We start from the raw sequence: 288,358 nt of genomic DNA on the forward strand, positions 1-288,358 counted from the left end.
GCACGTGCTACACTAGGACTGAAATTGGGTACATGGCAGCTGAGCCTTTAGGGACAGGAAGCTGGAACGGCCTGAAGGAATGTCCAGTAGATGCAGGCAAGCGCTGTAAGAACACGGGAACCATGGATGTGGAGCGCCCCCACACCGCCGCAGGGCCGAGGGGTACCCGGAGCCGGGCCTCTAGGTCTCAGTCCTGGGGTTGTCACGGTAGCTAGACCCGGTCCGTGGCCCTGTCTGTCAGTGGGGGACGTCCGGTGCAATAAGTGATGTTGTAGCGGTGCAGTTGTGGGGTGCAGGTCGCGGTAAATAACGAGGACACCAGGTTGCAGTCTCTTTACCTCTTTACTGAAGCTCTCTGGGTCCTCAGTCCGGAATACGGCTCACCAGGCTGCGCAAGTCCGGCCGGTCCAATTGCACTTCCAGAGCTCTCCTTGCAGGTGGAAATCGGTGCCTTCCTTCTAGCGCTATGTGTTGCAGTCCTTCCCTGCTGTGCTTACGGAAAGTACCCCACAACTGTTGTGTCTGTTTCTCGTGTTCCCTCACAACAACTTAATTCGCAATGATCTTCCTCGTCCCTCCAGATACTATGGTAGGAACGCACCCGTATGACGGGGAGGCTCGGAGATCTTCCGGGACTCTATCTGCGCCCCTCTCCTGTTGGTACCCCCCTTTGCCTTCCTGGGTGATGCGTGAGACAGTCCGCCTCAAGCTAACTGCCCTGCCGTAGGTCTGAGGTATGGCTTGAAACTCTTTACCTCCTCGGCGTTCCGGCCACCGGTAGTGCGCCTCAGTAAGGTGCTGCCTCTTTCAGCACAACCCTCACTGGTATCTCCTTTCGCTTGATTTCGTTTCTCACTCAGCACAATCTATCTCGCTTCTTAGTCCTTCCTTGGGCACCGCCGCTATGCTGAGCAGGCACGGTCCCTTTACGTTCTTTCCATGCCAAGCCTCTGCCAGGATCCCACCCCTGGCAGAGACCCTACAGTCTCTCCCTTCACAACACCCTCTGCCACCAGGTGTTGCTCCATTCAATCCCGTCAGCGTTCTCTCTAACTTCCTGCCTGACCCCCAGTTTACCCACTATGGTGGGGAGTGGCCTAATGAATAGCACCCTTAGCTCCCCCCGGAGGCCCAGCTGTGAAATGTATTGGTGACTGTGATACCTGCTCAGAGAACTCCTTCCGTGCCATCGAACGCAGCATGGCCCCCCTTAGTGGCTGAACCATGCTACTGCAACGACCAGGACTCTGGGGCGCTGCACTCCCCCCTGGTTAAACACAGTACTCTGGGACTGGGAAGAAAAACAACAATACAGGTTAGCAAAAAGACATACAATTTTGTTGAGTGCAAATAACAATAAGTATACTTAAGTAGGCTTCCCTTTATGGGAGGTGAGGACACTTGTAACGTTACAAACATAATTAACCTTATAATTTACAGAGTATAAATAACTTCTGTTACCCAACCGGGTATTCTACTTAGTGCAATTTTTGAAATAATAACTTAACATTGCCTTTAAGAAACTCACACTCTTAGTCTATCAAAGGCCTTCCTATAATCACATTATAAGGCATTTCAACTTTACATTCTCCTTCTTGTGAACCTGCAGGACCGCCTGTCCCTACGGCACCAGACCTACTGCCTCTCCTTTCTTCTACAGGACCGCCCTGTTCAGCCAGGGCCTACTGCCTTTCGCTACTATACACAGTATAGACATAACATTCCTTTCGGTTGAAGAACTCTGAGCCAGCTCTACTCGGCCCCTTTAAGGACTCACTCTCTAACCCCTACGGGTTCACTCTCTGTCCTTAGCAATAAAGTAACTTTTCAATGGGGACGCAGGGTTTACCTTCTATCCTCACCCTCATTATTACTTCTCTTACTTTCAACTATGCAGACCTCTACTTCTACCCCTACGGGCTCTCTGCATCTTTCCTGTCTTCAAAACATTATTCAAATTTCACATTTTAACAAATTCAACACATATAACTCGGCATGTAAAACAGTTACATTTTCTTTTCAAGGCATCATTACCACATTACTGTTCTGTAACAGTATCGCTTTCAAGTACAATTCTTCACATCCCCTTTAAGAGGGGACCAGGTCTCTCTGAGGTAGCTCGTCTTCTCAGCCTACCAGTCTCATGCAAAGTTCCGGTCCGGTATCTTCACAAAGTGTCTTTAACTAGGACCAGTAGGAACGGTTTCTTCGCAAAGTGTCTTTTGACTAAAACCAGTAGGGAGCACCTTTAAGAAAGTGCAAACTATTTACAAGGGAAAGTTTGAATCATGCGCAGTTCATGATTTCTGCAGTTCTCTTTTTTAAAACTGTATAAACTTCAGGAAAACAACAGTGACCCCGGGTCAACAAAGGGGTCACCTTTAACCCTAGACGGGTTTAGCAGCAAACAGGAACAGTTAAAGGAATGAACAGTTAACTATTTACATTTTCCATGGTATCGAGGTTTATTCTCCTTCCGGTGGCTTTGGTTCCTGGACCCCGGCCACTGTGACACGGATTCCAGCGGCAAGCTCCACAGGGGCCACCAGGTCACTCGGCGTCTGGATTTGAAGACTAACCTGGCGGGCAAGCTCGGGAGCTACTACAAAGCGCACCGTGGAGATAGTAACGAGATCCGGCAATTCTGGATCACCCGTAATTGGGGCCACAGGTGAGACTCTCTCAGGCTCACATCGCCGCACCTTCCGGGCACGCCATCCTTGCGCATTCTGGTGGCGGGTGTACGTCACTTGATCTCCCTCCCGTAGCGGCTCGCCCTCCCGATCACAGCAGGGGGTGTCCACGTCGTAGCCAGCAACGAAGATGCCAGTAGGTAAACCTGATTCCCAAATGGAGCCCCACCCTTTCTTGGGGTAGAAGGCCGATACAATTCCTCGTCTTACTGCGTCCTTTCCACCATATATAAACTTCTTACTTTGCATCTCCTGTTTTTCAACTTCTTCGCGCTGCTTCCAGTGTTGGAGTATGCATTGTTTGTACTGTTCCCAGGTAAACACCGCAATAGTGAGACCATCCACTGGAACCCCGTCCTGCTCGACCCAGGGGGTATCCCATCGAAACATCACCCCTCCCGGGTCCATCTCTATGGGTTCCCCCCACTTGGTGGGTAATGGTGGTAACAGTTTCCCCATCGCGCCAGGGGTGAGGATCGCCCGGTCAATTGTGAAGGAAGGGCTACTGTTGCGGGGGAAATCGGTCGCGGGAGCGGGATCGAGTGCGGGGGCAGGGGCGCCTTTCGTACCTGCGCCTAGTGTGGTCCCACCGTGGTCGATCCGGTCCGCCGACAAGGGCGCTGGAGTCGGCGGCAGCCCGGACCGTGGCTCCTCCAATGGGATTCTCGGATTCGGCTCCGCTTGCTGTGGTTCCTCCTCCTCCAACTCCGAGGTCGGGATTGGTGGAGGTAATTCCGCTGTCAGCTTCACAGGCTCCCGGTCCGTCGCTGGTGAAGGATGGTAGGCCGGGATCGCTTCTTCCTCGCTCAGGCACTTGCTGCTCGTCATCGCCGCCTGATAGTCGCCGGCAGTGCATGCACCTAACTCCGCCATTTCTCCGAGGTCGGGCTTCTCCGTCGCCAGCTTCCTGCCGTTGCATCTCAGGGGGTTGTCTTCTGTTTTGGGGCAGGTCATCTCTTTGCAGCCAGAAGTGCAGGGGGCGGTAGCCATTTCTCGCGCCACACTGGGAGTCTCCGCCCATAAAACACACCCTCCTTCTCCTGGGGTGTAGCAATGGCGGCGCCTTTTGGCGGGAACTTCTGGCGGCCAATGGCGCAGCACAATCTTGCAATAAAGTACAGTAAATCACAGTCTCTAGGCACACATGACCTGATTCTTCAGGCTTAAGTAGATCCTGTTCGTGACGCCAAGTTGGAGCGCCCCCACACCGCCGCAGGGCCGAGGGGTACCCGGAGCCGGGCCTCTAGGTCTCAGTCCTGGGGTTGTCACGGTAGCTAGACCCGGTCCGTGGCCCTGTCTGTCAGTGGGGGACGTCCGGTGCAATAAGTGATGTTGTAGCGGTGCAGTTGTGGGGTGCAGGTCGCGGTAAATAACGAGGACACCAGGTTGCAGTCTCTTTACCTCTTTACTGAAGCTCTCTGGGTCCTCAGTCCGGAATACGGCTCACCAGGCTGCGCAAGTCCGGCCGGTCCAATGGCACTTCCAGAGCTCTCCTTGCAGGTGGAAATCGGTGCCTTCCTTCTAGCGCTATGTGTTGCAGTCCTTCCCTGCTGTGCTTACGGAAAGTACCCCACAACTGTTGTGTCTGTTTCTCGTGTTCCCTCACAACAACTTAATTCGCAATGATCTTCCTCGTCCCTCCAGATACTATGGTAGGAACGCACCCGTATGACGGGGAGGCTCGGAGATCTTCCGGGACTCTATCTGCGCCCCTCTCCTGTTGGTACCCCCCTTTGCCTTCCTGGGTGATGCGTGAGACAGTCCGCCTCAAGCTAACTGCCCTGCCGTAGGTCTGAGGTATGGCTTGAAACTCTTTACCTCCTCGGCGTTCCGGCCACCGGTAGTGCGCCTCAGTAAGGTGCTGCCTCTTTCAGCACAACCCTCACTGGTATCTCCTTTCGCTTGATTTCGTTTCTCACTCAGCACAATCTATCTCGCTTCTTAGTCCTTCCTTGGGCACCGCCGCTATGCTGAGCAGGCACGGTCCCTTTACGTTCTTTCCATGCCAAGCCTCTGCCAGGATCCCACCCCTGGCAGAGACCCTACAGTCTCTCCCTTCACAACACCCTCTGCCACCAGGTGTTGCTCCGTTCAATCCCGTCAGCGTTCTCTCTAACTTCCTGCCTGACCCCCAGTTTACCCACTATGGTGGGGAGTGGCCTAATGAATAGCACCCTTAGCTCCCCCCGGAGGCCCAGCTGTGAAATGTATTGGTGACTGTGATACCTGCTCAGAGAACTCCTTCCGTGCCATCGAACGCAGCATGGCCCCCCTTAGTGGCTGAACCATGCTACTGCAACGACCAGGACTCTGGGGCGCTGCACTCCCCCCTGGTTAAACACAGTACTCTGGGACTGGGAAGAAAAACAACAATACAGGTTAGCAAAAAGACATACAATTTTGTTGAGTGCAAATAACAATAAGTATACTTAAGTAGGCTTCCCTTTATGGGAGGTGAGGACACTTGTAACGTTACAAACATAATTAACCTTATAATTTACAGAGTATAAATAACTTCTGTTACCCAACCGGGTATTCTACTTAGTGCAATTTTTGAAATAATAACTTAACATTGCCTTTAAGAAACTCACACTCTTAGTCTATCAAAGGCCTTCCTATAATCACATTATAAGGCATTTCAACTTTACATTCTCCTTCTTGTGAACCTGCAGGACCGCCTGTCCCTACGGCACCAGACCTACTGCCTCTCCTTTCTTCTACAGGACCGCCCTGTTCAGCCAGGGCCTACTGCCTTTCGCTACTATACACAGTATAGACATAACATTCCTTTCGGTTGAAGAACTCTGAGCCAGCTCTACTCGGCCCCTTTAAGGACTCACTCTCTAACCCCTACGGGTTCACTCTCTGTCCTTAGCAATAAAGTAACTTTTCAATGGGGACGCAGGGTTTACCTTCTATCCTCACCCTCATTATTACTTCTCTTACTTTCAACTATGCAGACCTCTACTTCTACCCCTACGGGCTCTCTGCATCTTTCCTGTCTTCAAAACATTATTCAAATTTCACATTTTAACAAATTCAACACATATAACTCGGCATGTAAAACAGTTACATTTTCTTTTCAAGGCATCATTACCACATTACTGTTCTGTAACAGTATCGCTTTCAAGTACAATTCTTCACATCCCCTTTAAGAGGGGACCAGGTCTCTCTGAGGTAGCTCGTCTTCTCAGCCTACCAGTCTCATGCAAAGTTCCGGTCCGGTATCTTCACAAAGTGTCTTTAACTAGGACCAGTAGGAACGGTTTCTTCGCAAAGTGTCTTTTGACTAAAACCAGTAGGGAGCACCTTTAAGAAAGTGCAAACTATTTACAAGGGAAAGTTTGAATCATGCGCAGTTCATGATTTCTGCAGTTCTCTTTTTTAAAACTGTATAAACTTCAGGAAAACAACAGTGACCCCGGGTCAACAAAGGGGTCACCTTTAACCCTAGACGGGTTTAGCAGCAAACAGGAACAGTTAAAGGAATGAACAGTTAACTATTTACATTTTCCATGGTATCGAGGTTTATTCTCCTTCCGGTGGCTTTGGTTCCTGGACCCCGGCCACTGTGACACGGATTCCAGCGGCAAGCTCCACAGGGGCCACCAGGTCACTCGGCGTCTGGATTTGAAGACTAACCTGGCGGGCAAGCTCGGGAGCTACTACAAAGCGCACCGTGGAGATAGTAACGAGATCCGGCAATTCTGGATCACCCGTAATTGGGGCCACAGGTGAGACTCTCTCAGGCTCACATCGCCGCACCTTCCGGGCACGCCATCCTTGCGCATTCTGGTGGCGGGTGTACGTCACTTGATCTCCCTCCCGTAGCGGCTCGCCCTCCCGATCACAGCAGGGGGTGTCCACGTCGTAGCCAGCAACGAAGATGCCAGTAGGTAAACCTGATTCCCAAATGGAGCCCCACCCTTTCTTGGGGTAGAAGGCCGATACAATTCCTCGTCTTACTGCGTCCTTTCCACCATATATAAACTTCTTACTTTGCATCTCCTGTTTTTCAACTTCTTCGCGCTGCTTCCAGTGTTGGAGTATGCATTGTTTGTACTGTTCCCAGGTAAACACCGCAATAGTGAGACCATCCACTGGAACCCCGTCCTGCTCGACCCAGGGGGTATCCCATCGAAACATCACCCCTCCCGGGTCCATCTCTATGGGTTCCCCCCACTTGGTGGGTAATGGTGGTAACAGTTTCCCCATCGCGCCAGGGGTGAGGATCGCCCGGTCAATTGTGAAGGAAGGGCTACTGTTGCGGGGGAAATCGGTCGCGGGAGCGGGATCGAGTGCGGGGGCAGGGGCGCCTTTCGTACCTGCGCCTAGTGTGGTCCCACCGTGGTCGATCCGGTCCGCCGACAAGGGCGCTGGAGTCGGCGGCAGCCCGGACCGTGGCTCCTCCAATGGGATTCTCGGATTCGGCTCCGCTTGCTGTGGTTCCTCCTCCTCCAACTCCGAGGTCGGGATTGGTGGAGGTAATTCCGCTGTCAGCTTCACAGGCTCCCGGTCCGTCGCTGGTGAAGGATGGTAGGCCGGGATCGCTTCTTCCTCGCTCAGGCACTTGCTGCTCGTCATCGCCGCCTGATAGTCGCCGGCAGTGCATGCACCTAACTCCGCCATTTCTCCGAGGTCGGGCTTCTCCGTCGCCAGCTTCCCGCCGTTGCATCTCAGGGGGTTGTCTTCTGTTTTGGGGCAGGTCATCTCTTTGCAGCCAGAAGTGCAGGGGGCGGTAGCCATTTCTCGCGCCACACTGGGAGTCTCCGCCCATAAAACACACCCTCCTTCTCCTGGGGTGTAGCAATGGCGGCGCCTTTTGGCGGGAACTTCTGGCGGCCAATGGCGCAGCACAATCTTGCAATAAAGTACAGTAAATCACAGTCTCTAGGCACACATGACCTGATTCTTCAGGCTTAAGTAGATCCTGTTCGTGACGCCAAGTTGGAGCGCCCCCACACCGCCGCAGGGCCGAGGGGTACCCGGAGCCGGGCCTCTAGGTCTCAGTCCTGGGGTTGTCACGGTAGCTAGACCCGGTCCGTGGCCCTGTCTGTCAGTGGGGGACGTCCGGTGCAATAAGTGATGTTGTAGCGGTGCAGTTGTGGGGTGCAGGTCGCGGTAAATAACGAGGACACCAGGTTGCAGTCTCTTTACCTCTTTACTGAAGCTCTCTGGGTCCTCAGTCCGGAATACGGCTCACCAGGCTGCGCAAGTCCGGCCGGTCCAATGGCACTTCCAGAGCTCTCCTTGCAGGTGGAAATCGGTGCCTTCCTTCTAGCGCTATGTGTTGCAGTCCTTCCCTGCTGTGCTTACGGAAAGTACCCCACAACTGTTGTGTCTGTTTCTCGTGTTCCCTCACAACAACTTAATTCGCAATGATCTTCCTCGTCCCTCCAGATACTATGGTAGGAACGCACCCGTATGACGGGGAGGCTCGGAGATCTTCCGGGACTCTATCTGCGCCCCTCTCCTGTTGGTACCCCCCTTTGCCTTCCTGGGTGATGCGTGAGACAGTCCGCCTCAAGCTAACTGCCCTGCCGTAGGTCTGAGGTATGGCTTGAAACTCTTTACCTCCTCGGCGTTCCGGCCACCGGTAGTGCGCCTCAGTAAGGTGCTGCCTCTTTCAGCACAACCCTCACTGGTATCTCCTTTCGCTTGATTTCGTTTCTCACTCAGCACAATCTATCTCGCTTCTTAGTCCTTCCTTGGGCACCGCCGCTATGCTGAGCAGGCACGGTCCCTTTACGTTCTTTCCATGCCAAGCCTCTGCCAGGATCCCACCCCTGGCAGAGACCCTACAGTCTCTCCCTTCACAACACCCTCTGCCACCAGGTGTTGCTCCGTTCAATCCCGTCAGCGTTCTCTCTAACTTCCTGCCTGACCCCCAGTTTACCCACTATGGTGGGGAGTGGCCTAATGAATAGCACCCTTAGCTCCCCCCGGAGGCCCAGCTGTGAAATGTATTGGTGACTGTGATACCTGCTCAGAGAACTCCTTCCGTGCCATCGAACGCAGCATGGCCCCCCTTAGTGGCTGAACCATGCTACTGCAACGACCAGGACTCTGGGGCGCTGCAGATGCAGACAGAACCAGCTGATGTATAGATGAGAACTGGCAGTTGCAGCTGGACCAGCTGACATAGAGATGAACACTGGCAGGTGCAGATGGACCAGCTCATGTAGAGATGAGCAAGGGCAGATGAAGCTGGACCGGCTGACATAGAGATGAGCTCTGGCAGATACAGGAGAACTGTGTGATGTAGAGATGAGCATTGGTACGTGCAGGCTGGACTGGCTGATAGACAGGCAGGAACAGCTTATAGACAGGTGAGTATACAAAAATATGAGCACTGGGATCAGAAAACTAACAGGTGTTTAGAAGCGAACTCACAAGCATTGCACAGGCACCTCTCTTCAGGTGGAGATGCCGTAAATAATTTGTGTCTCTCAGCCATTGGCTGGGGACACTTTATGAAGGCACAAACTGTCCCTTTAAGAGAACACGACCATGCGGGAGTGTGCCCTAAGCATAGTGCCCGGGGATCTGCACGCACCCCGGGCATCAGCCGCTGAAGCATGAAGTGAGGAACAGTTACCTCCCCATTTATGCCCCCTATTTTTTCAAGCTTGCAAGAAATCTTTCCAAGAGGAGAGGGGCATGGATGTTCTCTCTGGGCTCCCAGGACCGAACCCTTTCTAATCTATAGAAAAAAAATGTCTCTCCTCTTACCCTCTTGGTGGTCAGAATGTTCTCTACCTTGAAAATGTCTTCCGTGCTGACCAGAGCAGAAGTGGTACCAGGATCTTTGAAGAAAGAACTGAGAATGACAGATTTGAGTAGAAACACATGGAAACAATTGGGGATTCATACGTAGAAGATGGCCAGGCAGAATGTCAATCATACTGTCATACGGCCTATGAGGTGGCAAAGTCTCAGCCTCTTTCTTGACAAAGAGATCTGTATAAGTCCAAACTGCTGCAGGAAAACCAGACAAATTAGAGGGGAAAGTCAGAGGTCGGGCAGGATGAATGGGAGCAAGACAACTCTCCTGACAGACTTGACCCCAGCAAAGTATTTCTCCAGACTTCCAGCCCAGGACTGTCTCATGTTTTTGCAGCCATGGCAGACCTAGAAGCAGCAGGTGAGACAATCTGGACAACACATATAGAGGAATCTTTTCTGAGTGAAGCATTCCTACTCAAAGTTCTGCTTGTTCAGTGACGGAAAGGATGGCCTCAGAGAAGGGTCTTCCATACACCGATGAAACCACCAATGGATCTGTAGACATTGGGTCATTATTTTATATCACTCCATGAGAGCCTGTTGGATGAAATTATGTGCAGACCCAGAGTCCAGGTAGGCTGATTCAATAAAGGGATGTCACAACAGGAAACAGCTACTGTTAGAGACAGTGAGGGAGATGGGTGATTCTTGCCCAGAGTGGCTTCTCCGACAGACCCTATGCTCTGGAGGTTCCTGGTCTCTCAGGACAGGAGTGGATGATATGCTCGGAAATGCCACAATAGAAGCACCTAAAATCAGTACGACAGACCTCCTGGCAATGTTTGGCCATCATCACCTGGTCCACTTGCATAGGCTCTGAGGAGATTGACTGTGCCCTAGTGTACAATGAAATGTTCATAAAGACATGGATGGGTAAATATAGTGTGGAAGAACTTGACTGCCACATAGAGTCATGAACTTAATACAATCAAATTTCTTTGGAATGAAATAGAATGGAGATTGCAAGCCAGGCACTCTAGACCAGTATCAGTGTCTAACCTCACAAATGCTTTTTTGGATGAATGGGTAAAAAGTCCCCTAAGCACACTTGAAAATTTTGTAAAAAGCCATGCCAGAAGAAGGCAAGATGTTGTAAAAGATGGGAAAAACTATATATTAATGCCTTTAGGATGTTATAAGAACTCCTGTAGACAAAATGTGAAATGTCGCATTACTTTTCTTCATGTAATATATATGAAATTAACCTTTACCCTGAGGCCCACAATTAAATTGAAATTGGATTAAGCTATTATAACCAATTATGAACATAAGCACTGCTGCATTACTGACCAGCTGGTCAAAACTAGCGGCAGAAGACGATCCAAGCACATGTATATATTTATGTGTCTATATGTGTGGTTTTATATACACACATTCGTTTATACACTGCTCAAAAAAATAAATGAAACACTAAAATACCACATCCTAGATATCATTGATGAAATATTCCAGTTGCGAATCTTTATTCATTACATAGTGTAATGCGTTGAGAACAATAAAACATAAAAATGATCAATGTAAATCAAAATTAATATCCCACGAAGGCCTGGATTTGGAATGATACTCAAACTCAAAGTAGAAAATCAAATGACAAGCTCATCACACTTCAGTGGAAATGCCTCAAGAGTCAAGACAGTAGTGTGTGGCCTCCACTAGGGTTGAGCGACTTTCATTTTTTTAAGATCGAGTCTGGTTTTGTGAAACCCGATTTAGTCCAGAGTCGAGTCGAGTGAAGTCGGCCGATTATCACTAAAAGTCGGGGATCGACCGAAACACGAAACCCAATGCAAGTCAATGGGGAAGCATAGCCGGCAGTGAGTGGAGGCCAGGAAAACACCTACAGTGCCCATTTTACTGCCAAAAAATCCATTCTTGTTTTCTGAAGCTTGTCAATCTTAATTAACTTTATAATAATAGTTGGGCACTGGAAATTGGGGGTCATTTGGCAAAAGTTGTGGGGGGTAGGGCTGGTTCAAGGTTTTAGTGGGCCCAGGAAACGTGGACTACGTCATGGCGGTGGAGCAGGGAGAGGTAAGTATTTCAACGTTGCAAGTGCTGTGATCCTGAGCAAGCAGGGGGGGCCCACTCGTTCGCATTGGCACTGGCACAGGGCCCCTCAAAGTACGGTGGTGTGTTTGCATGGCGGGGGCGCCTCCCACCAGCAGCGACACTTTTGCGTACTCTGAGTGGCCCTGTGCCAGTGACGTCGCCAACGAGTATGCCCCCCCCACCTGATGAAGGAACCTGCACTTTCATCTGCACCTTCCTCTTTGTCCCTGTGTAAGGTGGTATAATATGCGGGAAGGGGAACCTTACTTTCAGCAGGGTCAGATTCTGGCTGTGTAGAGTACAAGGGGAATGTAGTGGTCTAGGTCAATGTACCAGCAGACTCATCTAGCAGTGGCTGGGCAATGGGCAGGATGAGGAGGAAACAGATATAGGGCCAAAGAATAAAGTAGGCTAAATGCAGATCAAAATTGGTAACAGGACTAAACAGGCGGCATTGCTTTGTTCAGTGGAGTAGCAAACCCAAGAGCAGCAGACACTGTTTCAAGGGCCTAACCACACTAGTAGGCCAAATGCAGTTTAATATCTGATAGTATAGGCCGAAAGCCAGAATGTGGAAGCTCAGCTTTGTTCAGTTGAGGACAACACCAGGGAGGGGCAGACACCGTTAGTAGGCCGTAACCAAAGTTGAAGGCCAAATGCAGTTTAATATCTGATACTATAGGCCAAAAGCCAGAAGGTTGAAGCACAGCTTTATTCAGTTGAGGGCAACACCAGAGAGGGGCAGACACCGTTAGTAGGCCCTAACCACCATTTTGTTTTTTAAAAAACACTTAATGAGAGCCAGAAGGTTGAAGCTCAGCTGTATTCAGTTGAGGACAACACCAGGGAGGGGCAGAAGCCGTTAGTAGGCCGTAACCAAAGTTGAAAGCCAAATGCAGTTTAATATCTGATACTATAGGCTGAAAGCCAGAAGGTTGAAGCACAGCTTTATTCAGTTGAGGGCAACACCAGGGAGGGGCAGACACCGTTAGTAGGCCCTAACCACCATTTTGTTTTTTAAAAAACACTTAATGAGAGCCAGAAGGTTGAAGCTCAGCTTTATTCAGTTGAGGGCAACACCAGGGAGGGGCAGACACCGTTAGTAGGCCCTAACCACCATTTTGTTTTTTAAAAAACACTTAATGAGAGCCAGAAGGTTGAAGCTCAGCTTTATTCAGTTGAGGGCAACACCAGGGAGGGGCAGACACCGTTAGTAGGCCCTAACCAGCATTTTGTTTTTTAAAAAACACTTAATGAGAGCCAGAAGGTTGAAGCTCAGCTTTATTCAGTTGAGGGCAACACCAGGGAGGGGCAGACACCGTTAGTAGGCCCTAACCACCATTTTGTTTTTTAAAAAACACTTAATGAGAGCCAGAAGGTTGAAGCTCAGCTTTATTCAGTTGAGGGCAACACCAGGGAGGGGCAGACACCGTTAGTAGGCCCTAACCACCATTTTGTTTTTTAAAAAACACTTAATGAGAGCCAAAAGGTTGAAGCTCAGCTTTATTCAGTTGAGGGCAACACCAGGGAGGGGCAGACACCGTTAGTATGCCCTAAACACCATTTAAAAAAAAAACAAAAAACAGCAGTTAATGAGAGGCAGAAGGTTGAAGCTCAGCTGTATTCAGTTGAGGGCAACACCAGGGAGGGGCAGACACCGTTAGTAGGCCGTAACCACCATTTTGTTTTTTAAAAAACACTTAATGAGAGCCAGAAGGTTGAAGCTCAGCTTTATTCAGTTGAGGGCAACACCAGGGAGGGGCAGACACCGTTAGTAGGCCGTAACCAAAGTTGAAGGCCAAATGCAGTTTAATATCTGATACTATAGGCTGAAAGCCAGAAGGTTGAAGCACAGCTTTATTCAGTTGAGGGCAACACCAGGGAGGGGCAGACACCGTTAGTAGGCCGTAACCAAAGTTGAAGGCCAAATGCAGTTTAATATCTGATACTATAGGCTGAAAGCCAGAAGGTTGAAGCACAGCTTTATTCAGTTGAGGGCAACACCAGGGAGGGGCAGACACCGTTAGTAGGCCCTAACCACCATTTTGTTTTTTAAAAAACACTTAATGAGAGCCAGAAGGTTGAAGCTCAGCTTTATTCAGTTGAGGGCAACACCAGGGAGGGGCAGACACCGTTAGTAGGCCCTAACCACCATTTTGTTTTTTAAAAAACACTTAATGAGAGCCAGAAGGTTGAAGCTCAGCTTTATTCAGTTGAGGGCAACACCAGGGAGGGGCAGACACCGTTAGTAGGCCCTAACCACCATTTTGTTTTTTAAAAAACACTTAATGAGAGCCAGAAGGTTGAAGCTCAGCTTTATTCATTTGAGGGCAACACCAGGGAGGGGCAGACACCGTTAGTATGCCCTAAACACCATTTAAAAAAAAAACAAAAAACAGCAGTTAATGAGAGGCAGAAGGTTGAAGCTCAGCTGTATTCAGTTGAGGGCAACACCAGGGAGGGGCAGAAGCCGTTAGTAGGCCCTAAATACCATTTTGTTTTTTAAAAAACACTTAATGAGAGCCAGAAGGTTGAAGCTCAGCTTTATTCAGTTGAGGGCAACACCAGGGAGGGGCAGACACCGTTAGTAGGCCCTAACCACCATTTTGATTTTTAAAAAACACTTAATGAGAGCCAGAAGGTTGAAGCTCAGCTTTATTCAGTTGAGGGCAACACCAGGGAGGGGCAGACACCGTTAGTAGGCCCTAACCACCATTTTGTTTTTTAAAAAACACTTAATGAGAGCCAGAAGGTTGAAGCTCAGCTTTATTCAGTTGAGGGCAACACCAGGGAGGGGCAGACACCGTTAGTAGGCCCTAACCACCATTTTGTTTTTTAAAAAACACTTAGTGAGAGCCAGAAGGTTGAAGCTCAGCTTTATTCAGTTGAGGGCAACACCAGGGAGGGGCAGACACCATTAGTAGGCCCTAAACACCATTTAAAAAAAAAAAAAAAAACAGCAGTTAATGAGAGGCAGAAGGTTGAAGCTCAGCTGTATTCAGTTGAGGACAACACCAGGCAGGGGCAGACACCGTTAGTAGGCCGGAACCACCAATGTTTTTAAAAACAGCAGTTAATCAGTGCCGGAAGGTAGAAGCTCAGCTTTATTCAGTTGAGGACAACTTGAATTAGGGACTGCAGACAGACTTAGCAGGCTGTCCCCTGTGTGGACCATGCATCCAATACATTAACCCATTGAGCCACAAAGGACACGTAACCTTCCGTGGCCATGCCTACAGGTCCATGTGTCTGTTGTCAGGTGTACCTTTGTCAGTGTAGGCCTAGTGGAAGGAGGGACCGCAGACAGGCTTCGAAGGCCTAACACAATAAAATGGGCTGGCTGTAGGCACTTTAAAATTGGTTCCAGGGGTACACGGGCAGCAGTGGTCTGGTCAGTGGAGGCCTAGTGGAAGGAGGGACCGCAGACAGGCTTCGAAGGCCTAACACAATAAAATGGGCTGGCTGTAGGCACTTTAAAATTGGTTCCAGGGGTACACGGGCAGCAGTGGTCTGGTCAGTGAAGGCCTAGTGGAAGGAGGGATCGCAGACAGGCTTCGAAGGCCTAACATAATAAAATGGGCTGGCTGTAGGCACTTTATAATTGGTTCCAGGGGTACACGGGCAGCAGTGGTCTGGTCAGTGGAGGCCTAGTGGAAGGAGGGACCGCAGACAGGCTTCGAAGGCCTAACACAATAAAATGGGCTGGCTGTAGGCACTTTAAAATTGGTTCCAGGGGTACACGGGCAGCAGTGGTCTGGTCAGTGGAGGCCTAGTGGAAGGAGGGACCGCAGACAGGCTTCGAAGGCCTAACACAATAAAATGGGCTGGCTGTAGGCACTTTATAATTGGTTCCAGGGGTACACGGGCAGCAGTGGTCTGGTCAGTGGAGGCCTAGTGGAAGGAGGGACCGCAGACAGGCTTCGAAGGCCTAACACAATAAAATGGGCTGGCTGTAGGCACTTTAAAATTGGTTCCAGGGGTACACGGGCAGCAGTGGTCTGGTCAGTGGAGGCCTAGTGGAAGGAGGGACCGCAGACAGGCTTCGAAGGCCTAACACAATAAAATGGGCTGGCTGTAGGCACTTTAAAATTGGTTCCAGGGGTACACGGGCAGCAGTGGTCTGGTCAGTGAAGGCCTAGTGGAAGGAGGGACCGCAGACAGGCTTCGAAGGCCTAACACAATAAAATGGGCTGGCTGTAGGCACTTTAAAATCGGTTCCAGGGGTACACGGGCAGCAGTGGTCTGGTCAGTGGAGGCCTAGTGGAAGGAGGGACCGCAGACAGGCTTCGAAGGCCTAACACAATAAAATGGGCTGGCTGTAGGCACTTTAAATTTGGTTCCAGGGGTACACGGGCAGCAGTGGTCTGGTCAGTGAAGGCCTAGTGGAAGGAGGGACCGCAGACAGGCTTCGAAGGCCTAACACAATAAAATGGGCTGGCTGTAGGCACTTTAAAATCGGTTCCAGGGGTACACGGGCAGCAGTGGTCTGGTCAGTGGAGGCCTAGTGGAAGGAGGGACCGCAGACAGGCTTCGAAGGCCTAACACAATAAAATGGGCTGGCTGTAGGCACTTTAAAATCGGTTCCAGGGGTACACGGGCAGCAGTGGTCTGGTCAGTGAAGGCCTAGTGGAAGGAGGGACCGCAGACAGGCTTCGAAGGCCTAACATAATAAAATGGGCTGGCTGTAGGCACTTTATAATTGGTTCCAGGGGTACACGGGCAGCAGTGGTCTGGTCAGTGGAGGCCTAGTGGAAGGAGGGACCGCAGACAGGCTTCGAAGGCCTAACACAATAAAATGGGCTGGCTGTAGGCACTTTAAAATCGGTTCCAGGGGTACACGGGCAGCAGTGTTCTGGTCAGTGGAGGCCTAGTGGAAGGAGGGACCGCAGACAGGCTTCGAAGGCCTAACACAATAAAATGGGCTGGCTGTAGGCACTTTAAAATTGGTTCCAGGGGTACACGGGCAGCAGTGGTCTGGTCAGTGAAGGCCTAGTGGAAGGAGGGACCGCAGACAGGCTTCGAAGGCCTAACATAATAAAATGGGCTGGCTGTAGGCACTTTAAAATTGGTTCCAGGGGTACACGGGCAGCAGTGGTCTGGTCAGTGGAGGCCTAGTGGAAGGAGGGACCGCAGACAGGCTTCGAAGGCCTAACACAATAAAATGGGCTGGCTGTAGGCACTTTATAATTGGTTCCAGGGGTACACGGGCAGCAGTGGTCTGGTCAGTGGAGGCCTAGTGGAAGGAGGGACCGCAGACAGGCTTCGAAGGCCTAACATAATAAAATGGGCTGGCTGTAGGCACTTTATAATTGGTTCCAGGGGTACACGGGCAGCAGTGGTCTGGTCAGTGGAGGCCTAGTGGAAGGAGGGACCGCAGACAGGCTTCGAAGGCCTAAAATAACAAACAATAGGCTCATGGCAGTTTTACAGTGGTTACATGGATACACGGCAGGCAGCTTGGTGGTCAGTGGAGGAGTATTGAAAGTAGGTACCGTAGACAGGCTATCAAAGGCCTAAAATAACAAACAATAGGCTCATGGCAGTTTTACAGCGGTTACATGGATACACGGGCAGGCAGCTTGGTGGTCAGTGGAGGAGTATTTAAAGTAGGGACCGCAGACAGGCTATCAAAGGCCTAAAATAACAAACAATAGGCTCATGGCAGTTTTACAGCGGTTACATGGATACACGGGCAGGCAACTTGGTGGTCAGTGGAGGAGTATTTAAAGTAGGGACCGTAGACAGGCTATCAAAGGCCTAAAATAACAAACAATAGGCTCATGGCAGTTTTACAGCGGTTACATGGATACACGGGCAGGCAGCTTGGTGGTCAGTGGAGGAGTATTTAAAGTAGGGACCGTAGACAGGCTATCAAAGGCCTAAAATAACAAACAATAGGCTCATGGCAGTTTTACAGCGGTTACATGGATACACGGGCAGGCAGCTTGGTGGTCAGTGGAGGAGTATTTAAAGTAGGGACCGCAGACAGGCTATCAAAGGCCTAAAATAACAAACAATAGGCTCATGGCAGTTTTACAGCGGTTACATGGATACACGGGCAGGCAGCTTGGTGGTCAGTGGAGGAGTATTGCAAGGAGTGTCTGTCCCAGTACTCCCAAAATATAAATAGATGTTAATGTCTCGCAAAACAACCAAAACAAAAAAAAGGTGGCATACTTAGGTACAGGGGTGGGCTCATCTGCTGAGTTTCTGACATAGTAATTTGGCAGTAACTATTTAATGGTGCCAATATAGGACACAGACACAGACTACTTTAAGTTGCATCATAGATGTCTACAAATTTGTATTGTCAGTGCCAGACATTGAATCATGTCAGCGAATAGACTAAAGATTGGTGGAGCTGTGCGACATAATTTTGCACGTGGTACAGCACATTTTGAGCTGGGGGAGGCGGGAACTCTCTTGAGGCCGGCGGGACCGCCCCAGGGCCCCTCATATTACAACGGTGTGTCTGACGTTGGGTGCGCACCACCACCGCCAGAGACACTACATTGTACTATGAGGGACCCAGTAGCAATGCCGTCAACCAAAAGCGAGCACACCCACCTCTTCAGACAAACAGCAGTCTCACGGGTGCTTGCGCCAAGTCGCGATACCACGGCCCCGTGTGGGGAGTTTGGCCATTTAGGGAGGTGTAAACATGTCGTATGCTGTACAATCAGCTGCAGCAAATTAGACATTAGAAAAGTAATTCACAGGCAAGAGCTTTTCATAGGAAAGCTAGGTGTCGGCCGGGCAAGGTGGGGCAAAAGATTTCGAAATCCAGTTGTGGTTCATTTTAATGAATGTTAGATCGTCAACATTTTGGGTAGCCAGACGAGTCCTTTTTTCGGTTAATATTGAACCTGCAGCACTGAATACTCTTTCTGATAGGACACTTGCTGCCGGGCAAGCAAGCTCCTGCAATGCATATTCTGCCAATTCTGGCCAGGTGTCTAATTTGGAGGCCCAGTAATCAAATGGGAATGACGGTTGAGGGAGAACATCGATAAGGGATGAAAAATAGTTAGTAACCATACTGGACAAATGTTGTCTCCTGTCACTTTCAATTGATGCAGCAGTACCTGTCCTGTCTGCGGTCATAGCAAAATCACTCCACAACCTGGTCAGAAAACCCCTCTGTCCAACGCCACTTCTGATGTGTGCACCCCTAACACTCCTAGTCTGCTGCCCCCTGGAGCTCGTGTGAGAACGATCACGTGCGCTCTGTGCTGGGAATGCCTGAAGCAAACGGTCAACAAGAGTTGATTGTTTGGTTGCTAATATTAGTTCCAAGTTCTCATGTGGCATAATATTTTGCAATTTGCCTTTATAGCGTGGATCAAGGAGGCAGGCCAACCAGTAATCGTCATCGTTCATCATTTTCGTAATGCGTGTGTCCCTTTTTAGGATACGTAAGGCATAATCCGCCATGTGGGCCAAAGTTCCAGTTGTCAAATCTCCGGTTGTGATTGGTTGAGGGGCAGTTGCAGGCAAATCTACGTCACTTGTGTCCCTCAAAAAACCAGAACCCGGCCGTGACACGCAACCAATTTCCAGTGCCCCCCGGGAAAGGTTCCGCATTAAAAATATACTCATCCCCATCATCCTCCTCGTCCTCCACCTCCTCTTCGCCCGCTACCTCGTCCTGTACACTGCCCTGACCAGACAATGGCTGACTGTCATCAAGGCTTTCCTCTTCCTCTGGTGCAGACGCCTGCTCCTTTATGTGCGTCAAACTTTGCATCAGCAGACGCATTAGGGGGATGCTCATGCTTATTACGGCGTTGTCTGCACTAACCAGCCGTGTGCATTCCTCAAAACACTGAAGGACTTGACACATGTCTTGTATCTTAGACCACTGCACACCTGACAACTCCATGTCTGCCATCCTACTGCCTGCCCGTGTATCCTCCCACAAATAAATAACAGCACGCCTCTGTTCGCACAGTCTCTGAAGCATGTGCAGTGTTGAGTTCCACCTTGTTGCAAAGTCTATGATTAGGCGATGCTGGTGAAGGTTCAAAGACCGCTGATAGGTCTGCATACGGCTGGCGTGTACAGGCGAACGTCGGATATGTGAGCAAAGTGCACGCACTTTGAGGAGCAGGTCGGAGAACCCAGGATAAGTTTTCAATAAGCACTGCACCACCAGGTTTAAGGTGTGAGCCAGGCAAGGAATGTGTTTCAGTTGGGAAAGGGAGATGGCAGCCATGAAATTCCTTCCGTTATCACTCACTACCTTGCCTGCCTCAAGATCTAGTGTGCCCAGCCACGACTGCGTTTCTTGTTGCAAGAACTCGGACAGAACTTCCGCGGTGTGTCTGTTGTCGCCCAAACACTTCATAGCCAATACAGCCTGCTGACGCTTGCCAGTAGCTGGCCCATAATGGGACAACTGGTGTGCAACAGTGTCATCTGCCGATGGAGTGGTTGGCCGACTGCGTTCTGTGGAAGAGCTGTAGCTTCTGCAGGAGGACGAGGAGGAGGAGGAGGAGGGGGTGCGAACGCCTACAGCCAACTGTTTCCTAGACCGTGGGCTAGGCACAACTGTCCCTAAATTGATGTCGCCTGTGGACCGCAGACAGGCTTCGAAGGCCTAACACAATAAAATGGGCTGGCTGTAGGCACTTTAAAATTGGTTCCAGGGGTACACGGGCAGCAGTGGTCTGGTCAGTGAAGGCCTAGTGGAAGGAGGGACCGCAGACAGGCTTCGAAGGCCTAACATAATAAAATGGGCTGGCTGTAGGCACTTTATAATTGGTTCCAGGGGTACACGGGCAGCAGTGGTCTGGTCAGTGGAGGCCTAGTGGAAGGAGGGACCGCAGACAGGCTTCGAAGGCCTAACACAATAAAATGGGCTGGCTGTAGGCACTTTAAAATCGGTTCCAGGGGTACACGGGCAGCAGTGTTCTGGTCAGTGGAGGCCTAGTGGAAGGAGGGACCGCAGACAGGCTTCGAAGGCCTAACACAATAAAATGGGCTGGCTGTAGGCACTTTAAAATTGGTTCCAGGGGTACACGGGCAGCAGTGGTCTGGTCAGTGAAGGCCTAGTGGAAGGAGGAACCGCAGACAGGCTTCGAAGGCCTAACATAATAAAATGGGCTGGCTGTAGGCACTTTAAAATTGGTTCCAGGGGTACACGGGCAGCAGTGGTCTGGTCAGTGGAGGCCTAGTGGAAGGAGGGACCGCAGACAGGCTTCGAAGGCCTAAAATAACAAACAATAGGCTCATGGCAGTTTTACAGCGGTTACATGGATACACGGCAGGCAGCTTGGTGGTCAGTGGAGGAGTATTGAAAGTAGGTACCGTAGACAGGCTATCAAAGGCCTAAAATAACAAACAATAGGCTCATGGCAGTTTTACAGCGGTTACATGGATACACGGGCAGGCAGCTTGGTGGTCAGTGGAGGAGTATTTAAAGTAGGGACCGCAGACAGGCTATCAAAGGCCTAAAATAACAAACAATAGGCTCATGGCAGTTTTACAGCGGTTACATGGATACACGGGCAGGCAACTTGGTGGTCAGTGGAGGAGTATTTAAAGTAGGGACCGTAGACAGGCTATCAAAGGCCTAAAATAACAAACAATAGGCTCATGGCAGTTTTACAGCGGTTACATGGATACACGGGCAGGCAGCTTGGTGGTCAGTGGAGGAGTATTTAAAGTAGGGACCGCAGACAGGCTATCAAAGGCCTAAAATAACAAACAATAGGCTCATGGCAGTTTAACAGCGGTTACATGGATACACGGGCAGGCAACTTGGTGGTCAGTGGAGGAGTATTTAAAGTAGGGACCATAGACAGGCTATCAAAGGCCTAAAATAACAAACAATAGGCTCATGGCAGTTTTACAGCGGTTACATGGATACACGGGCAGGCAGCTTGGTGGTCAGTGGAGGAGTATTTAAAGTAGGGACCGTAGACAGGCTATCAAAGGCCTAAAATAACAAACAATAGGCTCATGGCAGTTTTACAGCGGTTACATGGATACACGGGCAGGCAGCTTGGTGGTCAGTGGAGGAGTATTTAAAGTAGGGACCGCAGACAGGCTATCAAAGGCCTAAAATAACAAACAATAGGCTCATGGCAGTTTTACAGCGGTTACATGGATACACGGGCAGGCAGCTTGGTGGTCAGTGGAGGAGTATTGCAAGGAGTGTCTGTCCCAGTACTCCCAAAATATAAATAGATGTTAATGTCTCGCAAAACAACCAAAGCAAAAAAAAAGGTGGCATACTTAGGTACAGGGGTGGGCTCATCTGCTGAGTTTCTGACATAGTAATTTGGCAGTAACTATTTAATGGTGCCAATATAGGACACAGACACAGACTACTTTAAGTTGCATCATAGATGTCTACAAATTTGTATTGTCAGTGCCAGACATTGAATCATGTCAGCGAATAGACTAAAGATTGGTGGAGCTGTGCGACATAATTTTGCACATGGTACAGCACATTTTGAGCTGGGGGAGGGGGGAACTCTCTTGAGGCCGGCGGGACCGCCCCAGGGCCCCTCATATTACAACGGTGTGTCTGACGTTGGGTGCGCACCACCACCGCCAGAGACACTACATTGTACTATGAGGGACCCAGTAGCAATGCCGTCAACCAAAAGCGAGCACACCCACCTCTTCAGACAAACAGCAGTCTCACGGGTGCTTGCGCCAAGTCGCGATACCATGGCCCCGTGTGGGGAGTTTGGCCATTTAGGGAGGTGTAAACATGTCGTATGCTGTACAATCAGCTGCAGCAAATTAGACATTAGAAAAGTAATTCACAGGCAAGAGCTTTTCATAGGAAAGCTAGGTGTCGGCCGGGCAAGGTGGGGCAAAAGATTTCGAAATCCAGTTGTGGTTCATTTTAATGAATGTTAGATCGTCAACATTTTGGATAGCCAGACGAGTCCTTTTTTCGGTTAATATTGAACCTGCAGCACTGAATACTCTTTCTGATAGGACACTTGCTGCCGGGCAAGCAAGCTCCTGCAATGCATATTCTGCCAATTCTGGCCAGGTGTCTAATTTGGAGGCCCAGTAATCAAATGGGAATGACGGTTGAGGGAGAACATCGATAAGGGATGAAAAATAGTTAGTAACCATACTGGACAAATGTTGTCTCCTGTCACTTTCAATTGATGCAGCAGTACCTGTCCTGTCTGCGGTCATAGCAAAATCACTCCACAACCTGGTCAGAAAACCCCTCTGTCCAACGCCACTTCTGATGTGTGCACCCCTAACACTCCTAGTCTGCTGCCCCCTGGAGCTCGTGTGAGAACGATCACGTGCGCTGTGTGCTGGGAATGCCTGAAGCAAACGGTCAACAAGAGTTGATTGTTTGGTTGCTAATATTAGTTCCAAGTTCTCATGTGGCATAATATTTTGCAATTTGCCTTTATAGCGTGGATCAAGGAGGCAGGCCAACCAGTAATCGTCATCGTTCATCATTTTCGTAATGCGTGTGTCCCTTTTTAGGATACGTAAGGCATAATCCGCCATGTGGGCCAAAGTTCCAGTTGTCAAATCTCCGGTTGTGATTGGTTGAGGGGCAGTTGCAGGCAAATCTACGTCACTTGTGTCCCTCAAAAAACCAGAACCCGGCCGTGACACGCAACCAATTTCCAGTGCCCCCGGGAAAGGTTCCGCATTAAAAATATACTCATCCCCATCATCCTCCTCGTCCTCCACCTCCTCTTCGCCCGCTACCTCGTCCTGTACACTGCCCTGACCAGACAATGGCTGACTGTCATCAAGGCTTTCCTCTTCCTCTGGTGCAGACGCCTGCTCCTTTATGTGTGTCAAACTTTGCATCAGCAGACGCATTAGGGGGATGCTCATGCTTATTACGGCGTTGTCTGCACTAACCAGCCGTGTGCATTCCTCAAAACACTGAAGGACTTGACACATGTCTTGTATCTTAGACCACTGCACACCTGACAACTCCATGTCTGCCATCCTACTGCCTGCCCGTGTATCCTCCCACAAATAAATAACAGCACGCCTCTGTTCGCACAGTCTCTGAAGCATGTGCAGTGTTGAGTTCCACCTTGTTGCAAAGTCTATGATTAGGCGATGCTGGTGAAGGTTCAAAGACCGCTGATAGGTCTGCATACGGCTGGCGTGTACAGGCGAACGTCGGATATGTGAGCAAAGTGCACGCACTTTGAGGAGCAGGTCGGAGAACCCAGGATAAGTTTTCAATAAGCACTGCACCACCAGGTTTAAGGTGTGAGCCAGGCAAGGAATGTGTTTCAGTTGGGAAAGGGAGATGGCAGCCATGAAATTCCTTCCGTTATCACTCACTACCTTGCCTGCCTCAAGATCTACTGTGCCCAGCCACGACTGCGTTTCTTGTTGCAAGAACTCGGACAGAACTTCCGCGGTGTGTCTGTTGTCGCCCAAACACTTCATAGCCAATACAGCCTGCTGACGCTTGCCAGTAGCTGGCCCATAATGGGACAACTGGTGTGCAACAGTGTCATCTGCCGATGGAGTGGTTGGCCGACTGCGTTCTGTGGAAGAGCTGTAGCTTCTGCAGGAGGACGAGGAGGAGGAGGAGGAGGGGGTGCGAACGCCTACAGCCAACTGTTTCCTAGACCGTGGGCTAGGCACAACTGTCCCTAAATTGATGTCGCCTGTGAACCCTGCATCCACCACATTCACCCAGTGTGCCGTGATGGACACATAACGTCCCTGGCCATGCCTACTGGTCCATGCATCTGTAGTCAGGTGCACCTTTGTACTCACAGATTGCCTGAGTGCATGGACGATGCGCTGTTTAACATGCTGGTGCAGGGCTGGGATGGCTTTTCTGGGAAAAAAGTGTCGACTGGGTAGCTCGTATCGTGGTTCAGCGTACTCCATCAGGGCTTTGAAAGCTTCGCTTTCAACTAACCGGTAGGGCATCATCTCTAACGAGATTAGTCTAACTATGTGGGCGTTAAAACCCTGTGTACGCGGATGCGAGGATAAGTACTTCCTTTTTCTAACCAGAGTCTCATGTAGGGTGAGCTGGACTGGAGAGCTGGAGATCGTGGAACTTTCGGGTGTGCCGGTGTACATGGCAGACTGAGAGACGGTTGGAGACGGTATTGTTTCCGCCGGTGCCCTAGATGCAATATTTCCTCCTACAAAACTGGTGATTCCCTGACCCTGACTGCTTTTGGCTGGCAAAGAAACCTGCACAGATACTGCCGGTGGTGCGGAAAATGGTGGCCTTACAGTGACGGAAGGGATGTTGCGTTGCTGACTAGCTTCATTGGCCGAGGGTGCTACAACCTTAAGGGACGTTTGGTAGTTAGTCCAGGCTTGAAAATGCATGGTGGTTAAGTGTCTATTAGGGTTGAGCGAAACGGGTCGATCATTTTCAAAAGTCGCCGACTTTTGGCTAAGTCGGCGTCTCATGAAACCCGATCCGACCCCTGTGCTTGTCGGCCATGCGGTACGCGACTTTCGCGCCAAAGTCGCGTTTCAATGACGCGAAAAGCGCCATTTCTCAGCCAATGAAGGTGAACGCAGAGTGTGGGCAGCGTGATGACATAGATCCTGGTCCCCACCATCTTAGAGAAGGGCATTGCAGTGATTGGCTTGCTGTCTGCGGCGTCACAGGGGCTATAAAGGGGCGTTCCCGCCGACCGCCATCTTACTGCTGCTGATCTGAGCTTAGGGACAGGTTGCTGCCGCTTCGTCAGAAGCAGGGAGAGCGTTAGGCAGGGTCCACTAACCACCAAACCGCTTGTGCTGCAGCGATTTCCACTGTCCAACACCACCTTCGGTGTGCAGGGACTGTGGAAGCTATTTTTTTTTTTTTTTCCCCTCAGCGCTGTAGCTCATTGGGCTGCCCTAGAAGGCTCCGTGATAGCTGTATTGCTGTGTGTACGCCACTGTGGAAACCAACTGCTTTTTTCAAAGCACATATCCTCTTGTTCCTTCCTTTCTGCACAGCTATCTTTTTTGTTTGTCCACACTTTTTATTTAATTTGTGCATCAGTCCACTCCTATTGCTGCCTGCCATACCTGGCTTACATTACTGCAGGGAGATAGTAATTGTAGGACAGTTTTTTTTGTTTTTTTGTTTTTTTTTGTGGGAGATTAAGATTGGCATTTCTGCTACAGTGCCATCCCTGTGTGTGCCATCTCTCACTGAGTGGGCCATAGAAAGCCTATTTATTTTTTCCGTGATTTGTGTTCTAAAATCTACCTCAACACAAAAACACTACATCAATCAGTGGGAGAAAAATATTGGCCTCAGTCAGGGCTTGTGTGCCACTGCTGTGTGTGCTATCTCTCATTCAGTGGGCTATAGCAAGCCTATTTTTTTTTTTTTTTTTTTTTTAATATTATTTGGTTTCTAAAGTCTCCCTGAAAAAAAAAAAAAAACTAAAAAAACAGTGGGAGAGTAATATTGCCCTTTCAGCTTGTGTGCCAGTCTTGACTCCTGGGTGTGCCACCTCTCTCCCTCTCATTCAGTGGGCCATAGAAAGCCTATTTATTTATTTTTTTAAATATTATTGGGTTTCTAAAGTCTCCCTTAAAAAACAAAAAATACATAAAAAAACAGTGGGAGAGTAATATTGCCCTTTCAGCTTGTGTGCCAGTCTTGACTCCTGGGTGTGCCACCTCTCTCCCTTTCATTCAGTGGGCCATAGAAAGCCTATTTATTTTTTCCGTGATTTGTGTTCTAAATTCTACCTCAACACAAAAACACTACATCAATCAGTGGGAGAAAAATATTGGCCTCAGTCAGGGCTTGTGTGCCACTGCTGTGTGTGCTATCTCTCATTCAGTGGGCTATAGCAAGCCTATTTTTTTTTTTTTTTTTTTATATTATTTGGTTTCTAAAGTCTCCCGGAAAAAACAAAAAAAACCTAAAAAAACAGTGGGAGAGTAATATTGCCCTTTCAGCTTGTGTGCCAGTCTTGACTCCTGGGTGTGCCACCTCTCTCCCTCTCATTCAGTGGGCCATAGAAAGCCTATTTATTTTTTGGTTTTTTTAATATTATTTGGTTTCTAAAGTCTCCCTGAAAAAAAAAAAAAAACATACAAAAAACAGTGGGAGAGTAATATTGCCCTTTCAGCTTGTGTGCCAGTCTTGACTCCTGGGTGTGCCACCTCTCTCCCTTTCATTCAGTGGGCCATAGAAAGCCTATTTATTTATTTTTTTAAATATTATTGGGTTTCTAAAGTCTCCCTTAAAAAACAAAAAATACATAAAAAAACAGTGGGAGAGTAATATTGCCCTTTCAGCTTGTGTGCCAGTCTTGACTCCTGGGTGTGCCACCTCTCTCTCTCATTCAGTGGGCCATAGAAAGGCTATTTTTTTTTTGGGTTTTTTAATATTATTTGGTTTCTAAAGTCTCCCTGAAAAAAAAAAAAAAACATACAAAAAACAGTGGGAGAGTAATATTGCCCTTTCAGCTTGTGTGCCAGTCTTGACTCCTGGGTGTGCCACCTCTCTCCCTTTCATTCAGTGGGCCATAGAAAGCCTATTTATTTTTTTTTTAAAATATTATTGGGTTTCTAAAGTCTCCCTTAAAAAACAAAAAATACATAAAAAAACAGTGGGAGAGTAATATTGCCCTTTCAGCTTGTGTGCCAGTCTTGACTCCTGGGTGTGCCACCTCTCTCTCTCATTCAGTGGGCCATAGAAAGGCTATTTTTTTTTGTTTTTTTTAATATTATTTGGTTTCTAAAGTCTCCCTGAAAAAAAAAAAAAAACATACAAAAAACAGTGGGAGAGTAATATTGCCCTTTCAGCTTGTGTGCCAGTCTTGACTCCTGGGTGTGCCACCTCTCTCCCTTTCATTCAGTGGGCCATAGAAAGCCTATTTATTTATTTTTTTAAATATTATTGGGTTTCTAAAGTCTCCCTTAAAAAACAAAAAATACATAAAAAAACAGTGGGAGAGTAATATTGCCCTTTCAGCTTGTGTGCCAGTCTTGACTCCTGGGTGTGCCACCTCTCTCTCTCATTCAGTGGGCCATAGAAAGGCTATTTTTTTTTTGTTTTTTTAATATTATTTGGTTTCTAAAGTCTCCCTGAAAAAAAAAAAAAAACATACAAAAAACAGTGGGAGAGTAATATTGCCCTTTCAGCTTGTGTGCCAGTCTTGACTCCTGGGTGTGCCACCTCTCTCCCTTTCATTCAGTGGGCCATAGAAAGCCTATTTTTTTTTTTTAAATATTATTGGGTTTCTAAAGTCTCCCTTAAAAAACAAAAAATACATTAAAAAACAGTGGGAGAGTAATATTGCCCTTTCAGCTTGTGTGCCAGTCTTGACTCCTGGGTGTGCCACCTCTCTCTCTCATTCAGTGGGCCATAGAAAGGCTATTTTTTTTTGGTTTTTTTAATATTATTTGGTTTCTAAAGTCTCCCTGAAAAAAAAAAAAAACATACAAAAAACAGTGGGAGAGTAATATTGCCCTTTCAGCTTGTGTGCCAGTCTTGACTCCTGGGTGTGCCACCTCTCTCCCTTTCATTCAGTGGGCCATAGAAAGCCTATTTATTTTTTTTTTAAATATTATTGGGTTTCTAAAGTCTCCCTTAAAAAACAAAAAATACATAAAAAAACAGTGGGAGAGTAATATTGCCCTTTCAGCTTGTGTGCCAGTCTTGACTCCTGGGTGTGCCACCTCTCTCTCTCATTCAGTGGGCCATAGAAAGGCTATTTTTTTTTTGGTTTTTTTAATATTATTTGGTTTCTAAAGTCTCCCTGAAAAAAAAAAAAAACATACAAAAAACAGTGGGAGAGTAATATTGCCCTTTCAGCTTGTGTGCCAGTCTTGACTCCTGGGTGTGCCACCTCTCTCCCTTTCATTCAGTGGGCCATAGAAAGCCTATTTATTTTTTCCGTGATTTGTGTTCTAAATTCTACCTCAACACAAAAACACTACATCAATCAGTGGGAGAAAAATATTGGCCTCAGTCAGGGCTTGTGTGCCACTGCTGTGTGTGCTATCTCTCATTCAGTGGGCTATAGCAAGCCTATTTTTTATTTTTTTTTAATATTATTTGGTTTCTAAAGTCTCCCTGAAAAAAAAAACAAAACCTAAAAAAACAGTGGGAGAGTAATATTGCCCTTTCAGCTTGTGTGCCAGTCTTGACTCCTGGGTGTGCCACCTCTCTCCCTCTCATTCAGTGGGCCATAGAAAGCCTATTTATTTATTTTTTTAAATATTATTGGGTTTCTAAAGTCTCCCTTAAAAAACAAAAAATACATAAAAAAACAGTGGGAGAGTAATATTGCCCTTTCAGCTTGTGTGCCAGTCTTGACTCCTGGGTGTGCCACCTCTCTCTCTCGTTCAGTGGGCCATAGAAAGGCTATTTTTTTTTTGTTTTTTTTAATATTATTTGGTTTCTAAAGTCTCCCTGAAAAAAAAAAAAAAACATACAAAAAACAGTGGGAGAGTAATATTGCCCTTTCAGCTTGTGTGCCAGTCTTGACTCCTGGGTGTGCCACCTCTCTCATTCAGTGGGCCATAGAAAGCTTTTTTTTTTTTTTTCCTTGATTTGTGTTCTAAAATCTACCTCAACACAAAAACACTACATCAATCAGTGGGAGAAAAATATTGGCCTCAGTCAGGGCTTGTGTGCCACTGCTGTGTGTGCTATCTCTCATTCAGTGGGCTATAGAAAGCCTATTTATTTATTTATTTTTTTTCTTATTATTTGGTTTCTAAAGTCTCCCTGAAAAAAAAAAATACATAAATTAGGTGGGAGATTAATATTGACATTAGTGCTTGAGTGACAGTCCTGCGTGTGTGTCATCTCTGTGATTTTGTGCCACAGAAAACAGAGTGTGTAACATTGTGCCTGATTTTCCTTGTGGTCTCACCAACCTGTTAAGGGATATTGAAATCATACTGAAGTTATAGCTCACCGTGTAAGTTGTTTGACAGCAACAAATAAAGTTACTTTGGTTAAGATTTTAAAACAATGAGGAAGTCTGGTGCAAGAGGTCGTCGTGGGCGTTCATTGTCAGCTGGTAATGATGGTAGTGGTAGTGGAGCATCAGGTGGTCGTGGGGATAAAAATATTCCACCTAAGTCTGGAGCTGTGGAGCCAGTTTCGTCGTCAGGCTACACAAGGCCTCGAACGCTCTCTTTTCTGGGAGTAGGAAAACCGCTTTTAAAGGCGGAGCAGCAACAGCAAGTTTTGGCTTACATTGCAGACTCAGCCTCTAGCTCTTTTGCCTCCTCTTCCGAAACTGGTAAATGTAAAAGCAGCGCGTCGCTTGTGGATGTTCACGGTCAGGGACAAGTCGCTTCCTTGTCCTCCTCAGCAAAAACTACAACAAGAGAGAAGGATGCAGCAGGCGACACAACGGGTCACTCCATGGAGCTCTTTACACATACCGTCCCTGGCTTAGAAAGTGAAACATTTAACAGGCCATGCCCATTACAAGTATATTCTGACATGGAGTGCACTGATGCACAGCCACAGCCAGAGTACTATGCTGCTCCTTTGACTCAGACCACCACATTGCCCTCTCAGGGTACAGATCCACAATCAGACCCTGATGAGACTATGTTGCCCCGCCACGAACGCTATACCACCGACCGACACAGTGACACAGACGAAGTTGCACACGAGCTCGAAGAGGAGGTAATAGATGACCCAGTTATTGACCCCGATTGGCAGCCATTGGGGGAACAGGGTGCAGGCGGCAGTAGTTCAGAAGCGGAGGTGGAGGAGGGGCCGCAGCAGGCATCAACATCGCAACAGGTTCCATCTGCCGGGCCCGTATCTGGCCCAAAACGCGTGTCAAAGCCAAAACCTGTTGGAGCACAGCGTTGCCATCCGGTTAAAGCTCAGTCTGCAATCCCTGAAAAGGGATCCGAGTCTAGGAAGAGTGCAGTCTGGCATTTTTTTAAACAACATCCAACTGATCAGCGCAAAGTCATCTGTCAAAAATGTTCAACTAGCTTAAGCAGAGGTCAGAATCTGAAAAGTCTAAATACTAGTTGCATGCATAGACACTTAACCACCATGCATTTTCAAGCCTGGACTAACTACCAAACGTCCCTCAAGGTTGTAGCACCCTCGGCCAATGAAGCTAGTCAGCAACGCAACATCCCTTCCGTCACTGTAAGGCCACCATTTTCCGCACCACCGGCAGTATCTGTGCAGGTTTCTTTGCCAGCCAAAAGCAGTCAGGGTCAGGGAATCACCAGTTTTGTAGGAGGAAATATTGCATCTAGGGCACCGGCGGAAACAATACCGTCTCCAACCGTCTCTCAGTCTGCCATGTACACCGGCACACCCGAAAGTTCCACGATCTCCAGCTCTCCAGTCCAGCTCACCCTACATGAGACTCTGGTTAGAAAAAGGAAGTACTTATCCTCGCATCCGCGTACACAGGGTTTTAACGCCCACATAGCTAGACTAATCTCGTTAGAGATGATGCCCTACCGGTTAGTTGAAAGCGAAGCTTTCAAAGCCCTGATGGAGTACGCTGAACCACGATACGAGCTACCCAGTCGACACTTTTTTTCCAGAAAAGCCATCCCAGCCCTGCACCAGCATGTTAAACAGCGCATCGTCCATGCACTCAGGCAATCTGTGAGTACAAAGGTGCACCTGACTACAGATGCATGGACCAGTAGGCATGGCCAGGGACGTTATGTGTCCATCACGGCACACTGGGTGAATGTGGTGGATGCAGGGTCCACAGGCGACATCAATTTAGGGACAGTTGTGCCTAGCCCACGGTCTAGGAAACAGTTGGCTGTAGGCGTTCGCACCCCCTCCTCCTCCTCCTCCTCGTCCTCCTGCAGAAGCTACAGCTCTTCCACAGAACGCAGTCTGCCAACCACTCCATCGGCAGATGACACTGTTGCACACCAGTTGTCCCATTATGGGCCAGCTACTGCCAAGCGTCAGCAGGCTGTATTGGCTATGAAGTGCTTGGGCGACAACAGACACACCGCGGAAGTTCTGTCCGAGTTCTTGCAACAAGAAACACAGTCGTGGCTGGGCACAGTAGATCTTGAGGCAGGCAAGGTAGTGAGTGATAACGGAAGGAATTTCATGGCTGCCATCTCCCTTTCCCAACTGAAACACATTCCTTGCCTGGCTCACACCTTAAACCTGGTGGTGCAGTGCTTATTGAAAACTTATCCTGGGTTCTCCGACCTGCTCCTCAAAGTGCGTGCACTTTGCTCACATATCCGACGTTCGCCTGTACACGCCAGCCGTATGCAGACCTATCAGCGGTCTTTGAACCTTCCCCAGCATCGCCTAATCATAGACGTTGCAACAAGGTGGAACTCAACACTGCACATGCTTCAGAGACTGTGCGAACAGAGGCGTGCTGTTATTTATTTGTGGGAGGATACACGGGCAGGCAGTAGGATGGCAGACATGGAGTTGTCAGGTGTGCAGTGGTCTAAGATACAAGACATGTGTCAAGTCCTTCAGTGTTTTGAGGAATGCACACGGCTGGTTAGTGCAGACAACGCCGTAATAAGCATGAGCATCCCCCTAATGCGTCTGCTGATGCAAAGTTTGACGCACATAAAGGAGCAGGCGTCTGCACCAGAGGAAGAGGAAAGCCTTGATGACAGTCAGCCATTGTCTGGTCAGGGCAGTGTACAGGACGAGGTAGCGGGCGAAGAGGAGGTGGAGGACGAGGAGGATGATGGGGATGAGTATATTTTTAATGCCGAACCTTTCCCGGGGGCACAGGAAATTGGTTGCGTGTCACGGCCGGGTTCTGGTTTTTTGAGGGACACAAGTGACGTAGATTTGCCTGCAACTGCCCCTCAACCAATCACAACCGGAGATTTGACAACTGGAACTTTGGCCCACATGGCGGATTATGCCTTACGTATCCTAAAAAGGGACACACGCATTACGAAAATGATGAACGATGACGATTACTGGTTGGCCTGCCTCCTTGATCCACGCTATAAAGGCAAATTGCAAAATATTATGCCACATGAGAACTTGGAACTAATATTAGCAACCAAACAATCAACTCTTGTTGACCGTTTGCTTCAGGCATTCCCAGCACACAGCGCACGTGATCGTTCTCACACGAGCTCCAGGGGGCAGCAGACTAGGAGTGTTAGGGGTGCACACATCAGAAGTGGCGTTGGACAGAGGGGTTTTCTGACCAGGTTGTGGAGTGATTTTGCTATGACCGCAGACAGGACAGGTACTGCTGCATCAATTGAAAGTGACAGGAGACAACATTTGTCCAGTATGGTTACTAACTATTTTTCATCCCTTATCGATGTTCTCCCTCAACCGTCATTCCCATTTGATTACTGGGCCTCCAAATTAGACACCTGGCCAGAATTGGCAGAATATGCATTGCAGGAGCTTGCTTGCCCGGCAGCAAGTGTCCTATCAGAAAGAGTATTCAGTGCTGCAGGTTCAATATTAACCGAAAAAAGGACTCGTCTGGCTACCCAAAATGTTGACGATCTAACATTCATTAAAATGAACCACAACTGGATTTCGAAATCTTTTGCCCCACCTTGCCCGGCCGACACCTAGCTTTCCTATGAAAAGCTCTTGCCTGTGAATTACTTTTCTAATGTCTAATTTGCTGCAGCTGATTGTACAACATACGACATGTTTACACCTCCCTAAATGGCAAAACTCCCCACACGGGGCCGTGGTATCGCGACTTGGCGCAAGCACCCGTGAGACTGCTGTTTGTCTGAAGAGGTGGGTGTGCTCGCTTTTGGTTGACGGCATTGCTACTGGGTCCCTCATAGTACAATGTAGTGTCTCTGGCGGTGGTGGTGCGCACCCAACGTCAGACACACCGTTGTAACATGAGGGGCCCTGGGGCGGTCCCGCCGGCCTCAAGAGAGTTCCCCCCTACCCCAGCTCAAAATGTGCTCTACCACGTCCAAAATTATGTCGCACAGCTCCACCAATCTTTAGTCTATTCGCTGACATCATTCAATGTCTGGCACTGACAATACAAATTTGTAGACATCTATGATGCAACTTAAAGTAGTCTGTGTCTGTGTCCTATATTGGCACCATTAAATAGTTACTGCCAAATTACTATGTCAGAAACTCAGTAGATGAGCCCACCCCTGTACCTAAGTATGCCACCTTTTTTTTTGTTGTGGTTGTTTTGCGAGACATTAACATCTATTTATATTTTGGGAGTACTGGGACAGACACTCCTTGCACTACTCCTCCACTCACCACCAAGCTGCCTGTGTATCCATGTAACCGCTGTAAAGCTGCCATGAGCCTATTGTTTGTTATTTTAGGCCTTTGATAGCCTGTCTGCGGTCCCTACTTTAAATACTCCTCCACTCACCACCACCAAGTTGCCTGCCCGTGTATCCATGTAACCGCTGTAAAACTGCCATGAGCCTATTGTTTGTTATTTTAGGCCTTTGAAGCCTGTCTGCGGTCCCTCCTTCCACTAGTCCTCCATTGACCAGACCACTGCTGCCCGTGTACCCCTGGAACCAATTATAAAGTGCCTACAGCCAGCCCATTTTCTTATGTTAGGCCTTTGAAGCCTGTCTGCGGTCCCTACTTTAAATACTCCTCCACTGACCACCAAGCTGCCTGCCCGTGTATCCATGTAACCGCTGTAAAACTGCCATGAGCCTATTGTTTGTTATTTTAGGCCTTTGATAGCCTGTCTGCGGTCCCTACTTTAAATACTCCTCCACTCACCACCAAGCTGCCTGCCCGTGTATCCATGTAACCGCTGTAAAACTGCCATGAGCCTATTGTTTGTTATGTTAGGCCTTTGATAGCCTGTCTGCGGTCCCTACTTTAAATACTCCTCCACTCACCACCAAGCTGCCTGCCCGTCTATCCATGTAACCGCTGTAAAACTGCAATGAGCCTATTGTTTGTTATTTTAGGCCTTTGATAGCCTGTCTGCGGCCCCTACTTGCAATACTCCTCCACTGACCACAATGCTGCCTGGAGTGCCTGCCTGTGTATCCATGTAACCGATGTAAAACTGCCATGACTGCCTACTGTTTGTTATTTTAGGCCTTTGATAGCCTGTCTGCAGCCCCTACTTGCAATACTCCTCCACTGACCACACCAATGCTGCCCGTGTACCCCTGGAACCTATTTAAAAGTTCATAGAGCCTAGTTATATATTTTATTTACTATTAATAAGGCCATGATGGACTACGCTGTACCACGCTACAAGCTAACCAGTCGACACTTCTTTTGCGAGAAAAGCCATCCCAACCCTCCACCAGCATGTAGAAGACCGCATTGTCCATGCACTCTGGCAATCTGTGAGTACAAAGGTGCACCTGACAACAGACGCATGGACCTGTAGGCATGGCCACGGAAGATTACGTGTCCATTACGGCGCAATGGGTTAATGTGGTGGATGCATGGTCCACAGGGGACAGCCTACTAAGTCTGTCTGCAGTCCCTAATTCAAATTGTCCTCCACTGTCTAAATCGGAGCTTCCACCTTCTGGCTTTCGGCCTATAGTATCAGAAATTAAACTGCATTTGGCCTTCAACTTTGGTTAGGGCCTACTAACGGCTTCTGCCCCTCCCTGGTGTTGCCCTCAACTAAATAAAGCTGAGCTTCAACCTTCTGCTCCAAATTACCATTTTGAAAAATGCAATAGGCTTTTCCGGCCTACTAAAGGTGTCTGTCTGTGTGCCCCTGCCTGGTGTTGTCCTCAACTAAATAAAGCTGAGCTTCAACCTTCCGGCTCTCATTAAGTGGTTTTAAAAAAAAAAATGGTGGTTAGGGCCTACTAACGGCTTCTGCCCCTCCCTGGTGTTGCCCTCAACTAAATAAAGCTGAGCTTCAACCTTCTGCTCCAAATTACCATTTTGAAAAATGCAATAGGCTTTTCCGGCCTACTAAAGGTGTCTGTCTGTGTGCCCCTGCCTGGTGTTGTCCTCAACTAAATAAAGCTGAGCTTCAACCTTCTGCTCCAAATTACCATTTTAAAAAATGCAATAGGCTTTTCCGGCCTACTAAAGGTGTCTGTCTGTGTGCCCCTGCCTGGTGTTGCCCTCAACTAAATAAAGCTGAGCTTCAACCTTCTGCTCCAAATTACCATTTTGAAAAATGCAATAGGCTTTTCCGGCCTACTAAAGGTGTCTGTCTGTGTGCCCCTGCCTGGTGTTGTCCTCAACTAAATAAAGCTGAGCTTCAACCTTCCGGCTCTCATTAAGTGGTTTTAAAAAAAAAAATGGTGGTTAGGGCCTACTAACGGCTTCTGCCCCTCCCTGGTGTTGCCCTCAACTAAATAAAGCTGAGCTTCAACCTTCTGCTCCAAATTACCATTTTAAAAAATGCAATAGGCTTTTCCGGCCTACTAAAGGTGTCTGCCCCTCCCTGGTGTTGTCCTCAACTGAACAAAGCTGAGCTTCCACATTCTGGCTTTCGCCCTATACTATCAGATATTAAACTGCATTTGGCCTACTAGTGTGGTTAGGCCCTTGAAACAGTGTCTGCTGCTCTTGGGTTTGCTACTCCACTGAACAAAGCAATGCCGCCTGTTTAGTCCTGTTACCAATTTTGAACTGCATGTAGCCTACTTTATTCTTTGGCCCTATATCTGTTTCCTCCTCATCCTGCCCATTGCCCAGCCACTGCTAAATGAGTCTGCTGGTACATTGACCTAGACCACTACATTCCCCTTGTACTCTACACAGCCAGAATCTGTCCCTGCTGAAAGTAAGGTTCCCCTTCCCGCATGTTATACCACCTTACACAGGGACAAAGAGGAAGGTGCAGATGAAAGTGCAGGTTCCTTCATCAGGTGGGGGGGCATACTCGTTGGCGACGTCACTGGCAAAGGGCCCCTCAGAGTACGCAAAAGTGTCGCTGCTGGTGGGAGGCGCCCCCGCCATGCAAACACACCGCCGTACTTTGAGGGGCCCTGTGCCAGTGGCAATGCGAACGAGTGGGCCCCCCCCTGCTTGCTCAGGATCACAGCACTTGCAACTTTTAAATACTTACCTTTCCCTGCAACACCGCCGTGACGTAGTCCGCATTTCCTGGGCCCACGAAAAACTTGAGCCAGCCCTACTCCCCCCACAACTTTCCCCCAATTCCCTATGCCCAACTATTATTATACAGTTAATTAAGATTGGCAAGCTTCAGAAACAAGAATGGATGTTTTTGGCATTAAAATGGGCACTGTAGGTGTTTTCCTGGCCTCCACTCACTGCCGACTATGCTTCCCCATTGACTTGCATTGGGTTTCGTGTTTCGGTCGATCCCCGACTTTTAGCGATAATCGGCCGACTGCACTCGACTCGACTCTGGACAAAATCGGGTTTCCCAAAACCCTACTCGATCTTAAAAAAATGAAAGTCGCTCAACCCTAGTGTCTATGCATGCAACTAGTATTTAGACTTTTCAGATTCTGACCTCTGCTTAAGCTAGTTGAACATTTTTGACAGATGACTTTGCGCTGATCAGTTGGATGTTGTTTAAAAAAATGCCAGACTGCACTCTTCCTAGCATCGGATCCCTTTTCAGGGATTGCAGACTGAGCTTTAACCGGATGGCCACGCTGTACTCCAACAGGTTTTGGCTTTGACACGCGTTTTGGGCCAGATACGGGCCCGGCAGATGGAACCTGTTGCGATGTTGATGCCTGCTGCGGCCCCTCCTCCACCTCCGCTTCTGAACTACTGCCGCCTGCACCCTGTTCCCCCAATGGCTGCCAATCGGGGTCAATAACTGGGTCATCTATTACCTCCTCTTCGAGCTCGTGTGCAACTTCGTCTGTGTCACTGTGTCGGTCTGTGGTATAGCGTTCGTGGCGGGGCAACATAGTCTCATCAGGGTCTGATTGTGGATCTGTACCCTGAGAGGGCAATGTGGTGGTCTGAGTCAAAGGAGCAGCATAGTACTCTGGCTGTGGCTGTGCATCAGTGCACTCCATGTCAGAATCTACTTGTAATGGGCATGGCCTGTTAAATGTTTCACTTTCTAAGCCAGGGACGGTATGTGTAAAGAGCTCCATGGAGTGACCCGTTGTGTCGCCTGCTGCATCCTTCTCTCTTGTTGTAGTTTTTGCTGAGGAGGACAAGGAAGCGACTTGTCCCTGACCGTGAACATCCACAAGCGACGCGCTGCTTTTACATTTACCAGTTTCTGAAGAGGAGGCAAAAGAGCTAGAGGCTGAGTCTGCAATGTAAGCCAAAACTTGCTGTTGCTGCTCCGCCTTTAAAAGCGGTTTTCCTACTTCCAGAAAAGAGAGCGTTCGAGGCCTTGTGTAGCCTGACGACGAAACTGGCTCCACAGCTCCAGACTTAGGTGGAATATTTTTAGCCCCACGACCACCTGATGCTCCACTACCACTACCATCATTACCAGCTGACAATGAACGCCCACGACGACCTCTTGCACCAGACTTCCTCATTGTTTTAAAATCTTAACCAAAGTAACTTTATTTGTTGCTGTCAAACAACTTACACGGTGAGCTATAACTTCAGTATGATTTCAATATCCCTTAACAGGTTGGTGAGACCACAAGGAAAATCAGGCACAATGTTACACACTCTGTTTTCTGTGGCACCAAATCACAGAGATGACACACACGCAGGACTGTCACTCAAGCACTAATTCAATATTAATCTCCCACCTAATTTATTTAATTTTTTTTTTCAGGGAGACTTTAGAAACCAAATAATATTAAAAACAAACAAAAAAAAAGGCTTTCTATGGCCCACTGAATGAGAGATGGCACGCACAGGAGTGGCACACAAGCCCTGACTGAGGCCAATATTTTTCTCCCACTGATTGATGTAGTGTTTTTGTGTTGAGGTAGATTTTAGAACACAAATGAAGGAAAAAAATAAATAGGCTTTCTATGGCCCACAATTAGAGAGAGAGAGGTGGCACACCCAGGAGTCAAGACTGGCGCACAAGCTGAAAGGGCAATATTACTCTCCCACTGTTTTTTTATGTTTTTTTTTGTTTTTTTTCAGGGAGACTTTAGAAACCAAATAATATTAAAAAAAAAACAAAAAAAAAGGCTTTCTATGGCCCACTGAATGAGAGATGACACGCACAGGAGTGGCACACAAGCCCTGACTGAGGCCAATATTTTTCTCCCACTGATTGATGTAGTGTTTTTGTGTTGAGGTAGATTTTAGAACACAAATGAAGGAAAAAAATAAATAGGCTTTCTATGGCCCACAATTAGAGAGAGAGAGGTGGCACACCCAGGAGTCAAGACTGGCGCACAAGCTGAAAGGGCAATATTACTCTCCCACTGTTTTTTTAAGTTTTTATTTTTTTATTTTCAGGGAGACTTTAGAAACCAAATAATATTAAAAAAAAACAAAAAAAAAAGGCTTTCTATGGCCCACTGAATGAGAGATGACACGCACAGGAGTGGCACACAAGCCCTGACTGAGGCCAATATTTTTCTCCCACTGATTGATGTAGTGTTTTTGTGTTGAGGTAGATTTTAAAACACAAATGAAGGAAAAAAATAAATAGGCTTTCTATGGCCCACAATTACAGAGAGAGAGGTGGCACACCCAGGAGTCAAGACTGGCGCACAAGCTGAAAGGGCAATATTACTCTCCCACTGTTTTTTTAAGTTTTTTTTTTATTATTTTCAGGGAGACTTTAGAAACCAAATAATATTAAAAAAAAACAAAAAAAAAAGGCTTTCTATGGCCCACTGAATGAGAGATGACACGCACAGGAGTGGCACACAAGCCCTGACTGAGGCCAATATTTTTCTCCCACTGATTGATGTAGTGTTTTTGTGTTGAGGTAGATTTTAAAACACAAATGAAGGAAAAAAATAAATAGGCTTTCTATGGCCCACAATTAGAGAGAGAGAGGTGGCACACTCAGGAGTCAAGACTGGCGCACAAGCTGAAAGGGCAATATTACTCTCCCACTGTTTTTTTAAGTTTTTTTTTTTTTATTTTCAGGGAGACTTTAGAAACCAAATAATATTAAAAAAAACAAAAAAAAAGGCTTTCTATGGCCCACTGAATGAGAGATGACACGCACAGGAGTGGCACACAAGCCCTGACTGAGGCCAATATTTTTCTCCCACTGATTGATGTAGTGTTTTTGTGTTGAGGTAGATTTTAAAACACAAATGAAGGAAAAAAATAAATAGGCTTTCTATGGCCCACAATTAGAGAGAGAGAGAGGTGGCACGCCCAGGAGTCAAGACTGGCGCACAAGCTGAAAGGGCAATATTACTCTCCCACTGTTTTTTTAAGTTTTTTTTTTTTATTTTCAGGGAGACTTTAGAAACCAAATAATATTTAAAAAAAACAAAAAAAAAAGGCTTTCTATGGCCCACAGAATGAGAGATGACACGCACAGGAGTGGCACACAAGCCCTGACTGAGGCCAATATTTTTCTCCCACTGATTGATGTAGTGTTTTTGTGTTGAGGTAGATTTTAAAACACAAATGAAGGAAAAAAATAAATAGGCTGTCTATGGCCCACAATTAGAGAGAGAGAGGTGGCACACTCAGGAGTCAAGACTGGCGCACAAGCTGAAAGGGCAATATTACTCTCCCACTGTTTTTTTAAGTTTTTTTTTTTTTATTTTCAGGGAGACTTTAGAAACCAAATAATATTAAAAAAAAACAAAAAAAAAAGGCTTTCTATGGCCCACTGAATGAGAGATGACACGCACAGGAGTGGCACACAAGCCCTGACTGAGGCCAATATTTTTCTCCCACTGATTGATGTAGTGTTTTTGTGTTGAGGTAGATTTTAAAACACAAATGAAGGAAAAAAATAAATAGGCTTTCTATGGCCCACAATTACAGAGAGAGAGGTGGCACACCCAGGAGTCAAGACTGGCGCACAAGCTGAAAGGGCAATATTACTCTCCCACTGTTTTTTTAAGTTTTTTTTTTTTTATTTTCAGGGAGACTTTAGAAACCAAATAATATTTAAAAAAAACAAAAAAAAAGGCTTTCTATGGCCCACAGAATGAGAGATGACACGCACAGGAGTGGCACACAAGCCCTGACTGAGGCCAATATTTTTCTCCCACTGATTGATGTAGTGTTTTTGTGTTGAGGTAGATTTTAAAACACAAATGAAGGAAAAAAATAAATAGGCTTTCTATGGCCCACAATTAGAGAGAGAGAGGTGGCACACCCAGGAGTCAAGACTGGCGCACAAGCTGAAAGGGCAATATTACTCTCCCACTGTTTTTTTAAGTTTTTTTATTTTTATTTTCAGGGAGACTTTAGAAACCAAATAATATTAAAAAAAAACAAAAAAAAAAGGCTTTCTATGGCCCACTGAATGAGAGATGACACGCACAGGAGTGGCACACAAGCCCTGACTGAGGCCAATATTTTTCTCCCACTGATTGATGTAGTGTTTTTGTGTTGAGGTAGATTTTAAAACACAAATGAAGGAAAAAAATAAATAGGCTTTCTATGGCCCACAATTAGAGAGAGAGAGGTGGCACACCCAGGAGTCAAGACTGGCGCACAAGCTGAAAGGGCAATATTACTCTCCCACTGTTTTTTTAAGTTTTTTTTTTTTTATTTTCAGGGAGACTTTAGAAACCAAATAATATTAAAAAAAAACAAAAAAAAAAGGCTTTCTATGGCCCACTGAATGAGAGATGACACGCACAGGAGTGGCACACAAGCCCTGACTGAGGCCAATATTTTTCTCCCACTGATTGATGTAGTGTTTTTGTGTTGAGGTAGATTTTAAAACACAAATGAAGGAAAAAAATAAATAGGCTTTCTATGGCCCACAATTACAGAGAGAGAGGTGGCACACCCAGGAGTCAAGACTGGCGCACAAGCTGAAAGGGCAATATTACTCTCCCACTGTTTTTTTATGTTTTTTTTTTTTTTTTTTTTCAGGGAGACTTTAGAAACCAAATAATATTAAAAAAAAACAAAAAAAAAGGCTTTCTATGGCCCACTGAATGAGAGATGGCACGCACAGGAGTGGCACACAAGCCCTGACTGAGGCCAATATTTTTCTCCCACTGATTGATGTAGTGTTTTTGTGTTGAGGTAGATTTTAGAACACAAATCAAGGACAAAAATAAATAGGCTTTCTATGGCCCACTCAGTGAGAGATGGCACACACAGGGATGGCACTGTAGCAGAAATGCCAATCTTAATCTCCCACAAAAAAAAAAAAAAACAGGGACTGTCCTACAATTACTATCTCCCTGCAGTAATCTAAGCCAGGTATGGCAGGCAGCAATAGGAGTGGACTGATGCACAAATTAAATAAAAAGTGTGGACAAACAAAAAAGATAGCTGTGCAGAAAGGAAGGAACAAGAGGATATGTGCTTTGAAAAAAGCAGTTGGTTTCCACAGTGGCGTACACACAGCAATACAGCTATCAGGGAGCCTTCTAGGGCAGCCCAATGAGCTACAGCGCTGAGGGAAAAAAAAAAAAAAAATTGCTTTCACTGTCCCTGCACACCGAAGGTGGTGTTGGACAGTGGAAATCGCTACAGCACAAGCGGTTTGGTGGTTAGTGGACCCTGCCTAACGCTCTCCCTGCTTCTGACGAAGCGGCAGCAACCTCTCCCTAAGCTCAGAGCAGCAGCAGTAACATGGCGGTCGGCGGGAACGCCCCTTTATAGCCCCTGTGACGCCGCAGACAGCAAGCCAATCACTGCAATGCCCTTCTCTAAGATGGTGGGGACCAGGACCTATGTCATCACGCTGCCCACACTCTGCGTTCACCTTCATTGGCTGAGAAATGGCGCTTTTCGCGTCATTGAAACGCGACTTTGGCGCGAAAGTCGCGTACCGCATGGCCGACAAGCACAGGGGTCGGATCGGGTTTCATGAGACGCCGACTTAGCCAAAAGTCGGCGACTTTTGAAAATGAACGACCCGTTTCGCTCAACCCTAGCCTCCACATGCATGTATGACCTTGCTACAAGAGCTGGACATGATCCTGATGAGGTGGAGGATGTTCTCCTGAGGGATCTCCTCCCAGACCTGGATTAAAGCATCAATCAACTCCTGGACAGTCTGTAGTGCAACGTGGCATTGGTGGATGGAACGAGACACGATGCCCCAGATTGATCGATTGGATTCAGGTCTGGGGAATGGTCAGGCCAGTCCATAGCATCAATGCCTTCATCATGCAGGAACTTCTGACACACTTCAGCCACATGAGGCCTAGCAATGTCATGCATCAGAAGGAACCCAGGGACACTGCATCTGCATATGGTCTCACAATGGGTCTGAGGATCTCATCCCAGTACCTAATGGCAGTCAGGTTACCTCTGGCTAGCAGATGGAGGGCTGTGCAGCCCTTTAAAGAAATATCTCCTCACACCATTACTTTCCCACTGCCAAACCGGTCATGCTGGGAGGATGTTGCAGGCAGCAGAACATTCTCCACAGTGTCTCTAGACTATATCACATCTGTCACATGTACTCAGTGTAAACCTGCTCTCATCCGTGAAGAGCGCAGAACCCCAATGTCGAATCTGCAAGTCTTGATGTTCTTTTGCAAATGCCTATCGCCCTGCATGGTGTTGGGCTGTAAGCATAACACCCACTTGTGGACGTCGGGCCCTCATACCACTCTCATGGAGTCTGATTCTGACAGTTTAAGCAGAAACATGAATGTTAGTGGCCTCTGGAGGTCATTTTGCAGGGCTCTGTCACAGCTCCTCCTGTTCCTCCTTGCACAAAAGAGGATGCAGGGATTCTGCTGATGGGTTGTTGCCATCCTATAACCCCTCCACCTCTCCTGGTGTATTGGCCTGTCTCCTGGTATCTGATCCATGCTTTGGACACTGTGCTGACAGACACAGCTACCTTTCTTGCCACAGCTCGCACTAATGTGCCATCCTGAATGAGCTACACTACCTTAGCAACTTCTGTGGGTTGTACAGTAGACACCACCTCATGCTGCTGTACTTCTAAAGTGCAATGACAGAATGCAAAAAGTGACAAAAACAACAGCTGAAATGGATGAGAACAGAGAAATGGTCTGTGGTCACCACCTGCAGAACCACTCCTTTATAGGTTTTGTCTTGCTAATTGCCTATCATTTCTACCTGTTGTCTGTTTCATTTGTACAACTAACTTTATATTGTATGCGTAGATAGATAGATAGATAGATAGATAGATAGATAGATAGATAGATATCTTCTACATAGAAGTTTGGTGGCCACTTTGGGCTATTAAATAGCACCTTTTTTCACCTTTAACTGGTGTGCTGTCTCCATTTTTTTATCAGATAGATAGATAGATAGCGACATCCACACATACACACTGTATATGTGTCCTGTATTACCTTTCTACATGGATTACACAAGTCTTTCAAATCTTTAATTTACATTTCCGTGTATGCTTCTGCGTAAGTCACAAAGTGAACTAACTTTTGCTACGTGTGATGCGAGAACATTTTGCAAGAATGAGACGATTGTCAGCTTTGGGTAAGACACTGACACATAAACTTGCACCAGTTCCCATCTTTATATGGAAATGAGCAATTAACAGTCTTTAGCAATCTCTGAAAGAACGAACACTTACATTTCTTCAAGGGTGGAGCAAGGAAGCCAAATACAGGCTGGGAGTGACTGCAGGCAGGTAAACCTCTGCTCTTGTGTATTCAAGAATCACTTGTGCGGTTGGAACATTTACAAATTCTTGCTGTTTTGACATGGAGCTCAGTGAAAAAAACAGAGATGACACTCTTGGTTTCACTAACACTGCTTTTCAGGTAGGTCACTTGGATATATTTCATATTAAGGAAATCAATTTGCATTTAGCACCCATTCCTGATGAAATATCAGCATATGTAGCGTTTATAAACTACTATTACTGTTACTTTGCACCATTTGAATGTGTATATTGAGACTGCATTATAATGAGTATAGACAAGTGTACTAAGCAAGCACAAAACAGGTGCAGTCAACAGCATAATAACAAATATAGCAAAACAATAGATCAGTGCAAATTGCCAAACACTCCATGTTATGACTTGTTCATTTAAATACTTTTTGCCAAATAGCATTGCTAAGTAAGAAAGGCGCTGTCTGAAAAAGAGGTGTGTATTGTACGTTTTATCCTCCAGCTTGTGGAAAGGGAAGGGAATGAGTTTGTTTTATCTGGAATAACATAAGTTTTTACAGTTCAAAAAAAAAAAAAGTGCCGTAAAGGGGGACAGTTCTTGTTTTCAAACCCATGTAATTCATCAAGACTGTCGGTTTTTTTTAACAAATAACTTACTGGAGTGAATGCAGCAAAATAATTTAAGGTGCACACTTCTTAATAAATGTAATGCGTTCTGGCCCGTCTGTGCATCACTAAGTGAAATCTATAAGCTGGTGGGGATGAGAGGCCATTATACTGTATGGAAAGCAATGCGAGGCCCTGTTATACTGTATGGAGGACTATGTGTGGCCCAGTTTACTGTATGGACCACTTTTTGTGACCATTATTCTATATGCAGGGCTGTATGGGATTACAGTTGTAGAATCATACTGTGGGGGTCACCATTCTTTGTCTGGGGGATTGAGGGAGGGGGGTACAGTCATCATATCGTGCGTGTGAATGGTACTGTGGAGGAATTAATTGTGGGAGTATCATACTGTGTTTGGGGGGCACTTTTGTTTGCATCAGAATCTATATTGTTCAAGGTTTTTTATCCTTTGTGATTACATATTTAAATTAGGCCAATGGACCATGTGCTTTCTATTGCTCTTATACAACATACCATATTACCCCAATATTTTATTTTGAGATCTATGAATTAAAATGTACTTTGTTTGTGGGACAGCCCCTTTAAGTTTGTTTCCATATGAAAAAGTTAATCATTATATTTTATGATAAGAAACACTTTCTCCATTGTAGACTTTTTTTTTTTATAAATATCAAGGTTGGCCGCGACTTTGTCCAAGCTTTTAATTTTGGCTCTCTGTGTATTTGAGTTTGACATTCCTTCTGTAAAGACTTCCGTACACTTTATCAGCGGGACAGGCCAACAGTCTAATGTGTGTGGTGTCTTTCGGATTCTCCACCAACTGATGATATTCGGGAAGAGAAGGAACCAGCATGTCCAATGGATGATGGTTTTGTAGTGCGGGTAATAAGATCTCTCGCAGCGGTTATCTCATAAAAAATGCAGAAGGATTTGACCAAGCAATCCTGTGTATGGTAGACTTAGGAAAATTAGCTGTAGGCCAATCGCTTGGCTGACAGTTGACCATTGTGAATTTGGGGTTTAAATGTCCTTTTATCATCAAATCATGCCATTATACTAAAAAATAACTCCCAAATTATAATACACATTCTTAGTAATATAGCTTACTATTTATATATACTATACAGTTTATAATACTCTCATGATTTTGGTGTTTGTATACCTGTGTACAAACTAAACATTATCATGCTCCCAGGTTTGCATAAATGTTGTACTAAACTGGAAACATCCTGGCCCCATCCTGGTTTATATATAGGTCCTCCATGATATATATATATATATATATATATATATATATATATATATATATATATATATATATATATATATATATATATATATATATATATATATTCCCCTTCCTAGCTCCATCCTGGCATGCATATCCCTCATCCTGGTATATGCATACCTTTTCCTGGGCCCCATCCTGGTATATTCCTTATCCTGGGCTGCATCCTGGTATATATGTCTCTTATCCCATGCCCCATCCTGGTATATATGACCCCCCATCCTGGTATATATATTCCCCATCCTGGTTTGTATGTTTCCCATTTTGGTATATATATATATATCCCCCATTCTGGTTTATATGTCCTCCATTCTGCCACTATTCTTTAATGCCTAGAAAAAAAAAAAGATGATTCTACTTACCTTCCCCCTCTCCACCATTGCACGGAATCTACTAGCGAAGCTGACTTCAGCGCACAAAACTAAGGGAGCATTACATCACTGCCATGTGCTCCCAGTCATGTGCGTGCCAACGTCTGCTACTGGCCTCTGATTGTCCAGCAGCATGTATTGCAGAAGCACTAACATTTTAGCTTCATGTGCATCCAAGGATGCACATCCAGTTGAAGTTTGCGTTGATGTCGGCAGTCCCCCACCTACATGGTCATGGTCAAGGTTGCGACCTGTGGAATCGTGATCATTACACCCCTGTTTAAGAGTAAGTAAACTTTCTCTTTTTTCCATTATTTTATCGAGCATGGAAAGTTATGAAAGTTTATAATTTATTTCACTAGGATATTTCACTTATTTCCTGTTGATAAAAGTGGCAAATATGATCCAGGTAACTTTCAATTTAAAAAAAAAAGAAAGTTTAGTTCCCCTTTAATGTTCAGTAATTTGTGAGATCTTAAAGGAACCTTTCACCAGTAATAACAGCATTATGATGTTTTCTGGCACCTGCATGCAGCTGAATGAAGTGGGGAGAAAATGATCCGCGCCAGCATACGGTATTTAGCCATAGGGGTGGAGGTGGCTGAGATTTAGTTACTGCTCTGAGAATGCAGAGTGGCCGCTGTAGCTGCACCCCCGGCACTGGCTGACAGCCGGCCCCAATCTAGAGCCATTGTCAGTCCGCACCGGGAATGTGGTTACTGTGGCCCCTCTGTATTCTCAGAGCGGTCACTCAACTGGTGCTGCCTCCACATCCATGACTGAATACCGAATGCTGGCAGGTGCAGAGCAGCATCATAATGCTGTTAACCTGCTGATTAACCGCAAGTCTGTAGGTTAACAGCGTTATTTCTGGTGACAGGTTCCCTTTAAATCTTGCAGTGTGTGTCTAGCAAGGAGTATGCTATATTCATAAGATGAGGGCTCCCCCATCTCTGTACCTGCTGATACCCTATTCTTGTCATAGTGGAATAGCAACAGTCATTGCAGTGGTTTCAGTGATGTTTTGCCTTAATACTGAGATTAAATAGATCTCTAAATTCTATTTACATGTTCTGCATGAGGGGAGTACAATTTACAGGCTTATATTGACCAAAGCCATAAAAGCCTTCAAACATACAATGAATTCAGATAAAAGGTTTCAAGGGAGAGGCAATGCTTATCTGGTAGATGGACTTTTTTTGGTATCTTTGCTGTTCCCACATTTATTTTTTTTATATTTCCCATTAATATACCAAAGCTAAGGGCAAGGAATTTCTACTTTATAATTTAAAATTATTATTATTATTTATTATTATAGCGCCATTTATTCCATGGCGCTTTACATGTGAGGAGGGGTATACATAATAAAAACAAGTACAATAATCTTAATCAATGCAAGTCACGACTGGTACAGGAGGAGAGAGGACCCTGCCCGCGAAGGCTCACAATCTACAAGGGATGGGTGAGGATACAGTAGGTGAGGGTAGAGCTGGTCATGCAGCAGTTTGGTCGATTGGTGGTTACTGCAGGTTGTAGGCTTGTCGGAATAGGTAGGTCTTCAGGTTCTTTTTGAAGGTTTCCACAGTAGGTGAGAGTCTGAATTGTTGGGGTAGAGAGTTCCAGAGTATGGGGGAAGCACTGGAGAAATCTTGGATGCGATTGTTGGAAGAAGAGATAAGAGGGGAGTATACACTGAAGCATATTTATCAAGCTAAATGCACCAGATTTCCGGTGTCATTTGCACCAAAAATCTGTCTTTTGTGACTTGTTATATTTTTATCATGTGTTTTAGACACTTTTATACAACTTGTGTGATTAGTGGGCATGGTTTTGCTGAAAAGGAATGTGGCTTATTGGGAAAGGTTCATGGCTTAGGCTACTTTCACACTTCCGTCTTTCAGCTCCAGTCACAATCCGTAGATTTTTGAGCATGCATTTTCCCATAGACTTGTATTAGCGACGGATCACGACGGGTGGCCACACGTCGCATCCGTCATACGATGGATCCGTCATGTTTTGGCGGACCGTCATCTGGAAAAAACATTCAATGTAACGCTTTTTGTCTGCAGCGGGAAAACGTGTAGCGACGGATCCTGCGTCATACGTCGTTCACTAGAATGGAAGCCTATGGACGCAGGATCCGTCGCTGACCGTCACACACTGGAATCCAGGGACGGATCCAGTTTTTCCCCTCTGAGCATGCCCGGAAGGATTTTCAAGTCCGAGAAAAAGGTCTCTCTCTCTCCCTCTCTCTCTCCCTCTCTCCCTCCCTCTCTCTCTCTCCCTCTCTCTCCCTGTCTTTCTCTCTCTCTCGTCCCCAGACATTTATTTTCCCAGTATTTGTGGACGATGCATCCATCATTACACTGGATGCGTTACACACATTTTTCAATATTTTCATGACGTCCGTTGATCCGTCATTTTGCTGCACTACAACAGACACAAAAAGACGGAAGTGTGAAAGTAGCCATAGTCTATGTTCACAAGTCCAGTAATTATCCGTTAGAACAGATCCAGCAGAAATCAAATAGGAAAAACAGTTGGGCTGACAACTTTTTAATCCGTTGTTCATTAATGATCTCTGCCGCATCTGTTTTTTTAACATTGGAGTCAATGGGCAACGGATCCGTTAATGCAGCATCCGTTGCCGTCTATTTCTAACGGATTCAGAAAGAAAAAACCTTTTCCTTGTGTTCTTTTGGAAAAGATTTATAAAAAAATATGCCCTCCTTGTTTGCAGTGTCATCATGACATAAAAAAGTGTTATTTAGGTGTTGCACTAGAGTATTTCACATATCAATCACAATACACTAACTGCAAGTCCAGAACCTTCCTATCACTTGGATTATTATTCACAGACTGAGACTACCACTCCTATTTTCAGTATTTTTCAGTGCTACAGTAGTAGACCACACTCAGAATTAGGCCTTTATATTCCCTATTATGATGAGCTTTACACTCTAACCTCCTATCTCTAGACTGAAAAATCTTAAAATGGCCGCTGATTTCCCTGCCTACATCTTTTAGGGAATGTGCACACGTCAGGATTTCTTGCAGAAATTTCCTGAAGAAAACCAGAAATTTTCTGCAAGAAATCCGCATTTTTTTTTTGCGCTTTTTTCCCGTTTTTTTCGCGTTTTTTTAGCATTTTGCAAGCATAATTAGCTTGCAGAATGCTAAAGTTTTCCAAGCGATCTGTAGCATCGCTTGGAAAACTGACTGACATAGTGTGACGAACTTTTTACTATAGATGCTGCTTATGCAGCATCAATAGTAAAAAGATATCATGTTAAAAATAATTAAAAAAATTAAAAAAATGGTTATACTCACCCTCTGCAGACAGCCGACTTCCTCAGCGGCGTCCGTTCCTATAGATGGTGTGGTTCAGGACCTTCGATGACGTCACGGTCACGTGAGCGGTCACATGAGCGGTCATGCAACCAATCACAAGACAGCGACGTCATCGCAGGTCCTGAACCACTCCATCTATAGGAATGGAAGAGAGAGCATGCACCGCTGAGAGGCGGGAACACTCCGGGGCCATCAGAGTGTGAGCATATGACTATTTTTTATTTTAATTCTTTTTTTTTGACCAATTATATGGTGCCCAGTCCGTGGAGGAGAGTCTCCTCTCCTCCACCCTGGATACCAACCGCACATGATCTGCTTACTTCCCGCATAGTGTGCACAGCCACATGCGGAAAGTAAGCAGATCAATGCATTCCTAGGTGTGCGGAACACCCGCAATTCCGCAAATTTAATGAACATGTTGCTTTTTTTTCCGCAATGCGATTTTTTCGCGGAAAAAAATGCAGCATGTGCACAAAAAATGCGGAATACACTGAAAATAATGGGAGGCATATGTCAGCGGTTTTTTTTGCGTTTTTATCACGTTTTTATAGCGAAAAAACGGGAAAAAAACGCGAAAAATACTGAACGTGTGCACATGGCCTTATAGTTCTTGTGATAGTCCCTGCTGATTGTCTGCACAAGACCATGTAATGTTACAGCTACACAGCATTAGGCCGGTTTCACACGTCAGTGGCTCCGGTACGTGAGGTGACAGTTTCTGTTATGACCCCAATGGCGAGGGTCTCAGAGGAACGTGGAAGTCTGCAGAATACAAAAATCCAGCTCATAGGGCAGTGGTAACTGGGTTGACCATATAACTACTCCTAACGCCAACACTAGAAGTAGCCGGGGATCATTCCTACGTTGATTCTAGATGACACGCGCCAGCCGGAGAATCTAGCTACCCCTAGTAGAGGAAAACAAAGACCTTTCTTGCCTCCAGAGAAGGGGACCCCAAAGCTGGATAGAAGCCCCCCACAAATAATGACGGTGAGGTAAGAGGAAATGACAAACACAGAAATGAACCAGGTTTAGCACAGAGAGGCCCGCTTACTGATAGCAGAATAAAGAAAGGTAACTTATATGGTCAACAAAAACCCTATCAAAATCCACACTGGAAATTCAAGAACCCCCGAACCGTCTAACGGTCCGGGGGGAGAACACCAGCCCCCTAGAGCTTCCAGCAAAGGTCAGGATATAGATTAGGAACAAGCTGGACAAAAATGCAAAACCAAAACAAATAGCAAAAAGCAAAAGGCAGACTTAGCTGATATAACTGGAACCAGGATCAGTAGACAAGAGCACAGCAGACTAGCTCTGATAACTACGTTGCCAGGCATAGAACTGAAGGTCCAGGGAGCTTATATAGCAACACCCCTAACTAACGACCCAGGTGCGGATAAAAGGAATGACAGAAAAACCAGAGTCAAAAAACTAGTAACCACTAGAGGGAGCAAAAAGCAAATTCACAACAGTACCCCCCCCTTAGTGAGGGGTCACCGAACCCTCACCACGACCACCAGGGCGATCAGGATGAGCGGCATGAAAGGACTGAAAAACTGAAGGCGCATTGGAGAGCCCAAAAGGCATCACCAAGTACTCAAAATGACCCTCGGGCGTATTGAATGCGGTTTTCCATTCATCACCTTGCTTAATGCGCACAAGGTTGTACGCACCACGAAGGTCTATCTTGGTGAACCACTTGGCACCCTTAATCCGGGCAAACAAGTCAGACAACAGCGGTAAAGGATACTGAAATTTGACAGTGATCTTATTTAAAAGCCGATAATCAATACAAGGTCTCAAAGATCCGTCCTTTTTTGCCACAAAAAAGAATCCCGCACCAAGAGGGGAAGAAGACGGACGAATATGTCCTTTCTCCAGAGACTCCTTGATATATGAACGCATAGCGGTATGTTCAGGTACCGACAGATTAAACAGTCTTCCCTTAGGAAATTTACTGCCTGGGATCAAATCTATAGCACAGTCACAGTCCCTATGAGGAGGCAGTGCACTGGACTCAGACTCACTGAAGACATCCTGATAATCAGACAAATACTCCGGAACTTCCGAAGGCGTAGAAGAAGCAATAGACACAGGCAGGGAATCCCCATGAATACCATGACAGCCCCAACTTGAGACTGACATAGCCTTCCAGTCCAGGACTGGATTATGGGTCTGTAACCATGGCAGCCCTAAAACAACCAAATCATGCATCTTATGTAAAACCAGGAAACGTATCACCTCGCGGTGTTCAGGAGTCATGCACATGGTAACCTGTGTCCAATACTGCGGTTTATTTGCTGCCAATGGTGTAGCATCAATACCCCTAAGAGGAATAGGATTTTCTAATGGTTCAAGAGTAAAACCACAGCGCTTAGCAAATGAGAGATCCATGAGACTCAGGGCAGCACCTGAATCTACAAACGCCATGACAGGATAAGATGACAGTGAGCAAATCAAAGTTACAGACAGAATAAATTTAGGTTGCAAATTACCAACGGTGACAGGACTAACAACCTTAGCTATACGTTTAGAACATGCTGAGATAACATGTGTAGAATCACCACAGTAGTAGCACAAGCCATTCCGGCGTCTATGAATTTTCCGCTCATTTCTAGTCAGGATTCTATCACATTGCATTAAATCAGGTGTCTGTTCAGACAACACCATGAGGGAATTTGCGGTTTTTCTATCACATTGCACCGAATTAGGTGTCTGTTCAGACAACACCATGAGGGAATTTGCGGTTTTGCGCTCCCGCAACCGCCGGTCAATTTGAATAGCCAGTGCCATAGTATCATTCAGACCTGTGGGAATGGGAAAACCCACCATAACATTCTTAATGGCTTCAGAAAGGCCATTTCTAAAATTAGCGGCCAGTGCACACTCGTTCCAATGTGTCAGCACGGACCATTTCCGAAATTTTTGGCAATACACTTCAGCCTCGTCCTGCCCCTGAGACATAGCCAGCAAGGCCTTTTCTGCCTGAATCTCAAGATTGGGTTCCTCATAAAGTAAACCGAGCGCCAGAAAAAACGCATCAAGATCAGCCAATGCCGGATCTCCTGGCGCCAGCGAAAAAGCCCAATCCTGAGGGTCGCCCCGTAAGAACGAAATAACAATTTTTACTTGCTGAGCAGAATCTCCAGATGAACAGGGTCTCAGGGACAAAAACAATTTACAATTATTCACGAAATTCCTAAACTTAAACCTGTCTCCGGAAAACAGTTCAGGAATCGGTATTTTAGGTTCTGACCTAGGATTTCTGATAACATAGTCTTGTATGCCCTGCACACGAGTAGCCAGCTGGTCCACACTTGTAATCAAGGTCTGGACATTCATGTCTGCAGCAAGCATAGCCACTCTGAGGTAAAGGGGAAGAAGAAAAAAAAAAAAACTCAGAATCTTCTTTCTTATAATCCCTCTTCTGCAATGCATTAAACATTTAATACGGGCCTGGCAAACTGTTATGACCCCAATGGCGAGGGTCTCAGAGGAACGTGGAAGTCTGCAGAATACAAAAATCCAGCTCATAGGGCAGTGGTAACTGGGTTGACCATATAACTACTAACGCCAACACTAGAAGTAGCCGGGGATCATTCCTACGTTGATTCTAGATGACACGCGCCAGCCGGAGAATCTAGCTACCCCTAGTAGAGGAAAACAAAGACCTTTCTTGCCTCCAAAGAAGGGGACCCCAAAGCTGGATAGAAGCCCCCCACAAATAATGACGGTGAGGTAAGAGGAAATGACAAACACAGAAATGAACCAGGTTTAGCACAGAGAGGCCCGCTTACTGATAGCAGAATAAAGAAAGGTAACTTATATGGTCAACAAAAACCCTATCAAAATCCACACTGGAAATTCAAGAACCCCCGAACCGTCTAACGGTCCGGGGGGAGAACACCAGCCCCCTAGAGCTTCCAGCAAAGGTCAGGATATAGATTAGGAACAAGCTGGACAAAAATGCAAAACCAAAACAAATAGCAAAAAGCAAAAGGCAGACTTAGCTGATATAACTGGAACCAGGATCAGTAGACAAGAGCACAGCAGACTAGCTCTGATAACTACGTTGCCAGGCATAGAACTGAAGGTCCAGGGAGCTTATATAGCAACACCCCTAACTAACGACCCAGGTGCGGATAAAAGGAATGACAGAAAAACCAGAGTCAAAAAACTAGTAACCACTAGAGGGAGCAAAAAGCAAATTCACAACAAGTTTCCTCACGTACCGGAGACACTGACACACGTAGACCCATAAAAATCAATGCATCTGTGCAGATGTCATTGATTTTTTGCGGACCGTGTCTCCGTGTGCCAAACACGGAGACATGTCAGTGTTCGTGGGAGCGCACGTTTTACACGGACCCAATAGAGTCAATGGGTCCGCGTAAAACACGGACCTCACACGGACGTTCTCCGTCTGGGGTCCGTGTGCGTGCAGGAGACAGCGCTACAGTAAGCGCTGTCCCCCCCACATGGTGCTGAAGCCGGTATTCATATCTTCCCTGTAGCAGCGTTTGCTATAGAGAAAATATGAAGAATAGTGTTAAAAATAAAGATCCATGTGTCCGACGCCCCCCCACCCCCTGTGCGCCCCCCCGCTGGTCAGAAAATACTTACTCGCTCCTTCCTGGTCTGGCCGCGCCTCCTACTGTATGCGGTCACGTGGGGCCGATCATTTACAATCATGAATAGTCGGCTCCGCCCCTATGGGAGGTGGAGCCACATATTCATGACTGTAAATGATCGGGCCCACGTGACCGCATGCAGGAGAAGCCGCGGCCAGACCAGGAAGCAGCGAGGGACCCGGGTAAGTATTTTCTGACCAGCGGGGGGGCTCACAGGGGGTGGGGGGGCGGCGGACACCTAAATCTTTATTTTTAACACTATTCTTCATATTTTCTCTGCAGCAAACGCTACTGCAGAGAGGATATGAATCGCAGCTTCAGCACCATGCAGAGTGGGTACCACACGCTCCGTGTGGTACCCACTCGCCATACGGGCGGCACACGTGTGCCGCACGTATGGCCTCCGTGAGTTCCCAGGCACACGGACACGGATAACTCCGGTACCGATTTATTCCGGTACCGGAATTATCTGGACGTGTGGGACAGCCCTTATGGTGGTATCATGAGCCCACTCTCTGGCTGATGCTATCTTCAGCAGTGATTAAAATGGCACCCCTCATATATTTTTTTTTTGCAATCCTCACAAATCGAATTGTAAATTGTTTGAATTTACTAAGACCTGTGAAATTAATGAAATTCGACTCAAGGTAAAATTTCATTGAATAGATCTACTAATCATTAAGAAGGACAAAAGATCTTTTACAGAATGAACTTTAGTGTATCAGACATAAAAACTAATTTCTCATGATGATGTGTTATATTTCGGATGAAATGTTTGCTTGCTGTTAAATTCCACCCTATGAATGTTCCTTTTGGTTTTAAACTAATTGTACCATAGTATGGCCAACTCAAGTTTTTCATACAGACTCTGTGGTACCACAGATATGTAGCTTTACCTTGTATTCTGATGTCCAGAGAAAAAGAAAAAAATGGTTTGCACTCACCAAGCCCGATAAAACAGAAAAGGCTGGTTTCACATTTGCGTTTTTTGCCGCAGCGTTTTTCCGCAAAAAAACGCATGCGTTTTTTTCCTATGTTTAACATTAAAAACGCATGCGGTTTTTTTGCATGCGTTTTGCCGCGTTTGACAACGCATGCGTTTTTTCCATGCTTGCGTTTGGTTGCAGAAATGCAACATGTAGTAATTTCTAGAGGCGTTTTTTTGCCGCAAAAAAACGCATGCTTTTTTTGCGGCAAAAAAACATATTGCTGTCTATGTAAACGCATGCGTTTTTAAGCACATGCGTTTGTGTTAAAAACGCATGCGTTTTTATAGAAAAAAACAAGAATACACACTTATAAGCCACCCCCCACCATCAAGGTGATAAAGGGATCCAAACCCTAACCCTACCCCTAACCCTAGGTATCCAAACCCTAACCCTACCCCTACCCCTAACCCTAGGGATCCTAACCCTAAACCTACCCCTACCCCTAACCCTACCCCTAACCCTAACCCTAACCCTAGGGATCCTAACCCTAACCCTACCCCTAACCCTAACCCTAACCCTAGCTATTTCTATTTATAGTGGGTTTTCGTGTTGATTTTGATGATTGGCAGCTGTCACACACTTCTCAGCATGCGTTTCAAAAACGCAAACGCAGGAAAAAAGGCATGTAAATGCGGCAAAACGCCGCGTTTTTTTTCTGCATGCAAAAACGCATGCGTCTAAAAAACGCAGCGTTTGCACGCGTTTACATGCGTTTTTTCACCACATGCGTTTGCGTTAAAAACACTGCGTTTTTAAATGCAAATGTGAAACTAGCCTAAGACTTTATTAGGACATATGCAAAATGGACAAGGAGATCATGTTGACCACAGGATGACAGCTGTTTCGCGCACGCAGCGCTTCTACAGATCTTGTATTCTGATGTGTCCACCTTTAATTTTCCATTTTGTTAAGGTATTCAATTTCTAATACATTTTCAAAACAGTAATGTGCCCTACAAGCAAAACCTTTGACTACAAGCGATATAATGGGTGGCCTTCTTTAGACACATATGGCAAAAACAATGGGCCCAGTGCATCAAGACTGGTTTTGTTCACACCAATCTTGATGAGGAAAGATGGAGCCAGATGCTCCTGATTCATGAAGAGGCATAAGCCTCTTTATGAATCATAGGTGTTTGAAGAGCAGCGTACAACTCTGTATTCAACTTGCCACAAATCTTACTCCTGCCACTGTTGAAGTAAGATTTGTGGCAAAAGGAATACCACCGCTCATCAAAAATTTGAGATCCATTTGCCACGCCCCATACCAACTCTGCCTATTTTAATGGAGCTATGAGAAACTGGTATGAGAACACCAAAAGTCACTAAAATGTTGGCGCAATTCTGAGTTCCTTAAATTTTGAGATTTTTCAAAGCTCTAATGACAGAATTCTGGAGTGAAAACTTTGACTAATCGGGCCCAATGTTTATGCCATGATTCTTCCACTCAGTGTGGTGAGTGGCAACCCAGCTGTCCAATCTGGGGCATGGGTGTGCTGAGCTGTTCGTATTGTGATAGACAGCTCAGCCCTCCAATCTGAGACTTGGGTGTGCTGAGCTGTCAGTGTGGTGAGTGACAGTCCAGTAGCCCAATCAGGGCCAGCGCATGCTGGGATTCCTACAGGTGTTCCAGTTCGGAATGACTCCCAGGGTATTTAGGTGGCTGGATAAAGAGAAGAAAAAAAACAGCTCACCTGTAGTAGCATGTGGTATGAGGAAGCACAGGACTCGTGTAGTTTCACATGTGGCTATGTCCTTCCTAATCCTGTTTTTATCCATGAACCAATAAACTTTGGAGAAAATCACCTTGGAAGCTGGTTCACCTTTTTTCTATTTAGCTGGCTGTCTGCCTCTGGTCTCTGCCGGTTGAAGCTCTGCTCAAGTGGTGTGTGTTACTCTGTGCTTTGGGTTCTAGTATTCTGGTTTTTGTTGCACAACCTTGAATTTGCCTTTGAACATCCGTTTGCCTAGCCCTTTTGTCTTATCCATTACTTTCTTGGAATTCTGACCCCCAGACTGTGACCTGTCTTCTCTTTTGCCTCACTCTTCTGTTTATTATGTACCTTCCTGGCTTTTAACCTCGGACTCCTTGACTCCCACCTCACTGCTAATCAGTGAGTAGTGATTAGCATTACAGTTTATTGTACAAACATGGTCATCTTATGCCACTCATCTCAGAATATACTGAGCTAAATAGGAAAGACACACCTGGATAATCAATTCACCCTTTGACATCATTTGTTGCTTTGTCATTAGTTTTCTGGTTTTAAGAAGTAAAGATGTTCCAAGTGTGGGAATATTAAAAAAGATTTAACTTTATTAGAAATTTTTCAAATTTACATACGCAAAAATGCATGTGTGAATGTAAGGATAGGGGGAGGACATCATAAAATCCAAACGCGTTTCAAACACAGGTCATGTTTTTAGACCTGGTCTAACTTTCAAACTCTTTGCAATGAAAAATGACACAGAAGTGGAATGCACAGCCATTCTTCCTAATTTGTGCTCCTGGTCTGTTTAGGAGGATCATATTACAGTCTATGTAGATTAATGTATTGTTCCTTGTGTGAGAAAACAAACTAGTTGTAATAACAATCACTAAGACCTGCTGTATTGTGGAACAATTTGGTCATCAGATGCCATTGTCTCATTGAGTATGTTCACGTGCCTTGAATGAAAATTAAATGTTCCAGGTTGCCGAGTTTGACAGTTGACTTAAAGTCAAAAATTGACTTGCATAATATTTTGTTGATAAATTGCTTGATCACCAGAATACACTGGTTAGCCTAAAAATGGCCTGCTAGTCCAAAGATTTTTGATTCACTTCAATGATAAAACACACATTAGGTTTTGGTATGGGAAATTGGCTCATGGGTCAATGAACGGACTGCTCAGTGCCAAGGGAGGAATTAACAAATCAACTTTCCTTTCGCTAAGGTGTTTAAAGGGAAGTTGTCATTAGAAATTGACCTATTGTTTAAATCATGCATTTGGGTTAAATGTATTTTGTTAATTTTTTTTTTTTTGCCATATCACAAACTGTATTAAAAACAAAAAAATAGATTTCTGCAATTTTCAATCTGTCCACTTGAGCTTTTTTATATTCTAACTTCCTGTTGTTTTGGAATACAACTACAAAGAGCCACAATGAACATGTCTGACCCTATCTTTTATACTGAAAAATCTTCTGAGCATTTGCAAAGGTCATTGTGAAGGGAGGGGTAACAGGTTGAGGTGTGTCATCATTATTATGAATGATGGATCTTGTGTTATCAGCTGTGTAATCCTGCCTCTAAGGCCGGCGTCATACTTAACGTATTAAAAATCGTCTCAATTCTCTCGGCCGAGAGTCACACAAGTGTTCTCCGTATGGTCATCTGTGTGTAATCCATTTGTAATGTGATTCTGCGATTTCCTCGCATCTATGTATCCGTATGACATCCATATGCAATCCACATGCAATGCAATTTTAACATGAGCTTTTACATACAGCAGTTCTCTGTCATTTACACATCGTTTAAAAATGAAATATTCTTCAAAACGCATACACATATATATGTACACAGTACAGACCAAAAGTTTGGACACACCTTCTCATTTAAAGATTTTTCTGTATTTTCATGACTATGAAAATTGTAAATTCACACTGAAGGCATCAAAACTATGAATTAAGACATGTGGAATTATATACTTAACAAAAAAGTGTGAAACAACTGAAAATATGTCTTATATTCTAGGTTCTTCAAAGTAGCCACCTTTTGCTTTGATGACTGCCTTGCACACTCTTGGCATTCTCTTGATAAGCTTCAAGAGGTAGTCACCGGAAATGGTTTTCACTTCACAAGTGTGCCCTGTCAGGTTTAATAAGTGTGATTTCTTGCCTAATAAATGGGGTTGGGACCATCAGTTGTGTTGTGCAGAAGTCAGGTGGATACACAGCTGATAGTCCTACTGAATAGACTGTTAGAATTTGTATTATGGCAAGAAAAAGGCAGCTAAGTAAAGAAAAACGAGTGGCCATCATTACTTTAAGAAATGAAGGTCAGTCTGTCTGAAAAATTGGGAAAACGTTGAAAGTGTCCCCAAGTGCGGTGGCAAAAACTATCAAGCGCTACAAAGAAACTGGCTCACATGAGGACCGCCCCAGGAAAGGAAGACCAAGAGTCTTCTGAGGATAAGTTTATCCGAGTCACCAGCCTCAGAAATCACAAGTTAACAGCAGCTCAGATTAGAAACCAGGTCAATGCCACGCAAAGTTCTAGCAGCAGATACATCTCTACAACAACTGTTAAGAGGATACTTTATGCAGCAGGCCTTCATGGTAAAATAGCTGCTACGAAACCACTGCTAAGGACAGGCAACAAGCAGAAGAGACTTGTTTGGGCTAAAGAACACAAGGAATGGACATTAGACCAGTGGAAATCTTTGATTTGGTATGATGAGTCCAAATTTGAGATCTTTGGTTCCAACCACCGTGTCTTTGTGTGACGCAGAAAAGGTTAACGGATGGACTCTACATGCCTGGTTCCCACTGTGAAGCATGGAGGAGGAGGTGTGATGGTGTGGGGGTGCTTTGCTGGTGACACTATTGGGGATTTATTCAAAATTGAAGGCATACTAAACCAGCATGTCTACCACAGCATCTTGCAGCGGCATGCTATTCCATCCGGTTTGTGTTTAGTTGGACCATCAGTTATTTTTCAACAGGACAATGACCCCAAACACACCTCCAGGCTGTGTAAGGGCTATTTGACCAAGAAGGAGAGTCAATGTTCAGGCAATGTTCCCCAACTCTGAGGACTGTTTTTTTCAGCAGGATAATGCGCCATGCCATAAAGCTAGGTCAATCAAGGTGTGGATGAAGGACCACAACATCAAATCTCTGTTATAGCCAGCCCAATCTATCTCCAGACCTGAACCCCAGTGAAAACATCTGGAATGTAATCAAGAGGAAGATGGATAGTCACAAGCCATCAAACAAAGAAGAACTGCTTAAATTTTTGTACCAGGAGTGGTATAAGGTCACCCAAAAGCAGTATGAAAGACTGGTGGAAAGCATGCCAAGACGCATGAAAGCTGTGATTAAAAATCATGGTTATTCTACAAAATATTGATTTCTGAACTCTTCCTGAGTTAAAACATTAGTATTGTTGTTTCTAAATGATTATGAACTTGTTTTCTTTTTTTTGCATTATTTGAGGTCTGCAAGCAATGCATTTTTTTGTTATTTTGACCATTTCTCATTTTCTGAAAATAAATACAAAATTTATTGCTTGGAACTTCGGAGACATGTTGTCAGTAGTTTATAGAATAAAAGAACAATTTACATTTTACTCCAAAATATATCTATGAAGAGTAATATCAGACAAACTGAAAAACCTCTTACTAAAGGAAAAAACCTTTAAGCAGCAAACTGTGAAAGCCAAAATTTGTGTTAGTCTCAAAACTTTTGGCCGCAACTGTACAGTATTGCAAACACAGATGTATTGCATTATATGCTACAAGTGATTAAATTATTGCAGGTTCATTATGAAGCCAAAAAAATAAAAAAGTTTAGTTTTTAAAATATCTGAAAAACTAAATATAAAAATTCAACTCAACCCTTTTTCTCTTATTAAAAAATAAAAATCTGATTTATCAATATATAAAATTTATGAATACAATCGGTAGACTGTAAAGTGAAAAAAAAATACCAGAATTACATTTTCTCTGTCTTTGCTAAAAATGAGAACCAATCAAAATGTCATATCTACCTTAAAACTGTACCAATAATAATGTTAGGTCACCACACAAAAATAGTTCTCATACAGTTCCATCAATGTAAAAATGAAAATGTAGCAGGTTCTTTGGAAAAAGTTGACACAATTTTTAATTTCGTAATTTTTTTAGCACTTAATAAAAAATTAATTCTACATGTTTCCTATAGCGATAATCATACTGACTTGGAGAGGGAACGAGCCCTTACCATTATTTTCAAGTTGATTGTTAGCAATGATCGAATATACTCGTTACTCGAGATTTCTCGAGCATGCTCGGGTGTCCTCCTAGTATTTTTTAGTGCTCGGAAATTTCGTTTTTCTTGCCGCAGCTGAATGATTTACATCTGTTAGCCAGCTTGATTACATGTGGGGATTCCCTAGCAACCAGGCAACCCCCACATGTACTTATGCTGGCTAACAGATGTAAATCATTCAGCTGCGGCAATAAAAACTAAATCTCCGAGCAATAAAAAATACTCGGAGGACCCCCGAGCATGCTCGAGAAATCTTGAGTAACGAGTATATTCACTCATCACTATTGATTGTTAATTGGTTCACAAGTTTGATGAGTAAAACTGCTGTTTACCTGTAAAAAATGTGCAGATAATATTAACAATCAAGTTGTAATCTGTGATATTTCATGGTAAAGCTGCATGCTGAGCCACACTGCAGAAAATACTTGTGCACTTAATCTTTGCGATATACATTATAGATACAGATACAATTATTGGATGACTGGGTGTCCTCAAATTCTTAACCGCAGAATTCTCCATATACGTCAGAGATTAAACTGTAACCACTTTTCCATTTAAATATATAAAGATTGTGTTGATCGGAGGTACTTCACAATTTTGGGAAACGCTGAATTTTAACCATTTTCTTCATTTATCTTATTATTACTTTGTATTATTTTACAGACTTGTCTAACTGTGAATGTTTGATTACTAGTATGTGAGAAATATCTAAGCTCTATAGTCATTATTTAACTGTTCTGCACTTTTGTTTGACAAATGACTGGTGGAATGGCTTACTAAATACAAATGTAAAAACTACAGCATTACAGATATTGGAAAGAGAAGGTGTGCTGTAATCTAATGCAATAGGATCCATAACCATGCAAACATTTTTATGATCTCTGTATCCTGTAAATTGTGCTTATTGTAACTCTAGAAGTATTTTTCATTTGAGCAAATTAATTTCATTCGTGGTATAATGATTTTTGTCTGTATTTGGTGAAGATTTCCTAAGTGATATATTAACAGAGGACATTACATCTTGTGGATTTACTCTTCATGAACTGGGAAGTGGAGTCTGGACTGTTAGGATGGTAAACATTGCACTTGGGTAGAGATTAACCCAATATATACAAATGCTAAGTTCCAGTTTTGTATTGCAGTTTGTGATCTGCCCTCTTAGGCTATGGTCACACTATCGGTATTTGGTCAATATTTCACATCAGTACTTGTAAGCCAAAACCTGGAGTGGGTGATAAATACAGAAGTGGTGACATGTTTCTATTATATTTTTCCTATGATGGTTCCTCACCTGATTTTGGCTTACAAATACTGATGTAAAATACTGACAAAATACTGATAGTATGACCATAGCCCTATACTAAGTTCTGTCAAGTCACAAACTAGTCATTGGTTAGGAACATGATCAATCTTCTAACAGTAGCCACATTTTTCTCCAGGGATTAAGCACTGGCCCATGATTTATAGTGGTATGATTTAGGGGTGGACCTTTCATATAAGCATTAAGATATTAGAGTTCGTAGTGGAAAATCCATGGCTCAAATGTATTATAACTATAGTAGGTAATAACAGGCCTATGACTATTATCATTAAACCCTATCCGACCAAGCAATTTAGTTTTAGAATTCTGTTTCTTACAAGAGCTATAACTTTTTATTTTTCTGCTGACATAGCTGTCATTTTATTTTTTATTATTATTAATATTTTTATTTTTTTAGCACCATTGATTCCATGGTGCTGTACATGAGAAGAGGTAACATACAAAGTTTAAAGAGGAGTTGCAGCAGCATCGGTGGTAATAAGGTGGCAGCGGGTCATTGCAGGTGGTAAGCTTTTTTGCTGAAGTTTTCAGGTTCCTTTTGAAAGCTACGAATGTGTTGGAAAACCGGATGTGTTGGAGCACAGAATTCCAGAGGATGGGCTACTCCCGGGAAAAGTCTTGGAGGCGATTTGGTGATGAACGTACAAGTGTGGAGGAGAGAAGGTCTTGGGCAGACCAGAGATTATGTGTGGTGAGATTTTGGGAGATTAGTTCAGAGATATATGTGGAGGAGACACATGATGGATGGCTTTGCAGATCAATATTAGTAGTTTAAACTAGATAAGTTGGGGAAATGGGAGCTAATGAAGGGATTTTCAGAGAGGTGAGGCAGAGGTGTAGCAAGGAGAGAGAGGGATTAGTTCGGCAGCAGAGTGAAGGATGGACTGGAGAGAAGCAAGAGTGTTAGCAGGGAGTCTATACAGGAGAATATTGCAGTAGTTGAGGCAGGAGATGATGAAGGCATGCACTAACATGTTAGTAGATTCACGGCTGAGGAAAGAATGGATTATGGAAATATTTTTCAGCTGGACGTGGCTTGGATATGTGGTTTGAAGGACAGGGCAGAGTCGAAGATTAAGGTACCGTCACATTAAGAGACGCTGCAGCGATATAGACAACGATGCCGATTGCTGCAGCGTCGCCGTTTCGTCGTTGTGTGGTCGCTGGAGAGCTGTCACACAGACAGCTCTCCAGCGACCAACGATGCCGAAGTCCCCGGGTAACCAGGGTAAACATCGGGTTACTACATGTTGGTTTTTTTTACATTTACAATGGTAACCAGGGTAAATATCGGGTTACTAAGCGCGGCCCTGCGCTTAGTAACCCGATGTTTACCCTGGTTACCAGTGAAGACATCGCTGAATCCGTGTCACACACGCCGATTCAGCGATGTCAGCGGGTGATCCAGCGACGAAATAAGGTGCTGGCCTTCTAGCTCTGACCAACGATGTCACAGCAGGATCCTGATCGCTGCTGCATGTCAAACACAACGATATCGCTATCCAGGACGCTGCAACGTCACGGATCGCTATCGTTATCGTTGTTAAGTTGTTCAGTGTGAAGGTACCTTTACTCCAAGGCAGCAGGGAAAAACTTGATGTCTCTTATTGTGATAGATAAATCAGATAGGGGAGTTAGGTGAGATGTAGGAAAGGCTTGAGGATTTGGTTTTTTTGGGGGACAAGTTTTAATTTTGTATGGCACCATTCATTTTAACATTGAATGCAGTGAAAATGGAAAAAAAATCTGCACTTCTCTTTTAGGTGTTTTGTTTTTGCGGCATTCTTTGAGCTGTAAAAATAACCTAGCAGTATGGATCTCCAAGTCAGTATGACATCAAGCCCAAAGGTTAGTAATGGAGAGGCGTCAATAAGCACACTGATGTCAGATAGGTGAAGTGAGTTCATTGGCTGTGAACTCCAGGACCTGTCTGAAGGCACTGTGAGCAGGAGAACTTTCTCACATTCACAGTGCTGTCAAACAGATAATGGGAGTTCACAGGGAGACACCAAACACATGCTGCTCAGTGTCTCTGTTGGATGACAAGCTGTGTGGTCACATCATGCAATCATGCAGCCTGCCATCTAGATGTAGCAGAGCTAGACCCGTCGTGGGACAAATGGATTATCATCATCTCTGCAGAAAGGTAAGGAACATTGGTGTTTGTTTTTTCAACTCTTTTGCAGAAGACAATGACATTGGGGAAATGGGCAAGGTCGTAGGTATGGTTAAATTGATTTATTAAAGGAGTCTGTGTCATTCTTTAAATTAAATTACTTTTTTTCCGTGTGTGTGTTTATATGATATGACTATGGGGTTAGTAATGGAGGTATCTTATTGATGCCTCTCCATTACTAACCTCAGGGCTTGATGTCACCTGACAATGCAAAGGTGACATCAACCCCCAACTATCACCCCACTTGCCACAGCTACAGGGCAAGTGGGAAGAGCGAGGCTAAGTGTCAGAATTTGCACATTTTATAGATGTGATTTTTCTGTGGCGGCTGCAAACTTATGTTTTTAGCTTGGGGGGCCAGTAACCATGCCCCCTACCTAGACTATTAATATCAGCCTGCAGCTGTCTGCATAGCCTTTGCTGGTTATTAATAATGGGGACCCCATGTCATTTTTGGGGGGGAATCCACCATTTTAATAGCTAGTAAAGGCTAAGTATACAGATGTGAGCTGATATTAATAGCCTGGGAAGCTCCATGGGTATTACCCTGTTTCCAGACTATAAACATCTGCTCCCAGCCATCGGCTTTCCCTCTGCTGGTAATGAAAATTGCACGGGAGCCCATAACATTTTTTTCAGAAAAATAATCTTTTATTAATTAAATACATGTAGAGTAAGCTGCACACACACTGCACTAATTGTATTTGTCACTGACATCTATATATCTATCTATTCTACAACCCCTGGCAAAAATTATGTGATCACCGACCTTGGAGGATGTTCATTCAGTTGTTTAATTTTGTAGAAAAAAAGCAGATCAGACATGGCACAAAACTAAAGTAATTAGGATGCATTCTGGTTAGCACTGGGCAGCCCACCTGATCTAAGAGTGTGGGCGTCATTAATAGGCTGTGAGCCAGATGCTCTGCATTTTCTATGTGAACATTGCCACATACAGACTTTATTTTGTTGCAATGGTGTTCCAAACAGCCAATCCCCTTATTGTAGGCTGGCTGTCTCATTGGTATTACTGCATCTGTGTAGCCACCATCTTTAAATGGGTCCACTGCCCCCTGTTAGTGCATTTGTTTGAGGTCTGGGCAGGTAAGCCTCTCTGCCTTTTTTCTTAGTGTTTTTTATTCTAACCTGTCACTCTGTGATTTAACTGTACGTGGCACATGAATTGCCGGCTTTTTTTCTATTATATATATCTATATACAGCCTTGGCCAAAATTATGAGACCACTGCAAAATGTTCAGTTGTCTGATTTTTATCTTTATAGGTATATTTTTGAGTAAAATGTAAATTGTTCTTTTATTCTATAAACTTCTGACAACATGTCTCCGAAGTTACAAGCAATAAATTTTGTATTTTTTTTCTGACAAAGAAAAATGGTTAAAATTAAAAAAAAACAGGGCTTTCAGACCTCAAATAATGCAAAGAAAACAAGTTCATAATCATTTAGAAACAACAATAGTAATGTTTTAACTCAGGAAGAGTTCAGAAATCAATATTTTGTGGAATAACCATGATTTTTAATCACAGTTTTCATGCGTCTCGGCATGCTTGCCACCAGTCTTTCACACTGCTCCTGGTGCAAAAATTTAAACAGTTCTTCTTTGATGGCTTATGACTATCCATCATCCTCTTTATTACATTCTAGAGGTTTTCAATTGGGTTCAGGTCTGGAGATTTGGCTGCCCATTACAGAGTTTTGATGTGGTGGTCTCTTAATTTCTGCCAGAGCTGTATATGTTTTGAAGAATATTTCCTTTGAAAACGATGTGTTAATGACATAGAGAATTGCTGTATGTAAAAGCGCATGTTAAAATCGCATTGGAATTGGATAGCAATCACACTGCATTCGGATGTAAATCAGATGCTAGGTGTGAAAAATTGGATTGTACTCACATAAAAACACATGACACTTGCATGACACTTGTCCGACTCTCCTGCATCAAAATGGGAACGATTTTAAATTCACTAGTGTGACTCCAGCTTAAAAGTGCATATCAGTGCAATTTTCTGACATATTGCAGTTGTGTGGTGGCTGCTAGATGTAAAATCACCCATAGACCTCTACCGACATCGTTTTTTCACATACATGTTCATTCATGGCTAGAACATGTAACAATTATGGTTTATTAAGCTATTTAAATGTCAGTGTTATTTTTCAGACTGAGCATTTACAAAAGTAGAAAAAAGTCATGGATCAAACTCATCAATTCAAATCAATGGGTACATAGATTTGGTACACTGCCGCTGAATATAATCAATTAAGTGTGCTGTGCTAATAGCTACTCTTATAAGAGTAGAGGGATTTTCACCTACTTCCCCGTGGATCAATTTGAGCCTGAGCATAAAGGTCTTCCCGGATGAAGCGCTATGCAATGAGGTCTTCACCTTGTAGCCCAGAGACCCCCTCCCCCCTTTTTCGTATAAGTATACTGTGTTTGTTGGGTACTCATTTTGTGGCTCATGATTGTTTATTGCATTATTATATTTTTTGCACAATTTAGTGATACTAGTAAAAGGATTAGATAGGGACTCTGTTTTATCTGTAGCACACCATTCTTTACTATAGTTTGTGCAGTGTGTTGTTTTTAATTGGTTTTAACTCCATGTATCATGAAATTTCTCTCCTCCTAAATGTTCTATGATCAACTGTAAGGGTACCGTCACACAGTGCCATTTTCATCGCTACGACGGCACGATCCGTGACGTCGCAGCGTCGTATGATTATCGCTCCAGCGTCGTAGACTGCGGTCACACTTTGCAATCACGGCGCTGGAGCGATGCCGAAGTCCCCGGGTAACCAGGGTAAACATCGGGTTACTAAGCGCAGGGCCGCGCTTAGTAACCCGATGTTTACCCTGGTTACCAGCGTAAACGTAAAAAAAACAAACAGTACATACTTACATTCCGGTGTCTGTCCCCCGGCGTTCTGCTTCTCTGCACTGTGTAAGCGCCATAGCCGGAAAGCAGAGCGGTGACGTCACCGCTGCGCTCGCTTTCCGGCCGGCAGGCGCTCACAGTGCAGAGAAGCTGAGACGCCGGGGGACAGACACCGGAATGTGAGTATGTACTGTTTGTTTTTTTTACGTTTACGCTGGTAACCAGGGTAAACATCGGGTTACTAAGCGCGGTCCTGCGCTTAGTTACCCGATGTTTACCCTGGTTACAAGCGAACGCATCGCTGGATCGCTTTCACACACAACGATCCAGCGATGTCAGCGGGTGATCAAGCGACGAAAGAAAGTTCCAAACGATCTGCTACGACGTACGATTCTCAGCGTGGTGTCTGATCGCAGTAGCGTGTCAGACACAGCGATATCGTAACGATATCGCTAGAACGTCACGAATCGTGCCGTCGTAGCGATTAAAATTTCACTGTGTGACGGTACCCTTAGTGGTGCTATTGAAACATGGAAAACCTTAAGAACCACAGCAACACAGCCATGAAGTGGATAACCACATAGAGTTACATTACTGAGTGATGAGAAGCATAGTGCATAAAATTCGCCAAAAACATGCTGACTCAACTGCGAAGTTCCTGCCCTCTTCTAATATCAAGCTGTATGACGGAGCTTCATTATATGGGTTCCTATAGCTGAACAGCTACATGCAAGCCTTAAATCACAAGTACAATGCCATATGTTAGATGGAATGGTATAAAGAATATTTACAAAGGGTTAAGGAGTACAAAACATGCTCCTTGTAGTGACAAATCACACTTTTATATCTTGTAGTCTGATGGACGAGTCTGGGTTTAGGGAATGCCAGTAGAAAGTTATTTGCCTTGTGCCAGGTGTAAAGTTTGATGGAGGAGGGTTGATGCTATGGGGTTGTTTTTAGAAGCTTTCTTTGGCCCCTTAGGTCCAGTGAAGAGAAATGTTAATGCTTCTGCATGCCAAGACATTTTGGACAACTGTAGGACTGTGTTCCTGTAATGAGGGACACAGTCAAATAATTCCCAGGTCCAAAAGGAAATGGTTGGAGCAGTTTGATGTGGAATACCTTGACTGGTCCACACAGAGCCCTCACCTCAACCCCATCAAACACATTTTGGATAAACACATAACAAAATATTGTAAAAAACCTTCCTAGATGTATATATACCCACTCAGTATTGTGCAAAAGTTTTAGGCAAGTATTGAAAAAATGCTGCAAAGTAAGAATGCTTTCAAAACAAATATAGAAGTGTTAATAGTTTATTTTTATCTGTTAACAAAATGCAAAGTGAATGAACAAAAGTGAAATCTAAATCACATCAATGTTTGCCTTCAGAACAACATCAAAACATCCAAAGGTACACTTGTACACAGTCTTTGAAGTTGCTCATCAGTGAGATCGCTTCCAAACATCTTGGATAACTAACCACCGATCATCTGCGGATTTAGGCTTTGTGCCAATCCTTCTGTCTCTTCAGTCCCAGACAGACTCGATGATGTGAGATCAGGGATCTATGGGATATTTCTCACCAAGATACCTGAAAAGTATAGCATATAATTCCTTTCTTAATGGTTTGCAACTGCAGCCCCAGTAAAGGATGGGACAAACTGGAACAAACTTCCCATCACAATTTTGTGATGAATTAATGATTCATCTTGTATAATTAGTAAGAGTTTCTCATGAAAGTTAATTGTCAGCTCTAGCTATACACACTCATGTAATGCTATTGAACCTGCCTTACTGAACTGAAGCCAAATAGATATAATATCAAGATATAATTTAGACTGTCAAAACCAATCGCGTACGCTAGGTCAGTTTATGAAGCAAGCAGGGAGTTCCATTATCACTGAAACTGCAGAAAAGACAAACATAATCCAAAAATACAACTTCTGCTTCAGTAAAGGAGTCAGCTAATTACATCACTATGTATCTAAATCAGGAGTAATCCAATTAGTCATTTATGGAGCAATAAAAAGTCATTTAAAAGATGTGGATTGAACTTAAAATTATTATTTACGGCAAATCTGATTTTTACACAGATTGCAGTTTTGGTTGAAATAAAGTTTTTGTCAAGTGAAAAACTATCTTAATGGGGTTCGTTCATCACTCACAGACATTGGTGGACATGGATTCAACCGATACTTGATTGGTCTGACCACTGTGCAATGTTACCAATATTGCAATGCCTCAAACAGTAATAATCCCAGTAACACTCAACACTGCCCAGAAATGGCAATTTTTGGGTTGGGTTTACATAGAAACCATGATCTTTTGTTCCGGTTACCAGGATCGTCTCTGAAAAATAGGGACTATTGGCAAAAGTGATCCTGCCAATCACAAAATGAAATATCAGCAGTGGTAGCAAAACACCAAATATTTTTGATTGTTTAAGACTCTCAACAGTTTTTAGTTCGAAGGCTCCAAAAGTGGCCTTGTCAGAACCACTGGTTGAATATTGTTGACATACCCAAGAGATATGTCACCAAAGTATATAATGCTTAAAAATATTGGTAGTGTAGGTCTTTTAATCTTTTATATGTTTGAGTTGATCATACCTCCAACGTTTGAAGAACTGAACGAGGGATGAATAATGTGAGGTGTGGCAAATTGTAACCATGCCCTTGGCCAAACCCATTTACCAATTATTTCTACACTGGCAGGAGGAGATGTCAGAGGGATTATGGCATTGAGGAACATTCAGGAGACACCTGAGACTGCAAAGCATAGACCAATATCCCGGACTGTCCCGCTGTATCCCTAACAATTGGGACTATAGATGAGCGGATTGATTCATGGCACTCTTGTCCAGTATCCAGATCAGTGGTACATGGAGGCTGGACGGTAGACTCTTGAATCTCTTTCCTTTCTGCGTCCCCGGGGAGGCTCTAGATTAGCCATTGCTGGCATGACATCATATGTGCGTCCTGCTCATCTCTAGTTGGGACATATGGATTTAGTTTTTGTTCATTCATTCACAATTGGCGCCGCCAGAACTTTCTCATCTTTATGTAGCTTCACTATATAACATCTGGCTTTCTTATGTCTGTAAGGCCTTGTTCACACATAGCATAAATGCTGTGTTGTTTTTTTTTCTGCAGGTGTCCGCACCAAACTAAACAATAGCAATCTTCTCTGGTAATTGCATTTTTGTTGCATTTTTTATATTTTTACCCCTTATTTGATGCGTTTTTGGTGCAGATGTGAAGCCGCGTTTTTAAGTCTTTTTGATAGTACAGAAAAGCTTTGATTCTGCACTTAAAAAAGTAACTGCAGTTTTTTTTAGATTCATCTTTTTTTTTTAGGCTTCATATAGAAGCATCTAGAGAAAAAAAAAACGTACAATTGAGCAGCGCGTTTAGACAGCACAGTTCAGCCGGCGCAGTTTTCATGAAAATCACATTCACTTTGCTTGGATAGCTGAACGCAGCAAAATTTCTGTGCAAAATAAAACAGGAAAAAAATGCAGCATTTATGCTATATGTGAACTCGGTGAAAATGTGTAAGCAAAGTGGAAATCTCCACCCTGGGTGATCCTAAAGACACTAATGAACTCTGCAGCTTTCTTGCTTATTTTTTTCTCTATAAACTTCTATGGGGAGCCTGAAAAACACATTTTAAAAAAAGCTATTGCATTATTAAGAGCAGAATCAAAAGCTTCCCTGTACTATTAAAAAAACATTAAAAAGCGAACTCACATCTGCACTAAAACTGAATTAAATAAGGAGGAAAAAGGCATAAAAAATGCAGCAAAGATGCAATAGTTTGGTGCGGACACCTGCAGAAAACAAAAAACATAGTATTTACACTATGTATGAACACTGCCTTACAGACATCAAGAAGCCAGATATTACAGACATAAATCTACAGGAGGTGCCAACTAGAGATGAGCATGATGCACAATTTACATCACACCAGCTCTCTAATCAAAAGCTCCACCAGGTTCACCAGAAGGTAAGAGATCCGAGACCTCCTGTCCAGTTACCACTGGCCTGCACGGTGGCCCAGAAACCCATGAAACAATTCACTCATCTCTATTTACAACTGTCCCGGACAGGGTGTACAGTCCAATCTTTGAGTCTACGCCCTGCAGTCTCGGGCGTGATCTGAATGTCCCTCACTACCACCGCCCCTCTGACATCTCCTCCTGCCAGGGGAGAAAGAAATTGTAAATGGACGTGAATTGGTGTATGGCTAGGGGCGTGGAAAATTTTTGTCATGGCTACGCATGTCACCTAATTTGTCCCCCTTTCTGATCTTCAAAAGTTGGGAGGTATGCTCTAATAGGGGATCACCCTACGGTATTGTGTGATCTGTTCTCTTTACAGCTTTCCGTCACAGCTGGTATATGAACATCCAAAATAGCAATTTGTGCTATAAAACTGCTCTTACCTTTAAAATAGGAAAATAAAGTTGTAAGCAATGTTAGCCATATTGGAAACTATGATCAACAGTTTTAGATCACATAGTTACACAGGCTGCATTAAGCATATAAACACTTCCTTGTCTTACTCTCCCTCTTCTGTAAAGAACTCCCATCAAAGTTTTTATCCTCTTAATATATTGTAGTCATCAAATTATATGGCACTGTGTACTTACAATTGCTTATTTTGCCCTTCTTCCCAGCTAATTCTTCTCATTTCCATTAGCTTTATAGCATCATGTAATTAAAAACTTACTAGCTGGATCATTCTAAGCTCTATGTAGAAGTAGGAGGTCAATTTTGTCTGCACAAGTCATCAGTCACTGCAAAAGTCTATGTCAGAGGGGAGGAGAGAGCAGATGGGTCTGGATTTGAAACGGGGGGATGATAACATCATCACAGACTTGGCCCTATCTTGGATCTTGTCATACCTAACAGACCGGACATTCAGTGTCTCCCACTCGCAGACCACCTCTTCAGCTCGCCCCCTGTCGGAGTCACGCAAGATTCAGTCCTATGGCCCCTGATCTTCTCCATTTACACCTTCGGCCTAGTACAGCTAATAGAATCTCACTGCTTTCAGTATTACCTCAATGCTGATGACACACAGATCTACATCTCTGGACCAGATATCCCCTCCCTACTAACCAGAATCCCACAATGTCTGCCTGCTATTTCACACTTCTTCTCCTCTAGATTTCTAATACTTAATATGTACAAAACAGAATTTATCATCTTTCGCTATCTCACTTAACCCCCCACCAACGGACCTATGAATTAAAGTAAATGGCTGCTCACTCTCCCCAGTCTCACAAGCTTACTGCCTCAGGGTAATCCTTGACCCTGATCTCCACATATCCAAGCCCTCTCCACTTCTTATTTACTTCAACTAAAAATATTTCTTGGATCCGCACATTCCTCAACCAAGAATCTGCAAAAACACTAGTGCTTGCCCTCATCATCTCCCACCTTGACTACTACAACCTCCTGCTCTGTGGCCTCTCCTCTAACACTCTTGCACCCCTCCAATGTACTCTAATCTCTGCTGCCCGACTAATCCACCTGTCCCCCACTATTCCCAAGCCTCTCCCCTCTGTAAATCCCTGCATTAGCTCCTCATTACCCAGGGACTCTAGATCAAAATACCATGAAATACAAAGCCATCCACAACATGTGTCCTCCATACATTTGTGACCTAGTCTCCCGGTACTTACCTGCACCCAACCTCTGATCCTCACAAGATCTCCTTCTCTACTCACATCTTATCTTCTCCTCCCACAATCACATACAAGAATTCTCCCGGGCATCCCCCCAACTCTGGAACTCTCTACCACAACATATCAGACTCTGGCCTACCATGGAACCCTTCAAAAGGAACCTGACGGCCCACCTCTTCAGACAAGCCTACAACCTGCAGTACCACCGATCCACCAAACCACTGCATGACTAGATCTACCCTCACCTACTGTATCCTCGTCCATCCCTTGTAGATTGTGAACCTTCATGGACAGGGTCCTCTCTCCTACTGTACCAGTCATGACTTGTATTGTTTAAGATTGCTGTACTTATTTTTTATTATGTATACCCCTTCTCACATGTAAAATGCCATGGAATAAATGACACTATAATAATAATAATAATAATAATAATAATAATAATAATAATAATAAAATAAATGCAGGGAAAAGAGACTTCCTTTTTCTACACAGAGCAGAGAAAAGTGAAGGCAAAATGAGCAATTTTAAGTACACAGTGATGTATAATACGATAACTGCAATATATTAATAGGATAAAAACTTTGATGAGAGTGCTTTTTTGATTCTCTTTTTACATGAGTTACTGTTATATTCACAAACGGAAAACATCTAAACCAGAACACATGTTTTGAAAAAAGAGCCATAGATTTTTATAATGCACCATAAGAGCACATAATATCAGGAAGCATGCAATACACAGTTGAAAATATGTTGTAAAGCTTTCTCGTAGGTATGCACTGACACTTTTTCTGGCACTTAAGACAGCAGTATCAGAAAATGAAGAGTTCATGTTGTGTCAAGTATCATTAGAACTCAAGGCACTCACATGATTTCCTCATTGGGAAATATAAAAAATGATCAATGTGTTGATGCTGTGCTTTATAACATTTAAAGGGTTATACCATAGAGTAAAAATAACTAATTGCCGAGAGTCTGATGACTAGGCATAGCCATAACTTTTATACTTTTGCACTGACAGACATATGAGGGCTTACAAGTGGCATAACTAGATAGTAATGGGCCGCAGTTCAAAATTTGGACCTCTTCCCCCAATATGTTGGTCATATGTATGGGCCCTTGAAGCATTCTAATTCCTATTTGGACATATATCTTGTGCCGCCCCCTTTGCTATTATACAGTAATGCTGAATATTATAAAAATGACAGTCTCCTGTGACACCCAGCCAGGGGCTGGACATCACAGGAGAGATCACGTGATAGGCACCAGGGCTTTCAGCCAGGCATCTGGCTCTGGCTGTCATAGCAAACTCATTGGCTCTCTTGGCTCCCTACAGTTGTATTGTGGCTAGCTGATGGGTGTCATAATTAATATCCGGGTCAGATGAAGACGCTTAACTGCCACTATCAGTGATTGACAGCGACATTTAAGAGTATGCTGGTCGCTTCTGTTAGACTACACTAACTAGCATAGCCAGCTCCTCAACTTCATAAAACTTAACCTTTAATATATATTATAAAACAAATGGCAAACAAACAAAATAAAGTGCTCATAAATACCAGTGCACATAATAAAATGGTACAATCTCACCCAGTTGTTATTTCCTGATTTTTCAAGATTCCATGCTGGACCTGGATTGGTGAGACCGAAATGAAGAGTGAAAGAACATTGGTTTGTGGCTGCGGGTTATGGCCCCCATGAGATTTGGTCATTCCTTTCAGGGTGGGGCCGGGGTTGCCAGCCAGTCCACTTCCCAAGGAAGTAATCAGGGGGCCGGGGGCCTGTCAGGTCAGTCTGGAGGTCAAAAACATGGATTATGCTGGCAGTTTAACAAAGGCCAGTGTAAGTTTGGGGCCACTTGCAAGTTCAAGCACTTGTACTCGCACTGCAGTGGTTCCTCCCATGGTGTTGCCAAATGTTTCAAAAAGAATAACCCAAAGCCAGAGAATAGTAATTCCAATGGGGGTGACTCCAGTGAAGCTGGATGCGATGTTCCCTTATCTAAGTAGGTTTCCGGATAGGAACAAGGTGGAAATGTTATTGTCCGGTTTTAGGGATGGTTTTCCAATCCCTGCTCCGCATTTTGAAATACCTCTGGTTCTTAAGAATCTCAGGTCAGAGGAGGTTGTCATGGAAGAGTTAGGTAAGGAGGTTGCATTGGGAGGATGTCTGGACCTTTTAACGTTCCTCCGTTGGCGGATTTGGTGGTTTTGCCCCTGGGTGTGGTTCCGAAGGAGGAGCCAAATAATTTCCGGCTTATTCATCATTTATCGTACCCTCGGGGAGGTCGGTGAATGATGGGATAGACCCGGAGCTTTGCTCAGTCATGTAGTATACATCCTTCGATGAGGCGGCACGCTGGGTGCGTAGTAGTGGCAGGGGTGCATTGTTGGCTAAAACTGATATCGAATCTTCTTTTCGTTTACTACCGGTTCATCCAGAAAGTGTAAGGTTATTGGGTTGTTATTGGGGAGGGGAGTTTTTTGCGGACAGATGTTTGCCGATGGGTTGCTCGCTGTCTTGTGCATTTTTTGAGGTGGTTCTTTCCATGAATGGGTCATTTGGGATGTGTCAGGTTTTGATTCCTTGATACATTACTTGGATGATTTTTTGTGTATCGGGCCTGATCAGTCTAGGTGCTGTAATATGATTTTGAGGACGGTTTTTTGGGTGGCGGAACTTTTCAGTGTGCCGTTGGCCCCGGAGAAAAAGGTAAGGCCTTGCACGAGCATTTCCTTCCTGGGCATTGTGATTGACTCAGCCAGTTGGGAGTTTATGTTGCCTGATGAGAAGGTGGTGGCCCTGAGGGAAGACGTTGAGCGGGTGAGGCGTTTGAAAAAGCAGTCGCTACGTGAAGTTCAATCGCTTCTCGGGAATTGAATTTTACTTGTCACATTATCTCAATGGGGAGAGTCTTCTCATGTACTGTAGGTTGCCCAGCACCATGGCTGGTGTTAAGGCTCCACATCATTTCGTTCGTTTGTCCAGTCAACATAAGGCTGACTTGGAAGTTTGGGACAGTTTTTTTAGTGCATTATAACGGCCGTTCTTTGCTCATGGAGAAAGTGGTGGGCAATGTTGATTTGGATTTGTTTACGGATGCTTCCGGTGGTGTTGGATTTGGGGCCTACTTTAGAGGTCAATGGTGTGCTAATAGGTGGCCCGATGAATGGTTTGCATTGGGTTTGGTTAAGAATGCAAGTGCATAAGGGGTTTAGAAGGGAGTGTGGGCGGGGCGACAGTAGGCGCCTAGTTTCTTTTTGTGTGCTGGAATAGTTAGGTGCATGTTTGGTAGAGCTTTGTGGCTCTGACTTCGAGTCTGACTGGCTTTCTCTCTGGCCTTTTTCAGTGCATTACGGGTTGGGGGCCATTGGGGGTTTAGCCCCGGAAGTAGTGCGGAGGATCGGGAGATGGGATATCAGGCTTTACAGGAGTTACATTAGGCCTCAAGAGTTGGGGGTGTTTCTGTGAGGTGGGGGGGTTTGGTGGTTGCTTTGTTTAGTAAGTGCTGGTGGTAAGCTGTTTATTTTTGTTTTAGGTTCCAATCCTCTATTGGTCTGGATCTTGGGCCATTCCTATGTCCATTGGGGTGCAAGGCATGCAGACATGCGGTGCGAAGGAAGGCAACTCGGGTTTTCCAGGAATGTGGCGATCATCAGGTGTTTGGGTTTCATGGGCATGGCTTGGAACACGGTCATTCAAGAAGTTCATAGTAGTGTCAGGTTGGATAGGCCACCTGATATTCTGGTGCTCCATGTTGGGGGGAATGACCTGAAGGTTCACCCGTTCCATGAATTAATAAGAGTCATTAAACACGATTTACTGAGGCTAGAGGTGTCTTTTTGTGGTCTGACTGTGGTGTGGTAAGATATTGTTCCACGGAAATGCTGGCGGAATGCTAGATCAGTTGAGTGGATCAATAAGGCAAAAATTAAAGTGAATTGGACGATATCCAGTTTTGTAAGCAGAAATAGAGGTGTGGCGATGCGTCATTTTTAATTAGAAGAGGGGAAGGGAGAATTTCTGTTGGTAGATGGAGTGCATTTGAATGCTGTGGGCTTTGATCTGTGGGCACTCGGTTTACAGAGCGGTATTGAGAGGGCCACCATTGTTTGGTGTGGGGGGGGGTCTCGTTGTGGCAGCTGGGGGTCCTTGAAGTTGGTGCTAAATTCATCTGGGGAATTCGTGGGTATATGGATTCCTCAGTTGGTGATATATTATGGTTTCTCTGTTGATTTTGGGGGGATTTTGGCAACGTTGGGCCGGATCCCCGGGGTTAAGTGGACAATGGAACCCTTCGGGGCATTTGGTGCTCCCGAGCCAGTGGGGTAACGGCTGGGAGTAATTTATGGTCTGTTATGTGTTCACATTTTTTTATTATGGTTAATCACCAGATTTTTGAGCTTCAAGGACCCTCCCCGTGTTATTTATTTCATGTTAAATATTTGTATGTTTATAATAAAGGCTGCTGTGGCCAATTATTATCCAAAATTGGAGTTTGTGTCTTTATTAGTGAGAGGGGATCAGGTTTTGGTGTAAATGTTGGGTTATTTGGGGATATAGTAGAAGTGGTAGCCCCACCAAGAACATCGATAATACCAATGTCAAGTAAAGGCTGGAGCAAGCCACCCCTCCCCCCGCGATGTTAGCAAAGGGGGTTGGAGGAGGGTGGGGATAGTGGGAGTAGATGGGGTATGTAAAAAGGGGATGTTTATAGTGCAGGGTATGGGAGGGGCTTGCCAGTTCCCGCTCTGGAGGCATTTGTGAGCAGTTCCGCCTACCCGCCCTTAATTTCGTTTGTTTATTGTGTTGGCTTGAGGTTTTAGTCATGGGTCATGGTGGCTGTGATGCGGTTGGGGGGTCCTTGAAGTTGGTGCTAAATTCGTCTGGGGAATTTGTGGGTATAAGGATTCCTCAGTTGGTGTTATATTATGGTTTTTCTGGTCTGGTGATTTTGGGAGGATTTTGGCAACGTTAGGCCAGATACCCAGGGTTAAGTGGACAATGGAACCCTTCGGGGTATTTGGTGCTCCCGAGCCAGTGGGGTGACGAGTGGGAGTAATTTATGGTCTGTTATGTGTTCACTTTTCATTATGGTAAATCACCAGATTTTTGAGCTTCAAGGACCCTCCCCGTGTTATTTATTTCATGGTAAATATTTGTTTGTTTATAATAAAGGCACTGTGGCCAATTATTATCCAAAATTGGAGTTTGTATCTTTATTAGTGAGAGGGGATTGGGTTTTGGTGTAAATGTTGGGTTATTTGGGGATATAGTAGAAGTGGTAGCCCCACCGAGAACATCGACAATACCAATGTCAAGTCTCTGACACATTTCATGACCTAATAGTATGCAATGGAGCATGAAAAGGTTAACAAAATGCATGTAAGTAAGCATAAGAGGAAATCTAAGTCAAGTTAATATTTGGTATTATGGCCCTTTCACTTAAAAAACAGCATGAAAGCAGCAAAAATACACACAATACCATGAAGAACTTTTTTCAGTGAAAAGAACAAGGACTCCTGGAAGTGCGTACAGATCCTATGCAGACCTGGGGCTTAACAATCACAGTTGCAGAAAGTGCAACTGCAATCAGGCCGATGAGGGAGAGGGGAACACCGACTCCAGCTGGATGTGCGTCTGTGCATGCATATTCAGCTGAATTGTAATGCAGAGCTATGACCCTCTGGCTCCTTGCACCACAAATCACATCGCCAGCCAATCAGAGGCCAGTGTGTCAGGCATTGGCATTATCCCTCCAAACCGAAGTCAGCTGCCGGCCACAGAATATTAGGCCGCACATCGTGGGATCAGAGAACAATGAGAAGAATTTTTATTTTTTCCTTATGCAGAGTCAAAACGGAAGACAAATACCAGATGGTGGACATGAATACCAAAAAGTGGCCCAGGATGGGGGACACTACTATAGCTTCCAATCAGGGCCGGCCTTTGCCCTGTGCGACCTGTGCGGCCGCACAGGGCGCCAAGCAGTGGCGTAGGAAGGGGGGCGCAATGCGGGGGGCGGCACAATGCGGGGGGCGGGTCGCCGGCGGCGCAGAATTTACCTGTTCGCATGTCGGCTTCAGAAAAATGGCCGCCGCGATCTCCATCTGCGCATGCGCGGCATCCCGCGGCCATTTTCCTGAAGCCCCAGGCAGCAGAGCACTCCACCTGCGCACGCGCGGCCTCAGGAAGATGGCCGCCCCCACCGATAACCAGACAGAGCAGGATCGCGGTCAGGTAAGCAGAACTTGTTTTTGGTTTTTTTTTATTGAGAGCGGCGATCGGGGGTTGCCCAGGGCAGAAAGCTGGACACAGGGGGGCAGAAAGCTGGACACTGGGGCAGAACGCTGGACACAGGGGGGGGCAGAAAGCTGGACACAGGGGGGCAGAAAGCTGGACACAGGGGGGCAGAAAGCTGGACACAGGGGGGCAGAAAGCTGGACACTGGGGGGCAGAAAGCTGGACACTGGGGGGCAGAACGCTGGACACAGGGGGGGGGGCAGAAAGCTGGACACTGGGGCAGAACGCTGGACACTGGGGCAGAACGCTGGACACTGGGGGGCAGAAAGCTGGACACTGGGGCAGAACGCTGGACACAGGGGGGGGCAGAAAGCTGGACACAGGGGGGCAGAAAGCTGGACACTGGGGGGCAGAAAGCTGGACACTGGGGGGCAGAACGCTGGACACAGGGGGGGGCAGAAAGCTGGACACTGGGGCAGAACGCTGGACACTGGGGCAGAACGCTGGACAGTGGGGGGCAGAAAGCTGGACACTGGGGCAGAACGCTGGACACGGGGGGGCAGAAAGCTGGACACAGGGGGGCAGAAAGCTGGACACAGGGGGGCAGAAAGCTGGACACAGGGGGGCAGAAAGCTGGACACAGGGGGGCAGAAAGCTGGACACAGGGGGGCAGAAAGCTGGACACAGGGGGGCAGAAAGCTGGACACTGGGGGGCAGAAAGCTGGACACTGGGGGGCAGAACGCTGGACACAGGGGGGGGCAGAAAGCTGGACACTGGGGCAGAACTCTGGACACTGGGGCAGAACGCTGGACACTGGGGGGCAGAAAGCTGGACACAGGGGGGCAGAAAGCTGGACACAGGGGGGGGCAGAAAGCTGGACACAGGGGGGCAGAAAGCTGGACACAGGGGGGCAGAAAGCTGGACACAGGGGGGCAGAAAGCTGGACACTGGGGGGCAGAAAGCTGGACACTGGGGGGCAGAACGCTGGACACAGGGGGGGGGCAGAAAGCTGGACACTGGGGCAGAACGCTGGACACTGGGGCAGAACGCTGGACACTGGGGGGCAGAAAGCTGGACACTGGGGCAGAACGCTGGACACAGGGGGGGGCAGAAAGCTGGACACAGGGGGGCAGAAAGCTGGACACTGGGGGGCAGAAAGCTGGACACTGGGGGGCAGAACGCTGGACACAGGGGGGGGCAGAAAGCTGGACACTGGGGCAGAACGCTGGACACTGGGGCAGAACGCTGGACACTGGGGGGCAGAAAGCTGGACACTGGGGCAGAACGCTGGACACAGGGGGGGGCAGAAAGCTGGACACAGGGGGGCAGAAAGCTGGACACAGGGGGGCAGAAAGCTGGACACAGGGGGGCAGAAAGCTGGACACAGGGGGGCAGAAAGCTGGACACAGGGGGGCAGAAAGCTGGACACTGGGGGGCAGAAAGCTGGACACTGGGGGGCAGAACGCTGGACACAGGGGGGGGCAGAAAGCTGGACACTGGGGCAGAACGCTGGACACTGGGGCAGAATGCTGGACACTGGGGGGCAGAAAGCTGGACACTGGGGGGCAGAAAGCTGGACACTGGGGGGCAGAAAGCTGGACACAGGGGGGGGCAGAAAGCTGGACACAGGGGGGGGCAGAAAGCTGGACACTGGGGGGCAGAAAGCTGGACACGGGGGGGCAGAAATCTGGACACAGGGGGGGGCAGAAAGGACATTGGGGCAGAACGCTGCACACGAGGGCAGAACGCTGGACACGGGGGGCAGAACGCTGGACACAGGGGGGGGCAGAAAGCTGGACACTGGGGGGCAGAAAGCTGGACACTGGGGGGCAGAAAGCTGGACACTGGGGCAGAACGCTGGACACAGGGGGGGGCAGAAAGCTGGACACGGGGGGGCAGAAAGCTGGACACAGGGGGGCAGAAAGGACATTGGGGCAGAACGCTGCACACGAGGGCAGAACGCTGGACACGGGGGGCAGAAAGCTGGACACAGGGGGGCAGAAAGGACATTGGGGCAGAACGCTGCACACGAGGGCAGAACGCTGGACACGGGGGGCAGAACGCTGGACACTGGGGCAGAACGCTGGACACGGGGGCAGAACGCTGGACACTGGGGCAGAACGCTGGACACTGGGGCAGAACGCTGGACACTGGGGCAGAACGCTGGACACTGGGGCAGAACGCTGGACACTGGGGCAGAACGCTGGACACTGGGGCAGAACGCTGGACACTGGGGCAGAACGCTGGACACTGGGGCAGAACGCTGGACACTGGGGCAGAACGCTGGGGCAGAACGCTGGACACTGGGGCAGAACGCTGGACACTGGGGCAGAACGCTGGACACTGGGGCAGAACGCTGGACACTGGGGCAGAACGCTGGGGCAGAACGCTGGGGCAGAACGCTGGGGCTGGACACTGGGGCAGAACGCTGGACACTGGGGCAGAACGCTGGACACTGGGGCAGAACGCTGGACACTGGGGCAGAACGCTGGACACTGGGGCAGAACGCTGGACACTGGGGCAGAACGCTGGACACTGGGGCAGAACGCTGGACACTGGGGCAGAACGCTGGACACTGGGGCAGAACGCTGGACACTGGGGCAGAACGCTGGGGCAGAACGCTGGGGCAGAACGCTGGGGCAGAACGCTGGGGCAGAACGCTGGGGCAGAACGCTGGGGCAGAACGCTGGACACTGGGGCAGAACGCTGGACACTGGGGCAGAACGCTGGACACTGGGGCAGAACGCTGGACACTGGGGCAGAACGCTGGACACTGGGGCAGAACGCTGGACACTGGGGCAGAACGCTGGACACTGGGGCAGAACGCTGGACACTGGGGCAGAACGCTGGACACTGGGGCAGAACGCTGGACACTGGGGCAGAACGCTGGACACTGGGGCAGAACGCTGGACACTGGGGCAGAACGCTGGACACTGGGGCAGAACGCTGGACACTGGGGCAGAACGCTTGACACAGGGGCAGAATGGAGACACGGGGCAGGATGACAGACATGGCGTCATGACTGGAGACACTGGAGGCAGGATAGATACTCATTAGGGCAGGATGGGAGAATATATGGCTGACGCCAGGAATGAGACACACGGGGGCCAGGATGGCGAATATTATTACCATAGGGGCTAATTAAGGGATATTATTACTGCAGTGATGTATTTATTTTATTTTTTGAGTATACTGTTTTAAATGGAGGGGCGGTCCTATTACTGTGTAGAGTGACACTATGTCGCCTTCTTCATGTGGTGTAATGTAGAAGTTGGGAAAATTAAGTAATGTGTTCTGCAAGTGGAACTCGAGATAACTGTGTTATTTCCTGCAGAGACGAGTCCTGGCTGGATGAAGTGATGGCGGTCTGTGCGGGATGAAAGATGAAGGACTTCACCTAGAGATGTCACTGGTGAGTCAGTGTGTTACCTATACACTGACACTATACACTGTATACTATATACTGAGGTCCTGTGTATGTCACCGGTGATCACTGTATTACCTATACACAGACGCTGCATACTAAGTACAGATCTCCTGTGTATAATGGCACTTATGGTGATAGTATTGTGTTTTTTTTTTATTATTGATCAGTATTGTAGTATTCAGTCACTATGTGGTGGTAATATGTGGTCTGGTCATGATGTTGTGGTATTCGTTCCTTGTATTTGATATTATTCGATCACTGTGGTGGTAATATGTCATCTGGTCATGGTGTGGCGGTGTTTGGCCTTGCAGGCCGCCGCTCTGCACTCTGATTGGCTGTCAGCCCATATGGCTTTGGACCAAGCGTCATTTTTTCCTTTTGGTCCGCTTTAAAGCACTTTATAATTCCCGTTATTGCAATATTAGTGTTTCTTCAAGTGTTTTGCAGGGAAACACAAGTTTTCTAAGTAAACGTGTTGTTGTGAATATTAAAGAGTTATTGTTTTCTTTCAAAGTTTGGAGGGGGGGGGGGGGGGCGCCGTCCTGCAGTCTCGCACAGGGCGCCTTTTGGGCTAAGTCCGGCCCTGCTTCCAATCATCCCAGATTCAGCAGGACCGTCAGCTCAGTCCTGCCTCATCAGAGATTTTGTCCTGGCTTCTCATACTCACCCGATGAAAGCTCTGTAGCTCGTCCTCCACCGGAGCCATATCTCTCAGCTCAATGCATAAATTACATTATACATTCACCTTTTTTCTTCTGGTTGGTCTCCCCAGTATTCAAACTCACATATCCATGTTCTTAGGCAGCAGCTTTAGCTAGGAGCCACAGTGCACATTGGTAAATTGAGGAGAATTTAGTTAGCTTGACCTGTAGTGTAAGCAGCGAACCCAGAAGCGAGATTATGTATTTCTTTGTTCTTGTATACTGATGTGAAGAAAAAGCCTGATTTTTTGTTCCTATAAAACTACTAAAAATAATAAAAATCAATTACAAAAATGTAAATTTCTTTTTTTTTGTGAGTCTCCCCAGGTCTTGAACTCTTAACCTTCAACATTACATACTGGAGCTAAACATAATGAGCCTGAAGTTTGGAGAATTTTGTGCACTTCATATGTATTGCAGACAATTTGTACCAATTACAATCCATTACGAACAGATTTTACTGATACAGTGTATACAACAGTGTATTCCTTTTTGCCTGGATTCTAGAGCAAAAAAAAATTGATTTTTTCTTTCTATAAAATTACTAAAATATAATGAAAAACAATTACAATAATGTCAGTTTTAATTTGCTTTATTAAAAAATAATAAACACCACAAATCGGCAAATGAGAGACATATTTGGTGCTCATGTAATCGTAACAAACTGCACAACATGGCGATCATATTATTTACAGGAGTGGCGCAATTGATATATTTTCTCTACTAAACCCCCAAAAAAATTTAATAAAAATGTAACGCTGAGGCTGTGTTCACATGTAGCGTAATTGCTGTGTTTTTTTCTACTGCTTTTTTTCTGCAGACTTTCTGCAGGTGTCTTGACTACACGATGCAATAACAATATTCTCTGATTATTGTATGTTTGCTGCCTTTCTTTTATGCGTGTTCCCCCATATTTGATGCATTTTTGGTGCAGATGTGAATCTTTGTTTTTAACCCCTTTCTGCCATCGGACGGAATAGTACGTCTGATGGCAGAACCCCCGCTTTGGTGTGGGCTCCGGTGGTGAGCCCACACTAAAGTCAGGACATGTCAGCTGTCTTGAACAGCTGACATGTGCCCACAAAAGATACGTTCTTTTGATCGCCCGTTACTGCATTTTAATGCAATTTTGCGGCGACCAAAAACATACCATATTTTTCTGACCATAAGACACACTTTTTTTCCTCCAAATTTTTGAGGAAAGTGTGGGTGCGTCTTATGGTAGGGATGTAGCATGTGGGGAGGGGGGGCAGCAGCGAGTGGGATCGCAATGTTATCCCACTTCAGGAGCCAGAAAAATGTCCCCACTGCCAGGAATCAGCACTGGGGAAATCATGTGGTCCCGATGATTAAGTGCAGTGAATATTCATTAGCTACTCCCCGCCCACCTATCAGCTGAGCTGTGAGCCTGGAGCAGCAAATGAATACTGCACTTAAGCAGCAACACACATGGTTTCCTCAGCGCTGATTCCTGCAGCAGCTGGGGAGATCCGTTTGTCCGGGGAAGAAGGAGGCAGCATCAGCAGGGTCCGGGGGAGAGGAGATCGCTGGGTACCTTCCTGGGCTGGAGCTGAGTGCTGTGCAGTGTGCACAAGGAGGACCTGTGATGATGTCAGAAGTGGGCGGGCTGGAGCATCACATGGCAGCACAGAACCCTCCCTCTTCTTGACATCATCACAGGTCCTTCAGACTCCAACACTAGAATCTGCTGGCTTCCATTACCTGTGCTGTGAAAAGGCAATAAGAGGGAGGGCTCTGTGTGTGCAGTCATGGGATGCTTTTACCTCACCACAGGCTGGCTGGCTGCCACAATTAAGAGGTTAGTCTTTCCAAAACACAATAAAGCACTCTGCCACTCCTTTAGTGAACTATAACTCCCAGCACGTCATAGGATCTGCAGGATATGCTGGGAGTAATAGTTCTCCCATGGGTTCTTAAAGCAGCACTTCAGTGTTATTTTGCAGTGCTGGAGTGGTGCTTTCAATATAAGCCCTGTACCCCCATTCTTATACTCACCCTCCAGCATCTTCATATAGTACTTCACAGACACCACACTGGTCCCGCAGCTTCCAACATAATAACATACTATTATATATAATAACATCACATATAATAGTATGTTATTAAATATTTTACCACATTATTTTGCTTCAAATATTTTTTCCCTATTTTCCACCTCTAAAACCTGGGTGCGCCTTATAGTCCGGTGCGTCTTATAGTCCGAAAAATACGGTAATTCTGGCATTTTGACTTTTTTCTCGCTACTCCGTTTAGCTTTCAGGCTAATAACTTTTTTTTTATTGATAGATTGCTTGATTCTGAAGTCGGCGATACCAAATATGTGTAGGTTTAACTTTTTTTTATTGTTTTATTTTGAATGGCACGAAAGGGGGGTGATTTCAACTTTTAAATTTTTTTTATTCTTTTCATATTTATTTTACAATTTTTTTCTTAATTTTGGCATGCTTCAATAGCCTCCATGGGAGGCTAGAAGCTGCCATAACTCGATCGCTTCTGCTACATAGAAACAATGCACAGATCACCTCTATGTAGCAGAAATGCAGGGTTGCTTTGAACGCCGATCACAGGGTGGCGCTCATAGCAATCTGGCATCAACAACCATAGAGGTCTTCAGGAGACCTCTGGTTGTCATGCCGATGCCCCAATGACCCCCAATCATATGACAGGGGTCACCGTTGCGCGCATTTCTGGCTGGATGGCCGGAAGCGCTTGTTAAATGCCGCTCTCAGAGTTTGACTGTGGCATTTAACTAGTTATTGGGCAGGGGCGGATCGCCTGACATGTCCCGGCTTTGATGCGGGCTCACCGCCGTAGCCCACATCAAAGCGGGGGTTCTGCCATCGGACATACTATTCCGCCCCATGGCAGAAAGGGGTTACTACAGCAAAAGTACTTATAAATCCAGGACTGTAACACACAGATAGTGGCTTACCAACTATGCTTAGAGCAGGCTGTTTACAAGGAGCATGACAGAAAAACCAGTGATGAGGTTTCTCCTTAGGAGCATACAGAAACAATGGCTGTTCTTCCTTTCACAGTGTCATAACAAGACAACAATGCGACAGGAACAATCCCACAATGCTTTAGGATCTTCCCATGATAAATTGCAAACTGAAGTGGAATGCATACAGCACATCCCAAGCAGATGGTGTGGTTACCTTACAATATGAAAATATAGAAAGCATTAAATACACAGAAAAATTTTCATGTTACAACTCTGAGGCTCAAAATGACTAAACTTTCTAGACAGCAAATTTACTGCTAGGACAGAACAGCAGGCTTCCTGTCCAATTTGGGCTGCCACCAGGAATTTCAGAGCTCCATACTGGCCAAATTTTTGGGCCCCCTTTAGACTCAGCCCTGGTTCCACGCTGGCTCCCCCTCCACCCCAGCTCTGCCGCCATTCAATGAACCTTCCACAGTCCCACCACCTACTCTTGGAAAAACTCCACTTCTGCACCACGTCCACACCAATCACACAGTGACAGTTCACACCAAATGCTATATCACATACATAGCCATCAACTTTTGTTTTGGCCAAAAGATTTTTTAAGCCCCCACCAGATTCTTGGCCAGGTCCTACTCTACTCTAACCTATTAAAAATTTCTTAAAACATCCAATACTCTTTTTAGGTATATTTTTCTTTATATTTCTTTAGGGGAATATGTCACATACATTTTTTTAAATGACTAATAATACCACATACAAGGGACAAATACCATCACACCATGACCAGATCATATATTACCACCATATAGTGACTGAATAATACCACATACAAGTAACAAGTACTACCACCTAATGACCAGACCACATATTACCAGCACATAGTGGCCTAATAGTATCACATACAAGAACAAATACCACCACACCATGACCAGACCATATATTTTGACCACATAGTGACCATATAATGCCACATACAAAGGGACAAATACCACCACACCATGACCAGACCACATATTACCATCACATAGTGATCAAATAATACCACGTACAAGGAATAAATACTGCCAAACCATGACCAGACCATATATTACCACAACAAAGTGACTGAATAATACCACATACTTGGAGCAAATACCACCACATCATGACCAAAGCATATATTACCACCAGATTGTGACCGAATAATACCACATGCAAGGGTGAAATACTGCCACACCATGACCAGACCACATATTATCACCACTATGACCGAATACTACAATACTGATTGTTAATTAAAAAAACACAATACTACTATTATACACAGGAGCTCTGTACATAGTATACAGTGAATAGTGTCAGTGTACAGATAATACAGACACTAACCAGTGATATTATGCATATATGTATATAGTATACAGTGTATAGAATCAGCATACAGTGATATCTTGTGCCATTATGCACAGGAGATCTGTACATAGTATACAGTGTATAGTGTCAGTGTACAGGTAATACATGGATCAACAGTGACATTGCAGTATATACAGAGCTCCTGTGTATATAGTGTACAGGTAAAACAGTGACCACTGGTGACATTATTCACAGGAGCTCTGTATATAGTATACAATGTATTGTACAGGTAACACACTGGCTCACCAGTGATTTCTGTAGTTGAAGTCATTCACCTTCGCTTTTCTTCTTCATCCACTGCAGACCGCCATCACTTCTTCCAACCAGGACTTGTTTCTGCAGAAAATAAAGCAGTTATCTATAGCTGACCACTGTCAGAGCACATTCTCCATTTTTACACAACGTCTACACTACATCAGATGAAGAAAAAAAGCAACATAGTGCCGCCTTGCACAGAAACAGTTTTGGTGCACATATGATATTTTGAATGTAATTTTGTCCTCTTTTATGCACTTGACAATGCTTTTAAATAATTTAAAATTTTGATAGATCATACTTTTTTGGTCATGAGAATTACAAACATGTTTATTTAAAATTAATTTCTCTACTTTTGAAAGGGGTTTTTTAATGCTACATACCACAATACCTTAGTATTGCAGTGTATAGTGAAATTGATGTTCTACTAAGCTCTGCCTGTTGCTGAACTTCAGGGGAATAACTTAGCAGTTAAGGGGCCTTCAGCAGCCTGACACACTGCAATGTAACTCATCAGCTCCCTGTAATCGCCATTCCATGATTGACATTTAAGTGGTAAAGGGGTGGTCTGAAGGCAAATTCATTTTTGCCCTAATTCCCTATCTATTTAGTGCCATAATCTAAACTATTTTCTGTTACACTTTCATTAAAAATTTTCTACCATTCCCTAACTACACCATCTAACTGCTTTACTATTTTTTTCCCTACTTCCTTTCAGATGACTCTTTGAGAATCCCAGTGCGTTGTCACTGCCACAGCCCCTGCCCCCTCCCCGAAATGAAACATCATCAGTGTCACTCTTTTCAGGGGGGGGGGCTAGTTCCTTCACGATGTGCATAATGACAGCACTCGCTCTATTGTCGGCTCAGATCATTAGTTATGAGCCAGCAATAGAGCCGTGTCAGAATACTTGGCATGCATTGTCCATCGCCACCCCTGCATGCCGCCAAGTACCACTGACCTAGACACTGGACTGAAGTCCCATAAATCAATCCGCTCAACTCTAGTCCCAACTCTCCTGGATAAAGCAGACAGTCCCGCATTTGAGTCTACTCCCTGCAGTCTCAGGTGTCTGAATTTCCCTCACTACCACTGCCCCCAACCACTCCTCCTGTCAGGGGATTAATAAATGGTAAATGGACGTGGATTGAGGTGTGGCCAAGGACGTGGTGAAAATTTGCAGCTACAAACACCACATGAACTGTCCCTCTTTCTTTTGGGACATATGGACATTACTACATAATGAAGGGGTCAAACACATATTTATAGGATTTGAACGCTACAAGGGCTCACACATCTGACCAACATGCAGGAGTGGGCCCAAGGTCCAAATTCTGCAGCAGAACTCGTCGGACTCTAGTTACCCCACTGATGTAGACCTTTGTGCCGACATAGTTGCAGACTACAATAATCCCTGTATTTATGTTGATCTCTTCTATTACTATTGTCCATGTTCTTCCTTATGTCTTGCTAATATTCATTTGTTAGATTAGCTGATGCAAGGTATAGATGAAAGGGTGAATAACTGTAGGATCAGACTACATAAAATCTGTAGTCTGTCACCAGGGAGACACATACGAGCTGTAACCATAATTGGTAGACTTTAAAATATTATTGTTTCTTATTTTAGATGCATTAGATCATAAAAATATTTTGCAAAGGTCTTTTCCATTAAGGGGAACCCATCAGCAGGTGTTTAGACACCAAAATAACATCATCACAGTAAAGCACCTGTAAAGATAATTACTTTCATACCATAATAATAATAATAATAACAAAAATAATAATAAGTCTTTGTCTATTATGTCTCGTTTGCGCTGTCTAATGCAAATGAGCTCTCAAGTCCAGAGACTTGCCCTATATTTACAGCTCAGTAGCTTCTTTCTCCTCTCAGCACTGGCCTCCTGCCAGTGATTCACAGGTAGCTCTTCTCTGTGACCATATACAATTCCAAAAACTATATATGTTTGGTATCTTCGTACTCATACTGACCTGGAGAGTCATATTACCAGTTCAGATATACCATACAGTGAACATGGTAAATAAAAACAAATACAAAAAATTGTGAAATTGCTCTTTTTTGCAATTTCAACACACTTCAATTTCAATTTTGTTTTCCTGTGCATTACATGATATATTGAATGATAGCATTTAAAAGTACAACTCAACCCGCCCTCACATGGCTATGTGGATGGAAAAATAAAAAAGTTATTGCTCTTGGAAGAAGGGAAGGAGAAAAACGAAACAAAAAAGCAGAAAATTGTCCAGGGGGTGAAGGGGCTAAAATAATTTCACCAGACAAACATTTTGTTGGCATGCTCTTCACATTGCCCAATAAATGGGAAATCAGTGTTCTTAGAAACACTCATTCACGATAATCAGCTAGTATAAATGGAAACTAAGAGTTGTTGGTAATTGAAGTAACTCTAAGCCGGCATTGCTCATATCTTTTGGCCTTTGGTCACAAAAACTTTTCTCATATCTGACCTGTATCATATGTAGATACCATCTGGGTGCAAAGTGAAATAGAGGGTAGCACTACTAAGATACATTCCTTATAACATCCTTATGTATATTAGATTACATATAAGTTCCTGAGCGAAAATGTCATGGTTCACGATTACTGATTTATTGTTATATAAAGGGGAGCTCTACCTTCAAGAGACCCACAAACTAGTGCACCCATATTTAACAGAGAGGGTCTATTTATATGGACAGAATGGTGGGACAATACAACCACCTATCAGTAAATCCTTACTGATCAGCTTTTAATAGCCATAGAGCATAGGCTGGCATGGTTCTTGAAAGTGAGTCCTGTTTACACAGAACTATGCATTGCCAAGAGCAATGATCTTTTGCGCTGCACAAAAGATCATTTCACCCTACAATCGAGTGTTTTGCTTGTTTATCAGGTAATCTGTAGCCTGATAACACTGCAAGATTATCGTGAAATGAGCATTTTTAAGAACATGCTTTCACAATTATCTTTCAGTGTAAATGCATTTTATTGACTGTGTCTTCATATACAGTATATTGGTATGTGTATTGGAACTATTAATTTGAGATTGCTGAGATCATGTAAATTCACTACAGATTGCACCATTAGTTCTTTTGTTGAAAGCTCACTCAATAATTGGCAATGAAATTATGATACAGGTTGCTCCAGCGTAATTAACTTGAGTAATATATATTTCCCTTTTTACAAGAAAAACATGTGTTTCCTGCTTGGTTGTTAGTTGTTACGTAGTGATTTAGTTTCTTGTCCAGTCATGTTATTTAGCAATAAATATGTGTCCAAGTCGTATCTTAAATTATTACAATCCCATATGAACAAGGAAATGTAAATGGGAGAGTTGACAAGATATTTTGCATGAGTCAACTAGTAATTAGGTTTAATAGGTTGATATGAATTAGACCAAACTGTAATGATGAATCAGCCTTAAGTCATTATAGTACATCAGTATCCATTAATGTAGAGAAAACTGTGCATTAAACCAGTGGATAACAAAATTACCTACTATAATAAAAACGGGTTTTAAACCATAGGGCTCCTGCAGAGCCTCGGTGTGACCATACCAATAGGACACCATGTTTGTAAAACACAGTTTCAGCCACAGGATCAAGACTTGGAAATATTCTATTTCCTCAGTGCTTAGATATCAGCGATATCAGCCCTGAGTTCCTGGCTTTGTTTCTGTTTGCATTCCTGTGTTTGACCCAGATTGTCTAACTTCACTGACCCCTTCATCTAAGCCATGTGTCAACAATTTTGGACCAGATATTTACCAGCTTATTTCTGACCCAGATCTGTCTTGACTACATTTCACAGCGTAGCCCACTGTCTTCTGTCCAGCCTTCTAAGGAAAATTTTGTAAAGTTTGTAACCAAATTTAAGAAAAGGTAAGGATGAACTGCACATATGTATCTTATTAATTATTAACAAGATGGGGAGAACCTCATATTGAAATCCCTCTCTACCAGGCCATAAAACTTGGCTTTTATTATTATTTAAAATTAAAAATGAACCAAGGGTATTCAAATGTTGTCCCTAATCTGCCTATATCATTGACCTTTAAGTTGCCACTTACCGTATACGAATACATCTGATGACACCCCGGGGTGCCACCATTTATATAGCAGAAGAGGACATGCCAGTGTCCCATTCCCTGATAACATGGAGAAACATGTTGGGGGACTCGTGCTTTAAACAACAATTGTCCTATTCTGCTATATAAATGGTGGCATCCCAGGGAGTTACCAGATGTATTCATGTAAGTGGCTATTTTATAAACAGATTAGAAACAACATTTTAATACCCTCTGGGCATTTTAATTGCAAATAATAATAATAAAAGCTAAGTTTTATGAGATTTCTGTGTGGCATAGAAGACCCAAGACATCATACTCGCAAGGGAGATAAGAAAATTTCTAAAACAATCCACAGGGAGGTGATTGGAACAAAACAAAATCCTCCAAACTGCATGCTCACAAATGCAAGAAGCCTGACAAACAAGATGGAAGAACTACAAGCAGAAATATCTACAGGTAACTATGACATAGTGGGAATAACCGAGAAATGATTAGATGAAAGCTCTGACTGGGCAGTTAACTTACAGGATTACAGTCCGTTCAGAAAGGATTGTAAAAATTGAAGAGGAAGAGGTGTTTGTCTTGTCTAAAGTTCACTTTAAGGGAGGATATTAGCGAAGGGTAATAGTAACAAAATTTTCATTGGGGTCTGTTACACCCCTCCCTCCCCAAATATAACAAAACATGGAAAGTCTACTACTAATTCAGATAGATGAAGCTGAAACCCTTAATGAGGTACTTGTTATGGGGGACTTTAACTACCCGGATATTAACTGGGAAACAGAGACCTGAGAAACCCATAAAGGCAACAGGTTTCTGCTAATAACCAACAAAAATTATCTTTCACAATTGGTGCAGAATCCAACCAGAGAAGCAGCACTTTTAGACATAATACTATCTAATAGGCCTGACAGAATAACAAATCTGCAGGTCGTCGGGCATCTAGGAAATAGTGACCACAATATTGTACAGTTTCACTTGTCTTTCGCTAGGGGGACTTGTCAGGGAGTCACAAAAACACTGAACTTTAGGAAGGCAAAGTTTGACCAGCTTAGAGATGCCAGTGCAGCGCCCCAGAGTCTTGGTCATTGCAGTACTGATGCTCCGCCGCTAAGGGGGGCTATGGTACGTCTGATGGCACTGAAGGAGTTCACCTGGCCAGGTATCACAGACACCAATACACTTCACAGTCTGGCCTCCAGGGGGAGCTAAGGGCGCTATGTATTAGGCCACTTCTCACAGTCTGGAAAAACTGGGGGTTGGATAGGAAGTTAGAGAGAAAGCTGACTGGGTTGGAACCAGGCAACATCCTGTGGCAGAGGGTGTTGCAGGGGAAGATTCAGGGGGGTCCCTGTCAGGGGTGGGATCCTGACAGAGGCCTAGCGAACAGAGAGAACGTTACGGGACCGCGCCTGCACCTGATCGCGGCGGTACCCTAAGAAAGGACAAGAAGCGAGGTTTATTGTGCTGAGTGAGAAACGAGATCAACGCAACAAGTAGAAACACCAGTAGGAGTCGTGCTGTAAGATGAGGCAACATCCTACTGAGGCGTGCAGCCGGTGGCCGGAACGCCGAGGAAGTATAGAGCTCCAGGCCTAACTTCAAACCTACGGCAGGACAGTCAGTTATAGGTGGGCTGTCTCACCCAAATCACCTAAGAAGACATAGGGGGCAACAACAGGAGAGAGGCGACACTAGGGTCCAGGAAGAGCTCCGAGCCTACCCGTCATACGGGTGCGTCCTAGCCATATCATCTGGGGGACGAAGAAGAACATCATAATCGAGTTGTGAGGGAACTTCAGAAACAGACACAACAGTTGTGGGGACTATCCCGTAAGCACAGCAGGGGAGGACCACAACACACAAGCGCTAGAAGGTAGGCACAGATTTCCACCTGCAAAGGGAACTCTGGAGGTGCCATCGGACCGGCCGGACTTGCGTAGCCCGGTTAACCGTATTCCGGACTGAGGATCCTGAAGCCTTCAGTAAAGAGGTAAAGAGACTGCACCCCGGTGTCCTCGTTATTTACTGTGACCTGCACCGAACCATAACATCATCACCACCCACACCTTTCATTGGGCGCCCCTCAGCAGGGTCACGGACCGGGTCTAGCCACCGTAACAACCCCAGGACAGACACTCAGAGGCCCGGTACCGGGTACCCCTCGGCCCTGCGGCAGTGGGGGCGCTACACCCTTAATCTGATTGTCTGGGACAATGTCCTCAGAAATAAGAATACAGATAATGCATGGGAAATGTTTAAGAATATCCAAAGTGTAAGTGGTTTATACCTTGTGGGAATAAAAGGACAAGAAATAGGAAAAACACAATGTGGCTAAACAAAGAAGTAAGAGGGACAATTAACAGTAGAAAGAAAACATTTAAACTACTAAAGCAGGATGGCACTTTTGAAGCTCTAAAAAACTATAGGGAGAAAAATACTTTATCTAAAAAACTAATTAAAGCTGCCAAAAAGGAAACAGAGAAGCACATTGCTAAGGAGAGTAAAACTAATCCCAAACTGTTCTTCAACTATATCAAAAGTAAAACAATCCTAAGTAAAAGTGTAGGCCCCGTAAAAATTGTGGGGAAAGAATGGTTGTAGATGACAAGGAAAAAGCTAAAATATTAAACACCTTCTTCTCCACAGTATTCACAGTGGAAAATGAAATGCTTGGTGAAATGCCGAGAGACAAAGAAAACCCTATATTAAGGGTCACCAATCTAACCCAAGAAGAGGTGCGAAACCGGCTAAATAAGATTGAAATAGATAAATCTCCGGGTCCGGATGGTATCACCCACAATTACAGAGAACTAAGTAATGTAATAGACAAACCATTATTTCTTATATTTAGGGACTCTATAGCGACAGGGTCTTTTCCACAGGACTGGCGCATAGCAAATGTGGTACCAATATTCAAAAAGGGCTCTAAAAGCGAACCTGGAAATTATAGGCCAGAAAGTCTAACCTCTATAGTTGGTAAAATATTTGAAGGGTTTCTGAGGGATGTTATTCTGGATTATCTCAATAAGAATAACTGTTTAACTCCATATCAGCATGGGTTTATGGAGTGCCCCCAGACGCAGGGCAGCGGGGTACTCAGTACCGGGTCTCTCTCGGTTCTGGGGATGTCAGGGGTGGCCTGACCCGGTCTGTGGTCCTGCTAAGGGGCGCCCAATTAAAGGTGTAGGTGACGGTGTAGATCGCAGTAAATAACGAGGACACAGGGTTGCAGTCTCTTTACCTCTTTACTGAAGGCTTCGGCATCTGCAATCCAGAGCACTGCTAACAGGGCTGGCTGAGACCGGCCGGTCCGAAGGCACATCCAAAGTTCCCTTTGCAGGTGGAAATCAGTAGCCTACCTACTAGTGCCTGGGTGTTGTAGTACTTCCCTGCTGAGCACCACGGGATAGTCCTCACAACTGTCGTGTATGTTTCTGTTCTTTCTCTCTCCGTCCCCCAGATGATATGGATAGGACGCACCCGTATGATGGGGTAGGCCTGGAGTTATTTTATAGGGACCCTAGAGACGCCCCTCTCCCACAATTGCCTCCATTTTCTTCATTAGGTGTAAAAGGTGAGACAGCCAACCTAAAGTTAACTGCCCTGCCGTTGGTTCAAAGTAATGCATAGAGTCTATTACTCCCTCGGTGTTCCGGCCACCGGCTACGCGCCTCAGTAGGATGTTGCCGATCTCGAGGCACGACTCCTACTGGTTCTATCGCCTTTGTGCTGTGATCTCGTTTCTCACTTCTCCACAATATCCTTCGCTTCATGTCCTTTCTTAAGATGCCGCTGCAATGAGGTGCAGGCACGGCTCCGTAATTATCTGTCCTTTTGCTAGGCCTCTGTCAGGATCCCACTCCTGACAGGGACCCCCCTGAATCTTCCCAGGTACCGCTCTCCTCTCACTAGATGTTACCTGGGCAAAACCCAGTCAGCTTCTCCCTAACTTCCTATCCAACCCCCAATTTTACCAGAGTGTGAGGAGTGGCCTAATACATAGAACCTTTTGCTCCCCCTGGTGGCCGGAGTGTGAAGTGTAATGTGTGACTGTGATACCTGGTCAGGTGAACTCTTTTAGTGCAATCAGATGTACCATCGCCCCCCTTAGCGGCAGAGCGACGTTACTGCAACGACCAGGTCTCTGGGGCGCTGCATTTATGAGGAATCGCTCCTGTCATACCAATCTAATCAGTTTTTATGAAGAGATAAGCTATAGACTGGACCAAGGTGAGTCATTGGACGTGGTATATTTTGATTTTTACAAAGCGTTTGATACTGTGCCACAAGAGGTTGGTACACAAAATGAGAATGCTGGGTCTGGGGGAAAATGTGTGTCAATAGGTAAGTAACTGGATTAGGTTAGTTTCACACTAGCATTCGGCAGGGCTGCAGATGAAAGCCTTCTTCGTCCGTGAAGCCCTGCCCACTGCAGTGCCTTTTCCTTCAGCTCCGCCTACATCTGCATGCATCCTGCTTACCCTATCTTTAACATTGGGTGCGCAGGCCATATGGATGTATGTGGATGCCTCCACATGCCTCGTCTTGACCCTGCGCTGACCTGTGTCAAACGCAACATGTTGGATTTTGTTGCTGTCGGCGCAGCTTCAAAACGACGCATGCGGAGGCATTCACCTATATCCGCATGGCCTGCGTACCCAATGTTAAAGATAGGGTATGCAGGATACAGGCAGATGTATGCGTAGCTGAAGGAAGAGGCGCTGCAGTGGGCGGGGCTTCACTGAGGAAGATGGCTTTCGTCCGCAGCCATGCCGAACGCTAGTGTGAAACTAGCAATAGTGATAGAAAGCAGAGGGTGGTTATAAATGGTATATTCTCTTACTCGGTTGCTGTGACCAGTGGGGTACCGCAGGGGTTGATGTTGGGACCTATCCTCTTCAACATATTTATTAACAATCTGGTAGAAGGTTTACACAGTAAAATACCGATAACTGCAGATGATGCAAAACTATGTAAAGCAGTCAATACAAGAGAAGATAGTATTCTGCTACAGATGGATCTGGATAAGTTGGAAGCTTGGGCCGAGAGGTGGAAGATGCGGTTTAACAATGATAAATGTAAGGTTATACACATGGGAAGAAGGAATCAATATCACCATTACACACTGAACGAGAAACTACTGGGTAAATCTGACAGGGAGAAGGACTTGGGGATCCTAGTTAATGATAAACTTACTGGAGCAGCCAGTGCCAGGCAGCAGCTGCCAAGGCAAACAGGATCATGGGGTGCATTAAAAGAGGTCTGGATACTAGGGTTGAGCGAAACGGGTTGGCAATTTTCAGAAGTCCCCGACTTTTGGCAAAGTCGGGTTTCATGAAACCCGACCCGACCCCTGTGTGGGGTCGGCCATGAAGTCAGCGATCTTCTGAATCTGGAATCGGAATTCCGATACCGATTCCCGATATGTTTAAGATATCGGGAATTGGTATCGGAATTCAGATTTAAGTGTAAAATAAAGAATTAAAATAAAAAATATCGCTATACTTACCATCTGATGCACCCTGGTACTAAGCGGGAACCTTCCTTCCTTAGAATCAGCCTTCCAGGACCTTGCGGTGACGTCGCGGTGACGTCGCGGCTTGTGATTGGTCCCGCGGCCGCCCATGTGACCGCTCGCGCGACCAATCAAAAGCCGCGACGTCACCGTGACGTCACCGAAGGTCCTGGAAGGGCTGATTCTTAGGAAGGAAGGCTGCCAGAAAGAAGCAGGGCGCGTCCGAGGGTGAGTATATACCTAATAGGAATATACTCACCCTCGGCTTCTTTCCGGCAGCCTTCCTTCCTAAGAATCAGCCCTTCCAGGACCTTCGGTGATGTCACGGTGACGTCGCGGCTTGTGATTGGTCGCGCGAGCGGTCACATGGGCGGCCGCGCGACCAATCACAAGCCGCGACGTCACCGCGACGTCACCGCAAGGTCCTGGAAGGCTGATTCTAAGGAAGGAAGGTTCCCGCTTAGTACCAGGGCGCATCAGATGGTAAGTATAGCGATATTTTTTATTTTAATTCTTTATTTTACACTTAAATACGGATCCCAGGGCCTGAAGGAGAGTTTCCGCTCCTTCAGACCCTGGGAACCATTGGAAACCCAATGCACTGCATTGGGTTTCGAGTTTCGGCCGACCCCGACCCCGACTTTTTTATAGGATCGGCCGATTTCACTCGACCCGACTTTTGAAAAAGTCGCGTTTCGTGAAACCCGACCCGATCCTATAAATGTAAAGGTCGCTCAACCCTACTGGATACAAATGATGAGAGCATTATACTGCCTCTATACAAATCCATGGTTAGACCACACATGGAGTACTGTGTACAGTTTTTGGCACCGGTGCTCAGGAAGGATATAATGGAACTAGAGTGAGTACAAAGGAGGGCAACATAATTAATAAAGGGGATGGGGGAACTACAATACCTAGAGTGATTAGCAAAATTAAGATTATTTAGTCTAGAAAAAAGACGACTGAGGGGCGATCTAATAACCATGTATAAGTATATAAGGGGACAATACAAATATCTCTCCGAGGATCTGTTTATACTAAGGAAGGTGATGGTCACAAGGGGGCATTCTCTGCGGCTGGAGGAGAGAAGGTTTTTCCACCAACATAGAAGAGGATTCTTTACTGTTAGGGCAGTGAGAATCTGAAATTCCTTTCCTGAGGAGGTGGTGATGGCAATCTCAGTAGAGGGGTTCAAGAGAGGCCTGGATGTCTTCCTGGAGCGTAATAATATTGTATCTTACAGATATTAGGTTCTTTAGATGGACGTAGATCTGGGGACTGAACTGGATGAACAAATGTCTTTTTTCGGCCTTGCTAGCTATGTTACTATGTTACTAGGTTTTATATGGGGTTCTCCCCATCTTGTTCATAATTAATAATACAATGCTCCAAGGCCTTTTTTTGTCATACTCTTTGATTAGACATCTGTATCTTAGACTTCACACCTCAGGTCAAAATGTGGCAACTTAGAAAAGGTGTCTTAAACAGTGCTTGTGCCTTTCTATTAAGCTGCTTACAATAGCTGAAAGCCCATCTTGGTCTTGCTGCTAACAGTACTGTTGTGCATCCCATGTGTGCCTCAGACTAAAATTTGTAGGGAGCATAAGAACAATATTATTTTGCATTTGTTCCCATGTTTTTCTTTTATTGAAATTCCATGTTATACTTTGAACTTCAGTCCTTTAACCCCTTCATGACGGAGCCCTTTTTCATTTTTGCGTTTCTGTTTTTCGCTTCCCTTCTTCCGAGAGCCGTAACTTTTTTATTTTTCTGTCAATATGGCCATGTGAGGGCTTGATTTTTGCGGGACAAGTTGTACTTTTAAAGATATCATTGGTTTTCCCATATCATGTACTCAAAAATGGGAAAAAAATCCAAGTGCGGTGAAATTGCAAAAAAAGTCCAACTGCACAAGTGTTTTTTTTATTTTTTTTGCCATGTTCACCAAGTGCTAAAACTGACACACCATTATGATTATCCAGTTCATTAAGAGTTTATAGACACCAAACATGTCTAGATTCTTTTTTATTTAAGTGGTGAAAAAAGTCCAAAGTTTGTTGAAAAAATTAAATTTTCCGAAACCCGTAGCGGCTTCATTTTTCATGATCTCGGATTGCATGAGGGCTTATTTTTTGCACGCTGACCTGAAGTTTTTAATGATACTGTTTTGGTGCAGATACGATATTTTGATTGATCATTATTGTATTTTAATGCAATGTTGGGATGACCAAAAAAACGTAATTCTGGCATTTTGAATTTTTTTCCCGTTACACCGTTTAGCAATTGGGTTAATTCTTTTTATAACTTGATAGATAGGCCGAATTTGAACATGGCGATACCAAATATGTGCATGTTTGATTTTTTTTGTTTTATTTTGAATGGGGCGAAAGTGGGGTGATTTGAACTTTTACATTTTTTTTCTTTTTCTAATATTTTTAAAAACTTTTTTACTTTTGCATGCTTCAATAGTCTCGATGGGACTCTAGAAGCTTCAGTTGCCCACTCTGCTGCATACAGGTGATGATCAGATCGCCTGTGTGTAGCAGAACACAGCAATCCAGCATTGACAACTATAGAGGTCTGCCGGAGACCTCTGGTTGTCATGCCAACCCATCGGTGACCCACAATCACGTGAGAGGGTCCCCGATGGGAGGGATCTCCTACGCACTTCCTGTAAGAGCGAGTTCAATGCCACTGTCAAAGATTGACAGCAGCATTTAACTAGTTAACAGCTGCGGGTGGATCATGATTACACCAGTGGCTGTTAGAGGCACATGTCAGCTGTTCAAAACAGTTGACATGTGCTGGGAAAGATGTGGGCTCAGCGTTAGAGCCCACATCAAAGGGTGGGATACCGACATGGACGTACTATTACGCCCAACATTGGAAAGTGGTTAAACTCATGTTAAATACTAGTCAGTATATAGCTGCTATCATTGCAATTTGCAAGAGACCTCTGGTTGTCACGCCAACCCATCAGTGACCTATGATCATGTGACAGGGTCACCAATGGGCAGATTTCCGGCGTGATTGCTGGAAGCGCATGTTAACTGCTGTTGTCAGAGTTTGACAGCGGCATTTCATGTGTTAATGGGTTAATAGCTGCGGGTGGATCGTGATTCTGCCCATGGCTGTTCCAGGCACATGTGCCAGAAAAGATGTGGGCTTAGAGCCAGAGCCCACATCAAAGGGGAAGACACAACATGCGCAGTACTTGTACAGCAATTGTCGTGAAGGGGTTAAAGCTTATTGAAGGGATTTCGATAAATGGTCATACAAAAATTCTTCTGATGGCATGTTGTATAAGGCCAGTTATCAGTTATATTAATATTGGTTGCAGTATCTGTGACTGCATCACTCTTTCACAAATTGTTCTGATTGTTTTTGTGGATATCAAGTTAAAGCCTTTATATCAATGGTCTCTTCTTATAAGTATACAAAAAAGCTCCAAAAAAGCATTGCCGAACAATTGAAGAACATGAGTGATTGTTTTCTGGAGAGTAACAGTAAAAATAACATAACTGTACTCTATACCATGCCTCGTACAACACCAGCCCTAACAGTCAAAGTAAGTGCAACTGCTACCACCACCCCAAAGCGCTTGCCATGAAAACAGGACTTAGAGCAATCCAGCATCACAAAGGTGCTAGTAAATGTGGTTTACCGTTTTCATTTACAGTTGTGCTTCAATGTTTGTGAATCCTTCAGAATTTTCCATACTTGTGCATAAGTTTGACCTAAAACTGAATCAGATTTTCACAGAAGTTCTAAAAAAAGAAAAAGAGAATAAAATAAAACAAGAGTCAAAAATAATACACTGTCTTTTTTTAATTATCCAATGTTACATGCATGTAAGTGGCAAAAGTATGGCCTTTAGAATTAGCAGATAATTTGAAGGAGAAATTAAAGTCTGGTGTTTTCCATTGAAGGGATGATAAAGGATTAGGGAGCAAGCAAGCTGTTTCAGTTAAAAAACAAGGATCTATCAAAGTGTGATCTTCACAATATGTGATTGTGAATATGTATAATTGCATGAATAAGGAGATTTCTGAGAACCTCATAAGAAACCTTGTTGATACTCATCAGGCTGGAAACCATCTCTAAAGAGTTTTGACACATAGTCACACAGATTGGGTAAAAATGGAGAAAATGCAAGACCATTCTTTCCCTCCCCAAATACATTGATCACTCAAGAGCAAGACGTATAATAGTCCGCAAGGTCACAAAGAAACCCATGCTAATCTTTAACCCCTTCCCGACATCGGACATACTATACTGTCCGATGTCGGGACCCCCGCTTTGATGTGCGCTCCGGCGGTGAGCGCACATCAAAGTCGCGACATGTCAGCTGTTTTTTACAGCTGACATGTGCGCGCAATAGCGGCGGGTGAAATCGCGATCACCCGCCGCTATTAACTAGTTAAATGCCGCTGTCAAACGCAGACAGCGGCATTTAACTACCGCATCCAGCCGGGCGGCCGGAAATGAGCGCATCGCCGACCCCCGTCACATGATCGGGGGTCGGCGATGAGTCAGGAAGGTAACCATAGAGGTCCTTGAGACCTCTATGGTTACTGATCGCCGGTGGCTGTGAGCGCCCCCCTGTGGTCGGCGCTCACAGCACACCTGCATTTTAGCTACATAACAGCGATCTGATGATCGCTGTTATGTAGCAGAGCCGATCGGGCTGTGCCTGCTTCTAGCCTCCCATGGAGGCTATAGAAGCATGGCAAAAGTAAAAAAAAAAAGTTTAAAAAAATGTGAAAAAAATAAAAAAAATATAAAAGTTTAAATCACCCCCCTTTCGCCCCAATCAAAATAAATCAATAAAAAAAACATCAAATCTACACATATTTGGTATCGCCGCGTTCAGAATCGCCCGATCTATCAATAAAAAAAAGCATTAACCTGATCGCAAAACGGCGTAACGAGAAAAAAAATCGAAACGCAAGAATTACGTTTTTTTGGTCGCCGCGACATTGCATTAAAATGCAATAACGGGCGATCAAAAGAACGTATCTGCACCGAAATGCTATTATTAAAAACGCCAGCTCGGCACGCAAAAAATAAGCCCTCACCCGACCCCAGATCACGAAAAATGGAGACGCTACGGGTATCGGAAAATGGCGCAATTTTATTTATTTTTTTTTTTGCAAAGTTTGGAATTTTTTTTCACCACTTAGGTAAAACATAACCTAGACATGTGAGGTGTCTATGAACTCGTACTGACCTGGAGAATCATAATGGCAGGTCAGTTTTATCATTTAGTGAACCTAGCAAAAAAAAAAAAAAACAAGTGTGGGATTGCACTTTTTTTGCAATTTCACCGCACTTGGAATTTTTTTCCCGTTTTCTAGTACATGCCATGGTAAAACCAATGGTGTCATTCAAAAGTAGAACTGGTCCCGCAAAAAATAAGCCCTCACATGGCCAAATTGACGGAAAAATAAAAAAGTTATGGCTCTGGGAAGGAGGGGAGTGAAAAACGAAAATGGAAAAACGAAAAATCCCACGGTCATGAAGGGGTTAAGCAACTAAAGGCCTATCTCACATTAGTTAATGTTAATGTTCATTAATCCATCATCAGGACTAAGTTTTGTGGATGGACCAATCTAAAAGCAAATTTTTGGTTTAAATGAGAAGCGGTATGTTTTGAGAAAAGAAAACAATGCTTTACAGCAGAAAAACCTCATGCTATATAAGAAACATGGTAGTGGTAGTATCATGGTTTAGGCCTGTTTTGCTGTGTCCTTGCTAGGACAGCTTGCCATCATTGATGAAACCATGAATTCTCAATTATACCAGCAAATTCTAAAGGAAAATGGTAGGACATCTGTCCATGAGCTGAATGCTAAGAGAACATGAGTCATGCAGCGAGACAACTACCCACAGAATACAAGTCGTTCTACAAAAGAATGGGTAAAAAAGAATAAAGTTAAAGTTTTAGAATGGCCAAGTCAAAGTCCTTACCTTTGTCTTATAGAAATACTGTGGAAGGATGTAAACTGGGTTCTTAATGGGTGAAAACCCACCAACATAACAGAGCTGAAGTTATTTTGTAGGGAGGAATTAGCTAAATTCATCCAAGCTGTTGTGCAGGGCTAATCAACAATTATAGCAAATATTGTAATGCAGTTATTGCTATACCTGGGGGTAACACCAACTACTGAAAACAAAGGTTCACAGAATCTAATATATTGACTCATTTATTTGACTTAGTTAGCTTTATCTACTCTAAATTTATGTTGAAATATGGAAAATTCTCAAGGGTTCACAAATTTTCAAGCACCGATACATTTGATTAAGGACACTGCACTGCTGAACTAGAGAGTACAATTGCATGCAACATGTGAATCCAGAGGTGCTATCACATTACCACCCAGGTCTGCTCTGATGACATCTGATTTTATCAACAGGTGCTACCATCAAAATCAGTGTAACTAGGTGGTGCAGATTTTGTGCTGCCAGATATATTGGTGTGGTTGAGACCTGTGGTTCAACCAAGCTAGGCTAGTGTGTGTAAATGCTGTCCAGCAGACAAGCTAGTGTAATAAACTCCCTGCTGTGGCCTATGGGACAGTCCCACACCCTACTTTAACTCCCACCATTCTGCTGGGAACTGCCAAACATTGTGCATGGAACTGTAGACTGTGGTGTTTGTTTCTTATTGATCTAGGCCTGATTGACTAAGCTCTGGCTGTTTTCCTCGCATTTGATTCTGCTATCCTTCTGACTATGTTTTTTTATTGCTGTTTCTAATCTTTGTCTTATCACTCCAGTTACTGACCCAACAAGCCAGACTTTTCTTGACTCACTTTTCTGGCCAACATATAGTGCATGGAAGCAACCCAGGAGACCCCATTGTAAATCCAGATATCTGTATAGCAGTTTAAGAGTGAAGGCGGGAGTTTCCTCTGCGATCTGCCAGACAGTCTGTCTGAAATAACCTTTTTTAACTAACATCATCTGACATAAAAGGTGTACAGTGAAGGAAATTATTTACCAGTCTAGTGTGAGTTTATTTACTGCATTGGAACTCATATGACACAAGAAAATGAGAGGGTGAGAGTGTAACAAGGTGGCAAGGGGTAGAAGTCATGGGCGAGACCACTAAGACACAGTCAGTGATCACTACGGCCCCTTGCACATAGAAAAACAGAAAAAGTCCAGATTCTGCAGCACAGTCAGTTACCTCTGTCATAGGATTGCTCTCCACACTGGAAACACGTCCTCAGATACACCACAGGTCACGATTCTGTCCAACGTTAGAAACTTTAATGAACATGAGGTAACATGAGGAAAATAAAGTAATGTTTCCTGCGCTTTCCCTGCGTCTTCACAAATTGTGCAGTATCAATGGCTCCCATCTGGATATGCCTTGCGCAGGCATGTACTCCGGAGGACAGAGAATGAACTTCAATCCAATATTGCGGCCAGCATGCAGCCAGCGGGTAAGGAAAGGGTGAATGAAACACCCGAAAACCCCGCCCATATGACCCAAAACTGGTTCCGCCAAATTCAGGTGACAGGTTCCCTTTAATGTATGACAGGACAACACCAATGCACAACAGAACAGTGTTAAACATAAAAGAACCATTGAGGTAGCGTAGGGGCCCAGTGTGAAGGAGAGAGGAGGTAGTCAAGGGTCCCAGCCACCTCCTTACAAACGAAAGCAGGCAACTACCGCTGAGCTCTGAACTTGCTGCTTTCCTAGCAAAATTGTCCGCAGGTCTTTTTAACAAAAAACAAAGAAGTTAGCTAGTGTACTTTGCTTGGAGCATATCTACGGTGTTTGCAGTATGCGTGGCATCCATTTTTTTTCACGGATGCCACACATACCCATTATAACCTATGCTGCTGTGCACATGTCCATCTTTTTACCAGGACCTTGCGTCTGTGTAAACTACTCTAAGACATGTCCATTTTTTTACCCTCAGCATGGATGACAAACGCCAATACAAGTCTTTGGGTAAAACACGTATAGCATACGGATGGTATTTGTGTGTCATCCGTGTGCCATCCGTGTGCTGTAATTGTTTAACATTGCAAAGTTTAGGAGGAGCTATGCAATTTATTTTTTATTTGCTATACCCCCAAAACACTGATGGCATACTGATCCAAAACACTGATGGCACACTGATCCAAAACACTGATGGCCCACTCATCTAACACACTGATGACACACTGATGGCACACTGATCGAAAATACTGATGGCACACTGATCCAACACACTGATGACACACTGGTCCAACACACTGATGACACACTGGTCCAAAATGCCGATCGTATATCAAAACAGCTGTCAGGTGACCCGGGACCAGGGGCTCCTTCCGTGTCCCTAACACTAGGGGGTGCTCTAGCTTGCCCTACTCCCCGGGATACTTCTGAAGGTGAAGATGCCGGGGCCTCCACCCTTGCCTTATCTCCTGAGTTTGCCCTCCATCTGTTCTCTTCCCCCATCCAGGGAAGAGGGGAACTACTGTGCACCATAGTACACCAATCCGACAAACAAGGCAACACAAACAAGGGTTAACAGAAAACTTTAGGCATACAAAATATTCACTCACATATAACAGAAGAATGCATCGGAGTGTGAAAGTAGGGGAATAAACCAAAATAGAGAACGATAGGGAATTACCACACATACAAACCAAGAAAAAGTCACAGATAACTCCTCCATCTCTCCTTCTCATAAGAACTCCTCTCCCTCCATTAGCCATGCAGCAATAAAGCTAGCTCTGACAAGGATTTGTATCAGAGCCCACATATAAAGGGAAAAGAAGTGGCTAACCAAGTTCAGCTGTGAGCACAGGGATTTCCAACATGGCCGATAAACCCCTGTTCTGCAACAAGAAACAAACACATTTAAAATGAAGGAGAAGTGCTTCTTCTCAGCACTAGAGTAGGAGCAATCAGATGCTTCTGGCTCCACACTGTCAAGGTAAACCTGTGACATGGCACACTGATGACACACTGATCCAACACACTGATGACACACTGAACCAACACACTGACACACTGATCCAACACACTGATGGCACACATCCAACACACTGATGACATCTATACTATTTTTTCCGTTACCAGTTTTATTTTTATATGGCTCTTGCACAGAGCAAGTTTACTATATATTTTGTAAAAAATAGTATAAGTAAAAATTGGTATAGTTCATTGTAGTTTTTGATCACTGTGAAAAGTAGAAAGGATATTCTAAGCCTAGAAGATTAAGATTCTTTTTTATTAAATACCGTACATTATGTTATATAAAGGCATAAAAACATTCAAAAAATGCTCAAAGAAAAGTAAGTGAAGTGAACTTTTCAATACAGTATTCACTGGTGTCCTCATTCTGAGGAAACCCGTTTTACCTCCATTTTATGGCAGATGCATAAAGAAGTCTGAAAACTGCTCTTCATGAAATAGCCACACTTGGTGAAAATGCTATGGAGTATTTTAGGAATCTGTAAGTGCAGATCATAAGCAGGAATATTCCCCTGTACTTTGTGTATGCAGCACATGGTGTTTAACGCTTTCTCATACAATCAATTTTATATTGGTCTCCCAAAATTTATTTTCCCTATTATTAGGTATCTCTCCTGACATGGCTATGTTAGATAATACTTGAGTTTCTTGTGAAATGATAGCGCTGAAGCATCTAATCAAGAGAGTTTTGCATTATTTCTTTCTTCTTTTATTCTTATAGAAAATGTATGAATGAAATAACAAATGGTGCTAACTTTACTCTTGCCAATGTGGCTTTCCCCTGCAACTATGAGTTCAGAAAATACTTTTGGTAGATAGTAAATTATGGTAAACAGTAGAAGTTCAGATATTCGAGATTTAACCTATTATCAGCTAAAAAATAGCTTGAGTATCAATTTATTATGACTTATATGCCTGATATTTAGTGCTTAAAGTAGCAAATGTTTGTGCAACACACAGCTGTACAGAAATGTTACAGCTTTTGCCTTTTTTCGCCAGCCATGACACTTTTCTATAATGTACAAGGGCTTAACAGGCGGAACATCTACAATGGTGGACGCACAAAGCAGCCCTGAATTTGTTGCATCTTACTTTGGCAGGTTTATCTTCAGAACTAGAGTAGGAATACTTGTTGAATCGGTCCATGTGTGTTTTCATTTCCATTGTAAAACATACATTATACTCCATTAGGAAATGCCTCTAAAGAGCAACCTAGCTGAGCAGGAGTAGAGTACTGAAAAAAAATAATTTTCAACTATTAGGATTTTATTAGTTATTGATTGTCTGAATAATTCATATATATTATTATATTTTACAGAATGATGAATCTGCCTCTAGCGATGTACCAAACAGGAAACATATTAATGGAGACTCTGTCATTATTAGCCAGGTAAGTGGTAAACAAATTTACGTTTCATTCACTTAATTTCCATTTATTTTTGATATTTAAATATTTATGGATAAATTGTAATAACCAGATGAAAAAATGTACCGTTACTCATTATTAGAGATGAGCGGGTCACGTCACGCAACCCCAGTCCACGGTCCAGGTCAACATTCTCTGGCCATGAACAGGATCTCCACAAAATTGCTAATCCTCCGAGATCCCAGACTCGGCTCATGATTAGCTGGGCTGGCGAGACGTCGTCTGTGCGCCACACACCGCCCAAATGACGTCACGCCAGGACAGAAAATCAAGCACCATGTGAGGCAACTATGAAGCATAGGAATCTCACCCAGCTCCTGAGCACAGCCTGAGAGCATTGACTTGGACCATGAACCAGGGTTGTGCGAAGTGACCCGCTCATCTGCACTCATTATATTACATATTATAATTACATACGTTTCTTTTTTCTCCCACTTTAATTTTAGCTCGAAGATGATCCATCATTTAGCAAACATAATAAAGAAGCCTCAGATCATAAAAGGTATTTTGGACATTCTGCTTTGCAACCTTTTTAAAGGAAAATTCTGTATAGTGTATATGTGATGTTTCGTGTATGTGCCTGTACACTTGATGTGAACGCACAAGAATAAAATCTTTTTAGTTCACACAGACGGTCAAGATGCAGTTCACCCATAGTATACTAATTATGGACTCTAGAAAAAAGCTATCTGCAAACATCACGCATTATCATAAGATCTGCTGAGACCTGTACATCAATAAACACAATCATAAAATGCATCAAGTCAAAGTAACAAGGACTGTATCTCCTATACAGTATCTGTGACGACGATGGACAAGTAAAGGCACCATAATACAGAGATCAGCAAATAACCTGCACTGTAAGTAGGCCAATATTTGTCAGGAGAAAAGAAAAGAAAATATACATATACATTTTATTCCCCTCCCCTCCTCCAGACCACATATGAGTAACTGTCTTTTTGGATGGGTTCTTCTCATTTGTATTACCTGCCCCAACATGCAGCAGCGTGCTAATGTTGACATAGGGCAATATATAGTGTGAGGGCACATTATGAGGGAAGTATATAGTGTGAGGGCCCAGTATGGGAGGCTTTGTATACTGTGAGGGCCAAGTATGAGGGACAGTATGTAGTGTGAGAGTACAGTATTTGGGCAGTATATAGTGTGAGGGCACATTATGAGGGGTGGTATATAGTGTTACACTAGTATATCATGTGAGAGCACAGTATAGGGGCAGCAAGTGCAGCGCCCCAGAGTCCTGGTCGTTGCAGTATTGTCGCTCTGCCACAAGGGGGAGTGATGGTACGTCTGATGGCACTAAAGGAGTTCACCTGACCAGGTATCACAGTCACACACTACACTTCACACTCCAGCCACCAGGGGGAGCAAAAGGTTCTATGTATTAGGCCACTCCTCACACTCTGGTAAAACTGGGAGTCGGATAGGAAGTTAGAGAGAAGCTGACTGGGTTTTGCCCAGGTAACATCGAGTGAGAGAGAGAGTTGCTTGGGAAGATTCAGGGAGGTCCCTGTCAGGGGTGGGATCCTGGCAGTGGCCTAGCACGAGACAGATCGTTATGGAGCCGCGCCTGCACCTCATTGCGGCGGCATCCTAAGAAAGGACACGAAGCGAAGTATATTGTGGAGAGTGAGAAACGAGATCACAGTACAAAGGAGATAGAACCAGGAGGAGTTGTGCCCCAAGATTGGCAACATCCCTCTGAGGCACGTAGCTGGCGGCCGGAACGCCGAGGAAGTATTAGGCTCTACGCATTACTTTGAACCAACGGCAGGGCAGTTAACTCTAGGTTGGCTGTCTTACCTTTACACCTAATGAAGAAAACGGAGGCAATTGTGGGAGAGGGGCATCTCTAGGGTCCCTATAAAATAACTCCAGGCCTACCCCGTCATACGGGTGCGTCCTATCCAAACCATCTGGGGGACGAAGAGAAAGAACAGAAACATACACGACAGTTGTGAGGACTATCCCGAGGTGCTCAGCAGGGAAGTACTACAACACACAGGCGCTAGTAGGAAGGCTACTGATTTCCACCTGCAAAGGGAACTCTGGATGTGCCTTCGGACCGGCCGGTCTCAGCCAGCCCTGTTAGCAGTGCTCTGGATTGTGGATGCCGAAGCCTTCAGTAAAAAGGTAAAGAGACTGCAACCCTGTGTCCTCGTCATTTACTGTGACCTACACCATTACCATATACTCATCAAGGGAAGCCCTGGGGACATACTTCACCTGTGGGAAGTTACACCATCTAGCTGCCATTCCATCACCCCAGCGGACCCCTAGCAGCGTCGGTCACCCTGACCGAATACCACAGGTGGCGTCACGAACACTTGACAAACTCTACACCTTTCCTTGGACGCCCCTTAGCAGGGCCACGGACCGGGTCGGGCCACCGTGACACCCCTAGAACCGAGACCAAGGGACCCGGTACCGAGTACCCCGTTGCCCTGCGTTTGGGGGCCGCTCCACATATAGTGTGAGAGTACAATATAGGGGGCAGTATTAAGCGTAAGTACACAGTATAGTGGCAATATATAGTGAGAGGGCACAATATGGGGAGCAGTATATAGTGTGAAGCAGTATGTAGAGTGAGAGCACAGTATAGGGGCAGTATATAGTGTGAAGGCACAGTATAGGGGCAGCATATAGTGTGAGAGTACAATATAGGGGGCAGTATTAAGTGTAAGTACACAGTATAGTGGCAATATATAGTGAGAGGGCACAGTATGGGGAGCAGTATATAGTGTGAGGCAGTATATAGAGTGAGAGCACAGCATAGGGGCAGTATATAGTGTGAAGGCACAGTATGAGACGTCAGTATACAGGGTGGCGGATAATGTGAAATCACATCATGGTGGAAGTATGGATCTAAGAATACAATTTCCCTTGGACAATCACGGTTTTTAAAGAATCACAGTTGTTTAATAGCCTGTTTAGAGAGGCCGACTGCACTTTTATGTGCCCAGAACAATCATTAACATGATTGTTCTCTGCGCCACTGGCAGTCACAGACAGAAGAGGCCCCTGTTATGGGCCCTTTCCAGCCCAAGAGCTTATCATAATGCACAATTTCACCTGCTTTGAAGGTGGAAACCTTACCTCTCGGGCCCCTGTGCGGCCGCACGAGTTTCACTAATGATATGTCCACCCCTGCTCTGCGCATAGAATAACATTGTTCTAAGCAGCATATGTCCTGTTAAAACAGGAGGATCTGCTGCCAAGAATGATGATATTTAACCCCTTCGCGCAGCGGCCAATTTCTGTTTTTGCATTTCTGTTTTTTCCTCCCCTTCTTCTTTTATTTTTCTATCCACGTTGAGATATGAGGGATTGATTTTTTGAATATTTTTTCCTGCAAGTGAGGCTTGTCTTTAAGTCTTAGTTTTAGGAGAAATTCAGTCTGGCTGCATAAAAGAGGTGACTGGGTCTTCTTGTACCCAGCAGCTCCTTGTCCCTCCCTATACCCAGTAATCACTTGATTGCTGGATCCAGATGAGGAAGCACTGTGAGCACTTCGTATATCCTGTAGGCAAAGCACTTGTTTAGCACTGTTTACAGTGTTGCTCACCATTATTGGCACCCCTTCATTTTTTTCATAGACTAAAATATCTTCAGAAATAAATGGAAATGTACCAAAGTTATATCCAAAGTAATACGACAATAAAACATTGTTTTTCAACTTACATGTTACAATTTCAAAGAAGAAACAGAATAAATAGAATGTGCAGCAATAATGACACCCCTAATTAATACTTGGCTGCACACCCTTTGGCATTGATCACAGCCTCCAAACATTTCTTGTAGTCATCTATAGGCTTCTTGCACTTCTCAGCTGGTATTTTCTCCCACTGTTTCTTTGCAGTTTGTTCAATCTCTTGAATGTTTGCAGGGTTCTTTTTCCCAATAGCAGATTTCAGCTCACACCAAAGATTTTCAATGGGATTGAGGTTAGAACTCATTGTTGGCCAATGGCCATTATAAAATAGTCATTTTTTTCTTTTCAACCATTTCTGTGTACTTTTGGATGTGTGCTTAGAGTCATTGTTTCGCTGGAGGACCCATAATCTTCGACTCAAATCAGTTTTCTTACACTGGGTAGGACATTTCACTCTTAAATCTCTTCATAATTTTCTGATTTCATGATTCCTGTGATATACTCAAGGCCTCCAGTGCCAGACCCAGCAAAGCACCTCCACAGCCTTATAGAACCTCCACCATGCTAAACTATTGGTAGGGTCTTTTCCTTATAAGCTTCATTGCACAGTCTGTAAACAAACTGTTGCTTTGCATTGCCAAAAGGCTAAATTTTTGCTTCATCTGTCCACAGAATTTTTTCCCAGAAGGAATTTGGTTTGTCATGGTACTCTTTGGCAAAGATCACTTGTTCCTTTTTATGTCTTTTCTTCAGCAATGGATTCTTCCTTGGCCTTCGGTCATAAAGCTCTGCATGGTTTAGTGTGCACTGCAGCATATGGTACTTATTGAAATCATGACCCAGGTTGGACTTAAGGTCTTTGGATGTTTGATATGGTGTTTTTTCCATCATTTGCACAAACCTTCGAAAACATCTCTTGTCAATTTTCCTCTTTCCCCCATGTCCAAGAAGATTCTTGATGGTTACATGCTTGGCAAACTTCTTAACAACATTGTGCACTGTTGTAAATAGGATACCAAGGTCTTTAGAGATGGCCTTATACCCTTTGGAAGTCTTGTGTTTGCTAATAATAGCAGTTCTGATGTCCTCAGACAGGTATATTGTCTTCACCATTGTGACATAGGAACAGGACCTACCATGTGGCTTTTTAAAACACTGAAGCCATCATTAGTGTTGAGCGATACCGTCCGATACTTGAAAGTATCGGTATCGGAAAGTATCGGCCGATACCGGCAAAGTATCGGATCTAATCCGATACCGATACCCGATACCAATACAAGTCAATGGGACTCATGTATCGGACGGTATTCCTGATGGTTCCCAGGGTCTGAAGGAGAGGAAACTCTCCTTCAGGCCCTAGGAACCATATTAATGTGTAAAATAAAGAATTAAAATAAAAAATATTGCTATACTCACCTCTCCGACGCAGCCTGGACCTCACCGAGGGAACCGGGAGCCTTCTTTGCTTAAAATACGCGCTTTTCCTTCCTTCCGTGACGTCACGGCTTCTGATTGGTCGCGTGCCGCCCATGTGGCCGCGACGCGACCAATCACAGCAAGCCGTGACGTAATTTTCAGGTCCTTCTAGGCATTCAGTATTTTAAAATTACGTTCCGGCTTTGTGATTGGTCGCGTCGCGGTCACATGGGCGACGCGACCAATCACAAGCTGTGACGTCACGGGAGGCAGGAGATGCGCGCATTTTTAAAATTACGTCACGGCTTGTGATTGGTTGCATGCCGCCCATGTGACCGCGACGCGACCAATCACAGCAAGCCGTGACGTAATTTCAGGTCCTGATGCCTATTTCTGCATTCAGGACCTGAAATTACGTCACGGCTTGCTGTGATTGGTCGCGTCGCGGTCACATGGGCGGCACGCAACCAATCACAAGCCGCGACGTAATTTTAAAAATGCGCGCGTTTCCTGCCTCCCGTGACGTCACGGCTTGTGATTGGTCGCGTCGCCCATGTGACCGCGACGCAACCAATCACAAAGCCGGAACGTAATTTTAAAATACTGAATGCCTAGAAGGACCTGAAAATTACGTCACGGCTTGCTGTGATTGGTCGCGTCGCGGCCACATGGGCGGCACGCAACCAATCAGAAGCCGTGACGTCACGGAAGGAAGGAAAAGCGCGCATTTTAAGCAAAGAAGGCTCCCGGTTCCCTCGGTGAGGTCCAGGCTGCGTCGGAGAGGTGAGTATAGCAATATTTTTTATTTTAATTCTTTATTTTACACATTAATGTTGTATTTTACACATTAATGTTGTTTCGATACCGATACCCGATACCACAAAAGTATCGGATCTCGGTATCGGAATTCCGATACAGCAAATATCGGCCGATACCCGATACTTGCGGTATCGGAATGCTCAACACTAGCCATCATTCATTGACTAAGTTATGCCACATGGGCACTGATAATTAATCACAGTTGATTCTTATTTGTGATTTACCACAGTCTAGTCAAAATGTGCTTCCATACTAATTTAATGTAAAGGTTTCCAATACCAGTGTCACATCACATCCAGCTTTAGGTTTTTCTATTTTTCGCTCCCATTGTTTCTTGTTTTAAATTATTGTTTACCATTTGCTCTTTTTTGGATTTAAAAGGGTGCTTCATACAAAAAACTGTCACTTGATTCAATTTTTTTCAGGAGATATTCCACATTATGTACTTAAACTTCATAGGTGCTAATAATGATGAGCAGTACTGTATACAGTGGTCAGAAAGTTGCCTTCTCAATGGGGAGTATATCTGAATCTGACAGTGGCCTCAGGATGGGAGAGGGGGCGTCAGCAGACGCTCTCTCCTCCATCATTGCATTCAACTGTACCGGCGTCTATGACGCCGGTATAGTTGAATGCGGGGCCGGGAGTGTGCCGCGACAGCGTGGGGAGTGTGCCGACAGCGGCACATTCGAGCGGCCCACTACTTAATATTTTGCAGGCTCTTTAATTCTGAGCAGATTAATAGAGGTCTATGTCCTAACACTCCCTCCTTTCGCTCAATAGACAGGAGCGCAAACCAAATGTGGAATATAGATGATGACGTCTTTTCAGCAATTCAGTGGAGCAAATCAGAACCCAGATCCCCACCAATCTGCAACACAATTGTATATGGCAGAGGCCAACCTGACATTGCAATTGATCTCTGTACTAAACTTGGTGCTAATTAAAAGGTGTTCTGGTGCTGTATTTATGTACTGATGATGGTTCTCATCATGTATTTATGTACCGATGATGGCTCTTGGGCTGCATTCCTGTACTGATAGTGGTGCTGGTGATGTATTCATGTACTGAAAGTGTTTCTGGTGATGTATTAATGTAGATGAGGTAGTGTTTTTTTTCCTCTGCATAATGCCTCCTGCTTATTAACCTTAGGTGTTATGCTGGGGAAAAACAGAACATGTTACCAAAGAATATCAGACATGGCTTTCTTTCTGTGATATATGTAATGATGCACAATCCTGCTCTCCTCACTGCCAACATCTACTGTGGTTTAAAGTAGGGGAGGACAGTAGAGCAGAGCTCACCTCCAATGCATTGGAGGTGGAGTAGTGCAGAGATGACAACACTGTGGGAGGTGTTTGGTTTGTAATGACACACAGCTCTACTCTACTCTCCTGCCTTGCTTGTAATCATGGTAGATGCTGGCAATAAGATAAGTGAGGAGAGCAGAACTGTGTGTCAGTAGATGTCTCACACAGAAAAAGCCTGTTCTAAGCTTCTCTGGAGGCATGTCCTTTTTTCCCTGCATGACATTAGAAAAAATAAGTCACTGACCCCAGAAATGAACCTCTGCAAACACTCTTTTTGGTTAAAAGGGAAACTACAATCTAAACTTTACAAGCTATATATCTCTACAACTGAGATGAGAAATATAAAAGTAAAAAAAAATAACAAACACATTGTATTCATCTCTGCAGATACTATTCCATGATGTGGCCAGTTTAACATGCTAAAACTGGTGTGAGGTTTTTTTTTAAAACTGAAAATCTGTCAATGAGATTGTTCTGTGTTTCTGATTATTATCTTGTTTTTATTTTGCTCTTCTCAGCTGACTTGTGCTTATCAAAGTTCAACTGAAAGTTCATGTGGTCTGAGCTCAGAAAAATACAAAAAGATAAAAGATTTACAAGCATCTGCAGCCAGCACTAGACAGTGTAACATATAGGCTATAGAAGGCAAAAGTAGCTAAATGTTTAATGAAACCCATTTGCAAGCAACAAATGTTTTGCTCAAATTACATACATTTAAAGAAAGCCTGTTACATCCAGAAATGTTATTTATCTGCAGATATGAGGCATGTACAGTGGATATAAAAAGTCTACACACCCCTGTAGGGCGCATATAACATAATTTTCTCACTGTGGCCACTGCCCCAGTAAGGCAGGCTTACATGATTTGAATGCTATTTGCAGTGGATTTAAACAGTCTGAACATCCCTGTTAACATGTGAGGTTTTGTTATGTAAAAAAACAATACCAAGAAGAATCTTTTCATAACTTTTTCCACCTTTAATGTCACCCATAATCTCTACAATTTCATTGAAAAATTAAATGAAATCTTCTCGGGTGGATAAATAAAAATAAAGAACTAGAATAATGTGGTTGTATAAATTTGCACACCCTTGAACTTATACTTTATTGAAGTACCCTTGTTGGCTAGAAGGAATATAGAGCGCACATAGGGTCTTATCCGAGATAGAGGGAATATTCGTGAGAGATAGTATAAATTCACTCACCTATTATGGTTGTGTGAGACACAACCACTGCACTTAGCATTGGCGGCTGCTGCAAGCCCCGATGTGATGATCCTTTGCTAGGTGAAGAGAATGGGGCATCAGACTGCGCTGCTCGCCTATACCTGTCCTGAGGAAGTGGTGTGATCACCACGAAACGCGTAGAAATAAAGTCTATTCTCTATTACATCTACTTGGACTTCTCTGGTACATTATCCTGACAGGCGAGCAGCGCAGTCTGATGCCCCATTCTCTTCACCTAGCAAAGGATTGAAGTACCCTTGGAATTTATGACAGCATTCAGTCTCCTGTATATAGCCCTCTTCAGGCCAACCAACAGATTTTCAATTTGATTCAGGTCTGGGCATGACAGCGTGGCAACACCGCTTCTGATCGGCGGTGAAATCATCCCTGCCGGTCAGAGAGCCACGGTTTCCATGCTAATTTTTTTTTTTTTTAAACCAAAATTTTGAATATTTTTTTACCACTTAAATAAAAAAGAATCTAGACATGTTTGGTGTCTATGAACTCGTAATGACCTGGTGAATTAAAATGGCAGGTCAGATTTAACATTTAGTGAACATGGTTAAAAAAAAAAAAAAAACCAAGCTCTCACATGGCCATTAAAATATAAAAGTTATGGCTCTGGTAAGAAGGGGAGCAAAATCGAAAATACCTCTGGTCATGAAAGGGTTAAATGTGATTGGCTAATTCTGAACACAATCACATCCCCAATTATAAGAGAGTGTTCTCACTTTTGTAACCACATTATTATAGTTTGTTATTAGTGTTGAGCATTCCGATACTGCAAATATCGGGTATCGGCCGATATTCGCTGTATCGGAATTCCGATACCGAGTTCCGATATTTTTGTGATATCGGAAATCGGAGTCGGAAGTTCCTATAAGTTCCCAGGCGTGTGCGGTGCGTATGGTTCCCAGGGTCTGGAGGAGAGGAGACTCTCCTTCAGGCCCTGGGATCCATATTCATGTAAAAAATAAAGAATAAAAATAAAAAATATGGATATACTCACCCCTCCGACAGACCCTGGACCTCAGCAGTGCAACCGGCAGCATCCGTTCCTAAGAATGCAGTGAGTGTAGGACCTGCGATGACGTCGCGGCTTGTGATTGGTCGCGTGAGCGGTCACATGAGCGGTCACGCGACCAATCACAAGCCGCAACATCATCGAAGGTCCTTCACTCTGCATTCTTAGGAACGGAGGCAGACGCTTGCAGCGGTGACAGCCAGGGCTCGTCCGAGGGTGAGTATATCCATATTTTTTATTTTTATTCTTTATTTTTTACATGAATATGGATCCCAGGGCCTGAAGGAGAGTTTCCTCTCCTTCAGACCCTGGGAACCATCCAGGATCACTTCCGATATTTCCCATTGACTTGTATTGGTATCGGGTATCGGCGATATCCGATATTTTTTGGATATCGGCCGATCCAATCCGATACCGATGCTTTCAAATATCGGAAGGTATCGCTCAACACTATTTGTTATACTTATTTTTCCCTCAAAGTGATTTCAGTTCAGTAAATCTCTGAAATACGTGAATCAGACAAAACCCCGGCTGAAAATTTCCTATAATGAGGCAGATGGAGGCACTGTGGACGCCTTCTGACCTGTGACCCTGCGGTGTCAGTCTTTCTAGGATTGCATAGAAGTTCCGTCTGCCACAGTTTTGTGCACTTCTGAAAAGGACACTGCTGACCAGAGGCCAAATGGAGTCCAGACTAAGAGTATGTGCACACGTAGAATGGACCTCTGCGGATTTTTCCGCAGCGGATTTTAGAAATCCGCAGGTAAAAGGCACTGCGTTTTACCTGCGGATTTCCCGCGGATTTCCTGTGGTTTTTATGCAGATTTTGTGCGGATTCCTATTGTGGAGCAGGTGTAAACCGCAGCGGAATCCACACAAAGAATTGACATGATGCTGAATGTAAACCACTGCGGTTCTGCGTGTTATTTTCCGCAGCATGGGAACAGCGTTTTCTGTTTCCCATAGGTTTACATTGTACTGTAAACTCATGGGAAACTGCTGCAGACCCGCAGCTGCAGATCCGCTGCAGATCTGCAGCAAAATCCGCAACGTGTGCACATAGCCTTACTCTGCTGCCTCATTATAGTGAATGGATCTCTGGGGGGTTTCATCTGAATCACATCACTCAGAGATTTAGATGGAAACCCCAAAGTAAGTGCTCAGCATAGAGCGCCGGATAAATGTGATCCCAAATATTATGTAAAATGTTCCCAATAAAAGCTTCCACTCAATCAAAAAAAAAGCAAGTCCCCACTCAGGTCTGTCATCTGTTAACGGAAATATAGGGGGTTTTCACGTTACTGGTAGCACAAAGGATCTGGAAAAGAGAAATGACTCTCACCCGTTAAAAGAAAATTTTTTTCATCACATTTCAAAAATTCCTGTGAAGCACCTGAAAGGTTAATAAAATTCTTGATTGTGGTTTTGAGTACCTTGAGGGGGTGCAGTTTTTAGAATGGTGTCACTTTGGGTTATTTTCTGTCATATAGACCCCTCAAAGTGACTTCAAATGTGAGGTGGTCCCTAAAAAAATGGTTTTGTAAATTTAGTTGGAAAAATGAAAAATCGCTGGTCAATTTTTAACCCTTATAACTTGCTAACAAAAAAAAATTTGGATCCAAAATTGTGCTGATGTAAAGTAGATATGTGGGAAATGTTACTTATTAACTATTTTGTGTAACATATCTCTGTGATTTAAGGGCATGAAAATTCAAAGTGTGAAAATTGCGAAATTTTTAATATTTTAGTCAAATTTCCATTTTTTCACAAATAAGCACAAGTCATACTGAAGAAATGTTACCACTATCATAAAGTACAAGGGTAAAAGGGTTAAGCTATTAAAAGCAATGTGAAGGTCTAACAGCTTGAAATGTTTTATGACTTTTGTGCCATATTTCTACTGCCAAAAGTAGCAAAAATTGTACAGATACTCTTCATGAATCAGGAACATCTTCACCACATAAACAATGCTTGTTTTGATGAATCGGGGCCATTGAGTTTAATGGGCAAGTTTAAGCGGACAAACGCGCCATGTGTAAAAAATGTTCATGTGAACCACACCATTGATTTGCCATGGGCAGTGTGTTGATCATGTGAACAAGTCTAATTATATTACATATGATAGAATGTGGACATGTACCTATTCTGAATGGAATTAAAAAATGGAAGGGGAAATAATTTATGATTGCTTTCTTTTTTTTAGATCGAGAAATAGATAGATAGATAGATAGATAGATAGATAGATAGATAGATAGATAGATAGATAGATAGATAGTGGTCGATTCATTAAGATTGACCCAATGCTCAAACGCATACTCCAAACTTACTGAAATAGATGGCACCAAATTCAGTAAGGCGTCACTTAATTAATTTGGTACTCCTTCTAAGTGGCGTGCATCTCTGTGTGCTGCGCCTGAAATGCTACACTAGTCAGGTACTGGAGTAGCATCTCTGGCATACAAAGCGCTGGCATTTTTGATGAATTTGATGGACGGGATTGACCATGCCCCTTCCTACTCCTGTTTTGCCCATTTTAGTAGAGCTAAGTGAAACTTCTGGAAGATCACCAAAGGTTGCAAAATGTTTGCTCAAAAAGTGTGCGACTTTCCAAAGCTGTTTTGCTAGATTTCTGTCATAAAAGCTTCGGAGAACTGGCTCCATAATTTTCCAATCATCTAATTATGTCTTTTCTTCCACAGATTCTTTGAAGAGAAATATGATGCTGTATGTTACTTCTATAACAAACATAAAAACATAATTAAGCATGTCATCTATGGCATTTTGTTGGCAGGTAAGAATGGATAACCTCAGTGCTAGACAGTTCTAAGATTAATAAGTCAATGTGGTGGATCAGAAGGAATTGTATGTACTCCAGGTATATTGATTCAGTTGTATATTTATAGTGTCAAGGAACACTCATGATACATGGCTACTTATTTGATATTATTAAATTATTATTTTATTTGTATCTGAATTCCACATTCAGTGCATAATTGATTGGTCTCCTCCCACCTCTAGTATGTACAGATACGCACCAGTTCATGTAACAGTTCACCACCTATGGGGGCGTAAGCTTCACAGTCACTACATACACGGTGCATAAAGCATATTGGCTCTAATTAACCCCTTCACAACATCTTTCTTATATATAGGTTGGAAGCGCAGTGATGGCTGAGTATTACAGCCAGAACCTGCTGCTAACAATCACAGGTGGACTCAGTGGCATTTAACACACTCCGACGTGGGCATGCTAGTGTGACTCCAGCCTTAGGACACTTCTCTTACATTTCTTTTAGTTTCTTTTACAATTCTTGCCTATCCTCTTTTATAGTCTTCCTCTGTTATATCATCCATATAGCCCAAGACACAAGTAAATGGTTCCAGAGAAATTTGTATTTCCAAAACATTTTCCATATAGCCAAGTAATCTGCTCAAGAAACAGCCAAGAGGGACACAGTTTAAGGTCATGTGAAGGATATCATCAGGAGTGAACCCACATCTCGGACACTTTGCATCTGACCAGACATCAATCTAGTAGAAAAATTATTTGGTTTGATGCACTACGTATATTTGAGAGGGTGAATGTGCTTCACTGATACAGATTTGCCCCATAGATCACAAAATTGGCTTCCATTGCTTAGCATCAATTTCCTCAATATCTGCCTCCTATTTTTCTTTCATGAAAGTATCAAAGTGGATGTTCTCTAAGATATTCAGACAATAAAAGCCTATGCAACATTCAGATGGCTCCTGGGGTGCCTTGCTTCCCATGTAGGAGCAGCGATTTGTCACTTATTGGGCAGTTTGCTGCAGATTTAATAAAATAACTGTTTTATCTGTAGGAGATGATTATCACTAGAGGACTAGTAATCCTACTGCCATGTAGTCCTCCATATTCATGAGTTCTGTATTACCCCTCCCCCACCCCTGATTGGCACTTTTCTGCCTATACACAGTGTACACGGAAAGCTGCCAATCAGTGGTGTGGGCGGGGTTATACAGAGCTCAGGATTCAGGGGACTGGTAGATCTGCAGTAGATAGAACAAGTTTTATCAAAACTGCTGCAATAAGTGACTGACTGCTGGGATCATGGTCTTGGCCCCTATATCATGCTGCTCTTAGTTGGGGTAGCAAAAACCTTTTGACAGATTCCCAGCTTGTACCTGTGTCAGTAAACTACCCAGCTGGATGAAACACTCAAGGTGGGTTGCGCTGCTGGGGTAAATTGATTGTTCAATACTCGTAATGACAAAAGGGTCATCATTATTATAGTTGAAGAATTGATTTACTCCAGCAGTGCAACCCACCTTGCGTGTTTCTTCCACGTGGATCCAATATCTACTGGAGGATTTATCCACCAGTCACAGGGCAGCAGCAGCTAGTTTTCTTCATGCCTCCATAGGCGTTGTGCCTGTCACTCCACCAGGAGAGTCTAACCAGCACTTACCCACTCTTCCTCCATTGCTAATTACCGCATGGTGTGCTCTGTTCCCCACATCTGGATTTATTCAATAAACAAATCCTGAAAGTGTACTGCCATGGAGCTAGATTTTTGATTTGTAAAATGAGGTAATAAGGCCAATTAACATTTCAGGGCCGTTTATACGCTAGTCCTATAAATTCCTGTTTTTAAGCTGCTCTGTAAGCTGCTTATGATATGATACAGCTGCAAATTGCTGGGCTGTACAGGAGAAGTGGCCCAAATGATGCTGGCGCATTTCACATGGCTTCCTATGCTGCCGCTATTGGCTAAAGTTTCACCTCATAGATGTCTTCGTTGTTCTAGACATGGATAAGCAGCATCTTAATATATACTTACCTTGTAATGTCTGCACATCCTGTTCCGTCCATACGTGTCCTGATCCCAGAATTCCAAGCGGCGGAAGTTAACCGACCTCCATTTTGGTACACCCAAGTGATGGGTGTCTCAATGTGGAAACTGCTGGTGGTACCAGCCTCTTGTGTGGCACCACCAGACCAGTGGAACACCATCACACCACACACACACAGACACACACACACTGTATGCGCCGTACGCAACACACACACACACAAACACACACTGTATATGCCGTACACACCACACACACACTGTATACGCCATACGCACCACACACACACACTGTATACGCTGTACGCATCACACACACACACGATATACGCCGTACGCACCACACACTGTATACGCTGTACGCAGCCTCTTGCGTGGTACCACCAGCGGAATACCGTTGCGAACATGCCGCCGCCGGGACCAGCCGAATGATTCACTGACCGCCGCCATCTTTGTACAGGAGGAGCGCATAGCACATGGGGTAGACAGGTCAAAGAAGAGAGCACAGAAGGGAGAAGTCAGCACATGGGGAAAGAGAGCATGGATAGGTGGGTGAGCACATGGGGGAGAGATTCTCAATGCTGCAAACCCTGCCCCCATCGTGACATTACCCCCCTCCCGATGCGATAGCATCGGGCCTCCATCTAGTATATAATAATTGGTCACAGTGGGAGCCCTTTATTTCCTCTTTGCTGCTTCTTCTTGAATTTCATAAGAAAGTAGATGAACTAGAGCAGGGAGCTTGCATTATAGCCAGTACTACAGTATGTGCACAGCGCATGCAGGCATCAGGCAAAGCAGGAAGTCCAGATGAAGAGGTGGCTTTTGGCAATTTCTCCTGTAATATGCAATCAGTATGGTTTACAGGCATAGTCGTAAGTTTGTTTTACCTTGATGATAAAAATCTTTTCACATCAAGTGATATGAAATATTTTTCACATTATAACTGTTACCATATTGTCTTTAAGGTTTCTTGGCGATGGTGATCGCGGCCTGTGCTTTGAACTTCAAAAGGGCGCTGGCTCTCTTTGTTCTAACTCTGCTGGTCATCTTTTTTGTCTGCTGGGATTTATTTATGGACAAATATGAAGGCAAAATTGTCACATTTTTCAGCCCTGTTACTACATTTTTCGAAAAACAATGGTTTTGGATGAAATGGTGAGTGTCATACAATATATCAATATCTGTTATATGAATCCCTAAATTTCCAAGATGTCTATGGGCCTGCATTCACTTTTGTCTTTGATATTTTGATAATAATTATGTTGTTGTGCTAAAAATGTCCGCTAACAATTAAAAGTTATCTATGATTTAATAAATGCATATTACAGAATTTTACCTAGTTTGAACAGTTTTCCATTATAAAAATAATTTTATTGCTAAGACTTTTTGTGTAATAAAAGCAAAATGAGCCTAAGGCACTTGCGAGTGCAATTCGAGAAACTCGCGTGAGGCTCTCGCATCAATACCCGGCACTGCCTCTGACACTTGGGAGCGGAGCGTTCCGCTGCATAGAATTACATGCAGCCACACACTCCGGTCCTGAGTGCCGGCGGCAGTGCCGGGTATTGATGCGAGAGACTCGCGCGAGTTTCTCACATTGCACTCGCAAATGTGACCCCGGTCTAACTTACCAAGTTTCTCTAGTCATTGAGTTTGTTAACACAACTGCAGTAGTAATGTCACAAGTACAGCACATGACCATTGCAGCCAGGTACTGTGTTCAGCGGTCGTGGTCATGTTGATGTAGCTGTTGAAAGCCACTAAGTCCAGCGATTGGTCATGTGCTGGAGGTGCATCAATAAAGACAGGGAACCGTGTCAGAGTGTCAATGTTGGAGCAGCAAGGGGTAGGAATAAAGAAAACTTTTAAAGATGGAAAACCCCTTTAAGTATGTCAACTCCGCAGTTGAGGGGATTTGAAGCTCTACAGATCATAAGAAATGAATGAGAAACATACTATCTAGTTTACCCAAACTAGCTCAGAGTCAATTTTAATTTAAGAGATAGAGCCTCCAAAGGAGAAAAGTGGTGGTGAACACGCAGTGTACAATTCATATAATGGCCAAAAATTGAGATCCTCATTTATACACAGGACAGTTTATTCTGAAAAGCTAATTGAAAGTATGGTTACCCTTTAAATGCTACACATATGCTACGGTGATGCACAGAAGCTGGTCAGAGGAAGATTTATTAATGTGTTTGCACCTAAACATTTGGGCTCACATTTTTGTTAGCCACCTAATTAATGGTATAAAGAAAGATGAAAGTGCAAGATGCGCCAAGTATATCATACAGCATGAGCCACTCTGAAATTTGGCACATCTTTAGACTCCAGTATAGCAAAATGAGGACATTAAAACTTAACCTTTAATTAAGTATGTAAAATATTCACACAAAAAAAGAAAAAATTCAAAATGTGTATATACACAAGTGCCTTTAACCGGTTACTAGTGAACAAAATAATGTACCTTACAAAGTCTTAATTGCTAAATTCAGTACACCATAAATAATGAGGCTTTAGTCCAAATTATTTAACGACTATTGAATTTGGATACATCTTTAAGAAAATATAAAGCTGCACTCTGGATTGTTTAGAATGGTACATCTAGAAAATTGGAACTGCATTACTGCCATAGAACATTGGTTAAGTGCTATATTATGTACATGTGAAATTTTAAAAAATTGGAAATGCAATATTGCTATAGGAAAACTTACAGTAAAAAGGTCAGTGTGTACTTTATTAATCAATAGATTTTAACATCTGAAACCTCTACTTGCTTTAGACTACTATGGTGATATTCCCTTATGTACAGTAGGTATGGAGAACTTGATCATACCAAAGAGTAAAGGGACATGATGGAAAGAACTGTCCCTTCCATATGCTTTTTTTCCAGCGTCTCAATGTTTTGATAGATTGACATCTGAACCTGATGCATAGCGCATTGTTTTTTGTTGATAATTCACCCAGTAGTCTGTTTTATGTACCCTACATTGTGAAATGTACTTGTTGTCCCCTCATCCACTGCATATTCCTGATACACCAATGTTAGAGCACTAAGAGCGCTTTATACTTTGTGATTGGAGGAATGGGTGGTCAGATTTACCACCAGTCTCTTTAATACGGTGGATCCATCAAAAACTAAAGAGGTATCCAAATTCAATAGTCCTTAAATAATTTGGACTAAAGCCTCATTATTTATGGTGTACTGAATATAGTGTGATGCAGTGACCCCCTGTTACAGCTAGGGGGCGCTGTAGTTGCTCCTCGGGATGCGCATGGAGGCTTATCTGTGATTATGATGGTGAAACAGTGACCGTCAGGATTGTAAATGGCTGGTATGTTTCGCAGAGGGAGTCTGCGCTGTAAGTCGGTAATGTTGTTGTTCTGGAACCTGTAGTCCCACAAGTGTTTGTATAGTTTGTAAAGGGAGGCTTGCAGGGTTAGCTGGAGAGCTGGGTGGGTCTGGCTAACCACACACACCACCCATTTATGGGAGTGGTTACAACTACATAAAGTGACTAGGGTTTGGTCACATGGGCTCTGTAATGGAGAGCGTGTAGATCCTGGACGGCTTGTGTGTTGGGAGGTCCTGTGTGTGGACTGGATCCCTGAATAGCGCACTGAGAGGCTGTGGATCTGAAGACTTGTGTGTTGGAAATTCTGGGAGTAGGATCGGATCGCTGAATTGCGCACTGAGAGACTTGTGTGTTGGACGGTCTCAGGTGGGGACGGACATCCTGAACAGCGCACGGAAAGGCCGAATGTGCAGAGTCTGTGATGGCACTGCATTGGGGGAGCTACAGACAGTCTGTGCATCTGGACTGTCAGGTGGCACAGTGAGCAAGGCATTGTCCAGGACAGTGATCCCAGTTCGGCAGCTTCCCTGGGAGAGAAAGGACTGACAGAAGGTTAGCGTGTGGAGCAGGAGCTCCAGCAGGAGCTCCAGAAAGGTAACACCCGGGAAGGGGGCTATCATAATGGCAGAGAAGTATCTGCCAGTGGAACAGACTGTTGGTGCTTGTTGTGTTCCATGGACATTGATGAACTGTTCAGCGTACGGTCACCCATGGTAACTGGACGAAGTGAGAAGTCCAGCATGTTAAGTGACTTTGAGTTGAAGCCGTATAAAATGTATATAATGAACTGTGCATGACCGGGTAATGCTGCATAAAATAAACCGGATAGACTGTTTAAGTGGAAACCCGTGCCTGTGTGACTGAATCCGGCGCTAAGCGAGTGTCCCCCCAACACACTCAGTAAGCGCTATCTCACAATAGCAAGTAAAACTTTGTAAGGTACATTATTTTGTTCACTAATAACTGGTTAAAGGCAATTGTGTATATACACAGTTTTAATTTTTTCTTTTTTCTGTGAATATTTTATATACTTAATTAAAGGTTAAGTTTTAATATCCCAATTTTGCTATAATGGAACTTTATTATTTGGGTCAGATTCAAATTCCTAAACTAAAACACATCTCAGACTCTCTTCTGATTTTACACTGTCACAATATTATTCATTAGTAAATCTGCCCTTTTGTTTGTTTGTTTTCTTTTCTTTTTTAGAAGCATTTTCTTTTTTTGGCATATAAAAAATTTATCAAATCTTATAGACAAACCTAAAGAGAAACAGTCCACTTAATTTCAGCTAAACATAGCATTTTTTATTAAAAGAAAATATGTGTAATTCTTCTTAAAATGAAATATATAAACTTCATATACAGTATTTTAATGTTTTTCTACTATTTTGCTTTTAAAAGTTAATATAATGTGCTTTCTCTGTAGGGTAATTTGGATAAGTCTTATTGCAGCAGTGATATTGTGGCTTATTTTTGACACAGCAAAAATGGGATCCAATCAGCTGATTTCATTTGGTGGCCTTGTTATGTATATCCTCCTGATGCTCATCTTCTCTAAACATCCAACTAAGGTATAGAGATCACATTTACCCAGAAACACATTTCAAGTTATTGTTTCTTTTTTTTAAATTTCGTATATGACAAATATGTAATAAATGATGGAGGAGGAAGTCTACAACTTAGTGACAAGATAGTACCAAATGGCAATGTAGAATGTGAGCATATACCTATTCTTAATGGAAATAAACAATGGAGGAAGATGTAATTTATAAATGGCTTTCAAATTAGTCTTTTATGATAGATAGATAGATAGATAGATAGATAGATAGATAGATAGATAGATAGATAGATAGATCAAAAAAGTAAGAGCAGCGCTAAAAATTACAAGTTTGGTGCAGAGCCCCCCAAGTAGAGGCCAATCCTTAAGTAGAAATTCAAAGATTGGAGGCAACACACCATTCAGAATGAACAAAGAGCTTCTGTTTAATAGCCCATCGTGGCATCGTTTCGGTTCATTAGTGAAAACCTTTTTTTAGCAATACATGGGTGCACATGATATTTAAAGCATACAAATGATTGAGGTGCTTAACAACAATTACATTCATGTATTATGAATGTACTGTGCATGACAGAAGAAAAAAGACCATATGCACCTGTCATGCGCAGTACATTGAGTTTCCTTTGCCTGTAACTAAGATGACGCCGGGATTGTAGAATGTCTACGTGGGATGACGATCACTTCCTGCTTTGCGGTCTTTCTCTTTTTTACTCTGACTTGCGCATTGAAATTAACAGGACGCCGATATCGACGTGCACCTGCATGAATTGAATGGGGTGAGTCATGAAAGTGAGTAATAACATGCAGCTGTAACTAAATTACCAATGACTATTTGATCCACTACTGTAATGTTTTGTCTGTATGTATTTCACTGCACTGCACTTTAATGTATTTCTATATATATATATATATATATATATATATATATATATATATATATATATATATATATATATATGACCTATGAATGCACTTTTGTATGTTTTTTTGTAAAATGACATACTCTTTCTTATGTAATTGTTGTTAAGCACCTCAATCATTTGTATGCTTTAAATATCATGTATGTGCACCCATGTATTGCTTGAAAAAGGTTCTCACTAATGAACCGAAACATCACTATGATGGGCTATTAAACAGAAGCTTTTTTTTTTCACTTTGAACGGTGTGCTGCCTCCAATCTTTGAATTTTTAGATAGATAGATATTTGATAACATATAGATAGATAGAATTGTGATTAGATAGATAAACAGACAAAATGAGATGCAGCACCAGCTAACTGATGTGTGGATGCAAAGCTTCCCAGGCAAAAGCCAATACTTTTTACTTGAAAAAGGTTCAGACATAAACCGTAACATTGCCATATTGGGTGAAAAAACATACTCATAAATTAAATTTATGGGATCAAATAACTAAACATTGGCATGTACATGTATATTTACCCCTTTTGCTATGAAGGCCCTAAAAATTTCTGGTGCAAGTAATTACCTTCATAAGTCACATGCTTAGTGAAAAGAAGTCCACTTGTGTGCACTCTAAGTGTCACATGGTCTGTCACTATATACACACCTTTTCTGAAAGGCCACAGAGGCTGAAACAACATTAAGCAAGAGGCACCACTAATTGAACAACACCATGAAAACCAAGGAGAGCTCCAAACAAGTCAAGGACAAAGTTGTTGAGAAGTACAAGTCCGGGTTGGGTTATGCATTAATATCCCAATCTCTGAAGATCCCTCGGAGCACCATCAAATTCATTATCATCAAATATAAAGAACATGGTGCACAACAAATCTGCCAAGAGAGCACAGCCCACCAAAACTCTCAGCCCGAGCAAAGAGGGCATTATTCAGAGAGGCAAAACAGAGACTAAAGGTAACCCTAAAGTAGCTGCAGAGTTCCCAAGCAGAGATTGGAGTATCTGTCCATATGACCACAATAAGCCATACACTCAGAGGTGGCCTGGTTGGAAGAGTGGGCAAAAAAAGCCTTTACTTACACACCAAAATTGTAAGGCTCATTTTCAGTTTGCCAAAATACATGTGGGAGACTCCCCAAATGTATGAAAGAAGGTGCTGTGGTCAGATGAGACCAAAATCTTACCTTTTGGCCACCAAGGTAAATGCTATGTCTGGTACTAAACCATCACAGCTCGTCACCCCAAAAACACCATCACCACAGTGAAACACAGTGGTAGCAGTAGCATGCTTTGGACATGTCTTTCGGCAGCAGGGTCAGAAAAAATGGTCAGAGCTGAGGGGAAGATGTATGGTGCGAAATACAGGGATATTCTTGAGCAAAATCTGTTTCAGGCTATCAGTGACTTGAGACTGGGACGAAGGTTAACTTTTCAACAAGACAATGACCCAAAGCATACTGCTAAAGCAACACTCGAGTGATTTAAGGGGAAACATGTAAATGTTTTGGAGTGGCCCTGTCAAAGCCCAGACCTTAATACAATTGAGAACCTGTTGTCAGACTTGAAGATTGCTGATTAGCAGAGGAAACTATCTAACTTGAAGGAGCTGGTGAAGTTTTGCCCAGAGGAATAGGCAAAAATCCTAATGGCAAGATGTGGAAAGCTCATAGAGACTTATCCAAAGTGATGTGCAGCTGTAATTGTCGCAACAGGAGGCTCCACAAAGTGCTGACTTTAGGAGGGGTAAATAGTTATGCACACTGGAATTTTCAATTATGTTGTCATATTTGTTGTTTGCTTCAAAATAAAAAAAAAACCAAATGTTCACAGTTGTAGGCATGTCCGTTACATGAACTGATGAAAACCATAAAAAAACTGTGAAATTCCAGGTTGTAAAAAATATTGAAAAAATGCCAAGAGGATACTTTCACAAACGACTGTATGTGATAAGATAGACAATAAATAGATAGATCATAGATAGGATAGATTTGCTATAAGATATCTATGTGATAGATAGATACATATTTAAGATAGAATTGTGATAAGATATATTTTTAAATAAAATCTGTATGTGACATATGAGGAATAAGTGTGGATGAGTGATGTACAGTGGGGCAAAAAAGTATTTAGTCAGTCAGCAATAGTGCAAGTTCCACCACTTAAAAAGATGAGAGGCGTCTGTAATTTACATCATAGGTAGACCTCAACTATGGGAGACAAACTGAGAAAAAAAAATCCAGAAAATCACATTTTCTGTTTTTTTATCATTTTATTTGCATATTATGGTGGAAAATAAGTATTTGGTCAGAAACAAAATTTCATCTCAATACTTTGTAATATATCCTTTGTTGGCAATGACAGAGGTCAAACGTTTTCTGTAAGTCTTCACAAGGTTGCCACACACTGTTGTTGGTATGTTGGCCCATTCCTCCATGCAGATCTCCTCTAGAGCAGTGATGTTTTTGGCTTTTCACTTGGCAACACGGACTTTCAACTCCCTCCAAAGGTTTTCTATAGGGTTGAGATCTGGAGACTGGCTAGGCCACTCCAGGACCTTGAAATGCTTCTTACGAAGCCACTCCTTCGTTGCCCTGGCGGTGTGCTTTGGATCATTGTCATGTTGAAAGACCCAGCCACGTTTCATCTTCAATGCCCTTGCTGATGGAAGGAGGTTTGCACTCAAAATCTCACGATACATGGCCCCATTCATTCTTTCATGTACCCGGATCAGTCGTCCTGGCCCCTTTGCAGAGAAACAGACCCAAAGCATGATGTTTCCACCACCATGCTTTACAGTAGGTATGGTGTTGGATGGATGCAACTCAGTATTCTTTTTCCTCCAAACACGACAAGTTGTGTTTCTACCAAACCGTTCCAGTTTGGTTTCATCAGACCATAGGACATTCTCCCAAAACTCCTCTGGATCATCCAAATGCTCTCTAGCAAACTTCAGACGGGCCCGGACATGTACTGGCTTAAGCAGTGGGACACGTCTGGCACTGCAGGATCTGAGTCCATGGTGGCGTAGTGTGTTACTTATGGTAGGCCTTGTTACATTGGTCCCAGCTCTCTGCAGTTCATTCACTAGGTCCCCCCGCGTGGTTCTGGGATTTTTGCTCACCGTTCTTGTGATCATTCTGACCCCACGGGGTGGGATTTTGCGTGGAGCCCCAGATCGAGGGAGATTATCAGTGGTCTTGTATGTCTTCCATTTTCTAATTATTGCTCCCACTGTTGATTTCTTCACTCCAAGCTGGTTGGCTATTGCAGATTCAGTCTTCCCAGCCTGGTGCAGGGCTACAATTTTGTTTCTGGTGTCCTTTGACAGCTCTTTGGTCTTCACCATAGTGGAGTTTGGAGTCAGACTGTTTGAGGGTGTGCACAGGTGTCTTTTTATACTGATAACAAGTTTAAACAGGTGCCATTACTACAGGTAATGAGTGGAGGAAAGAGGAGACTCTTAAAGAAGAAGTTACAGGTCTGCGAGAGCCAGAAATCTTGATTGTTTTTTTCTGACCAAATACTTATTTTCCACCATAATATGCAAATAAAATGATAAAAAAACAGAAAATGTGATTTTCTGGATTTTTTTTTCTCAGTTTGTCTCCCATAGTTGAGGTCTACCTATGATGTAAATTACAGACGCCTCTCATCTTTTTAAGTGGTGGAACTTGCACTATTGCTGACTGACTAAATACTTTTTTGCCCCACTGTATGTCTGTCATATGATGAAGCCAAGTAGGTCTCTTCCAGAAAATAGAACATAGAATAGTGCCTTTCTAGAACCGCCTATTGAAGATAGTGTCTGATCCTTTAACAAGCCTTTCAACATGACTACGGATATAAGCCAAATAGGTTTCCTCCAAAAGAGACACCCATCTGCAGACAGATGTGCCTGAGTTTTTGCCCCATCAGTTCAGAGAAGAGTACTAGCTATGACTAACAGGGAGATAATGGGAGATGACAATAGTAAAGTGCTAAAAGATTAGAATAAATATATTAAATCAAATTAAGGGGGAGAAGTAAAGTTCTGTCTGTATCTTTGTTTGGAAGGTTCACTGGCGACAAGTGTTCTGGGGAATTGGACTACAGTTCCTATTAGGACTTCTTATCCTAAGAACAAAGCCAGGATTTGATGCATTTGACTGGCTTGGCATACAAGTACAGGTAATACTTTTGTGATTGTAATTTTAAAATTCAACATACCCAGTTAAAAAAAATTGTTAAAAAAGTCTACTTGGCCACATGTTTTCATCTATTGTACCTGAACTGCCCCATATCTGAAATGTTCTGTTGTCTGGCATTAGGCTAAAGCTTAAACCTATGCTAGCCAACAAAACAGAAAGTGCAACAGCAATGTCGTAACTTTTCCAACAAGTTCATTTAGGAAATACAATAATTGCTGTTATTGATGATGGTGTGATGTGATGCCTGCTACTGTGCTGACAGCAGAGTAAATGGTAATTTCCATATTGGGGAGATCCACAAATTAACCCTACCTAGAAGACCATAAAATGTAACTTTTATTTCTATTAATTAAAATAAAGTGTATATAAAAGGTATAAAACTTTTTGTCCCTAATCTGTCTCAAAAGTCTACAGTTATTATATGCAGTATTCCTGCTTATTTATATTTATAAAGTGTGTAGCACCCGGTATGCTAATACATATTGGCAGAATACTACAACAAATATTAGCACCAGCATCCCCCCAACATGTTTTAACATGCTAGCGGCCTCATCAGGAGATGGAACATAGGCTTAATAGGCCTATGTCCCATCCCCTGATGACGCCGCTAGCACAGTGAAACATGTTAGGAGGACGCTGGTGCTAATTTTTGTTGTAGTATTCTGCCAATATGTATTAGCATACCGGGTGCTACACACTTTATAAATTAGCAGGAATGCTGTATAAAATAACTGCAGACTTTTGAGACAGGTTAGGGACAAACGTTTTATACCCTTATGCCCTTGGTATATACTTTACTTTAATTAACAGAAATAAATGTTAAATTTTATGGACTTCTAGTGAGGGTTTATTTGGGGCTCTCTCCTATTTGGAAATTATATACACAGTATATCCCTCCAAAGACCATCTCAGTTCCTCCACTATTTTTGCTATACAGAGTATGGTGTCAGAATATGCAGAAGAGCGGAATGGTGCCCATCAACCTTTACAAAGACTGATCGTCTCTGTCTGGAGTCTGTAACACACTGTGATAAATAACATTCAGTGCATGTTAGTCAGGATATAGCTACTCATTTTTCTATTAATTAAACTGCAAGGTTATTAAGGTTCAAATATCACATTTAATAAAGCACTAAATAGGTTTAACAATTGCAACATGCCTGATTGTTGAGGGCTTCCTGGAAGAAATAGCTAAACAGGACAACTAAAACAACAAAATTCTTTACTATTGACAATTTTGATTCATATACACAGTTGGGGAAATAAGTATTTGATCCCTTGCTGATTTTGTAATATACAAAAAAAGGTTGCACTCTATCGTGCCAAAGCATGTCGAATAGGAAATACATGAAATAGGAATAGCAAAATGGCTTTTGAACATTAGGAAAAATATTTGAGACGCTTTGCACAAAATTTGGCCAAATAGTGTGAGCCCATCAACAATCGTCAAGGTGGCCTCATTAATCTGATGGGTTCCTGACCTCCCTGTCCAAATGTGAACGCTTACCTAAGGCTAATGTCTGTATGCATGGATGAATATGGACACCTCTCTCAGTAAAGCCTACATATATGGGTTGGCCGGAACCAAGTGTGATTAGATGTAATTAAAAACCAGATGGTGACGGGAGGAGTGCTCAGTCAGTAAGCTAACATAGAATTGACAGAAAAACGACTGGCACATCCAAACTAGTGTGAATAGGTGCATACCAGGAGCAGCTACCTCCATATACAATATACAAAAAAAGTTGCACTCTATCGTGCCAAAGCATATATTGTATATTGTATATGGAGGTAGCTGCTCCTGGTATGCACCTATTCACACTAGTTTGGATGTGCCAGTCATTTTTCTGTCAGTTCTATGTTAGCTTACTGACTGAGCACTCCTCCCGTCACCATGTGGTTTTTAATTACATCTAATCACATTTGGTTTCAGCCAACCCATATATATGTAGGCTTTAGGCTACTTTCACACATCAGGTTTGAGCGTCAGGCTCAATCTGGCTAATTTTCAAAAAAACAGAGCCGGCAAATGTTGTCGCCGGATCCAGTTTTTTTCCCCATAGACTTGTATTAGTGCCGGATTGCGCCTGATGACCTTGCGTTTCGTCCGGTTTTCGCCGGATCCGGCAAATCTGCTGTTTCCGGTTTCTTGAAAACACATCCATAGCAACATTTTTTGTCTCCAGCGCTTCCGGCTGTTTGCTAGAATGTCAGTCTATGGGAGCCGGAAGGTGCCGGATGCCGGCTCCGGATTCCGTTTTTTTAAACTGAGCATGCTCCAAATTTTTTTTTTATCCAATAATCTAGATATGCTAGCCGGATCCGTCAAAAAAACGGATCCGTTGCATCAGTTTTTCACAATCTGCGCCGAATCCAGTTTTTCCAACATTCGCCGGATTGTGCCTGATGCAAAAAACCTGATGTGTGAAAGTAACCTTACTGACAGAGGTGTCCACATTCACCCATGCATACAGCCTTAGGTAAGTGTTCACATTTGGACAGGGAGGTCAGGGACCCATCAGATTAATGAGGCCACCTTGACGATGGTTAATGGGCTCACACTATTTGGCCAAATTTTGTGCAAAGTGTCTCCTAAATATTTTTCAAAAAAAGCCATTTTGATATTCCTATTTCATGTACCGTATTTCCTATTCAACATGCTTTGGCATGATAGAGTGCAACCTTTTTTTTGTATATTGTATATGGAGGTAGCTGGTCCTGGTATGCACCTATTTACACTAGTTTGGATGTGCCAGTCATTTTTCTGTCAATTCTATGTTAGCTTACTGACTGAGCACTTCTCCCTTCACCATGTAGTTTTTAGTTACATCTAATCACATTTGGTTCCGGCCAACCCATATATGTAGGCTTTACTGAGAGGTGTCCACATTCACCTATGCATACAGACATTAGCCTTAGGTAAGTGTTCACATTTGGACAGGGAGGTCAGGGTCCCATCAGATTAATGAGGCCACCTTGACGATGGTTGATGGGCTCACACTATTTGGCCAAATTTTGTGCAAAGCATCTCATAAATATTTTTCCTAATGTTCAAAAGCCATTTCGCTATTCCTATTTCATGTATTTCCTAATTGACATACTTTGGCACAATAGAGTGCAACATTTTTTGTATATTGTATATGGAGGTAGCTGCTCCTGGTATGCACCTATTCACACTAGTTTGGATGCGCCAGTCGTTTTTCTGTCATTGCTGATTTTGTAAGTTTGCCCACTGACAAAGACATGAACAGTCTATAATTTTAAGGGTATGTTAATTTTAAAATTGAGAGATAGAATAGCAAAAATAAAATCCAGAAAATCACATTGAATAAATTACATAAATTTATTTGCATTTTTGCAGTGAGATATAAGTATTTGATCCCTTACTAACCATTAAGAGTTCTGGCTCCTACAGACCAGTTAGATGCTCCTAATCAACTTGTTACCTGCATTAAAGACAGCGTTCTTACATAGTCACCTTTATAAAAAGACTCCTGTCCACAGACTCAATTAATCAGTCAGACTCTAACGTCTACAATATGGGCAAAAAAAAGAGCTTTATAAGGATGTCAGGGACAAGATCATAGACCTGCAGAAAGCTGGAATGGGCTACAAAACCATAAGTAAGATGCTGGATGAGAAGGAAACAACTGTTGGTGCAATAGTAAGAAAATGGAAGAAATACAAAATGACTGTCAATCAACATCAATCTGGAGCATCATGCAAACTCTCACCTTGTGGGGTATCCTTGATCATGAGGAAGTTGAGAGATCAGCCTAAAACTACACAGGGGAAACTTGTTAATGATCTCAAGGCAGCTGGGACCATAGTCACCAAGAAAACCATTGGTAACACATTACGCCGTAAAGGTTTCAAATCCTGCAGGGCCCGCAAGGTCCCCCTGCTCAAGAAGGCACATGTGCAGGCCCGTCTAACATTTGACATTGAACACCTGGATGATTCTGTAAGTGATTGGGAGAAAGTGTTGTGGTCAGATGAGACAAAAATTGAGCTCTTTGGCATTAACTCAACTCGCCGTGTTTGGAGGAAGAGAAATGTTGCCTATGACCCAAAGAACACTGCACTAATTGTCAAGCATGGAGGTGGAAACATTACGTTTTGAGGGTGTTTCTCTGCTAAGGGCATGGGACTTCTTTACCGCATCAATAGGAGAATGGATGGAGCCATGTACCATAATATCCTGAGTGACAACCTCTTTCCCTCCACCAGGATATTAAAAATGGTTCGTGGCTGGGTCTTCCAGCAAGACAATGACCCAAAACATACAGCCAAGGCAACAAAGGAGTAACTCAAAAAGAAGCACATTAAAGTCATGGAGTAGCCTAGCCAGTCTCCAGACCTTAATCCCAAAGAAAACTTACGGAGGGAGTTGAAGCTCAGGGTTGCCAAGTGACAGCCTCAAAATCTTAATGATTTAGAGATGATCTGCAAAGAGGAGTGGACCAAAATTCCTCCTGACATGTGCGCAAACCTCACCATCAACTACAAAAAACGTCTGACTGCTGTGCTTACCAACAAGGGTTTTGCCACCAAGTATTAAGTCTTGTTTGCCAGAGGGATCAAGTACTTATTTCTCACTGCAAAATGCACATAAATGTATATACTGTAATTTATATAATGCGATTTTCTTGATTTTATTTTTGATATTCTATCTCTCAATATTAAAATTAGCTTACCCTTAAAATTATAGACTGTTCATGTGTTTGTCAGTGGGCAAACTTACAAAATCAGCAAGGGATCAAATACTTATTTCCCCCACTGTAAATATATAATTTTTCCACATGAAAAATGTCAATGGTAAAGGTGAAGCTTCACTGGTAAACGTTATAATGTTCACATTCTTTTCAATTTGTTTACTTTACCAGCATAGAAAAGTAACCACTTACTTTAGGTCTCCATACACACCGTAATATAGCAGTGGACTCCTTGCATAACCCATCCACTTTATACATCAAAAATCAAGATAAAGTTCCCATAGCATAAAAAAAAGATCCAATAAAGAGTTATGACCTTAAATTACACAGTCTGGTGCCACTTGGTGTTTCTAACATAGTCTGATGCCATTTGGTGCTACTTACCTAGTCTGGCGCCACTTGGTGTTACTTACATAGTCTGGCACCACTTGGTGTTACTTACATAGTCTGATGCCACTGGGTGTTACTTACATATTCTAGCACCACTTGATGTTACTTACATAGTATGGCGCCACTTGGTGTTACTTACATAGTCTGATGCCACTTGGTGTGACTTACATAGTCTGGCACCACTTGGTGTTACTTACATAGTCCAGCACCACGTGATCTTACTTACATAGTCTGGCATCACTTGATGTTACTTACATAGTCTGGCGCCACATGGTGTTACTTACATAGTCTGGTGCCACGTGGTGTTACTTACATAGTCTGATGCCATTTGGTGTTATTACATAGTCTGGCTCTGCTTGATGTTACTTACATAATCTCCACTTGATATTACTTATATAGTTTGGCACCACTTGATGTTACTTACATAGTCTGGCGCCATGTGGTGTTACTTATATAGTCTGGCGCCACGTGGTGTTACTTGCATAGTCTGGCACCACTTGGTGTTACTTGCATAGTCTGGCTACACTTGGTGTTACATAGTCTGGCACCACTTGATGTTCCTTATATAGTTTGGCGCCACTTGGTGTTACTTACATAGTCTGGCGCTACTTGGTGTTACTTACATAGTCTGGCGCCACTGGATGTTACTTACATAGTCTGGCACCACTGGATGTTATTTACATAGTCTGATGCTACTTGGTATTACTTACATAGTCTGGCGCCACTTGGTGTTACTTACATAGTCTTGCGCCACTTGGTGTTGCATGGTCCGGTGCCACTTGATGTTACTTACATAGTCTGGCATCACTTGATGTTACATAGTCTGGCGCCATGTGGTGTTACTTACATAGTCTTGAGCCACTTGGTGTTGCATGGTCCGGTGCCACTTGATGTTACTTACATAGTCTGGCACCACTTGGTGTTACTTACATAGTCTTGCGCCACTTGGTGTTGCATGGTCCGGTGCCACTTGATGTTACTTACATAGTCTGGCATCACTTGATGTTACTTACATAGTCTGGCGACACTTGGTGTTACTTACATTGTCTTGCGCCACTTGGTGTTGCATGGTCCGGTGCCACTTGATGTTACTTACATAGTCTGGCATCACTTGATGTTACTTACATAGTCTGGCACCACGTGGTGTTACTTGCATAGTCTTGTGCCACTTGGTGTTGGATGGTCCGGTGCCACTTGATGTTACTTACATAGTATGGCACCACTTGGTGTTACTTACATAGTCTTGCGCCACTTGGTGTTGCATGGTCCGGTGCCACTTGATGTTACTTACATAGTCTGGCGCCACTTGGTGTTACTTACATAGTCTTGCGCCACTTGGTGTTGCATGGTCCGGTGCCACTTGATGTTACTTACATAGTCTGGCACCACTTGGTGTTACTTACATAGTCTTGCGCCACTTGGTGTTACTTACATGGTCTGGTGCCACTTGGTGTTACTCACATAGTCTGGCGCCACTTGATGTTACTTATATATTCTGGTGCCACTTGGTTCTACCTACATAGTTTGATGCCACTTGGTGTTACTCACATAGTCTGGCGCCACTTGATGTTACTTACATAGTCTGGCGCCACTTGATGTTACTTACATAGTCTGGCGCCACTTGGTGCTACTTACATAGTCTGGCTCCACTTGGTGTTACTCACAAAGTCTGGCACCAATTGATGATATTATCTAGTCTTGCACCACTTGGTGTTACTTACATAGTCTGACACTACTTGGTGTTATTTATATAGTGTGGCACCATTTAGTGTTGCTTACATAGCCTGGTGCCATTTAGTGTTACTTATATAGTCTGGTGTAATTAAGTGTTACTTACATAGTCTGGTGCCATTTAGTGTTACATAGTCTGGCGCCACTTGGTGTTACTTACATAGTCTGGCACCACTTGGTTCAGGTCACTAAATGTGCAGGTCCATTTAGTGACCCGAATTCTGCTGGTCATGCATGCTCAGTCATTCTTCCCACAGCCTGTTCTTACTGGTCCTGTAGGCAAATGCAGAGTAGGTTTCTGTACTGCAAGGCAGAGTGACTGAGCATGCATGACCATTCGCCATACCAAATATAAAGGATGTAATAACTCTTCATCTGGCTATTTTTTATTAACACCATGTAAATTATAAATATTATTTTTTTATGATCTTTACAGTGGATTTGATATGTAATGGTGGACCTTTAATGCCCTTTAAGGGCATTATTTGTCCTATCCCATTAGCCTAGTGCATTTTTAGTCCACATTTGATTCTACAATATGACTTTCTGTCCTAAATTTTTTTGCTTTTCTTCATTACAAAAGTATAGGATATAGCACAGACAAATCCTATTTCTTCAGAAACATCAGTTACATTTCTGAGAAAATATTAATTCTCAGGCAATTCCAGTAACTGGAACACCTGATTTATTGTTTTAGCCTCCCTTATATTCCCGGCAGGCAAAATATTGTATTCAATAATAAGAAACGCATTCAAACAAGATTTTCAAGTTATGCATGTTTCTTATTGACTTACTTTAATGTAAGGCTACTGAGTAGGTGTGACTAATTACAATGTGTTTTCAGACTTTATCTAAACTCATTTTTCCATTTCCTCTTTGAGTTGAGGACTTTTAATTTTTTTAAATTTATTTTAATCAGTATTATGCTGAGAAGACACAAAGCAGAGGAACAATTACAGGGAGTATAAAGGTAGAAGTCGCACCCATGCCATAGGGCCTGGGTTGCCCAAAAAGCTTCTTGGTCACATAAGACAGCAGTATTCTAGAATGGCACATGGTAGATAAGGAGGCCTGTTACAGATATCGCAGTGGGGCTCAGTAGTTATGTCTCAAACGTGTGCTCTGCAAACTTTAGCCATAATGCTTTTCCATCCCCACTGGAGAAACCTAAATTAAAAAAACTAACAAAACTAGCAAAGATGAAGGAATCTGTACACAACTGTGCCCTTTGATGACATTATCATACTTAATGTGTGACATGATCATGTTATGTTTGGACATCACACGTTTATGCACTAATGTTTTAATATTGCACAAAGTGTCTATTTCCCATATACATAAACGCTAATCCTGTCCTGCAAATTTTGCCAAGTGTACCTTAGTCATAATGGATGTTGAGCTTTTCTTTAAAATTATTTTTGAAAGAAGTCATGGGAGGGACATATGAAACTAAACTTGGCGGAATTTTCTTTTGGGCAGTACCGAAATGCCAAATGTTAGATAAAGAACATATATTTGACATTACCATACAGAAATGTATAGGACAATTAATACCTTTATATTGTCAGTCCATTCTCCATTACAAAAAAAATCAGCATTTCTAATGATATGCAAACGAGGCTGAAGAAATATCTGTAGATCTGTCACTTCAGCTCTACTCCCAGTAGATTAATGCCTCCTCAACTGTCACAGCATAGAGTCAGTCAGTCAATCCAGGAGAGGCAGTGCTGGACGAGGTAAAGAGCTGGACTCATGGAGGCTTCAGATCTACCACAGGCTTTCTGGCACATTTGCATATAAATTCTTACATTGACTTGTCAGTAGCGGAGGAATGGACTTGCCATGTAAAGGTACTGTTGATCTTGTTCGAGCTACATGCTCATATACATAGTTTTGGGGGGGTGAAATCCTACTGACATGTTCCCTTTTATTCACTGGACAATGTGTCTCTGAGTTGCTTTCTCTTCTAATATTGACAGGTACTACAAATGAAAATTAGTATAATAATATTGATACAAAAGTATGGGATGAAGGAATTAAACAAAAAACTACTTATTGAATCCATAGGATATTACATGGCGGTATTATTTTCTCTCTGAATGGCACTGAATTGTATTAAAATTTAGATGGGTTCTCCAGTCAAAACAAGTTATTGCAAGATATGCACTAACTTATTAGTCAGTGAGCATCTTGTAAAGTGTCCGAGAAAGGTAGCTGCGACCGAGCTGCTGTCCGGTTGCGCTCTGGCACTTTACAGACAAGAAGTGTCCCAGTTCCAGTGTGCTGTAGGGTGCGGGGTGGAGCGCCCCCACACCGCCGCAGGGCCGAGGGGATACCCGGAGCCGGGCCTCTAGTTCTCAGTCTCGGGGTTGTCACGGTGGCTAGACCCGGTCCGTGGCCCTGTCCGACAGTGGGGGACGTCCGGTGTAATAGGTGGTAGTAATGATAGCGGTGGAGCGGTGCAGTTGTGGGGTGTAAGTCGCGGTAAATAACGAGGACACCAGGTTGCAGTCTCTTTACCTCTTTACTGGAGATCTCTGAGTCCTCAGTCCGGAACACGGTTCACCAGGCTACGCAAGTCCGGCCGGTCCAATGGCACCTCCAGAGTTCTCCTCTCAGGTGGAAATCTGTGCCTTCCTTCTAGCGCTATGTGTTGTAGTCCTTCCCTGCTGTGCTTACGGAAAGTAACCCCACAACGGTTGTGTCTGTTTCTTAAGTTCCCTCACAACTCGATTTGATGTTCCTCTGCAATCCACCCCTTCCCTGTATTCAGGTTGGAATGGCACCCGTTTGTCAGGTAGGCCTGGAGTTCTTCCGGGACCCTAGAGTCGCCCCTCTCCCGCAATTGCCCCCCAAGACTTCATAGGTGATATGTGGTAGACAGCCCGCCTGAGACCGACTGTCCTGCCGCTGTTTGGAGTATGGCTTGAAGCTGTATTCTAATCCACTCCCTCGGCGTTCCGGCCACCGGTATTGCGCCTCAGCAGGGTGCTGCCTCTTTCAGCACAACCCCTGCTGGTATTCTCCTTCTGCTTGATCTCGTTTCTCACTCAGCACAATCTGTCTCGCTTCTAGTCCTTTCCTTGAGTCCCGCCGCTTCCAGGAGCCTGCGCGGACCCGTTACGTTCTTTCAATGCCAAGCCTCTGCCAGGATCCCACCCCTGGCAGAGACCCTACAGTCTCTCCCTTCACAACACCCCCTGCCACAGGGTGTTGCTCCGTTCAATCCCGTCAGCGTTCTCTTCTAACTTCCTGCCTGACCCCCAGTTTACCCACTATGGTGGGGAGTGGCCTAATGAATAGCACCCTTAGCTCCCCCCGGAGGCCCAGCTGTGAAACATATTGGTGTCTGTGATACCTGATTGGAGGAACTCCTTCGGTGCCATCGAACGTACCATGGCTCCCCTTAGCGGCGAAGCCACAGTACTGCAACGACCAGAACTCTGGGGCGCTGCACTCCCCCCTGGTTAAACACAGTACTCCGGGACTGGGAAGAAAAACAACAATACAGATTAGTAAACAGACATACAATTTTGTTGAGTGCAAAACAATAAGTATACTTGAACAGGCTTCCCTTTATGGGAGGTGAGGACACTTTTAACGTTACAAACATGGTCAACATTATAAATTACAGGCTATGCATAAGTCCTGTTACCCAACCGGGTATTCTACTTAGTGCAAATTCTGGAACAATAAATTAACATTGCCTTAGGAAACATACACTCTTAGTTTACCAAAGGCCTTCCTATAATCACATTACAGGGTAAGGTAACTTCACATTCTCCTACTTTGAACCTGCAGGACCGCCTGTCCCTATGGCACCAGACCTACTGCCTCTCCTTTCTTTTACAGGACCGCCCTGTTCATCCAGGGCCTACTGCCTTTCTCTACTATACATGGTATAGACATAACATTCCTTTCGTTTAAAGAACTCTGAGCCAGCTCTACTCGGCTCCTTTAAGGACTCACTCTCTAACCCCTACGGGTTCACTCTCTGTCCTTAGTAACAAAGTAACTTTCAATGGGGACGCGGGGTTTACCTTCTATCCTCACCTTCATTATTACTTTGCTTACTTTCAACTATGCAGACCTCTATCTCTACCCCTACGGGCTCTCTGCATCTTTTCTTTCTGCAAAACATTATTTAGACATTTCAACAAATTCAACACATATAACTTAGCATGTAAAACAGTTACATTTCTTTTCAAGGCATCATTATGGCATTACTGTTCTGCAACAGTATCTCTCTCAAGTTCAGTTTCTCACATCCCCTTTAAGAGGGGACCAAGTCTTTCTAAGGTAGCTCGTCTTCTCAGCCTACCGGCCCATGCAAAGGTTCCGGCATGGTATCTTCGCAAAGTGTCTTTAACTAGAACCGGTAGGAAAGGTATCTTCACAAAGTGTCTTTGGCTCAAACAAATAGGGCAAATATCTTCGCAAAGTGTCTTTGGCTAAAACCAGTAGGGTGCACCTTTAAGAAGGTGCAAACTATTTACAAGGGAAGTTCGAATCATGCACAGTCCATGATTTCTGCAGTTTGTATAACTTTTGTGCAACAACTTCAGAAAAGGAAAACAAACAAAGAGGATCCCGGGTCAACAGAGGGATCCATTAACCCTGGGCGGGTTTAGCAGCAACTTAAAGGAATAAAAGACAAACAGTAACTATTTACATTTTCATGGTATCGAGGTTTATTCTTTTTCAGGCGGCTCGGGCTCCTGAACCCCGGCCACTGTAGCACGGACACCAGCGGCAAGCTCCGCAGGGACCACCTGGTCGCCTGCTGTCTGAATTTGAAGCCTAACTCTGTCGGCAAGTTCAGGAGCTGCTACAAAGCGTACAGTAGAAACAGTAACAAGGTCTGGCAGCCCTGGATTGACCACAGTTGGGGCCACAGGTGCCATTCTCTCAGGCTCATATCGCTGAACTTTCCGGGCACGCCATCTTGTGTGTTCCAGTGACGGGTATACGTCACCTGATCCCCCTCCCGGAGTGGTTCACCTTCTCGATCACAGCAGGGAGTCTCCACATCATAGCCGGCAACGAAGATGCCAGTAGGTAGTCCCGACTCCCAAATGGAACCCCACCCCTTCTTTGGGTGGAATGCCGCCACCGTCCCTCGCCTGACAGCATCCGTCCCATCATAGATCATTTTTTTGCTCTGCAGTTCCCGTCTTTCAACTTCGGTGCGCTGTCCCCAATGCTGGAGCACGCATTGTTTATATTGGTCCCAGGTAAGTATCGCAATAGTGAGACCTTCCATTGGAATCCCATCCTGCTCGACCCAGGGAACATCCCATCGGAACATCACCCCTCCTGGGTCCATTTCTATGGGCTCTCCCCACCTGGTTGGCAATGGTGGTAACAACTTCCCCAACGCGCCGGGGGTGAGAACCGCCCGGTCGATTGTAAACGCGGGGTTACTGTTGTGGGGAGGATCGGTCGGGAGAGCAGAACCGTCCAGGGGAGTAGGGGCGCCGCCCATACCTGCGCCTGATGTGGTTCCATCGGTGTCGCTCTGGTCCGTTAACGAGGACGCTGGAGTCTGCTGCAGCCCGAACCGGGGCTCCTCCAATGGGATGCTCGGATTCGACTCCGCTGGCTGTGGTTCCTCCTCCTCTAACTTCGAGGTCGGGATTGGTGGACGTAACTCCGCTGTCGGATCCGCAGGCCTCCGGTCCATCTCCGGTGAAGAAAGGCAGGCCTGAACCGCTTCTTCCTCGCTCAGGCACTCGCCGTTCATCATTGCTGCCTGATAGTCGGTGGCAGTGCATGCACCTAGCTCCGCCATTTCTCCGAGGTCGGGCTTCTCCGTCACCCGCTTCCCGCCGTTGCATATCAAGGGGTGTTTCTCTTCTGCTTTGGGGCAGGTCATTCCTCTGCAGCCAGAAATGCAGGGGGCGGTAGCCATTTCTCGCGCCACACTGGGAGTCTCCGCCCATAACACGCCCTCCTTCCCCTTGGGTGCAGCAATGGCGGCGCCCTTTGGCGGGAACTTTTGGCGGCTAATGGCGCAGCACAGTCTTACAATAAAGTACAGTCCAAGTACAGTAAATCACAGTCTCTAGGCACACATGACCTGATTCTTCAGGCTTAAGTAGATCCTGTTCGTGACGCCAAGTTTGGAGCGCCCCCACACCGCCGCAGGGCCGAGGGGATACCCGGAGCCGGGCCTCTAGTTCTCAGTCTCGGGGTTGTCACGGTGGCTAGACCCGGTCCATGGCCCTGTCCGACAGTGGGGGACGTCCGGTGTAATAGGTGGTAGTAATGATAGCGGTGGAGCGGTGCAGTTGTGGGGTGTAAGTCGCGGTAAATAACGAGGACACCAGGTTGCAGTCTCTTTACCTCTTTACTGGAGATCTCTGAGTCCTCAGTCCGGAACACGGTTCACCAGGCTACGCAAGTCCGGCCGGTCCAATGGCACCTCCAGAGTTCTCCTCTCAGGTGGAAATCTGTGCCTTCCTTCTAGCGCTATGTGTTGTAGTCCTTCCCTGCTGTGCTTACGGAAAGTAACCCCACAACGGTTGTGTCTGTTTCTTAAGTTCCCTCACAACTCGATTTGATGTTCCTCTGCAATCCACCCCTTCCCTGTATTCAGGTTGGAATGGCACCCGTTTGTCAGGTAGGCCTGAAGTTCTTCCTGACCCTAGAGTCGCCCCTCTCCCGCAATTGCCCCCCAAGACTTCATAGGTGATATGTGGTAGACAGCCCGCCTGAGACCGACTGTCCTGCCGCTGTTTGGAGTATGGCTTGAAGCTGTATTCTAATCCACTCCCTCGGCGTTCCGGCCACCGGTATTGCGCCTCAGCAGGGTGCTGCCTCTTTCAGCACAACCCCTGCTGGTATTCTCCTTCTGCTTGATCTCGTTTCTCACTCAGCACAATCTGTCTCGCTTCTAGTCCTTTCCTTGAGTCCCGCCGCTTCCAGGAGCCTGCGCGGACCCGTTACGTTCTTTCAATGCCAAGCCTCTGCCAGGATCCCACCCCTGGCAGAGACCCTACAGTCTCTCCCTTCACAACACCCCCTGCCACAGGGTGTTGCTCCGTTCAATCCCGTCAGCGTTCTCTTCTAACTTCCTGCCTGACCCCCAGTTTACCCACTATGGTGGGGAGTGGCCTAATGAATAGCACCCTTAGCTCCCCCCGGAGGCCCAGCTGTGAAACATATTGGTGTCTGTGATACCTGATTGGAGGAACTCCTTCGGTGCCATCGAACGTACCATGGCTCCCCTTAGCGGCGAAGCCACAGTACTGCAACGACCAGAACTCTGGGGCGCTGCACGGGGGGCATCACATGCACATGTAGGCCGCAGGCATCCACTGGCTCCAGTCTTCCATCCTCAAGAGTCGTCGCGTACAATGCATGGGACACCAAGGTCTTTGAAAAAGACAAACTTTTCCTAAACAGTCCAAGTTCATCAGGGGGGCACAAGTGGGAAAGGGCACAGCAATTCGCACTTCCTTCCTCCTCAGTAAACTCCTCTTCAGTTCTGCAGCCCATTTATTCTTGATTACCCCCAAACTCGCTGTCTTCATCAACCTCAATGATTCATTGTCCACTCCGGCAGTGCATCTGGGTCCTGGCCCAAGCCCTAGGCCCCAGACACTGTTGGAAAGTCCATCAGGAATCTCCATTTGGCCTTCCACTGCCTCAAATGTTTATCCCATGCTGCCCCTAGCGATCCACCCCACCTTAATTTGAACTCCACTATACACTTCACTAACTGACACTAAACTCCCTCCAACCAGTAAGTGCCCCCATTTTAACTGACACTAGTGCCCACCCACTGAGTTAAATTTATCTTTAACCATGTCTTATCTTGTATGCTAAACCTATTATCCCTATTCTATATCATATGCTGTGCTAAGCTTATCATTATGTGATACTCACATTGTGCATTAACATCTTATATACTGTACATCGACATATTACATTAGACGCATGTTACTTTTACATATAAAACCGCATGACGATATTCACATAGCATGTCTTTGGTCTTCATGACTAAGAGTAGGGTTAGACAGTCCACATTCCTACAGTCTGACTGCCTGGAACTGCACAGATGAACAGAATGGGGAACTTTTAACCCCTCTTAGAATTGAGTGTCTATGTGCATTCTAGACCATTGCTCTATTTATTCTCTAAGGGGCTGCCAAGCTGTGCTCTCAGCTTTTTCTGGAAGCCCTATAGAGAAAAAATAGAGGGACTGCCTGATAAATTCTAATGGGGATAAAAGTTCCTTGTTCTGCCAATCTGTATGTGTCCCAGAGGTCGGACTTCACGATCATTAAGTTATCGCCTCTCCGGCGGACAGGTGATAATTCGTTTTCACTAGCATTTGAAAAATTGATGTATTAATGGTTTTAGAGAACACAATTTTCAAAGGTCAGTACTATACACGTCATACCAATATCAGTAGGATTTTAAAGAAGGTCATTTAAATGTAGTGGTGACCAGTAACTAAACTGTATTCATTTACTTTGTTTCAGACTTTCCTGGAATACTCAAATACTGGCTCAAAGTTTGTGTTTGGAGAAAAGTATGTTGACCACTTTTTCGCTTTTAAGGTGAGCCCTAAAAAGTTCATAAATTGTGTCTAAATAATTGAGGAGCATACTCTGTACCAATAAATGTTGGCTGTCATCTCAGCTAGGTTGAAAAACAAACTTAGGCTAGTTTCACATTTGCGTTTAAATGCGCTGCGTTAAATCTGCATCCACAAGTGGTGGAAAAAATGCATATAAACGCGTAGAAACGCGTCGTTTTTAGACGCATGCGATAACGCATGCTGTAAAAACGCCGCGTTTGTACGCGTTTATATGCGTTTATATGCGTTTTTTCCTGCGTATGAGTTTTAGGTGCGCATGATGAGAAATTTCACAAGAGAAAAATCAAGATAACCAGACACCGCCAATGGGACTACAGAGGGCGTGTATTATGGGATTTCTTTATATAGACCCCTGAACAGCTGTAATCTTCAGATTTTGCTCCTGTATCCTGTGTCATGATGGATCTTCGCATGGAGAGCTTTTATTTCAACCTGGATTTATGCATCAAGCTGTTTCTTGCCTGTGCTTTTGCTTGGGAGCAAGACAGAAATCGCGAAAGATGGAGAAGGAGACAACATAGGCGTTTTTGGAGACACCCCATTATCGAACTGCGTGAGAGCCGTGGAGCCTATCACACGCTGTATGGCGAGCTTAATGCCAACCCGGAGAAATTCCATGAATATACAAGGATGTCGCAAGACTCTTCCGGGATTTGCTTGCTTGTGTCCAAGGAGCCATAAGGAGACAGGACACCCAGCTCCGTAGAGCGATTCCACCAGAGGAACGTCTGCTGGTTACATTAAGGTACGTTCCAAATCTAAACCAATGACAGTCCAAATTTTGTGTTTTCTGACATGTATTTTTTGGGTATTTTCCTTTCTTTCTTTAGCGTAACCATACCATAAATAGAATAGTTTGTAATTTTTGGGGGGTTTCTTTTTCTTACAGATTTCTGGCAACCAGAGAGAGTTTATCATCCCTCCACTTCCAATACCGGCTTGGAATATCCACCCTGTCCGGAATAGTTGTGGACACCTGTCGGGCTTTGTGGAATGTACTCCGGGATGAGTTTATACCCCTACCCACTGTCGACATGTGGCTTGAAATTGCGGAAAAATTCTGGTGTGTGATTTCCCCAACTGTTTAGGAGTGGTGGATGGAAAGCACATCTGCATTATCAAACCTGCCAGAACAGGATCGGAGTATTTAAACTATAAAAAATATTTTTTTGTTGTGCTCATGGCAATAGCTGATGTGAACTGTCGCTTCATCGCTGTGGACATTGGAGCATTTGGCCGTGGCAACGATTCCCAGACTTTCAAGAACTCGGATATGGGCCACCGTGTGTATGGCAAAAATTTCAATTTTCCCCCGCCACAACCTCTCCCCAACACTCAAGGTCCACCGATGCCATTTGTTATGGTTGGGGATGAGGCCTTTCAGATGTGTGAAAACCTACTGAAGCCCTATTCCAGTCGGGACTTGAACCACACTAGAAGGATCTTTAACTACATAATGACCAGGGCCCGAAGAACAGTAGAGTGTTCCTTTGGCATTCTGGTCTCTAAATGGCGCATTCTTGCATCAGCCATAAATCTAAAAGTGGAAACAGTCGACGAGGTGCTCAAAGCCTGTGTGGTTCTCCACAATTATATAATGGCTAAGGAGCAACCCAACTTTGAACTGGATGAACCAGTTGCACACCCACTGCCCGATTTCCAGCATCACCCGCTGCCGTCTTTCCACCCGACCTTGAGTCCGCTGCTCCTGCCCAGTCTGTGCCGCAGTTGAAGAAAAAAATGAAAAATTCAAATTGTCACATGTGTAGATGTGACAGTGAATACTTACCAATCTGACGAGGCAAGTACTCACCACACTGACATGCTCGACTTCCGACGACCCAGGACGAAACTCCTCATCAGAAGAAGAAGAAGAAGACATTCTGATGCATGTAGAAAGAAAGAAATGGCAGAAATTAGGACATGTAGAGACAGAAAATAGAAAATAAAGGCATTGGCTAGGATATACTCACATTGTTCAGTGTCTTGTTTTCCACCAAGATGTAGCCTGTGTCTCATCTGCTTCAGTGTCTGCTGAGTAGTGACCTGCAAATGTCCACTCCCTCCCTTTATCACCTTGTATGTGGGGGGTGGCTTATCAGTGTCTAGACATGTTTTTCTCTTTTGAAACGCATGCGTTCAAGAACGCAAGCAAACGCATGTGCTTGTGAACGCATGCATTCATATAGACAGCAATGCGTTTTTTGCCGCAATCCTTGCGCAATCGACCACATGCGTTTCCAGGCGGCAAATTGACACCTCTAAAAATTACTACATGTTGCATTTCTGCGCCAAGCCGCAAACGACGAAACGATGCATGCGTCGTCAAAAGCGGCAAAACGCGAACAATCAAAAACGCATGCGTCCCTAATGTTAAATATAGGAATACACAACGCATGCGGAAGAAACGCTGCTGACACAACCGCAAATGTGAAACCAGCCTTACACTGCACCAAAAGGAAGAACAGAAGGACAGCGACAGCATACATTTATTGCATACCCTTCCCCTAGATTAGAAAACAAGATAGCTTCAAGCATTATAATGAACCAACCGACCTTTACGTCTTTTATAGCTTTCATTATTCTATGTTCTATATGTCATACCACTAATGACGCTGACACTACCATCAATGCTCTCAAATATAGGATTACTGAGTCTATTCGGGCATCTAAACCCTTTTAGCATCTGTCAAGGATTTTACTAACCCTAAGGCCATGTGCACACGTTCAGTATTTGATCAGTATTTTACATCAGTATTTATAAGCCAAAACAAGGAGAGGAACACTCAGAGGAAAAGTAAAAGAGAAACACGTCACCACTTCTGTATTTATCACCCACTCCTGGTTTTGGCTTACAAATACTGATGTAAAATACTGACCAAATACTGAACGTGTGAATGTGGCCTTAATCCCAGGTTCAGGGCAAGGGAGTGGTACATTCATAGAAGTGCTACGTCAGAGATTCTAGGTGAAAGAAATTGTCATGTGAAACTTTTCTCTTGTATCACGCAGGTCCTACCAATTGTGATATTCTTTAGCACCGTCATGTCAATGCTTTACTACCTCGGTTTCATGCAGTGGTTAATTAAAAAGGTAAATATTATTTTTTTTTTGCTTTTTCTCTTTTTACCGATGTTTCCATTTACATGTTATAGATATAATGTAAATATACAGTATAGCTGTGTAAAGCGTGCAAGAGAGGTAGTCATGACTGAGCTGCTACCTGGTTACGTTCTGGTACTTTAAAGACAAACGGTGTCCCAGTCTCAGTGTGCTGTCGTGTGTGGGGAACACCACACTCACTTGTAGGCCGCTGGCCTACAAAGTCTCCAGGCCTCCACACTCACAAGCCGCCGCACACAATTCAGGGAACACCAAGTTCATTGCAACAAGCAAATGTTTAATAGTTAGTTCTGGTTCATCAAGTGGTAACACATGGGATAAGGCACAGCACTTAATATTCCTTACTTTCTCAGCACAACACATCTTCAGTCCTATCATTCGTTCGTCCTTGAGCATCTCTTCTCACACTGGCTCTGTTAGCCCCATGGGACCTCCCTTCAAATTCGGCAGTGTACCCGGGATCCATTACCTTCCATCTTGGCGGGTCCCTGTCAATGTTCCCTTGTACGCCAAAGGATACGATGTGCCCAGCAGCCCCTATGTCAGTCCCTGGGCTCCGGAAGTGACAGGAGAGTACCCTCGGGATTCTAGTATGGCATCCCACTGCCTCAAATGGTAGACACATGCTGACCCTAGCACCGCACTGGACTTGAATTTGGACTTGTCATTGCTCTTCTCTATCTCTTTCACCATCAAGAATTAACCACCTTTCATTAACATTAGTTTTGACCCACTGGGCTAGTTCTATCAATAACTATGTCCTATCCTATAGACTAAACCTTTTGGCCTGATCTTATGTCCTATACCATTGCTAACCCACTTACTATATAACAGTACTTTTCTTATCCCTAATCTGATCCTATGCCTACCCTACACTATGCACTACTCACATTATACATTAACATTTTACATTACTTACATGCTGTACATTACCATAACACATTTTATAAAATGCACATCATCATTCACATTACATCTAAATCCACATAACGCAATACATATAACGTGATTGTTGTCTTCAGGGGTAAGAACGCAGCAGAACAGTAACTGTAACATTATTACAGCTGAATAAATAGTTCCAATTAGAGTTGAGACGAGGATAAAGTAATATTTTCGGAAATTTGTGGTTTCATGCAGATTTGAACACTTTAAGATTCGACTTATGATTCGCCTCCAAAAAATTAAAAAAACAACTTGCCTGGCACTAATTCCAAGCTGCCGAAGGTTTGGTTAAGCAAGCTAATGATGTTTTGCATTGCCGTTCGAGCTTAGACATAATGCCCTGCAGATCAGAGTCCGACACATAGATCTTAATAGCTCATTTACATATAATGAAAATGTGGATTTCTGTGGAATAAAACATCAGAATGCAGATATCAAGTTATCATTTTATTCAGTTTCCTATAACCTACATGCACATATAGCCGGCTTAGGAGTGTTGATCCTACCGACAAATTCCCTTTAAATGGTTAAACTACAGTGATCAGAGTGTGCTTTGGCCGATGTAGTTACAGACAGATGCCAGCTCTTAGACACAGTGATGCCTGTCTGGTATATCATAGGTTATTAAGGGGTTCATTTCCAAATAAGTATTTGTTTAAATATTATTTTGACGTTGTAGCTAACATCTTATATGGTGTAATAACAATAAAAAAGTTAATTGTCATATATACAGCTCTGGCAAAAATTAAGAGACCACCACATCAAAACCCTGTGATGGGCAGTCAAATCTCCAGACCTGAACCCCATTGAAAACCTCTGGAATGTAATCAAGAGGATGATGGATATCACAAGCCATCAAACAAAGAAGAACTGCTTAAATTTTTGTGTCAGAAGCAGTGTGAAAGACTGGTGGAAAGCATGCCAAGACGCGTGACAGCTGTGATTAAAAATCATGGTTATTCCACAAAATATTGATTTCTGAACTCTTCCTGAGTCAAAACATTAGTATTGTTGTTTCTAAATGATTGTGAACTTGTTTTCAATTTTAAAAATTTTTTTGACCATTTCTCCTTTTCAGAAAAAAAATGCAAAATGTATTGCTTGGAAATTCGGAGACATGTTGTCAGTAGTTTAGAGAATAATTTAACAATTTACATTTTACTCAAAAATATACATATGAAGAGAAAAATCAGACAAACTGAACATTTTTCAGTGGTCTCTTAATTTTTGCCAGAGCTGTATATGTTACAAGGAACCTGTCATATCTAGTGATGAGCGAACATGCTCAGATAAGGTGTTATCTGAAAATGTTTGGGTGCTAACCGAGTGTCTTCAACATGCTCAAAAAATATTTCTCAAGTGACCGCGGCTGCATGTCTTGTAGCTGTTTGACAGCCGCAATGCAGAGTTTGCCTAACAAACATGCAATCCCTGCATGTGTTGCGGCTAATAGCCACAAGACATTCAGCCACTGGGACTCAAACGTATTTTTCCAGCATGCTCGGATAACAACAAAGCATGCTTGCATAACACCTTCTCTCATCACTAGTTATGTCCCAAAATGCTATTAACCTGCAGATATGAGGCCACAGCACTGAAAACCTGGCTATCAGGAGGAAATTAACTTTATGCCTCCAGGAAGCTCCTCTTCATAGAGGTGTAGCCAACTTAGTACATTGCCTCATCACTGACTGACAGTCGGCTCTACAGTGCATCAGTGCAGAGGCAACTGTCAGTCAGTGACAGGATGTGGTTACAGCTGCCATTTACTATGTACTGAGCGGTGAATGAATCTGTGCCTATTAGTGATGAGCGAGTATACTCGTTGCTTGGGTTTTCCCGAGCACGCTCAGGTGGTCTCCGAGTATTTGTGACTGCTCGATGATTTAGTTTTCATTGCCTCAGCTGCATGATTTACAGCTGATAGACAGCTTGACTACATGTGGGGATTCCCTAGCAACTGGCAATCCCCACATGTACTCAGGCTGGCTAGCAGCCGTATATCATGCAGCTGAGGCAATGAAAACTAAATCTCCGAGCAGTTACAAATACTCGAAGACCACCAGAGCGTGCTCAGGAAAACCCGAGCAACGAGTACACTAGCTCAGCACTAGTGCCTATGACTGAAAGCCAAAAACTGACAGGAGGAGTAAGCCAATTTCATCCCATTAGCTGAGCTTGCAGTGGTGCAGACACATGGCTTTTAAACACTATTAACCTCCAGATTAGCCCTATATATGCTGGTTAATAGTGCTTTTTGACATGACAGTTTCCCTTTAAACTGTGGAAAAAAGAAACTAATATTTACTATGTACTTTTTTAATAGGTTGGATGGTTAATGCAAATTACTATGGCAACAACTCCTACTGAATCATTGGTTGCTGCTGGGAACATTTTTGTTGGCCAGGTATGGCTCTCATACTCATATTTCAATAGTTCAATTAATATACACAGTATATATATATATATATATCTATATACTGTTGGGATAATTCTTATTATTGTATATATTGCATCAACTACTGTTTAACACTGTTTAATAGTGCATTAGTTTCTGTTTCCAGCGGTAGTGTTCTATTGCCATTAAAACACATTCAAAAAAACAGGAAGTTCTTGTTCACTGTATGTGTGTAGCTGGAGCACATTTTACTTTCCTTTCACTTTGCAAGCTGACAGACAAGATACTAAGATCGTAAGCTATAAGAAATACCAGTTGTAAGCTGTGTTATATTTGTTCCTGAATAAACATATATTCACTGTTGAACGGCTGGATAGTACAGAGATTAATCCAATGCTCTAGGCCCAGAGACCTAGCGATTCAGAGAACAGCCCAAAAGAGAGAGAACAGTGTAATAAGAAGATGGCCATCAGAAGCAACTCTGTGAAGTTCACAGTGCCAAATCTGTCTAACCAAAACTACCAATCCTGGAAATTTAAGGTAAAGATGCTGCTGAAAAGAGAAAGTACGTGGATATACACCCATGAGTCTAGACCTGACCCAATACCAGAAGAATGGGTAGAGAAGGATCAAAAAGCAAAACGCACTTTCTCCATCAGTATAGATGATGCTCAGGTTGTGAATTTATGTAAATGTGTAACTGCAAACGAAATGTGGGAACAGCTGCAGAAAGTGCATGAAAGGATACATCTCAGCAATAAGCTCTATTTACTGAGTGAACTATATCAGTCTAATTTAAATAAGGGCCAGGATATCCAGGGTTACATAAGAAATACTCTAGAAATTGTTTAGCACCTGTGAGGCACTGGGAAAGATCTAAAGGATTTCCATGTTGCTGCACTACTACTAAGCTATCTACTAGAAAGCTATGACACATGCGTAACTGCACTAGATGCACCCAGATTATAAGCTTATATTGGAGTATGTCAGAGGAAAGCATGTAGATGAATATAAGCGAAAGACAGAAAGTGTAAGCAACAGTGCTTTATCCAAAGCAGAATCCGCTTTAAAAACCCAAGATCTACCAAAAATAAAAGTCATTTGAAGGAAACATATGTGTGTTTTTTCTTTCTTTGCAAGAAATCAGGGCACTTAAAGACTGACTGCAGAGTCTAGAAAACTATAATGAATCAGCTAAAAAGAAATATAATCGTCAAAGGGTTACAAGTAGTGTTGAGCATTCCGATACCGAGATCCGATACTTTTGTGATATCGGGAATCGGTATCGGGATCGATATTAATGTGTAAAATAAAGAATAAAAATAAAAAATATTGATATACTCACCTCTCCGACGCAGCCTGGACCTTACCGTTCCTAAGAATGAGCGCTTGAAAGACCTTAGATGATGTCGCGGCTTGTGATTGGTCGTGTGTCGGTCACGTGACCGCTCACGCGACCAATCACAAGCCGCGATGTCATTTAAGGTCTTTCAAGCGCTTGAAAGACCTTAGATGACGTCACGGCTTGTGATTGGTCATGTGTCGGTCACGTGACCGCTCACGCGACCAATCACAAGCCGCGACGTCATCTAAGGTCTTTCAAGCGCTCATTCTTAGGAACGGAAGCTGCCGGTTATATCGGTAAGGTCCAGGCTGCGTCGGAGAGGTGAGTATATCAATATTTTTTATTTTTATTCTTTATTTTACACATTAATATGGATCCCAGGGCCTGAAGGAGAGTTTCCTCTCCTTCAGACCCTGGGAACCATACAGGATACCTTCCGATACTTGGTGTCCCATTGACTTGTATTGGTATCGGGTATCGGTATCGGCGATATCCGATACTTTTTGGGTATCGGCCAATACTATCCGATACCGATACTTTCAAGTATCGGACGGTATCGCTCAACACTAGTTACAAGTGCCATTACTGAAGAATATGACACTTCAAGTACTGAGACTGCATTTACTGTTAAGGCAAGTACATCAAAGCATGCATGGTGTATAGACTCTGGGGCAACTAATCATATGACTAATGACAGAAGATTTTTCTCTAACCTTGACCAAAGTTATAGAAAGTGATCTTAGCTAATGGTTAGTATATCAATTCGGAGGGAATAGGAGATGGTTATATTAATTGTCAAGTCTCCCCAACACAAAGCAGAAAGATTCGAGTAACCTCGAGTATCCTCTATATCCCTAGTCTTGAAAGCAATCTGTTATCTGCCGATTGGACATCACTTCACAAGAAGTGTGCTTTCTTACTGATGCCCAAATCAAAGATGTGTCTGATAGAGTATCAAGACTCTTTATTGCTACAGACAACTAGACAGGCCCACTAATACACGTAGGAACAAATGACACAGCAAAATGGACCTGGAAACTATATGCAAAGACTTTGAAGACCTAGGCTGGAAGGAAAGGAACTGGGAGGTCATCGTCTCATCCATCCTGCCAGTGGTTGGACTTGGAAAAAGGAGAGTGAACAGGATTCTGCAGGTGAACAACTGGCCACATCAATTGTGCCATCAGCAATGTTTTGGGTTTTTTGACCATGGAGTGAATTTCTTGTATGATGGACTCCTTTTTAAAGATGGATTGCATCTAATGAAAAAAGGAGAACATATATTTGATGGATGTCTTGCAACACTCGCCAGGAGACCTTTAAGTTAGAGCAATATGGGATGGGAAGTATACGGCCAGGAATAAGTACTGAGTTCTTTTGTGAACCCTGCGATGAGAAGTGGAACAAATTCTGAGTAAAAATAGAGGAGCAAAAGAAACTAATAACAAACTAAAATGTGTCTATACAAACACAGAGCATGAGAAACAAACAAGGAGAATTGGAGATGCTAACACAGGAAGAAAAATATGATGTCATAGGCATCACTGAAACTTAATGGGATGATACACATGATTGGAATAGAAATCTTGAAGTCTATTTATAAGAAACCTATTTATAAGAATTAGGCTTAGCAAGAGGGGAATGGTAGCTCTGTAGAAATTGTTTGGGGAAGACTACAAAGAGAGAAGAACAGAAAGGACACTATTGTAGGTGTTTACTGTAGGCCACCTGGACAGACTGAAGATATAGATGAGCTCTTTTTACATCAGATGACTTGAAAAAAAAGTGATCATGATCATAGTGATCATGGGAGATTTTAACTTTACAGATATTTGTTGGGAATCTCTTTCCGGCAAAAGTAATGGGTCCAAAAAATTCCTATCCTCTCTAGCTAACAACTTTATGATTCAAAGGGTAGAAGAGAGAATAAGAGGATCTGCCATCTTGGACCTACTTCTTACCAACAGAGTGGAAATAATTGAGGAAGTAAGGGTGCCAGGAATTTAAGAGGCAGCAATCATGTTATCCTCAAATTTTTGATTACAAGAGGAGGAAGACATGCGAGGACTCAGACTTTAAGGTTGGACTTCAAAATGGCAGATTTTAATGGACTCATAAAGAGTAGGAAAGGTACAATGGCTGAATGTTCTATAGGACAGAAATGTCCAAGAAGGATGGGAGATTTTGCTGAATGAATTATTCACTGCACAATTAGTAACAATCCCGAAAGGAAGGAAGAATTGGAAGCATTTAAAAAGACCAGGATGGATGAGCACAGAACTTAAACACGTGCTAAAAAGTAAAAATGAATTTATATAAAATGGAAAGAGGGGGCATATCTAAAGAAGAATAGAATGCTGTCTGCAGGGAATGCATGGCAAGTATTAGAATATCTAAAGCCAGTAATGAAGTGATGCTTGCAAGGGAGAACAAAAGAAATAAAAAAGGATTTTGACGGTATGTCAAAAGTAAAAGTAAAGTCAAAGCTGCTATATTTTACTGAATGAAAAAGGTGAAGTGGTCAAAAATTATGTTGAGACGGCCGAGCTTTTAAATTCCTGTTTAGAAACTGTGTTCTCTAAGAAAGCAAATGTAGCATCAACTGATCTTCACTGTGCTATCAAATGGATAGAAGAATCAACACTATCTATAAACATAGAGATGGTGAAGGAACACTTTGCAAATTTAAATTAATTTAAATCTCCTGGTCTAGATTAATTACATCCTAGGGTACTGAAAGAGTTAGCAGAGGAAATTGCAGAACCACTAGCCAGAATCTTTGAAACTTCCTGGAGAATAGGAGAAGTCCCAGGAAAAGGAAATAAGATGGAGCCAGGAAACTACCAGCCATTGAGCCTTACCTCTATACCAGCAAAGAATAGGAGAAGTCCCAGAAGATTGGAGATGGGGAAATGTTGTACCTATCTTCAAAAAAGGAAATAAGATGGAGCCAGGAAATTACCGGCCAGTGAGCCTTACTTCTATACCAGGAAAGCTGTTTTAACAAATTATTAAATAGTATTTATGTAAGTACTTGTATAAGAATACAGTAATTAACTAGAGGCATCAGGGGTTTCTAGCAAGCAAGTCATGCCAGACTCATCTAACTTCCTTATATGATGAAATCATTGACTGGGTGGATCAGAGAAATGCGTTAGATATAGTATATCTCAACTTCAGCAAAGCATTTGATAAAGAATCTCACATTATCCATATTGAAAAAAAATGACCAAATATGGGATTGACAAGGCTACGGTTAGGTAAATTCATTACTGGTTCAGTGTTCATACTCAAAAAGTGTTAATAAATGGTTGCACATCCATTTGGAAGAGTGTTCAAGTGGGTTACCACAAAAACAACTTGCTGATGGAATTACAGCCAATCTGTTTAATCAGAGAGAAAATCTTTTCATAAGAATGGTACTACAAAAATCTCTCTATGGTCTTAAGCAATCGGCAACAGCATGGAACACCAAAATGAACAAAGTCTTATTGGTAGGATTTAAAAGAGGTCAAGCAGATCCGTGTTTATACACAAAATGTACGGACAGAAAGTGAATATATATTCTCTTAGAAGTGGATGATGTGATTATGGTTCATCAAGAGGAAGCAGAAATTGCAAAGATGACTAAAATTCTGAATCAACATTTTGATACTAAAGACCTTGGAAATGTGACATATTATCTAGGAATCCACTTCTAAAGAGAAGAAGATGGAAGCTTTCTTCTAAACCAAAGTGCAAAAATGAACTCCATTCTGAATCAATTTAGAATGTCAGAAGCCAAAGGTATATCAATAGAAATGAGCAGAACCGTGGAAGTTCGGATTTTGGTACCCAATCAGAACTTTAGTCCAAAGTTTGGTTCGAGTACCAGAACATTACCCAAACTTGAACCAGAACCCGAACCTTATGAAAACAATAGAGACCTGAACTTTACATCTGAAAAAATCTCTCTCTCTCTTTCTCTTTCTTCAATGGACTTTGGACTTCCCCTGGAACTCCAAACATTGCAACGGATTCCCGCGAGAAGTCCTTGTTTGAAGTTTAGCACCGGACACTAACTCTAACTGTCCAGTACGAACCCCAAACTTTTAAGTTCTGGTTCACTCATCTCTATATGTCAATCACAAAGGAATCATCCTACTAAAAGTTGGAAGGTGATTATCTGATACCTAACAATGAGAAGTACAGACAGGCAGTGGGGGCACTTTTACACATTTCAACTATGAATCTACCAGATGTCGCAACAACAATTGGAATTCTCTTCAGATATGTGAAAAAACGCACCAAAAAGACTGGAACACCATTAAGTGAGTTCTTTGATACTTGAAAGAGACTCAACACATACATTTAAGGATATCTGCAACAAGAGATCTAACGCATACAGGTTATGTAGATTCAGACAGGGCTGGTGACTTAAGTGTTTGTAAATCGACAAGTGGATATTTGTTCAAGCTGGAAGAAAGTTCAATTTCTTGGTCTAGCAGAAAACAGGTGTCTGTAGCCTTGTCATCTACAGAAACAGAGCATGTGTCTGAAGACAAAGCAACTTCCAAGAGCCACATTTGAAGCATTCAGAACCTATATGGGACTAACAGGATAAGTAGTTGTTGAGTGGGAGTGTTGAAATAATGCTTATTATTGTGTATATTGTATCAACTACTATTTACTACTGTTTAATAGTGTATGAGTTTCTGTCTCCAGCAGTAGTGTTATATTGGCATTAAAGCACTGTTTTAAAAGAAAACAGGACTTTCCTGCTCACTGTGTGTGTAGCTGGAGCAGATTATACTTTCACTTTGCAAGCTGACAGACAAGATGCTAAGATCCTAAGCTAAAGGAAATACCAGTTGTAAGCTGTGTTATCTTTGTTCCTGAATAAACATATATTCACTGTTGAATGGCTTCACAGTATAGCTGCCAACATACACACATAAATTGAGGTACATGTTGAATGCACTCTTAATAGTTTGTGTTTTATTTGAAGACAGAATCACCCCTTCTGATACGGCCATACCTAGAACACCTGACAAAGTCTGAGATACATGCAGTTATGACAGCTGGTTTTGCTACCATTGCAGGAAGTGTCCTTGGAGCATATATTTCATTTGGAGTAAGTAAAGGCAGTTGCCATTTTGTTCACAATTAATTTCTTATCTGCTTATATAAAGTGCAGAATACATTTCTTTGACACATACTTGTTATTAGAACAGTATTACCTGGAGTGTATTTGTATTGAGTAGAGCAACCTGGGCTCTTCTTATTACCAATAGACACAACAATGTTATCTTAAATGTATGGCTATAACATAGTTCCCAGTTTATTATTGTATTTCTGCCATCTTTTTATTTGAACCTTTTTTTTAAAGTCACTAACGCTATGTTCACATGTCTAGTAGTGATCAGTTACAACGGATCAAGCAGCAATTCATGGGCAAAGAATTGTGCAGGCACTACTTTTGAGTCCATTTTTAAATAACTGATCTCTGCTGGGTCCATTTTTTAACAATGAAATCCGTAAAAAACGGATCCATTAATAAGCTATCCATTTGTCATGGGCTTACTAAGATGAGCAAGAATACTGCAGCGTCTGATTTCTCCTACTCCTGCACTGATTAGAAGCACTTCACCTTCAAATTAAATGGTGCAGGTTTCTTTTAGCAGTGCAGAGGTTAATCTGCTCGGTTGAGAGCTCTTGGAAGCTTTTCCTGCATTAAGGCTCTCAGCTGTTCACTGTTAGCCACTCCCATCTCCTATATACTCTGGGCCCTGGCAAGTATTCATTGCCAGAGCTAGCTTATGCTGCATAGTTAGGAGTAGAGATGAGCGAGGTTCTGTTCGGATTCACAGAATGGACTGCCCTTCACCGAACGGTTAGACGAATGTATCCGAACCCCATTTGATCCAATGGGAGGCAAAACCAAACATGTAAACAACACCTTAAAGGAAACCTGTCAGCAGAATAGTGCATTGAAACCTACACACAGTGTCAGGTCGGCACCGTTATACTGAATAAAATGATACATTGGTTGATGAAATGCATCTTGTGGTTGTATCTTAATCTTTATTTTCATTTTTGTGTTAATGAGATTCTCGTGCCCTAAGGTGGGGTTGGTGTATGTGATGCTCTGATTAGATATTCATAATACAGACTGCTGACAGGTCACTGATCCCTTACTCCGGCACACTCCAAAAACGTGAAGACAGAACTGTTGCTTTCAAAGTTTTTTTTTAATATATCTTGTGCAAAAGAGAATGGTTTCCAACATTTCGGCTCAGGCACGAGCCTTCGTCAGGAAGACAATCTTATGGTAGTTTTATCTTATGTAGGTCCTGGGCTCTCAGATTGCCCTATGGAAGTCTGTCTTTCAAAAGTAATGGAATGCACATAAGGTATTGTAAGAGGTAGTTAGACCACTATGAGCCTCCACACTGAAGCGGTTACTAGCAAGGACACAAGGTGGGAGCCACATGCCAGCTGCAGCCTTAAGCTGGAGTTACACTAAACGACTTACCAACGATCACGACCAGCGATACAACCTGGCCGTGATCGTTGGTAAGTCGTTGTGTGGTCGCTGGGGAGCTGTCACACAGACAGCTCTCTCCAGCGACCAACGATCAGGGGAATGACGTCGGCATCGTTGAAACTGTCTTCAATGATGCCAAAGTCCCCCTGCAGCACCCGGGTAACCAGGGTAAACATCGGGTTACTAAGTGCAGGGCCGCGCTTAGTAACCCGATATTTACCCTGGTTACCATTGTAAAAGTAAAAAAAAAAAAAACGCTGCTAATATGCACACGCTGCTAATATGCACGCGCTGCTGCCGAGAGCTTCCCTGCACTGAATGTGTCAGCGCCGGCAGTAACAGCGGTGACGTCACCGCTGTGCTCTGCTTTACGGCCGGCGCTGACACAGTCAGTGCAGGGAAGCTCTCGGCAGCAGCGCGTGCATATTATCAGCGCTCTTGCCGAAAGCAGTTTTAACCCTGTGGACGCCGGGGGATGTGACAGACATCAGAATGTGAGTATGTACTGTTTTTTTTTTAACTTTTACAATGGTAACCAGGGTAAATATCGGGTTACTAAGCGTGGCCCTGCGCTTAGTAAACCGATATTTACCCTGGTTACAAGTGAACACATCGCTGGATCGGCGTCACACACGCCGATCCAGCGATGACAGCGGGTGATCAGCGACCAAAAAAAGGTCCTGATCATTCCCATCGACCAACGATCTCCCACAAGGGCCTGATCATTGGTCGCTGTCACACATAACGAGATCATTAGCGGGATCGTTGCTACGTCACCAAAAGCGTGACGTTGCAACGTTATCGTTAACGATATCGTTATGTGTGACTCAGCCTTTACCTATGAACAGTGAATAAGGCTCATTGTGGTCTAATTACCTCTTACAATACCTTATGTGCATTCCATTACTTTTGAAAGATACAAAGGCTAATCTACCTCAATACACCTGTATTCCTAGCAATTGATAACAAAGGATAGTCCACTATGGGTGTGGACAGTTTCATTTAATTCCATTCTGCTGGCCAATCAAGACCACTTTTGACAGACTTCCATAGGGCAATCTGAGAGCCCAGGACCTAAAACTACCGTAAGATTGTCTTCCCGATGAAGGCTCGTGCCTGAGCCGAAAAGTTGTAAACCATTCTCTTTTGCACAAGATATAATAAAAAAAACTTTGAAAGCAACAGTTCTGTTCTCACGTTTTTGGAGTGTGCAGGGGTTAGATCTTTTGTATTGTCTTACCGTTTTACCCCTGAGCACCCAACAATGGTTGAGCCTGATCATATCCGCTTTTATTATTACTGATCCCTTACTGACCTGCCCCCTAGTTTGTGTAATGAATACCAGCACAAACTGAATAAAAAAAAAAACGCCTGTTCAGGCAGGTGCCCGCCGTGCCACCTGCGCTACAGCATAATCGCATGTGTACTGTGCACTTACGGTAATCCCTTTTGCTTATTTAATTGAGCAAGAAAAAAAAGTCAATTTTAAAATGGCGCCTGCGCAGTAGCAGCTATCGGTGTGTATAGAGATCCGATAGCTGCTATTGCGCAGGCGGCACCATCTTGGAGGAGGAAATCTTCTACTTGTTATCCATTTGATCCAGAATTAATCAACTAGAGCATTGGAAACTGAGAGGCAGAAGAGCAGTTTGTTATTAATGCATTACATAAGAATACTGTAGAGTACACAGTATTAAAATAGCAAGTAACAAAACTCCCCGGATATTCAATAATACCCTTGTATCAAGATTGCAGTTTAGGATGTTGATAATATCCTGGATACTATATCATTAACTGCAATTCTTGTGTAGTATTTTTGTGGTGGTTTTACTTTTAAGTAGACAAATTTGTTAAAACAGTTAATAGTGTTAATTTTAGAGTTCAACATTAAAAGTAAAATTTTATTCTTATTACTCCAATTGGAAAAGTTTGTAAGATAATTTTGTTAATCAGTTTTTGGAGACATTGAATTGATTATTTGGCAGTGAATTATTGTGTTCGCCTAACTTTTTTGCCAACAAATTGCTTCTGGATTTGTTCTCTCTGATCACTAGTGGACATGTGAACATAGCCTAACTGATGTGTTCATCTGTGTTATTTTCTCTACTTTGGGCTGAGTTTATAGTTTGCGTGATTCATCCTTTGGAAATTTTTGAAATGTCACAAATGTACCACAGTCTCTTGAATGATTTTGGGTACACCTGGAACTTTTGATGTAATTTTTGAGACATTTTAGCAGAACATGCTTTTTTTTAAGCTAAAAAAGTCACAGAAAATGTCAAAAACAAAAATAAAAAGCTTTTTTACTTTTGTGCACATTTCATGCACCGCGTGTGACATTTTGTTGAATCTTATACAAAAAAACGACAAGGAATACCAGAAGACAAAAAAAGGAAGGTGACTATAAAAAAATCACAAAATGACTGGGCCCATTAGGTTCAATATAGGATTAATCTGTACAAAATTATCAGATATAACCAATCTGCAATCCTCACTTGTAGGTATCTTCTTCTCATCTCCTGACTGCTTCTGTGATGTCTGCCCCAGCGGCGCTCGCTATAGCCAAGTTATTTTGGCCAGAAACTGAACCAATAAAAATAAATATGCAGAATGGGCTTAAGCTGGAGAAAGGGTAAGAGGTATATAGGTCATATATTATAAGTAGGTAATAAATGTGGACGCTTATACAATTAATAAGCACAGACTATTATTATTATTATTTTTATTATTATGTAATAGCTGTGTAGAATGTAATACACATTACACAATAATTTGCACTATAAGGATAATATTCACACATAGCGTCTGATGAAAGCTATATATCTGATAAGATATTGCTAATTTAACGTGGTCAGGCAAATAAATACAATTATATTGAATATTATTTGTGCTGCTCATGTCACACCAGTATTTATAATTATCATCTGGCATATTTATTCTGCAATATTTTTCTTGCTTTGAATCAGGGATGCGAGAAATATTCTGGAAGCTGCAAGTCAAGGAGCTTCTGCATCAATTCCTCTAGTGGCAAACATAGCCGTAAACCTGATGGCTTTTCTCTCGCTGCTAGCATTCTTCAATTCCGTCCTCTCATGGCTGGGAAATATGTTTGATTATCCACAGTTAAGCTTTGAGGTAAACACGAAGATATGTATTTTTGTCAGACTTAAAAGACTGATTCTAGCTCCGACTTTCATCTGACTTGGGGTCAGTTCACACAAACATATAAACAATTGTTAAAGTTTCATCCAGAAAACTTGGACGATTTTTTTCTCATGTGTCATCTGTATGCGATCCGTTTTTACACTGCAACAGTTATTCAAACTTAACAAGACTAAATACTTTCCTATTTTTAATAATTGCAATGTATCCGCAAAAATCAGATTCAGCAAGCTGGCTATGCATAGAATCCAATTTTTTTGTGCACCCATAAACTTGATTGGGTGAGTCTCATCAAACACACAGTAGAAACTAGTCTATGTTGTGATATTTTTTCACGCTCAGATTCTGCCTGTGAAAAAAATTGCTCATCTACAATGCCCCATTGAATAATATTGGCTCGTCTGCAGTCCACTTTTTCACCGACAACACTCGAATGGAAAACACAGAAGTGTGAACTTGGTCTTATTTTGAGAATGTGCAGTGTGAGCTCTATGGAATTATATCAAACTATATTAAAAGGTCATTTCTTACGTCATAGTTGATACCCGCAGAAATGTGTTTTTTTGTCAGCCACCAGTGGTCAGGGTTCCAGGAACAGCCAAGTGGGCTGGCTTATGTGCATATTGTAAATGACTGAAACAGCACAGTCCTCGCACCCATTCATTCTTGTCTCAGCCATGAATAGCTAAAATCGGAAAAAACTTTTGATAAATAACATTGGCATGTTTTGAAAAATCACATATTTTTTGTGTGTGCAGATAATATGTTCTTATGTCTTCATGCCATTCTCCTTCATGATGGGTGTAGACTTGGAAGACAGCTTCATAGTTGGAAAACTTATAGGATACAAGACATTTTTTAACGAGTTTGTGGCATATGAATACCTTGCTGGGCTAATTAAGAAGAGGAAGGATAATGGGCCGTTGTTTATAAGTGGAGTAAAGCAATATATGTCAGTAAGTACGATTTAACTTGTAATTTGCTGAAATGTCTCCTCTTGCTGTGTATATCTGCATAGAAAATACATTAATAAATGTCTTCTCAATATCTTTATAGATTCTTAGTGCCCAAACCATGTTGGGTCTCTGTTTGCTATTTGTTCATAGGCAGAGAAACAACATTGTAGTCATTTTAAAAACAGGTTGTCCATCATTTTTATAATGGCTGGTAGCTGGTAAATCAGTCACGTCTGTCATCGAAATGAATGTATTTTATAGTAGACAAAATAGGTTTTCTATATATAAAAAATACAGTTCAAGGAATCCATACAAGGTTAAGAACCAGACAAAAGTGAAAATGGGGCAGGGCAATTAAATGCCCCATGGGATGTCACAATGCAGATGGGCATGCATGAAGAAAAGATGAGTAGATGACGCATGCTGTGTAAAACGCGCGTCGGGTTGGCCAGGTACTTGGGGTTCCCCTTTATTTTGCTTGGTACCATGTATTTGACCATGCTGTAACATTGTTTAAATTATATGATATTTTGGGTGCTTTTCCTTGTTGTGTGTAATTCCAGTCACCACTTTCTAAAAGTTGGATGTCTAGCATTATTATTAGTGATGAGCGAGTGTGCTCGTTACTCGAGTTTTCCGAGCATGCTCGGGTGTTCTCCGAGTATCTTGGGTGTGCTCGTAGATTATGTTTGAGTCCCCGCAGCTGCATAATTTGCAGCTGCTAGACAGCCTGAATACATGTGAGTATTCCCTAACAAACAGGCAACACCCACATGTATACAGGCTGTCTAAGGGTATGTGTCCACGGTCAGGATGGCCGGCGGTATCGCCGGAGCGGTGAAGCCGCTCGGCGCTAAGCCCCGCCCCCTTTCTGGGACGCGATGATGCCGGATGTGTTAACTGTACACATCCGGGATCATCGCACCCTCGCATAGCGCCCTGTGATATTACTTGCGGCGACGCAGCATCACCGCAGGTAGCACGGACATGCTGCGATCTGAAAAGATGCGCAGCATGTCCGGAGTCGCAGGGCCGACACGTGCGTGTTTCCACGCATAGTGGACACGGGATTTCAAAAAATCCCCTCCACTATGCTGGAACATCTGGATGCTGCGTGTTTGACGCTGCAGCTCTGCGCAGCATCAAACAAGCAGCGTTTACTGACCGTGGACACATACCCTTACAGCCGCAAATCATGCAGCTGTGGGGACTCAAACATAATCTCCGAGCACACCCAAGATACTCGAACACCAGAGCATGCTTAGAAAACTCGAGTAACGAGCACACTCGCTCATCACTAATTACTATCTTTATCTATGTTTATTGATTATAATTGGCACCACTATATACTGTATATACTTGTACTATTGCTATTATTGTTATTATTACTATTATTATTACTGATATTATTCACCTTTAATTATTGCACCTTCTTTTATTTATATTTAAATACAATAATCAGAGAACATTTTTATTGCATATTTTGGTGTTAACATCTGCAGTAAATATGAAGATAAAAAGCAGCAATAAAATAGACAGGATTTATGCTTCATATGAACATGGCTTTATATTGCCCTTCTGCTCACTTTGACCTTCAGTCAATAAAATGCTGCGATAAATAGATGCCAAAAGCTATTGTAAATGCCTTAATGAGGTATTTTTCATTATTATTATGTCTTCTTTCTTAGGCTCGATCTGAAGTTATTGCAACTTATGCTTTGTGTGGATTTGCAAATTTTGGCTCCTTAGGAATTACTATTGGCGGACTATGTATGTATATATATATATATATATATATATATTCTGTAGAGTTAAAGTCTAATCCCATTAGTTGAAATGATACATATAATATGACAACAATTTTGGCCTTGTGAAATGCTGTCCATCACTGATTTAACTATATGGTCTTGCAAGGTTTGGGGTAACTATAGCTCTAAAGGATGTGGATTAAGGACTCTTCCATGTTCCTTAGGCCAGATTCACACTAGAAAAGTGCTTCCCATTAGGCAACTATGCTTTTATGTCCCGCAAAATGGACACTGACAGAAAGGACTTCCAGCAGATTCAAAATGATTATTCTTTGTAATCAGTTTGCTATACTGAAGTAAATGGATATGTCAGTGGGTAGGTCTGAGGCCATGTGCACACGTTCAGTATTTTTCGCGTTTTTTTCGCGTTTTTTCGCTATAAAAACGTGATAAAAATGCGAAAAAAACGCTAACATATGCCTCCTATTATTTTCAGGGTATTCCGCATTTTTTGTGCAAATGTTGCATTTTTTTCCGCGAAAAAATCGCATCGCGGAAAAAAAGCAACATGTTCATTAAATTTGCGGAATTGCGGGGTTCCGCACACCTAGGAATGCATTGATCTGCTTACTTCCCCCATGGGGCTGTGCCCACCATGCAGGAAGTAAGCAGATTATGTGTGGTTGGTACCCAGGGTGGAGGAGAGGAGACTCTCCTCCACGGACTGGGCACCATATAATTGGTAAAAAAAAAAGAATTAAAATAAAAAATAGTGATATACTCACCTTTGATGGCCTCCGCAGTCTTCCCACCTCTCAGGTGCATGCTGCCGCTTCGGTTCCTATAGCTGGTGTGTGGTGAAGGACCTGCGATGACGTCGCGGTCTTGTGATTGGTCGTGAGCGGTCATGTGACCGCTCACGTGACCGCTCACGTGACCGCGACGTCATCAAAGTTCCTGCACACACACACCATCTATAGGAACAGACGCCGCTGAGGAGATCGGCTGTCTGCAGGTGAGTATAACCATTTTTTTTATTTTTTTTATTATTTTTAAACATACTATCTTTTACTATTGATGCTGCATAGGCAGCATCTATAGTAAAAAGTTTGTCACACTTGTCAAACACTATGTTTGACAAGTGTGACCAACCTGTCAGTCAGTTTTCCAAGAGATGCTACAGATCGCTTGGAAAACTTTAGCATTCTGCAAGCTAATTACGCTTGCAAAATGATAAAAGAACCGCAAAAAAAACGGGAAAAAAATGCAAAAAAAAATGCGGATTTCTTGCAGAAAATTTCCGGTTTTCTTCTGAAAATTTCTGCAAGAAATCCTGACGTGTGCATATACCCTGACTCCATTGTTTCACTGTCCTTTTTTCTGCAGCACAACCTTCCAATTTAAAAACAACCTGACAGCTTTCCCAGTGCCCCAAGCCACCCTATATCTATTGCTATAAAAATAAATTTTATTAATAGAGATATGCTAATTAGTGGGTGACTAATCATATGGTCATTGTCTTCCCCAGACTAATAATCTCACTGATCATATTATATCACCATAGTTAACTCACTAATCATGTTATCACTCCCCTGTGGGCGTGAGTAATAAGAGCTGCAAGAGTCACGGCACCACCTGCTCTTGGCAAATCTCTGCCTCCCTGACTATGAGCACTTAGTCGAGTGCATCCACCCCAGCTTCCTCAGAGCAATGCACATGCCCAGGGAGCCAGTGGTGATGCATAACTCAGACAGCCGTTACTGCCGACACTGAAAATCTTGAGGATGGCTGTGTTCTATATCACGACTTATTGGCTGAGCATGCGCAGTGCACCAATGAAGCTGGGGTGCATACACTGAGCTTACTGCACATTGTAAAGGGGAGATTATAGTGACGCCGCTCTTGTACGTCATGTTACAGATGCCTACAGGAGAATGATAACATGATTAGTGGGATGGCTAGTCTATGAAAAACAATGACAGCACGATTAGTAACCCCCTAATTAGCATATTACCACCAACAGCGGTAGAACTAGAGTCAGATATTGCAAAATTTTGACCTGTCCCCAAACTGTATGTTGGACAGATCTATGGGCCCTTTTATCGTTTTATATTCTATAAAGACATATGTTTGCCCACCCCATGTAATAACCTCCTCCATCTTAGGCCCCTTAATGTAATAATGTCCCTCATCTTAGGCCCTTCTTGTAATAATGTTCCCCATTCTGGACCCTTTCTGTAATATTGTCAGCATGGTGGCTCAGTGGATAGCATTGCTGCCTTGCAGCGCTGGAGTCCCACCTTGGACAACATCTGCAAAGAGTTTGTATGTTCTCGCCGTGTTTGCGTGGGTTTCCTCCGGATTCCTTCCACATTCCCACAGTCCAAAGACATACTGATAGATTGTGAGCCCCATGAGCGACAGTGATGATAATGTGTGCAAACTGTAAAGCGCTGCGGAATATGTTAGAGCTAGGGTTGAGCGACTTTTGCTTTTTTAGGATCGAGTTGGGTTTTGTGAAACCCGACCTTCTCGAAAGTCGGATCGCTTGAAATTGTCCGATTCTACTGTAAAGTCGGGTTCCGGACCGAAACATGACACCCAATGCAAGTCAATGTGGATTATTTTTTACATTTACTTAATATCTCTCTCTCTCTCTCTCCTGCGGAAATCACTGCAGCCCAAACGGTAATATGGCTCTATGACGCCGCAGAAACCAGGCCGGAACCTATGTCATCACGCTGCCCACACTCCTTAATTGGCTGAAAAAATGGCGGGGAAGGCGTCATACAAAACGCGACTTTGGCGCCAAGATCGCCGACCACGTGGCCGATCCCACGCTGGAGTCGGGTCGGGTTTCACGAAACCCGACTTTGCCAAAAGTCGGCGACTTTTGAAAATGAACAATCCGTTTCGCTCAACCCTAGTTAGCGCTATATAAAAATAAAGATTATTTATTATTATTGTCCCTCATTCTGGGACCCTTCCTGTAAAAATGTCTGCCAACCTAGGCCCCTTTCTGTAATAAAAGTCCCCCATGCTGAGCCCTTCCAGATATAATGTCCCCTATCCTGGGACCCTTTCTGTAATTATCTCATCCATCCTAGGCCACGTCCTGGCACGTCCAACTAAAATAGGCGTTGGAATTGGCAGACCCCCTCCTACCTAGGCCCAGCTAAAGTCACACCCTCTGCAATGGCAATCATTATGCGCCTGGCTACCAAATGTATAAAATAGTTTTTTGCCATATGCAGTAATCAATAAAAGTGACTTGTATAACATAAAGTGGCTTGTATAGTAGGAGGGTATAAAGAGAGTAATAATTGCATAGTGGTGGTTTGAGGGGCCTGGGGAAACTGTGTAATTTTATGGGTTATGGCAGTAGCTTAAGAGTAAAATGGAAAGTTGCACTTCAAAATGTTTCCCTGGAGTCTTGCTATAAAACCCAGAAATGTGAATCCCTCCAAATGCCATGATTGGGAAGTCTTTTGTGATTGTTTAGAGAGAACGCATCACTAATACTTGAGCTTTGGAGCAGCAAAGCAGTTAACTATAGATTTTTTTTTTTGCAAAAGTCGAAAATTTTCATATTTATTAATCCAGAATGGGCAATTTTCCATCTTTTCTGGGGGGTTTTCTGTTTTTCTCTCCCCTTTTTCCCAGAACTATAGCTTTTTTATTTTTATGGAAACATAGCAATAAAAAGACTTGTTTTTTGAGGGACAAGTTGTAGTATGAATGACACCATTTATTTTCCCAAATGACATGCTGTAAAACAGGAAAAAAAATTCCAGGTGTAGTGAAAAATGAGGAAAAAACGCAATTTTGCAATTGTTTTTGTTTTTGTTTTTTTATGAGGTTCATTGTACTGATTCTCCAGATCAGTAGAATTGCAGAGATAAGAAACTTGTATGTATTTTCTTGACTTAAGTGGTGAAAAAAATTCAGGAATTGGAAAAAAAACGTAGTTTCTATCGCCAGTTTTTGAGACCTGTAACATTTTTGTTTTTAGATAGGTGGTGCCGATAACATTTTCAGGGAGATTCAGTGTTTTGATTGTTTCTTATTAAACATTTTGGTGGAGTTGCAGCAAATGAAATACCACAATTCTTGCATTTAAATTAATTTCTCTGTACTGCATTGGATTAATTAATTAATTGGATTAATACATTTTAGATTTTGATAGGTCAGATTTTAAAACAAAGTAATACTAAATATATCTATTGTTTCTTTTTTATTTGTTTTAATGGGGAAAAGGTACAATGAATCCAATTCTTACACATATATATATATATATATATATATATATATATATATATATATATATATTTTAACTTTACATTACTTTTAATTTTAGGGGACTATATACTGCAAAAATAGTAAAAATAGTAAACATCACAGTCTCCTATAAAGTCCAAAGTCTGGTCTTCATATGAGTACTATCATAGCAGGCACCGGGGCATTCTGCAGGTCCACAGATGCCATGGCAACTCATCGGTAGCATGGAAGTGGTGGAATGGCATGTCTCACCAGATTGCATGTTGGAAATGCCATTGTCAGCCATTGACAGTAGTGTAATGCGGCGCGGGGCAGTAGCCTTGGGAGAGGTACTTGTCACCCACATCCCGGCACATTACATGAAAGTGGGGGTCCTGGTTGAGTGTGTAAACTTGTGCTGTGAGGGTGCTATGCCTGTGCAGGCAGCATGTAACTGATGACACTAGTTTGCCAGGACCAGATGTTAACCAGTTCATGAGAGGACACTACCAGGTCATAACAAATGATTCTTAACTAAACAGCCATTACATGGCAACTATGTACACAGGATAGCGGGTACACAACATCTCTTATGTTTCTTCATTAACACAGTGCATCTCAATACACAGTCTGGTTACTTCCTCAGTCTCACACATTCCTGCCTCCACTGGTCTTATTTCCTTCACCACCACCTAGCTTAGCACCACATTACATTCCATGAAAATCATTTCCTATTCCCGCAGTTCCGAGTCTGATTGTCCTTGTAGATGACAGCCGGACTCATCTTCAAGCTCTCTGCTCTTAAAGGACTCCCTGCACACTCACTTTCTTTCACATTCTATTCCGTCCTGGCTCGTTACCCTTAAGAGCTGTAAGCTACTCGGGACCGTGCTGCTCGACGTAGCTTTTCTAGTCTCGTCTCATTTGGTTATCTGAGCTGGCACTGTCCGTCTCTCTGTATCTCTGTAACTTTCTCTTTGTCTCCGTCTGTTCCTCAGGATCACACTATCTCTGTCCTGATCTCCATTCTATCTTGCCATAGAACACCAGAGTTTGACTCTGATCACTGCTGTTATAAGTCATGTACCGGGAGTGTTCTTCAGGATGCAGCTGAGTCACAGGCGAGAAAACCAACTCCTACACAGTTCACTCACTGTAACTATTTTATTTAGTTATGTTGGTAATTTAACCATACAACAGAAAATATTCAAAACATTATACAGACATTTAGCCAGAAGGCTGAAAGCCTTGTGCTGTACAGCGTGGCACCCAATCTGTATCTACTGTATTTTCTATAAATCTACATCTGTCACGCCTGTCTTAACCGGCTGCCCGTTACCTGTTTACACCCTGGAAACTGGATCGATTATATGAGTGTAACGTATGGGCTAGCCTGCTGCACAGCAGTTTACAATGTTACAAACAATTACTCTTATTCCACAACTAAATATCCCTCTCCCATCCAGATGTGACCACAATGAACTCAAAGGATTAGTCTGTCCTCAATTATTTTGAAAATACCCCAAAAGTTAACCATCTGTGTCTGCAGTTGAACAACTGTCTTGTACTATAATGTTCCACAGAAACTCTCTCTCCTGAAACAAAAGGAAGTTCAAGTTTGGTCTAGAGTCCTTTGCGTGCCAAGTCGGCACCTAGGTGTGGATTAGGATTCTTAGTTACGAAACAAACAGGAAACATGGCAAAAAATCCAAAAGTCCTGGATGCTGATTTTGGCAATAAACATGGCCTGAACAATCGATATGCCTAACTATCTTACCACAGGCTCTATTTCAGCCTTACGTCTTTTGGCGCCAGAATGTAGGGTGGTGCATGCACAGTTACCTACTGTGGCACAGTGGGCCTTAGTGTTCTTACCGACCTGGGTCTGCTCTGGACAGTCAGTTTACAGACAGATACAGGGCCCCTTCAACAGGTGAGCGGTACCGTTGATGCTTGTGGTTTAACTCCAACACCTCTTACGCTAGTTCCTGGCCTTTTCCATCTCTTAGCAGCATTTCTGGCAGAAATCTACTCACATCTGGACAACTTCTGGTCACATTGAACTAAAATCTGCTGCTGATCTGGTCTCAGTCAGGTACTTCCACGAGAGGATGTTGTCAGATTCCTGCACAGTATATCCCTGTTCTCATTAGCTGCAGATTGCCCTTAAGATGGCCGCACTTCCTCTTCCTGTGTTTCACATCAGTCACATTGTAGTCCCACCTTTGACATTTTACAAGCATCTTACCGACTTTCAGCAATGCCTAGGCAACAACGACACCTTGTGACTGAAAAACAACATTACTGTAGAGAAGCTAATCTATTTACAACAGGTACAGTGTTATACTGGTGTGGAAACAGGTAAGCACTGTTATACCACTCTGGTGAGCCGACACACATCTCACACTGTTTGAGTCAGATGCTGACTGTGTAAAACAGACAGTGTCTGCCAGGTATAATGCAAGCTTAGCTCCTGAGCCAGCATCATACATGGGGACCTGACAGAGACATAAAAAGTATGTCCAATTTTGGGATGGGGATAACATAAAGCAGCACTTACATCCACCATAAGAAATTGCTTGAATAAATTGGAACTTTATACTGGTAAAATACACCATGGGTAAATAGGCTACATAGATGTATTTGGCAAATTTCACACTAGTTTTGAACTGTTACATGCAATATTTCAAATACTTTTGTTGTCTTGTTGCAGCCTCTATGGCACCAAGCAGAAAAGGTGATATTGCAGCAGGTGCCATTAGAGCCATGATCGCTGGCACAGTAGCATGTTTTATGACTGCTTGCATTGCAGGTATTGTATTTTTAATAACAAATGTATTTCATATTTAAATTAAATATATAAACTTAACTCTTAGGCAATGTGCGTTTTTCTAGTAGTGATCCGCTAGAAAGGATTCAGCAGCAATCCGTTGGCTTTTTTTTTGCCCATTTTAAAAAAACTGATTTCAGATAGATCTGTTTTTTAACATTGTAATCTATGGAAAATGGATCCGTTAATTAGCCATTGGTTGTTCTCCCATTTTTTTGCTTAATGCAGGTGGAAAACCAATTATGTAACATATACTGCTGGACATGTGCCCTTTCAAGTAATCATCTATTTGAAACTGATCCAGTAAGAAAAAAAAGGATCCATTTCAAATGGGAGAACAATGGATGGCTACTAATGGATCCGTTTTCCATAGACTTCATTGTCAAAAAAATGCTGCTGGATCCTTTCCAACGGATCACTACTGGACATGTGAACATAGCCTTAAAAAAATGTGTCATCGTAAAATGACCTGTAGTTTAAAACATGATTTTGTGTTAAAACATGTGGTGGTATTTTTCTTATATATGACGCAATATTTTTTGTTGTTTTTTTAAATAGTAATCTTGCCGTTTTCAAACGAGCAACTTAGACTATTTTAGACTGTGGCTATTTTACTGCCTTTCTTTTACAAAAAACTTTTCAGAAGTCTCACTATCATCACAGGCAGGTTTACAATAGCATGTAAAACCTACTATATAGGCAGCTGATGATAACACATTTTCCCCCATTCACGACACTCCTTCAGTTGAAGCTTCAGTACATAGTCTACCGATGCTATTGTACATGTGGATATCCTAGAAGAAAAAGAAGTAGGAGTCTAAAATAGTCCCAGTGGCCACTTTGAAACCTGCAAGAGAAAGTTATACAGAAAGAAAAATATTGGCTTGGCTCAAGTTCTTAAATGGTTAAAATTGCAAAGTAAAATAAAGCAACTTTGCAATTTATGTTCCAAATCCTCTCCTCTGAAGAACACAGGGGTTTTTAATTCTATAGTGTGCAGCTCATTGCCTTTGTTACCGACCACCATGCAATCTCAGAGTGAGGAGTTACCTAGGTACTGAGCATCTAATACAAAGATAATAGACAGATAGATAGATAGATAGATAGATAGATAGATAGATAGATAGATACATAAAGATAGTACCTATCTATCTATCTATCTATCTATCTATCTATCTAAGTGTGGTCTACTTTAGTTATTTGAGATTATATTTATTGGAATAATTTGATTCTAGTTTTATGTAAAATAATATCTTTCTATTTCTTCATTACTTCGTACCATTTACAGGAATATTAACCCCACCAATTACCTCAATCATATGCAGTGATGTATTAGACAGCGCCTTCCTTAATTCTACAGACTTGCCTGTTATGACATCGGAGATTACTGACTGCTGCATGAACCTCTACACAGGGTAACTATGTGTTATCATTTTTTTTTCCTTTTTTTACAGTGTTCAAGTTGCAGAATTTGATGAATAAATACTTTAGGTTGTATTCATACAGAAATATCTGTGACACTACCCAATCATCTGAATGAGGTTTGCAGAAATCATTGTGCTTGTTGTGCATTCTGATTTTCATTTGCAGATATTTCTGCAATAACCCACATCTTACATTTTTGAAAAATAGGAAAGATGGATCCATACAGGTTTGCGACAATTATTATTTTATACTAGGCCACGTCCTTAAACTCAAAAACTCCTTTATATGAGCCCTCACAGAAATATTTCTCCTCTTGAAGCGAATTAGTATTTCCACACAGCATCGTATCCCTTTCATGAAAACCACAGTTTATCCCAGACAACATTCCGCCAACACAGAGCATAATGTCCCCAGAGCCCAGCAATAAAGTATAATTCCCCACTGCCCCACACACACACAGTGTGATGTTCCCACAGTCCCTCCAAACAGTATGACACATCCATAGCCCTAACACTCAGTATGATGCCCCCACACAAACAATATGCTTCCTCTACGGTCCCCACACAAAGTATGATGCCCTCATAGCCACAGACACGGTACAATATTATGTCCTCACAGCCCTTTCATACTGTATGATGCTGCCACAGTGCCCTCCACACAGTATGATGCCATCGCAGCTCCCACACAACATGATGCCACCAAATACAATATGATGACCCACAACCCCAAACACATTCCCCGGCCTCTCCCCTCTGTCAATCCCTTCACTGGCTCCCCATTGCCCAGAGACTCCAGTACAAAACCCTAACCATGACGTACAAAGCCATCCACAACCCGTCTCCTCCATACATCTGTGACCTCGTCTCCCGGTACTTACCTACACGCAACCTCCGATCCTCACAAGATCTCCTTCTCTACTCCCCTCTTATCTCCTCTTCCCACAATCGCATACAAGATTTCTCTCGCGTATCACCCCTACTCTGGAACCCTCTACCACAACACATCAGACTCTCGCCTACCATCGAAACCTTCAAAAAGAGCATGAAGACCCACCTCTTCCGACAAGCCTACAACCTGCAGTAACCACCGATCGACCAAACCGCTGCACGACCAGCTCTACCCTAACCTACTGTATTCTCATCCATCCCTTGTAGATTGTGAGCCCTCGCGGGCAGAGTCCTCTCTCCTACTGTACCAGTCGTGACTTGTATTGTTCTAGATTATTGTACTAGTTTTTATTATATATACCCCTCCTCACATGTAAAGCGCCATGGAATAAATGGCGCTATAACAATAAATAATAATAATAATAATCTCTCCCCACACATACCCTCAAGCATCCCACCTGTGTGTCCTGTCACATTCTTGCTTCTCAGAGCCTGTCACTGATATCCAATCATGTGACCTAAAGTTCCTTTGTAAACTCTTCAGTATCTATTCAGATGGAATGGGGGAGCAGAGATCTGAGGGCTCCCTGCTCCATCATTATACTCAACTGTATACCTGTCCTAAAGACACAGAGATATAGTTTTAGTCAGGACATTTCCCTGACCTCCCGGAACAGCAGGATAGCTTAAAAAATCCTGTCCTGCTGAATCCAGGTTGGTTGGTAATAAACTGTGTGAATCTACCCTTAAGTACATTTCCATATCACACCATTTTACATTAACCTTGCAAATATTTGCAATATCTTGCCTTGTACCAATGCTAAGGTACAAATTTTACAAGCTAGAACTTCACAATTCTATAGGTGGCTTCAGAGCTAAAATTTCAGAGCATACCTTGGCTTAATGTCTAAACAAAAATTGTTCTGTTTTTCATTCTCAAACGTGTCCTCTTTACATCAGTCATGGAGCACATTACAGTAAGCAAATACAGCTCTGGCAAAAATTAAGAGACCACCACATCAAATCCCTGTCATGGGCAGCCCAGTCTCCAGACCTGACCCCCATTGAAAACTTCTGGAATGTAATCAAGAGGATGATGGATAGTCACAAGCCATCAAACAATGAAGAACTGCTTACATTTTTGTGCCAGAAGCAGTGTGAAAGACTGGTGGAAAGCATGCTAAGACGCATGAAAGCTGTTTTTAAAAATCATGGTTATGCCACAAAATATTGATTTCTGAACTCTTCCTGAGTTAAAACATTAGAATTGTTGTTTCTAAATTATTATGAACTTGTTTTCTTTGCATTATTTGAGGTCTGAAAGCACTAGTTTGTTTTTGCTTTTTTAACTTTGACCATTTCTTCTTTTCAGAAAAAAAAAAAATTACAAAATTTATTGCTTGGGAATTACTCAAAAATATACATATAAAGAGAAAAATCAGAAAAACTGGACATTTTGCAGTGGTCTCTTAATTTTTGCCAGAGCTATATATTTTATACTAACAGACTGGTTGGTGGGAGTAGACCTTGTACCGGCTGAAGCCCTTACCTTAAGTTTTGGTGGAGTCACAACAGACTCCCACCAAAAAGGCAATGACAACATATTGAAGTGATAAATCACCACTGACTACTGCGATAACATTTGTTTAGTCTGGACAAAACTTGTAAATGTAAAATCAAGCTCATTTACACATTACAATTTTCTTACACCATGTTTATGTGTAATGGACCCATTATGCATGACAATAATTGTCATAATTGTTTGTACCAACAATTGTTCACCATCATTCCACAGCATGAGGCTAGGGTCACAAGACCGTATTTTCTTTCTTCCAAGAAAATCAGTCTGATTATGCTAATCACACTATGATCAAAAAAGGGGGAAAGCTAGGGAGCACTACCAATGGTCAATGAGCCAATCACAACCTATAGGGTAAGTATAGTGAAGGGTGCAACTCAATGCATAGCAGCAGCATATATCAGACAAACAAGAAAAGAGACTATGCATATAGGGCGCACTCCCAAAATACAATTAAATACCAAAAATACAACATTTTTATTGGGGAAGACAGAAAACACAAGTAAAAACATATATTAAAATACAACCAACACACCACTGGTCCTATAATAAGTCAATATACAGAGACAGCTTAAGGAACAATAGTATATCGTAAATCATGCCACCAACACACTCCCGCACTATACGGTACTCTGGGGACGCCCAGAGTTTACCTGCTGCCTTGCTCTGTGTACATAAGCTATTGTGTACACAAGCCATTGTTCGTGCATATGTGTAGTGCTATTTGTGATACATCGTTGTACCCTAGGTTGTCCTTCTATATATTTCATGATAGTACCAATAGTGTGTTGGTGGCGTGATTTACGCTATACTATTGTACCTTAAGCTGTCTCTATATATTGACTTATTATAGGACCAGTGGTGTGTTGGTTGTATTTTAATATATGTTTTTACTTGTGTTTTCTGTCTTCCCTAATAAAAATTTTGTATTTTTGGTATTTAATTGTATTTTTGAATCACACTATGATCAGACTCTGATCAGAGTATAATCTGAGTGTGATCCGATTTTCTCGGATGTGGAGATGATGGAAAAAAAAATGTTCTGCCTAGGGTTCCGTCTGAATCACGTATCACAGGAGCCCCAGTGTAAATGCTCATAGTAGAGCACGGGATAAATGTTAGCCGAGCCTTAGGCTGGGTTCATATTGCGTTATGGCAGTCCGCTAGATGGACTGAATTAGGCTAGGTTCACATTGCGTTATGGCGGTATGTTAAACGGACTACGTTACACCGCGGCATAACACGGTGTAACATAGTCCGTTAACGCCGCCATTGAAAGCAATGTCGGACGCATCGCTAGCGCTCGCCCACAATGGGCGTGCGCTAGGCGATGTGCCGTCATTGAGTGACGGACCCGAGACGCGGGCTACAGCGTTTCCGGGTCCGTCACTGCTAACGCAGATGGAGCTAGCAGATGCTCCATCTACGCTAGCGCTGTACCAAAGTCAGCGTATGCGCTGAACGGACTGCAATAACGCAATGTGAACCTAGCCTTACACTGCGGCATAACGTGGTGTAACGCAGTCCGTTAACGCTGCCATTAACCCCTATTATCGGGCGCATCGCCAATGCATGCCATATTTGGCATGTGCTAGCAATGTGCCGTCATTCTGTGATGGACCCTCGGACGCGGGCTGCAGCGTTTCTGGGTCCGTCACTGCTAGCGCAGATAGAGCATCTGCGCTAGCACGATCACATAACAAAATCTTTTTTGGCACTTGCATTAACGCAGTCCATTTAATGCATGCGTTGAACGGACTGCACTAACGCAATGTGAACCTAGCCTTACTGCGATCTTTAGGAGGCAAAATGAACAAATCAACAGAAGGAGAAGAATTAGTTTTATTTCTTACGCCTATTCCTCGTGCAATATAAGTGATTAGATGAGTTTATTCTTCCAGTCAGTATGATTACAGTGATACAAGATTTATATAGTTTTTTTAATGTTTTGGCGCTTTTACACAGTAAAATCTATTTGATAGAAAAATTTATACTTTGTGTATCGCTGTTTTGTTAGAGCTATCACTTTTTTATTTTTTCCACTGATGGAGCTGTATGGCGACTTGTTTTTTGCGGGACAAGATGACGTTTTAAGCGATACCATTTTTACTTGCTATCTTTTTTTGTCGTGTTTTATTTTACTTTTTGTTCGGTGGTATAATGAAAAAGCATCGTTTTTTGCCCCGTTTTTTTTTTCTTACGGTCTTCACTGAAAGAAGTGACATGCTGCAGTTTTCAAAAATGCAGCAGTTTTCCAATTCACTTAGAGAAAAAAACAATGAGTTTGCTTGAGATTTCTGAAATCTCATAGCTTTTACTGGTACTGTAAAACGCAGGTTTTAATTTGAATAAACGCCTTACAACGGGGCCAGACAGGCTGATTTCTGTTGCAGGTTTTTTATCCAGGTTTGTGATGCAGGCGTGGATTAAAAAAAAGAGGAGCGATAATATCTATTGTTTCTACCTATTGTTTCCTTTCTGATCTACACCTGATTTTATCTTTATTGAGTCAGAAAATCTGAATAAAACCAAACAATAATTTGCTTGTTTTTCACTGTCTGCAACTTTTATGCTGACATAAAAAGCATTGTTTGCTGTCTTCGCATTCCCTCCTATGAACAGTTATCTCATCCGATTGTTGACTGTAATGGAAACCATATGGGATTAAATGAACAATTACACAAAGAATCATAGTTCAAAAACTCACATGGTTATAAAAGAATAGAAGTGCAAGTAAACTAGTGTAGATCAATTTGTTATATGGTCAAGTGGCACAATTTGTCCACCCACTGAAAAGGAACCTTAGAATTTAATTCTATAACACAAACAATAATGATATTTTTACGTATAGACTATACACTTCAATAAACCGTTAGTAAACATTTTGTATCCATATTTTCAAAATCAAGTATAGTTGAAGATTGAGGAAAGCAATGATAATAATCTTCTCTTCTGTTATTGTTGCAGGGTTGTTGCTGAAAGTCCAACAAATGTTACCATTGGAGGCAATTATAGCATGAACCTATTATCCGGATGCTGCCAGATCATTGATTCACCATCCTTCAATTGTAGTTGGTTTGCTGCAGTAGCTTAGACTACTGTATGATTACAATTTCTACAAATGTATTAAAAAGTATTTTCACTTTTAAATTCAATTTTACACTTTATAAATAGAATTAATCTCCATAAGAAGTTGAATATGTTTGTGAATACAATGACTTACAACTGGTATTATACTTCAGAGCCGCATTCACAATTCTGCTTCTTATAATTGGAAAAAGTCAACAGGGACACATTCCCAATAGCTTATCTTAGCATTTATAAAGTGGCTTAAGGATAATACAACTACTGCAATGTATTTACAAAGATATTTAATAGCTAGATTAATTGTATATGTAGACTGTAAAATGGGCTTGAAAATGCACATACACTTCCATCCTGGATAAATACAGTTCTTTGTATATACATTTTTATACAGAAGTGTACATTTTCTAAATAAAATGATTGTTTAGTTTTGTCTATGTCAACGATAACAACTTCAACTGAAACATTAAAACATTTGAATGTTATTTATATGTTATAAAATGTTTACATTCAGATTAGTCTTTGTTTTTTATTTTGTATTTTTCATCTTTTTAATAAAGGCGTGAATGGCTTTTATGCCCTATAAACGTGCACAGCAACTAAATGAATTAAAGGGAACAACCTGTCAGGTCCCCGTGCCCCCAGAACCACCAGCAGTTGCATCTGTATATGTAAATTCCCTGCCTAACAGTCCCTGTGGGCGTAATAACAACTCACAAGCGCCAGCGTCATTGCAAGTACTATATTTACCTCGCGCATGCGCGCAGCTTTTTCCCCTTGCATCATTGATCATCTGAAGCCGTGTATATGTGTCTTCCAATCATGCGCAGTGCGCCTCCCTGAGGGCCGGGATGCCTACACCTGGCTTCAGATGATCAATGATTCAAGGTGAAGACGCTGCGGGCATGCGTGAGGTAAGTATACCACTTGCGATGATGCCAACACTTGTAACTTAAGTTATGATTGTGCGCCCACAGGGGTCTGATAACATGCTTAGTGGGCTGGGGACACTAACGCCCCATAGTCAAACGCCTTATTTACATATCATAAACAGGACTTTAAAAATAATTTTTCTAAAGATCTGTTTATGTATTTAATGTAATACAGGGTCTGTTAGGCAGGGTGTATACATATCCAGATGTAACTGCTGGTGGTTCTGGGAGCATGGGAACCTGATAGGTTCCCTTTAAGCTTTGTGACTACGGATGAGTGAGCACTATAATGCCTGGATGCTCGTTACTCAAACCAAGCAATTCGTAATGCTTGTTTTGACTAATGAGTGTAATGGTAAATTTGAGCATTTTTCCAGCACACCTTGCATGGAGGTCTGGATCTGGTCTGAATGTTGAAATGGATGGAGAAAGTGCTGAAGAAAGGAGAACAACATTGGGAAAACCCTTGGAAGCATTTCTGACTCCCAGATCACTGCTGAGAATAATGGCATCACACTTTTACTTCACTTTAAGGACAGACAATAAAACATTCAAAATCGAAGAGAACTTGGAGTTCACCGGAAAAATGTCAGAACTCTGAACATTTTTATTACCTTTTGTGCATTACTGCCCTTTTCCAAGATGGCGTCTTTGGTCTCATGTGCACTGTGTCTTCCTGCTATAAAACTCCACCCCAGCCTTCAGTCTGTGCTAGAGTATTCTACCTTGCATCCAGCTCCTGACTCTGATGACTCCCTGGCTATATACCTGCTCCTGTGAACCTGTGTGGTGATCCTGCTACTCTGCTCTGAGTACCTGCTGCATATACCAGTTTCCAGTAATCATCCTTCATCTGCTGCTCGTGTTTACTTCCATCTGCATTTGCTGGACATGTAAGCTGTTGCTGCTCTGCAAAAACGTGAGACTATTACCCAGGCCTCCCTGGTTGAGCTAAGATATTATTTGAACTGCCTTATAAGCATATTTATCTGTGTTTGGACTAAAACAAGGACTTATTTGTGTCAAGTATCCTCAAGAATAATTGTGCTTCATAGACTTTCTGCGTGTTTGCATTTTCCTCTGAAGTTTCCTATAGACTGCTAAGCTGCGTTTAATATTTACTCCAAGTGTTGTGGACTTGAGTTTCTCTCTGCACCTGTTTGAATCACCGTGTGATAATATAGACTTTACCACTTATAAAACTGTGTCCTGTAGTTGTCTTGTCCCATGCAAAGAGTCTCCTGAGTTATCCCCTATAATTATTACAGGATACTCTAGCCACAAAATAGGAGACTGCTGGAACAATGACTGCAGAGAGCAGATTAGAGTAGGTGTTTTCCATAATTAGATCATTGCAGAAAGATGTGGAAGGTCTGCAAAAGAAGTTTGGAACTTTGAACACAATCAACAAGTGTTTGGACAGACTTTGCAGGACTTAAGCACCTGCATGGCAGCCCAGGAAAACAAGCTTGCTGGCATAGAGTCCCAGTATGGATGGGCTTTTCAGGACATAAGCACGCAATAGCTGCACAAGCGACTTTACCCTCTGGGCAACCGCCACCAGCTAGCCCACCTAAGATGCCCCCATTCAGATTTAATGGTGATCGCGACAAATTTTGTGGCTTTGTGAATCAATGTATGCTATATTTTGATGTGCATGCTGACCATTTTCCTAATGATAGATCCAAAGTATTGTGTGTAATAATGCTGCTGACCGCACAAGCGCTCGCCTGGATGAATCCGATGATTGAGTCTCATGAGTGACCCATGGTTAAATAACTTGGATGATTTCTTGGCCACTATGGCATTAATGTTTGATGACCCTAATCACCCTGCAACTGCTGAATCTGCTTTATTGTCTTTACACCAGGCTAAACATTCTGTTATTGAGTATGCTACTGAATTCAGGAGATTAGCGGTAGATACCAATTGGGACAGTTATGCACAATTGTCTATTTTTAAAAGGGGTCTGTCTAGTATTGTAAAAGATGAACTAGCTCGCTCTGAGTCACCACAAGAGCTAGAGACCTTTATACAGCATTACCTTACTGAGCGTAGGCAGGAGAAGTTTGCTGCATATAACCGTATTTTTAACTTTTCCCTTCCTTCCAAAGAGCCTGCAGGTAAAACTTCTCGGGAGGAGGAGGCGGTGCCCATGCAAATTGATTCCGTTCAGAGGCGCGAGATCAATGAGCACCGGGAGCATCACCTTCGTGAAAGTCTATGTTTCTACTGCGGCCAGTCTGAACACTTCTTGATCAATTGTCCTAAGTGTCCTAGACGGCCTAACAAGGTGCTAGCAGCAGTAGGGGAGTATGACAACTGTGATGATGAATCTGACATCTCTGGATGTAGCCTGCCTTTAAACGCTGTATTCCATTCACTTTCTATGACTTCACCCCCCCAAGGAGCTTAAGGAAAAGAACTCTCACTGTTCTCTCCCTTTTAAGATCCTGTGTTCAGGACAGTGGATTTCCAGTGCAGCTATGATTGACTCTGGTGCAGGTGGCAATTTCATGGATATAGCATTTGCCAATGAACATGCTATTGAAATTCAGCAAAGAGCCTCTCCAATTACCATGGAAACAGTGGTTGGGTCACCTTTAATCTCTGGGCCTGTGGATCAGGAGACCATACCCCTTGAAATTGTGTTGGAGCCCAATCATCAGGAGCAACTTTCTTTCTTGCTAATTTCTTCTCATTTTCCTGTGATTTTAGGCATTCCTTGGTTGCGTTCTCAGAACCCAATTATCAACTGGGAGACCAAGGAGATTATCTTTCCAACAGGGAGCAACTCAGCATTAACAGAAGCTGTCCCTAAGTCCACGGCTATGGAACCACATGTACAGCTATTTTCTTTACCTCCAGCATATAAAGAGTTCTCTGACATCTATCTGTGACAAGAAGAATGCAGATCAGCTTCCTCTACACAGGCATTATGACTGTCCCATTGAACTGCTTCCTGGGGTAGCTATTCCTTTTGGTGACGTATACCCTTTGGTGGCACCTGAGCTTCAAGCCTAAAGGAGTATATTGATGAAAATCTGGCCAAAGGCTTCATACGTCCTTCTTCCTCACCAGCAGGGGCACCTATATTTTTTGTAAAAAAGAAGGATGGGACCCTGAGACCCTGTGTTGACTATCGGGAACTCAATAAGGTAACCGTACGAAACCGTTACCCTTTGCCTCTGATTCCCGAAGTACTGGAAAGAGTCCGCCATGCTAAGGTGTTCTCTAAACTGGATCTTCGTGGGGCTTATAATTTGGTGCGTATTCGTCCAGGGGATGAGTGGAAGACAGCATTCAGATGCCGGTATGGACACTTTGAATATCTTGTGATGCCCTTTGGGCTTTGTAACGCCCCTGCAACGTTTCAACACCTTGCTAATGACATTTTCAGAGATTTGTTGGACCAGTTTGTAGTGATCTATTTGGACGATATACTAATCTTTTCCGACTCTCTACAGGAACATGAAGAACATGTCAAAACTATTTTAAGACGTCTGAAAGAGAACCATCTGTATATTAAGCTGGAGAAATGCGAGTTCCATCATTCTGAGATACAGTTCTTAGGTTATATCATCTCTCCCCAGGGGCTGAACATGGAATCTGGTAAGATTTAGGCTATCCTTGACTGGCCGGTACCCAAGAACGTTAAGGAGGTCCAACGTTTTATTGGTTTTGCAAATTTCTACAGACGCTTCATTCAAAATTTTTCTAATATTGTCCGTCCCATTACTTCCTTGACAAAGAAGGAAAAGCCCTTTAAGTGGTCATCACAGTCTCAAGAATCTTTTGATCGGCTTAACATCTGTTTCACATCAGCACTGCTGTTGATACACCCAGATCCAACACTTTCTTTCATTGTGGAGGTGGACGCTTCTGATAATGCTTTGGGGGCTATTCTCTCCCAAAGAACTGGAAAGAAGGGTCTGCTACATCCTTGTGCTTTCTTTTTCCATAGACTAACCTCAGCAGAGAAGAATTATGAGGTGGGAGACAAGGAATTGCAGGCTATTATTGCAGCTTTCAAAGAATGGAGGCATCATCTGCAAGGAGCTGCACAACAGATCATAGTGCTAACTGACCATCACAATTTAGAGTTCCTTAGATCCGCTAGATGTCTTTCTCCTCATCAGGCTCGTTGGAACTTATTTCTAAATCAATTTAACTTTGTTATCTTGTACCGTCCAGGTTCTCGTAATGGGAAGGCTGATGCTTTATCCCGAATCCATGCTGCGGATTCTGTACCTGGAGCCCCGTCCAAGACCATTCTATCTGATGCCAATTTCATCGGAGTTATCCACTATCAGGACTTGTGGAAGGAGTGCAGGGAGGCCTATGACGGTGATGTATTTCTGGCCAACCCACCTGTGGATATTAATCTTGTCTTTAAGGGTGGCATGTGGTTCAGAGATCGACGTATCTACATCCCTGAGGTCGTCCGTCTGTAGATCCTCAAGTTGGTACATGACTCCCAGTTGGCTGGTCACAGGGGGGTACAGAAGACACAAGAGTTCCTGAGCCGATTCTTCTGGTGGCCAACTTGCCTGAAGGATACCAAGGACTATGTTCTCTCTTGCGAGGTATGTGCTCGTTACAAGACTCCTCATGTGGCATCTATGGGTCTTCTACAACCATTACCTGTTCCGTCCCGCCCTTGAGGGTCTATATCAATGGACTTTATTGTGGAGCTGCCTACATCGGGGGACATGAATACAATCATGGTGGTATTTGATCGCCTAACTAAAGCTGCTCATTTTGTTCCGTGCACCGGCCTCCCCTCAGCTAAAGATACAGTAAACTTGGTTATACAGAATGTCTTTCGGTTGCATGGGGTTCCGGATGAGATCATCTCTGACCATGGAGTACAGTTCACTTCAAGATTCTGGAAGGGGTTTTGCTCTGCACTCAATACTAATGTCTGTCTGTCTTCCGCTTATCATCCCCAGACAAATGGTCAGACTGAGCGTACCAACCAGACGCTGGAACAATATCTAAGATGCTATGTCAGCCATCTCCAGGATGATTGGTTGGAGTTGCTGCGTTAGCCGAATTTTCATATAACAATTCTCAGAGCGCCTCCACTAAATTTACACCTTTCTTTGCCAATCTGGGTTATCATCCGTGTATCTTACCTAGGTCTCCAATTAATTATCCGGTTCTGGCAGTGGAGGAAAGGCTGACTGCGATGAGGCAAAATCTGGAGGTTCGGAAGGAATCCTTGACCACAGCTCAAGAACGTTATAAGAGATCGGCTGATAGATTCCGTAAACCTGCACCCATGTTCAAGGTAGGAGATTCCGTGTGGTTAGCAACTAAGAATCTGAAGTTAAACGTTCCTTCACAAAAACTTGGACAGAAATTCATTGGCCCTTTCAAGATCAACGGTATTGTGAGCTCTGTGGCCTGCCGGCTGAAGCTGCCTAGGACTATGAAGGTACATCCAGTTTTTCATGTATCTTTACTAAAGCCTGTATCTCCTAATACCTTCCAGGGACGTGTTGTGCCACCTCCGCAGCCTGTGGTGATTGATGGGCAAGAACAATTTGTGGTGGAGGAAATTGTTGATTCCAGGATTCGCAGGAATCGGCTCCAATATCTGATAAGATGGCAGGGATATCCCCCTGAGGAAGACTCTTGGGAACCTGTGGAAAACATCAATGCCCAACAGAAGATTTCTCGTTTTCATCAGAGATTCCCTGAGAAACCAGGTCCAGGATCGTCCTGATTCCACTTCTAAGGAGGGAGTAATGTCAGGACTCTGAACATTTTTGATTACCTTTTGTGCATTACTGCCCTTTTCCAAGATGGCGTCTTTGGTCTCATGTGCACTGGTCTTCCTGCTATAAAACTCCACCCCAGCCTTCAGTCTGTGCTAGAGTATTCTGCCTTTCATCCAGCTTACTCTGATGACTCCCTGGCTATATAGCTGCACCTGTGAACCTGTGTGGTAATCCTGCTACTCTGCTCTGAGTTCCTGCTGCATATACCAGTTTCCAGTAATCCTCCTTCATCTGCTGCTCGTGTGTACTTCCATATGCATTTGCTGGACTTGTAAGCTGTTGCTGCTCTGCAAAAACCTGAGACTATTGCCCAGGCCTCCCTGGTTGAGCTAAGATATTATTTGAACTGCCTTATAAGCATATTTATCTGTGTTTGGACTAAAACAAGGACTTATTCATGTCAAGTATCCTCAAGAATAATTGTGCTTCATAGACTTTCTGCGTGATTGCATTTTCCTCTGAAGTTTCCTATAGACTGCTAAGCTGCATTTAATATTTACTCCAAGTGTTGTGGACTTGAGTTTCTCTCTGCACCTGTTTGAATCACCGTGTGATAATATAGACTTTACCGCTTATAAAACTGTGCCCTGTAGTTGTCTTGTTCCATGCAAAGAGTCTCCTGAGTTATCCCCTATAATTATTACAAAATAAATGTTAAGAAACATTTTTTCCTGTATAATGACTAGAGTTGAGTGATACCTTCCGATAAGCAAAAGGTATCGGTATCGGATTGGATCGGCCGATACCCAAAAAATATCAGATATCACCGATACCGATACCCGATACCAATGCATATCAATGGGACACAAAATATCGGAATGGTTCCCAGGGTCTGAAGGAGAGGAAACTCTCCTTCAGGCCCTGGGATCCATATTCATGTATAAAATAAAGAAAAAAAAAAATATATTGATATACCCACCCCTCGGACGGCCCCTGGCTCTCACCGGTCCAAGCGTCTGCCTCCGTTCCTAAGAATGCAGAGTGAAGGACCTTTGATGACGTCGCGGCTTGTGATTGGTCGCGTGACCGCTCATGTGACCGCTCACGCGACCAATCACAAGCTGTGATGTCATCGCAGGTCCTACACTCACTGCATTCTTAGGAACGGAGGCTGCCGGTTACATCGCTAAGGTCCAGGGTCCGCCGGAGGGGTGAGTATATCCATATTTGTTATTTTTTTTCTTTATTTTTTACATGAATATGGATCCCAGGGCCTGAAGGAGAGTCTCCTCTGCTCCAGACCCTGGGAACCATACACTGGGAACTTCCGATTCCGATTTCCGATATCACAAAAATATCGGAACTTGGTATCGGAATTCTGATACAGCAAATATCGGCCGATACCCGATACTTGCGGTATCGGAATGCTCAACACTAATAATGACATGTATATAGGGGAACATTTTAAAAGGATTAAAAAAAAATAATAATTTACGTAATCCAAAATTGATTTTTTTTTATTAAAAAATTAGAAATTTCAGTGTAGTTTATGAAGGAAGCAAGAAGCTCTAAAAATTAAGGATTCAGAGGGACTAATATACATCCTATATTAGACATAACGGAGGGCCTCATACATGTTCTATTCAAATTGTCATGTAGTAGTACTCCTAGACTCATAAAGGCTATGCACTAAGTGCAAAGCCTGTTGAAAATTACAAGCAGTGTCATCCATACACCCTTCAAGGCACCTCACTCAAATATTGTGAACAAAATGTAGTTGTGGTACTTCTAGATCGATAAACGATCTGCACACAGTGCAAAGCCTGACAAAAATTACAAGACGGGTCATCTATTCACCCTTCAAGGCACCAACTGGAGTGCCTCGTAAAAAAAAATTAAGAAAGTGTAGTTGTGACTAGTGTTGAGCGATACCGTCCGATACTTGAAAGTATCGGTATCGGAAAGTATCGGCCGATACCGGCAAAGTATCGGATCCAACCCCGATACCGATACCCGATACCAATACAAGTCAATGGGACTCAAGTATCGGACGGTATCCCTGATGGTTCCCAGGGTCTGAAGGAGAGGAAACTCTCCTTCAGGCCCTGGGATCCATATTAATGTGTAAAAGAAAGAATTAAAATAAAAAATATTGCTATACTCACCTCACCGAGGGAACCGGCAGCGTTGTTTGCTTAAAATTCGCTCGTTTACTTCCTTACGTGAAGTCCCGGCTTGTGATTGGTCGCATGCCGCCCATGTGGCCGCGACGCGACCAATCACAGCAAGCCGTGACGTAATTTCAGGTCCTTCAGGATTTTAAAATTACGTTCTGGCTTGTGATTGGTCGCGTCGCGGTCACATGGGCGACGCGACCAATCACAAGCCGTGACGTCACGGGAGGCTGGACACGCGCGCATTTTACAATCCGCGCGTGTCCAGCCTCCCGTGACGTCACGGCTTGTGATTGGTCGCGTCGCGGTCACATGGGCGACGCGACCAATCACAAGCCAGAATGTAATTTTAAAATCCTGAAGGACCTGAAATTACATCACGGCTTGCTGTGATTGGTCGCGTCGCGGCCACATGGGCGGCACGCGACCAATCACAAGCCGGGACTTCACGTAAGGAAGTAAACGCGCAAATTTTAAGCAAACAACGCTGCCGGTTCCCTCGGTGAGGTCCAGGCTGCGTCGGAGAGGTGAGTATAGCAATATTTTTTATTTTAATTCTCTCTTTTACACATTATTACATTAATGTTGTTTCGATACCGATACCCGATACCACAAAAGTATCGGATCTCGGTATCGGAATTCCGATACCCGCAAGTATCGGCCGATACCCGATACTTGCGGTATCGGAATGCTCAACACTAGTTGTGACACTTCTATGCTCATAAAGGCTTTGCACTGTACAAAACCATGAAAAAAATATGAGGGGTCATCCAGTCATCCATAGACCCTTGAAGGCAACAACTGGGGGCCCTCATTCAAATATTGAAGATTAAAAACACTTTGTGTGCTTCTGTCATCTGGTGGTATGGAAAAGTAGGGGTTAGTCCAGGCTTTGTTCATTTTTATGAGAATGAGCCTGTGAGCACTTTCTGTTGACAGGTGAAAGCGCTTGCTTGTTATGACATCCCCGGCAGCATTAAAATCCTGCTCAGTCAAGACACTAGCGGCAGGGCTTTGCAACATCTCCATAGATGGACGGCTCATACCAGGTGTCCAGCTTTGAGACACAATAACTGAAGGTCGCAAAGGAATTAGGAAGTACCCTGGTTTTGTTGACCAGGTATTGCTTGACTTTCTTTAAAAACTTTTCCCTCCTTGCCAAAATTACCCGGTCATAAGCACCTGGACGCTGGGAGGGTGTCATGAAATTGACCCAGGCCATTGACAGTATATCCCTGCCTCTACTGTTTCTGGTTTGTGTCTCCCTCACCTCTCCTCCTTGGTTGTCTGATGGGAATTTTTTCAACATATTTTACACATTGGCCTTCTGGTATAGCACCATTTTAGTAGACCTGTCCACCTCAGGAAGAAGAGATGCAAGGTTTTCCCTGTAGCATGGGTCCATCAGGGTGAACAACCAGTACTCTTTTTTTGGCAAACATGAATGTAATGTGAGGGTCACAGGAAAGGCAGCGGTACATAAAGTCAGCCATATGTGCCAAGGTCACTACAGCCATCATTTTCCTGTCTCCACCATAATGACTACTCTCCATCTCTGTTGGAGGGACAGGACGAAGCCAGCTCCTATTCCTCCTCCTCTTCCTCAGCCTATAACCACTTATTGCTATCCAATCTGAACTGAACAGATGAGATGAGGCTGGGCAGAGTAATATCTTCCTGTCTCTTGTCTTCCTCTATCTCCATCTGGTCCGCATGCAAAGCTTCATGATTAATTGTCAGCAGTGACTGTTTAAGTAGGCACAAAAGCAGGATCATTGCGCTGATGATGGCATCATTGCTGCTCACCATCTTTGTGGAGTCCTCAAAGTCTTGCAGAACCGTACAAATGTCAGACATCCATGCCCTCTCTGTTGGGTGAGGGACACAGGACAGGATGCACAGATACGGCAGAGAAATATACTGTAGGTATAGTATAATGCCAAAGATTTCACTTCTTACATTACATGATTGATATCAATAGCTCAGAAACCGGACAGTATAGCGCTCCATACAGAATAATGAGCCCCATATATTGCCCCATACAGTATTTTTGGGCACCACATAGTGTTCCATACAGAATGGGCCCCATATATTGCTCCATACAGAATAGTGGACCCCATATAATGCTCCATACAGTATAATGAGCCCCATATATTGCTCCATACAGAATATTGAGCCCCATATATTGCTTCAAATAGAATAATGGACCCCATATATTGCTTCATACATTATAATGAGCCCCATATAATTCTCCATAAAGAATAATGAGCCCCATATCTTGCTCCATACAGTATAATGGGCCCCATATAATGCTCCATACAGTATATGATGGGCCCCATATATTGCTCCATACACAATGGGCCCCATATATTGCTCCATACAGAATGGGCCCCATATAATGTTCCATATAGAATAGGCCTCATGTAATTCTCCATACAGTATATGATGGGCCCCATATAATGCTTCAGTATATGATGGCCCCATATATTGCTCCAAACAGAATGGGCCCCATATAATTCTCCATAAGATGCTTCATATATAATTGGCCACATAAGATGCTCCAAACATTTAAAAAAAAAATTAAAATTCGAAATCACTTCTCCTTACAGGCCGCTGCTCTGCTCCTGACTCCTCAGCATCAGCATCTTCCGGCTCTCTGCACTGTGACTGCTCAGGCAGAGGGCGCATACTAGTGACATCATCATGCCCTCTGACCTGAATGTCACAGTTATGAGACGCGGAAGACACCGCAGCAGTGGAACAGAGAGAGGTGAGTATCACAAGTGCCGGGACCCTGAGCAAGCGACGGGGGGGCACTTGCGGTGCCAGTCCCCCATGGTGCGCCAGTGTCCGTGACAGTGAGTGGGCCCCCCGTCTGCTCGGGACCCCGGCACTTGCCCGGGTGCGTCGGGTGCTGACACCGGCTAGGGCCGGCTCGAGAGATTACGGTGCCCTAGGCGAAACTATTTTGTTGCGCCCCTACTACTTTTAACATACCTCCCAACTTTTGAAGATGGGAAAGAGGGACAAAGTTTGCAAATTTTAGGCCACGCCTCTGACCACACCCATTCATAACTAGCCACACCCATATCCACGTCCCAACCACACCCATTTAGCACTGCTGATCACACTGTTTTATAAAGAATAATTATAAACAAAAAAATATGGCCACACAGTGCTCCATACTGTATAATGGCCACACATGATGCTCCATACTGTTTAATGGCCACACATGATGCTCCATACTGTATAATGGCCACACATGATGCTCCATACTGTATAATGACCACACATGATGCTCCATACTGTATATTGGCTGCATATGATACTTCGTACCGTATAATGGACACACATTACTCCTCCTACACACGCAGCTGCGCTCCGTACACACGCGCTCCGCTCCATACACCTCGTACACACGCGGCTCCGTTCCATACACCTCATACACACACGACTCTGCTCCGTCCACCTCATACACACGGCTCCGCTCCGTATACCTCATACACACACGGCTCCGCTCCATACACCTCATACACATTCAGCTCCACTCCATACACCTTTTGCCTTTTGAAAAGATTTGTTATAATTTTTTCTATTTTTTTTCTGGCGCCCCCTTAGGGTCGGCGCCCTAGGCGGCCGCCTAGTTCGCCTATACATTCAGGCCGGCCCAGACACCGGCCCTGAAAGGGGATGTACTCATTTATGCTGAGCACTGTATATATCAAAAAAGGATGATTATGATTAGAATGGGATTTCATTTTGTGAATCTGTGAAGTACAGTTTTAATATCCTAAAAACATATTGTACAGCAGATGCATTGCTGGTCTAGGTCTCATAAGTACCGTACTTCAACCAGCAGTGTGGCCACGCGTAAAAAAGTTGCACAAATTAGAGCAATGGTTTGGCAACTTCACAGAATTGTAATATATTTATAGGACATCTTTCTAAATATTTTTTGTGCGAAAAGTTGCTACAGACCTGTCATGTTTGAGGAAATTTGTCATAGGTACATTAGAGAGGATGAAGCAATACACATACTGTAGTTCCTAGGTCACAATTGTCATACACACCCTCAGCCACTTGGTGGTAGCAGCGCTCTTCTCAACAGGAAGCCTGCACTTTATTAAAACAGAAAAGATGAGCTGTCCACATGTAATCAATAGGAGAGTGCAATGCCAAGTAAAAATTATTAATAAATACAAATAAGCCAAATGACACAACAAATACAGATATCTTGCTTTGTTACATTGCTCTTAGTTCATTTTCCTAAGTAATAAGAAATCATAGGGTACAAACATAGCAAAGCAACAATGTAATTTCTGTAGTACTTGTAATCTCCATCCTTCTATTCTGTCAAGGAACAGGAAACAGCAATTGTGCTCAAAAAAGATATAAATGGTACAACTATTTCTGTGTTTCTAATTTAGGTAGCTATTGTTTGTCTATAATTGCATTATTATTATTCTATAATTTGATAATAAAAACACGTTTTAATCAATCCAGAAATACAAATAATTCTACAGGAGTGGTTTCTCCAATAAAATGGGCTCAAGTTATAATATTATCAAAATACAATTTCTATGCACAGGTGCATTGGGCCCAATTCATCAAAGCTTTCAAGCCACAATTCTGGTGTAAAAGTTTTTAAAGTCGCGTGGCCGCATGCGGGGAGAAGGCGACCATACAGCCGGTCTAATTCATGACGAGATGTGTCATTCTGTAAGCCAGAAATCTCACTCTCGTACCTTACTGGAGTGGGATTTCTGGTGTCATAGGAGGATTTTAATGAGGGCAATTTGGGCTACCGCCCGCCCGGGATCCAGGGCTCAGGGGGTCCCAAAACCAGATTGCCCTCATTACAATATATTGTGCACTGCCACATATCCCGGCAGGATGCTTCCTAGAGCTCCGCTGCCTACAATGCAGAATAGTAGCGCAGCCCCAGGTGAGCTCCCGTCGCCTCTGCTGTGACGTGCCGATGCAATGATGTCATCAGCTGGCTTGTGCCAGCATCAGAGGTGTAGCTAGGGTTTTGTTTAAGGGGGGACGGCGAAGCTTCTGAGTGGGCCCCTAGCCAGGAAACCTTGATTACACCTGGGTGACGCGCCCTAATAGTGGAGGAGAACCTCAGCAGATGACAGCGATGTTGCTGAAAATAATCTCTATACAAAGAGCAACATTGATATTACCGCCATATGTTCAGTGGTAAATACCAGCCCTACAGAACATATAACAGATCCAAGTACAGTTACAGATAATGTCTTACCGCCAACGTTCTTTCTGATGGAGTTGTTCACCTTTCCAGTCTTTTCCATATGGCCCAGACTGACATGACAACTTCTTCCACCCAGGAGTCGGCTGCAGAGAATACAACAAAGACACATTTCACTTTCAGATTTTCAGCCATCACCATCTATTCTCAACCTGCACAAACTCCTCATCCTACTGGAACCCCAATGCTACTGCCGTATGTGTCCCTATTACTGCACCTGCTGTGTGGGTCTCTGTGCCCTCTAAATTCTAAAGCACCCCTCTAGAATATAGTAATGCAGGGTGTAAGTGCCCTAGAAAACAATGCCCACATTTTGCTTCCTAGAAAGTAATAATGCCCTCTGTGTGCCCCTTTGTTAGTCACAGTAACCTGAGTTCCCCTATAACAATAAGAGCCCACTTAACATTGAATAATGTCCCAAGTCTCCCCCTGTACATCTCCCTTATACACAGCATGATGCTCTCTTATACATAACATGATGCCTCATCACTGTAATGTACCCCCACACAGTATACTGACCCCTTAGTAGCCCCCAAACTGCTTGATGGCCCCCAACACTGTGTGATGGCACCTTCACTGTAATACCTACACTGTATGATGGCCCCCTAGATAGCCTCCATATAGTATATTGTGCCAGATAGTCCTCAATATAGTATAATACACTCCCCATAGGCCTGTATAGCATAATGCATTACCCATAGGCCTGTTTAGTATAATGCACTCCCCATAGGCCTGTATAGTATAATACTCTCCCCATAGGCCTGTATAATATAATGTACTCCTCAGAGGCCTGTATAGTATAATGCACTCCCCATAGGCCTGTATACTATAATGCACTCCCCATTGGCCCGTATAGTATAATGCACTCCCTATAGGCCTGTATAGTATAATGCCTCCCTATAGGCCTGTACAGTATAATGCACTCCCATAGGCCTGTATAGAATAATGCACTCCCCATAGGCCTGTATAGTATAATGCGGTCAAGGTCCGCATCTTGAGAAAGAGAAGCGAAATGCACATCAGTGGCGGTGTGGCACGGGTCCGGCTTTATACACATAATATGTGAGCATTACTAGGTTTTTATATATATTGGGAGCATGCTACTGAGCAAAAACAATTTTTGAATGATTGAATAAGCTCCTTTGCCCTACTATTCATTGCTTCCCATAGCATTGGCACTTTATTTTCTTCTTTACAGCTATGCTGAGATACCTGTGGTCAATTATTATCTGATCCCTCTCTATTTGTATTTTTCTAATTGTGATCTATTTATTATGTTACTATGTGATTGACAATAAAATGTATAAGCAATTGTTACCATCCACCTCTCGTGTCTCCCCTTTTCCTCATAGATTGTAAGCTTTCGAGCAGGGCCCTCATTCCTCCTGGTATCTGTTTTGAACTGTGATTTCTGTTATGCTGTAATGTCTATTGTCTGTACAAGTCCCCTCTATAAGTTGTAAAGCGCTGCGGAATATGTTGGCGCTATATAAATAAAATTATTATTATTATTATTATATGTTTTATAATTTTGGACATATTACTCCTATTCTTTCTGCTTGATCACATTAGGCAGCCAGTATAGTATTATCAAAATTTAAAGATGGTGGCACAAATTGTCACCGCTATTCCCAGTGCCTGCTGCAATACCAACAAACCTCCACCTAGGTTTGTAAAAGTGAAAACAACTGTGAATATATATATACACACAGGGTGTATATAGGTATGCGCTGGTTCGGGTAACGGAACTGATAATAGGAGCTTAAATATAGCTGTTAAAAAACTGAAAAACCTTTAAAAACAACTTAAAATAACAAATAATCCTGAATGAAGGTATAAAATTCAAGTGAGTGCTAATAAAAGCCCGGTGTGTTCACTTCAATGAACAGAGAGCGAGATAGACACTTATAAAGAAAGATTTCTTCCTACCTCCGTTGCTTGCTGGCAGTCTTAAATCTTGATTCCGTTTCAGAAGTTTCTCGGCAAGTGGAGTATAAGATATAGGTGGGTGGCTGCCCCGGCCGGCGGCAAGCCACCATCAAAAGTCTTCCAGGTGGGAACGGGATCCTGCAGAGACGCCGCTGTGTGCCATCGCGGCGGTGAATACAAGCGGTGCGCAGGACCTGAGTGACGTAATTGTCACGTGACCGTAACCCCTGGAGAGTGAGTACGAAGTGCAGCTAGGACCAAACAACCAACGCGTTTCGGAGACACCTGTCTCCTTCCTCAGGGTTGGCCTCTGCCTCGTACTCATTAACCTTATATAGCTGCTTGATAAGGACTGCTTAATTAGAATCCAAAAAGTTCAACGTTCACATTCAATCCTCTCGGTGCCAGAGTATCCAGAATAAAAATCCATTTTGTCTCTGCCCGTGACATTGCCTTTATAAAATCACCACCTCTCCAATGGCGGTGTACCACCGCAATGCCTGTTATTTTCATCCCTTGCAGTGTCCCGCCATGATATTCCACAAAGTGTTGGGAAAGTGGATGACCCCTAAATTTCTTTTCAATATTCCGGATGTGTTCATTCATCCTTATTTTTAAGGGTCTTTTTGTTCTTCCCACATAGAGTTTGCCACATGGGCATTCAATCGTGTAAATAACCCCTGTTGTGCAACATGTGATACAGTCCCTGATTTGGATAATCCCATCTCCTTTCTTTATATTAGTGCATTTCTTTGTTGTTGTAAGTTTGCATGCATTACAGTTACGGCATGGAAAAAAACCTTTCAGTTTAGTAAATGTGAACGAAGGCTGAATCAGAGGGATTTTTTTGTTTTGGACTGTAGGGGCAATCATATTTCCCAGACTTTGACCCTTCTTATATACAAAATTTGGCCGGTTATTAATTTTTTCTCCCAATATTTTATCATTCTTTAGAATGTGCCAGTGTCTGCTGACTATTTTACGGAGAAAATATACTCCACTTGCTGAGAAACTTCTGAAACGGAATCAAGATTTAAGACTGCCAGCAAGCAACGGAGGTAGGAAGAAATCTTTCTTTATAAGTGTCTATCTCGCTCTCTGTTCATTGAAGTGAACACACCGGGCTTTTATTAGCACTCACTTGAATTTTATACCTTCATTCAGGATTATTTGTTATTTTAAGTTGTTTTTAAAGGTTTTTCAGTTTTTTAACAGCTATATTTAAGCTCCTATTATCAGTTCCGTTACCCGAACCAGCGCATACCTATATACACCCTGTGTGTATATATATATATTCACAGCCAGTATAGTATAATGCACCCCCATTAGGCAGCCAATATAGTATGATGCACCACAATTAGGCAGTCTGTATAGTATAACTCACCCCCATTAGGCAGCCTGCATAGTATACTGCACCCCTATAGGCAGCCAGTACAGTATAATGCACCCCCATTAGGCAGCCAGTACAGTATAATGCACCCAATTAGGCAGCCAGTACAGTATAATGTACCCCCATGAGGCACACTGTATAGTATAATGCACCCCCATAGGTAGCCAGTACACTATAATGCACCCCCATTAGTTAGACTGCATAGTATACTGCACCCCCATTAGGCAGCCTTCATAGTATAATGCACCCCCCTAGGCAGCCAGTACAGTATAATGCACCCAGATTAGGCAGCCTGTATAGTATAATGCACCCCCATTAAGCAGCCAGTATAGTATAATGCACCCTCATTAGGCAGCCTGCAAAGTATAATGCACACCCATATTCAGCCAGTACAGTATAATGCACCCCATTTGGCAGCCAGTATAGTATAATGCACAACCATTAGGCAGCCTGTATAGTATAATGCACCCCCATTAGGCAGCTTGTACAATATAATGCACCCAATAAAAAAAATCCAATACTCACCTCTCTTCCTCGTTGTTCCCACAGTGCTCTGAGCTCCCGCTCATCTCCAGACAGTGGGCGCCGAGTACTGACATCATCACCTAAATGATTCAGAAATATACTCTATACATTGTTAATGTGGCAAATTACTATTCTAGCTGCAAACGTTTGGTTTGCAATGCAATATCTTCATAGGTGTGTAGAGGCCCATTTCCAATAACCATCACCCCAGTGTTCTTATGGTACCTTGTGTTTGCTAACTGTGTAAGAAGGCTAATGGTTGGTTAACCCAAACCAACCCTTGTACAAGTATGTAAGCACAGCTGAAAACAGTTTGGCTGATTAGAGAACCTATAAACCTGACCTTCCTTTGAGCTAGTTGAGAATCTGGAGCATTACATTTGTTGGTTCCATTAAACTCTCAAAATGGCCAGAAAAAAAGAACTTTCATGTGAAACTCCACAGTCTATTCTTGTTCTTAGAAATAAAGGCTATTCCATGCGAGAAATTGCCAAGAAACTGAAGATTTCCTACAACGGTGTGTACTACTCCCTTCAGAGGAGAGCACAAACAGGCTCTAACCAGAGTAGAAAGAGAAGTGGGAGGCCTCGCTGCACAACTGAGCAACAAGACAAGTACAGAGTCTGTAGTTTGAGAAATCGATGCCTCACAGGTCTTCAACTGGCAGCTTCATTAAATAGTACACGCAAAATGCCAGTGTCAACTTCTACAGTGAAGAGGCGACTCCGAGATGCTGGCCTTCAGGGCAGAGTGGCAAAGAAAAAGCCATATCTGAGACTGGCTAATAAAAGGAAAAGATTAATAAGGGCAAAAGAACACAGTCATTGGACAGAGGAAGATTGGAAAAAAGTGTTATGGACAGACCAATCCAAGTTTGAGGTGTTTGGATCACACAGAATAACATTTGTGAGATGAAAAGATGCTGTAAGAGTGCCTGACACCATCTGTCAAGCATGGTGGAGGTAATGTGATGGTCTGGGGTTGCTTTGGTGCTGGTAAAGTGGGAGATTTGTACAAGGTAAAAGGGATTTTGAATAAGGAAGGCTATCACTCCAGTTTGCAAAAGCCATGCTGGACAGCGCTTAATAGGAGCCAATTTCATCCTACAACAGGACAATGACCCAAAGCACACCTCCAAATTATGCAATAACCATTTAGGGAAGAAGCAGGCAGCTGGTATTCTATCTGTAATGGAGTGGCCAGCGCAGTCACCAGATATCAACCCCATTGAGCTGTTGTGGGAGCAGCTTGACCGTATGGTACGCAAAAAGTGCCCATCAAGCCAAACCAACTTGTGGGAGGGGCTTCTTAAAGCATGGGGTGAAATTTCTCCAGATTACCTCAGCAAATTAACTGCTAGAATGCCAAAGGTCTGCAATGCTGTAATTGCTGCAAAGGGAGCATTCTTTGACGAAAGCAAAGTTTGAAGGAGAAAATTATTATTTCAAATAAAAATCTTTTTCTTGAACCTTGCCAATGTCTGGACTAGATTTTACATTTATTTGGCAACTCATTTGATTGATAAAAGTATGAGTTTTCATGGAAAACACAAAATTGTTTGTGTGAACATAAACTTTTGAACGTTCGTGTACTCTGCTCAAAAAATAAAGGGAACACTAAAATCCCACATCCTAGATATCACTGAATGAAATATTCCAGTTGTAAATCTTTATTCATTACCTAGCGGAATGTGTTGAGAATAATAAAACCTAAAAATTATCAACATAAATCACAACTAATATCCCACAGAGGCCTGGAGTTGGAATGATGCTCAAAAAAAGTGGAAAATGAAGTTACAGGCAGATCCAACATCAGTGGAAATGCTTCAAGACAAGGAAATGATGCTCAGCAGTGTGTGTGGCCTCCACGTGCCTGTATGACCTCCCTACAACATCTGGACTTGCTCCTGATGAGGGGTGGATGGTCTCCTGAGGAATCTCCTCATCCACCAACTCCTGGACAGTCTGTGGTGCAATGTGACGTTCGTGGATGGTGCAAGACATGATGTGTCAGATGTGTTCAATCAGTTTCAGGTTTGGGGAATGTGCAAGCCAGTCCATAGCTTCAATGCCTTCATCTTGCAGGAACTGCTGATACACTCCAGCCACATGAGGTCTGGCATTGTCCTGCATTAGGAGGAACCCAGGGCCAACTGCACCAGCATATGGTCTCACAAGGGGTCTGAGGATCTGATCTCGGTACCTAATGGCAGTCAAGCTACCTCTGGTGAGCACATGGAGGACTGTGAGGCCCTCCAAAGAAATGCCACCCCACACCATTACTGACCCACTGCCAAACCGGTCATGCTGAAGGATGTTGCAGGAAGCAGATCGCTCTGTCACGTCTGTCACATGTGCTCAGTGTGAACCTGTTTTCATCTGTGAAGACCACAGGGCGCCAGTGGCAAATTTGCCAATCAAGGTGTTCTGTGGCAAATGCCAAGAATCCTGCACGGTGTTGGGCTGTGAGCACAACCCCCATCTGTGCAGGGCTCTGGCAGCTTTTTGCAGGGCTCTAGCAGTGCTCCTCCTGCTCCTCCTTGCACAAAGGCTGAGGTAGCAGTCCTGTTGCTGGGTTGTTGCTCTCCTACAGCCCCTCCACATCTCCTGGTGTACTGACCTGTCTCTTGGTAACGCCTCCAGCCTCTGGACACTACGCTGACAGACACAGCAAACCTTTTTGCCAAAGCTCGCATTGACGTACCATCCTGGATGAGCTGCACTACCTGAGCCACTTGTGTGGGTTGTATAATCCGTGTCATGTTACCACGAGTGTGAAAGCACAACCAACATTCAAAAGTGAGCAAAACATCAGCCAGAAAGCATTGGTACTGAGATGTGGTCTGTGGTCCCCACCTGCAGAACCATTCCTTTATTGTGTCTTGATAATTGCCAATAATTTCCATCTGTTTTCTATTCCATTTGCACAACAGCATATGAAATTGATTGTCAAACAGTATTGCTTCCTAAGTGGACAGTTTGATTTCACAGAAGTTTGATTAACTTGGAGTTATCTTCTGTTGTTTAAGTGTTCCCTTTATTTTTTTGAGCATTGAATACAGTATATATATATATATATATATATATATATATATATATATATATATATATATATTTATATATATATATATATATATATATATGTGTATATACATATATGTGTATGTATATATATGTATATTTATATGTATGTATATTTTATACAGTATAGACCAAAAGTTTGGACACACCTTCTCATTTAAAGATTTTTCTGTATTTTCATGACTATGAAAATTGTAAATTCACACTGTAGGAATCAAAACTATGAATTAACACATGTGGAATTATATACTTAACAAAAAAGTGTGAAAACACTGAACATATGTCTTATATTCTAGGTTCTTTAAAGTAGCCACCTTTTGCTTTGATGACTGCTTTGCACACTCTTGGAATTCTCTTGATGAGCTTCAAGAGGTAGTCTCCAGAAATGGTCTTCCAACAGTTTTGAAAGAGTTCCCAGAGATGCTTAGCACTTGTTGGACCTTTTGCCTTCACTCTGCAGTCCAGCTCAACCCAAACCATCTCGATTGGGTTCAGGTCTGGTGACTGTGGAGGCCAGGTCATCTGGCATAGCACCCCATCACTCTCCTTCTTGGTCAAATAGCCCTTACACAGCCTGGAGGTGTGTTTGGGGTCATTGTCCTGTTGAAAAATAAATGATGGTCCAACTAAATGCAAACCGGATGGAATAGCATGCCGCTGAAAGATGCTGTGGTAGCCATGCTGGTTCAATATGCCTTCAATTTTGAATAAATCCCCAACAGTGTCACCAGCAAAGCTCCCCCACACCATCACACTTCCTCCTCCATTCTTCACGGTGGGAACCAGGCATGTAGAGTCCATCCGTTCACCTTTTCTGCATCGCACAAAGACATGGTGGTTGGAACCAAATATCTTAAATTTGGACTCATCAGACCAAAGCACAGATTTCCACTGGTCTAATGTCCATTCCTTGTGTTCTTTAGCCCAAACAAGTCTTTTCAGCTTGTTGCCTGTCCATAGCAGTGGTTTCCTAGCAGCTATTTTACTATGAAGGCCTGTTGCACAAAGTCTCCTCTTAACAGTTGTTGTAGAGATGTGTCTGCTGCTAGAACTCCGTGTCCTCATGTGAGCCAGTTTCTTTGTAGCGTTGATGGTTTTTGCAACTGCACTTGGGGACACTTTCAAAGTTTTCCCAATTTTTCGGACTGACTGACCTTCATTTCTTAAAGTAATGCTGTGTCTGCTGCTAGAACTTTGTGTGGCATTGACCTGGTCTCTAATCTGAGCTGCTATTAATCTGCGATTTCTGAGGCTAGTGACTCGCATAAACTTTTCCTCAGAAGCAGAGGTGACTCTTGGTCTTCCTTTCCTGGGGCGGTCCTCATGTGAGACAGTTTCTTTGTAGCGCTTGATGGTTTTTGCCACTACACTTAGGGACACTTTCAAAGTTTTCCAAATTTTTCAGACTGACTGACCTTCATTTCTTAAAGTAATGATGGCCACTCGTTTTCCTTTACTTAGCTACTTTTTTCTTGCCATAATACACATTCTAACAGTCTATTCAGTAGGACTATCAGCTGTGTATCCACCAGACTTCTGTTCAACACAACTGATGGTCCCAATCCCATTTATAAGGCAAGAAATCCCACTTATTAAACCTGAAAGGGTACACCTGTGAAGTGAAAACCATTTCTGGTGACTACCTATTGAAGCTCATCAAGAGAATGCCAAGAGTGTGCAAAGCAGTAATCAAAGCAAAAGGTGGCTACTTTGAAGAACCTAGAATATAAGACATAATTTCAGTTGTTTCACACTTTTTTGTTAAATATATCATTCCACATGTGTTAATTCATAGTTTTGATGCCTTCAGTGTGAATTTACAATTTTCATAGTCATGAAAATACAGAAAAATCTTTAAATGAGAAGGTGTGTCCAAACTTTTGGTCTGTACTAGGGTTGAGCAAAACGGATCGGACTTTCGGCAATGTCGGATTTCATGAAACCCGACCCGATCCTAGTGTGGGATCGGCCATGAGGTCGGCCATCTTCGTGCCAAAGTCGCGTTTCATATGACGCGTTCAGCACCATTTTTCAGCCAGTGAAGGAGGATGCAGAGTGTGGGCAGCGTGATGACATAGGTTTTAATGGTGACTCTATAGGTGACTATCAACCACATTCGGATCCTTCAGACGGAACCTGAAAACTCATCTCTTCAGGAAAGCCTACAGCCTGCACTGACCCCGCTGCCTCCTCATCACTACCGAAGCTACCGCCTCACCAACACCAGAGCTCCTGCAACCCCCATCCTACTGTCTCCTTCCCCATAATTCTGCAGAATGTAAGCCCGCAAGGGCAGGGTCCTCGCCCCTCTGTATCAGTCTGTCTTTGTTAGTTTGTTTACTGTAAGTGATATCTGTAACTTGTATGTAACCCCTTCTCATGTACAGCACCATGGAATCAATTGTGCTATATAAATAAATAATAATAATAATAATAGGTCTCGTTCCCCACCATCTTAGAGAAGGGCATGACAGTGATTGGCTTGCTTTCTGCGGTGTCACAGGGGGTATAAAGGGGCGTGCACGCCGACCGCCATCTTACTTCTGCCAATCTTAGCATAGGGAGAGGTTGCTGCAGCTTCATCAGAAGAAGGGATGTAGTTAGGGAGGGAAGATTAACCCCCAAACCGCTTGTGCGGTAGCGATTTCCACTGTCCAACACCACCTTTTTTTTGCAGGGAAAGTGGAGGGTATATTTTTGTGCATCAGCTCTGCAGCTTATTAGGCTGCCTGATAAGGCTCCCTGATAGCTGCATTGCTGTTTGCACGCTGCTGTGCAAACCATCTGCTTTTTTAAAAGCAAAAATCCTGTTGCTCCTTTCTGCACAGTTATCTTGTTTGTTTGTCCACACTTTTGTGTGCAGCAGTCCTTTGTATTGCTGCCATACTTGTCCTGAGATCATTGTAGGGAGATTGAAATTGTACTACAGTCCTTGCATTTTTTCATATATCTTCCAGCCACGTTCTGCCACTTACATTGTGTTGTGTTATACACTGGGCCTGAGTTTTGGTGCAGTCTCCCCCCCAAAAAAGGGAGATTCAAATTGTCAACAAGTTTATATACACCTTCTACCTTGTTTTACAGTACCATATAACGGTTGTTATTTTCGTTAGATTTTCCCAAAAATGAGGAAGTCTGGTGGAAGAGGCTGTGGGCAGTCGTTGCCAGCTGGTACTGATGGTGGTGGTGGTGGTGGAGCATCTGGTGGTAGTGGGAAAAGCAAAATAGCACCTAAGGCTGGAGGTGTTGAGCCAGCGTCATCATCTGGCTACACAAGGCCTCGAAGGCTCCCTTATCTTGGAGTAGGAAAACTGCTTTTAAAGCCAGAGCAGCAGGAAAAAGTTTTGGCTTTCCTTGCTGACTCAGCCTCTAGCTCTTTCGCCTCCTCTTCAGAAAGTTAAAAATATAAAAGCAGTGAGTCGTCAGTGGATGCTCCCGGTCAGGAACAAGACGTTTCCTTGTGTCCTTCACCAAAACCAAAAGTGAAGGATGCGTCAGGCGACACTACAGGTTACTCCATGGAGTTCTTTACACATACCGTGTCTGGGTTAGAAAGGGAAATTGTTAACTGCCCATTACAAGATGAATCGGACATGGAGTGCATTGATGCACAGCCACAGCTAGATTATTATGCTGTTCCATTGACTCAGATCACTACATTGCCCTCGCAGTGTACTCAGCCAGAATCTGACCCTGATGAGACTATGGTGCCCCGTCCCGAACGCTATAGCACCTTACACAGTGACACAGAGAAAGGTGCACATGACATTGAAGAGGAGGTGATAGATGACCCAGTTGTTGACCCAGATTGGCAGCCATTGGGGGAGAGGGTGCCGCTGCCAGTAGCTAAGAAGCGGAGGATGATGATCCGCAGCAGCCATCTACATCGCAACAGCTGTCATCTGGCAGGCCCGTATCAGGCCAAAAACGTGTGTCAAAATCTAAAAGTTTTAGGACAGCAAATGTGGAGGTATGTCGCAAGGCCAAAGCAGTAAGGGAATCACAAAGTTATTGGTAGGAAACACTGTATGTAGGCCAACATCAAGAATACCATCACCAACCCTCTCTCTATCCGCCATGTCCACCACCACCACCACCACCGCTAGTTCCACCATATGCAGCTCTCCAGTCCAGCTCACCCTACAAGAGACTCTCGTTAGGAAAATAAAAGTACTCATCCTCTCATCCGCGTACACAGGGTTTGAACTCCCACATTGCTATACTAATCTCGTTAGAGATGATGCCCTACTGGTTGGTTGAAAGTGAAGCTTTCAAAGACCTGATGGCCTACTCAGTGCCACGCTATGACCTACCCAGTCGGCACTTCTTTGCGAGAAAAGCCTTCCCAGCCCTCCACCAGCATGTCAAAGACCACATTGTCCATGCACTGAGGCAATCAGTCAGTGGAAAGGTGAACCTCACAACAGATGCATGAACCAGTAGGCATGGCCAGGGACATTACGTGTCCATCACGGCACACTGGGTTAATGTGGTGGATGCAGGGTCCACAGGGGACAGCCATAGTGGGACAGTTCTGCCTAGCCCACGGTCTAGCGTTCGCCATCCCTCCTCCTCCTCCAGAAGCGAAAGCTCGTCCACAGAGTGCAGTCGCAGGACCACTCCATCCGCAGCTGCCAGTGTAGCACACGAGGTGTCCCATTATCAAACAGCTACTGGTAAGCGTCAGCAGGCTGTGTTACAAATGAAGTGTTTGGGCGACAACAGACACACCGCGGAAGTACTGGCCGAGTACTTACAGCAAGAAACTCAGTCATGGCTGGGCAGTGTACATCTTGGGGCAGGCAAGGTAGTCAGTGATAACGGAAGGAATTTTATGGCTGCCATAGCCCTTTCAGAACTGAAACACATACCTTGCCTGGCTCACACCTTGAACCTGGTGGTGCAGTGCTTCCTGAAAAATTATCCAGGGTTACCAGCCCTGCTCCTGAAGGTGCGAAGACTTTGCTCGCACATCCGCCGGTCGCCCGTACACTCCAGCCGTATGCTGAACCATCAGCGATCACTGAATCTTCCCCAGCACCACCTAATAATCGATGTTGCAACAAGGTGGAACTCCACACTGCACATGGTTCAGAGGCTGTGCGAACAGAGGCGTGCTGTAATTTATTTGTGGGAGGATACACATACATGGGCAGGCACTTGCATGGCAGACATGGAGTTGTCTGGTTGTGCAGTGGTCGAAGCTACAAGACCTCTGTCAAGTCCTTCAGTGTTTTGAGGAATGCACACGGCTGGTAAGTGCAGATGACGCCATCATAAGCATGAGCATCCCACTAATGCGTCTGCTGATGCAAAGTTTGACACACATTAAGGAGCAGGCTTTTGCAGCCAAGGAGGAGGGAAGCCTTGATGACAGTCAGCCATTGTCTGCTCAGGGAACTGTCCTGGACGAGGTGGTGGACGAAGAGGAGGAGGAGGAGGATGATGGGGATGAATATTTATGGGAGGAGGATGCTTCTCAGGGGGCAATAGAAACTTGTGGCGTTGCAAGGTCAGGTACAGGGTTTTTGCGGGACACAAGTGATGTTGATTTGCAAGAAAGTGCTCCTCAACCCAGCACAAGCAGTGAATTGACACCTGGAACATTGGCCCACATGGATGAGTATGCCTTGTGTATGCTAAAAAGGGATCCCCACATTATCAAAATGATGACCGATGACGATTACTGGTTGGCCTGCCTCCCGGATCCACGATATAAAGGAAAATTACAAAATATCATGCCACATGAGAACCTTGAGCAAATATTGGCTACCAAACAAGCAACTCTTGTAGACCATTTGGTTCAGGCATGGTTCTCACACGAGCCGTAGGGGACAACATAGCAAAGGTGTTAGTGGTGCACAAATCCGAAGTGGCGTTGGACAGAGGGGTTTTATTACCAGGTTGTGGAGTGATTATGCAATGACCGCTGACACGACAGGTACTGCTGCATCGATTCAAAGTGACAGGAGACAGCATTTCTCCAGTATGGTTATGAACTTCTTTTCCTCCCTTATCGATGTTCTCCCTCACAGGTCATTCCCCATTGATTACTGGGCATCTAAAATAGACACCTGGCCTGAATTAGCAGAATATGCATTACAGGAGCTTGCTTGCCCTGCTGCTAGTGTGCTATCAGAAAGAGTCTTCAGTGCTGCTGGTTCAATACTGACCAAAAAAAGGACACGTCTGGCTACCCGAAATGTTGATGATCTAACCTTCATTAAAATGAACCAGTCATGGATTTCAAATTATTTGGCCCCACCTTCCCCTGCTGACACGTAGCTTGCCTGAAAAATGTCTTGCTTTTGGCCTCCTCTTACTGATTGCTCCAATTCCTCCATTTGCAGCTGCTGAATGTCCACCATAGACCATTTTTATACCTCCCTAAATGGGCTGACTCCCCCTACAGGGCAGTGGTCACCACCTGGCGCAAGCACCCGTGCAAGTGCCGTTTGCCTGGACAGGTGGGTGTGCCCACTCTTGGGCGACGGCAGTGGCACAGGGTCCCTCATAGTACAATGAAGTGTCTCTGACGGTGGTGGTGCACAACAAACGTCAGACACACCGTCGTAATATGAGGGGCCCTGTGCCAGTACCGCCGCCCATGAGAGAGTGTTCCCCCCAGCTCGAACAGTGCTCTACCACTTGCAATACTTACCTCTCCCTGCTCCACGACTGTGTAGTCTGGGCTGTTAAATCCTTCATTGGCCCTGCCAATACAAATTTGTTGAAATGATAGATGATAGTTAAAATATACAGGGGCCCTGGCCTCCATTTAGACCAGTTAATATTTTGCGCCTACTACCACTGCTACTCAGCAGAGGAGCCCACCCCTGTACCTAGCTATGCCACCTGTTTATTTATGAACAATTTTTTGTCAGACATTTAGCCCACTTTATTATTTGGGCCTACTTTCTGTGTCTGCCCCTCATTACAGTTGTCCTCCACTGAACAAAGCAATGCCACCAGTTTAGTCCTGTTACCAATTTTGAACTGCATTTAGCCCACTTTATTATTTGGGTCTACTAACTGTGTCTGCCACTCCTTACAGTTGTCCTCCACTGAACAAAGCAATGCCGCCTGTTTAGTCCTGTTACCAATTCTGAACTGCATTTAGCCTACTTTATTATTTGGGCCTACTAACTGTGTCTGCCACTCCTTACAGTTGTCCTCCACTGAACAAAGCAATGCCGCCTGTTTAGTCCTGTTACCAATTTTGAACTGCATTTAGCCTACTTTATTATTTGGGCCTATATCTGTGTTTGCTCCTCATCCTGCCCATTGTCCAGCCAATGCTAGATGAGTCTGCTGGTACATTGACCCAGACCACTACATTCCCCTTGCACTCTACACAGCCAGAATCTGACCCTGCTGAAAGTCAGGTTCCCCTTCCCGCATACTATACCACCTTACACGGGGACAAAGAGGAAGGTGCAGATGAAAGTGCAGGTTCCTTCATCAGGTGGGGGGGCATACTCATTGGCGACGTCACTGGCACAGGGCCCCTCATAGTACGCAAAAGTGTTTCTGCCGGTGGGAGGCGCCACCCGCCGTCAAACACACCACCATACTAAGAGGGGCCCTGTGCCAGTGCCAATGTCAACGAGTGCCCCCCCCCCCCCTGCTTGCTCAGGATCACAGCACTAAAAAAAGTTGAAATTCTTACCTCTCCCTGCTCCACCGCCGTGACGTATTTTGCATTTCCTGGGCCCACGAAAATCTTGAGCCAGCCCTACCCCCCCACAACTTTAGCCAAATGACCCCCAGTTTTCAATGCCTAACTATTATTATAAAGTAAATTAAGATTGACAAGCTTCAGTAATAAGAATTGATGTTTTTGGCACTAAAATGGGCACTGTAGGTGTTTTCCTGTCCTCCACTCACTGCCGACTTTGATTCCCCATTGACATGCATTGGGTTTCGTGTTTCAGTCAGCCCCCGACTTTACGCAATAATCGGCCGATTTCACCCAAAACCCGACTCGATCCGAAAAAAGTAAAAGTCGCTCAACTCTAGTCTGTACTGTATATACTGTATATTATATTCACTTATATTTGTTTTGTCTGTGTAAACATTATATTTCAACGTGGTATGTAATGATATCATGGTCTTCAATGAAGAATGTAAAAGAAGAGGTTGGACTAGGAAATGATATCACAATTCTTTTTTTTTTTTAAATAATATATCTTTGTTTAACTTACAAAATCTCAGACAAATCTGCATAGAAATCCACATGAAAATCCACATCAAATCCGCATAAAAAACGCATTAAAAACACACGGATTTTCAACTGCGTTTTCTGACAAGAGAGGAAGAATCCGCGCAGATTTTTACAAGAGCAAATCTGCAACGTGGGCACATACCCTTAGGGCAATAATTGCTGCGGGTTTGATGTGGAATATATACTGTATGCAAGAAATCCCATGTCCACTGTGCGTCCACAGACACCTGTAGATCACCCGCTGAGACTGACATGCAGTGCGTCTTTCCATACCGCAGCATGTCAATTTCTCTTGTGGAGTGTATTGGATGCAGTAAATCCACATGGTTCAGTGAACACATGTGGATTTACCTACATTCAATAGAAGGCAGCTATTTGGACGCAGCAAACATACAGTATGATGCATTCAAAGCGGTGCTAGTTCCGGATTGTGGGCACCCAGCCCAACTCTGCTGTCTCATTATACTGAGTGCCGCTCTCTGGGTTTTCACCTGAATTACGTCACTCGAATATTTTAAGGGAAACACCGACTTCAGTGTTCAGCGTACAGTGCCAGATAAATGTGATCCAAATTGTTATGTAAAATGTTCCCAATAAAAGCTTCAACTCAATCCACTAAAAAAGCAAATCCCCACTCACGTACGTCATCTGTTAAAAGAAATATAGGGGGGTTCCACATTACTGGTAACACAAAGGCTCTGGAAATGCGAAATGGCCCTCCCTCCCCAAAAGAAATTCAGCAAATTCTGTGCTCTTGAATCCAAATGCCCTCTCCCTTCTGAGCCCAACAGTGTGCCTAATCAACATTTAGCACCCACATGTTTGGCATTTTTGTAGCGATGACAGCCTGCCTAATTTATAGGTGCATAAGCTGGGCACAATGTAATGATCACTACAGCAGCAGTTTGCAATTTTCACTCAGTAACATCCCCTGCTGCTTGTTTCTGTAGTTAAATTCCCAAAGGGGTATAATTTCCAAAATGGGGTCACTTGAGAGTATTCTGCTCTTCTGGCACCTAGAGGCTCTGTATATGGAGTCTGCAAACTATTCTAGGAAATTCTGCGCTCCAGAATGCCTCCTGTATAACAGTATGATGAGACTCAGGAGGGACGAAGTTCCATTTGCCAATAGGCACATAAGTGGCTCTTGAAATGAGACATTACACCGGCAGACCATTCCATCAAAGTATCACACACAGTGTGAGAAAGACTAAGTGCAACACGAAGGGATGAGGGGAAGGAAGCCCAGACACTAGGGAAAGGGTGAGTGGAGACCCCAAGGCAGATCTAATAACACCCTACCTGCGCTACCGTCTCTGAATTGGTTCCTCACCAATCGCCAAGCAAAAAATCTAAGCCCTGTGTCTCCCTAGAGCTAAGCCCGGAATAGGGAGGGGGTGGGATGTGCACTGGTCAGTCCCCACTGTAAACTAAAGACAAAAAGGTAGACAGACAAGGGGAATGAACTTAGCTTGAGCAGACTCAGAGAGGTAACACCAAACATCCTCAAACAGCTCCAGAGAGGAAATTAGGCACTGCTATAGCTCCAAGCCCTCACAAGGGAAAAATGAGAATATCACCGGCGACTCTCTGCATCAGACTGGGGATTTATAAATACCAAGTTCCAGGTGTGTCAACTAGAGCCAAAGGGAGGTTGCTGCTGAGTCCAAGAGTCAGAAGGCTTAAGGAGGCCTCTTTAATGCCGAACCCAGAGACCTTTTTTAGCCAGGTGCAGAATAAGGTTATCAGAATAATAAAATCAAGATTTTGTTCTGCCTCTTGTTGTTCTGTCGGTTTCTTGACAAATAAAGTTAGCATGTACATTACATGCAATTAGTTTGTTTTTATTGATCTTTCAGATTGAGTTCACAGCTTATGTTCTCTCCTTGTGAGAGTTAATGTTTTCTTGACTGATATTCTTTAGTGATAATCTTTTCACCTCCCCATTTTTAGTTCACCAACATTCCTGTTTTTTCCCCTAATTAAATCACTGTTTTATAATGATTAACAAGTAAATTTGCACTCTGCAGTGCTATAGCATGTAAACATGAAAAAACTAATATTTGAATTGCATTACTGCTCTAGATAATAGGAAACAAATTAGATACTTAGCACAGTTTGTGTACAGGTGCAAATTAAGAGTAACCATCTCTTTGACTGAGCACTCCACCCATCAGCCTGTGACTGTTTTAATTATGGCAGGATCCTACCTACCCATGTAACGTAGGCTTCAGCCTAGGAAAGGATTCACATTGTGATCGGTCCTCAGCAAAATTAGATCGCCTTTTTGTTGGCTGATAGGCACACATGACTTGGCCAAATTATGTACTAAGTATCTAAACTTTTCCCTATTATGTAGAACAATAATGCAATTCAAATTTCATATATTTCTTGCATAATGCATCTTCTTCTTCTTCTTCATGCATATTCTGCTTTGCTTCACAGCAGCATTTATGATTTGATTCTTGCTGGATGTTAAATACCTTGCATGGTCAGTTATCAATTACTTTACAACATTGAGACGCTGGGTTTCGACTTCAAAAAAGGGACATATTTGAATGGATTCTGTATGCACTCCTTATGTTTCCATATGTTTACTCTGGGTCATCTAGTTTCTTCATATAATAAAAAACCATACTTACAAAGTTAATTTGAAGATTTAATTGTGAACCTCAATGGGAACAGGGACTGATATTGTTGATGAAAAGATCTGTATAGTATTGCAAAATATATTGGCGCTATATAAAAAAAAAGAAAGTAGAAATACTTTAAAGAAAAAATGCCTGCACCGATCACTGCCAAGACCAAGCAATTACTGGCATTTAAAAAGAAATTAAAAAGATTGCCCACTTTGGACAATTTCTTAGTGTTAGCATGGTCTTTTGGCAATAGGCTGGTCAAAATGTTTTCTGAGTTTTAAAAGCCCTGGCAATCAGCTGTTGTCTGCGGGAAAACCTGTATCAAGTGTTGTGTTCACCTGCAGTGCCACATGATAACTAAAGCATTGCACAGTGCCATGTGAAATATATGGGCTCTTCATGTAATGAACAGACATACCAGATGTTTTCTGCTCTTGCTTATAGAAGAGATCTCAAATAGAGGATTTCCAACCGAGATATTTGATAATTAGGTTTGTAATCTCAACAATCTCATTAAGCATTTATTTCAGAGATGGCTCTATGAACAGGAGTCTTGTTTATAACCAATATGCAAATATCTTCAATTAACACCCTGAAACACTTGTCTGCAATTGGAGAGTCTGGTTTGGCTTTTTATCTTAAATCATAAGGCAAGGCTCGTTAAAGAGTCAATATTGACTTTTAGGATTGCTACCCCCAATAGATGACACTACAGTTCTAATCCTCTGTCTCTCTGAAGACAGTATTTGCATATTAAATTTTCCAAAGGGGCATTGAATGGCGTATAAAGGCCCCGTCTCACATAGCGAGATCGCTAGCGAGATCGCTGCTGAGTCACTAGTTTTGTGACGCAACAGCGACCTCCATAGCGATCTCGCTATGTGTGACACGTACCAGCGATCAGGCCCCTGCTGTGAGATCGCTGGTCGTGTCGGAATGGCCTGGACCTTTTTTTGGTCGTTGAGGCCCCGCTGACATCGCTGAATCGGTGTGTGTGACACCGATCCAGCGATGTCTTCACTGGTAACCAGGGTAAACATCGGGTTACTAAGCGCAGGGCCGCGCTTAGTAACCCGATGTTTACCCTGGTTACCAGCGTAAATGTAAAAAAAAAAAAAACAATACATACTCGCCTTCTGATGTCCGTCAGGTCCCTTGCCGTCTGCTTCCTGCTCTCACTGACTGCCGGCCGGAAAGTGAGAAGTGAGAGCACAGCAGTGACGTCACCGCTGCGCTCTGCTCTCACTGTACGGCCGGATCTCAGTCAGAGCAGGAAGCAGACGGCAAGGGACCTGGACACCGAAAGGCGAGTATGTACTGTTTGTTTTTTTTGGTAACCAGGGTAAACATCGGGTTACTAAGCGCGGCCCTGCGCTTAGTAACCCGATGTTTACCCTGGTTACCCGGGTGCTGCAGGGGGACTTCGGCATCGTTGAAGACAGTTTCAACGATGCCGAAGTCGTTCCCCTGATCGTTGGTCGCTGGAGAGAGCTGTCTGTGTGACAGCTCCCCAGCGACCACACAACGACTTACCAACGATCACGGCCAGGTCGTATCGCTGGTCGTGATCGTTGGTAAATCGCTTAGTGAGACGGGGCCTTAAGTCTCCACCAAGAGACACCAGCTTGGCACTCTGCACAAGGAGAAAAGTTCCCCCCTAGAACACACGTCAGAGGCCACTCACCAGACAAATGAAACCTCCTACTTTGCACTGATGAGGGGCGAACAGCTCAAAACACTTTTCTGCCAATTAAGTGTCTGATTAGGATTTTTATCCTAAGTCATGTGGCAAGGCGCAGTATAAAGTTAATATTGACTTTTAGGATTGCAACCACCAATAAGTGGCACTACAGTTCTAGTTCTCTTCCTCGTTGAAGAGGATATTTGCATATTTAATTTCCCAGAGGAGCATTGAATGGTCTATAAGTTTCCTTATGCCATTTATGGCTTACACTTGGCACTAGTTTGTATAACGTAAAAAGCTGCACAATAATACATTCAGAAGTAGCCCTACCGGTAAAAGAAAAGCCTGTGGTAAGAACTGGAAGTTCAGAAGTTAATGTACACTATTTCAAAGGGTAGCATTCACTTATAGAAATGTCAGACAAATAAGTAGAAAATGTAAGTGCAAGCCAAATGTCAATATCGAGTGCAAGGACAGGGAGCCAGTTAATTACAGTCAGGCCACTGTCCCTAGAATAGCAGTAGTTAACCACCATTAGCTGAATGAACAAGAGTGGTAAAGCGTCAGTGGATTATATTACAGCATCACTTTGCGTTATTACAACACTTGAATGCAGGACCAGACTAGATTTAATCTTTGGAGGGAATAGACCAACATTTAAGCTCTTTAAACCACTAAAGCCTGTTGCAATTTTGCCCACTGTGTAGTAGGCAGTGTTACATCAGATAATATATCCATTAGTGTATGATTGGCCTGTGTCCTCAGCAATAGGTGCATTTATCTAATTGAGACAAGTAGATGAACATGCACACGCGGAAGCAAACATGCTACTGAATGTCCCAGCTTTATTTGGCAACACACTTTCAATCTTAAAACATCTGTCATTATATAGAAAAGCAAAAACATTATAGGTGATTACATGGACAAACAAACCTTCTACTGCCAGGTATAATGAAATGAGCAATTTTTTTGTTCATATAGGCTGAGGAGCAGTGAACTCTGCAGGAAGTGCACGAAGCAGTACACTGCGATAGAAGTTGCATATGCTGCAGATCGAAAACTTTATACCTATATTAGTAATAATCAAATTTCTATAGCACCAATAGATTCTGCAATAATATGTAATAATGATAATATAATGTAGTAATAATAATATAGGATTCTGATCTTCTATGTATAAACAAATACAACAATTACATAGTAGTAAACTAAACAACCGGTGAAACCATAGCGCTAAAGCCCTGCTCACAACAACTACCGTATCTACAAGGAATTAGGACTGACACAAAAAGTAAAAAGTGCAAGTTTTGTACAATGGTCCAGAGATCTTTTATGCTATATAGGGTAGCATACATAATTCTGCATGAGACAGTCACAAGCCAGTATCTGTGCATACTGTAGGGATTTGCTCTGGTAGGTAGTGGCAGGGCTGCAGTAATGAGGCAACACACAGGCTTTAAGTCCAAACTTCAGTGGTTTATTAACAATTTAAACAGTCCATGGCAGAAAGTGAGAGAAAAACATAAACATACTTCAGCTTGGAGAACCACTGGTCTCAGACTCACCCTTGTACGGGACGGGCTTAACTAAGTGGCTGCCAGGTCAGCGGCATCCGCCAGGTGCCATTCCTAGGTTTGCTACCAGTCTTGTCGCCAACCGTTACAGCATATGTAACTGACAAAACCAGTTCAGGCTCATTCCAGCCTAGCTCCTCACACAGAACATGTGCCAAACAGAAGAAACTTCATTACATAGCCTATAGCCACACCAACAGGTGAGGTACCTATCACATGGGCTGATCACGTGACTGTGACATCACTGTAGGTCCTCAACCTTTAGGAAAAAAACAAGCCAAATCTTATCCTACTGGGAGAAATATATCTTCCGTCCAGCACTACACCTTTTACTGCACCACAGTACCCATATATGAAAAGTTAGATTACGGAATGTGTTAGGCCTACTTAAAACTATGGATGTCAGGAGTTAATAATATTATCTAGGGTAACTATTTCCAGGGAGCAGATGCAGCTTGAGAAAAGTCTTGAAAGCCAGTGAGGAAAGTTCGGATAATGAAAGCTTGACAGTCATAGATCATTGGAAGAATGTAGAACAATGATAGGGTGATAGACAGAGATGACTTCACAGAGGGCTATGCAGCACTGTGGAGATCTTTGTGTGTAAGAGTGATAAGTTTATATTATTTTATATAGGGTATGGACAGCCAGTGTAGTAGATATTGGGGCAGTGTAGAGCCATGACAGAAAGATGAGCCTTGCTGCTGCATTCTGGATAGATTGGAGAGGGGAAGACCATTTAGTAACAAGATATAGTAATCAGGACAAGAATGAATTAAAATGCAAGGGGAGAAAGGAAGATGTCAGAAAAGTAGGGAAACAACCAAGAGAGAGCTGAATCCTTAGAAAGTACCTATCACCAATCTGAGGCTGCCCTTTTTATTTAATAAGAGTGGGCAGCCTCAGACTGGTGATTTTTCGAAATATAAGTTATTGACAGAAGTGAGCTGAGTCGCCCGCCAGGGCCGCGGGGTACTTGGTACCGGGTCCAGTACTTAAAAGGGAATGTCACGGTGGCGGCGACCCGGTCTGTGGCCGTTGGAACCCATGTTAAAGGGAATGTCCTTAAAGGGATTTTAAATAAAGCTTGTGTTCGTGACGCCACCTGTGGTATTCGGTCACAGGAGACCGACGCTGCTTAAAGGGGTCCACTGGGGTGATGTTACGGCAGCTAGATAGTATAACTTCCCATAGGTGAAGTAGGTCCCCAGGGCTCCTGGTGTATGGACGAGGATGGTGAGTGGTGCAGTAAAGAACGGAGGACACAAGTTTGCAGTCTCTTTACCTGGTTTACTTTAGATTTCAGACAGCCACAGTCCAGGGCACCAGATAACAGGTACAGGCAGGGTCCGGCCGGCTTGGAAGCGTGTTCAGAGTCATCTTTACAAGGTGGAGTTAGAAGCCTTCCTACAAGTGCAGTGGTGTTGTAGTCCCTTACTGCCAATTGCTTCTGGTAAGGTCCTCACAGTTCTCTCTGTCCTCCTTAAAGGTGGGACACAAATCCGTATGACAGGTAGCTCGAGCCTTTTTACAGGGTCTCTATCACAACCTCTATGCGTCACTGTGTCTCCTGGGTATTAGGGAGGACAGGTTACATGTAGTTCAGCTGTCCTGCCGGTTTCTGCTGTAAGTCTTGGAGTCCATCACAACCTCGGTCTTCCGGCTACTGGTATCTGCACTTTTCAGGGAGGTAGCCCAATCGCTGCTGTCCTCCCCAGTTGTCACTCGCCTGTGCTTCGCTCTCCTACACGCTCACTACAAATCTGTTTGTCTTTCTGTGTTATCTCTGTCCAGGAGCTGCAGCTCTTTCTCTTGGCTGCATGGCCCCTCAGTCCTTTATCTCTCTTTCTGCCAGGAGCTGCAGACTCCCACGTCTGCTCAGCTATACTCCTCTCTTACCAGCTCCACCTAGCTGAAGTTCCATGACAAGCTCCTCTCTGGCTTCCTCTGACTCACTGTCTCTCTGACAGGAACTAACTAACTTTCCCTCCAAGCCAGAATATATATAGGGGGGCCACCCACAAACTGGATAAGGGATCCCCCTTCTGGCCTGGAGTGTGAACATGTTGTGTGCTTGTGTTTACCTGGTGAAAGAGATCTTCCTTCGCTTCCAAGTGTGACATCACTCTCCCCGTGAGGAAAGTAATGCCACTATAACAACCAGGACCCTGGGGTGTTACAGAGCCAAACACTATCTAATGTTCCTCGAAAGAGACAAACTTTCTAGCTAAAGTTGAGTCTGAATTTCCTGAGTTGTGGGTTCCCAGAAAACAGACTAAGATCCCACAACCCTAGACAGCTAATCTTGCAGAGAAAGCATGAGATCTTACTTGTTATTGTGAGATTTCTCTCTTTGCACTAACTAAACTCGACCGCATCCTTTGCTAAGTGGTGACCGAATAGATACCGCTTTAAGGATGCTACCATTTGGTCACTGCTTAGTAAATGGTACAACACCCCTGGGTTAGTTCAAATGTAAGGAGATGGATACATTCCCCCATGAAGACACGTGTATTGTTGCAAAAGTAGTTTGATGTGTAAGCTAAACTGTGATATGTGTTAACAGTGTTGGTATTGTGTTCTGCCCGACAATAGAGAGAGTTAGAGGTAATGATTAGCCCAAAGTGGGATGGGTTAAGTAGCAGGGACAGATACAATATCCTCTCAGGACATGAGTTAAGGCCTACAGTGCATGAGAAACTGACCTGAGGTCTGAATAGAAGGCAGTGTTGCATTACATGGGTGTTCCAAATTGAGAGGAGACCAAGAGAGTGGTTAGTGTGAACCAGAGTAAAATGAAAGGAGAACTGACAGAAGGACAGAGTCGTCACTGGAGATAGGTCCTGGGAGAAGGCAATTAACAGTACAGTTCTAAGTTTATATTTCAGAGTGGTAATGGGCCAAAACAGGACAGAGAACGTGAGATGAAGAGAGTGCCTTGCATGGGAGTTCCAAGGCATCAGTATGAGAAGCTAAGGACTGGCAACATAGTTCCCTTAAGAGGGAAAGAGAACACATAGGACTCTTGCTAACTGGACTGTAGCACTGAGATTGCTTGTGGTGAAGGATAGTGGAAAAGTGGAGATAGAGGCCAAACGAGTAGCGAGAAAGGAATTAGACTGTGTATGAAGATGCTCCGAATTGTGAAGGAAATGTTCCTAAAGTTGTGTACCCACTACCTACTGTACATAAATCCCACAAAGTTATCGTTCAGTAAAAAATTTATTTTGATTTGTGCTCTCCCTCATTGAACTCTTGAACATCTGGTCCTGGCCAACCAAACTCATCAGTAACACACAGCCTGCAAGGGTGTAGCGCTCCATAGCAGAAGTCCACACACCCAGCCAGGAACCCCAACTTCATGTAGCATGCCGGGGCATAAAAAACAAGTACTTCAACCATGGCTACAGCCCCATTCCATGTTCCACAAAGTGTGAGTTCTTGCACTTTCATTATGAGATAGGCCCAGGGACCAAACGTTTCTGGAAAGTTTTTCTTAGAGCTATTGAGCTTTTTTTTAATAGTTTATATTTTGAAAAATCACCAGTTATTTTATTAGATAAAAAGGGCAGCAGCAGACTGGTGATAGGTACTCTTTATAGAGGAAAACATACTGAGTAGGAGTTTGCGGTCCACTGTGTCAAATGCTGCAGAGACATCAAGAAGAATCAAGTCCAGGTCAGGAGATTATTGAAGACTTTTGGTAGAGTGCAGAAAAGAGATAATAAGGGGTATAGGTTATAGTTAGCAGAAATATAGGAAACAAAACATGGAGACAGCACACCAGTATAAGGTGAAAAAAGTGCTTATTTAACAGCCCCTAGTGGCAACATTTCATCTCAAACACTGTGAGCCTTTCTCAAGCAGAAATATAACTATTTAAAACAAATATTTTGGTTAGATTACTAGTAGAGATGGCCGAAGCCGAAAAGTAAAGTTTGGCGTCCGTACCGAACACCTACTGTTTGGGCACGGACACCGAACACGGACTTCACCAGGAAATCTGTGTTACTGTTCGTGTTCGGCTGCCTGAACACCGGGTGTTTGTCATGTGCATGGCAGCGCGGCAAACACTGCTTCAGATCAGCAGTGAAATCATTCCCGCCAGACAGAAAGTCTGTGTCATTTTTTGATAATCTCAATAAAACCATACTCATGACCTCGCCTAATTCCACCGAAGCCCCCGATCTCTTGTAATAAACCAAAAATAATAAAACAACAATAGACCATACCTGTCTGTCGTTCTGTCCCACACCGTAATCCATGTCTGAGGGTGAAATAGTTTTCAACCTGGACGGTGCCAAGATGTGACCGTCCAGGCTGAGAACCACTAGAGAATGCATTGCTACAAGCGCAGCCTCAGTGACTGGAGGTGACGTCATTGAGGTTACCTCCAGACACTGAGGCTTCATTCCCAGCCAGGCTGAACTGCGGTGACCTCGGTGAGATCCCCTCTAGCATCGTGAGAAAAACTTTCATGCATCTCTGTATACTGAAATGCTCGCTGCTCACAATTAAAGAGGAGGCTTTACAAGCAGAGCAAGTAGAGATGGAGCAAGAAACTATACTGGGTGATGCTACACAGTCAAGCCTCATCTCATCTTCTCAAAGCAGATTGGGTGATAATGAGGAAGAGGAACAGGAAGGGGAGGAGGAACAGGAGCTTGCTGCTTGTGCTACAGACAGTAGTACCCACACTACTTTCATTCTCTCTGTTCAGCGTGGATGGCCTGAAGACAAGGAGAAGAGGGAGGATGAAGTGGAGGACGAGGTGGAGGATGAGAAGGACAACATGGACACTCATCCTCTTGGTGGGGACAGGGAAGTCTTGGCTGTTGCCAGTCTGGCACACATGTCTGAGTTTATGTTCCGCTCCTTTTTGTCAGAGATATTTTTCAGTATTGATGGAGGTATTATAACCGATACATACATCTGCCTGTAAGCTGAAAATGCTGACAAGCTGAATCTTATCTAAATAAACAAGGGCCACCACCATATCAACAGGGTGATCATGCAACCATCGCTATAAATGTTTATGATGCCTGTATTAACAATTTTTAGAGGCCTACTACATTCTTTCATATATATGTGGTGGTATATGTTTTTTAGGCCATGCACTTAGTATATGGGCATTACCAGTCTACGATACCCAATTCTTAATAATGGGAAAATGTTTTCTGATGGTCTCCACTAGGTCTCTTGAAAGGGATATTGAAGTGTCTCCTTCTAATTTTTGGCATCCCTTGCACTTTATCCATGTAGGAGACCCACTCCTTAGTAAAGGGGAAAAATGCTTTTCTGAGGCTTCACCTTCTAGTTGAGGGAACATTTTTTGGAAACCAAAAGACCTGGTGGGTTCTATTAGTATATGATCCAATGCCTTGTTGTGGGTTGTCAGGTGGTCGTCACATAGGGAGTTCTCACACTGCATACATCTGAATCACATATTTCAGAGATTTACATGGAAACCCTGGTGCAAGTGCCAAGCGTAGGGCGCAGGATAAATGTGAGCCGAGCTTTTCTGCAATCTATGGGCGAAAGAATGTGAAAATCAATAGTAGGTGAAGAATTGTTTCTTTTTCTTTTTTCATGAGGACATCGAGTGACCCTGGCAATGATCAGCCCCTCGCGATGACATCACAGGGGCGCTAATCGGAGTGCAGAGAGGGCTCCCTCCCTTTGTCTGCCTTCTAAATGCTGCAATTGATATCGATCCCAGTATTTAGTGGATTAAACTGTCAGGAGCCATGCAGGCACCACTACTGGCAGTAAATATTTTGTTCCATCAAATATAGTCCCCAATTTAGTAGTATCAAGTCTCTTATACTAAAAAACATCCCAATTCTATATGAAGATGAGACTTTATCTACTATATTGGCGTCAGGCTGTCAAGTGGTCGCAAAAAAGCCACCACTTTATCTGACATTCTTTCTCCAAGCTTCTTTAATCCTGGCAATACTTCTTGTACCTGGTTGCATCATACTGGCTTCTATCATTGTGGAGCTGCCAAATGCCGAACATGTGCGCATTCTGTTATCGCACATTCCTTTTATGACAGTAGCAATAGACAAGAATTTAAAATACAGCAGTTTATTAACTGCAATAGTAAAAATGTAGTATATATGATTACATGTATCAAATGCAATCTGAGTTACATAGGATGCACTACTCGCATGCTTAAAACTCGTATTTCAGAACATATCACTGATATTCTTCTTTCTACTAATAGCATTCGCTCCATGTCATACGCCTCTAAGCATTTTGTTACCTGTCATCAGGGGAAAACGGACTTTCTTCTGATCATTGGCATTGAAAGACTTGCGATGTCAGCCAGAGGAGGAGACTTCAAAAGACGTTTAATGACGCGTAAAGCTTATTGGATGTTCTGTCTGAACACTTGCCATCCTGCGGGCTTAAATGCTCGCAAAGAAAATATGTTTCACTATTAGTTGTTTTTTTGTTTTTTTTATCACTGGGGGGGGTTTTTTTCCCTTGGGGTTTTTTTTTTTTCTTTCCTCTTTTTTTTTTTTTCCCCCTTGGGGTTTTTTTTTTTTTCCTTTTTCTCTTTTTTTTCTCTTGGGTTTTTTTTTTCTCTTTTTTTTTCTCTTGGGGTTTTTTTTTTGTTTGTTTTTTTGTATGTTTTTATGGGAGTTTTTGTTTTATGTTATATGCTTTCAGCATTTTGTTATTTGTCATTAGTGGAACATGGACTGTCTTTGGATTACCAGCATTGAGAGATTTGTGATATTGGCTATAGGAGGAGACTTCAAAAAAATTATTTAGGGTATGTGTCCACGTTCAGGAAACGCTGCGTTTTTGACGCAGCGTTGAGCTGCAGCGTCAAAAACGCAGCGTCCAGATGTTACAGCATAGTGGAGGGGGTTTAAAGAAATCCCGTCTCCACTGTGCATTAAAAAACGCATGCGTTTTTCCCGCGAAAACGTACATGCAGTGCGTTTTTCCAGAACGCAGCATGTTGCTACAATGAGCAAAACACGCAGGAACACCGCAGGTGACCTGCCAGTGACCTCAGGTGCATTGAAGCCTGAAGCAAACCTGAACGTGGACACATACCCTAATGATGCATGAAGTTTACTGAATTTTCTGTCTTAATATCTGCTATCCTGCGGGCTTAAATGCTCGCAAAGAAATTACGTTTTACTATTAGGTCATCACTTTTGTATATTTTCATCTGTCTCTTGTGTATTTGTATTTTGTGCTTTGTATATTATGTTTTTCTTATTTTTTTTGTGGACTTATATATATGTGTCAAATGTGAGTCCCAATCATTCTGGCTATGGCTGGTATTTAATCCTCCTGTGATGCATATGGAGCAGCTTTGAAAAAGAACACACTGTTCAAAACGCGTAGCCTGCTGCTACTCACTCTCTTGTTCACCTCGTTTTTTGGACTTTGCATTTTACTCTCAATAATTTGGATTATTTTTGGAAGCTGGATTCTTTTCTTGTTTTGCTCTACTATTTACGTGATGACTGCACGGTATCCGAGCTTCCCCACAGCACATGCCCAGCAGGTGAGCTGGTTTAATTTTTTTTTCAATTTATTTTTTTTTTTCAAGTGCCAGGTGTCACCTGTCATATAAGCTGAATATCCGGCGACGATCGCCGGAGCACAGTCTCCTGTGAGTAGGTAATCGCCATAACGTGTATATACTTTGTTGGTCTGGAAATACTTCCCAATCAACACGTATATTTACTGCAAATGTCAGGAAAGGGTTAAACAATGCCCACCCTTTTGTAGGTAAACACTTGCGTTTAAGTTTCTGAATAATATGTGGAGGAAAACTACTATTATAGCAGGGATTAGAATAGAAGGTGCACCATTTGATTTTTTGAGCCCACAATTGGCTGGAATAGATAGCAGAGCCCTGGATGCCTAAACAGTGGAAACCCTCCACAAGTGATCCCATTTTGGAAGCTGCACCCCTCAAGGAACTTATCTAGAGCTGTGGTGAGCACCTTGAACCCACAGGTGTTTCACATAATTTTATAACATTGAGTTGCGAAACTGTAAAAATGCAATTTTACAGAAAAAATGATACCTTAGCCCCAGATTTTTCCTTTTCACAAGGGTAACAAGAGAAAATGGACCCTAACATTTGTTGTGTGATTGAGTATACCGATAACCCATATGTGGTGGAAAACTACTGTTTAGACACACGGCAGGGCTCAGAGGTGAAGGAGTGCTTTGAAGAGCCCCTGACATGCCAAAACAGAAAAAACTCCACAAGTGACCCCATTTGGGAAACTACACTTCTTGAATAATTCATATAGGGGTGTAGTGAGCATTTTTAACCCTTAGGCGATTCACAGAATTGTATAACATTGGACTGAGTCAATGGAAAATTACCATTTTTTCCACTAAAATTTTGCTTTGACCCCAAGTTTTTAATTTTCAAAAGAAATAATAGGAGGAAATGGACATTACAGTTTGTTATGCAATTTCTACTGAGTACAGTGGAAAGCTCAGAAGGGAAGATGCGCCATACTGGAGCTTAGATTTTGCTGGAATGACTTGGATGCAATGTCACATTGGCAGAGACTGTGATGTGCCAGAATAGCAGAACCCCACTTTTCAAACTACACCTCTCAATTAATTCATCAAGGTGTGCAGTGAGCATATACACAGTACAAGTGCCTCACAGAATTTTATACCATTGGGCAATGAAGAAAGTAATTACATTTTTAACACTAAAATATTGTTTTAGCCCCAAGTTATTAATTTTTATAAGGCCCACAAATAAAATTTTTTATGAGGGCTAATAAGAAAAAATGGACCTCACAGTTTGTTGTGCAATTTCTCCTGAGTGTGCTACTACCCTACATGTAATTAGGAGCAACTTTTCAGGCACAGAGAAAAGCTCAAAAGGGAAGGAGTGCCATAATGTATTACACATTTTTCTGGTTTGGTTTGCCGGTGCTATGACCAACTTGAAGAAATGAGTAAAACTGCCAACAAAATTTGTCACACAATATCTGCTGAATGTGGCAATACACACGTGGTCAAAATTGTTGGTACCCCTCATTTAATGACAAATCTATGACAATAAACAGATTGTTTAAAATGTGCCCCCTCATACCATGAAATCGTCCCAGGGGTGGGTCTTTCCCCCCTAATCAGATGCAGCACAGCCGTCACTCTGGGCCTGTGCGCGCCGGGCGCCGCTTCCTATTGCTTCATTAGCGTTCCCGGCGCCTGCGCTGTAAGTATTTTTTTCCGGGCATGCACAGTTGTGCTGCCCTTCGAACTTACAGCGCAGGCGCCAGCGACGCTGATGAAGCAAGAGGAGGCGGCACCCGGCGCTCACACAGGCCTGGAGTGACGGCTGTGCTGCATCTGATTAGGGGGGAAAGACCTGCCCCCGGGACAATTTCACTGTATGAGGGAGCACATTTTATAAGCATTTATTTCAGCGTGTGCAAGGAGCATAACTAAAAGAGCCACCTTGTCAGAATGCAGCATTAGTGCTGCATAAGGTGGCTCTTTTAGATACAGACGCCTGAGGGGGGTGACAGGTTCCCTTTAACATGTTTGTCTATAATTTTCTTTCTAATCTCCTGAGACAACTCTTTCCTTTGCTTCCTCTGGTCCATGTTGAGTGTGATACACCCCATGTCACCAAACAGTACAGTGAGTATCTGTAGCCCTATATACAGGCCCACTCACTGATTCCAAGATTGTAGACATCTGTGATTTTAATTAGTGGACACACATTGATATAACATGTCCCTTTTGCCACATTATTTTCAGGGGTACCAACATTACTGTCCAGGCCTATTGCATGAGTTTTATATATTTTTTTTAATTCTGTGGAAGCATGGTTGAAATGCAATGTCTGAATTTCATTTGTTCATCCTTATAGATTTTTTATTTATTTATTATTACTTTTGTCAGATTCAAGTTAATTCTGTGACCACTGTGGGATTTTCTGTCATTAAACGAGGGGTGCCAACAATTTTGACTACGTGTTCATGACATGCATTTATTTGTGAAAAAATCAGAAATTTTACAAAAATGTTGAAAATTTAGCAATTTTCAAATTTAAATTTGTATGCCCTTAAACCAGAGTTATGTCACTCAAAATACTTAATAAATAACATTTCCCATATGTCTACTTTACATCTGCACAATTAATGAAACATAATTTTTTTTGTTGCAAAGTTAAGATGGTTTAATGTTGACCAACGATTTCACAGTTTTGCAACAATTTTTTTTTTTAGAGACCACGTCACATTTAAAATGACTGAGAGGTCTGTATGACAAAAATACCCCAAAAATTACCATTCAAAAATCTGCAGCCCTTCAGGGTTCTAAAAACCACATTTAACAAGTTTATTAATCCTTCAAGTGCTTCACAGGAATTAATGGAATGTGGAAGGAAAAAAATTAACATTTAACTTGTTTTCACAAAAAATTTACTTTAATTTTTATTTTTTTTTTACAAGTGTAACTGGAGAAAAAGGACCCCAAAATTTGTTGTGCAGTTTCTTCTGAGCATGACAAAAGCCCATATGTGGGGGAAAACTACTGTTTTGGCGCACGGCAGGCCTCAGAAGGGAAGGAGTGTCATTTGACTTTTTGAATGCAAGATTTGCTGGAATCATTAGTGGATGCCATGTCGCATTTGGAGAGCCCCTTATGTGCTTAAACTGTGTAATCCTCTCACAAGGGACCCCATTTTGGAAACTACACCCCTCAAGGAACTAATCTAGATGTATGATGAGCACCTTGAACCCTCATGTGCTTCACAGAAGTTTATAACGTTGAGTGTTGAAATAAAAAAAAATCACATTTTTCTCACAAAAATGTTCATTTATCCCCCAATGTTGCATTTTCACAAGGGTAACAGACAAAATTGCACCATGCGATTTATTGTGCAATTTCTCCTGAGTACACTGATACCTAATATGTGGGGGAAAACTACTGTTTGGGCACATTACAGGGCTTGGAAGGGAAGGTGCGCCATTTGACTTTTTGAATGCAAAATTTGCTTGAATAATTAGGGGTGCAGTGATCCTATTGATACCACAGGTGTGTCACAGAATTTTTCACCATTGGGTAATGAAGAAAAATAATTACATTTTTTCACCAAAATTTATATCACAGTTTCTGCTAAATGTAGAAATACCCCTTATGTGGATGTACAATACTTCTTCGCCATATGGCAAGACTCGGGAGGAACAGGGTGCCATTTTCCTCCTGAAGCACAGATTTTCCTAGAATAGTTTGCGGGCTCCATAAGAGCACCTAAGTGCTAAAAGAGCAGAATCCACCCTCAAGATACTTCATTTTGGAAATTATACCTCTTTGGGAATTTATCTACAGGTGTAGTGATGATTTTTACTCCATTGGTGTTTTACAGAAACAAGCTGTTAGGGCGGGCGGAACGCACAGAATAAATATAAAGATAGTAATAAGGTGCGTTTGCAGCCTGGGGTCCACCATGCAGAGATGGAACCTGCTGCTAGGTAATGGCAGCACTATATGGCGGTACTACACCAGAATAAACACGGGTTTACGTCACCCGGTATGAACTGATGCGAACTCTGTTGCTTCACAGAGTCGCAGGGAAACAAAGGAAACACTGTTCCCTGTTAGCAGTCAAAGGGTACAGCAGATGGACGCTAGTGGGATCTCTGAACTTCACCCCCACTATGCTGGTGATTGATATTGCTCTGACTCTTGGTGGCTTTTGAGCCCGAGCCTTAGGACGCCCTGAGTCAGATGCTGAGATCAAGCGGGAGGTCCCACGCTACACTGACCGGTTGGCAGGACTGATTAAAGATTTACCGCACAGAGTGCGTACAGCACCGCTCTGGCGGATGCCACTAACCACCCTAACTAGGGCTAGGAAAGCGCACTGGTTGCGCACAGTGCCGCACTGGCCATGGCTGCTAATTGACGCAGTAATTCGTGTCTAGAACTGGATCGCACAATCTGGCGCTAGGTAGCTCAATCACCCAAGACCTTTCAAAAACACTAGGGATGGGAATGATTAAGGAGCTTTCACCAGTTTCAGTCATACATATACACACACACAATTTCAGATTTATACTAGCGCATTGGCCAAGCGGCTATGGAAACCTTTTATAGCTGTAGCCTTCCGGAACCTACCTAGTGATCCAATCGGAGCCACTACAGGACCTGAGCATGTGACCCCCCGACCTCCAATGAGAGGTCGTCCCATGGGCACGCTCAGTAGAAGAAAAGCAGGACTTAGTCCCTGGAACATCTGCTCGCCGCTGATCAATGCTGGTTACAAAGGCTGAGCCTGGAAAGGCAGCTGTAACTAAACGCACAATATATGCTTGAGCCAGATGCTGGGATCGACGTCTCTGCTGAGCAGGCTCCACTGCAGCTGGAGGAGAATGGGAGACCACAGCAGACATGGTTCAAGATTCCCCCTGTGCAGTGGTGGGAACTCGACACCTAACACAAGCAGCAGTGAAAATTGCAAGTGACCAGTACATTTATCTTGACCAGCGCATGTTTCTGGAGACATGCACTCATTAGTTAGGCGTGCTCTCAATGTTACACAAAATGCCAAACAAGAGAACACTACATTCGGTTTAGCCACACTGGGGCTAAGAAGGGAGGGATGGATTTGGGAGTGCTGAGCTTCTTTTGGAGGGTGAGGAGCCATTTTGCTTTTCCAGGTCCTTTGTACTACCTGTAACGTGAAAGCCCCCTTTATTTCCATTATCAGGTGGTGGATTTGCTTGGGGACTTGCTTTTTTTGTGGATTAATTTGAAGCTTTTGTTAGGAACATTTTACATAGTCATAAAAGATAAAGAGAATGCGGCACTCACCCTTTTTTGCTGTGTGATCGTGTTCTTTATTGGATTAAAACTGTAGCATATTCATGCAACCATGGACATCAGGTATACAGGAGGGTGCGGTATGGAGAAAGGACGATGGCCGTTTCGCGCAGTCCAGGACCCGTTGAAGCGCTCACTGCACAAAACGGCCGTCATTCTTTCTCCATACCGCACCCTCCTGTATACCTGATGTCCATGGTTGCATGAATATGCTACAGTTTTAATCCAATAAAGAACACGATCACACAGCAAAAAAGGGTGAGTGCCGCATTCTCTTTATCTTTTATGAGTATACAGCTGAATGCTATCAGTGCAGAGCACCTTATACCCAAGTTTTCGTGACAGCTGCATATCGGTTCTTAGATTAATCCAAGTCCACAAAAGTTTGTACTCCTCTAGTGCCGTCTATATTCTTTTCTTGTGATGGACATTTTACATAGTGTTTGGGGTCATATTTATCCTGCTCTATGCTGAGCACTTACTTTGTGGTTTCCATCTAAATCTCCAAGTGACATGATTCAGATGAAACCCATGAGGCAGCAGAGCTACTCTGGACTCAGGCCTCTGTTCAGCATTGTACATCTTTTCAGAAGTGCATAAAACTGTGGCAGACCGCGCTTTTATGCACGCCAGGATCAAAGGCCAGACAGCATCCACAATGCATACATCTGCCTGATTATAGGGAATCTTCCACTGGGGGTTCCATCTGAATCACGTATTTCAGAGATTTACATGGAAACCCTGGTGCAAGTGCCAAGCGTAGGGCACAGGATAAATGTGAGCCGAGCTTTTCTGCAATCTTTGGGCGAAAGAATGTGAAAATCAACAGTAGGTGAAGAATTGTTTCTTTTTCTTTTTTCATGAGGACATCGAGTGACCATGGCAATGATCAGCCCCTCGCGATGACATCACAGGGGCGCTAATCGCAGGGCAGAGAGGGCTCCCTCCCTTTGTCTGCCTTCTAAATGCTGCAATTGATATCGATTGCAGTATTTAGTGGATTAAACTGTCAGGAGCCATGCAGGCACCACTACTGGCAGCGAGTGCCAGATGTAAGCTGTAATATCAGCTGAACATTCGGTGACGATCGCTGGAGCACAGTCTCCTGTGCGTAGGCGATCGCCATAACATAAATATACTTTGCCGATCTGGAAATACTTCCCAACCAACACGTATATTTACAGAAAATGTCAGGAAGGGGTTACACAATGCCCACCCTTTTGTAGGTAAACACTTGGTTTTAGTTTCTGAATAAGAATTTATCTTTTAAAAGAAATGGCGCATCTCAAAATACAGGGATCACACTTCCATTTACAAGCAGAAACAAGCCTTAAGTTCAGAATTTGGATTTAATTGGAAAATCAGCAATCATGCATCGGCTGTGCTACACCATGTGATCCATAAGATGCTATGATAAAGGGTAGAGAGCAGTAGCACCCATTTACACTAAACAGTTCACTAATCTTACCTTCAGGAATTGGAAAAGATTTCGCCATCTGATTGCAAATTAGCACACTATTCTGGATGGGATGTGTTTTAATAAACCATTGTAGAAGAAAAAAATTGATTTGTAGGAGGTACACAAGGATGTACCTAAAAATCCATGAATAGATTGGATTCCCTACCTAGTCATGAGGGTTGGCACCCTGTATCACCATAGCTTGCTTTCACACACAGAGTTCCAACCTCCGCGGTTAGGTAGGGAATCCATTTAGGGATTTATAGAGACATCTTAAGGTATGTGCACACGTATTTAGCTCTGCAGATGTTTCCTCAGCAGATTTCATAAATCTGCAGGTAAAAGGCACTGCGTTTACCTGCGGATTTACCGCGGATTTTATGCGGATTTACCACGGATTCCACTTCCACCATTATGGAGCAGGTGTAAACCGCTGCGGATTCCGCACAAAGAATTGACATGCTGCGGAATGTAAACCGCAGCGTTTCCGTGTGTTTTTTTCCACAGCATGGGCACTGCAGATTGCGTTTTCCATGGGTTTACATTGTACTGTAAACGCATGGAAAGCTGCTGCGGACCCGCAGCAAAATCCGCAATGTGTGCACATAGCCTTGGTATACCTACTACCAACTAATTATTTCTGATTTTTTATCCATACAGCCATGTGGATCCTTTTCTTCCTTTTTTTGTCAATTTTCATCAGTGGTCGATGGTATTAGATCCATGCTGTGTTAACAAGGAACAACGCTACATTTACCACACGGTGAGAATTTTCTGAAATATTCTTTTTGTGCTTCTTCTATGTTTAAATCTTTATCCTACTGTGGCATATTTATCATATAATGTCTTTATTTAGGGATACATTTGAATAATTAATAATAGAAGTTGTTATTAATGGATTTTTTTTCACATAAGCAGTAATTTAAGTCACCATCTTCAGGCATTTTTTCAACATACAGACCTGCTCATCGTTATTGGCACCCATGAATTTTAAGTACGGTACATAATGTGGAATATCTCCGGAAAAAAAATAATGAAGTGAAACATTTTTTTGTATAGGCCACTCGTGTTAAATACAAAAGAGCAAATAATAAACAATAATTTAAAACAAAAAATAATGGGAGGGAAAAATAGAAAAACTAAACCTTGCTGTGACAATGATATTGGCACCCTTTACATTAAATTAGTATAGAAGCACATTTTGACTCACCTGTGGTAAATTGCAAATGAGAATTGCCTGTGATTAATTGGCGGTGCCCATGTGACATGAATTAACCAATCAATGATGACTTCAGTGATTTAAGTAGACACATAGTAAGCCCTGTTCCTTTGTCACAATGGTGAAGACTACAGTAAGGCTAGGTTCACATTACGTTCTGGCAGTCTGTTAGACGGACTGCGTTACACCGTGGCATAACGTGGTGTAACGCAGTCCATTAACGCTGCCATTAAGCTCTATTTCGGGCGCATTGCTAGCGCACACCCAAAATGGGCGTGCGCTAGCGATGTGCCGTCATTGAGTGACGGACCCTGGGACGCGGGCTGCAGCGTTTCCGGGTTTGTCACCGGTAGCGCAGATAGAGCATCTGCTAGCTCTATCTGCGCTAGCACGATGACAAGTCGGCACTTGCGTTAACGCAGCCCGTTTAACGCATGTGTTGAACGGGCTGCATTAATGCAATGTGAACCTAGCCTATTATCAGACCTACAATATCAGACCTGCTATTATTATCAAACATAAAACTCCCAAAGGGTATAAGGCCATCTCCAAAAACCTTGGTATCCCAGTTTCAAAAATATGGAATGTTATTAAGAAGTTAGCCAAGCAAGTAACTGTCAAGAACCTCCCTGGATGTGGGGAAAGAGGAATGTTGACAAGAGATATCTTCAAAGGTTGGTGTGAATGGTATAAAAAACACCACATCAAACATCCGACCTAAAGGTCCATCTAGAACAGTCTGGGGTCATGGTTTCAACAAGTGCCATACGCCGCATACTAAGCTGTTATGATCCCAATGGCAGAGGATCTCTGATATTCCGGCAAGATAGCAAAAATATAAATACTGCTCTAGGGAGGTGGAAACTGGGCTAACCGCATACCTGATCCTGACACAAACAACTAAAAGTAGCCGGTGAACGTGCCTACGTTGGTTCTAGACGTCTCGAGCCAGCCGGAGAACTGACTACCCCTAGAGGGAAAAAAATAAGACCTCGCTTGCCTCCAGAGAAATTGAACCCCAAAGATATAGAAAGCCCCCAACAAATAATAACGGTGAGGCAAGAGGAAAACACAAATGTAGAGATGAACTAGATTCAGCAAAGTGAGGCCCAATAGTCTAGATAGCAGAAAATAGATAGTGGACTATGCGGTTAGCAGAAAACCCTACAAAACATCCACGCTGAACATTCAAGAACCCCCACACCGACTGACGGTGTGGAGGGAGAATATCAGCCCCCTAGAGCTTCCAGCGAGTCAAAAATCAAATGTAAAGCAAGCTGGACAAAAACACTGAATAATGCAAACAATCCAAATTGTACAAAACAGACTTAGCTTTTCTTGCATGAGGCAGACTGAAAGGAATCTGGAGGAGACCAAATAGGTCTGGATACAACGATGCCAGGCAAGAGACTGAGTCCAGAGGAGGCTCAAATAGGAAACACCCGCTGCTTAACGACACAGCTGGAGCTCAGGCCTGCAACAAGACATACCTAACACAATACCGTTAGTGACCACCAGAGGGAGCCCAGAAACACAGTTCACAACAGTACCCCCCCTTGAGGAGGGGTCACCGAACCCTCACCAAGACCCCCAGGGCGATTAGGATGAGCAGCGTGAAAGGCATGAACCAAATCAGCCGCATGAACATCAGAGGCGACAACCCAGGAATTATCCTCCTGACCATAGCCTTTCCACTTAACTAAATACTGGAGTTTCCGTCTAGAGATACGAGAATCCAGAATCTTCTCCACCACATACTCCAACTCGCCCTCAACCAAAACCGGGGCAGGAGGCTCAACAGCAGGAACCATAGGCACCACGTACCGCCGCAACAAGGACCTATGGAACACATTATGTATAGCAAAAGACGCTGGAAGGTCCAAGCGAAAAGACACCGGGTTAAGTGTTGTGAATTCTGTTTGTGGGCTCCCTCTGGTGGCTACTGGTGGTACTGGTTGACGTCTGTCTTCTATCTCCAGTGCACCTGTTCCCATCAGGAAATGGGAGTTTCCTATATAGTCTGGCTTCTCACTCATTTACTTGCCGGCTATCAATGTTACCAGAGCTCCTCTGTTACTTGCTACCTGCTCCAAGTCTGCTGAGTCAGATAAGTTTGATCATTTGTACCTTTTGTCCAGCGTGCATTTATATTAATCTTGCTGCTGGAAGCTCTAGTGAACTGAAATGACCACTCCGGTGTCATGAGTTGATACCGGAGTTTAAAGTCATTTCAGGATGGTATTTTGTAGGGTTTTGAGTTGACCGCGAAGTCCACTTTTGTATTTTCTGCTATCTAGTTAGTGGGCCTCTCTTTGCTGAACCTGTATTCATACTGCGTATGTGTTTTCTTCTTAACTAACCGTCATTATATGTTGGGGGCTACTATTACTTTGGGGTTTTCTCTGGAGGCAAGCCAGGTCTGTGTTTCCTCTGGTAGGGGTAGCTAGATCTCCGGCTGGTGCGAGACGTCTAGTGATAAAACGCAGGTACGTTCCCCGGCCACTGGTAGTTGTGCGTTAGGTTCAGCATCGCGGTCAGCTTAGATTCCATCTTCCTAGAGCTAGTCCTGTTTTTGCCTATGTCCCTGCCATTGGGAATCATGACAGTATAGCCGGCCGAAATGTGTTAAGTATTGGCTGAAGTAGGAGAGAAAAGAAGTCTCTGACACTTTTTTTTTTTTTTTTTTTTTTTTTACTCTGAAGTCTGTTTAGCCATAATTGCAGTCTGCTTCTTTCCCTCCTCTTAATCCCTGAATGGCTCAGATCTCAGCTGCTGAAAAATGGATATCCAGAGTTTAGCTTCAAATCTGAATAATCTTGCTTCTAAGGTTCAAAATATACAAGATTTCGTCATACATGCTCCTATGTCTGAACCTAAAATTCCTATACCAGAGTTTTTTTCTGGAGATAGATCTCGTTTTTTGAATTTCAAGCACAATTGTAAATTGTATCTTTCTCTGAGACCTCACTCCGCTGGAAACCCTGCTCAGCAGGTTAAGATTGTTATTTCCTTGCTGCGGGGTGACCCCCAGAATTGGGCATTTGCATTGGCGCCAGGGGATCCTGCGCTGCTCAATGTGGATGCGTTTTTTCTGGCGCTGGGGTTGCTCTATGAGGAACCGAATTTGGAGATTCAAGCTGAAAAGGCCTTGATAGCCCTCTCTCAAGGGCATGATGAAGCTGAAATATATTGTCAAAAGTTTCGTAAATGGTCTGTGCTTACTCAGTGGAATGAGTGCGCCCTGGCGGCGAATTTCAGAGAGGGTCTCTCTGACACCGTTAAAGATGTCATGGCGGGGTTTCCTACGCCCACTGGTCTGAATGAGTCCATGTCAATGGCTATTCAGATTGATCGGCGTTTGCGGGAGCGCAAACCTGTGCACCATTTGGCGGTGTCTTCTGAGCAGGCACCGGAGAATATGCAATGTGATAGAATTCTGTCCAGAAGTGAACGGCAGAATTATAGGCGTAAAAATGGGCTGTGTTTCTATTGTGGCGATTCTGCTCATGTTATATCAGCATGCTCTAAACGCACTAAAAGGGTTGATAAGTCTTTTGCAGTTAGCAACTTGCAGTCTAAGTTTCTTTTGTCTGTAACTTTGATTTGTTTGTTATCATCTATTAATGTGAATGCCTATGTGGACTCTGGCGCCGCCTTGAATCTTATGGATTGGTCCTTTGCCAGGCGCTGTGGGTTTAGTCTAGAGTCTCTGGAAGTCCCTATTCCTTTGGAGGGTATCGACTCCACACCATTGGCTTGGAATAAACCTCAATACTGGACACAAGTGACTATGTGTATGACTCCAGACCATCAGGAGGTGATTCGATTCCTTGTGTTGCATAATTTGCATGATGTTTTAGTGCTTGGATTGCCATGGTTACAAACTCACAGCCCAGTTCTTGACTGGAAGACAATGTCCGTATTAAGCTGGGGATGTCAGGGGGTTCATGGGGGAGTACCCTTCGTTTCCATTGCTTCATCTACTTCCTCTGAGGTTCCGGCATTTTTGTCTGACTATTGTGATGTTTTTGAGGAGCCTAAACTTAGTTCGCTCCCTCCTCACAGGGATTGCGATTGTGCTATAGATTTGATTCCTGGCAGCAAATTTCTTAAAGGTCGTTTGTTCAATCTGTCTGTGCCAGAGCATGCTGCTATGCGAGAGTATATTAAGGAGTCCTTGGAAAAGGGACATATTCGTCCATCCTCATCCCCTTTAGGAGCAGGTTTTTTTTTCGTGGGTAAAAAAGATGGTTCCCTGAGGCCTTGTATTGATTATCGGCTGTTGAATAAGATTACAGTCAAATATCAGTATCCTTTGCCACTGTTGACTGATTTGTTTGCTCGTATTAAGGGGGCAAGGTGGTTCTCTAAGATTGACCTTCGGGGTGCGTATAATTTGGTGCGGATTAAGCAGGGAGATGAGTGGAAAACTGCATTTAATACGCCCGAGGGCCATTTTGAGTATCTGGTAATGCCTTTTGGTCTTTCTAATGCCCCTTCAGTTTTTCAGTCCTTTATGCACAATATTTTCCGTGAATATCTGGATAAATTTATGATTGTGTATCTGGATGATATTTTGATTTTTTCCGATGACTGGGAGTCGCATGTTCAACAGGTCAGGAAGGTTTTTCAGGTTTTGCGGGCTAATTCTTTGTTTGTAAAGGGTTCAAAGTGTATTTTTGGGGTTCAGAAGATGTCTTTTTTGGGGTATATTTTTTCCCCTTCTTCTATTGAGATGTATCCGGTCAAGGTTCGGGCTATTTGTGATTGGACGCAACCGACTTCCCTTAAGAGCCTTCAGAAATTCTTGGGCTTTGCTAATTTTTATCGTCGATTTATAACTGGTTTTTCAAGTGTCGTTAAGCCTCTAACGGATTTGACTAAGAAGGGTGCTGATGTTTCCAATTGGTCCTCGGCGGCTGTGGAGGCCTTTCGGGAGCTTAAGCACCGCTTTTCTTCTGCTCCTGTGTTGCGCCAACCTGATGTTTCACTTCCTTTTCAGGTTGAAGTTGATGCTTCAGAGATCGGAGCGCGGGCGGTTTTGTCGCAGAGAGGTTCTGATTGCTCGGTGATGAGACCATGTGCGTTCTTTTCTCGAAAATTTTCGCCCGCCGAGCGAAATTATGATGTTGGTAATCGGGAACTTTTGGCTATGAAGTGGGCCTTTGAGGAGTGGCGTCATTGGCTTGAGGGTGCTAGGCATCAGGTGGTGGTCTTGACTGATCACAAGAATCTGATTTACCTTGAGTCAGCCAAGCGTCTGAATCCTAGACAGGCGCGCTGGTCGTTGTTTTTCTCCCGGTTTAATTTTGTGGTTTCATATCTACCAGGTTCAAAAAATGTGAAGGCAGATGCCCTTTCTAGGAGTTTTGAGCCTGACTCCCCTGGTGATTCTGAGCCTACGGGTATCCTTAAGGATGGGGTGATATTGTCTGCTGTCTCTCCAGACTTGCGACGTGCTTTGCAGGAGTTTCAAGTGGATAGGCCTGATCGTTGTCCGCCTGGTAGACTGTTTGTTCCAGATGAGTGGACCAGTAGAGTCATCTTGGAAGTTCATTCTTCTGTGTTGGCAGGCCACCCTGGAATCTTTGGTACCAGAGATTTGGTGGCCAGGTCCTTCTGGTGGCCTTCCCTGTCTCGGGATGTGCGTACTTTTGTGCAGTCTTGTGGTGTTTGTGCTCGGGCCAAGCCTTGTTCTCGGGCTAGTGGATTGTTGTTGCCCTTGCCTATTCCAAAGAGGCCTTGGACACACATCTCTATGGACTTTATTTCTGATCTCCCGGTTTCTCAGAAAATGACCGTCATCTGGGTGGTGTGTGACCGTTTTTCTAAAATGGTTCATTTGGTACCCTTGCCCAAGTTGCCTTCTTCATCGGAGTTGGTTCCTCTATTTTTTCAAAATGTGGTTCGTCTACATGGTATCCCGGAAAACATCGTTTCTGACAGGGGATCCCAATTTGTGTCTAGATTTTGGCGGGCGTTCTGTGCCAGGATGGGCATTGATTTGTCTTTTTCGTCTGCTTTCCATCCTCAGACGAATGGCCAGACAGAGCGTACTAATCAGACCTTGGAGACTTATTTGAGGTGTTTTGTGTCTGCTGATCAGGATGACTGGGTCGCCTTTTTGCCGTTGGCGGAGTTTGCCCTTAATAATCGGGCTAGTTCTGCCACTCTGGTTTCTCCTTTCTTCTGCAATTCGGGGTTTCACCCTCGTTTTTCATCTGGTCAGGTGGAATCTTCGGATTGTCCTGGAGTGGACACTATGGTGGATAGATTGCACCAGATTTGGAGTCATGTGGTGGACAACTTGAAGTTGTCCCAGGAGAAGACTCAGCAGTTTGCTAATCGTCATCGTCGTGCTGGTAATCGTCTTCGCGTTGGGGACTTGGTGTGGTTATCTTCTCGTTTTGTCCCTATGAGGGTCTCTTCTCCTAAGTTTAAACCTCGGTTCATAGGTCCTTATAAGATTTTGGAGATTCTTAATCCTGTATCGTTTCATTTGGACCTACCGGCATCTTTCACTATTCATAATGTCTTCCATCGGTCTTTGTTGCGGAGGTACGAGATACCGGTTGTTCCTTCTGTTGAGCCTCCTGCTCCTGTGCTGGTGCAGGGTGAATTGGAGTATGTTGTGGAGAAGATTTTGGACTCTCGCATTTCCAGACGGAGACTTCAATATTTGGTTAAATGGAAGGGATACGGTCAGGAGGATAATTCTTGGGTGACTGCCTCTGATGTTCATGCCTCTGATTTGGTTCGCGCCTTTCATAGGGCTCGTCCAGATCGCCCTGGTGGTTCTCATGAGGGTTCGGTGCCCCCTCCTCAAGGGGGGGGGTACTGTTGTGAATTCTGTTTGTGGGCTCCCTCTGGTGGCTACTGGTGGTACTGGTTGACTTCTGTCTTCTATCTCCAGTGCACCTGTTCCCATCAGGAAATGGGAGTTTCCTATATAGTCTGGCTTCTCACTCATTTACTTGCCGGCTATCAATGTTACCAGAGCTCCTCTGTTACTTGCTACCTGCTCCAAGTCTGCTGAGTCAGATAAGTTTGATCATTTGTACCTTTTGTCCAGCGTGCATTTATATTAATCTTGCTGCTGGAAGCTCTAGTGAACTGAAATGACCACTCCGGTGTCATGAGTTGATACCGGAGTTTAAAGTCATTTCAGGATGGTATTTTGTAGGGTTTTGAGTTGACCGCGAAGTCCACTTTTGTATTTTCTGCTATCTAGTTAGTGGGCCTCTCTTTGCTGAACCTGTATTCATACTGCGTATGTGTTTTCTTCTTAACTAACCGTCATTATATGTTGGGGGCTACTATTACTTTGGGGTTTTCTCTGGAGGCAAGCCAGGTCTGTGTTTCCTCTGGTAGGGGTAGCTAGATCTCCGGCTGGTGCGAGACGTCTAGGGATAAAACGCAGGTACGTTCCCCGGCCACTGATAGTTGTGCGTTAGGTTCAGCATCGCGGTCAGCTTAGATTCCATCTTCCTAGAGCTAGTCCTGTTTTTGCCTATGTCCCTGCCATTGGGAATCATGACAGTTAAGGATTTCCAAAATCTTATAAGGACCGATAAAGTGAGGCTTGAACTTAGGAGAGGAGACTTTCAAAGGAACATGCCGAGAAGACAACCAAACCAAATCCCCAACACGAAGTCGGGGACCCACACCGCGGCGGCGGTTGGCAAACCGCTGGGCCCTGTCTTGTGACAATTTCAAATTGTCCACCACATGGTTCCAAATCCGCTGCAACCTATCCACCACAGAATCAACCCCAGGACAGTCAGAAGGTTCAACCTGACCCGAGGAGAAACGAGGATGAAAACCAGAGTTGCAGAAAAAGGGTGAAACCAAGGTGGCAGAACTAGCCCGATTATTAAGGGCAAACTCGGCCAGTGGCAAAAAGGTAACCCAATCGTCCTGATCAGCAGAAACAAAACATCTCAAATAAGTCTCTAACGTCTGATTAGTTCGCTCGGTCTGGCCATTAGTCTGAGGATGAAAAGCCGACGAAAAAGACAAATCAATACCCATCTTAGCACAAAAGGATCGCCAGAATCTGGACACAAACTGGGATCCTCTGTCAGATACAATATTCTCAGGGATGCCATGCAAACGAACCACATTCTGAAAGAACAAAGGAACCAAATCAGAGGAGGAAGGCAACTTAGGCAAGGGCACCAAATGGACCATTTTAGAAAAACGATCGCACACCACCCAGATGACAGACATCTTCCGAGACACCGGAAGATCCGAAATGAAATCCATGGAAATGTGCGTCCAAGGCCTCTTTGGGATAGGCAAGGGCAAAAGCAACCCGCTGGCACGAGAACAGCAAGGCTTAGCCCGAGCACAAATCCCACAGGACTGCACAAAAGAACGCACATCCCGCGACAAGGAAGGCCACCAAAAGGACCTGGCCACCAAATCTCTGGTACCGAAAATCCCAGGATGTCCCGCCAACACCGAAGAATGAACCTCAGAAATAACTCTGTTGGTCCATCCATCAGGGACAAACAATCTCTCCGGTGGACAACGATCAGGCCTATCAGCCTGAAATTTTTGCAGCCCTCATCGCAAATCTGGGGAAATGGCAGACAAAATTACTCCCTCTCTGAGAATACCAGCCGGCTCAGAGACTCCCGGAGAATCAGGCACAAAACTCCTAGAAAGTGCATCAGCCTTCACGTTCTTCGAACCAGGCAGGTACGAGACCACAAAGTCAAAACGGGAGAAAAACAACGACCAACGGGCCTGTCTAGGATTCAGGCACTTGGCAGACTCGAGGTAAATCAGATTTTTATGATCAGTCAAGACCACCACACGATGTCTAGCTCCCTCGAGCCAATGTCGCCACTCCTCAAATGCCCACTTCATGGCCAACAACTCCCGATTACCAACATCGTAGTTCCGCTCAGCAGGTGAAAATTTCCTTGAAAAGAAGGCGCATGGCTTCATCACGGAGCCATCAGAACTTTTTTGCGACAAAACAGCCCCTGCACCAATTTCAGAAGCATCAACTTCAACCTGGAAGGGAAGAGAGACATCCGGCTGGCACAAGACTGGCGCTGAAGTAAACCGACGCTTCAGCTCCCGAAAGGCCTCCACGGCCGCAGGAGACCAATTCGCAACATCAGAACCCTTCTTGGTTATATCCGTCAAAGGTTTAACCACGCTGGAGAAATTAGCGATAAAACGACGGTAAAAATTAGCAAAGCCCAAGAACTTCTGCAGGCTCTTAACAGACGTGGGCTGAGTCCAGTCATGAATGGCACGGACCTTAACTGGGTCCATCTCCACAGTAGAAGGGGAAAAAATAAAGCCCAAAAAAGAAACCTTCTGTACCCCAAAGATACATTTTGAGCCCTTCACAAATAGAGCATTCTCCCGCAAAACCTGAAACACCATCCTGACCTGGTTCACATGGGACTCCCAATCATCAGAAAAAAACAAAATATCATCCAGATAAATAATCATAAATTTATCCAGATATTTCCGGAATATGTCATGCATGAAGGACTGAAACACAGAAGGAGCATTAGATAATCCGAAAGGCATAACCAGGTACTCAAAATGACCCTCAGGCGTATTAAATGCCGTTTTCCATTCATCTCCCTGCTTTATGCGCACAAGGTTATACGCACCACGAAGATCTATCTTGGTGAACCAACTGGATCCCTTAATCCGAGCAAACAAATCAGACAACAATGGCAAAGGATACTGAAATTTAACAGTGATCTTATTCAGAAGACGATAATCAATACAAGGTCTCAGAGACCCGTCTTTCTTGCCCACAAAAAAGAATCCTGCACCAAGAGGGGACGAGGATGGGCGAATATGTCCCTTCTCCAAAGACTCCTTTATATAACTCCGCATCGCGGCATGCTCTGGCACAGATAAATTAAAGAGTCGTCCCTTAGGAAACTTACTACCAGGAATCAAATCTATAGCACAATCACAGTCCCTATGTGGAGGAAGGGCACTGGACCTGGCCTCATTAAATACATCCTGAAAGTCTGACAAAAACTCAGGGATCTCAGAAGGAGTAGAAGAAGCAATAGACACCAATGGAGAATCGCCATGAATCCCCTGACACCCCCAACTAGACACAGTCATAGCTTTCCAATCTAAAACTGGATTATGGGCCTGTAATCATGGCAGACCCAAAACGACAACATCATGCATTTTATGCAGTACCAAAAAACGAATCACCTCCTGATGTACAGGAGTCATGCACATGGTCACCTGCGTCCAATACTGAGGTTTATTCTCTGCCAATGGCGTAGAATCAATTCCTCTAAGAGGAATAGGATTTTTTAAAGGCTCCAGGACAAAACCGCAGCGCTTGGCAAACGACAAATCCATCAGACTTAAAGCAGCACCAGAATCCACAAAAGCCATAACTGAGTAAGAAGATAATGAACAAATTAAAGTCACAGACAAAATAAACTTAGGCTGAAAAGTACCAATGGCGACAGGATTAACTTTTTTCTTTAAACCTTTAGAGCATGCTGTGATAACATGTGTTGAATCACCACAGTAGAAACACAACCCATTTTGACATCTATGATTTTGTCGCTCGGCTCTGGTCAGAATTCTGTCACATTGCATAGAATCAGGTGACCGTTCAGACAGCACCGCCAAAGGATTATCAGATTTGCGCTCCCGCAAACGTCGATCAATTTGAATGGCTAGAGCCATTGAATCATTTAGACCTGTAGGGATAGGAAACCCCACCATCACATCTTCAATGGCTTCAGAAAGACCATTTCTGAAATTTGCGGCCAGTGCACACTCATTCCATTGAGTAAGCACGGACCATTTCCGAAATTTTTGGCAATATACCTCAGCTTCGTCCTGACCCTGAGAGATAACCAGCAACATTTTTTCAGCCTGATTTTCAAGATTAGGCTCCTCATAAAGCAAACCAAGTGCCAGAAAAAACGCATCAACATTCACCAATGCAGGATCTCCTGGCGCCAGAGAGAAGGCCCAATCCTGAGGGTCGCCGCGCAAGACGGAAATAACAATCTTAACTTGCTGAGCGGAATCACCAGAGGAACGAGGTTTCAGAGACAGAAACAATTTACAATTATTCCTAAAATTCAGGAATTTAGATCTATCTCCAAAAAACGGCTCAGGAATAGGTATTTTTGGTTCAGACATAGGGCTATGGATAACAAAATCCTGAATGCTTTGCACCCTAGCAGCAAGCTGATCCACACTAGAAGTCAGAGTCTGGACATTCATATCTGCAGCAGAGTTTCAGCCACTCAGAGAAAAAGGGGATGGAAGAAGCTAGGCAAACTGCAGCAAAAAAAACCCCAAAAAAACCCAGAACTTCTTTTTAATCCCGCTTCTGCGATGCATTAAACATTTTCTTTAGGCCTGGCATTCTGTTATGATCCCAATGGCAGAGGATCTCTGATATTCTGGCAAGATAGCAAAAATATAAATACTGCTCTAGGGAGGTGGAAACTGGGCTAACCGCATACCTGATCCTGACACAAACAACTAAAAGTAGCCGGTGAACGTGCCTACATTGGTTCTAGACGTCTCGAGCCAGCCGGAGAACTGACTACCCCTAGAGGGAAAAAAATAAGACCTCGCTTGCCTCCAGAGAAATTGAACCCCAAAGATATAGAAAGCCCCCAACAAATAATAACGGTGAGGCAAGAGGAAAACACAAACGTAGAGATGAACTAGATTCAGCAAAGTGAGGCCCAATAGTCTAGATAGCAGAAAATAGATAGTGGACTATGCGGTTAGCAGAAAACCCTACAAAACATCCACGCTGAACATTCAAGAACCCCCACACCGACTGACGGTGTGGAGGGAGAATATCAGCCCCCTAGAGCTTCCAGCGAGTCAAAAATCAAATGTAAAGCAAGCTGGACAAAAACACTGAATAATGCAAACAATCCAAATTGTACAAAACAGACTTAGCTTTTCTTGCATGAGGCAGACTGAAAGGAATCCGGAGGAGACCAAATAGGTCTGGATACAACGATGCCAGGCAAGAGACTGAGTCCAGAGGAGGCTCAAATAGGAAACACCCGCTGCTTAATGACACAGCTGGAGCTCAGGCCTGCAACAAGACATACCTAACACAATACCGTTAGTGACCACCAGAGGGAGCCCAGAAACACAGTTCACAACACTAAGCCAAGCAGAGCTTTATGGGCGAAGGCCAAGGAAGAAACTATTGCTGAAGAAAAGACATATAAAGGAAATACCGGACTTTTACCAAAGAGTACCTTGACAAATCACAATCCTTCTGGGAAAATGTTCTGTGGACAGATGGAACAAAAATAGAGCTTTTTGGCAATGTAAAGCAACAGTTTGTTTACAGATGGCGCAATGAAGCTTATAAGGAACAGAACACCCTACTAACAGTTAAGCATAGTGGAGTATCCATAATGCTGTGGGGTTGTTTTGCTGCACCTGGTACCAGAGGCCTTGACCATGCCACAGGTATCATGAAATCAGAGAATTATCAAGACATTTTAGAGGGAAAGGTAATACCCAGTGTAAGACAACTTGATTTGAGTTGAAGATCATGGGTCCTACAGCAAGACAATGCCCAAAAGGACACACCCAAAAGTGCACAGCAATGGTTGAAAAGAAAAAATGAACTGTTTTAAAAAGGCCAGCAATGAGTCCTGACCTCAATCCCATTGAAAATTTTTGGGGAGAGCTGAAACCTGCCAACATTCCTTGCAAACATTCAAGAGATTGTGCAAACTTCAATGGAAGAGTGAGAGAAAATACCAGCTGAGAAGTGCAAGAAGCTTATTGATGACTACAAGAAACGTTTGGAGGCTGTCATCAATGCCAAAGGGTGTGCAACCAAGTAATAATTAGGGGTGACTTTATTACTGTACATGCTGATTATTCTGTTTCTTCTTTGAAATTGCAACATGTAAGTTGAAAAACAATGTTTTATTGTTGCATTACTTTGGATCACTAATTAAAAAATCCTGAGTATATAACTTTGGTACATTTCCATTTATTTCTGAAGATATTGTACAGTCTATGAAAAAATGAAGGGGTGCCAATAATGGTGAGCAGGACTGTACAAGAAAAAAAATACATATTTTTTATTAAACAGCATGCTGAAATATAAAATACCTTTGTTATCTCTACTGATATTTTCTTCTATGTCACTACATATGGTATCTGTTGTCCCATGTGAAATAGGACAAGGCTCCAAACTGATCCTGGAAATTATTTTAACCCTTTAAAGACCTGTACAATTTTCATTTTTGCATTTGGCCATACAAGGGCTTGTTGGTTTTTTTTTGAAGGTAGAGTTGTAGATATAAACAACAGCATTCATTTTATTTATTCTAATGTAGAGAAAAACGGGAAATAGATTGCAAGTGGAGTGAAATGGTGAAAAAATTTTATTCTCATGGCATTCATTGTGAAGTAAAAATGACATGGCAATATGATTTTCCAAAGTCAGTATGGTTTTATGTCCTTTCCCTGTGTTTTGCCTTTAATTTTAACGTAGGGGCTCACAAGACTCTTGATGTGAGTTGTGAGTTTATGTATTTTTGGGAAAACTATTGACCAATACCTGATACATGTTATACATTTTTTTATCTTACTGTGCATGTTTTTTAATTTCTATGCAGGATGCAGCCAGGTTCTTTAGTGTTGGCCAAGGAAATTTGGATGCCTGTTCTTGAGAGGTGCATTTACATAGTGCTGATTGTCCCGCCTAATCTAATGGTATGGGTGTCACTAATGGTTGTAAGCCAGATGTAAGAAGAAGGAGGTTTGGCCCACATTCCACCTTAAAGATATGTGTATTAATGTGATGTGATGTGTAGTATGTTTAGTAATGTGTGTTGATAGTGATAGAGTTGTGTTTTGCCCAGCACTTAGTGGTTCCTAGGAACAGTTAGGGTGAATGGTTGGGACTAGTCCAGAGGGGGAGGGGCTAAAGTGAAGGGACGGAGGGAGTTTCCTGTTAGGAAGTCAGATATGGCCTAGCTTGCAGCTAGTGAGCAGAGCCACATGAATTTGATGTCCCTAAAGGAAGTGAAGACCAATGCAATAAATAGTTCAATCCAGAGTAGAGACAAGGAAAAGTGATAGAGTGAGTGAGTCAGGATCCAGGGCACAAGACCTAGTGGGACGGTCCCAAGTGTGCGAGCCAGAGAGGTAATGGGATGCTTCAGGGCAAAAACATGAGACGAAGAGAGTGCCTTGTAAGGTAGTTCAAAGGCGACAGCAAGCAGAGAAGCTAAGTAATGGCCATAGTGGCATAAGTAGCTCCCTTAAGGAGAAAAGAAGCGGAAAAATGGGTTGAAGTACAGGACTCTCACATACTGGACTGTAGTGTCGTTGTTGGGAAAAATGGAAGCTTCCAAAGTGCTGTGCTGGGTTTTGGTGAAGGCAGAGGAACTATCTGAGTGAGATTAGGAACGAGAGAGAGAATGTATATGAATATATTCTGTGTTTAGAAAAACTTCCATAAAGATTTGCAGCCACTATACATGCTGCATACTCCATCCTAAGTTGTTCAATAAAAGACAGTTTATTTTTAAATGGTGGTCTCCCTCATTGAACTTGACATCTGTTCTTGGCCAGCCGAAGTCATCGGCATCATGCGACCTGCAAGGACGTAGTGCCCCAGAGAAAAACTCCATACACCCAGCCAGCACCCCAATTTTAATTTAGCGTGTCAGGGTGTGAAAAATAAATAACTCACCCATGACTGTGTGACTGGCGCCTTATACAAGCATTATCCATGTGCATTTTTAACACTAAGCAACCACCGCTTCCATGAATGGTACGTGTGAGTGGATGTTTCATTGTTAATGGAACCATCAGAGATAGCTAGCACTGCACTCAGCTGGTCTTCAGCACTCCCATGAGAATGAATGGTGCAGCAGTGTATATGATCAATCAACACTACATTTACACGTGGATCTTCAGTGCCCCAGTTCTTGGGATCAGTGGAGGTACCTGCGGTCAGACCCATAGCAACCAGTAACTTATCCCCAAACCTGTAGATAGGAGTTGGCTTACAAACTTGAAAATACTCCTTAAATGCCATAATTAGGAAAGAAAATCTGAGTTCATCATCTCAACATATGCCCTATAATAATTATATTTTGAGATTGTATGTACTGATGCCTTATACAACTTGTACTTGTGATTCTTAATGTTTAAAGACTTAATTCAACATTTCACTATTCTTCCTGCCTTGGGCAGCTGCACGTCCAAAGGTTGAATTTTGTTGCTGAAAATTACTTCTGTCCATTGAAATAATGTGTAATTATTTTCAGGAGCTGTAGTGAATGTGTACTCTAGCAGAATGCTACACCAAGATAATTTACCTGCTGTAAAAGGAAGTAAGATGAAAATTAACAACGCCATGAGATCTCTACTGAACACAGCATGTATGTCACTGTTGTCATGGAAACTATTTTTACATTATACAGTTCAACAGCCACTTTTCTTGATTATATTGCGTTACTTCACAAGCCCTGAACCTGCTCAGGTACATGTTTATTAAGGCAAGCTTATAAACCCTAATCTAAGTTAGATGTTTTTTAAGATCATTCCATTGCAGCTGACCTAAAAAATGGAAATACAAATTTTGCTTTACAATTAGACATGTATTGAATCTTACTGGTATTCTATTTTTTTCTCAACATTTCCCTCTTCAGTTAAAGCACGTGAGAGATCGAATATGCACTCCTTTACTCCATTACGATGAGGCCCTGGAGAGCTCCATTCTCGAGCAACTTCGGGTCACAGAAGTGAGGCACCCAATGATTAATAAGTTATCTCTTGTCCAATGGATAGGGCTACCTTTCAATTATGAGAATATCCCAACTGCTTATAGGTAACTGTCCTTTTAGAAATCTTTTAAAAAACCATATAAACATAAAAGACATTTTGCTTGGAGGAATGGTGATTTTTTAAAATAGTGACCCGTCAAGCAAGCTGAGTTATGGGGGAAGGGAAAAGCAGAAGGGAAGATGACCAGCAGAAACCTTCCCCAGTTTCTTTTATAATCTAGTTCATTGCAATGATAAAGTGTGTTGCTATTTCATGCTGCTTGTGGATAAGGCAGCAAGAATCTGTGGACAAGATCTCCTAAATGTCACAATGCATTCCTGCAAACTTTTCCCATAACACCCACCCAACATAGTGTTCACATGAAAGCACCAAACATGAAGCTTTTCCCACGATCTGGAAAACCATCTGAATTTTTTGCATTAATAAAATAAAATTGCAAAGCCTTGACATCTTAGAATCACTCTCACACCAAATACTCAAATTATTCCCATTCTTCCTCCTTCCTCTCTTTATAATGTAAATTTTATTAATATCACAATCTTTACTGAGACACAAAATTAGTAATTTTGCAATTTTGACTCAAGCCACTTAGTAGATCTCCTAATAATTGGTTTATCCAAATGACCTCTTGACTTGTGTGGGCTGCACATACTCTGCTTCAGTAGATGACAAGGCTACAGACATCTGTTTATTCAGACTCCTATGACACCCTACGAGAGAGGGGATCTGCCCTTCAGGAACAGGAAACCTACAGATAGAAAAGGGCGACACCTCTCCCACGCATAAGTTGGCTTCCTGTTCCTGATGGGACTGGTTCCTACAGACTACAGGATAATATGATCCCAGGCCCGGGCCGGTCGACTTAGGTAGAGGGGGGTCTCCTACCTTGACTGGTGCAGGGGTCCTGGAAGCGCCACAGTAGTTCTTGATGGATGCCACAGCAGTGAGCGAGCAGCAGGGAGCAGAGGTTAGGAGGATTGCCATCTCCAGAAATAGCCAGCACCAAGGTAAATATTCTCCTAGGTTCCCTGCGGCTCCAGCGGTGCGGAGTCTCCATGTTTCCCGAGTCAGGCAGTGTTTTTTGGTGCAGGGGCGTGTGCAGCTCTCTTCCAGGCATCCTGAGCGGCCTCTGGTGCACTCAGTGCCATCAGGGGTCGCCAGATGACGTCGAGGGATGGGGCCGGCATGCGCTTCCGGGTCACCGGCGCCGGCTCCCTTCTGCACATGCGGGGAGGGTTTCTGAAGCCAGAAACATGGCGGCCACCATCCAAAGGTACGGGAGCCCTGATATCGGTACCTCTGGGGCTAAAAAGCACTTGCGCAAGTATCACTTTCTGACCCAGATACCAGAGGGGGAGGTATATATGGCCGACAGGTTGGGGGATCCATGCTTCTGGCCCATTTTTCCTAACAATGGATGATGAGCAGCTGTACCCTCTGCATCCGGTAGAAGCTGAAGTCCAGCATGCTACAGACAAGCCTCAGGCCCAACAGAAAAGTCGGGATGGAGGTGGCCAGTTGAGTGACCGATCCAGCCCCTAGACCGATCCAGCTGCAGGAGTTCTTTCAGTTGACAAACAGCAACATCGGCTGAGAAATTCCCCCGTCATATTCCGGTGCCTATGTCATGAATGTTCACTCAATGATGCAGCCTTCCCCTTATGTTTTTATTTCTAGAGCAAGAAATGCACAGATAACGCAGGGCACAGGGAATGCGCCCTCTGTGGATGCCCCCTACCAGACTCTTGTCCAAAAAGGTTATGCCCCCCTGTATCCAACAGATGGTGAGGTCTCAGGAATGGGGAAGGTGGCACCGTTAGCTTCTAGATAGCCTTTATTGCCCGTTAATGTTCCCTCAGATGGCGGAGGAGACTCAATCCCTATCGCAAGGAGAAAGAGGAGCCGTCTCTCCCCAGCACAGAGACCCCACGCTGCCACAATGAGGTAATAGGGGGATACTCCACTCACACTTACCTGTGAGATGCCCCCTCTCTTCATCATCGGGACCACTACCCCCAAAAGGCACATTAGTCACTGGCCCTATAAGACGACACATGGCATATAAGAAGACCCCTGACTTTTAAGAAGATTTTATATTTTAACTGGAAAAGTTGGGGGGTTGTCTTATACGCCAGTCATCTTATACGCCGGAAAATATGGTAGGTTCCCTAACATCTTGTATTCCGGCCATCAAATGGGCTCAGTTTCACAGAAGAGCACTTCAGAAAGATGTTTTATTTAATCATAGAGCCCTGGGGGGGCCCCTACAGGGGAGAATAACATTAGGTCCGTCTGCCTTAAGCTCCTTAAGATGGTGGCTTAACAAGAATACCATGTCCTCAGGAGTTCCCTGGGAGAATCACATATCCCGTATAGTAACTAAAGATGCCAGTCCCTCGGGATGCGGGACCATATGGGGGATATTGTGGTCCAGGGACAATGGGATCCCCAGGTAGAAAGCTTATCTAACCTGAAGGAACTATCGGTGGTAGAGTTGTCTGTTAAAAAACTCCTTGTATACCTGCAGGGTCACCATGTCAGAATTCTGTCAGACAACCAGGTGACAGTGACCTATATCAACCACCAAGGTGGGACCCGATCCGAGGCTCTGATGGAAGTAGCAGAATGCCTTTTCCAGACAGCAGAAAGACATTTTCTATCTTTGACAGCGCTTCACATAAGAGGAAAAGACAATACCACGGCAGATTTTCAAAGCCGCAACATGCTGAGGCAGGGAGAGTGGTGTCTGAATGGAGCTATCTTCAGCCAGATTGTCCACATGTGGGGTCAGCCGAACATAGACCTTTTCGCCACCAGGAGGAACAGAAAAGTAAAACAATTCTGTTCTCTGAATCTGGGGGTTGTCCCTGTTGCCTCTGGTTGTAAGGAAGATCAGATGTGAATACTTTTCTGCCCAATGATGACAGAAGTATTCTAAAAGTGATACCTTTATTGGCTAACCAGAAAATAATATGTTTGCAAGCTTTCAGAGCACAGTGGCTCCTTCTTCAGGCAAGATTACATATAGATTAATAAGAGACAAGCACAACATTTAAAGAATACTACAGTAGGACATTTGTTAGGGGGTGGGAGGTGTGATGAGTCCATAGATAAGTCAAGGTAATCAAATTAGACATTTTCTTAAGGTACCTTCACACATAACGATTTCGTTAACGATATCGTTGCAACGTCACGCTTTTTTGTGATGTAGCAACGATCCCGCTAACGATCTCGTTATGTGTGACAGCGACCAATGATCAGGCCCCTGCTGGGAGATCGTTGGTCGTAGGGAATGATCAGGACCTTTTTTTGGTCGCTGATCACCCGCTGTCATCGCTGGATCGTTGTGTGTGACGCCGATCCAGCGATGTGTTCACTTGTAACCAGGGTAAACATCGGGTTACTAAGCGCAGGGCCGCGCTTAGTAACCCGATATTTACCCTGGTTACCATTGTAAAAGTTAAAAAAAAAAAACACTACATACTCACATTCCGATGTCTGTCACGTCCCCCGCCGTCAGCTTCCCGCACTGACTGTCAGTGCCGGCCGTAAAGAAGAGCACAGCGGTGACATCACCGCTGTGCTCTGCTTTACGGCCGGCGCTGACACAGTCAGTGCGGGAAGCTGACGGCGGGGGACGTGACAGACATCGGAATGTGAGTATGTAGTGGTTTTTTTTTTTTTTTTAACTTTTACAATGGTAACCAGGGTAAATATCGGGTTACTAAGTGCGGCCCTTAGTAACCCGATGTTTACCCTGGTTACCAGGGTGCTGCAGGGGGACTTCAGCATCGTTGAAGACAGTTTCAACGATGCCGAAGTCATTCCCCTGATCGTTGGTCGCTGGAGAGAGCTGTCTGTGTGACAGCTCCCCAGCGACCACACAACAACTTACCAACGATCACGGCCAGGTCGTATCGCTGGTCGTGATCGTTGGTAAGTTGTTTAGTGTAACAGTACCTTTTCAAATGGAGAGGCAGTGGGAATAATGTTCTTAGTTATCTGGAGTCCGTCTGGTGGAGGTGTGAATTGTATCCATATAGTGACTCATAAATCCAGGTGTTAAATTGAGTCCTAGTGTCAACGAATTAAACATATTCATTAGTTTGTATTCCCAAATTTTTCTTTCCCTGTGGTCCTTAAAATTACCTTTTAGTATTAAGACTTTTAAGTCTGTCATACTGTGTCCAGGTCCAGAGAAATGTTTTCCCACAGGCGTGTCCATTTCATTCCTGATTGTGTGCCTGTGTAAATTCATCCTAGTTTGTAGTCTTTGCATAGTTTCCCCAATATAGATACTTCCAGGGCACCTCGTACATTGAATCATGTACACCATGTTGGAGGATGTACAAGAAAAGGAACCCATGACCTTATAGTCCTGATTTGTGTTTGGTACACGGACTATATCTGTTGGTAATATGTGGGTACACGTTTTGCATTTTTTATTGTTACAGGGGAATGTGCCAGTCACTGATGGTGATGAGAGGACACCTTACCCATACACAGGGTAAGGTGCGCTCCATGGGACTTGAACTTAGTCCTTACGGCTATGACAGAGGCTCCGTTTGAACCCATGGTATCTGCCTCAATTAAGATTCTATCCCTCAAGGTAGCTTTTTTTGGTGGCTATTACATTGGCACGTAGAATAAGCGATATTCAAGCACTCTATAGAATTCCTCCTTACCCACAGATTTTGGACAACAGGGTTATATTTAGGCCAGACACGGCCTACTTGCCCAAGGTTGCCTCAGACTTCCACAGGACACAAGAGATAATTCTTCCTTCCTTCCTCCCTAATCCCACTAACCAAAAGGAGGAAAAACTGCACACTTTAGATGTTAGAAGGTGTCTTTTAGAGTATCTTTCTGTCACTAATCCATGATAAAAGACCATGCCTTATTTATATCTTTCCAGGGTCCTAGAAAGGGTTTTAGGGCTTCAAAATGTACATTAGCAAGATGGATTAGGAGGCTATCTCTCTAGCTTATACAGTAGGTGGCGGTCCGGCTCCACAGAACCTAAGGGCACATTCTACCCGGGCCATGGCAACCTCTTGGGCAGAAAGATCTGGAGTTTCCATCGACCAGATATGTATGGCAGCTAATTGGTCACCTCTTTGCACTTTTCATAACCCCTATAGGCTAGACATGGTGCTTCCTCTGAGCTCACCTTTGAGTTAAGGGTGCTGCAACCTGTAGTCCCCCCAAGCTAGTTTTACATCTCTGTAATTCTCTAGCAGTGCTGTCATGGGAGACCGAATAAAGCATTAAGTTACTTACCAGTAACTGCATTTTTCGGAGGCCCATGACAGCACCCTTAGTTCCCTCCCTTAATGTATGGGTGCGCACTTCTTCCACTTATAAGTTTTCACATGGGTGAATTGTTAAAATTGTATATATTTTATGTGCCATTAACCATGGAGGTACTCTCAAGCTCTGTAATCCAACTGATTAGGAGAGTGGGAGAGGTGCCATCCTTTTGTATCTGAAGGTTTCCTGTTCCTGAAGGGCGGATCCCCTCTCTCGTGGTGCTGTCATGGGCCTCCGAAAAATGCCATTACCGGTAAGTAACTTAATGCTTTTCTCCTTGAACAAATAGCCGCATGTTGATTTACGATCACTTAAGTCACCAGCACAGTCTACATCCACATAGCCAGTGAGTTTTAGATCTCCTATTGCAGATATAATCCTTAAATTTATGTCTTGAGTCTCTTTCAAATATTGAAGAACTGTCTGAACAACATCCCAATTTTTTTGGCATAATTTTTCCACATATGTACAGAGAATTCCAATATGTGCTGTGATATCCGGTCGGTTCATAGTTACTATGTATAGAAGTGCCCACCACTGCCTGTCTGTATTTCACATAACAGATCATCTTCTCCTCCCAACTTTAAGTAGGATGGTTACATTCATACACCTTTGGCTTCTGACATTCCAAACTACTTCAGAATTGAGTTGGTTTTTGCATTTTGTTTTAAAAGAAAGCTTACACCTTCTTCTCTTTGGGCCTGGATTCCTAGGATAATATGTCACATTTCTAAGGTATTTGGTTTCAGAATGCTGGTTCAGAATTTTAGTCATCTTTGCAATTTCTGTTTTCTCTTGGTGAACCATAATCACATTGTCAACGTATAAGAGAATATACATCCACTTTCTATCTGTCCATTTTGTGTATAAACTTGGATCTGCTTGATCTCCTTTAAATCCTTCTTCCAATAAGACATTGTTCATTTTGGTATTTCACGCTCTTTCCGATTGCTCAAGATCATAGAGAGATTTTTGGAGTTTGCAAACACGATTCTCTTCACCTTCTTTGATATAACCCTCAGGTTGAGTCATATACAAGTCCTCTTCAATGTCACCATTTAAAAGGCAGTTTTGATGTGCAAATGTCCGACAATCATCTTTTGTACTGCATTAGAGTCCTGAATGTGGTCTGCTTAGCAACTGAAGAAAATGTGGCATCATAATCTTCACTATATTTCTGAGAATATCCTTTTGTGACTAATCTTGCCTTAAATCTTGCCATCAGAGTCATGCTTGGTGTTAAAAACCCATTTACATTTGATTGGTTTCTTTCCTTGTGGTAGTTTGGTGAGTTGTGAAGTTTAAAGTTCATGAGGAGATTTCATTTCCTCATTACAACCATTAATTCACTTCAGTTTTTAGTGGACAGGTAGTTGTTACATCTCATCTCATGACTTTGGCTTTGGCTCAGTTAGCTGTTTGATAACGTAAGATAAATGCTTAACTGGTATACTATTGTTTGATCTCCAGACTTCAAGTTTTGATTTTTCTGTTGCTTCTTCAGTGGTTGGAGAATCTAACCAAACTTCTACATCCTTTTCCTTGTTATTTTGAAATTGTGACTGAGATTGTTGTGGCTTCATCAGGACTACTGGTATGATGTTGTGAAACCTGAAAAACACAAAGGCCAGCATCCAACCACAGCCTACCAGGCCAGCAACCAGCAACAGCATGTCTTCTTCTGGGAGCCCTTCCCAGCATTGTCAGCGCTGTGAGGTAAATAAATATATATTTTTTTCCTTTTGGTGATGTTCATGTAATAAATATATATATATTATTAATATATAATTTTTGTATAACAGGAAGCTGCAGAATCAGAGGTGCTTCCAGAAGGAGAAAGACGGGGTGGAGAAAAACCCGGAGCGGGCTCCCATTTGGTAAGTTTTATACATGCATCGCAGAACCACATGATCACAGACATCACAGTACACACAGCAAATAAAAGCAGATCATTACAGACATCAAAGTACACACAACACATAAGCCTACATCCAAGCACATAATGTTTTTTTTTGTTTAGTTTCTTTTTAGTCTTCCGATTCTGGGGCTCGATCTAGAGGTCCTCAAAGCGCCTCCCTGCATCGTTGACGTGAGCGTCAGGGCGGTCGCCATCGAGTAAGCACCTTTTTTATTTAGATTTTTTTTAATTTTTCCACTTCATGTTGATGATTTCAGTGTAATGTTTTTGTTTTTTGCCTTTTTTTAACAGGCTTCACAGCGTGCTCTGGACTCTGACTGTGAGGAGGCCGGTCTAGATATCGACCTCCTCATTGATCTAATCCGAGAGCAGGAGCCGCTGTGGAATATGGGGGACTGCCGCCACATTAATCTTGGTGTGACCCGTCGGCTCTGGGAGGAACTATGCCACAAAGTAGTGGACCATTGGGAGGACCTTGAGCCCAGAATCAAGCGCGTAAGTATTCACGGTTCAGTTATGTTGCTGGATGTAATGTGTTATATACTAACCAATTTGTACTTTCACTTTACAGGGGAAAGAGTTATCAAGCGGTGGCGGTCACTCAGGGATCGCTTCAAGAAGGAGTTCAACAAGGAGATGCAGGCCCCAAGTGGATCGGGAGGACGCAGGAGCAAATACAAATATGCTAGAGCTCTGTCATTCCTCCGGTCGACAATGGTTAGCAGATGGTAAATATTCCCCACCCCATTTACTAAGTAAAAATGTTTACATGTGTAACCTTTTTTTTTGTTTCAGCCAGGGCAAAGCAATAACAATATACTAATTAATTTTTGTTCCACAGCACCATCTGCAGCACTCAGGAGCCTGCAGAGTTGAACCCTTCTGAAGAGATCCCACAGGAGTCTGCCACTTCGACAGACCTGACCCATCTGCACCTTCCCAACCTTCCCTCACATCTGGTCCCTCGGTCCCATCCAGCAGCACTGGAGCATCGTGGCAGACTTCGTTACATAAAGCTGCTGGTGAGGATGTAGCTTTTCCTTTACCCCACCCCTCTGACACTGCTGCCACCTCTAGAACACCTTTGGGTTCTGGGCTGCAGTGCCAGAGGAGTCAGGAAAAGAGCTATGCGCCCGAGTTCTTGCATCTAAATGCATCCTTCCAGAACTCGCTCAAATTGTTGTTGGAGCAAATGACTGCAGGATTTAACCTCTTGAACAACAATGTTCTTGAGTTGCACACGCGTCTGGATAGGATGCATTCAGATACAAGTAAATCGCCAAATCACTCATTTTTCCAGGCAGTAGTCGAGCGCATAGACAAGCTATCTCCTGACCAGCAGATGCATGTAATGCAAACCTGCCAGTTTGCCCTAGCGCATGTTAGCTCCCAAGCCCCTCCACCCACCACGGTAGATCCTCCCGCACCTGACCCCCCTGCAGCCACTGTTCACCCGTTCTCTTTCTTTCTCCTTCCCCATCACCTTCTGTTTTACCTTCTGATCCGTCACCACCACAATCCTTTCTCCACACTCCCACTGTCGAAGTGGTCCAATCTGACAGCCCCTCCAGTATTTGTAACAAAAAAATCTATAAAATTAGGGAATAATCTAATCTGTGTGAACATATAAACCCTTTAAAATGTTTTTTATTCATAAATATATTAAAATTACAAATAACCCAGTGAAAAAAGAGGAAATCAGGATCAAAAAAGTGCACCTCACCTATTGCTGTCCCTGCACTTAGCTGCTCTCCCTACCTGGCAGTGGAGGTTGGCACCCTGATAGTACGATTTTGGCGCCCCCACTCAACGGTGGCTATCCACTGCTACCCCTATTAATTTTCTTGCGGGCTATAGGTGGGAAAACAATGAGCTATGAAAAGAGATGAAATAAAGCACACAGAACAGCAAGCAAAAGAATAAAGGTGCACATAAAAAATCCCCAGTTATTTGTCCAATCTAGAAAAAAAAAAAAAAAATTTTTTTACAGGACAACAATGACATGGGAAATCACAATGTGTCAATGCACATAAATGGTTCAAGAAAAAAATTTTTTTTTATTACAACCAGGACTAAAGCTAAATCAGTCTCTTTCGGCCACTAATAGACTCTGCCTTATAGAGCAGTCAATATCCTCCTTATGCACCAAGGCATGTAACTGAGGACCACAGAATGACCAACAAAGGACCAATAGCGTAAGTCTGGTAATGTATGCAAAGCTATAATGAGTGGCCAACCAGGAATGATAACCCCAGCTTTATGGTACTTAGCTTCCCAGCTTCGCAGAAATCATTTAAGTCGCCTCGACGCGTTTCCCCGAACTACGGTTCATCAGGAGGCAATTACGAACTGGAACCATTACGCCAGAGATGCAGGTGCCATGATAAAAGGCAGAATTTTTTTTTTTTTTTTTTCTAGATTGGACAAATAACTGGGGATTTTTTATGTGCACCTTTATTCTTTTGCTTGCTGTTCTGTGTGCTTTATTTCATCTCTTTTCATAGCTCATTGTTTTCCCACCTATAGCCCGCAAGAAAATTAATAGGGGTAGCAGTGGATAGCCACCGTTGAGTGGGGGCGCCAAAATCGTACTATCAGGGTGCCAACCTCCACTGCCAGGTAGGGAGAGCAGCTAAGTGCAGGGACAGCAATAGGTGAGGTGCACTTTTTTGATCCTGATTTCCTCTTTTTTCACTGGGTTATTTGTAATTTTAATATATTTATGAATAAAAAACATTTTAAAGAGCCCCTCCAGTATTATCTCCACCCCACACTGCCTAAACATCTATATTTTTGTATAAAATTTGTAAATAAAAAAATATTTTTTTTGTTTTAATTTTTTTGTCTTTCATTTATTTAATTATAAGGTTAAATACCTTGGGTAAAACAAGGTACAATACTTTGGGTAAAACCCAACCAGGTACAATACTTTGGGTAAAACAGACACAATACTTTGGGTAAAACCTAACCAGGTACAATACTTTGGCTAAAACAGGTACAATACTTTGGGTAAAACCCAAGCAGGTACAATACTTTGGGTAAAACAAGGTCCAATACTTTGGATAACAAGGTCCAAGACAAATTTTTCAAACTATCTCATCCTGCCAGTGTACTCTTCCTTGAGGTGAAATAAGGTATTCTGCAAATTAGTCCCTCATTCTGGAAACTGATACAGAAATTCTAATGTTAATGTATTGTATGTTATGTTATGATAATCATTCAAGGTGGTTTCTTCAAAGTGGTCATCAATGGCCATCTGTTCCTTGCATATTATGAAATTGTGCAGGACCACACAAGCTTTCACTACCTTGTCCACAGTGTCAGTATTCAGGTTTATAGCGGTCAACAGAATTCGCCATTTGGATGTTAGAATCCAAAAAGCGCACTCCACCATTCTTCGTGCTCGTGTTAGGCCATAATTAAAAACTCTTTTAGTTGAAGTCAATCCACTACTTAAGTTTGGCTTCAGTAGGTGATTCGAGAGTTGGAACGCTTCATCTCCAACACATACAAATGGTATTGGTGGCCCAGAGGTTTCAGGCAGCGGCCTTGTGGTGGAAATTGGAAGGTTTTTCCATAGAGATGATGCCCCATTGTAGACACTTTAAAAACTTGCGAATCATTGGAGAAGCCATAGGTCCCAATATCGACCGCTATAAACTTGTATTCTGCATCTGTGATGGCCATGAGCACAATGGAGAAATATTTCTTGTAGTTGAAATATTCTGAGCCAGATGCAGTAGGTTTGACGATGCGGATATGTTTCCCATCCATTGCACCCAAGCAATTGGGAAACTGACAAATTTGTTGGAATTTTTCTGCAATATCCAGCCAACTATCCGTTGTGGGATGTGGCATAAATTCTTTATGCAAACAGTCCCACAATGCACGGCAAGTGTGCTTAACAATCCCCGATATGGTGGAAATCCCGAGTCCAAATTGAAAATGGAGTGAAGAAAGTGATTTTCAAGTTGCAAGGAATGTGGGAAAAAAGGTAAGGCAATAAAATAAAAAAAATAAAAGCAACGACATTACAGTTATAAGTGTGCTTTAACAGTAGGAGATACAATAAAAATGGCTTATCGAAGAGTCACCATCAGACGCTCTGGCGGTGAAATGGAGAAGCAGAAATATGTGTCACTTCTTCGGATGAGGTGTCCAAATCCGTTCCACCAAAAAAATCGATGTTCTCCGCTTTAATATGAACGTAGCTGAAAAACTTCTCGGGGTTTCCTCTTAACTCCATGTATAATGTTGAATACACCCCATGTGTCATTCTTTGTGCTGTGATTGGGTGGTTGCAAAAATGTCGTCGGCGCAGACGCATGATGCGCTGTCTTTCTTGCTCCTTCTCCAGAACAATCACTTTCAAATGATTCGCCTCAAAAGTGAAATCCATATAAATCTTCAGAATGTTTTCCATCACGCCTTCCATCTTTGCCACTTGCTCTACAACCTGTCAAAGATGGGCTGTAGAAACACTGTATATATAGGTTTTCAGTAGCCAATAACGTTTGGAAGCCTCCCATGGGCGTTTTTAAAAAAACAGATCCGTTGTAATCTGTCGTAAAACGGATAAAAAAACCTGAAGAAATGGATGAAAAGCTGATGTGACTGTTGGTTTTTTGCCGGATCCGCTAGTTGGACAACAACAGTTTTTCACAATTTACGGTGGATCCGTCAAGCAACCGGATTGAGCCTGATGGCAAAAAACTGATGTGAAAATGCAGCCTTACTTGTATATCCAGTTCCATTATCTGTACACAGAATTTTGGCATTCTACTAAATTTCTTACATACTTCAGCGAGAAATATTTCAAGTATCTCTGAAACTTCATCTTTGCTGTGAAGCAGATAGACAACTGTATATCTTGAATAATTGTCGATAAATGTGAGAATATATCTCTTTTTTTTCCAGGAGTTTGAGTAGTCATTGGGCCACAAACATCTGTATTACGTCCAGGATCTGTTCTGATTTTGTAGTACTATTTCCTTGATATTTTCCCTTTAAGACAGCTAGTAGATTTCATTGTCTGATTGCACAGATAGACTGTATGGCTATGTGCCCACGGTGCAGAAATGCTACGTAAATGTCCGCAGCATTTCCGCAACTCCCTGCCGCGGGTAAAATGCATGCGGAATTCGCAAGCGTTTTTTTAAACATCGCTTGGAAAAGTGATTGACAGGTTGGTCACACTTGTCAAGCATAGTGCTTGACAAGTGTGACCAACTTTTTACTATTGATGCTACCTATGCAGCATCAATAGTAAAAGAATGTTAAAAATAATAAAAAAAATATATATATGGTTATTCTCACCTTCCGACGGCCCCCGATCTCCTCAGTGGCACTCCCGGTATGTTCCGTTCCCAAGGATGCTTTGCGCAAAGGACCTTTGTGACGTCACGGTTGCGTAATCTCAGGTGATTCGTGCAATACATCCCTGGGAACGGAAGCCGCCGCGTGCACAGCTGAGAGTCGGGAGGACTCTGGGGGCCATCAGAAGGTAAGTATTTCCCTATTTTTTATTTTAATTCTTTTTTTTTACAGGAATATGGTACCCAGGACCTGTAAGAGAGTCTCCTCTGCTCCAGGCCCTGGGTACCATCCCCACATGAAGCGCTCACTTTACGCATGGTGGGCATAGCCACATGAGTAAAGTGAGCGTTTCAATGCAATCCTATGGTGTCGGAATCGTGCGCGATTCCACAGAAATAATGAACATGCTGCGGTTTTTACTGCTATGTGATTCCGCAGCGGGAAAATCTGCAGCATGGGCACAGCAACTGCAGAATCCCATAGGATTGCATGGGAATGCGTTTTTTAAGCGTTTCCGTGGCAGCAAAAGTGCGGCGGAAACGCATAAAAAATGCAACGTGGGCACACAGCTTAATACCATCAGCAAGTTGCTTTTTAACTACCTTTCTTATTGTTTATGGGTCTCTATGTGCAAGACACCTGTTCCATGCATGGATACAATTTTTGTGCTGTTTATGTTTAACAGTGTATACACTTTCCTTGCATTTTAGCTGGTACAACTCATTTCCATCTGAATTTATATACTGATCATTAGCCAAGCTCATTTTCTCTGACTTTGGTCAAGGTTAGAGAACAAGCCTCTGTCATTAGTCATATGACTAGTTGCCCCAGAGCTCTAATGGTAATAGAAGATTATTTAGCATTTTCAGCGGATTCATTCTAGCTTTCCTGATGTGCAGTCAACTTTTAGGTGCCCTGATTTGTTGCGGACAAAACACTAACATGTTTCCTTCAAATGACTTTTATTTTTGGGTAGAACTTGTTTTTTTTTAAAGTTGATTCTGCTTTGTATACCACACTGCTGCTTACACTTTCTGTCTTTCGCTTATACCCATCTACAAGCTTTCCTCTGACATACTCCAATGTAAGCTCATAATCTGGGCACACATATAGTGCAGTTACAACTGTGTAATAGCTTTCTGATAGATTGTATAGCAGCAATATGGAAATCCTTTTGATCTTCCCCAATGTCCCTCAGGCACTCCACAATTTCTAGAATATTTCTTATGTAATCCTGCATATCTTGGCCCTTATTTAGCTTACACTGATACAACTTTCTCATTAAATAGAGCTTATGTATTCTTTCATGCACTTTCTGCAGTTGTACCCACAGTTGTTTTGCAGTTTCACATTCGCATACATGCACAACATGATCATCATCGATACTGAGGGGAATACGTTTTTGTGCTTTTTGATCCTACTCTACATATTCTTTTGGTAGAGGATCACATCTAGACTCCTGTGTGTATTTTCTCGTAATTTCTCTTATCAGCATCGTCTTTACCTTGAATTTCGAGGATTGATAGTTCTGGTTAGTCAGATTTGGAACTGTGAACTTTACGGACTTAATGATGGTGGTCATCTTTGCTTCTTCTTCTAAGTACACTGATGTTCTCTCTCCTCTGGATCTTTGTTTTTCTGGGTCCTGAATCTTTGGACCCATAACCTGTTGGCAGTGGATTAATCTCTGTACTATCAAGATATTCAACAGTGAATATATATTTATTCAGGAACAAAGATAACAGCTTCCAACTGGTATAGTTTTAGCATCTAGTCTGTCAGCTTGCAAAGTGAAAGTCAAACTGTGCTTGAGCTACAGTACATACAGTCACAGTGAGTGAACATGAACTTCCTGGTTCTTTTTTAATTACAATGTACTACTGTCAAAATAACACTATTGCTGGAGACAGAAACTAATCCCCTATTAAACAGTAGTAAATAGTAGTTGATGCAATATATACAATAGTAAGCATTATTCCAACACCTTTTATTGTATTATTTTGTGTTTTTAGGTAGGATCCTATGTCTGGTTCTTTCTATAGGTATTATGTGTATTGTGATGTTTACAGACTATATAGACTTTGTTCATATATCTGGACTTGGTACAACTTTCTATTGTTATTTTAGAGTTTATTGGGTTACCACAGCTCCCAGTGGTATACACTCATAGGCTTATGTGAACTTTATAGGGTTTATACTAAAAAATGTGACCCTATAAATGTATGTTTGATGGTGCCAGACTTGATGTGTCTTTTTTAGTGGATAGGTGCAACTTGTCCAAATGAGATGTGCCTGTGTGTACTTTTAAACATGTTACTTTTACCTAGTAAAGTATTTTTTCAAAGATTTTCTACTATGCATATTATTGTGTGCTTATAATATTCCCTCAAGTCTTATCTATACTGCCTGATTTTGTTGTGTTATAGATGAGAATTTTGTGCGCCGCACTTTATATATTTATTCACAGAGTACTAGTGATGAACGAGCACTAAAATGCTCGGGTGCTCGTTGCTCGGGTCGAGCAAATTGGAATACTCTGGTACTCGGCCAGAAAAACGAGCTCAATGTAACTCTATGGGAGACCCGAGTATTTTTACCGCAATCCCCCACGGGGGTCCTTTTACGGTCTAAAAAAGTCTAAAAATGATGGAAGCACTGCTCAAATGACACAGGGACATCATGTGGATCGCCCCTGGAAGCATTCCTGACTCCTAGTTCACAGCTTTAATCAATTTTTTCGAGATACATGCCATTTTTCCCGGTGCCACAAAAAACACATTAAAACGAACCCAAAACGAGTTTTGCTTGGAAATATGTCAAGGTACATCCTTTGCAGGTTAATGACTTGCCTGTAAGGCCAAATATTTAACCCCAGACCGAAAATTTCCTCCCCCACTTAGACTTAGTTCAGACGCAGTGTTTTTGAAGCGTTTTTCAACTTTAACATTGCTTTCAACCACTACAAATGCATTCACTGGGAATTGTCATTGTAACATTTAACACCCCTAGCTGGCCATGTATTGTGTGACACATAAGCAGACCCATCTTGTTTCATTTACGAAGGAGGGACTGTTAAAGTCACAGAGCCTATTTTTACTGGTGCATCAGGCGGCATTAATCTTCTTAAAGGGCCATTATGAAACAGTGGGTCTCCTAAGCTGTTGTAGCCTATGCTGTGAGTGGATGGGCTGCCAAGAATTACGATGCACCACAATACCCCTGTCATAAGATGTCCAGAGGGGACTCCTGAAAAAGTGTTGCATTGTATTCAAGGCCTGCCCTGCTACCAATTCATATGCACCCCAATAAGCCTTTGAACCCACATACTGGATGGGCCCATGAAAATCCACGTCATAATATGCATTTTGTACTCCTGTACTCCTTTGTTTTACACATTGGCAGCAAAGCAAGCCCTGCTGCATAGTCAGTCATATGCACCCCATTAGGCCTTGGAACCCACATACTGGATGGGCCCATGAAAATCCACTTCACAATATGCATTTAGTACTCCCGTACTCCTTTGTTTTACACATTGGCAGAAGGCCAGCCCTGCTACATAGTCAGTCATATGCAGCCCATTACGCCTTTGAACCCACATACTGGATGGGCCCATGAAAATCCACTCATATTTTTAATGGTATGATGGTTCCCTCTTTGCACAATTATAAACAGGAGAATTTGGCAATTTTATTTGCCATGTTTTTAACACTAAGGTTCAGACACAGCTTTAAAAAAGGCTAATACTTGGAATACAATGCAATTTTATTGCAAACTACAAAATCAAGGATTAGTATGATTGAATAGTGTGAGTGCGTACACTTTTGTATATGTTAGCATACACAGGTTAATAAGTACATAAAAGAATTAAATAAATATAGTGATTACGTATATATGAAGATTAACTATATACAGTATACTTAGATCATCACCAAGAGGCTTTTAACCATCATCCATCTGGAATATCAGAGAAGCAACACCAAGACAGAGAACCCCTGGGAGATTGCCTACACTGCATGGGCGTCCCCAATTATGCAGGTATCAGCAAACATGTACAGTTTTGGCATCTGTCTTAGTCATGTTTCTCTGGTCTTATATAGTGATTTACACTATGTAGTAACTCTAGTTTCACCCAGACCTTCAAGTGGACATTTTTCAAGATTGGATGAAACTGAGATATCATGGAGTCATCAGAGGAGAGTCCATAAACCCCTAGAAAATAAAAGCCACAAGGATTTAGATCAAACCACCACCGGCATAGTTTCAGTAAACCGTAATGTTTTACAATGACAAACAGCAAACATATAGAGGCTTAGAACTGTTTGTGAAGTGAATAAAGAAACATTTATCAAGATTGTGTCACTATGAGCATTGTCTGTCACATCTGTAAATGTTTTACAAGAAATGCAACTATGTGATTGTCTGAATGCATTGGATATACAGTATTTAAATCTTGGTTACAAATCGCCATTTGTATATTCGCCATTTGTACATTTGAGGCAGCCAAAGTTATGGCTCTCAAGGAGAGAAACTAATATAGTGGACAAAGCTATATTTTTAATGAACTACTGAGCCAAATTAACAGCATTGCTTTATCAAATTTATATGAAGTGTATTGTGTCCAACGTGAGCAACCATTTTGAAAGAAATTAGTCTGCACTCAGCTATATATAGAGAAGGTGCTGGTGTAACGGACAAAAGTCCTAAACCACAGTAATAAGAAAATACACCGCACTCACGGATGGAATATATTGCAAAAAGATCATGTAACAATTTATTTGTGTACATACACATCAGAGACAAAATGCAATTATATGCAGTAGAAAGCGTACACAAATGACGTTTCGAACCCAACCGGGTTCTTAATCATACTCCGCTGTAGGAAAAAGGGGGAAAAACATATAAAACATATAAATCATAACAAAATCCTACATAGCTTATAGATAGCAGCAATATGTACACAAAAGGCATAGAACCTATAAAGGTAGCCCCAAAGAGAAAAAAAACAGTTAGAGATAAGGACCTACACCAGTCCAAAAAGAAGGGTGAAATATGGCCAAGAATTACCAAAAAATCAAACAATCACCATTGATTCACCAAAAAATCAAAAATCACATTGGAGCGAGGCAAGAGAGGTCAGTTTTACCTTGAACTGATATGTAGTAACCTGAATCGAAAATATCCCAGCCGGGAAAGAACATTGCACTGAGTAGATAGGCTGTGGGGAATAGTGTGATAATTAAGGAAATGCTGAACATGAAAGAAAGCCGTTCCAGTGCATTATGAATACCTATAATAGTTGAAGGAAGCGTCCAGATGGAGGCTAGATGTCGCTAAATGGTGGAGCCTGTGGACATGAACATGTAATAAGCACCCGGATTATCAGTCCAATCGATATGGGGTCAAAGATGCGCGCTATGATCCATTACCTGATGGCAAGACAGTGAAGAGCGGCGCTCCCACGCCCTGCTGTGCTGTGTGTGTAAAGAGAAGTGACCGCTGTAATATAAAGGATCCCGGAGGTAGCGCTGACCGGAATTAGCCCATGTAAGACGGGACGTGACGTTGCGCAGAGCCGCCTATCCACGGCGCATGCGCAAGTGTTGTTATGGACGCCAGGTAATGCTGTGTAACCAGAGCAGAAACGGCGCCTGCATAGTAGTGGTTAGGGGATGTCAGAGCCGGGAAAATGCAAAGGCTGCGTGTTATGTGAACTGGCGCTATACACGCACCTGCGCAGTATACCAAGATGCTAAGACTGTGCCCACAGGTATGAAGGCAACGGCAAGTGATTGGATTACAAGCGGAGGAGTCATATAACAATAGTATGAAGGCTCAGTATAACTGGCCCGTGCGACACACAGCCAGAGCGAGCATATAGGTTAAACGGGAATATAAGCAAAAGGCAGAGCAAGCCGTAAACTAGTCAGTAATGGTAGTAATACTGAGGAGACCTTTGTTAGACCACTAGGTAGCAATAAATGAAAAACATGGACTCAAAATAAAAAATAAAAAATAAAATTATGAATAAAAAGCAGAAAAATAAGAATAAAAATAAAAATAAGGAAAAATAAGAAAATAAAAAATACAAAATAGAAGAAGTGAAAAATAATGCAGAAAATCGAAGCCTGGACCCAACTGAAGTAATGTGGAAAAATAAACTTGAAAATAAAGTAAGAAAAAATAAGAACAAAATAAGAAAAATAGGAAAAAATAAAGAAAATTAAGATAACCTCAAGCTAATAAAAATCAAAAACGAAAATAAAAGAGTGAAATATAAGAAACAAATAAATGAAATAATTACATAAAAAAGGGGGAAAAAGGGGGGGGGGAATAACTGAATAATAGAAAATAAAAAATAATGAAAAAATAATGAAAAAATAAAAAAATATAAAAATATAAAAGAATAAAAATGAAAACTGGCAATGGCCAAAATTAGGTCACAAAATAGACTCACCAGTAGGGTATCCAGGTCAACATGTCAGAGAAAATGGAAAAAAGAACAAATTGTTAGAAAATCAGGAAACTCAAGGATTTAGCGACATCTAGCCTCCATCTGGACGCTTCCTACAACTATTATAGGTATTAATAATGCACTGGAACGGCTTTCTTTCATGTTCAGCATTTTCTTAATTATCACACTATTCCCCACAGCATATCTACTCAGTGCAATGTTCTTTCCCGGCTGGGATATTTTCGATTCAGGTTACTACATATCAGTTCAAGGTAAAACTGACCTCTCTTGCCTCGCTCCAATGTGATTTTGGATTTTTTGGTGAATCAATGATGATTGTTTGATTTTTTGGTAATTCTTGGCGATATTTCACCGTTCTTTTTGGACTGGTGTAGGTCCTTATCTCTAACTGTTTTTTTTCTCTTTGGGACTACCTTTATAGGTTCTATGCCTTTTGTGTACATATTGCTGCTATCTATAAGCTATGTAGGATTTGTTATGATTTATATGTTTTATATGTTTTTCCCCCTTTTTCCCACAGCGGAGTATGATTAAGAACCCGGTTGGGTTCGAAACATCATTTGTGTACGCTTTCTACTGCATATATTTGCATTTTGTCTCTGATGTGTATGTACACAAATAAATTGTTACATGATCTTTTTGCAATATATTCCATCCGTGAGTGCGGTGTATTTTCTTATTACAATGTGAGCAACCAGGCAACACAAAAAGGAGCTTTTTAAGGGAGCACTTTAAGGTACACAAATGTTATGAAGTCTTTGCCAACAAGGATGTGGTTTCTTCCATGTGGGGTACCTTTTTTAAAAATATACTAGTGCCATTGCAGGCCCCTTGCCCAAAATTCACTAGCCTATAACAGTACAAAGCATGTTCACCCTGGTGATCTAGTGGCATACTCCAATGTAAGCTCATAATCTGGGCACACATATAGTGCAGTTACAACTGTGTAATAGCTTTCTGATAGATTGTATAGCAGCAATATGGAAATCCTTTTGATCTTCCCCAATGTCCCTCAGGCACTCCACAATTTCTAGAATATTTCTTATGTAATCCTGCATATCTTGGCCCTTATTTAGCTTACACTGATACAACTTTCTCATTAAATAGAGCTTATGTATTCTTTCATGCACTTTCTGCAGTTGTACCCACAGTTGTTTTGCAGTTTCACATTCGCATACATGCACAACATGATCATCATCGATACTGAGGGGAATACGTTTTTGTGCTTTTTGATCCTACTCTACATATTCTTTTGGTAGAGGATCACATCTAGACTCCTGTGTGTATTTTCTCGTAATTTCTCTTATCAGCATCGTCTTTACCTTGAATTTCGAGGATTGATAGTTCTGGTTAGTCAGATTTGGAACTGTGAACTTTACGGACTTAATGATGGTGGTCATCTTTGCTTCTTCTTCTAAGTACACTGATGTTCTCTCTCCTCTGGATCTTTGTTTTTCTGGGTCCTGAATCTTTGGACCCATAACCTGTTGGCAGTGGATTAATCTCTGTACTATCAAGATATTCAACAGTGAATATATATTTATTCAGGAACAAAGATAACAGCTTCCAACTGGTATAGTTTTAGCATCTAGTCTGTCAGCTTGCAAAGTGAAAGTCAAACTGTGCTTGAGCTACAGTACATACAGTCACAGTGAGTGAACATGAACTTCCTGGTTCTTTTTTAATTACAATGTACTACTGTCAAAATAACACTATTGCTGGAGACAGAAACTAATCCCCTATTAAACAGTAGTAAATAGTAGTTGATGCAATATATACAATAGTAAGCATTATTCCAACACCTTTTATTGTATTATTTTGTGTTTTTAGGTAGGATCCTATGTCTGGTTCTTTCTATAGGTATTATGTGTATTGTGATGTTTACAGACTATATAGACTTTGTTCATATATCTGGACTTGGTACAACTTTCTATTGTTATTTTAGAGTTTATTGGGTTACCACAGCTCCCAGTGGTATACACTCATAGGCTTATGTGAACTTTATAGGGTTTATACTAAAAAATGTGACCCTATAAATGTATGTTTGATGGTGCCAGACTTGATGTGTCTTTTTTAGTGGATAGGTGCAACTTGTCCAAATGAGATGTGCCTGTGTGTACTTTTAAACATGTTACTTTTACCTAGTAAAGTATTTTTTCAAAGATTTTCTACTATGCATATTATTGTGTGCTTATAATATTCCCTCAAGTCTTATCTATACTGCCTGATTTTGTTGTGTTATAGATGAGAATTTTGTGCGCCGCACTTTATATATTTATTCACAGAGTACTAGTGATGAACGAGCACTAAAATGCTCGGGTGCTCGTTGCTCGGGTCGAGCAAATTGGAATACTCTGGTACTCGGCCAGAAAAACGAGCTCAATGTAACTCTATGGGAGACCCGAGTATTTTTACCGCAATCCCCCACGGGGGTCCTTTTACGGTCTAAAAAAGTCTAAAAATGATGGAAGCACTGCTCAAATGACACAGGGACATCATGTGGATCGCCCCTGGAAGCATTCCTGACTCCTAGTTCACAGCTTTAATCAATTTTTTCGAGATACATGCCATTTTTCCCGGTGCCACAAAAAACACATTAAAACGAACCCAAAACGAGTTTTGCTTGGAAATATGTCAAGGTACATCCTTTGCAGGTTAATGACTTGCCTGTAAGGCCAAATATTTAACCCCAGACCGAAAATTTCCTCCCCCACTTAGACTTAGTTCAGACGCAGTGTTTTTGAAGCGTTTTTCAACTTTAACATTGCTTTCAACCACTACAAATGCATTCACTGGGAATTGTCATTGTAACATTTAACACCCCTAGCTGGCCATGTATTGTGTGACACATAAGCAGACCCATCTTGTTTCATTTACGAAGGAGGGACTGTTAAAGTCACAGAGCCTATTTTTACTGGTGCATCAGGCGGCATTAATCTTCTTAAAGGGCCATTATGAAACAGTGGGTCTCCTAAGCTGTTGTAGCCTATGCTGTGAGTGGATGGGCTGCCAAGAATTACGATGCACCACAATACCCCTGTCATAAGATGTCCAGAGGGGACTCCTGAAAAAGTGTTGCATTGTATTCAAGGCCTGCCCTGCTACCAATTCATATGCACCCCAATAAGCCTTTGAACCCACATACTGGATGGGCCCATGAAAATCCACGTCATAATATGCATTTTGTACTCCTGTACTCCTTTGTTTTACACATTGGCAGCAAAGCAAGCCCTGCTGCATAGTCAGTCATATGCACCCCATTAGGCCTTGGAACCCACATACTGGATGGGCCCATGAAAATCCACTTCACAATATGCATTTAGTACTCCCGTACTCCTTTGTTTTACACATTGGCAGAAGGCCAGCCCTGCTACATAGTCAGTCATATGCAGCCCATTACGCCTTTGAACCCACATACTGGATGGGCCCATGAAAATCCACTCATATTTTTAATGGTATGATGGTTCCCTCTTTGCACAATTATAAACAGGAGAATTTGGCAATTTTATTTGCCATGTTTTTAACACTAAGGTTCAGACACAGCTTTAAAAAAGGCTAATACTTGGAATACAATGCAATTTTATTGCAAACTACAAAATCAAGGATTAGTATGATTGAATAGTGTGAGTGCGTACACTTTTGTATATGTTAGCATACACAGGTTAATAAGTACATAAAAGAATTAAATAAATATAGTGATTACGTATATATGAAGATTAACTATATACAGTATACTTAGATCATCACCAAGAGGCTTTTAACCATCATCCATCTGGAATATCAGAGAAGCAACACCAAGACAGAGAACCCCTGGGAGATTGCCTACACTGCATGGGCGTCCCCAATTATGCAGGTATCAGCAAACATGTACAGTTTTGGCATCTGTCTTAGTCATGTTTCTCTGGTCTTATATAGTGATTTACACTATGTAGTAACTCTAGTTTCACCCAGACCTTCAAGTGGACATTTTTCAAGATTGGATGAAACTGAGATATCATGGAGTCATCAGAGGAGAGTCCATAAACCCCTAGAAAATAAAAGCCACAAGGATTTAGATCAAACCACCACCGGCATAGTTTCAGTAAACCGTAATGTTTTACAATGACAAACAGCAAACATATAGAGGCTTAGAACTGTTTGTGAAGTGAATAAAGAAACATTTATCAAGATTGTGTCACTATGAGCATTGTCTGTCACATCTGTAAATGTTTTACAAGAAATGCAACTATGTGATTGTCTGAATGCATTGGATATACAGTATTTAAATCTTGGTTACAAATCGCCATTTGTATATTCGCCATTTGTACATTTGAGGCAGCCAAAGTTATGGCTCTCAAGGAGAGAAACTAATATAGTGGACAAAGCTATATTTTTAATGAACTACTGAGCCAAATTAACAGCATTGCTTTATCAAATTTATATGAAGTGTATTGTGTCCAACGTGAGCAACCATTTTGAAAGAAATTAGTCTGCACTCAGCTATATATAGAGAAGGTGCTGGTGTAACGGACAAAAGTCCTAAACCACAGTAATAAGAAAATACACCGCACTCACGGATGGAATATATTGCAAAAAGATCATGTAACAATTTATTTGTGTACATACACATCAGAGACAAAATGCAATTATATGCAGTAGAAAGCGTACACAAATGACGTTTCGAACCCAACCGGGTTCTTAATCATACTCCGCTGTAGGAAAAAGGGGGAAAAACATATAAAACATATAAATCATAACAAAATCCTACATAGCTTATAGATAGCAGCAATATGTACACAAAAGGCATAGAACCTATAAAGGTAGCCCCAAAGAGAAAAAAAACAGTTAGAGATAAGGACCTACACCAGTCCAAAAAGAAGGGTGAAATATGGCCAAGAATTACCAAAAAATCAAACAATCACCATTGATTCACCAAAAAATCAAAAATCACATTGGAGCGAGGCAAGAGAGGTCAGTTTTACCTTGAACTGATATGTAGTAACCTGAATCGAAAATATCCCAGCCGGGAAAGAACATTGCACTGAGTAGATAGGCTGTGGGGAATAGTGTGATAATTAAGGAAATGCTGAACATGAAAGAAAGCCGTTCCAGTGCATTATGAATACCTATAATAGTTGAAGGAAGCGTCCAGATGGAGGCTAGATGTCGCTAAATGGTGGAGCCTGTGGACATGAACATGTAATAAGCACCCGGATTATCAGTCCAATCGATATGGGGTCAAAGATGCGCGCTATGATCCATTACCTGATGGCAAGACAGTGAAGAGCGGCGCTCCCACGCCCTGCTGTGCTGTGTGTGTAAAGAGAAGTGACCGCTGTAATATAAAGGATCCCGGAGGTAGCGCTGACCGGAATTAGCCCATGTAAGACGGGACGTGACGTTGCGCAGAGCCGCCTATCCACGGCGCATGCGCAAGTGTTGTTATGGACGCCAGGTAATGCTGTGTAACCAGAGCAGAAACGGCGCCTGCATAGTAGTGGTTAGGGGATGTCAGAGCCGGGAAAATGCAAAGGCTGCGTGTTATGTGAACTGGCGCTATACACGCACCTGCGCAGTATACCAAGATGCTAAGACTGTGCCCACAGGTATGAAGGCAACGGCAAGTGATTGGATTACAAGCGGAGGAGTCATATAACAATAGTATGAAGGCTCAGTATAACTGGCCCGTGCGACACACAGCCAGAGCGAGCATATAGGTTAAACGGGAATATAAGCAAAAGGCAGAGCAAGCCGTAAACTAGTCAGTAATGGTAGTAATACTGAGGAGACCTTTGTTAGACCACTAGGTAGCAATAAATGAAAAACATGGACTCAAAATAAAAAATAAAAAATAAAATTATGAATAAAAAGCAGAAAAATAAGAATAAAAATAAAAATAAGGAAAAATAAGAAAATAAAAAATACAAAATAGAAGAAGTGAAAAATAATGCAGAAAATCGAAGCCTGGACCCAACTGAAGTAATGTGGAAAAATAAACTTGAAAATAAAGTAAGAAAAAATAAGAACAAAATAAGAAAAATAGGAAAAAATAAAGAAAATTAAGATAACCTCAAGCTAATAAAAATCAAAAACGAAAATAAAAGAGTGAAATATAAGAAACAAATAAATGAAATAATTACATAAAAAAGGGGGAAAAAGGGGGGGGGGAATAACTGAATAATAGAAAATAAAAAATAATGAAAAAATAATGAAAAAATAAAAAAATATAAAAATATAAAAGAATAAAAATGAAAACTGGCAATGGCCAAAATTAGGTCACAAAATAGACTCACCAGTAGGGTATCCAGGTCAACATGTCAGAGAAAATGGAAAAAAGAACAAATTGTTAGAAAATCAGGAAACTCAAGGATTTAGCGACATCTAGCCTCCATCTGGACGCTTCCTACAACTATTATAGGTATTAATAATGCACTGGAACGGCTTTCTTTCATGTTCAGCATTTTCTTAATTATCACACTATTCCCCACAGCATATCTACTCAGTGCAATGTTCTTTCCCGGCTGGGATATTTTCGATTCAGGTTACTACATATCAGTTCAAGGTAAAACTGACCTCTCTTGCCTCGCTCCAATGTGATTTTGGATTTTTTGGTGAATCAATGATGATTGTTTGATTTTTTGGTAATTCTTGGCGATATTTCACCGTTCTTTTTGGACTGGTGTAGGTCCTTATCTCTAACTGTTTTTTTTCTCTTTGGGACTACCTTTATAGGTTCTATGCCTTTTGTGTACATATTGCTGCTATCTATAAGCTATGTAGGATTTGTTATGATTTATATGTTTTATATGTTTTTCCCCCTTTTTCCCACAGCGGAGTATGATTAAGAACCCGGTTGGGTTCGAAACATCATTTGTGTACGCTTTCTACTGCATATATTTGCATTTTGTCTCTGATGTGTATGTACACAAATAAATTGTTACATGATCTTTTTGCAATATATTCCATCCGTGAGTGCGGTGTATTTTCTTATTACAATGTGAGCAACCAGGCAACACAAAAAGGAGCTTTTTAAGGGAGCACTTTAAGGTACACAAATGTTATGAAGTCTTTGCCAACAAGGATGTGGTTTCTTCCATGTGGGGTACCTTTTTTAAAAATATACTAGTGCCATTGCAGGCCCCTTGCCCAAAATTCACTAGCCTATAACAGTACAAAGCATGTTCACCCTGGTGATCTAGTGGCAGTTAAACAAGAGACATTGCAGGAGACAGAGATAAGAAGTAAGCCCAATGTAGTGGTGTGGGTCACTGGGACTTGTAATGCAGTGCATGAGCTGCCAAACAATTCCCCAATGGGGTACCTTTTTAAAAATAGACTAGTGCCATCACAGCCCCCTTGCCCAAAATTCACCAGCCTTAACAGTACTGAGCATGTTCACCCTGGTCATCTAGTTGCAGTTAAAGGACACATTGCAGGAGACAGACTTTAGAAGTAGGCTCAATGTAATGTAATGCCCAATTCCCCAATGTGTAGTCCTTTCTTTACACATTAAAATAGTGCAATCACAGCCTCCTTGCCCAAAATGCACCATACAGAGCACATCCACCCTGGTGATCTAGTGGCATGTAAAGGACACAATGCAGGAGACAGAGTTAAGAAGTAGGCCAAATGTAGTGGTGTGTATCTCTGAAACTTGTAATGCAGTGCATGAGCTGCCAAATAATTCCCCAATGGGGGTACCTTTTTTAAAAACAGACTAGTGCCATCACAGCCCCCTTGTCCAAAATGCACCGTACAGAGCACGTCCACCCAGGTGATCTAGTGGCAGGTGAAGGACATACTGCAGGACACAGAGTTAAGTAGTAGGCCCAATGTAATGTAGTGGCCAATTCCCCAATGTGGAGTCCTTTCTTTACAAATTAAAATAGTGCCATCACTGCCCCCTTGCCCAAAATGCACCATACAGAGCACGTCCACCCTGGTGATCTAGTGGCAGGTAAAGGACACAATGCAGGAGACAGAGTTAAGAAGTAGGCCCAATGTAGTGGTGTGGGTCACTGACACTTAAAATGGAGTGCATGAGCTGCCAAACAACTCCCCAATGAGGGTACCTTTTTTAAAAACAGACTAGTGCCATTGCAGGCCCCTTGCCCAAACTTCACCAGCCTATAACAGTACAAAGCACGTTCACCCTGGTGATCTAGTGGCAGTTAAAGGACACATTGCAGGAGACAGACTTAAGAAGTAGGCCCAATGTAATGTAATGCCCAATTCCCCAATGTGGGGTCCTGTTTTTACTAAATAATATAGTGCCTTCACAGCCCTCGTTCCCAAAATTCACCAGCCTATAACTGTACAGAGCACGTTCACCCTGGTCATCTAGTGGTTCTGGATGATGAGGATGAGGATAAGGAGGAGGATAACAACAAACAGACCAAATATGGAAGCGTATACTGATCTGTGGTTGTGAAGAGGTGCATGGGAATACACCTCCCCAAAAGAGAGAATGTATTTGAGGTTATATTTCGCTGTTTTCACTTCGTGGCGTACAGAAGTCTTTCCCAATCAAGCCCTTGTTCATTTTTATAAGAGTCAGCCTGTCAGCATTTTAAGTTGACAGGCGGATGCGCTTATCTGATATAATTCCACTAGTGGCACTAAAAACCCGCTCTGACAGAACGCTAGCAGCAGGGCAGGCCAGGACCTCCAAGGTGTAGAGATGCAGTTCATGCCACGTGTCCAGCTTGGATACCCAATAATCAAAAGGCACAGAGGAATCACTGAGGACATTTGTACGATCTTCAAGGTACTCCCTCACTATCTTCACAAACATTGCACTTCTTGTGACAGCACCCCTTGCCTCTGTGCCGTCACGATGGGAGGGTCTGAGAAAACTGTCCCAGAACTTTGCCATTGTTCCCCTGCCTGAGCTGGATTGCACTTCTGTCTCTCTCGCATGTACTCCTTGGTTGTACAACAAACTCTGACATCTGCTTCCAGCGTTCTCACAAGGGAATTTTCTAAGTAATTCCGCTACAAGGGCCCTCTGGTACTGCAACATTTTAGTACACCTCTCTGCCTCTGGTAGAAGAGATTGAAAGTTCTCCTTGTAGCGTGGGTCTTGAAGTGTCACCAACCAGTAATAAGTGTCACCCAAAATTTTTATAACGCGAGGGTCACGTGAAACGCAGCGCAACATAAAGTCAGCCATGCATGCCAGACCGCTAACAGACAAGACTTCCGTGTCCTCACCAACAGGACGACTGACCATACTGTCCTCCTCCTCATCCTCATCCTTCTCCTCCCAGTCCTTAGGCCATCCCCTGTCAGGACTCTGAACATTTTTTATTACCTTTTTGTGTATTACTGCCCTTTTCCAAGATGGCGTCTTTGGTCTCATGTGCACTGTGTCTTTCTGCTATAAAACTCCACCCCAGCCTTCAGTCTGTGCTAGAGTATTCTGCCTTGCATCCAGCTCCTGACCTCTGGTGACTCCCTGGCTATATACCTGCTCCTGTGAACCTGTGTGGTGATCCTGCTACTCTGCTCTGAGTTCCTGCTGCATACACCAGTTCCAGTAATCCTCCTTCATCTGCTGCTCATTTTTACTTTCATCTGCATTTGCTGGACATGTAAGCTGTTTCTGCTTTGCAAGAACCTGAGACTATTACCCAAACCTCCCTGGTTGAGCTAAGATATTATTTGAACTGCCTTATAAGCATATCTATCTGTGTTTTGGACTAAGCAAGGACTTATTCGTATCAAGTATCCTCAAGAATAATTGTGCTTCATAGACTTTCTGCATGATTGCATTTTCCTCTGAAGTTTCCTATAGACTGCTGAGCTGCATTTGATATTTGCACCAAGTAATGTGGACTTGAGTTTCTCTCTGCACCTGTTTGAATCACCGTGTGATAATATAGACTTTACCACTTATAAAACTGTGTCCTGTAGTTGTCTTGTTCCACGCAAAGAGTCTCCTGAGTTATCCCCTATAATTATTACAGGATACTCTAGCCTAAAAAAAAAAAAAGGAGACTGCTGGAACAATGACTGCAGAATGCAGACTAGAGCAGGTGTTTTCCATAATTAGATCACTGCAGAAAGATGTGGAAGGTCTGCAAAAGAAGTTTGGAAGCTTTGAACACAATCAACAAGTGTTTGGACAGACTTTGCAGGACTTAAGCACCCGCATGGCAGCCCAGGAAAACAAACTTGCTGGCATAGAGTCCCAATATGGACGGGCTTTTCAGGACATAAGCACGCAAATAGCTGCACAAGCGACTTTTCCCTCTGGGCAACCGCCACCAGCTAGCCCACTTAAGTTGCCCCCATTCAGATTTAATGGTGATCGCGACAAATTTCTTGGCTTTGTGAATCAATGTATGCTATATTTTGATGTGCATGCTGACCGTTTTTCTAATGATAGATCCAAAGTATTGTGTGTAATAATGCTGCTGACCGCACGAGCGCTCGCCTGGGCGAATCTGATGATTGAGTCTCGTGACCCACGGTTAAATAACTTGGATGATTTCTTGGCCGCTATGGCATTAATGTTTGATGATCCTAATCGCCGTGCAACCGCTGAATCTGCTTTATTGTCTTTACGCCAGGCAAAACGTTCTGTTATTGAGTATGCTACGAATTCAGGAGATTAGCGGTAGATACCAATTGGGACAGTTATGCACAATTGCCTATTTTTAAAAGGGGTCTGTCTAGTATTATAAAAGATGAACTAGCTCGCTCTGAGTCACCACAAGAGCTAGAGACATTTATACAGCATTGTGTGCGCATTGACATTCGCCTTACTGAGCGTAGGCAGGAGAAGTTTGCTGCATATAACCATATTTCTAACTTTTCCCTTCCTTCCAAAGAGCCTGCAGGTAAAACATCTCGGGAGGTGGAGGAGGTGCCCATGCAAATTGATTCCGTTCAGAGGCGCGAGATCAATGAGCGCCGGGAGCATCACCTTCGTGAAAGTCTATGTTTCTACTGCGGCCAGTCTGACCACTTTCTGATCAATTGTCCTAAGTGTCCCAGACGGCCTAACAAGGTGCTAGCAGCGGTAGGGGAGTATGACAACTGTGATGATGAATCTGACATCTCTGAATGTAGCCTGCCTGTATTCCATTCACTTTCTATGACTTCACCCCCCAAGGAGCTTAAGGAAAAGAACTCTCACTGTTCTCTCCCTATTAAGATACTGTGTTCAAGACAGTGGATTTCCAGTGCAGCTATGATTGACTCTGGTGCAGGTGGCAATTTCATGGATATCGTATTTGCCACGGAACATGCTATTGAAATTCAGCAAAGAGCCTCTCCAATTACCATGGAAGCAGTGGATGGGTCACCTTTAATCTCTGGGCCTGTGGATAAGGAGTCCGTATCCCTTGAAATTTTGTTGGAGCCTAATCATCAGGAGCAACTTTCTTTCTTGCTAATTTCTTCTCCTCATTTTCCTGTGATTTTAGGCATTCCTTGGTTGCGTTCTCAGAACCCAATTATCAACTGGGAGACCAAGGAGATTATATTTCCAACAAGGAGCAACTCCACGGCTATGGAACCACATGTACAGGTATTTTCTTTACCTCCAGCATATAAAGAGCTCTCTGACATCTGTGACAAGAAGAATGCAGATCAGCTTCCTCCACACTGGCATTATGACTGTCCCATTGAGTTGCTTCCTGGGGCAGCTATTCCTTTTGGTAACGTAAACCCTTTGGCGGCACCTGAGCTTCAAGCCTTAAAGGAGTATATTGATGAAAATCTGGCCAAAGGCTTCATACGTCCTTCTTCCTCACCAGCAGGGGCACCTATATTTTTTGTAAAGAAGAAGGATGGGACCCTGAGACCCTGTGTTGACTATCGGGAACTCAATAAGGTAAACCGTTACCCTTTGCCTCTGATTCCCGAATTACTGGAAAGAGTCCGCCATGCTAAGGTGTTCTCTAAACTGGATAATCTTGGGGCTTATAATTTGGTGCATATTTGTCCAGGGGATGAGTGGAAGACAGCATTCAAATGCCGGTATGGACACTTTGAATCTCTTGTGATGCCCTTTGGGCTTTGTAACGCCCCTGCAACATTTCAACACCTTGCTAATGACATTTTCAGAGATTTGTTGGACCAGTTTGTAGTGATCTATTTGGACAATATACTAATCTTTTCTGACTCTCTACAGGAACATGAAGAACATGTCAAAACTGTTTTAAGATGTCTGAAAGAGAACCATCTGTATATTAAGCTGCAGAAATGTGAGTTCCATCATTCTGAGATACAGTTCTTAGGTTACATCATCTCTCTCCAGGGGCTGAACATGGAATCTGGTAAGATTCAGGCTATCCTTGACTGGCCAGTACCCAAGAACGTTAAGGAGGTCAAACGTTTTATTGGTTTTGCAAATTTCTACAGACGCTTCATGCGAAATTTTTCTGATATTGTCCGTCCCATTACTTCCTTGACAAAGAAAGAAAAGCCCTTTAAGTGGTCATCACAGGCTCAAGAAGCTTTTGATCGGCTTAAGATCTGTTTCACATCAGCACCGCTGTTGATACACCCAGATCAAACACTTTCTTTCATTGTGGAGGTGGACGCTTCTGATAATGCTTTGGGGGCTATTCTCTCCCAAAGAACTGGAGAGAAGGGTCTTCTACATCCTTGTGCTTTCTTTTCCTGTAGACTAACCTCAGCAGAGAAGAATTACGATGTGGGAGACAAGGAATTGCTGGCTATTATTGCGGCTTTCAAAGAATGAAGGCATCATCTGCAAGGAGCTGCACAACAGATCATAGTGCTAACTGACCATCGCAATTTAGAGTTCCTTAGATCTGCTAGATGTCTTTCTCCTCATCAGGCTCGTTGGAACTTATTTTTAAATCAATTTAACTTTGTTATCTCGTACCGTCCAGGTTCTCGTAATGGGAAGGCTGATGCTTTATCCCGAATCCATGCTGCGGATTCCGTACCTGGAGCCCCGTCCAAAACCATTCTATCTGATGCCAATTTCATCGGAGTTATCCACGATCAGGACTTGTGGAAGGAGTGCAGGGAGGCCTATGACGGTGATGTATTTCTGGCCAACCCACCTGTGGATATTAATCTTGTCTTTAAGGGTGGCATGTGGTTCAGAGATCGACGTATCTACGTCCTTGAGGTCGTCCGTCTGTAGATTCTAAAGTTGGTACATGACTCCAAGTTGGCTGGTCACAGGGGGGTACAGAAGACACAAGAGTTCCTGAAGGATACCAAGGTCTATGTTCTCTCTTGCGAGGTATGTGCTCATAACAAGACTCCTCATGTGGCACCTATGGGTCTTCTACAACCATTACCTGTTCCGTCCCGCCCTTGGGGGTCTATATCAATGGACTTTATTGTGGAGCTGCCTACATCGGGGGGCATGAATACAATCATGGTGGTAGTTGATCGCCTGACTAAAGCTGCTCATTTTGTTCCGTGCACCGGCCTCCCCTCAGCTAAAGATACAGTGAATGTCTTTCGGTTGCATGGGGTTCCGGATGAGATCATCTCTGACCGTGGAGTGCAGTTCACTTCAAGATTCTGGAACGGGTTTTGCTCTGCACTCAATATTAATGTTTGTCTCTTTTCTGCTTACCATCCCCAGACAAATGGTCAGACTGAGCGTACCAACCAGACTCTGGAACAATATCTAAGTTGCTATGTCAGCCATCTCCAGGATGATTGGTTGGAATTGCTGCCGTTAGCCGAATTTTCATATAACAATTCTCAGAGCGCCTCCACTAAATTTACACCTTTCTTTGCCCATCTGGGTTATCATCCATGTATCTTACCTAGGTCTCCAATTAATTCTCCGGTTCCGGCAGTGGAGGAAAGGCTGACTGCGATGATGCAAAATCTGGAGGTTCTGAAGGAATCCTTGACCACAGCTCAAGAACGTTATAAGAGATCGGCTGATAGATTCCGTAAACCTGCACCCATGTTCAAGGTAGGAGATTCCGTGTGGTTAGCAACTAAGAATCTGAAGTTAAACGTTCCTTCACAAAAACTTGGACAGAAATTCATTGGCCCTTTCAAGATCAACGGTATTGGGAGCTCTGTGGCCTGCCGGCTGAAGCTGCCTAGGACTATGAAGGTACACCCAGTTTTTCATGTATCTACTAAAGCCTGTATCTCCTAATACCTTCCAGGGACGTGTTGTGCCACCTCCGCAGCCTGTGGTGATTGATGGGCAAGAACAATTTGTGGTGGAGGAAATTGTTGATTCCAGGATTCGCAGGAATCGGTTCCAATATCTGATAAGATGGCAGGGATATCCCCCTGAGGAAGACTCTTGGGAACCTGTGGAAAACATCAATGCCCAACAGAAGATTTCTCATTTTCATCAGAGATTCCCTGAGAAACCAGGTCCAGGATCGTCCTGAGGGCGTAATGTCAGGACTCTGAACATTTTTTATTACCTTTTTGTGTATTACTGCCCTTTTCCAAGATGGCGTCTTTGGTCTCATGTGCACTGTGTCTTCCTGCTATAAAACTCCACCCCAGCCTTCAGTCTGTGCTAGAGTATTCTGCCTTGCATCCAGCTCCTGACCTCTGGTGACTCCCTGGCTATATACCTGCTCCTGTGAACCTGTGTGGTGATCCTGCTACTCTGCTCTGAGTTCCTGCTGCATACACCAGTTCCAGTAATCCTCCTTCATCTGCTGCTCTTGTTTACTTCCATCTGCATTTGTGGACATGTAAGCTGTTTCTGCTTTGGAAGAACCTGAAACTATTACCCAGACCTCCCTGGTTGAGCTAAGATATTATTTGAACTGCCTTATAAGCATATCTATCTGTGTTTTGGACTTAGCAAGGACTTATTCGTATCAAGTATCCTCAAGAATAATTGTGCTTCATAGACTTTCTGCATGATTGCATTTTCCTCTGAAGTTTCCTATAGACTGCTGAGCTGCATTTGATATTTGCACCAAGTGTTGTGGACTTGAGTTTTTCTCTGCACCTGTTTGAATCACCGTGTGATAATATAGACTTTACCACTTATAAAACTGTGTCCTGTAGTTGTCTTGTTCCACGCAAAGAGTCTCCTGAGTTATCCCCTATAATTATTACATCCCCGCTGAAAAGACGGTATGACAGCTGTGTTTGTAGTACCGTCTATAGCGCATGATAGTAGCTCCTGTTCTTCCTTCTCCTCCTCCTCCTCATTGACAACCAATCCACGATGAGAGCACATGAGACTGGGCTGAGTGTTATCCCCCTGTATGGTTCCTTGCTCCATGTCCTCATGGTCTGCCTGCAATGCATCCTCTTTAATTGTGAGCAGAGAGGTTTTCAGAATGCTGAGAAGCGGGATGGTGACGCTAATTATGGTGTCTTCACCACTCACCATCTTGGTGCAGCCCTCAAAGTTTTGGAGGATGGTACATATGTCGAACATCCATGTCCACTCCTGAGGTCTTTTGTGTGGAGTCTGAACTGAATATCGACGGCCTTGTTGATGTTGGTAGTCAACAACTGCCCTCTTCTACTCACAAAGCCTTTCCAACACAAGCACCATAGAGTTCCAGCACGTGGGGACATCACACACCAGCCAGTGAGCTGGAAGCTGCAAATGCTGCTGAAGCACGGCAAGGGCAGCTAAAGCAGTAGCTGACTTTCTAAAATGGGCAGACAGACGGCGTACTTTCACTAGCACATCCGGCAGCTCCAGGTAGCTTTTCAGAAAACGTTGAACCATGAGGTTAAGCACATGGGCCAAGCAAGGTAGGTGTGTGAGCTCACCTTGCCTCAGAGCCACCACCAGGTTATGGCCATTGTCACACATGACCATGCCTGGCTGTAGGTTCAGCGGTGTCATGCAAACATCTGACACTCTTTCAGCAGTCCACAACTCTTCTGCATTGTGCAGTTTGTCACCTATGCCGATTAGCTTCAGCACAGCCTGTTGCCGCTTGGCTGAGGCAGTGCTGCAGTGCTTCCAGCTTCTGACCGGTGTGTTGATTTCAGAAATGGAGGAGGAGGTGCAGGATTTGTAGACTGTGGGGGCAAGACTGATTGATGTAGGGCCTGCAATCCTCGGCGTGGGGAGGATGTGTTCCATACCAAGGTCCGACTGGGTCCCGACTTCCACTATGTTAACCCAGTGTGCCGTCAGTGTGATGTACTGTCCATGTGTCCATGTGTCCGTGGTTAGGTGGACTTTCCCTGTAACAGCATTGTTGATGGCACGGGTAATGTTGTGGGATACATGCTAGTGTAATGTCGGTATGGCACACCAGGAGAAATAGTGGCGACTGGGGACCGAATACCTTGGGACGGCCGCCGCCATCAGTTTGCGGAAAGATTCCGTCTCAACAAGCCTATAAGGCAGCATTTCTAGCACAAGCAGAAAATAAATATTAGAATTTACGACTGTGGCATGTGGGGCGTTGGCGGGGTATTTCTGCTTGTGTTCCAAAGATTGGGTTATAGACAACTGAAGGGTGTGCTGGGACAAGGACATGGATGGGCTTGATGATGGTGCTAGAGGCATCTTCACATGCATGGTGTACTGGGGATTGGCTTCTATGCAAAACAGTGAAAGAAGCAGTGGTGTGATCTGCAGGCAGAGGTCCTGGAGCCTGCGAAGTCGGGTGCTTTGCTGCTATGTGCCTGATCATGCTGGCGGTGGTCAGGCTGGTTGTTTTGCTACCCCTGCTGATGCGGGCATGGCAGGTGCTGCAAATGGCCTGTTTGGGGTTATCGGCAGAGTCTTTAAAAAATAACCAGAGTTTGGAAGATCTAACAGTTGGAATGGCAACTACCCTCATGTTGGTGTTACGGGGAACGGATGCACGCCTTCTGTCTGTGGCCACCCCACTGCTTCTTCCTGGCTGTTGTGGTGATATGCCTCCTTCCCCATGTGTGCTGCTGCCCTCACTCTGCATGTCCTCCTGCCAGGTTGGGTCAGTCACATAGTCATCCACCACCACGTCTTCAACATCCGCACCATGCTCCTCCTCCTGACTTTCTGGCAATTGTGTCTCATCATCGTCCACCTCTTCTGACACTTTCCCACCATCACCTTCACGTGACTGGGGCTGGTCAAAGCTTTGGGCATGTGTACATGCGATCTCATCTGTCCCCACTTCAAGTTCACCGGCCAAGAGTTCAGAATCTTGAAATGGAAAACTGAACAGCTCTTCAGAGTGTCCAAGTGTGGGATCAGTTGTCTCAGGGCACTCGGCATGGTGGGACGAAGGAGGATCAGGGTGAGGAATATCCAGGCCACACTCATGGCTATTCAGACTTGACTGTGTGCAAGACATGGTGGTGGTGGCGGTGGCTAAGTGACTGGAAGTATTATCCGCTATCCAACCAACAACCGGTTCACACTGCTCTGGCTTCAATAGTGGTCTGCTGTGGTCCCCTAGAAACTGGGACAGGAAGGTTGAGCAAGAAGATGTGGATCTTTGTTGTTGCCCACTTTCACCTTGGCCACGGCCTCGTCCTCTGCATGCACCATTATCATCACGTCCACTTCCCCGTCCCTTGCCCCTTGCCTTGCCCATTTTAAATGGACCAGGCAGGCCTCAGCCTGATATAACAGACTGTATTCAATTTTGGGGGGATTTTTTGTGAAGTAAATTTATGTTAAATAGTGCTGTATAGAATTAAAGCATCAGACAGAAAAAAAAGTAGTACACCGGCCTACAATGCCCAAACTTGGAGCACGCAGATATATGAGGGCTGTCACGGAAATACCACACTGGCAAATATGTGGCCTTTTTATAATTTTGGAACTTAAATAGTGCTGTATAGAATTAGAGTACCAGACAGCAAAAAAAGGGGTCCACCGGCCTACAATGCCCAAACTTGGAGCACGCAGATATATGAGGGCTGTCACGGAAATATCACACTGGCAAATATGTGGCCTTTTTATAATTTTGGAACTTAAATAGTGCTGTATAGAATTAGAGTCTCAGACAGCAAAAAAAGGGGTCTACCGGCCAACAATGCCCAAAGTTGGAGCACGCAGATACATGAAGCCTTTTTCGGTGAATTTAAAACACAAAAAAAGAAAAAAAAGGGGCACAAGGCTAGCACACACAACAATGCTATGTATGCCTGACAAACTATGATTTTTCAACAGGCCTCAGTCTGACAGAACAGACTGTATATTTTTGTTTTTTGGGGGTGAATTTTTGGAAAAAAATCCAACTAGGTATATAGTAAAGAAGCTGCAGCAGCAAACAGTTATGCAAGGATGCAGTTGGAGCAATGGACGCACATACAGTGCCTGCAGGCCTTGCACTGATGTGGATATGCTGTGCCCTGCCTACCTAGCGCTGCAATATCGGGACCCACGAATTAGCCCTAAAAGGGGCTTTTGGTTTCTGAGGAGTTGTGGATTTAAGAGTTGCAGACCTACACTAACTCTAAAAACCACGATTCTGACCCTATCTCGGCACCTGCTCTCCCTACTCTCACTAAATCAGGAACAGAATGCGGCGAGCAGAGTGGTGCCAGGTCTCTTATACTCGGGATGATGCTGTACGGCCCAGCCAATCACTGCACGACCACAACAAAGATGGCTCTGGCGTTTCATGGCCAAGCAGACAATCCCTGAACCGTGAATGGGTCTCTAAAGTCCGCCAAAAAAGCTGGGTGGAGACACCAGTTACCGCCAAATAATCCCGGAAATGCTCGGTGCTCGCTGAGTACACCGAGCATAGTGATACTCTGGCGAGTAATGAGTAGTGGCGAGCACAATCGCTCATCACTACAGAGCACCCATCCAAGTCTACTCATATGAGATATTGTATACATATCATTGAAGCTACACCTCATTAGGAAGATGGACTTGTTTTCTTTCCCCTTTGTATTCTTCATTTGTATTAACCCCTTTCTGACATTAGTCGTACTATCCCGTCGAGGTGGGCCCGAATGACCACAGACGGGATAGTATGTCATAGCGATCGGCCATGCTCACGGGGGGAGCGCGGCCGATCACGGCCGGGTGTCAGCTGATCATTGCAGCTGACATCCGACACTCTGTGCCAGGAGCGGTCATGGACCGCCCCCTGCACATTAACCCCAAACATGATCGCAGTGTTCCGGCGGTATAGGGAAGCATCGCGCAGGGATGTGGCTCCCTGCGGGCTTCCCTGAAACCCCCATAGCAACGCGATGTGATCGCGTTGCTCCGAGGGTCTCTTACCTCCTCCTCCCTGCAGCAGGTCCGGATCCAAAATGGCCACGGCATTCGGGTCCTGCAGGGACCTCCCTCAGAGCAGGCGCCGGGAAGCCTGGAGCTGTGCATGTCAGATCGCCGATCTGACACAGTGCACAGCAAAGTGTCAGATCAGCAATCTTACACTATAACATGATGCCCCACCCCGGGACAATGTTATACACTGTGTTCCAAATTATTATGCACAAAGAGTTTAGGAGTGATAAGGTTAGAATTTTTTTGTTTGTCATTTAAACTCATTGATGGTGATGTGTGTCAGGGCTCTTTATATCACTGAAAGCAATTGCAGATACCTGTGCAAATTAGTTTGGCAGGTGTGTCCAAATAAAGGCAAGACTACTTAAGAAGGCTGTTCCACATTATTAAGCAGCCTACATTTTTGGCCAAAATGGGAAAGAAAAAGGATGTGTCAGCTGCTGAGAAGCAACAAATTGTGGAGTATTTACATCAAGGCATGACTACAATCAACATTGCCAAGACACTTCATCGTGATCATCGCACAATCAAGAAGTATGTAGCTGATTCCCAGCACACACGTATGCGTGCTGATAAGGAAAAATTGAGGACCCTTTCCAACAGGCAATTGCATAAGGTTAAAAGAGCAGCTGCAAAAATGCCTGATCATAGCAGCAGACAAGTTTTTGAAGCTGCTGGTGCCTCCAACGTCCCCAGAACAACAAGATGCAGGGTCCTTCAGAGGTGCGTAAGCCATCCTGTTGACCACCTCTATCCACTGCACACAAGCAGAAACAGCTCCAGTGGGCCAAACGATACATGAAGACTGACTTCCAAACTGATTTGTTCACCGATGAGTGCCGTGCAACGCTTGATGGTCCAGATGGATGGAGTGGAGGATGACTGGTTGATGGACACCCCATGAAAAAAACGGCTAAGGCGCCAACAAGGAGGAGGTGGAGTAATGTTTTGGGCTGGAATCATGGGGAGAGAGATTGTCGGCCCCTTTACGATCCCTGAAGGGGTAAAGATGAACTCCATAATCTATGTGGAGTTTCTAAAAATACTTCCTGCCATGGTTCAAGAGGAAGAACCATGCTTTCCGCAGCAAGATCATTTTCATGCATAATAATGCACCATCTCATGCTGCAAAAAACACATCTGCATCTCTGGCTGCTATGGGCATAAAAGAGGACAAACTTATGGTGTGGCCACCATCTTCCCCTGGCCTCAACCCCATTGAGAACCTCTGGAGCATCATCAAAAGGAGTGTCTATGATGGCGGGAGGCAGTTCACATCTAAGCAACAGCTCTGGGAGGGTACTCTGTCC

At 43.4% G+C, this 288,358-nt stretch overlaps 1 protein-coding gene across 1 annotated transcript; it reads left to right on the forward strand.

The window, feature by feature from the left end:
• Positions 1-44,061: 44,061 nt before the first annotated feature.
• SLC28A3 (solute carrier family 28 member 3) lies at positions 44,062-182,932 on the forward strand. The gene is made up of 18 exons (XM_077248953.1): positions 44,062-44,180; positions 108,289-108,360; positions 108,843-108,898; positions 120,561-120,652; positions 123,662-123,851; positions 127,481-127,625; positions 132,581-132,694; positions 148,040-148,117; positions 151,171-151,251; positions 154,550-154,630; positions 160,954-161,079; positions 164,994-165,124; positions 165,459-165,627; positions 166,413-166,610; positions 168,299-168,380; positions 175,329-175,427; positions 176,734-176,860; positions 182,304-182,932. The coding sequence occupies exons 1-18, from the start codon at positions 44,121-44,123 to the stop codon at positions 182,428-182,430; spliced, it is 2,028 nt and encodes a 675-aa protein (XP_077105068.1). The 5' UTR covers positions 44,062-44,120; the 3' UTR covers positions 182,431-182,932.
• The last annotated feature ends 105,426 nt before the right edge of the window (positions 182,933-288,358 follow it).

The sequence above is a fragment of the Ranitomeya variabilis genome, chromosome 1, assembly GCF_051348905.1.
Source record: "Ranitomeya variabilis isolate aRanVar5 chromosome 1, aRanVar5.hap1, whole genome shotgun sequence".
In the NCBI taxonomy this organism is placed as follows: domain Eukaryota; kingdom Metazoa; phylum Chordata; class Amphibia; order Anura; family Dendrobatidae; genus Ranitomeya; species Ranitomeya variabilis.

Coding starts and splice junctions, on each gene's coding strand:
- SLC28A3 (XM_077248953.1), top strand. CDS start 44,121: ATGGAGCTCAGTGAAAAAAACAGAGATGACACTCTTGGTTTCACTAAC. Junction 165,628..166,412: donor ATCCACAGTTAAGCTTTGAG/GTAAACACGAAG, acceptor TTGTGTGTGCAG/ATAATATGTTCTTATGTCTT. Junction 166,611..168,298: donor GAGTAAAGCAATATATGTCA/GTAAGTACGATT, acceptor CTTCTTTCTTAG/GCTCGATCTGAAGTTATTGC.